Genomic DNA, 288,358 nt, shown 5'->3' on the forward strand with positions numbered 1-288,358 from the left:
AGTTATGGAAGCACTCACCAAAGCTAAAATGTATCAGTGCCAACTCCAAGTAGGGCCAGTGAATCCTATCAAACAGCTTTTCGGCGTCGACCAAGAGGAGACACACCCGTCTCCGGGCTCGGGGTGCTTCATCCAGAATGTGTAGCAGCCTTTTGGTATTGTCGCTGCATTGTCTGTGAGGGATAACTCCTGATTGGGTGGGGGCAATCAGTCCTGGCAAGAAAGGATTCAGGCGGGCAGTGAGTGTCCTAGTGAAAAGTTTAAGGCCATTGTTCAGAAGAAAGATAGAGCGATATGATCTGCATTGTTTCGGATCTTTCCCCGGCTTGGGGATGACACTGATGGAAGCTTCGAGCTTCGACTGGGAGATAGTACCTGTGCCATTGTTAGAGTTGAGAAGGTTGGCGAGGATCTGAGCCAGAATCGTGCAAAAGGCTTTGTAAAAGGAGGCTTGTTAACCAGGGGGCTGGGCGATTTGTGTAACTTTTGTAGGGATCTTCCTACTATGACTTCTTCAATATGGATGAAGGAATCCAGGTTGCGGGCATGGTTGAGAGTAAGGTGAGGTATGTCTGCCCCCTGTAAAAAGTGTTCCAGGCTTTCGGAGGGAAGTCTCTGGACTGAATAGAGCCGTGCATAGAAATCTCAGAAGGAGTCTGCTATGTGATCGTCATCAGTAACGTCCTCCCCATCCCTCCCTGTCAGGTCCCCTACTTTAGCTCTTTGGCGTTGGGCTCGCAGTCTGTTGGCAAGGAGTCGGCCACTCTTGTCCCCCGATGTAAAATGAGTGTTTTAAGCATAGCAGAGAGTATTCTGCGACGTCTGTGTCTAGCCCCACTAACTGTTTCCTTACTGCCTCAAGCTGTCACCACACCCTAGGGGCACCAGTTCGATGGTGTATGTGTAATTGTTGCACCTGCACCTGGAGTGATGCGTGTTGTTCTTTCCGGGCTTTATTGTCGGCTGCTAAAAGAGCAATAAATTCCTCTCTGATCACTGTTTTCATAGTGTCCCAGAGTAGAGAAAAGGGGATATTGGGCCATCATTGGTGGCAAGCAAGTTCTGTATCACAGTGGTAATTTGTTGTAGTACTACGGTTTTGTGTAAGAGGGTCTTGTGCAGGTGTCAAGGTTGGTATGTCTACCATCAGTGCCATGTGGTCGGATAGACAGCGGGCGTTGATGTCACAAGCGGAGGATAAGCGCTGGACCTTAGCTGTACCCAGGAAGTAATCAAGTCTTGTGTATGTTTTATGAGCGTGTGAGTTATAGGTGTAATCACATGTGGCTGGGTAACTGTCCCTCCAGATGTCTCTAAGATCTAGCTCCCGAAGCCATCACCTGCAATCATCTGACAGTTCCCCTGCCCTCCTTGCCTCAGGGCAGAGCGGTCTAGGGTGTTCTCATAAACTATATTGAGATCACCTCCTATCAATATAAACCTGTCTCAGATTAACATGACGTCCATCACTGCGCGGCGCAGTAAGGCTTCCTGACGCTCGTTAGGAGAGCACAACGAGCCTACTAGGAATGTTTGTCCCCATAGGTGAATCCTGTTGGCCAGTAGGCATTCCCTTATCTCTACCACCTTATCCTCAATGACCCCCTGGAACATATGAGCCGTCAAGATAGCTACTCCTGCCGCCTTGGTGGTGGCGGAACAAAAAAGTTGATGTGGAAATGCCATGGACTGAAGGTCATGCCAGTCACTGGAGAGTAGGTGCATCTCCTGTAAGAGACAGCCATCAGCACCTGATTTCTCAAGATAGGAAAGCAGCACATGTCATTTAATAGGGTTATTCAACCACTAAACATTTAGTGTAAGTATGCTTAGAACCACCATTGATCCATCCTTTGTCGAGAATGTCTAAGCATTGTGCTTTGGTGGTTTGTGTAGTGTTGGGCGGCATGGTGTGTGTGCCTAAATGTGTGGGAAAATGTTCTATTATACCATTGAGGGAGAATGGGTCTTTGTGTTGGGTACTCCCTCAAACAAATGAAAAATAGAATCCCCTCAAACTAATTAATGATCAAACATGTAATAGCCCCTGGGAGGGCCGGTGTCCTATATGGTGCGCCAGACTCACAGTGGTGGATCTCCAGGTCAGTACTAGGGACAGCTCCATTCTCTCCTTGTGGTAGTGGCAAAGACTTGTGTCTCTGCAGGCGCTGCTAGGTATCAGTTGTCAGAGTCTCATTGCAATGACTCCAGGACCGCCCTCCATTCCTAGGCCATAGTGTCAGGGTCTGGACTCAGGTCGCTGGGGGAGGTGGGGGCCTCTGCTTAATGGATCTTCTCCTGCTGCCTGGGTTGTTGGTGGTGGTGGGAGTCTCTTCTGCTGAGGCCAGACCAAGTACCAGCAGGTCACAGGCCACAGGCCACCTTCAGGGTTCAGATCTGATCTGATGGAGCGAGTCCTTCCATTGAAATATGAGCCTATAGAGGTGGCACCATGTATAAGAAACACCATGTTCCTGAAGAAAAGTAGTCACTGTGCAAAAGTCCTTGGGTTTCTGTAGCTAAAGGGCTGAGAGATTCTGGTATAATGTGATAGTGTGGCCCCTGAACTTTAGTGGATGTTGGTCCCTGGTCACAGAGACATGCTGATAAAGTGGTGATGGAAGGCCAAGCATTGGACTGACCAACTCTTTGAACCCAATCTATTTGGATCAGTGGTGATTCTTGGACATCCAGGACCTGGGAGAAGAGGGCCTGCAAGTAGGATTCTATATCCCCATTCTCAGCTCCATGATGGGCTCACCGAATTCTGATATTGTTACGCCTAGACCTTTTTTCAAGGTCATCTGCCTGGGCTTGAAGATCTATATGCAGTTATTTAAGGTGAAGGACTTCTTGTTGTAATTGTTCAATCTCTGTGTCTCTGGGCGCTTCCCGATCTTTCAGTGCGGCAACTCCATCTCCCAGGTCTGCCATTTCTGAGCGGATATCCTTCAGGTCCTGCAAGAGTTCTTTCTTAACCAAGTGAAGGTCTTCTTTGATGGACATAAAAAACGACTCCTTGTCCTCAGCTCGGAGATCTATATCAGGAGGTGTGGGGGGACATTCTCCCTGGTCTTCATTTGGTTGGGAAAGCGTATCATTGAGTGTATGTTCTTTTTTGCTCCTCGCTCCTGCTATGGTTTCCGGCTGGTTCTGCACAGCAGCATAGCCCGTGTGGTTTAGCCGTGCGTCTATGATAGGATAGTGGTCTGGATGACCAGAGAAGGAAGGAAGGATTCAGTCACAGCCACAGGTGTCGTAGAACCACGTGGGACAATCGGGCCGCAGAGTCAAGTGGTAGCTTGAGCAGCCACTTCCTACGGATGCAGCTTTTTTGTCCCCTGATCAGTAGAGCGAGGTTGTTGGTCCTTCCCTTCATGGGGCCGGGCCGGTAGCAATTGTGTCAAAGGGTCTGGGAGGGATCTGTGCCGTAGTCCACTGCCACCCGCGTCAGAGAAGTAATGTGGGGTCGCTGGTCTTCTCTCTGCTGTCCGGTGCTCCAGCTCCCTGCTGGGAAGGGATCCTCGGGGTCGCAGGAATGGCAGAATGTTGGCTGTCTATGCGGCCTGAGCATTCATGTGTCAGAAGCACCCATGCAACTGTATGGCCTGGGTCCAGTGGGTAGCAATGGTTCAGGGCATGTTGGCCATCTGGCCCGGTGTGCGGTCAGCAGAGGTAATGCTGTGCTCTAAAATTAAGGGCTGCAGCATACTTCTCCTGTCCCAGGGCGTGGATTATATTATCTCTCAGAGGGTGTCATGGGTGTGGGGTGGACTCGCCTGGACTACTGGTGCAACAGTAGGCTCACTCACCCTGGGTATGTGGGCGCTCTGGGCGGTCGCTGCAATTGCATTCTAAGTCCTGTGGCTGTATATAGCCCATGTGCCCAGTCTATGGTTCTGCTGGGAGGCCTGGCAGTCCTCAGCCTCCTGTGAGTGCCCCTTGGGATTTGGGCAATCACTGCATTTCTGGTAGTTGTCCCTGAGGTCGCTGCAGGCCCAACACAAGGCAAACGGCCCTAGTTGTGTTCCCCCCAGCCCAGGGCCTCGAGTGGCAGTTGGGATGGTGCGGTGGCTGCAGCTGTGGTGCGTTTCTCCGGAGCCTGGCTGGAGTCCCATCCGCTCAGCTGCTCAAGGTCCGGTCTCTGGCGGGCTCAACAAATGGGGTGGCCGCAGGCCACACCTCCCCACATGCCCCAGGGTGCTGAGGGTGGCACACAGCATGGCCTACACCATTGCATCTCCCTCGCCTCCCATTGGCTTCTCTGCGGATCTCTGGCACTCCCCTTCCCTCCGGTCACTCTTGTCACACCGGGTCTGGGCAGGCCTCCAGGCCTCGTATAGAATGATCTTCGTGGAAGGCTGCAGCACTCCACAGAGGCCGAGCGATCATAGGTCGCCGAGCAAGGGAGCACTCATGATGGGGCTGTGGAGTGTCACTTGTGTCTGCAGTCCCGAGGACACTGGTTGGTTCGGCCTGGGGACAGCAGTCATACTCCACTGCCTCCTCCAGTTGGGGGGCAAGAAGCTCACCAGTCTTTTCTGCCCAATGAGGCCTGCTACGCACCATGATAGAAGGCGCAGGGCTCTCGGTGTGGGTCTCTCCTGGCTGTCCTTGTGCTAACAATTGGGTCGGAGAGGCAGTGCCGGACCCCAAGGAGGGCTTATGTGGCACTAGAGGGTCCCTCACCCCCTCCAGATGCCATTTGGGTGAGGGGGGATCAGTGATTTACTCTAGCAGGAGAGAGACCCGAGAGTGTGTCCTACAGCTTCTCTATCTAGGCCACGACCCACTTTTGGTCTAAGTTTACCTTTGTGAATCCGGCTCTTTGCATCTTTTATCCACTGTTGTCACACCCCAACATTCTAGGTTAAATTCTAAATGTATTTACCCCATCCGATGTCAAGGTGCATAATCTGCAGGTGCCTAGAAGGGCCATAACAACCCCCTCCAACCCCAAACCTGTTCTTGCGAGAACCAGTCCATGTTTAGCTGTCACCCCTCCCCCGCCAAGGCAGAGAGCCCAAGATTTCCTGCCTAAATAACAGTTAAAAAAGAACTGTCAACTGAATTTGGAGCTTTCACGCTACTGCAACACATGCACTGCCTAGGAGAGGAAAATGTATCTCCAATGTTGTACAATCACAAACCTCTATGGAGGAGCAAGAGAGACAGAGCTCCCCCAATCGGCCCAGCCAGCCAGTAAACCTTCTTAAGTATAAACATGTAGGTTTACCGGTCCAATTTCTGTGTGATGCATCCTAAGTGAATGTTAAAATAAGCATATGCACTCCTATGTTGTTAGTTCAACATCAGAACATTAGAGGAGTTCATCATCTGTTCATCATCTTGCTATGGGTGTCAGATTCTGTGCTGCTACCTGATCGATGGAGCAACATTTCATGCAGTACAGTGAGTTCAGGGTCTTTCTTAAGCTTTGCTGCTGCGACTATAGGAGTCTGTTGGTCACCTTGGTCAGGCATGGGTGGCGACAGGCAATAAAAGTGAGTTTTCCCTCTTTACATTCCACTCTGGGATTTTTCTAGTGTGCATTTGTGGTCTGCGTTCTGCCTCATTGTCTGTTTTGAGAACAAACCCGGACCCGCAGGACCCCAACAACTACAGACTAATTACAAATGGGGCAGAGAAACTGCGCCTTCACTAGAAAATTGGGAAGCAGACCTTGATTGGTGTCAGAGGGCGGAGCAGGTAGTGTATCAGGGTATGGGCTACCCAAAGAAATGGGAAACAATCTGCAGGCCATGGCGCACCTTTGGGGCTACTGATAAGGGGAGGAACGGGGGCGGACTCCACAGCTTTTACCTACTGTATCAACACTAACCTCTCTAAGTTGTTTGGTTATGGCCAGTAAAAGCACCTGCTCACTGCAGTGTGGACCGGTACCCAGTGACCGTGTAATCCCAGATCTATGTAAGAGATGGTATTCCGCCCTCACTGTTTGTTCATGCTGTATGATGAGTAATTTCAATAAAAATAGTTATTTAAAAATGGTCCTTTCCTAGGCAAACTGATAGAAAGAGCAGGTTTGCCCGGATGGCACAATTCATTGAAGATAACGCCATATTTCAGACTACCAAACTGGATTCCATCCAGGAAGAGGGACTGAATCTGTCCACATCGCCATCTGGGATGATCTTAAAAACTCAATAGACCGCAATGGAGTTGCTGCTCTACTTCTCCTGGACCTCTCAGCTGCCTTTGACACAGTTGACTATGACACTCTAATTCAAGCTGGGATAGAGGGGACTTCTCTCCAATGGATCATATCCTACCTTCAAAACTCGGCTGCCAGACTACTTCTACATGTAAAGCCACCAGCCCACATCTCCCCTGCCTTGAGGGCCCTACATTGGTTACCAGTTGCCAAAAGATCCACCTTCAAGCTGCTCTGTATCACCCACAAAGTAATACATGGAACAGGACCACTTTTCATCAGGTATAAAATCACCAAATACATTCAGCAAAGACACCTCTGCTTAAGATTTGCACCCTGCCTTAAAATACCACCATACAAGAAAAAGACAAGAGGGGGTACATCTTTCTCTGTTAAAGCGGCCAAACTATGAATTTCATTACCCCCAAATATAAGATCCACAGATAATTATGTTATCTTCAGAAGACTACTCAAGAGTTATCTCTTTCCTAAATAACCACCATTCTCAAAGAGCAATGGACTGCATATCCCCGTGTATGTACACATGTTATAATTGTATTATGTGTATATATCTAGATATGTATATTTCTTTGTACAGATACATATAATTATTTTATCTTAAATGCTATACTTACTCTTTAGGCCTGTTTAACAAATGTATATTTTACTTCAATTAAATCTATATATGTATGTATTTGTATGTGTAGTTGTAGGTATGTGTGTATATATATATATATATTATATTAGTGTATGTTTTATATATATATATATATGTGTGTGTGTGTGTGTGTGTGTGTGTGTGTGTGTGTGTGTGTGTGTATTATTCTACACTTGACATGTTCATAGGTCATAGTATAGTTTCTGTAAAAGTTACTTGATTAGAAGCTTATTTCTCTGTTTTTATTTTATCTATCACAATAGGTAAATATTATCTTAAGTATTGATCTACAAGCATTTCACTATTGAATTATTGAGGAAAGATAGAATACTGTTATAAAAGTACACAAGTAAATTAGTTTTAAATACTTTAACTCTTGAAAGCCTGTATTTATACAATACAACTTGTCAGCCTAAAACATTTTTTTGTCTCAAACTGCCCTTTTGGACTTGCTTTGGTTTCCACCTCAATTTCAACATGTTTTTGGCTCTTCCCTCTCACAAGCACTTGGCCCACCTACACAAGTGAGGTACTATTTTTATCGGGAGACTTGGGGAAACGCTGGGTGTAAGGAAATTTGTGGCTCCTCTCAGATTCCAGAACTTTTTGTCGCCGAAATGTGAGGAAAAAGTGCTTTTTTGGCCAAATTGTGAGGTTTGCAAAGGATTCTGGGTAACAAAACCTGGTGAGAGCTCCACAAGTCACCCCATCTTGGATTCTCCTAGGTGTCTAGTTTTAAAAAATGCACAGGTTTGGTGGGTTTTCCTAGGTGCCAGCTGAGATAGAGGCCAAAATCCACAGCTAGGCACTTTGCAAAAAACAGGTCTGTTTTCTTTGGGAAAATGTGATGTGTCCACGTTGTGTTTTGGGGCATATCCTGTCGCGGGTGCTAGACCTACCCACACAAGTGAGGTACCATTTTTATCAGGAGACTTGGAGTAACGCTGGGTGGAAGGAAATTTATGGCTCCTCTCAGATTCCAGAACTTTCTGTCACGAAATGTGAGGAAAAAGTGTTTTTTTGACCAAATTTTGAGGTTTGCAAAGGATTCTGGGTAACAGAACCTGGTCAGAGCCCCACAAGTCACCCCAGCTTGGATTCCCCTAGGTATCTAGTTTTAAAAAATGTGCAGGTTTGCTAGGTTTCCCCAGGTGCCGGCTGAGCTAGAGGCCAAAATCCACAGCTAGGTACTTTGTAAAAAACAGCTCTGTTTTCTTTCTGAAAATGTGATGTGTCCACGTTGTGCTTTGGGGCATTTCCTGTCCTGGGTGCTAATCCTACACACACAAGGGAGGTACCATTTTTATCGGGACACTTGGGGGAACACAGAATAGCAAAACAAGTGTTATTGCCCCTTGTCTTTCTCTCTGTGTTTTCCTTCCAAATGTATTTGAGAAATGCCCTGTAATTCACATGCTAGTATGGGGACTTCAGAATTCAGAGATGTGCAAATAACCACTGCTTCTCAACACCTTATCTTGTGGCCATTTTGGAAATACAAATGTTTTCTTGATACCTATTTTTCACTTTTTATATTTCAGCAAATGAGTTGCTGTATACCCGGTATAGAATGAAAACCCATTGCAAGGTGCAGCTCATTTATTGGCTCTGGGTACCTAGGGTTCTTGATGAAACCAAAAAAGCCCTATGTATCCCCGCAACCAGAGGAGTCCAGCTGACGAAACGGTATATTGCTTTCTAAAATCTGACATCGCGGGAAAAAGTTACAGAGTAAAACGTGGAGAAAAATGGCTGTTTTTTTCACCTCAATTTCAGTATTTTTTTATTTCAACTGTTATTTTCTGTAGGAAACCCTTGTAGGATCTACACAAATTACCCCTTTCTGAACTCAGAATTCTGTCTACTTTTCAGAAATATTTAACTTTCTGCGATCCAGCATTGGTTTCACACGTTAGGGATGGTCATATAATATTGCACCCTACTGAGCCTGCTTCTTAATGAAGCCCACTATCAGCCATTGTCACTTGGCCAATTTGAAGCAGGAAACAATGTGAGGAGGCGTATAATCAGAGATGTTTGACTGTACACGAACTGCCTGACATCATATAACTCAGCAGGGATCTGGTTGCCTTTGCAAGGCATGGCACTGAATGTGAGAGTAAGTGCAAAAAAGATGCCATCTGCTTTGAAATCTAGCAATGTTAACTTACCGCAGTACATCCTGTGTCACTGTTCTAGTGAACCAAAGCCACCTTCCAACTGTCAAAAACATTGATGAGGGGGTCATTACAACCCTGGCGGACGGTGTTAAAGCTGCGGTAATACCGCAAACAGGCCGGCGGACAAAAAAAGGGAATTATGACCGTGGCAGAAACCGCCAACATAGACAGCCACTTTAACACTCCGACCGCTACGGCGGTACAGACAAGCAGCGCGGGGGTCAACGCCAACAGACAGGCGGAAAACAATGTACCGACCACAGTATCACAACCCGCCAATCCGCCACCTTTTCCGGGGCGGATTCACCGTGGATAAAAACACGGCGGAAACAGCTCTTACAATGGGAAAACGCTAACCTCAACACACTCCACGAGGAAGGAGGCCACCATGGAGCCGGAACTACAAATACTCCCTGCGCTTGTCTTCTTGCTCCTCTACGAACACCAGCAACGTAGGCGCCGAAGATAACGGTGAGTACTGCACCTACGACATAGGGGAGGGGGGAGGCAAAAGTCAGGGACACACACACGCAACACCCCCACCCCCACCCCGACCGTCACCCACTACAACACACACACCAATGCATTTCCAAACAGCACAGTAACAACCCACAACCCCCGAGGAAGAATGCAAAGACAAAAGGAAATCAGTTCAAACATTGTAATGTATTAAAATACAGTAACCAAATATATACAGATATATATAAACATTCTAAAAATCATGCATCACGATTAGTACTGCAGGTATGCACATATCAATGTCCGTGGACCACTGGGCCCACAATGCATGGGCGACGCCCACACTAGATACCTGTCCACAAACGGAGAGAACACTGCAGGGGCATCAGATAGAAATACAACAGGCACCTCAGGGGGAAGGTAAGGGGGGGCACCTCAGCCGGATGACAGCACCACGCCAGATCCACGACGGGGCTCCATGCCCATTGATGTATCCTGGGGAGTGCAAAGCCACAGTCTCACAAGTCATTCAGTGGGTGGGTTGCCCACTGTACCATCCTTGGGAGTACAAAGCCACAGTCTCACAAGTCTTTGCAGTGGGTGGTTTGCCCTCTGTACCATCCTGGGGAGTGCAAAGCCACAGTCTCACAAGTCTTTGCAGTGGGTGGTTTGCCCACTGGACCATCCTGGGGAGTGCAAAGCCACAGTCTCTCAAGTGGATAACAGTCTCCACTGGTTCTGGAGGGGGACTGGTGCCCACAGTGCTTCATCCTGTGAAGGACAGACAGAGTGGATGCAGGTCTCCACTGGTTCTGGAGGGGGACTGGTGCCCAGAGTGCTTCATCCTGTGCAGGACAGACAGAGTGGATGCAGGTCTCCACTGGTTCTGGAGGGGGACTGGTGCCCAGAGTGCTTCATCCTGTGCAGGACAGATGGAGTGGATGCAGGTCTCCACTGGTTCTGGAGGGGGACTGGTGCCCAGAGTGCTTCATCCTGTGCAGGACAGACGGAGTGGATGCATGTCTCCACTGGTTCTGGAGGGGCACTGGTGCCCAGAGTGCTTCATCCTGTGCATGACAGACGGAGTGTATGCAGGTCTCCACTGGTTCTGGAGGGGGAATGGTGCCCAGAGTGCATCACGCTCCCCGTGACGGTCCCAGTTCCGTCACTGTCCCAGCTGCACATGGGCTAACGATGCTTGATTTGGCGGTCTTTGCCCTGTTCAGCGGTGCTTGACTTTGCTGTCTCTGACCTGTGCAGCGGTGTGTGGCATGACGGTCCCTCAGTGCCCAGCGGGGCTGTGGCTGCCGGGGCCCTCCAGGGCACGGACGCTGGCGGTGGTCTCCGGACCAGTGACGATAGTGCTGCCCTCCAGGGCACTGACTCTGCCGGTGGTCTCCCGACCAGTGACGATAGTGCTGCCCTCCAGGGCACTGGCTCTGGCGGTGGTCTCCGGACCAGTGACGATAGTGCTGGCGGTGGCGTCCCGGCCGGCGGGGAGGATGGCGGCCTTCTCAGCCGTGCTGCTCTTACCAGACTTTGGAGACTTCTTCTGCCCCTTCACCACCTTGGGAGGAGTCACAGCTGACTCGGCACTTCCCCCGGGACCCTTGTGAGCTGTTTTGCCGCCAGGAGTCTTCACCCTCTCCCGTCGGGCACTTTCCAACTTAAGGTGCTTTATAGGGGGTGGACTGGCAGTGCTTTGGCTCAGTGTCACACTGGCTGCCCTGGTGGCCGGTGCACTCTACAGACCTTAAACACGCACCACTGGTACCAGACTTTTTTTGGCTGAGGTGCTACTACGGGACCTATGAAGTGGAGGGGTGGGAGTGGTGGGAAAGAGGTCAACGTTGCTCAGGAAGAGTTTCTGACAAACACTGGGATGGGTAGCTGTAGGGGGTTTGGGAGTGGAGGAAGAGGAGGAAGAGGAGGTGCTTGTAGGAGGTGTAACTTTAGGTGATTTGGGTGCAGGTGCAGGTACTGGAGGCTGTCATGAGGTGGATGGATGTTGGGTGTGTGGGTGCCCGTGTTTGTGTACTTTGGTAGGGGGCGTCACAGACACACTGGGAGTGGACACAGGGGACGTGTAAATGGTAGTGGGGGTGGTGAGTGCAGGTGAGCGGGGTGTGGTGCTGGGTGTTCTGGTGCGAGTCCTAGTGCCTATAGATGTAGTGCATGCAGGTGAGAGTGTAGATGACACTGGGAGGGAGGAGGGAGACGACGAGGAGGGGGACACAATGGAGGCAGTGGATGTTGCTGTGTCTGTATGTGGGTGATGCTTGTGTGAGTGCCTGTGGAATGTGTGGTGCCTATGTTTGCCTGAGCTACTTTTGTGTGTTGAGGTGTGTGCATGCTTGTCTGATGGTGTGGTTGGGATAGGATGGGGTACAGGGGATTGGGTCTGGGTGGAGGAAGTTGGAGGGGGAAAGCTAGACACAGGGACAATGGCTGCCATCAGTGCTGAGGCCAGAGATTGCAGGGTTCGATGATGGGCAGCCTGACCAGAATGAATGCCCTCCAGGAATGCATTAGTGTGTTGCAACTTCCTTTCTACACCCTGGATGGCATTCACAATGGTAGACTGCCCAACAGTGAGTGAACTGAGGAGGTCAATGGCCTCCTCACTTCCTCACTGTGGGCAGCAGGGGTGACTGGGGCAGGGGCTGAAGTGCCTGGGGCGAAGGTTATGCCCACCCTGCTGGGTGAGCGGGCACGGAGCGAAGGCTGAGGGGCTGCTGGGAGGGTGGTGCTGGTAGGGGGGGTTGCGGCAGTACCTGTAGAAGTGGGGGGCACAGATGGTGCCGCCACCACAAGGGAGCTCCCATCGGCGGACGAGTCCGTGTCGCTGTTTGCTGATCCGGTGACCGACGTGAAGCTCCCCTCGCCCTCCGTCCCACTGGTGTATTCAGAGTCGGTGGTGTGGCCCTCCATGGCCATGTGGGATGCAGCTCCCTCGTGCTCCGGTGCCACTGTACCTCCGCCTGATGATGCTGATGCACAAAAGAACAGGGAGAGCACAAAAAGGGGGGGGGGGAACGACAGAAGAAAGACAGGTTGAGTGCATGGCTTACCGCTACCGTTGGCGGACAATACAGACACAGCAGCCCCCTGCACTACGCCGTGCTCTTGGCCTCTACAGATGCGATTCCTGGGATATGGCCTACATGGCTATGAGTGTCATCTGTCCACATAGATGACACAGGGGCATGTATACCTGTACTTGGCACTCTACAGAGGTGGGGTGGGGGGCCACAGGGCCATGCCTTACGAAGGGGTCTAGCCTACGTAACTCGCCCTGACCTAGGGAAACCCACAGCCCTCCTCCCCACCCAGACCCCTCTACTGCGCGCAAAGTCAGCAGAATGAGAGTGTACTCACCCCCTTGTGGCTGCTGTGATGCCCTCAAGTGCCCATCCAACTCAGGGTAGGCCACTGCCAGGATCCGGAACATCAGGGGGGTCATAGTGCGACGGGCACCCCTCCCACGTTGGGAGGCCATCCTCAGCTGAGCCTCCGCAGTCTTCTTGCTCCAGCGGCGAATATCCTGCCATCTTTTACGGCAGTGGGTGCCCCGTCTCTGGTGGACCCCCAGGGTCCGGACGTCCTTGACGATGGCACGCCAAATGTCCTTCTTCTGGTGGGCGCTGACCTACATGACATGCACAGGGGAAGAAGAGAAGTCATTACCAACTGCACCGTCGAAGTGAGTGGCCCCCATCCCTACCCTTGCCATGTGGCACATGCATTCACCGTCCTTCATGGTCGCAGAACTCTGCCCCCTTCCTACTGACATCCAGCCCTCTCCACCCAGCATAGCCTATACAACGTGCTCCCTGTGTACTTGCCTGTTGGTCTGGAGGACCGTAGAGTAGCGTGTACAGGGGGAGGACCCCGTCCACGAGCTTCTCCAACTCCTGAGCAGTGAAGACACGGGCCCTTTCCCCAGACGCAGCAGCCATTGTCTCTTCCAGACCGAGGTCACTGCAGCACTTGCAGTGTAGGTCCTCTCCTGTCGAAGATCAGGTATCGAGTGATTTAACAGATAGAAAATGGCGGTCACGTCCGCGGCGGTGCGTATCATCACCGCCGGCGCACTTCATCATTGGCTCCTGGGACCCATAGGGTCCAATGTTAACCAATGCAACATTGCGCCGTGGTCTACGACCGCCTACCATGACGGTGTACAACGCCAGCGCAGTTACCTCACATCCGATTGTCCCAGTTTAGAGGTCAGGCAGCCGCCATTTCAGGGGCCCACATGGCTTCATTTACTACTGCGTCACACATACCTAGGCCTACACTCAATACACATACAGGAAGAGCTTTGTATTTGGTGTCGTGTTCTGTGTAGCTGTGGGTACATACCTGAGAATTTGTTGGCTCTGTGGTCGCTGTTGTCCTTCTTAGGCACCGTCAGCTGGGACATTTGAGGAGATGGCGGAATTCTCCGGTGTACCGACCGCTGGTGGACCTGTTAACAATGGAGGAGCGACATTTGATCATCACCTACAGGTTTGACCGTGCCACAATCCAGGAACTGTGTACCCAGTTGGAGCCAGACCTGGTCTCACCAATCCGCCATCCCACAGGAATACCCCCTGAAGTGCAGGTGCTATCAGTGCTCCATTTCCTTGCAAGTGGATCATTTCAAACAACAGTGGCCATGGCATCAGGGATGTCCCAGCCTATGTTTTCCAACGTGTTGTCCAGAGTGTTGTCTGCCCTGCTGAAACACGTGAGGAGCTACATCGTTCTTCCTCAGGTGGAGGATTTGGCTACAGTTAAAGGTGACTTCTATGCGCTGGGACATATCCCCAACATCATAGGTGCTATTGATGGCACCCATGTAGCTCTGGTCCCCCCCCCACAGGAGTGAACAGGTGTACAGGAACTGGAAGAGTTATCATTCAATGAATGTACAGATGGTATGTTTGGCAGACCAGTACATCTCCCAGGTAAATGCTATGTTCCCTGGCTCTGTGCATGACGCCTACATCCTGCGGAATAGCAGCATCCCATATGTGATGGGTCAACTCCAGATGCACCGTGTGTGGCTATTAGGGGACTCTGGTTACCCCAACCTGTCATGGCTATTGACACCAGTGAGGAATCCCAGGGCAGAGGAACGCTACAATGAGGCCCATGGGCGGATTAGGAGGGTGATCGAACGCACCTTCGGCCTCCTGAAGGCCAGGTTCAGGTGTCTCCATATGACAGGTGGTTCCCTATTCTACTCACCAAGGAAGGTGTGCCAGATCATCATCGCCTGCTCGATGCTTCACAATCTTGCTTTGCGACGCCAGGTGCCTTTTCTGCAGGAGGATGGTCCAGATGATGGTGTTGTGGCAGCTGTGGAGCCTGTGGACAGTGATGAGGAGGAAGCTGAGGAAGAAGACATAGACAACAGGGAGTCAGTCATACAGCAATATTTCCAGTGACACACAGGTGAGAACATTTTTTTTACTATTACATTCACTTTCACACTTCTACCTCTATCCTGTCTGTCAATTTGAAGCAGTATTTGGTAACTGAGTTGTACATTACGGTTTCACAGGTGTGGTTACCAACGTGTGTTATCTGCTTGCATCCTTCATGGACTTGTGATGTGTGACATAGGTATGTTGGCATTACATTTGAAAACGCATTTTGTCACTGTCATTGCTAATACACATTTTCAAAACTACAGACTGACTCCAGATTGTTTTGTGGTTCAAGGGTGTTTATTGGAGGGGGTGGCTAAATGGTGATGGGTGATGGTGGAGGAATGTCCATGGCAGAGTCCAGTCTATTAGTCTCACAGGTGCACTGCCCATATGGGCATAGGAAGTGGAGCTGGGGCAGTTCCAATCTGGACAGGGTAACAAAGTGGGACAATGGGATGACAATCAGGGTGGTCTCATTTCCTGGCAGGGGTCTTGCCATCTTGCTCTGTCCTGTTCCTGGATCTCAGGGACCGCTTGCGGGTGGTTCTCCGTCTGCAGGGGGTGGGGTGTTGGGGTGGTGGTCCTGTGGCGGGGCGTCCTGTCCACTAGCGCCGGCAGAGGTGGTGGGCAGTTTATCGTCCAGGCTAGTGTCAGCGGCCCCTTGGAGTGCCACAGTGTCCCTCATGGTCTTTTGTATGTCCTTCAGCACCCCTATGATGGTGTCCAGGGCGGAGCTGATGGTTCTGAGCTCCTCCCTGAAGCCCAAATACTGTTCCTCCTGCAGGCGCTGGGTCTCCTGAAACTTGGCCAGGACCGTAGCCATCGTCTCCTAGGAGTGGTGGTATGCTCCCATGATGGAGGAGAGGGCCTCGTGGAGAGTGGGTTCCCTTGGCCTGTCTGCCCCCGTCTCACAGCAGCCCTCCCAGTTCCCCTGTGTTCCTGTGCCTCCGTCCCCTGGACCATGTGCCCACTACCACTGCCCCCAGGTCCCTGTTGTTGTTGGGGTGGTGGGCTATCCTGGGTTCCCTGTAGTGGTGGACATACAGCTAATTGACATGTCCTGGGTACGGAGGTATGGGCCCGCTGGGTGGGTGCTGTGCTGGTGTTACCAGAGGGTGGAAGGTCAGTGTTGGGCTGTGCCTGTGCTAGGGGAACCAACTGTCCCGAGGCCCACGATGGTCCGGGCTGGTCATCTGGAACCAGTTGGCCAGAGCTGCTGTCGTCACTGTGGGCCTCTTCTGTGGGTGGAGTGGAGATGTCTGGACCCTCCTGTCTGGTGACGTTCCGTAGTGGTCCTGCAGGGGTATAAGAGCATGATTATTGTGTGTGTCATGGTGTGCAATGGTTGGGTGTGAGTGTACCCCAGTGCAAGCATTCCTGTGTGGGGGCTTGTGTGATGATGGTTGGGGGGGTGTTATGGGTATGTGCAGTGAGCATGCTTTAGTGATGGGTGTCCATGCTTAGTTGTGTCATGCAGGGCTTGGTGTTGGGATATGTGGTTTGTGTTATTAGTACATTAGTGAGGAGTTGAAGTGATAGGGGAGGGGGTGAGGGTGGGGGTGTGTGATAGCATGCAGGTAGGGTGGGGGATATGATAGTTAAGATTTGACTTACCAGTGTCCATTCCTCCACCGACTCCTCTGAGGCCCTCTGGATGCATGATGGTCAAGACCTGCTCCTCCCATGTTGTTAGTTGTGGGGGAGGAGGTGGGGGTCCGCCACCAGTCCGCTGAATCGCGATGTTGTGCCTGGAGACCACTGAACGCACCTTCCCCCGTAGGTCGTTCCACCTCTTCCTGATGTCCTCCCGATTTCTTGGATGCTGTCCCACAGCGTTGACCCTGTCCACGATTCTTCGCCATAGCTCCATCTTCCTGGCTATGGAGGTGTGCTGCACCTGTGATCCAAATAGCTGTGACTCTACCCATACGATTTCCTCCACCATGACCCTGAGCTCCTCCTCGGAAAACCTGGGGTGTCTTTGGCGTGACATGGGGTGGTGTAGGTGAGGTGTGGGGTGGTGTATGTGTTGATGAGTGTGGTGATGTGTGGTGGTGTGTGGTGTTTTGTGTGTTGATGTTGTATGGGTGATGGTGTTGTGTGCCTCTGTGTGGTGGGGTTGTCTATTGCTGTGCTCTCTGTCTGTCGCCTTCGTATATAGTTTTTGGTCGTAGGGGTTTGTGGGTGATGTGTGTGTGTGTTTTATATTGTGTTGGGTGTGTGGGAGTGGTGTTTGTATGTGTATCAGGTGTGTATATTTGGAATTGTCCAATGTGGCGGTGTTTTGGAGATGTGTGTGTATTTTGAGTGCGGCGGTGTGTACCGCCAATTGAATACCGCGGTTGAAAGACCGCCGCGTGGATTCGTGGGTCGTGATAGCATGGGTGTGTTTCTGTTGGCGTGACGGTGGAGGTTTTGTTATCGCCAGTTTATCACTGACCTTTGGTGTGGCAGACTTGTGTGGGTGTCTGAATTTCGGCGGAATCCGAGATGTGGGTCATGATAGCTGTGGTGGAATTCCGCTGCCGCGGCGGTGGATTGACGGTGTTCTACAAGGCGGTAAGCGGCTTTTAGCGCCAATGTTGTAATGACCCCTATGTGAGCTATTGGCCAGGGATGTATGAATGACTGTGCAGTGACGGTCCTGGTAGCACTTTCCAACACATTTAGGGGCAGATTTTTAAAAAAGTGGCGGTGCACCCAGTGCAGCATCACTTTCCTTGCGCCCCTTAGTGCCCCTACCCCACCATGTGTGTGCCATATTTAAAATATGACGCACCATGGCACAGGGTAGGGGCAATTGCATCAGAATTTATGACGCTATTGAGGTACTGTTCAGGGTTAGTGCCACAATTGTGGAGCTAACCCTGAACAGTACATAGGGGGCCATTAAAAATAATTGTGTGCCCCCTTTTAACAAATGCTGGCAAAAATTACGCAAAGATATCTCCCAGATGTCTTTGCGTAATTTTTTCAGCCCTCCCCAATGGGGTAACAGCCCCTTGCATACATTATGCATGGCGCAGGCATAATGTGGCAGAAGGGGTCACAAAGTGCGCAATGCATGCATTACGCCACCACTTTGTAAATATGGAGCAGCGTTTTTGGCCATCTACTGCAACATTAGCATCAAAAAAATTATACTAACGTGTCGTCAAATGGTGCTAAGCCCTCTTAAATCTGGGCCTTAGTATTACAGCAATGCCGGTAAAGTGTCTAAAGTGGACCTGAGGTGGCTTCAGTTTCTTTATGAATGCAAGGAATATATTCAGAAGTAACAGCTACTAGACATTCGAGCATAACGTTTTGAGTAGCTTCTTTCTAGGCATCCCTTTTAACTCCCTACGTTTTCATATATTGGTAATACAGGTTTTATCACACAAATGTACCCTCTGGTGCACTAACGTCAATGTAAACGACCCACTTTTGAGCTTGCGAGGCTAGACAGACATTCACTGTACTTGTTCATGTTGAGAGTGACGCACAAGACAGGATCGCAGAAGAAATGAAATGTTATGTTCAAACACCATCACCCAGGAGGGTTTCCTGGTGGTCTGCCAGGAGAAAAGGTGCACTATCTTTTTCGACAGAATTGAACTATTTTATGTGCTATAGAAATAGTTTAACTAATTAATTAATCCAAACGGCAGCATTTTAAGGTGACCCTTTGCTAATTTCATTGCTATTTCATTGATTCACAGATGACGTTACGGTGCCATCAGATATTTTAAAAGAGGATTCCCTCACAGGACCTCCAATAATTATACAGGGTAGGTATGACCTGGGAAGAGGCTGAATCAGTCACTAGTTCTCCGAGTCCTTTCAGATGTTGCCAGGAAAGGATATGCATAGCAAGCTTCCAACCCTTCCGTTAGCTGTCTCCATCCACAGACTGTATCCGTGGAGGATGGGATTTACGAGTTGGGATCAGTTCATGGACAATTATTTATTCAGGTTACATACATCTGGCAACGTCCGAAGTTAGCCACCAAGGCCTATATTTATACTGTTTTTGGCCGCATTTGCATAATTTTTTGACGCAAAAGCGGCGCAAACTTACCAAATACAATTATGTTTTGTAAGTTTGCACCTCTTTTGCGTCACACAATGACGCAAATGATGCACAAAAAAAGTATAAATATGGGCCCAAGTTTAATAAACCATTCTAAAGTATAAAGAGGGCGTAACAATGCTCAATCTGGCTAATAATGCTCCCAAACAAAAAAAGCTGAATGGAAGTCAAAACAGCAGTCACTGATGCAATTATTTATGCACCACTAAGTAAATCATGTCCACAAATCACACTATGCTGTGTAGCTTGCTTCGTGTCTGTCGCCACCAGACAGGAGGCTTCTTTTAGCACTGCACTACTCACCTAAATCTTGCAACCAATCTGACTGTGTAGAGGTTGGGAACATTTCCAATTGATAGCCAGGCAAAAAGGCACTCGGGTATTAAATCACCTTCATTCACATTGATTTAATTCTGTACAAGGCCATCACACGTGAAAAATTTAATTTTATTTCATTCCACAACCGTGACATACCACAACGTTGTCAGGGTTTATTCTCAAATCAGCAATGTATTGGATTTATCAATCACATGTTTCTGTGGTTTATTAAGAATTTGAGAACACTCACATCATAAAAAGTCCATAGTGCTTGTTGTCTAGTTAATCTCAGGTACTAAAACCATGAAAAATTGCTCCATCCTGTTTATGCTGGTAATACTTGGAACTATCAACAAGTCGAGAAGTAAAGCCATCAATAGTCATTTGGAAGAGTTAACCTTGTACCTGTTGTTATTTGCAGGTACTAAAAATAAGCATCTAGCGATGTGGTTGGGAGGTTTAAATTCGATGAAGGACTTGGAAGTCCACAACAAACTTCACATTTAGAGCACCCAGGAAGGAGTGTGATGAACGGATTTAGGACAGTCTGGAGCTAAACCTGGTTCACAGGTGGGTGAAAGGAGTTAGGCATCCCCTCCAGCTGCTCCTGGTATCAAGACCTAAAAAAAGGTCCAAACGTTCATCTATGTTTTCCACAGCCCTTGATAGATGAACCACCGGCCAGTGTGTCCCAAAGAGAGAGAGAGTACATGTACTGAGGTGGAATCTTGAGAGTAAAAGAAACTGGCACCAGATTCAGCTCCTGAAGGAAGTAGACTGGAAGAGCAAGTGGCGGGTTCACATCACATGCTCCTTGTTTCAAGTGTCTTCTTTGTTCCATAAAAGGCCCAGCTAACAGGAGTAGATAACGTTGTGGAGGAGGTAGCTCAGCAGGAGCAGGGTTTTTGCTACCTTTTGTGCCTTCTGCGCTTTAGAGTGGGCTCCGGATGTGTTTGAGCACTTCAACTGGCATGCCTTCTGCACTGCCTTCTCAACAATGGTGTAACGAAACTCGAGGGAGCCCCCCCAGCAAAGTACATGGAGGGACTGTTATGTTTTAATGGGTTTTGTGATGCAGCTGCGTGCTGCTGAATGTTATGTACCTGAGTAATGCAGCCTCGCGCTGCAGAATGTTACGGGTGGATTCGAGGAGACCTCAGCAGTTGCGGAGAGTCTCCCTACCCGGTCGGTCCTTAAATAAACTACTTCTCATTACCTGCGCTGTGCATCGGAGATGGCTTCAAGTACCTCCTCCAAACTTATTCAGGAGCTCTCAGGCCCGAGTACGCTGCTGAGTGGGCCCCCTAGAGCTTGCCCCCCACCTTCTGCATATTACAAGAAAGGGGTTCAACTGTAGTGCCGAAGGAGGACTAAGGAGATAGGCATTTGTCACACTGAAACTGTGACAGCCTACACAAGGAGCAGGGCTGAATTCCCTGGTGCAAGTCTCTAGAGTCAAAGGATTTGCTAGAAACATCCTCCCAGGGATTATGCTCAGAGAGGGCGATGGAGAGACTGGCTTCAGTGCAATGGGGCTTTGTGGCTTCAAATCCAGAGAAAAAGCTTGTTCGGCTCAGTGGTGCACTGGAGCACGGATAGGGTTTTTTTCTTGCTGCTGAAGGATCATCTGCTTCTCAGTGCTTAACGAAATTCTCTTGGACAATGACAAGGTCTGACTTGAACACCTTGTGAGCTACTGTGAGTAGATGGTGTTGAGATCAAGTGCTTTCAACTTCTCCAGGGTTGCTCTTACCACTTATGTAGGATCATGAGGCTGACCTTCATGGGAGACAGAGAGGGTCTACGGGGGGATACTCTGCTATCTTAGTGGTAGAATGACTACTTGTTGCTGTACCGGTGTCTGTGACCTTCTAACTAGCTCCTCTTATTCAGGGTGATGAAGCCTCTTTTGCAATTGGTGCAAGCAAGGCAATTTCTAAAAAGACCTCACCGATCGTAGCACAAAGAACATTGAAGTGCAGATCATGACTAGTCCCTAATCCAAAGATGGAAACAGCAAATGGGATGACTGCATGGCTTAAAGCCAAAGTGCTGTGGCCTAAGCCACTCAATAAGAAGGAAAAAGGAATTGGATGAAAGAATTAAGAATAGACCCCAAACAAAACACCCAGCGAATAGGACTTGTTAAGAACTGGCTAAGCATGAGAACTGATTGAGAACCCACAGAAAAATATGTGCCTATTTTAGAGGGATGCAATTCATTTAGCTTATTTTGTTATAAAGTCAACTTCCTCTGTTTCTTTATAATTTTTCACAATAGTTTTCACAAATTGATAGCAGAGGGGTGTTTGTGTATTGAAGAGTGGTGCATTTATTTTTCACGGCCTGAAGTTTGATAAATATTTTGCACCCTTGTTCTGCGATGGTTTGACAAAAAGTGAGCAGAGTGTTTGATGTTGTTATACAAATGATTAATCTATGAAACTTTAATTTTGAATTTGGAACCTTCCTATTGTGAAGTGCAGGCCTAATTCTTCTTGACAGAGTAACAGTAGTGAGCAGAGCAAGGAATCTACTCGTGTGTGCGTTTGAAAAGTTTACTTTTCATTTGATGATTATGAACAATTCTTGATAAATAAAATAATTCAATATCAAAAAAGATTTATTCATAAAACATACAATTATGCAAGCTATTAGAAACTGTTTATTAGCCTGCCAATTGTGATTTGTAGTTTTCTTTTTTACCTCAATTGCTGGATGCAATTTTAACCATTTCAATATTTGAAATTTGCAAACTAATCCAGATGCCATGAAAGTTTGTGGGCATTTGGATTCACAGAAGATACAACTTAAAAGGTTGGTTCTTAAAAAATCAGGTCGTCTGAAGCCCGGAATGTCTAGGTACTATATTCTTGTCAATCGAGAGTAGAAAACCTTTCCTACAGGTTTTTCACCTTAATGTGTGTATTGTGGTAGTGTTGCTCGTTACTATATTGCTAGTTACATCCAAATAGGACAGGAGCAAGAAGGAACGGTTTCATCGTAAACAAGAAACTTTCTAATACTGCTAAAAGAGCATTACTATTGATCAGTGCTAGCAAACAGATGTCAAGGTGATTTTGGTGCATGTAGATTTTTGGGGTTGCATTGGTCGGTGTACCTTCTAGGGTACTGTGTATTTCAGAGATTTGTGTTGAGTAACAGTATGTATCAGTACATATACTGCTGTGGGAAATTTATGAGGGAAACCCCATCTATTGAAATTGTAGACCGCTAGATGACACATGCCTTATTCCTAACCCCGGAGTCTTTCTCTGATACTGGTCTTCACAATGTAATTTATAATATTTTCACCTTTTAGTTTATATTAATATGATGTGCGGGACAAAGAAGTGACTGCTTACTGTTTAACTAATATGTCCAGAAACTTTATTTCATGTAAACTCATTCTGATACGCTGACGATCATTACACTATGCTGGTAACTTGCGTTCCAAAATACTTTCAGTAAAAGTGGATTACCATAACTAAATGGATTGTAGTTGGTTTCCTACAAACTATTCTAGGCTATGTGTTGGAGCAGGTTGGGGAGATAGTGAGGCATAATGACTCCCCATTATGTAGGGTTTGGCATAAAGCTCAACTAATGTCACGTTCTTGCACACAAGGATCAATACACATTTGACTAGTTGTTAACAAGAGGTGAGTGGAGAGCTACCATAAACGAGAAGGGTCAACATTCCTTCTATTGAGGTATGGCTGCTGTGCTGAGTGTCCTGGCACATCTTGCAGCGCTGCAGTATACAGCATTTCATGCTTTTTGACATTTGATTCCTACAGAGGCATTTGGTTGTTTTTTTATGCTGGACTAATTACAAAATTCCAATAGGAATAAGCCACCCAAGTGGTAGAGTACATGCATTAGTTTCCATTATTTACACTCAACTGTTGTTAACATCTCTTTTTTTTAAATCAATGCCGACTTGATTTTCCTCCCCTATGCTCGGTTGACCTTTTAACATATCTCAACCTATTTGGCAGAGGTAAAAGTTTGTATTTTTCCTAAATGATTCCTCACTCAACTGTTCACAAGTGTTTGCTAGAGCATATGTGTATTTTCACTCTCCATTATATTGTATATTCTGTAGCATTAAAACTGATTTTTAAAGCGCAATATATTTTAGGATTTGCAAGTAAAATTCATTAAAAATATTGTGCTAGTGTTTGATGTAATTTATTCCTACATTACTTACATAGTTTTCTTCAGGTTACAACTTCCACTTTTCAGTTTCAAAAAAAGGCAAATTAACAGTTTAACAATTTCACAGCAGATCAGATTATTATTCACAGTTTCAGTGGCCATCTGTAATCAATTCCAGTGTCTAAATACAATATTTACTTTACACATTTCACATTTGCATAAATATTTGCCGATACGTAGAACATGAAAATCTGTCCATATAAGAGATTGCCAGTGCTAAGCTTTTCACAAGGTGGACTCAGACATAACATCTTCAAGTAAATTATAGCCAGGTACAATTTGCATATTTATTAAGTTGATACACAAAGTGAATTTATTTCATTATAATCATTAAATCTGTTTGGTATGTGACGTTTCCTATAACCCAACACTTGTGAAGGTAAGAAACAATAGGATATCTGTATGTGCACTGTAAATTGGCTTAAGTGGAAACATATGCCGACTAACACTTGCACCATGTTACCATAAACTAGGACATATGAAAAGATTCCTAAAAGATCAGCGCTACTACAAACTAAGCCACTGACCACAAATCACATTTGAGTCATTTATGCCATGATACTGCCAAACCCATGCAAAGTAGAAATATTAGACATAAAAAATGGTCTTGCTGGTTCTAAAGAGTTAGATGTATATCACCTAGATTCAGATCAAATATATGTGCATTGATCCACATATGCAATAATCATGTCCCATAGCCCTCTAGTTCTACACACGGAAGGAAGCATGTTCAAATTGCTTGGAATGAGATACTCAGAATGATTTGCTTATGATCAACATAATGTACCGATACCAGCAGATAACTGACTTCTCTGCAGTCGCTTTGTTTAGTTGTCAGAATAGTCTCTTGTCCTCCAATCTATTTGTCAATGAGGTATTTGTATAGCAATAATAAACCGATAGGTGACAAAGTACTTCTTTAGAGTGGAAAGAAGTTACTTGAAAAAATGGGTTTTCAAGGCTTTCCAGACCGAAGGAATTAGTGGATGTGCTTGAGACTCTAAGGAATATAATTCCATAGACAGCAAACTGTAGTCAGAAAAGCTTTAGCACATTCCACCTTCTTTCTAACAGTTTTTGAAATCAATAAATTCTTACTTGTAGAGAGAAGCCCCACCAAAAGACAGTATGGTATAAACTGTTCATTCATATGTCAGGGAGCAGAACGACTCAGAGATTGTGTGTGAATAGTATAATCTTGAACTGAATTCTGAAAGCCACTAGAAGTGAGACTTTGCAAGAGTGGATAAAATATGGACTGACTTGGGAAGGTAACATACAAACTACTTTGGATGCAGAGTTTTGCATTATTTGCAGATTCTTGAAATTGTTTTTTCAGTGTACCAACAATTAAGAGCAATAAAATAGTCAAATTTGGAACCAATCGAAGATCTGGCAATAATGCCCCTACCCTTAAGATAGTAATAGGAGGGGAAGATCATGTCATATTTTTTAAGGTGATGTTCATTATAACAAAAATGTAGCAGTTGCAACCCTTCAGATAATAAAAGGTATAGTAGATGGTCTTGTTTAAAGATCAATACAGGGTAAGGCCTAGGCTTACATTTGCATGTAAAAGTTAGAAAACTGCATTACCAGTATCATCAGCATAGAAAGACAGACAGCATGTGGTTGATTGGGAATCTAGGGGACACTGTAGTGACTGCTGTATGTAATTGTAGAACACTCTGGCCTTTCTCATTTATACTTTTTATTTTAAAAACAAGTTGCTGAATGCATCAGTTTTGTGGACTTGTGGAATCTTGAATTTACAAGACTTTCCAAGTCAAGTTGTGTTTTCCCCTGGTTACATGGTCAAGAACAAAACACTGACATGTACATCATCTTTAAAATAACTGTTTATCTTAGCGCAGCAAATTGTAGAATATGAGTAGGAAGGGATAGTCAAGCAAAGCCACTGTACTGTGATCGATATCCTTTGGAAATGCCTGTTGCATTTTATAGTTAGATCTGATTCTTGGCATTATTGACTGCATATATTTTTCACACCACTGTTTCAGACATGCTTTGGGCATCCCCCTTAGGCCAAATCTTACTGTTCATTGAAAGATGCTTCTAGTTCAAGTATAAGCTGAATATTATAACTGCTTTCTGCATATAAATAATTACAGAGAAAGACTGTTGATGTAATTAGTTGCTTTGAATACAATCTAATTTACTGTGTTTAATGACAGCATTAGTTTTCAGTAGACTTGGCGTGGAACAGTTGTAAAATAACATAGTGGGATTAGATCGCAGCACAATACGCAATTTCAGGCTGGTAAAATCAAATTATTTATTCAGTATTTTATTGCATTTATTGGTTTCAGCAAACCTGTGCAAGTAAACGAGTTAATACATTTTCCCTAGTAAAGACTGAATGCAAGATTACATTCTACACTTTTTTGTAAGCAGAGGCTTTGGCTACTTGCACCTACAACTGTTATTACATGTCAGTTAAGCAGAGTAAATTGCCTTTCACAGTAATTAGCTAGTGAAAGATGCATTTCAAATAAACCACGACACAAGTACAGAAATGTGTTAGTTTATACCTGATTGTACATGATGTACATAATGTAAACACAATATAAACTAAACAGAAACAGACATTTTCCTTCAGTACAGTGTTTCTGATACAAAAGGATGCCAATTCGCTTTACGTGCATGGCACTTAATGAATAAATTTACAACTGTCTCTAGAGGGGCAAAAATACAACCATTTATGTGCAGTGCTACTAAAACATTTAGACTACAAATAAAGATGACTAACGCATATTTGAAATCTACATTACGAGTCTGTTTAGGTTTCTGATAGTCACAATAAGTCTTGTAGTATTGCTTGTGCAGGATTCTATTGTGCCACTTTATCACAAACAAAAAGCAAGAAGGTACAAAAGTAAACAAAACCTTTGCTATGGAGGAACCAAACACTGAACTATAGGAAGCTGTTGTTCATAGTCAAAAAGTGTTGTGATGCAGAAGCATTAGCAGACTGTTACTTCATCCATCAACGACACTCAATGCAGATGTTCATGTCCCTTTTCAGCACACATAATGCTTGGAGCTCAACAAAGATGGGCTGTAGTTTCTCCTTGTTGGGCCAGTCAAACTATTAAGTGCAGTGGTTAGCATTTTAGAAGGCTTACACTTGCCACAACAGCTGCATCTAGTGAACAGGATTCAGTTGTTGCTTCTCTGCTTTGTGTACATAGTCGGATCCACCAAAAAAAGAAGACATCTGCACTTTAAGGCTATTCCGATATTCAGGTCGGCTTAGAAGAAAAGATTGACATGGTCTTTGGCAGACCCACCCTTATGGGGCACCTTGATTTCTGCATAATATTTAAATCTAAACAGTACAAAATAGAGTACTACTAAAAAGCAAGCTTCCCTAGAGTTACAAAACCTCGTTGATAATTGATTCGGCCCATGCAGTCAAACACCCATACATGGGGGTTTCATAATTTGTTGTGCTACATTATTTTCAATGTAGATGAAGCAGTAATAAAGAATGCTTAACTTTCCACAAGATAGTATTTTTATTGAGACTATTTTACGGAAAAAGTGGATAAGAGAAACCATAACTTACCCTGTTTTACAGAGAACAGTTAGTATGACAAACAGAACTAGATAAAGGTATCAAATAAATAAGAGTGGTTTCACACTGGTTTTCTTAAAGCAGCAGTACTATCAAAACATGTTTTCTGTAGTAAGGAGGAGGCATTATTATACGTTTCTAAAAAAACGATTTTGGCCTCCGACTTGTCACACATGTAGAGTGTCCATGGACGTGGCAGACACTTTCCTTTATGAAAACTGTATTTTACATTGTTGTAAAACAAAACACTTTTTCAAACTCGTGAAAAATAGTTGTAAAACTGTTTTTTGATTTTTCCGGAATGCTTAAATAAAGCACGTGCATGCAGATTTACAAAAATGAGACATATTTAACTTGAAGTGAAAAAAACATTTTTTGTGTCCCTTGGTAGTACTGTTGCTTTAAACATGGTCTAAAATAGGACAATAGTCCTTGAGGCAGCAACGTTATTCCCACACGAGGACACTTACACTTCACGAGTGGCAAACCCGTGCTCAGGAAGTTAGAAGTCAATTGAGAGTGTGTTTATCATTTATAATGTACTAATCTCAACAATATGACTCAACCAGTTTTTGCTACTCAGTAACCGAAAGTATCCCCATAGCGTGCTTTGTATAATTTACAAGTGTGCTGATTTTGGCTTCTGCGAATGAGTGAGGCAGATAAGGAAAGGCACGTGGCTCAAACAAAACCTATTGAATAAATATTATGCAAACTCCCAATACCACTTCATAAATTATTTAAACTTGACGCACAGAGAGGCATTCGTTTTACGCAGAATTTCAGCGCAGAATTTAAAAGCAACAAAACGTATCCCTATCTAAAACAACAAAAAATGCTATGTCCGGACGCGTACACTGTCTAAAATTCCTATGATACATTTGCTACTGTACAATCATCAGACTGAAAGTAAGGTACAAAGGATATCGTATTTTACAGTAATCTGCCATGACGTTTGTTTAACTAAACACTGTAATAGAGATGACTATATCTTCAAATAGCACCTAACCATGCTCCTCATTTGTTAAACTCCGTAACTAAATACTTGTTAATAAACTCTGTTGTTGGTGTGAATAATCTCGTCTACATTAGAAGATTCTTTGAGCCAAACTCTGTGTGCAGATTGGTAGAAGTTCCAATATTGTACATTTTTGACACTGCGTTTGTGTTTTCAGTATCTTGACATTACATCATGGGACCTTCTTTTTAGCTTTATCTTAAATACTTTTATGCCAATTTAATAATCCTTCCGTAATAACTTATTTAGGTTTTGAGATTCTGCAACGTTCATTATTTTATAGCTCTATGTCACACACCACTAAGTAATGAGAGGGGTGTTCTTCTAATATACAGTACTCTAAACCACAGAATGAGAGTAAACTATGCTAAATACAAAAGGACACTTTAAAAACAAGCATTGGCAATGCCAGTGGGTCTCACCGATTGGCTTTGTCAATGTGGTTTTAGCCATGTTGCACAGCAGCTGCGCATTATGACTGAAAGTAATTAAAAAGTGTTTATTTTAAATTGCTGGTAGTTAGGGAGGAGAAGGCATGAGGCTAGAAGGATGTAGAGAGTGTAGGGGGCAATAAGGAGAAAAAGGTTTAAAAAATGCGCTATGGGGGGGCTAAATCCTGGTCGCAATTTATTTAAAAAAATATATATTTTGCAGGGCTTGAGGCAACATAAAGAAAGGAGGATGGTAGGCAACACAGGTATGCGGAAGGCAAAACTGAGAGACGTGGTATGCTGGAGGGGCTGGGAGTAAACAGATAAACACAAACAGCAGGGACTCCACAATAAGAAAAATGAACAAAAAGTTATTTCTAAAAACAACAAACAGTAGGCTCTTAGCCACCCAGTGTATGAGTGACTTCACAGAATCCCTAAGGCAGCCGCAGTAAATCCACACCTTGCAGCCCAGCATGAAAAATGGAAAATGAACAACAAATTTAGTTATGTTTGTATGTATGAACATAGATAGCTTAAATTAATAAATTCCATACATAAAGCAAGACTGAAACAAGGAAACAATTGGTTTTCTGCTATACATCATATTTTCTTTACGACTAGTAACAGGTAATGGGACAAATATTTCAAGTCCAGAATCATGTGTCAATGTAGCACCTGGTTATGAGTGAGCCTGATTTAGATGCTTGGATACTGCATGCCTGGAATTATTAATGGGTCCAGCTGGTATCTCCGCACCTAAATAAGAAGAATGTGGACACGGAATTACAGGTTCCAAATCTTGATCCGGTCTCCCCATTCCGGAAATAAATTGGCTCCTATTTACCCCCTTCCTACATGTTGAACAAGATCTGGGCTGATTTTGCGGGACAGGAGGCAGGGGATGGTAGGTACGAAAGGGGGCAGTGTAGGTGGATGCATGGAAGGTGGAAGCATTCTGTGCTCCTTTTCACCATAGATAGGGATGTGAAGGGGTCGGGTTGCATTTGCAGCTTTAGCCACATTTAGGGGCAGATTTATGAAAGGTGGTGCTGCAACTAGTGCAGCGCCACTTTTCTTGCGCATCCCTAAAGCCACCTTGTGTGCACCGTATTTAATATGCAGCACACCATGGCGGTTTTTAGGGAACTAGCGTCAGAATTTTTGATGCAAGTTCATTATTTTGCAGGACTAACGTCAGCAATTCTGACGCTAATCCTGCAAAGCACCCAGAGGCCCATTGTAACCAATGGGAGTGTTCTTTTAACGGCTGCCCTGAGCAGGCGATAAAAGTGCAGAAACAAATGACGCGAATGTCCTTTTTTTTCGGTCCACCCAACAGGAAACGCAGGCATAATGTAGCGCAAAGGGTTACAAAGTGGCACAATGTATACTTTGCGCCACTTCATAAATTTGATGTGGCGATTTTGGCCTCATTAGGCCATATTAGCGTAAAACAAATTACGCTAATGTGGCACAAGGAGGCGCTAGGGGCTCTTAAATCTGCCCCTTAATTTTACCTGTCTAATTTTTTGGGCCAGTATAATATGGCATGTTGTTCTCGCACCTAAGAAACCCAGGAACTCTAGGCCACAGTGGGATACTGTGTTACTGCGGAAAATGCAAGTGAAATATTGTTATAAACCTAGGTCGAAGGGTTTCTTTAGAAACAGTGTGACATTTCGAACAAAATCTGGTTGCAGTGTCTAAGCAGATGTGTCAGCAGATATAAAAAAATGTAAATTATGGTACATTGAAAATGAAATCATAGGTCAGCCATTATAATAAACAAGTCTGCCCCATCCAGTTTAAGGTCACGCAGAGTTACTCCCCAGGAACCACTCACAAACATGACAGATTATAGTTTGACCATGAAATGTACTAGCCCCTTATCTCATCAATCGATTTGTACTTAGTACCCGCATGGATACTATCAGTGTATACTCTAGAATTATATAAAACAGTTAAGTGCACTGCCTTGGTTTTCATTCCTAGGTAATTGGCATTTGTATATATACATGAAGTCTTTAGTCATGTGTACAACTAAAGTAGACAAAATCTGGCTCTGTGTAGCTGAACCATATACCTTTTCACAGTATGATAACACTTCGAGAAACGATATTTATAGTGTTTAGAATTTACGAAGATATGTGTTGCAGCACATTTTGGCTTTTTACCATTTCTATAAACTCACTTCCACAACTAATATTCTACCTTTCCTCAGGCTTGTTACATGCGACGTTCCTGTTATTTGAACTATCTCACAAAACGTTACACTTCAGGCTAGTAGTCTTAGTCCCTTGCTTTGTTTGCAGGCACTGTACATACATACTAAGTACAGACACATGCCAAATCTGTTTTGCATTGCAATTTGCATTATACAATTCAAACATCTTCAAAACTAACATCTTTGTTTTTTTACGGATGACTGCAGTAAGGCCATCTTTATGTATATAACAGGCAGTATATAAAAATGTTGTGGGTGTGCACTTCCCAGTCCCTAAAACCAAAGGTTTGTTGTACATTGTTTTACAGAAACTTTTCAATTTGACGTTCGTAATATTGTGCAAATATGTCAGCAGAGGAAATGCAGCATCCCCTTTGCTTGAGAAGATCAAGCAGTATTTGTTTTCCTTTTTTGCTCTAAATACTAAAAGGCAGCATGTAGCAGCTCCAATATAGACATGCGAAGTTCTGGCCCAGGTTTCAGGCTATGCACGAGAATACAGGAGGGCAGATGATTGTCCAGTTCTATTGTATGTTCTAATATGTAATTATTAAAGTCTGCCCAAGATGAAGAAAAGAGTGAAAAGGAAAGGCAAGGATACTGGATGCACCATAGGCTTTTTCAGCTGCAGTGTGCAACAACCAAAAAGTGCAACTTCAGCCATTGCCTTGTTGGCAAACAGTATGTGTTTGAATTCGTGCAAAAATCCTTTTCATGCGTTGCAGCAGGCATTTTCCACATTTGAAGGATGCTTAACCATTAATGTTCATGATAATGTAAATGCAGTTCAAAGAATTTGGGAAAATGCAGCAAGTAGCTCTCGGGCAAAGGCTATCATGTTTCGTCATAGGTGAAAAAATATTATTTACACAAATCAGTGGTAGCCTAGGTATTCAGGCTGCTGTGCTTATGTAGGTATTTGGGCAATGCTGAAAAAATCTGTGTATTCACTTAAACAGACCTAGCACTAATGTGGTAGGTTGTTAATGAGACCAACAATATTTCCAGTATAAACACTCCCATCTGAAAGCATGCGAGGAAAATCGTTTTTCTTTTTTTTTCTTTTGCGACAGCATGATTTAGCATATAAAATGAAATGGGGGTACTCAAAGAATAGCAAACTGGAAAAACACATGATAAAACTTAGGGAGAAATATGTGTGGTTTACTCTTCACTCAACTGCAGGCGGTAGCGATGGTAGCGGAGCTGGAAGAACAATCTCTCTGTTACGGAGTGAGTCATCCCAGGGAGAGTGTAGTTTTCAACAATACCCACATGCTGGAACCCTAGTGACTCATACAGCTTGTGGGCCACCATCTTGACAGCCGTTGTTCCAAGAACTATAGAAGAGTAGTTGTTTAGCATGGCAAACTCCAGGACTTTGCGGCCCAGAGCTTTCGCAATCCCTTTCCCACGGTAACTGGAGTCTACAGACATCCGGCGTAGCTCCACTACATTGTCTTCTTCGTTGCCTCTTGCTGCCACGATGCCCACTACATTTCCATCCAGAACCGCCACCCAGAAGCAGGAACCTGCAGGAAAAAAACATCCGTCAAGTTTAAGACAACTGTACATTTCTGAATGATGGTGGCGTGTGAATAATTGCGATGCACTTTCTAGTCAGAGACATCTTTTCCACCCCTTTATCCCCTTTGTCTTTATTTCCTGGTACAGTCAGAATTTATGCTTTTAATACACGTCCTGGCACAAGAGGGTTGAGGTTTATTGTAACCGCTGGTCAAATGTAGCCACACAGCCTCCACCCCTTCTATGTGTTGTTAGTCCCATGTCAGGATGGGAGGTCTGAGTCAGAATAATCACTTTTTGTCCCTCTTGAGGGAGACTCCTTACAGGCACAGAGAATTCCCTAGTCCTTCATCTCGCCCCAAGTTTTGAAGGCTGAGGAGCAGGGACAACCTAACTAATACCTCAAAAGGCTTAAACAATGCATTCCCTACAATATCCCATTCTCCTAAAGGATGATAGATCATGGAGCGCTAAATCAAGCGTGGTTATAATCCTGACAAAATTAACAGTAATTGACAAATGCTTGATACCTTTTAGGCATTTCTGTGAGGACGGTCTGTTGCAGTGACCATGTCCTTACCTAGATCATCTATGAATGAAACATCAAGGCATCAACAGCCATTATACAATGCCTGGAAGCTAACACATAACTAATTTTCTTGTTATATATTGTACTTATTAGACCTTCATGCTCCTTATTACACCAGATGACTCTTTACATGTGTCCATACTGAATTCAACTATGTGGAATACCAAAGCATGAACTGCTTAAAGATGATAGATCCCAATCAGGGGTGAGTTATATTCCAGCCCACAGTAGTAGGAATATATCTCAGCCCAGCTCTTTCTACCCAGTTCACCGAAGGTAAAAAACAAGACAGATCTAGGTTAACCCATTGTGTATAATTGAATCTCTAAACATGACACCGTAGACAAAAGTGGAGAATTCTTCCCAAAGTATTTTTTCCTGGGGACTAATTGCTATTCTTTTTAAGACATTGTAAGGGACTGTATTTGAGCACCCTTTAATAAAAGGTGCTATCTGTACAGAGCTTTCAGAGAATGACTGAAATCATTAATTGAGTCCTGGCTAAGGCTATTTTAGTGGCAGAATTTATCGAGCAACGTTGTTCACATACATTTTTAACTGAACACGTATGAACACTTTTTTGATCTATAAATAATGTGCCTATTAATAGACGTATGATGCATTTTAGAGTATTGCAGGAAGAGGGTACAAGGTATTGCATTGTATTGTTTCTATCCAAAAACTTACTTTGATTAAAAAAATCTTTTTAATGACGATTCTTGGTGTAAGAATACATTTTTCTGTTTCTGAACTATCTCTGCCCAGATAAAAATTACATCATTGAAAACATAATTAGTGTTTGCATAAAAAAATACAAAGAAAAAAGATGCCCTTGCCTACCAGAAGGAACTGATTGGAGTTAAGCGGTAATTCAGTTATGCCTCATATAGTCTACTGATCTTTCAGTATAACCACTTGTTTTTTTAGACTATTTGTACTCATACCACATTTCCCCATTTTTTGAAAGGTTCAGAATGAATGCAGTACATATGGGTATTTACTGGTTACATAAATGTGGGCCAGTGAAACAATATAGTACATATGGACATCTACTGAATGGTGATAACATCAAGATGAACAGGTGGAACAATGATTGTTGGGTAGGGAAACATGGACACATACATTTCATGTTAGTTATAATTTGTAAAGCAGTTGAGCATACCAAGCAGCATATTGGTGCTGAGAACCACTGATCAAATAAAATCCACATATACAAAACAGGTACACAAATGAACATCAGCATAACAGCTCTGTTTCAGGGAGCTCTTTAAAATGAAATAGGTGGGAAGGCAACAAATGTTTACTTATAATATATTGGTTTCTTCTTGTGCAAAACCTTTTTTGCTTTTGGCCATCTCATGTATCTCACACCATTACCTCATGCTGGAATTTCACCCCAATGCTCTGTCTAAAACTGATTTGAGTTTTATCTCCAGTGCCAAATTTTTAGAATTAGGTCGTATAGAAGTCTGTGAGCCCTGGGTACCAAATGAATCGTTTGCTTCCCATACCACCAAAGAAGAGGAGTGCTGGGAAAGATGTAACGGAAAATGCTTGGTGTTAGAGAAGGCAGTGGTGCTATGCAACTCTGAGAAGTGCCTCACATGGTACCTCGGACAGTTTGTGGGGGCTGAGATCATGTTTGGCAGGTGCCAGAGAATAGGCAGGGGCACCTGAGTGGAAAAATGTCCGTGGAACAGCAGAAGAATGCATTATTGAAGGATACTATACAACCTATATGCAAACCCACTCATGGCCGTGGGACAGCAGAAGAAAACATTATAGAAGGATACTATGCAACCCATAAGCAAACCCACTCATTGCTTGGAGCATGTTAAGCTCACTGAGAAAGAATTTTGAGTCTGGTTGGTATGTAAATATTTCGATGCATACATTTTTGTCTGGCAATACGGAATTTCTTACAACTTTTAGGTCTAGCAAGAATATTCCTCTTTAAAATTAATGTCGATGTTAACACTTCTAGGCTGGCAACAGTGTGCTGAGAAGAAAATGAGTTATTTACCTGTAACTGCAGTTATCCAGTATTGGTTTCTTTCATAGATTCGCATGCTTGAATCATTCCCCGTCATTGATATCGGAGTCCCATGGTGCCATAACATAGCAGTATGTATCATTATCATAGGCATCTTCTCATTGTGCCAATTGCAGGCAGTATTGCTGCATAAATGGGTGGGCATTTTTCCATGTTGCAGCACGGCAAATGTTCTCCACTGGCACACCTGCAAAAAGAGCAGCTGAGGTGGATACTGCCCTGGTTGAGTGTGCCCTTGCCTTGGTTATCAGTGGTTTCCCCGCTTTTGAATGACAAAACTGGATCGTAGTGAAAATCCATCTTACAATCATAGCTTTAGTGACTGAAGACCCTTGATGTGCCTGACTGTTTGATACGAAGAGTTGATTAGATTTGTATATGTTCTTTGTACGAAGCAAATAGAATTTGAGGTATCTGTTGACAACCAGAGTATGAAGTGCTTGCTCAGCTGGGGTGGCTGGATTCGGGGAAAACGTATTGGTTCATTCAGATGGAAGCGCGTCAGTACTTTAGGAATGAACCGAGGATTTGTTGTTAATAGGACATAGTCATCAGTGAAATGTAAAAATGGTTCTTGTGTAGTGAAGGCTTGCATCTCACTGATTCGTCTTGCAGAGGTAAGCGCTAATAATAATGCTGCTTTCCATGTGAGAAATTTCAAGTTTGTCTTGTGAATGGGTTTAAATGGTGGTTCCATTAACTGAGAAAGTACTATGTTGAGATGAAATTCTGGTGGTGGAGCTCTGACTGGATAGAAACCCTGAACAAAAGCTTCATAAATTGTTTGATTATTCTGTCCGAGCAAAGGGATGGAGACTTAGATGATCTTCTGTATCTTGATATTGCTGCAAGATGGATTTGATTGAAGCAGGCACTAGTTCAGATTTTGCCAGATATAGGAGATACAGCGGTATCTGTTCAGGGGATGCTTTTAAAGGATGTAAGGTAGAATGTTGACACCACACAGAGAATCATTTCCATTTTAGCTTATATGTTTTGTTGGCGGACTCAGCTCTTGCTTTAGCCAGTATTTCATGGCTGTCCTGAGGAATGTCTAGGTCCTTGTATTCACTAAAAACAGGAGACATGCACAGAAGTGGAGCTAACCCTGCCTTTGTCTCTGATCAATAGTGTTGAAAGTGGTGATAGGTGAATCGGTTTGCACCCGGACATCAAGAAAAGTTCAGTATACTAGTGCTGTCTGGGCCATCTGGGAGCAATGAGGATCAGGCTACAATGCTCCCTTTTCATCTTTCTGAGAACCTTTGGTAAGCATGAATACCCGACCATCTCATCGAAAGGGCATTCCCCCATGACCCTAGGAGAGGGTATTGGCTGTCATAGAACTGGCATTTAGGGGGTCATTCTAACCCTGGCGGTAAAAAACGCCAGGGCGAATGACCGCAGTAGCACCGCCAACAGGCTGGCGGTGCACCGCTGGGCATTCTGACCGCGGCGGTTCAGCCGCGGCCAGAAACGGAAAGTCGGCGGTGTACCGCCGACTTTCCGCTGCCCTTGAGAATCCTCCATGGCGGCGGAGTGCGCTCCGCCGCCATGGGGATTCTGACACCCCCTACCGCCATCCTGTTCCTGGCGGGTCTCCTGCCAGGAACAGGATGGCGGTAGGGGGTGCCGCGGGGCCCCTGGGGGCCCCGTAAGAGGGCCCCAAAAAGAATTTCAGTGTCTGCCTAGCAGACACTGAAATTCGCGACGGGTGCTACTGCACCCGTCGCACTCCAGCAACTCCGCCGGCTCCATTCGGAGCCGGCTTCATCGTTGCTGGGTCTTTCCCGCTGTGCTGGTGGGCGGCCTTTTGGCGGTCGCCCGCCAGCACAGCGGGAAAGCCAGAATGGCCGCCGCGGTCTTGTGACCGCGGTGCGGTCATTTGGCGGTAACCGCATGGCGGGCGGCGACCGCCGCCCGCCGCGGTTAGAATCACCGCCTTAGTGTTGTTGTTCGTCGCAAAGAGATCTAATGCTGCCCTACCCCAGTGTGAGAATATCTTTTTTGCCTGTGTTTGATTCAGCTCCCACTCGTGACAGTTTTCTGTTGTCCTGCTGAGTGTGTCTGCGAGAGTGTTGCTGACTCCTAATACATGCTCTGCCCTTAGTGATATATTGTGAACGGTTAGCCAATGACAGATCTTGCGCTTCTTGTGTTAGGGATCGTGTCCCTTCTTGCATGTTTATATAATGCATGCAGGTCATGTTGTCTGTACAGACCAACAATAATGACCCTGCTAACCTTGGAAGGAAAGCATGAAGAGTGAAAAAGATGACTCTCAACTTCATCCTGTTTATATGCAATGCTTTCTGTTGTTCTGACCACTTTCCCTGAATTTGTAATTACTATAGATTGCCACCCCAGCCTTGCAGGGGGGCATCTGTGGTTATCACGAATTTGGGTATGTGAGGAAGGAATGTGAGGCCTTACGATAAATGAGAAGTTTGGGACCACAACACTAAGGTGTTATTCATGTATGGAGTGATGATTGACATATCCTCAAATGATCATCTCTGCTGTCTCATTTTGAGTCTTACACTCAGACTACTTCATGCCTAGCAAGGCAGACATACTGAAACAGACATTTCACTTGAAAGCTTGATAGCCAGTTGTCTTAATTTGTGTTGTCTCTCCTGGGATAAATATGCTTTGTTGTGTATGGTGTCCAGAAGAGCCCCCAGGAACAGTATGTTCTGCTTCGGGTGATATCTGATTTCTGCGAATTGATCGTTGGCCTTAATTTGAGGAGTTGGTCGAGACAGGCTTGTGTTGATTTTCTTGCTTGTTTTGTTGTTGGGGCTTTGAGGAGGCAGTCATCCAAGTAAGGAAATAATTGATGGCCTTGGTTCCTGAGAGCGGCTACTATTGGTGCTAGGCACTTTGTAAATATGCGAGGTGCCAATTTTAGCCCAAATGGGAGAACTTTGAATTGGTAATGGGCTCCAGCCACTGTGAAGCAAAGATATCTTCTGTATTTGGGGTGGATGGGGATGTGGAAGTATGTGTCTTCCAGATCGAGAGATGTCATAAATTCTCTGTTGTTGAGGACGTTCAGGATGTCGGAGAGAGTGACCATCCGAAATGCCTGTTTGTGTAGGAATGTGTTCAGTTTTCCCAAGTCCAAGATGGGTCTCCTTTCGCCTGATTTCTTTCTTATCAGGAAGAATCTGTAATAAAGGCGTATGCCTCTTTGAGAAAACAGTACTCTCTCAATTTCTCCTTTTACAAGCATGATGAGGGTTTCTTTTATTCATAAGTGAAGATGACGAGGGTGCTCTCCTTGGCGGATGATTTGGTGGTTGTTCTGTAAATAGTATAGGCATACTTTATCAAGACTAATACCCATTTGTCGGTTGGTATTTGTTTCTATTGGTGTAAATGTCTGGAATCCTTCACAACCACTGGATGAAGAGATGTTGTTGTGGCTGATACCTGATGGAGGACACTGCTTGTGACCTGTGTCCCTGGCCTGGGAGAGTTGTTTTCTGCTGGGGCACTTTTTTGTGTAGGCCGCTGTAGAAGGTTGTCGGTACTGCTGCTGGTAGGGTAGCCTATACTGTGACTGAAAGGACTGATATTGTGGCATTGGTAGGCCCCTCTGTAGGATGAAAATCCTCTTCCGCGGACTCCCGGAAAAGTAGTTTTTTTTTATTTTGGAGAGTGCTCAGGGATCTTGGGGTATCTGTGTCTGTCTTAATTGCTAAGAGCTCATCATCAATGTGCTTCCCGAACAATGTCTCTCTGTCGTATGCCATGCCAAGGGGTCTGAACAATGTTGACTTCAGTCATCCTTGGCATCTAAGTACTGCTGCTCCAGCTAACTGGCGAACACCTGTTGTTGCTATATCCAAAGCGCAGTCAATTACTTCAGAGGAGGTCACTCACTTTCCTGTAGCATCTTCATTGCCTCAAGCTTTTTATCCTCCGGTATGAGGTGTACTAGATTTCCAATGTCCGACCGCATCTGCCTGTCATAGCAGCCAAAGATAGTTAGGGCATTTTCAGCACGCACCACTGTGGCAGACATGATGGAAAACCTTTTGCCCACATTATCCGATTGTCTTTCATCCCTGTCTAGTGGTGTGGAGATGGGGGCAGAACGATTTTAAGACCTTCTTTGAGCCACCTGCGAAATAACTGAGTTGGGTTTGGGATGACCCATTAACCAGGACGAGGAATCATCAGGGGTCTTGTATTTGTTATCTATCCTGGGTGGCACCACTACCACTGTCGCCGGGTTTTTCATAATTTTTATCCCTCCTTCCAGGTGTAGTCTATTATGGGGATTGTCCTGATAGACTTTCTTGCCTGTTCCTTGAAGTCGTAAAGGAAGCAATTGGCTTGTTTGACAGACGTTGGAAGGTCAAATCTGTTGGCTGCTCTATCCATCAGGTAATGGGATCCATCTATGTCTTCCGGAGATGAATCTGACTGAGGTGGAGGTGAAGGTGTGGGAATGAGATAATCAACCCACTCATTTAGCAGCTGAATATTCTCCTGGATTTCTCCTTCTTCTCTGCCCTCTTCCGAAGGAAGAAGGGTCGTCTGTCAGTGGTGCTGTTGAGCGTGGTGTAACTCTAGGAGTTATTGGGGGAGGCAGAGATGGAGGTGTAGATGGTGCAATAAGTTGAGGAAGGGCCTCTTGTACTATGTCAGGTAATCTTCTTTTATAGTGCTGTAGCATTGTTTGCAGATCCTGCACCAGCAAGATAGGTAACTGTACATTTTCATGTCGTTTTTGATAAAGAAAGTGCTCATAGTCTGACCTGTGTTGGGGAGCGTAATATTGTTGGCAATATGGGTGATCTTCCTCATAAAGTTTATCCTCATCATCCTGGCATTTGACCAGGAACCAGATGGACTATGCACAGTCCCGAACGGACCTTCATCCTCAACAGATTCCCCAAAATCCAAAAGATGTGATGGAGGATAGGGAGAGACTTTTCTAGGTGAAGTAATCTCTGGTGTAATTGTCTTTTTTGAGACTTTTAATAGCACCGCCAATGGTGTCGTCTACGGCACTTCAGTCATCGCAGATGTTATCATTGGTGCTACAGCCAACAGAGTTGTCTTCAATGGTGGTGTCTTCATCGATGGTGCAGTTGACGGTGGTTTCGCCAGTGGTGCCGCTGACAGTGGTGTCTTCAACGGTAGTGCTATCGGCGGTAGAGTAGATGATGGGTAAATCCTCGTCAATGTAATGGGCTCGTCGATGGCTGTCATTGTTATATGGCCCGCCGATGATGGTCTTCTCGATGTAACAGTAATAACCGTCATCATCGATGAGAGTGCCGTAGATGCTGATGTCATCGACATAGATTTACTTATAATTACGGAAATGGAGGTTTCCCCAGTTTTGAGAGACGGGGTAGCAGGCTTAAAGGAGGCTTTGTCTGAGGAGACGTGATGCTTTTTTCTCCTTTTTGGAAGGGTCTTTATGATATGTCTTCAAGGCCTTCTTACCTTCTTCAGATGGTCTGTCAGAGGATCTCGCCCTTTTCCTAAATCTTTCAGCATTGTCACTATCCTCATCAGGCAAGTGACCCTTGGATTTCTGGAGCCACAGAAGTAGCCTACCTTCTCTGTCTTTTAGTGTTTTTGTAGAAAAAGTCATACAAATTTTGCAGTCCTTCACTTGATGACTTGGGTAAAGTCAGTAAAGGCACTCCTTATGTGGGTCTTCCACATGTAGACACTTCTTGCCACAGGACTTGCGAGTGCTGAATAAACCTTTTTTAGAGGTTTCAGACATGTTTTAGATAAAGTAAGCCAAAGAAGTGGAAACAAAAAACTGAGCAGAGCTCAGGGAGACTCCCTACACATGACATGCAGTAGATAATCTGAGGGAAGCAGCCTCTCTGGGGAGTATTCCAGGAGGTGCTGTTGCCTGACTGGTCATAGTTCAAGTTTGGTTCCTTTCACAAAAGGACATGGATATGTTGTTAAATACATTGTTCATTGCAACTAAGGCCTATGATAATGATACATATTGTTAACAACAGGGAATCATTCAAGTATGTGTCTCTATGAATGATCCAATACTGGATAAATGTATTGTTACAGGCTGATTTTTTAAATCATGAACATCTAAAAAAACTACTGGTTTAAGTTGGTCGAGGGTGCAAAGTCACATGTATTCCATCAAGCCTGATTTTTAGCATATTGCTTGTTTTTATGTTAGGGCCTGCTGTTGCGAAAATGTGAGGATGCCTTATAAATAACAGAAACAGACTTGATTTAAGGGCTTAGTTGCCCCTGCGTTTTTGAGTTGATGATTTGCACCCTGTGTGATCTGCAAGTCCACCTTAGGGATTTGTAATTCCACATTCAATTGTATATATATATTTTTAGGTACAAATTTTTATTGGGAGATAAGACAATAAGGTACCATCCAGATTTTGGCATAGTAACAACAACCCAGCTGCCCCCACCCCTGCTCTGCCACAACCACTGCATAAAACTGAGCAATAAACATTCTCTGGGGTGAAGGAATTTATGCTCTTGATTAACCAAATCCAGCAGAAGGTACTGTATTCTGTTCGTTAAGTCCATTGGCGCTGATCCAATCCTTCACCTCTACCCGACTTGTGCCCTGAACCACTCATCACGTTCATATCTTTCACCATTATCCAATGTGGCTGTGGGGGCCTGGCATCTGAGGACTCTAGTAAATCAGCGAGCATCGCAGCCCAAGGCTGTAAGTCATCATCACGTTTATTGTCTCTCCAGCACTTCTGAATGCAGCTTTCTTCAGCCACCACCCATGCAGGCATATCCCTCACCAACTCATACACTTCTGGAGAGGTATTGGACATCCAACAAATAGCCATTCTGCGCTTAGCAAGGACCAGCAACAGGAACAGCCTACTAAGGCCTTTCTTCTTATGCGTCAGTACCTGCTCCAATAGTTTAGCATCTCTGGAGACTCCGCACCACGTGCCAGCATCTAACCTATCAACTGCGGCCTGCCAGTATGTGTCCAGCTTGGAGGCAGAGTATTTAGTTGTGTGTGCATTGAGGTATGTTTTCTTTTGCAGTCAAAGTACTGAAGACATTGAAATATTGAGTATTAGTTACTGAGTGCGCTGCTGAGTTCTGAGTTTCTACCCCAGAACTGTTCAGCCTTGAAATGATGTCTCTCCATCCTGAAAATCAAGATCAAACAGTGATACCTAGTCCCTAGTCTAAGGGTCAAAGGACCCACAAACTGCCACTGACACCAATGAGGCCAAGTAACTTCTGATTACCCAGAGATCTCCTGAAACGGATTTCCCAATTAGCTCATTCCAAATCTTTAGGCCCAAATATCTGAGGCAAATACAAAAACAACAAGGTGATGGATGGAATGCTTGAATTAATCTCAGCCACTGGCAATCGCTCTGGACCAGCCCATTCCATAGTTTTTTTGCCCACCATGCCACCCCAGTTTAGACCCAGCCATATGCAGATCAGTCTCGACCCTGCTCCCCATTGGAACAGTCCAACCCGAACTACCAGGCCAGGTCCACTCTGGATTGGAAAAAGTCATTTTGGGTTCTGAACAGCTGACCATTCAAGAAGTGGCATAGCAGTATATGGTGCATACTCATAAAGAGGGCCTAAGTCTTAATCTAACTGAAACAGAGTTCAGATAGTTAAAACTTTACCACATAGCTCACTACAGATGTTTGGGCCAGACAGACTGTATAATCCTGTTCAGATTTTTCACCCTATAAATAATGAGCTTCACGACTTACACTGTTTGGGAATATTTTACCCCCGCCCGTACCTATTCCTGCATATTGTCTATCACTTTATTGTCAAATTTGTCAGTATTTTTCAAAATATATTAATACCCGTTATTTTTCTAATTTATATAGTTCCTATTGTATTAGACTGTAAATATTCGAGTTCCCGTTGTAGTTCTAAGAGTAAGCTACATGCTCATTCTGCTTCTATATATTGAGTTCCTTGGTAACTGCAAAGAACCCTCTTCAGTCCCTATGGCAACTGTCTGAAACTATAGTTTTTTTTAAGCTTGACAATGGAAACAATATGCTCATGGGTGGACTTCAATCTAATTGGGTCCAGGCGACACATTTCATTTAACCAACACCAATTAATATAGTCTGGATTGCTCCTCTATCTTCTAGCTATAGGTACAACCGATGAGCAAATAGGGAAGAAAGATTTCAGACTTTGATCATTAACTGATGTTGCTTTCCATAAAATCCAAAATGCGAGTGCATAGCGATACTCGAGGGCATTACATGTCATTATGCAGACGATTAACAAGGAGCACTGATGGTGCAAAGAACACTTTACTGTTAACAGAGCATTTCATCAATTATTCTGGCATGAGTATGTCAGAATAAACAGAAGCATTTGTTTCTGGGAGTACCAATGCTAAAGGAGCCTTCTGAGTGCTATGGATGGATCGAATCCCAAGAATAACCTATTTTTAAATAATCTAACTGAAGTGCAACATACTTTCATTAGACAGACTTCAAAAGCGAAACCTTGGGATAACGAAACAAATATTTATTTTTACTTTCAAATTTAGACACATTACCCACAGAACCAGCGAAATGTAAAAAAACACATTGCAGGGCCATCACTAGGTCTAACATAAAAACTGAAAAAGAGCACAAAACATTCAAGGAAACAGTTGACTTTACACATCTCTAAAACAGAATCACCAAGAGTTATTTTTTGCGTTCTGAAAAGTTCACTATTTTTGATCAAATTCAGCTATTAGGTGATGAAGTTATGGTGCCCTGTCAGCCTGTGGTCAGGACCGTCAAAATTACAGAAGAAAAGCCAGTTAGGATACAATATTTACTTAAGTGTGCGTTTGTCTTTTACAAAATCAACCGAACAGCATTGCAATTTAAAATAGAGCTTACTTTGTACGATATTGTATCAGTATATCGTCGGAGAACTAAAAGCATATAAAAAGTTGTGAAGAAAGGTGCAAACAAGTATAGGGAGTTGCACATAGTAAAAGAAAAGGTGTCACTCATTAATATATGAACGCATGCTCTTACCAAGGCAAGAAGGAGGCAGAACACTTTACTGCACATCAGGAGAAATGCCACCTATGGCATGTACAACTGAGCACAGTGTCCACTGTGCAACACAAAGTTGTGTGAGATTGGCAGTACGGGTAAAGGTCATAGTATAGTGCGGTCAACCATCAAAGTATTGGCCATCCGAGCACTGGACATAATATATTGGACATGCAAGGCCCTGCATGCAGTATTCGGAACCATCACCATTGCTGGATTCTAACATGGTGATTCTGCAGATAAGCGGAATGTACATCTATCAAAATAAGAAGGGCATGGATATGCTCCCGCTCAATTAGTTAAGAGCAAATGCTCTTACTTGCATTATTTAACTGACAGATATACTTGAATGGCAGCGGAGGTCATCTCTTTATTTGGTCTTGTGTGAGCTTGTGGTCACTGTCAGAATGCAGAACTTGTCAAAGGAAGCACAGGTCTCCTACACCATTCACTGTAGAAAGCGGCTGCTGGCACCAGTGCCAGATTTGAAGGAAGTGGAGGAACCAACAAAAGGAGCAACTAATTACAGAAACAAGGAAGAACAGTCCTCTTAATTTTCAGGGTGACAAAGTAAGTCCTTGCTCAGACTTCACTGGCGAATAGGAGACCTTTCTGACTGATCTCAGCAGAAACAGAGAAACCAGGAATACACTTTCGCTTGAAATGTCATTAAGTCCAATTTCATTTGGGGGTACAAGTATCCTAATTACTAGCATGAGAGGCAGGGTGACATTCTTGGGAACCATTGCAGCACCTGGAGTAATTTGTATGACCCAGAACAAACCTCAAAACTCAATGAAAGAGTTGGTGGGTTCAGAAAGAGAAATTCTGAAAGGAGTGGAAGTTCAACAGAATGTACTGAGACTAGCCTGCAAATAGGAAGAACTGGACCTTGTAAGACCAATGAGGGAGTTTGTCCTGCAGTCACCACAGATAACATTGCACAGGTTCTGTGGACAGAATGGTTGAAATAAATGTGAATACCACTGTGGGCCTTTGTGTTTATTTAGGAAGAGAGAGGAGCTGAGCAAGCGAAAGTTTGAAGAAGGCAAAAGTTATGAGAGAGAGATTTTGGTTATGGAGCTAATCTTTTCAGTTTTATTTTACTTTTCTTTCTTTGTTTCTGTTACCAGTATCTGGTAGATAGTCAGGCGTTAACAAGCCTGTTTAGCCAAAACGCGTTGCTGGGGATGGTGATTATACCACGATTAAAACTTTGTTGAAATATATATATCTACAAATAGCATATTAGTGTGCTGAATAAACTATGCACAAAAGGAAGCAGAGAACTCCAGATAGTTCCCTAGGTTTCGGTGGAGAGCAGTTCCTTAGTATGAAACACTGTACAGCATTACTGACTGTCACGCCTCTCCTCAAATGTTTGCTCTTCTAGCAGAGATTTTAAGCATGGGATTAGAACAGTGCCATCCACATCGAGTTAGAAAGTGACGAAGCCATCCGCCATTTCTACAGCAAAGTTTTTAAGCATAAGATTAGACGGTGCCATCCATGCCGCACTGGAAAATGACGAAAGCAATTTACAGTTCCAGGCACAGTATTACAGATTTGGATTGCTAAAATATCATCCAAGACAACCTGGAATGAATAAAAGCAACCCCTGATGTGTTGCACTCTTATTAGAGCTCATCTAACAAGGTATAGCTTTGACATTGTGTTATTTGTGATATTGTATCATTGAATCAGCTAAGCACTATGACATTCAGGTGTGAGCTATGGTGGTCAAGAAACCTATGGACTATCTATTTTCTTCAGCAACATGATTAGATTTTACAGGCTCTTTTTGTCCAGCATTAGAGATATATGATGGTGAAATGCACGTTCTGGACCAAAGCCCTTCACTACCTTCAATTTACATTTCCAACTAGAGCTAAGACAGCTCTCTCCCCAACATTTCGAGAAAATTTAGAAGGACTTGGAGAAGGAAGTAGACACTGGGAGGTGTCTTTAATAAGGGCAAGAACAAGAACATAGATAGGTCTAATTGATTTAGTCAGCTGGTCAGTGTGACATCCACAATCTGATAGAGACTTCTAGTTGCAGATTCTTTACCTTAGAAATTCCCCCAGATGTCAGCCTGGATCTGGTGAATTTTTCTTCAAGCAGTACCCCTGCGTGCCGTTAGTTGGCATCGGTTGACTCTGCGGGCGTTGTTGCCGTCGTGGTCGCCGTGATGACATCGCAGTTGTATAAAGGTGCCACCCCGGCTCGTTAACATCAGTTCTTTTCTTTCTGTGCCAGCCGAAGCGCAGATCCAAAGAAGAGCTACTCCAGTCATTTTTTGACTAACTACGACATTTTGTCAAATTCGTTTTTGAGGCGTTTTGGTTGGCGTCGAGGGATGTCCCGTAAGACCGGATTTAAACCCTGCGACTCCTGTCATCGCATGATGTCGGTGACGGATCCGCATCTCGTGTGCCTCTGGTGTTTGGAGTGTGACTACGGCCTGAAGTCGTGCTCTGAGTGTCGGCCATGAACCCGAAAGCTTTGAGGGAGTGGTCCCTGAAGCTCACGGCGGCTCGACACTTGACTCTGTGTCGTTCCCGGTCTCATTCAAGAGGATGGCCAGGAGACCGGTCGCGGAGTAACCACCATTTATCCAAGAAGAAGTTGAAGAAAGCAAAACGTTCTTCAATTTTGCCCTGTCGCTCGCATGACGTGACAAGGGAAGAGTGTAGACGCTGTAGGCCTCCATCAACGGAGCCGCAGTCTGGGTCTGCTCCGCGCCTTCCTGAATTTCCGGGAGCCGGTGCTACCCCTGCCCAACTTCGAGAGTTCTATGAGGCCATGCGCCTCATATTTGGGCAGACCGACCCAACCTCTGCGCTTTTGGGCCCAGCGGAGTCAGTGAGGGACCCCTCGGGGTCCAAGTGGGCAACTTCGGTCCTGACTCCAGAGGGTACCTCAGGATCCGCTTCTGGATCCGTCCCAGTGCTGGTCATGCCAATGCACCATCCCCCGGCATCAGGTCTGACGGCGCCGCTCCAGGCGCCGATTGGGCCCACAATCGACGTCAAACACGCGCAACACCGATTCCGTTTTCCATGGGCTCTGCTGTGCCCAGGGTTGGTCCTGAACCCTATTACTATGGGTATGGATACGGGAATAGTGTAGAGTCTTTGCTGGACCCTTTAAAAGAACAGCTTTAGCCTGAACTGGACTGGGTACAGGATTTGGGTGATGCAGGTGATTTTGTAGCTGTCCGGGATGGCTATGGCGATGTCAGGCACTGAGGAGGGGTTCAACCAGGTCTCGGTCAGGAAGGCGATGTCTGGGGAGGCTGAGCCGAGTAGATTCCATAGCTCTACTGGGTGCTTGTGGATGGAGCGGGTGTTGAGGAGGATACATCTGAGATGGTTGCATCCTGCCTTGGTGGGTGGATCGTTGGCGTGGAGGCTGGTGAAGGTGCAGTTTCAGCAGGCGGGTGGTCTGCTGGGAGGCTTGAAGGCAGGCGGGAGAGCGGAGGGTGGCGTCTTTGTAGTAAAGGGGGGGTGGCAGGGGGGAGCCAGAGGTTCTGACGCTGGGCACAGTACAGGCGCGGACGGGCGCAGACGGGCTTGCCTTTGGTGTGCCAGTGGCACAGCCGCCATTAAGTAGGGTGGTGGGGTGGAGGAGAGGACAGCTGAGAGGCAGGAGCAGGGGCGAGAAAACAGTGCGAAAAAGGGGGTGAGGGCTGCAAAAAAGGGGCAGGGCAGCAGAGAGAGAGAGGGGAGACTGAAAGTGAGACCACCAACACAATGGCAGTGTGCATGTGTTAGGTGAGGGGTCCCATAGGGTGCACCAAACACATGCTGCAGCCCTTAGGGACCTTCCCTGGTCACAGGGCCCTTGGTACCACTGGTACCTTTTAGAAGGGACTTATCTGTGTGCCAAGGGTGTGCCAATTGTGGAAACAATGGTATATATTTTTAAGTGAAAGAACACTGGTGCTGGGGCCTGGTTAGCAGGGTCCCAGAGCACTTCTCAGGCAAGTCAGCATCAATATCAGGCAAAAAGTGTGTGTGGGGGGGTAACTGCAACAAGGAGTCATTTTCCTACACATACTGGACAACGGTGAAACCGCAGCCCTCATCCTCCTGGACCTCTCGGCCGCATTTGACACCGTCTGCCACCACACCCTACGCTCACACCTCAGCAATGCAGGAATCCGCGACAGGGCCCTGCACTGGGTCACCTCCTATCCCACTGGCAGAACCCAGAGAGTCCGCCTCCCCCCATTCCGCTCGGAGGCCAGTAAAAACATCTGCGGCGTACCCCATGGTTCGTCCCTCAGACATACCCTGCCACTCTCGGAGCCGCTCCAACTCCCACCGACCACGCACGCAACTTAGGATTCATCTTGGACTCCTCATTATCCATTACCGAGCAAGTCAACGTCATCTCCGCCTCTTGCTTCAACACCCTCCGCATGCTCCAAAAGATCTACACATGGATACCCACCGAAAACAGAACAGTCATCCAAGCCCTCGTAAGCATCAAACTCGACTACTGCCATGCCCTCTACGCAGGAACCATGGCCAAACTCCAGAAGAGGCTGCAACGCATCCAGAAAGCCTCCGCACACCTCATCATGGACAGCCCCTGCCACTGCCACATCACAGACCACCTGAGAAACCTGCACTGGCTCCCAGTAAACAAGAGAATCACCTTCAAATTCCTAACCCACGCTCACAAAGCACTGCACGACACCGGACCAGAATACCTCAACAGACGGCTTTCCTTCTACACCCCGACCCATCATCTGCGCCCCGCAGACCTCGCCCTCAAAACCGTTCCAGGCGTCCGCAGAATCAAAACTGGCAGTAGATCATTCTCGCACCTCGCCGCCAAAAAATGGAACACTCTTCCCACCCATCCGCGCCAGACCAAAGACCTCTTTACCTTCAGAAACCTCTCAAGACCTGGTTGTTCGAGCAGTGCCTCCCCCCGTTCTGCCCCCCCTCTCCTCAGCACCTTGAGACCCTCACGGGTGAGTAGTGTGCTTTACAAATTCCTGATTGATTGATTGATGCCAGTGGGTTCGACACCTCCCCTGACACTGGAGTGTTTTCGCCCAATACTGAGGCTACGGAGGAGGGAGCGTCATATTCTATGGTGGTGAGAAGGGCTGCTGAGGTTTTGAACCTCAAGCTTCCTTCTGTGGAGGTCAGGCCTAACCTCCTGACTGAAGTGCTTCAGCCTGGGACCTCCAACTGGGAACCCCTCCTTCCCTTCAACGAAGCACTTATGGACGTCATACTTCAAACCTGGTCGAAAGCAGCACAGGGGCACCTGTGAATAGGACGATTGCCTGCTGCCATCGGCCTGCGCCAAATGACCCAAATGTCCTTACCCAACACCCCACACCTGAGAACCTTGTCATCCAGGCTTCATCATCCTCTGGCGCATTCCCTACCACCCCCCCGGACAGGGAATCAAAAAGACTGACCAATTTAGGGAATAAGTTGTTTTCTTCTGCCAGTCTAGTGCTGCAGTGTGTGAACACCACATGCCTTTTGGGCCGCTATTCCCATACTCTCGGATACGGTTGTGCAACTGTTGCCTCAAATTTTGGAAGAGCCTCAGAACGTTCTCTCCCAGGCCCTATCAGATGGGAGAGACGCAGCCAAGTTCATGATATGTTGTGGACTGGATACGACCGACTCACAGGGCAGATCGGTTGCATCAACAGTGGCATTGATATGCCACGCCTGGTTGAGGACATCTGGCTTTTCGGGGGATGTCCAGCAATCTTTGAGGGGCATGGCACTCATTTCTTCGGAGGCAAGATGGACTCAGCACTCGAGTGCTTCAAAGATTCCCGGGCTACGGCTCGGTCCCTGGACTCGCAGCCACTCCTCGCCCCCCTCAGTCAGCCTCTCGCTCCTTTTGTGGCTACGGAAGGGGCACCGAATCACGTCCATTTCTACCAGGCCAACGACCTGTGCATGCTGTACAGCCCCTGCGCGGACGCAGGATCCAAGGACATCGTGGATCAGGGAGTCAGTGGGCTGCCCAGTCCACCCACACCCCCTTCTCTGCCTTTAAACCTTCCTAGTCCGTTGGGACATCCGGAACCAGTTGGCGTCAGGATTCGCCATCACCTGCCCCACTGAGAAACCATTACCACGGACAGGTGAGGTTTACAGATTGTCCAAAGGGGCTACTCCCTCCCCTTAAAGACTTCTCCTCCAGCCATGCCACCATCTATCATCTATCGGAGGATCATTTGGCATTTCTACACAAGTAAGTCAAGGCTCTCCTGGCCAAGGGAGCCATAGAGAGGGTCCCTGTGCCAGAAATAGGTTGTGGTTGCTATTCCCGCTACTTTCTGGTGCCAAAAAAGGACAAGGGCCTTAGCTGTATCCTAGATCTCCGGTCCCTCAATCTCTTCCTCAAGAAGGAGAAGTTCAAGATGTTAACCCTAGCTTAGGTCCTTTCTGCCCTGACCCCTGGAGACTGGATGGTAGGGTTGGACTTGCAGGGCATGTATTTCCATCCTGCTAGCTCACATACGTTACTCACGATTCGTGGTAGGTCACAAGCACTTTCAGTTCACCGTGCTCCCCTTTGGCCTTACCAGTGTCCTTTGGGTGTTCACAAAAGTGATGGCAGTGGTTGCAGCTCATCTGCGCAGATTAGGAGTTCCAGTCTTCCTACCTCGACAACTGGCTGTTGAAGGCAGACACACCCCTAAAAGTCGTCTCCCACCTCAACACTACGATGAACCTCCTGCATTCGCTGAGGTTCACTATAAACGTGCCGAAGTCACACCTGGCTTCCTCTCAGACGCTCCTTTTCTTCAGAGCTATTCTGAACACAGTGCAGTTTCGGTCTTATCCTCCTGAAATGCGAGTCCAGGATTTTGGGCTATGATACCGATGTTTCAGCCTCTATCCTGGATTTCGGTGAGAATGAGTCTGAGGCTGCTGGGCCCCATGGCCTCCTGCATCCTGCTGTTCCAACATGCCAGATGGCATATGCTGGCTCTGCAGTGGGACCTGAAGTTCCAGTGGGCGCAGCATCAGGGGAATCTCTCTTACATGGTTCAGCTCTCGGAGGGAACTGCGAAAGACATGCAGTGATGGGTCAACGGCAGATGTCTCACTTCCAGATCTCACAGTAGTGACAGATGTATCACTCCTAGGATAGGGAGACAACATGAGAGAGGCGGAGATCAGAGGTCTCCGGTGGAGTCTGGACTCCACATCACCCTTTTGCAGCTCCGGGCAATCCGATTTGCTTTGAAAGCATTCATTCCCTCTCTCTACGGGAAAGTGGTGCAGGTGTTCACCGACAACACCACCACCATGTGGTATTGCAACAAGCAGGGCGGAGTGGGGTCGAGGACCTTTTGTCGAAGAGGCTCTTCGCCTCTGGACATGGCTGGAACGCCAGGGCATTTCCCTCGTGGTTCAACATCTGGCGGGCTCTCTGAACGTCAGAGCAGACAAACTCAGCCATCGATGCCTAGACGATGACTAATGGCGTCTCAATCCAGAGGTGGCGCAAGGTCTCTTTTAGCAGTGGGGAGAGCCTTGGTTAGATCTGTTTGCTTCCGCAGATAACGTGCAATGTCAGCTGTTTTGCGTGTTGGCGTTTCCAAGGTGGTACTGGCTCGGCAGCTCTTTTCACCACAAGTGGAACTCAGGCCTCCTGTATGCCTCCCCTCCAATACCACTTCAGCCCAGAGTTCTGAAGGATATCAGGCAAGACCAGGCCCGAGTAATATTGGTGTCTCCGGAATGGGCACGGAGAGTCTGGTATCCTGAACTACTGAGCATAGCCATCGATCCTCCGATCAAACTGCCCCTTCAGGAGGATTTTCTGTCACAGAGGCAGGGCACGGTTATCCATCCAAACCTGTCCAGTCTCCGCCTCCTTTCGTGGATGGTCAGTGGCGAAAGTTGACAGCTTCTGACCTTCCACCCAAAGTCTGTAATGTCATCTTGGCAGCAATGCATCCCTCCACCAAAATGGTTTACAAAATCTGTTGATCCCTCTCTGCACCTCTCTCAGAGGTGCTCCTCTTTATTCTCTCTTTTGCCCAGCAGGGCTCTGCTCTGGGAACCCTCAAAGGTTATTTGTCTGCCATCTCTGCGTTCTTAACGCTACCAGACCAACCTTCTCTTTTCAAATCGCCTCACTCATATGTTTCCTCCTGTCCCGTTCACCATGCCCCAGTGAGATCTGAACTTGGGGCCAGATTTGGAAATGCTTTAACGCGTCGCAAAACCCACATCACGATACCCATTCCCATTTTGCGAGTCAGTAACCGGTGTTCCCCTTCCTATTTGAGAGTCGCAGCGCGATGTAGGATTGCTTTGTGACCGCAAAGCAATGCAGTTACCACCAGTTACCACAGTGTCCCTGGTGATAACCCATGGGAATGGCCTTGAAAACATTTTTTCAGGGCAGGCAGTGGGCCTATGGACCACTGCCTGCTTTGAAAAAATGAAACTGACACGTTTCATTTTTTTCATTTTGTAATGCATCTCGTTTTCCTATAAGGAAACCGGGCTGCATTACAAAGAAAAAACTGCTTTATTTAAAAGCAGTCACAGACATGGAGGTCTGCTGTCTCCAGCAGGCCACCATCCCTGTGAGTGCTGCGACTGGCAAGGGGGTCGCGAATTGCGACCCACCTCATTAATATTAATGAGGTGGGCCTTTGCGACCCCCTAGCGACTTGCAGATGGTGTCAGGGACACCATCCTGCATCTGGCATTGCGACTCGCAAATTGCGACTCGCTCAGACTCGCAATTTGAGAGTCGCAATGCCAGATTTTCCTACATCTGGCCCTTGGTTCTCACATACCTCATGTTGCCCCTTTCAAGCCGCTCCACAACTTTCCTCTATGGCTCCTAACCCTTAAAACAGCTTTTGTGATTGCCATCACCTCTGCGCGCAGGGTAAGTGAGCTTCAGGCTCTTTCTTCTAAGGCACCAATCCTAGCAGTGCATCCTGACAAAGTGGTGCTTCGTACCAGGGCTTGCTTTCTTCACAAAGTGGTAACGCCCTTCCAAGTAGGCCAATCTATCCTTGCCTACTTTTTACGCACTCCCACATCCCTCTCAAGAAGAGCGTTGGCGTTCTACCTAGATCGTGCCAAAGATTTCCGGGTGAACAATCAACTCTTTGTGGGATATGTGGGTGCGAAGAGAGGGAAGGCGGTGCAGAAGAGGACCATCTTGCGATGGGTAGTCCTCTGCATCAAGATTTGCTACGCTTTGGCGAAAAAGCAACCCCCTGATGGTTTAAGCACTCATTCAACCAGAGCAAATGTTGCTACCACAGCGTTAGCATGCAGAGTTCCAGTCCTGGATATCTGCCAGGCTGCAACGTGAACATCTTCGCTTACGTTCATCAAGCATTACTGCCTGGACAGTCAGGTCCGCAGGGACGGCTATTTTGGCCGTTCGGTCCTGCAGGACTTTTTGCTGTGATCTTAGTTCGCAGCCCACCACTGGGGATGGTATTGCTCGGGTATCTATTCTAAGGTAAGAAATCTGCAACTAGAAGTCTCTATCAGATGTACAAATTACTTACCTTCGGTAACGATATATCTAGTAGAGACATATTCTAGTTGCAGATTCATTCCCGACGCGCCCATCCTTCCCGCACTGCGAACTGATTTCTAGGGACAGGTACTTCCCTCTAAGGGTCCTAGTTTTGGCGCACTATTCTCAGTGTTCTTCATGGCTCTGTGCTACTGGTGTGGAAAGTCGTGAAAAGAAACTGACGTTAGTGTGCTGGGGTGGTGCCTATATATGACCATGATATCACCACGGCAACCAACATGCCAACAACACCTGCGGAGTTGACCAACGCCACATAACGGCGCGAAGGGGTACTCCTCAAAGAAAATTTCTCTGGATCCAGTCTGACGCCTGGGGAAATTCTAAGGTAAAGAATCTGCAACTAGAATATGTCTCTACCAGATATATTGTTACTGAAGGTAAGTAACATGTACAACATGAAGGATGCTTTGTCTGACATGCGCTTACTGGACATCTGGCGTCATCTACGCCCACAGTAGAAGGATTCTGTCTACACTTTACTAGAGATGGGCGACCCAACAAATTTGACAGGGAGAAACGAGCCAGATCCGAGCCAAGGGTCTGGCTTGGCTCTAGGATCCAATGCACGAGCCGAACTCTAAAAATGTTTGCCATGTAAATCATGAAACAAACATCATGTTAAAATATGATGAAGTTGCTTCAAACTTTGAGGAAGTAATTTTTTAACATATGGTTGCCTTTCAGTACTTCAGATTATACCACTGGATTTAGAAGTATTTATTAAAAGTCATAATTCATAAAAACATTCCTCTTGCTACTGCCCGACCATCCTTACAATGCCATTAGTGAACTAAGAGGAAAGTCAGCTGTTATGTGTACCTGTATATGCGGTGTACATTTTTATTGCAGACAGAGAAACAATATAGTTTTAAACAAAAAACAAGAGTTTTCTTGTACTGCGCACATTGTGAACACACATTTGAAGGCAATTGTGACAAAAAAGAAAAAAGGAGTGTTGGTGAAATATAATATTTGCCTATGATCACACAGTTTCATCAAGCAGGAAAGCCGGTTTGTCTTGCTTCGGCCACTAGAGGGGTGTCGATTTCTATCTTATCAGTATTACAACAAAGGTTTGTTGTCAAAGCTGTGTATATGTTGTTGCATGAGGTGATAACCTATGTGGCAGGTAGCAGCCACATGAAAGCTCAGCTTGTTTTGGGTTTGATGGGTTAAGAGGACCTGAAGCTGAGCTAGACATCTGGCTCAGGCATGGCCTGGCTCACCCACCTTTACTATTTACATGTCCACCATACTTATTCCAGGACAGATATGACCTTCATCCTTGTAGGGATACTTGGACTGGTGGAGAATGATGAGACTGGTACCATTACTGTTCAGCTTCAGTCCTACTTGAAGCAGGATTAAAAGGGGTAGGCTAGGCTTCAGGAGATAAAACACATAGACTGGAGCAGTATCTCGTACAAGATGTGGTGCAAAGGGCAAAAATAAACATAATATTTAAAACTATAAAGTAATATTTAAAGAGCAATGTAATGCCAGAGGTAGCAATGAATACGTACTGAACTATTAGATGGTGGACAATTAAAGTCTTTGCAGCCACAATTCAAATATACGGTGACTGGTAGTTGATCTGACCTGAGCAGGATAAAGAATATTTAGGTATTAGCTGAACACCATGCTTGTGAACAAACTAGAACAGGCTGTATTACGATAAAAGCACAAAACATGGCTATAAGGCCCTCTCTTTGCTCATGAGAAAATTACATTTAAAAAGGAACAGAGATATGATACTGGGTAGCAAGAGGCAAGACGTGAGCACATTTCTGGGACTAGGGAGAATAGTGTAGTCTTCCGAGAGAGTTACAGACAGCTTTATGTGGATGAAGAGAAGGCATCTGAGAGTCAGGACGAAATGCTCAAAGGGTTAAACCTTTTGCAGATGAGAGGGAACCAAATATATAGGCCCTCATGACAACATTGGTGGTATTGACCACCTACCGCCACAGCGACGGCAGCCAACATACCGTTGCCGTGGCTACCAGCCGCCCACCTTCATTATGATCGTAGATGGAATTCCGCCAGAAGACTGGCGGAATACCGTAGACGGTCATGGCGGCGGACGGCGGTAAGGTGTGCTGCTGTCCGCAGCAGCGGCACGCCAGCAAAACACTGTTGACCGTATCATGAGCAAAGATACGGCCTGGTGGTGGTTTGCTGGGGAACGGCCATGTCCCGTCTCCTGCCAGATGACCCCCTGCAAGCAGGTAAGTCGGGTTCTCCGACAGGAGAAGGGGTGGGGGGTGGTGTGTGCGTGTGTGGGGGTGTTGTGTGTGTGTGTGGGGGGTGTGTGTCTGTTTTTGTATGCATGCATGCGGGTGTGAGTCGCGTCGAATGAGTTTGTGAATGACTGAATGTGAGTGTACGTGTATGTTGTGTGTTGTGAGTGCGAGTGTGCAACAATGTATGTTTGTGTGTGGGTATGTATGTGTGCATGCGTGGGTAGATGTGGGTATGCGTTTGTGTATGAGTGTGTATCTGTGTGCGTGTGGGTGTGTAAATGTGCTGGGGGCAGGAGAGAGAGGGGGAGGCCTCTGGGGAGGGGTAGGGTGAGGGGGCGGAGAACATCCCTATCAGTGCCAGGGAAGGAATTCCCTGGCACTGATAGTGCCTAGCACCATGGTTTTCACGGCAGTATGCTTGCCACAAAAACCATGGCGGTAGGTGGGGGTCATAATCCTGAGGGTGAGATGGTGACAGCCAGCTGGCTGGAGACCGAAATCTCCAGCCCAGCGGCCGTTACCATCCTGGCAGACAGAGTGGTACATTGGCGGTTTGCCTTCAGCCAAACCGCCAATGTCATAATTTGGTAAAAGGTACAGCTAGCCTATTGGCAGTACCTTTCTCCAAATTACCGCCGCCCGCCAGGGTCGTAATGAGGGCCATAGTGTCGTAGAACCCTTCTAAACTGAAAAGGTCTTGTATTCTACCAGGACCATTAAATCTTCAAACTCGCCCAGCACATATGTACCCTATTTGACACCAATCGTGGTGGAGGGGTTTTAATTTAAAGCAGAGAGAGGTAAGGCAAAAGTGTCAATGTAGGATGTGGATGAAGCGTTTTTGCCCAAACCGAGAAAGGACTCTTCTATATGTATACGTCCTACAGACTGATGGCATTATTAAACATAGACATTAAGCTCTACCTAACAAGGTTAGCTGGTAGACTAGTTATGGTTCTACTGGATTAGACACATGAATACCAATTGGAATTCATTTGTGACAGGCAGACATCCAACAACATAAGGAGGCCCCCTCACTTTGCGGAAAAGTAGGATAACAATAGGATACCTTTAACCCTTCTGCATTCCTGCCAATTTACAAATACATTTCACTGTGTGAGGAGGGGACAGTGCCAAGAGCAATCTAAGAGGCACTCTACCCCTCACCAAGCCCTCCACCCCCAAAGAAAACAAAAAGGGACGCCGAGGCTGTCACAAATGTCCTAGGGTGTCCTCACACCTCTAAATGGACACTGGCTTCTTACAGTCGCCAACGACAAGCTGCAAAGCCACTTCGTATAATGGTTCTCAGCTTGTCTTCCTTGCCACTATGTGATTTTAGCTCCTGATTGGCTGACCATGTGAAGGAAGTCAAAATTGTATGACACATGGTGGCACCATGTGAGTTTGCAAGTCTGCTGCTGGTACTAGATGCTGAACAGGCTTTCATTAGGGATAGCTTGTCTTTCTGAAGCATGTTATGTCCAAATGTGGGTAGGGTTGATGAATGGGTGAGAATGGCTATAGCCCCATCTGTACATCCCGTGCACAAGCTGAGCCTTGAAAATGTGTGGCATGCAAGTTATTCAACAAACATCACGTTAAAACATGATGAAGTTGCTTAAAAATGTTTTTTTTAAAACAGACTAATAGTGGCCAATGGTATATCTTCAGATAGGACTGACATCAAAAGAGACAAAGGTGCCTGATGTCTCCTCACATTTTCCAATGGCAATTGGATGCCTGGCACTGTCAGGTAAATAATCCCTAGAAATACAAGGATTGGAGTTTGGAGGAGTAACCCATTACAGACCATGTCCTACTCTATTTAATTAATCAAACAAACTCAGTACCCTTTCTGCTAAGCCTACTAGAGTGATTTGGGAGGGCCTTGAGATGTAGAATTAACCGTGACATATCAAAAGTACTGCTGATGCAGACAGATAGGGTGAGATGAGTATCTATTGGAGACAAAAAACCCTTTAGGATTAGTCAGTGAAATATCGAAATGTATACTTATAACAATACAGATCTCAGATCTTTTCAAAGCAAACTTAAAACAGCTGCGCTTTAGTGTGAATCAGGAACTTCACAGATGGCACACTCTATATACTTCATATCTAGGGACGACAGCGTCACTAAAATTGATGATAGTGACACAGCTCCTTTTTATTTTTCAGGCACTTCTGAACACGATAGACAGGGGGACATTACAGACATTACAGAAATATATGATGGCCAGTGTGTGTCAGGCAGAAACTAGCAATAATTTCTCAGAAAATAGTTATTGGAAGTCTAGTTTTTCTCCGAGTGGCTTAGAGGGGTGGCCTACTGCTCAATAGGGGACGAGTTTGTGTTCAAACCCAAAGTTATCCAGATACACACACCAGGTTATGGAGACCCAAGTGGGACCATTTTCACATGAACAGACTAAATCAAAACAGAATTATTCCAATTTGATAGGGAAAAGCTGCATGCGGCGAATTGGGAGTGTATCCCCTGACTGTCGCAGAGCCTGTCATCTACAGGTTCCCCATTTATTTATATATTTGTACTGTGATATATAGCCAAGGTGACAGTATATGAATGCACGTATACTGATGCTATGTAGTTGCTTCGTATCAAATTGGTTGAAAAGTTGCAAAATTCCAATAAACGGCATTTCTCAGAATGTGCTGATGGCAAATACCACAAGGGAGGCAGGGGCACCCAGACATAAGAAATTATAAGTCATCCCAATTTAGAAACTAAAAGATTCTCACCTTCAGTGGGTTTACAAGATGTAAGTGGTGGCAGGCAAAATGATATGGGACTGTTTCTACCTTCCTATGAAGGCCAGACCTCTGATTCTATTTTAGCCCATCTCCAGCGTAGCTTTAGACGTGGGACTGTACAATGCTATCTCGGGGGCTTATAATATTTCTGTTGGTCCCCACTGACACTTATTCGTAGTAATGTGGAGTTCGCACTTGTTTATGAAAGAAAACCTACAAAAGATGGCATGAGGGAGACCTCATAATGCTCGCAGACCTCTCAGAGAAAGGACACATTAAAAGTTTGAGAGTTACAAGCAAGTATTTAAAGTAAATGAACAGGAAAGGTTTTGGTGGGGGGCGTGGCTGGAGGTCACGCAAGATGGCCGCTGCTCTTTAGAGCTCCGAGGCTTCAGCACTTCCTGGAAAGAAGGAGATGTTTTCACATCAAAATTATTAATTTCTTCAGCATTTATGAGCACCGGAGCACTGCAGCTGCATAAATATGCCTTTATCTTACAGAGACATCGAGTTTTGAAGTAATTTCAGAGACTTCATGTGAGTGCCTGAGGTAATTATTTATCTGCGCGTTTCACTCTGTAAGCCTCTGCACAAACCTAAACTTTCACAGAAATGTTTCTATTTGACTTTTAACTGCTTGCCTGGATGTGATTCTACAAATCTAGTTTCCCCTCCAATGGAATATTGTCTGACAGCCAGCTGAACTTTTGACCTCTCTCTTCAAACACATTTAGCTGAGTTTTTCAACTTTCAGTATTCACTGGCAGCTCTTGTCAAGGAGCTCTTTCAAATTGCTCTTCATAACATGGTAAATGCTTTCCTTTGACTGAGGGGATTTTTTTTCCTTTTCAGAAGGTTCCCTTAAAACTAGTCACCAATTGTTTGACTACGTGCAGTAAAGTGCTTTGCTCTTGTGGTATTCTGTCATGCCTGTTATGAGAGAATAATTTTGGATTTTCTATTTATATATTTTTTATTATATTTTGCTATGTTGTTGGAAACTTCTGGCAGCAGCTTCTCATTGTAATATAATTTCATCAACACCTCACATTGCTGGCTTCCTATTACCAAATTGCTGTTGGCTTTTATGGGGAGACCACGTAATTCTCAGAGTTGCCAGTCATCATCTTTCTCCAAGTCTAATAATCGTCTTCGAGTGGTGCGCACACATATAATTAAATCTTCTCTACCATCAACTTTAACAATGGATAGTGCTGCAGTCTTTTTAAAGGATGGCGCCTCTTCATCTCATGCTGCTGGCGCAGTTGCGAAAAAAACATCTAACACCTCCTCCGTCAAGTGCCCATAAAAAGACCTTGATTCTCCCTCAAAATCACCTACACATCTTACTCTAGATGATGTCATGGATGAATTGCGTGCACTAAAGCCCTTTATGATGGACACTAATGCCTCTTTGCAACGTATTGAGGAGCAATGGTCCCAACACAAACAACAAATTTGTACTCTGGAACAGAGAGTCAGTAGCCTTGAAGATTGTAACACTGTCAATCCTCAGATCTCTAAAGACATAGCTCAACTTAAAAGGCTTACTGAAAGCTTAGAAAACAGAAATAGGAGAAATAATCTTCGCCTTTTTGGGATTCCAGAAGGTTCCGAAGGCTCTAACATGATTGCATTCCTTCAAAAAGCAATACCTTCAATTCTTCGCTTGCCTCCTACCTCTCCCCCCTCTATCCAACGGGCACATCGTTTAGGTCCACAGACTTCAACTGGCCCTCGTGCACATCCTAGAGGAATTATTATTCCCTTTGTCCAATTTACTGACTTGATGCAAATACTCTTGGAAGCCAAAAAGATGGGCTCTTTGCTATGGTCAGGTCATAAAGTATTTTTCACACAAGACTTCTCTCCTGCTACAGCTGCACGTCGCAAACAGTTTTTGGACTTACGTCCACAACTCAAATCCTTGAATATTCGATATGGTCTTCTTCACCCATGCCTTTTCAAAATTACATTCAAGGACAAATCTTACTCGTTTGAGGAACCTTCAGCACTACAAACGTTTATTAACCAACACAAAACAGAAGCAATGGAACTAGGAGCATCTGCAATTACTTGAAGATATAATTTAATTTGTCTTTAATGTCCTTCTTTTTTTTTTATTTCTGGACAGTTTTATAGTAATGGTTATGTTTAATATTTATATCCATGGTTTTCCATCTGTGCATCTTCTTATTTTCTTATATATATATATATATATATATATATATATATATATATATATATATATTTTTTTTTAGATAGTGTTCTTTGTGCAATCCTCATGTTCCTTTCCCAACCATATCCCTTTCTCACTATCCAAACTGTTCTCCTACACGTTCCACTGTTAAGCTTTGATTTTTATTGTTTTTCATCTCACAGTCCTTTACTGTAGTTATTACGTTATTTGGTCTCCTGAATGGTACATTTTTCATTTGTATGTTTTTTTTTCTCTTCCATGAAACTTGCCTTCATATGTTTTAATATCTAATATCACTTTTCTTGTGCTGAAGCCACTCTTGCCTGTCTTTTCAGGTTTTCCGCTGTCCCTCTACCTTTCGGGGTATTCACTTTCTATCTTGTTTTTTTAGCTTTCGTGGACTTTAGTCCCTGTATTGCCACATCCATGTATATACAACTTCTGGAGGTCATCTTCCTCCTTTTCTTTTTCTTTACTATCTTGTTTCTTCCTCATTTCTTTGCTTTTGCAAAATTGATATGCCTAGTTTTTTCATTGTTACAGCAGTTGTTTATTAATACTTCTTGTTATGCAACTTAGAACTGTTACTTGGAATGTTAAGGAGCTTAAACACCCCATTAAACGTCAGCGTGTCTTATCTCATCTAGCTCGTTTGAAATGCCACATTGCTTTGTTGCAAGAGACTCACCTCAACGACTCTGAGGCAATTAAGCTTAAAAAACAATGGGTGGGGGACATTTTCTACTCCCCTTCCATCACAAACAAAAATGGGGTAGTCATAAATCTCTCAAACCTACCATAATTTCACAGCATCAAGATACAGAAGGTCGCTGGGTACTTGTTACATTTACAATTGACAATATTTCTCTTACTATCCTCAATATATATACGGCCCCACACATCCAGATCCACATTTTTGGAAGAATCTTTCACATATTGTCTCTGAACATTCCTCAAACAATTTACTAATAGATGGTGACTGCAACCAAATTCTCGATCCATTTTTGGACAGACGTTCCACGTCACGTTTCATTCCACATGCCTCCTACAAAGCTTTTTAAAAATTCTATTTTACACCATTCTCTCTCTGATTCCTGGAGACTATGCAATCCCGACCTCTTGGAATACTCTTTTTATTCTCCTACCCACCATTCCCATTCCAGGCTTGATTATATCTTTCTGATTAAAGGTTTATTGCAACATATGGTCAACTCTGAAATCGGTGCTATTTTGATCTCAGATTACGCACCTGTGATTACTGACCTTGATCTTTTTGTTAATGGTTCTAAAACATCTTCATGGAGGTTTAATAACTCTCTACTTTCAGATGCTACTTTTATCGCTTCCTACAGTAAGTTTATAGAAAAATACTTTCACATCAACGATAGTGATCAACTATCATTTCATTTTGTGTGGGATGCATTCAAAGCAGCCTCTAGGGGTTTCATCATACGTTACGCTCACTCAAAAAAAAAATCTGCTCATCAAAAATCGACTTCCATCCTTGAAAATATAAAGTCCCTAGAACATGAATACTATACTCACAAAACTAGTAAATCACATCTTGAAGCACTAGTCTCAGCTAAAATCGAGTTTAACCAATATACCACTGAACAAGCATGCGGCACCCTCCTGAAAATAAATGCCAGATACAATGGTGGTAACAATAAAGCTGGTTCTCTTCTAGCTCGATATTTGAAACAAAGAAAAGAAAAATCAACTATTAAATCTATCGCAGATAACAATGGTGTTAAACACTTTAGAGATAAAGATGTAGCATCGTGTTTCGCTTCTTACTATAAGGACCTGTACACTCCAGAACACATACCAACAGTTGAATCTCTCAACCAATATTTCTCTAATCTCAAACCAAGGGACCCATTGCAGATTGACCTCTCATCTTTAGACCAACCCCTACAACTTACCGAACTATATACAGCTTTACAATCTCTCCCCAAGGGTAAGGCTCCAGGCCCAGATGGCTTCACAGTAGAATTCTTTATTCAGTTTGCTAAGTCTCTTTTCCCCAAACTCTTTCAATTACTTAATCATTTTATAATGTCAGGTTCTGCATCTGACTCATTTACGGAGGCCATGATTTATCTTATTCCCAAAAAAGATCGGGATGCGACTGACTGTAAAAATTATAGACCCATATTTTTAATTAATACTGATTGTAAACTCTATGCCAAAGTTTTAGCTCTCCGTTTACTCCCATATATACCTGACCTTATTGATTGTCATCAATCTGGTTTTATCCCTAATACAAATTTAGCAGATAATTCCCGTACTTTTTTAAATATTATTAACAAGGCATCTAAACTAAAGATTCCTCTGGCAACTTTATCATTGGATGCAGAAAAGGCCTTTGATAGGGTCTACTGGGGTTTCTTGTCAAAAGCATTGGAATGGCATGGACTAGGTACTAAATTCCGACATTTTATATCCATTCTTTATTCCTCACCATGTTCCTCGGTTATAACAAACTGTATCCGATCTCCTTTTTTCCCTCTTCAAAGGGGTACTCGTCAGGGATGCCCATTATCTCCTTTACTATTTATTTTGGCTCTCGAACCTTTTCTATACCAATTAAAAACGCCTGAACAATTTACGGGGTTTCAAGTTAATAATGCACACATCAAATTTATGGCATATGCTGATGATATTCTTTTGTTCATGTCTCACCCTGACACTTCTCTTCCTGCATTCCTGCATGAGCTCAACTTATATTCTGATGTATCTGGCTATAAACTTAATATAGACAAAACAGTGGTCTTACCACTTAATGCTCATTGCACTGGCTCTGTATTCCTTGATGCAGGATTATCTTGGAATTCTTCTAAGATTAAATGCCTGGGGGTATGGTACTGCACTACTCTCAGGGATACATTAAGGACTAATTTAGAAATCCTATCGGCAAAGCTTGTAGATCTCACACAGAAATGGTCTCCGTTATATCTATTGTGGTGGGGCCGCTTGGACACCATTAAGATGATGCTTCTCCCTATCATTAACTTCTTCCTTATGATGCTTCCTATTAAGATACCTAAACTATTTTTTAGTTCAATTGATAAAATTCTATCCAAGTTCCTGTGTAAACAATCCCGAATCTCTCTCTCGAAATTAAAACTTCCTAAAGTACAAGGTGGAGTTAATTTCCCTGACTTTATAACTTATCACAAATCTTTTGGCATTAAGCAAATACATCCCTATTTATCTACACTCAATGATGCCCCTAAAAAGCTATGGTTCTCTTTGGAAAAAACATTTATTTCTCCCTTTTCCCATAAACACATTATATTTATGTCTAACCCCCCAAAATTCTGGTTGCCCAGCACTATCTCCCATTCAGTCAACTTACTGAAACCTTTTTTTATTTCGCCTCTTACCCCCATGAATCAATTCTTTAACAGTCCTATTTGGCACAATAGTTCGCTTAGGAAACAAGGTAAGGCTTGGATGACTAAAGGTATTCTTCTCATTTCCCAATTATATCATAAAGACTCTATCATCCCTTTTTTTACTCTCTCAGCAATTTATAATCTCCCTATTCGCATGAAATCCCAATATATCATTCTTTCTACTCTAGTCCAAGAGGCCCTCAATAAACTTATACATCATAATCATTCTTCTCTTGCATCATCTCCACACCCGATTGTAACTTCTAATTATCCTAGGGCAGCTGGAATTTAAAAACTTTTGAGAACGTCTGTTTCACCTAGACTCAAATCACCTATTGAGACATTGTGGGAATCAGATCTTGGTGTTGTTTGGCCAACTTCTTTATGGGATAGAATATGGTATAAGATACATTCCACTGCACGCACTGCAAGCCTCACACAAACCATATATTTTTTTTATAATAGACTTTTCTACACTCCTGTACGCCTTTACAAATTCAAACTTGTACAAAATGACAATTGTTAGCGCTGCCACATTCATCAGGGTACTGACTTTCCCATGTTTTTTTCCTGTCCATCCCTATCTACTTTTTGGTCCTCAATATGGTCTCGCATTTCAGCAATAGCTCAGATCTCCTTACCAATGTCATATGAATTACTGTTTTTGGGAGGTGTACACAATATCTGGAGTTCATTCAGGCCTCTTGGAAAATTGGTGGACCTTTTGCTTTCTATTGCAATCTCTATTATTACTTCTAACTGGAAATCTTCGGAGAACATTACTCTCAGACAGTGTTGGAATTCTGTATGTTATCATCATAGACTTGACAGCTACAAGCTTGATTCAACAGGAACTTTCTTCAAACGTCATCAGCTATGGTTGCCATTAAGTAACTATCTCTCACGCACTGAGAAGGAAATGGATTTTTCTCCTCCTTTTTAAAAAAATGTCAATATATTTCCTGTTTTTCTTCTTATATATACTTATTTCATCTTACATTCGCTGTAACTAATGCCTATTGCCTCTCTCTACACATGGCTATCACTTGATTCCATTTTCTATCCCTAAAGCTCTTCTCCCTCTCCCTCTTTCTTTCTTCTTTCTTTATTCAAACTTGGAGTCTTTGATACTATATTGCTGTATATGCCTAATTCATGTACATGTTTAAATATGCATTTACAAGTACAATATTCCTTATGCATATATATTCACAACTGCATATCTCTGGCCTGGCAATGTTAAGTTAATGTTCTTGTATTTGACTCAATAAAAAACATCTTTAAAAAAAAAAAAAAAGGTTTTGGTATTATCACCTTCAACAATGGGCGATAAATTTGGTAATTAAAGCAGCAGCCATTAGGCCTTTCGAAAAGTCAAAGGCACCAAACGGACACTCTCAGAAAATTTGTTGACTACTCGCGCAATGAACAGAAGATGGAACAATGTGACCCAATGGGAAACTATGTCAGGAAGGGAAGTTTCTGAACGATCTTGGAAGATCTTATGGAGGAATATATTTTTGAACAAGTCAGTTCTTCATAGGAAGTCATATTTTGAGGTTGTGATTGGTAGGTACCACACTCTTGATAATCAGTGCAGAATGTCGAAGAATTAATGGTTGTTGTTGGGGGGGTAGGGGGTTTGTAGGAACAAAGTTAGTCCTGTTCACATCTGTTGGGAATGCGTCCATTACTTACCATTAATGGCATTACTCCTAGTCCTACTCCCTCACCTTCCTTAACCAATGAGGCTCCTTAGCCTCACCTAGAACCCCCCCCTCTCTTTTTAAAAGAGCCTTCTGCCCCCACCAACTCCTGTACAGAAACAAGCCAATGGAAACTCAGTTGTCCTGTACCAGGAGGGAGGGAGGGAACTGTAAGGGAGGCGAGACTAGGAGTAATGCCATTAACGGTAAGTAATGGACGCATTACCTCCTGCCGCCCCCCCTTAACCAATGAGAGATAGCAAGAAAAACAGGAGACAGACAACTGAGTTGCAATGCAGAAAAAAACATATTCAATCACAACCAGGTCATACACAGAGAAAACCCTATTCCTTCATAGAGGACAAAACCCTGTGCCCCAAAACTGCCTCCAAACACCCCAATTCAGCAATACGGTAGTGTCTCACAAAAGTGGATGGAGACGCCCAAGTAGCGGCTCTACAAATCTCCACCACTGAAGGGCCCTGCAACTCAGCCACAGTAGCAGCCATACCCCGCATAGAACGTCCCTGAATCCCAGCAGGAGGCACCACCCCTTTCAAATCATAGGCCAGCATTACCATCGACCAGATCCAGCGACTCAGGGAAGCAGTAGAAGGCTTCTCCCCTTCTCGAGCAGGACCAAAATTCACAAACAAAGAATCCCCCTTACAGAATGCAGTAATCGCCTGTAAATAACACAACAAGGACCGTTGCACATTCAAAGCATGTAATCTGATCTCCTCCTCCGAGGAAGGGTCTGGACAAAAAGCAGGAAGAATCACCTCCTGTCGACCATGAAAAGCCAAATTAACCTCAGGCACAAAAGAGGGAACAGGAACCAGCACAACCCGATCAGGAAAAACTTTGCAAAAAGGAAAAGAGCAGGATAATGCACCCAACTCCCCCAAACACCTGGCTGAAGTAATAGCCACCAAAAAACAAGTTTTCAGTGTCAAATGTTTTAAATCAATGTCCCCCAAGGCTCGAAAGGAGGGTCCACCAATACATCCAACACCAACTGCAGATTCCAGCCAAGGAAAGAACGCACCTGTCTCGGAAATAAATTCACCAGACCCTGAAAAAATGTGGGCAGCAAATGACCATCATCTTCCAGATTACGCCAGGGACCCCAAAAAGCTTGGATCACCGCCCACTGAACACGAAGCGTAGCCACCGACAATCCCATATGCGCCCCATCCTGCAAAAACTGCATGATCACAAACAGAGAAGCAACCGTATAGTCAATATGCCGTCGCAAACACCACGAGGAAAAAACGTTCCATTGGGAGCAAAACTTCCCCACCTTCGCGTTTTCCAGAGATGCAAACAAGTCCACAACTGGACGACCTCACTTTCCGAACCAGACAACGGAAGAGAGACACCCGAAGGGAGAACTCTTGGGAGGAAGGAATGTCTCAATTGATCTGCCACAACATTGTCCAACCCCTGAATGTACGTGGCCCAAAGAGATAGAACCGAATGCTGGGCCCATAAAAAAATTGCCTGAGCAACTAGATTCAGAGAGCGTGATCTGTTCCCTCATTGACTGTTGATATATGACTTGCCCACCAAGTTGTCCGTCTGTGCCAACACGACTCCCCTAGCTGGAGCGTCTGAAAATGCACCAGAGCTAGCCGGACCGCAGTCAACTCCCTCCAATTCGAGGACCTCTCCAATTCTCTCAGGGACCAAAACCCCTGAACCTGCCCTGACCCCAGCCAAGCCCCCCCAGCCTTGAGACTGGCATTGGTTGTTAACACCACAGGCATCGGCAGAGACAAAGGAACCCCAATCTCTAGAGGAGCCGGCACCATCCACCAACCCAACTCCCTGCGAATGAAATCCGACACAGGAATGTGAGTCCGCAGAGTGCAAGGATCCGGAGACCATCGGGCTAGCAACCAATTTACCAGACAAAGAAGATGAAACCTCGCCCAAGGAACCAAGAAGATCACGGAAGCCAAGTGACACTGCAGCTGTAACCACTGAAGCACCCTGGGAGCCACCTGAGACAGCATAGCTGTCAACTGAGCCTGAAGACCCTTCCATCTCCTGTCTGACACAGTCACCAACCCCCGCAGAGTCAGAAACCGAGCCCCAATGAATACCAGGTCCCGGGAAGGCACCAAATCTGATTTCCCCCAATTGATTAAGAAACTGTGACCCTGTAGGACCCCCAAGACCCTTTCAACTTGAAACCTCACGAGATCTGCGTCTGGAGCCTGAATCAGTAGATCATCCAGGTAAGGATGTACAAACACCCCTTCCCCATGCAGAAGTGCCACGAGAGGAGCCAGCACTTTCGTGAAGACCCTGGGAGCTGACTTCAGGCCGAAGGGAAGAACACAAAACTTTAAATGGTCTGAAGCTATTGCAAAGCACGGAAACCTTTGAGAAGACACTGACAGGCACGTGGAGGTAAGCATCCTGAAGATCCAGAGACCCCCAAAAAATCCCCTGGCAAAATGAGAGGACGAATATCCTGAATGGACAACATCTGGAAGTGCACAGTCTTGATCCAAGAATTCACCCATTTGAGATTCAAGACAGGATGGAAACCCCTGTCAGTTTTGGAACAAGGAACAGAACAGAATAAGTCCCCTTTCCCCATTTCTCCACTGGAACTCTGCAAATGGCCCCTTTAGACAGTAAGGATTGGACTCCCTCCACCAAAGCCTCCCACCTGCCTCCTTTCACAGGTGAAGGAGTCGGATGAACCCCAGTGTCTGGAGGAACAAGACCGAACTCTATGGAGTATCCATTTTCTACAATGTTCAGGACCCACTGATCGGTGACATCCCTTCTCCATTCGGACAGAAAATGTCTCAGCCTTTCTCCCACTGGCCGTTCCCCAAAACCTTGATTATCAGGAACCCTTCTTAGCAGCCCCTTTCACCAAAGGAACAGACCTCTTAGGAAAAAATCTAGGCTGAAACCTATGCTTCCTGGAAGATGAGAACCGAGGAACAAACTTTGGAGAGGATCTGGAGTGCAGCTTCCACCCTTTGCCAGATGTGGAGTTCCCTTTATAAGGTAATACATGCTTGCGGTCCTTGGAGGCCTTAGAAATCATTGCAAGCAATTGATCCCCAAACAGAGCCTGAAGCTCAAAAGGATGTCTTAGGAAAGCCGCTCTCTCCCCAGGATCACCCTTCCATTGCCTCAACCAAAGAGCCCTGCGTGGCCCAATCACTGCCACAGAAGCCATAGCCGAATAGCGGATAATATCTGAGGAAAAATCAGCCAATAAATGGGCCTGTTTTTCCATCACGGACAGTAATTCAGAACATTCGTACCCATCCTGCACAGATACCGCAAGTTTGTCAAAATCCTGAACCAAGGACTGCGCAGAATAAGCCGAAAAAATACCAGCCCGAAGAGTCAAATTTCCAGCAGAAAAAGCCCTCTTCAAAGCAAAGTCCATCTTCCGATCCGTGGCATCAGAGAAAGTACAGTCTTCCGGATTGACAGCTGTTTTACCAGGCAAAGTAGCCAGCATGGAATCTAAACGCACAGAAGAAGGCAGAGCTTCCTCTCCTTCCAGCAAATACAATTTTTGAAGAAAACGTGGAACCTGGGCCTTGTCCACCTCCTTCCATTCCCGGAAAACCACATCCTTAACAGGCCCCAGGAAAGCCATAGCAAACCGAGAAGGCGTCACATATTGAGGAAATAGGATAGGATCCTCCCCTGCAGGTTGAAAAGCAGATAAACCCAAATTGTCCCGGACGTGAGCCAGAATACTCCACATTTCCTCACAAGACACATATTTTTCCCCAGAAGACGTAGAAGGACCACCCCCCTCAGAAGAACAGGAACCAGCTACCTCCATGGAGGTGATAGCAGCAGAGGGATGACCTGCACGAACAGCCCCAGCCTGGAGAGCCCTGGAAACTGCTACCTCAATCATGTCCTGAACTTCGTCACGGGACATAAAAGGAGCAGAACCAGCCATATCAGTCCTGTCCACTCTAGTAGACTGCAATGGCACCGGTACCCCCTCATCCTCGGACGAGGAAGAAGAAATCACTCTCCTACATTTTGCACCCTTCTTCCCCGACACGATGACACAAAACAAATGACCAAAACACCTTCCTGGGCTTAAAAAGGGCAAAAACGGCCTCTCCGAGCCCCCCAATCAGGATAATCAATGAAAAACATTAAAAAAACGCAAGCCCAAATGCCCGCCTTACCCCAGAAAATGCAGAAACATGCTGCCGGGCGATCAATGTGCTCTGCAACACTTTAAACCCAGAAGCACACCCCCAGCCACAGCAGAGCCGTTCGACCAAGTCGGACGACGTTGCAGGAAACCACAGAGAGGCAGCCCCGCACGCCTCTACCATGCCGTTTGCCGAGTGAGGGAAAGACGGCACCAGATGCACCGCGACCAGCTCCGTAAAAGAGGACAACACCCCCCCAGCCATGCGAAGGAGGAGAGAAGAGGTAAGTCTCAACAGGTAAGGAGACGAAAGAAAACAGGAGTAGGTGGGGGCGATGGGCTCTTTAAAAAAAAGAGGGGAGGGGTCTAGGTGAGGCAAAGGAGCCTCATTGGTTAAGGAAGGCTGGGGAGGGACGGAAGGTAATGCCTGAAACTCACTCTTTCTGGACAGACGTTTTAGCCTGGATAAAGACTGTTTGATTCCTGAAAGATGGACAGTGTCAGTTATAGGCCTCAGTCTGGAGAATTTGTATTCCTTGCAAAACAAGAAATGGTCCTTAATTTTCCAGCTTCTAAGGCACTATGACCACAGAAAGATGGTTAACTGACTATGAATAGGGATGACTTCCTGTCGATGTGGAGGCCGGCATTGCTGTATATGTATATGAATAAAGACTGCAAGGAGGTCATTTTTCAACTATCCTCAGCCCCTACTCGACAAGATTGAGGGGTGCTACACCCAAATGATTAATGCGATTTGAAGTGGTCAGCCTGGCATGGACAACTGATTCCAGAGGACCCCTAACTGTTTGAGGATGCTGCACTTACGTCTTGGAGATATCTATGTCTGGCCACTACGTCACAAAGGTAGGAAGAATGGACGTAAATGGGGAAAGTTAGCTCATTATGTCATATTGTCTTTAAGTAAGATAGAGCAGAAACTATAGTACTAGCAGTATAAAAGGCATTTAGACTGGCTGTTGCATGTGCTGACTGGATTAACTGATAATAAGAAATATTTTTTTTAAATGGGTCTGATCTGTCAAGATCAAATGTGTAGATTTTCATTGTTTGGCTCTCAACTACTCTACACGTTCTTAAAAAAAGTATTGTAGTGTGTGGTCATACCATAGATGTCGAGTTAACTCAGGTTGCCTGATCCTGTGAATGTCATTCCGTTAAGTTTCTTAACTTAAGGTGGCTCTCCTCAAAAATAAAACGGTAAAGGTGGATTCTCCAGTCAAGACAATCTGCATGCATTTTTAGGGAATCCCTTGGCAAATACACCAGAAGGCATCTGTAAAATACACAAGTGCCATTTCACTGTACCTGGGGCAGTTTTTGTGGGACCATTGTGGTGTATATGGCATTCTCGGAAAGGGAAAAGGGCCGGCAGACATGGCATCAGAAGGCCTGCCCTAAACAGGGAGGATGCCCACTGCCACATTCTTTGGGCGGTGGGAGGCAGGTCAGCCGTCAGAAAATACTGTCCTGCAACCTTTAAATAAGGCAAAGAATATGTCAGGAGGATAGATGGGACAGTCAGTTGTTGGTACCTCGAAATGAAGTTCATAGTTTAGATTTGTTTCAGTCCCTTTACAGATCATCATTTTTGAAGAACGCATGGGTCACAGATTACATTTGCAAATTCCATCTGTGTTACAAACGTGAATACCATAATTGGTGATTCATATTTAAAAAAAGAATATTCAAAAACTCCCTCTACAGCTAGTACTGACATGCCCTGCAAAATTATTCTTTTTAAACTGTTCCCCCATACTGATTAATTTTACAACTCATGTAGCGATGCAATACTTTTAGGAATTCTTTTATTACCATATCTGATATATCTTATAAAGTGAACGGACTACGTGTGACCATAGTAACCATAAGATTCTACATGGCCTCGCTATACAGAAAATATTGAGAAGTTCTTACTAAAAAGGATCCATCTTGTTCTAGTAATATTTATGTGGCCCACCAAGCTTTATGTTGTACTACACCTACTACTGCCCTGCAAATCTGGTCTTTAGACATTTCAGATTTCAACATGTCATTGGTTATCTGATCACGAGGCTCAGCAAAGCCTTAGATCAACTCAGTTCAACACTGATTGAAGCGATGAAATTAAGTTGTTACCTCTTTTGGTTAGTCTTAGTGTAGGAAGCTGGCTCTGTATATACTGCATCAAAATGAGATATAGGGGCTCATTCTGAGCCCGGCGGGCGGCGGGAGCCGCCCGCCTGGAGGGAGCCGCCAAATGACCGCACCGCGGTCAAAAGACCGCGGCGGCCATTCAGAAATTTCCTCTGGGCCGGCGGGCGCTCTCCAAAAGAGCGCCCGCCGGCCCAGAGGAAATGCCCCTGCAACGAGGACGCCGGCTCAGAATTGAGCCGGCGTAGTTGCAGGGGTGCGACGGGTGCAGTTTGCACCCGTCGCGTATTTCAGTGTCTGCATTGCAGACACTGAAATACACAGTGGGGCCCTCTTACGGGGGCCCCGCGGCACCCCCTACCGCCATCCTGTTCCTGGCGGGAGACCCGCCAGGAACAGGATGGCGGTAGGGGGTGTCAGAATCCCCATGGCGGCGGAGCGCGCTCCGCCGCCATGGAGGATTCCCCCGAGCAGCGGGAAGTTGGCGGGAGACCGCCGACTTTCCGCTTCTGACCGCGGCTGAACCGCCGCGGTCAGAATGCTCGTGGGAGCACCGCCAGCCTGTTGGCGGTGCTCCCGTGGTCGGTGGCCCTGGCGGCCACCGGCCGCCAGGGTCAGAATGACCCCCATAGTGTGCACAGAGGCTTGACAGAGGCATTAATAGATAATACTAATGCTCTATTTGAGGAAGTGTGGTCGAGCAGTTAGGCTTATCAAAGGGTAGTGTTAAGCATTTGTTGTGCATACACAAGCAATAGAAGAAACACACACTCAATGACTGAACTCCAGACCAATACAATTTTATACAGAATAATATGTTTTCTTAATGTATTTCTAGAACCACAAGACTCATTTTACATGTAAGTACATAAATTTAAAGGTACTTTGCATAGGTAGAATCAGGACTTTGAATAGAGTCAACAATGTACACAGTTTTCTTTAAAATGGCAAAAAAGCTATTTTAAAAGTGGACACTAATTTCCAACAGTTCCTGGGGGAGAAAAATAACATACAGTTTTGGAGGTAAGTAACCAACTTACAGATTCAGCCTCCGGGGCATATTTAGCCCACCGATGGGGGTTCAAGATAACCCCAAACACCCAGCAACACAGGGCCGGTTAGGTGCAGAGGTCAAACAGGAGCCAAAATAATGTGGGCCCCTATGGAGAAAAGGGGTACTCCGGTTCCAGTAGTTCGGATATCTTCATTCCAGGCACTCGCAGGGGATCCTCTCTGGATAGTTGGGCTACCGAGACACGGGCCGGGGGCGTCGGGTGCACAGTGGTTTTGGACTCATGCTTCTGAGTGAGGTGGGAGTCCCTTGGAAGTAGAATCTTCTTCTTCTTGTTGGACAGGTCCGTTGTCCACGGGAGTTTCTTGGTCCTCGGTGATGCAGGCAGTCCTCTGGAGGCTTTTCTGGGGTTGCTGGTCCTGTAGAACGCGTTGCTTTTCTTCTGCAGGGTCTTTGAAGCAGGAGACGGGCCGGTAGGGCTGGGGATGAGTCAGTTGTTGTCTCCTTTTCTTCTCTGCGGGGTTTTCAGCTCAGGAGTCCGTCCTCTTTTCTTGAGGTCGTCAGAAATCTGCCTTGCTTGGTTCAGGGAGTCCTTTAATACAAGATTTAGGAGTGTTTGAGGGGTCAGAGGGCAGTAGCCAATGGCTACTGTCCCTGAGGGTGGCTACACCCTCCTTGTGTCCACTCCCTTTGGGGAGGGGAGCACATTCTTACTCCTATTAGCCCTGATCCTCCAAACCAAGATGGAGGATTCTGCAGGGAGGGGTCACCTTAGCTCTGGACACCTTTTGTGATCCTAGCTAAGGTGTTCACTCCTCCTTGTTTTCCCTAACTTTCCTCCCAGACTTGCTGCCAAAAGTGGGGCTTTGTCCGGGGGCGGGCATCTCCACTAGCTGGAGTGCCCTGGGGCATTGTAACTCAAGGCTTGATCACCAGTTCCTGCAGGGGAGAGCTGTGAAGCACCTCCACCCAGGGCGGGCTTTGTTTCTGGCCACAGAGTGAACAAAGGCACTCACCCCATGTGGTCAGAAACTCATCTGGAAGTGGCACAGACCGGTCAGTCCTACACTACCAGGTTGGCTAACATACAGGGGGCATCTCTAAGATGCCCTCTGTGTGCATTTGTCAATAAATCCCACACTGGCATCAGTGTGGCATTATTGTGCTGAGAAGTTTGATACCAAACTTCCCAGTATTCAGTGAAGCCGTTATGGTGTGGAGTTCATAATGGTAAACTCACAGACCATATACTTAATATGGCTACACTGCACTTACAATGTCTAAGAATAGACTTAGACACTATAAGGGCATATTGCTCAGGCAGCTATACCCTCACCTGTGGTATAGTGCACCCTGCCTTAGAGCTGTAAGGCCTGCTTAGAGGGGTGACTTACCTATGACACAGGCAGTGGTTTGTGGGCATGGCACCCTGAGAGGGGTGCCATGTCGACGTTGTCTTTTTCTCCCCAACAGCACACACATGCTGCCAGGCAGTGTGCATGTACTGAGTAAGGGGTCCGAGGGTGTCATAATATATGCTGCAGCCCTTAAGAACCTTCCATGGCCACAGGGCCCTTGGTATCAATGGTACCTTTTACAAGGGACTTAACTGTGTGCCAGGGCTGTGCCAATTGTGGAAGCAAAGGTATAGTTTTAGGGAAAGAATACTGGTGCTGGGGCCTGGTTAGCAGGATCCCAGCACACTTTCAATCAAAGTTTGCATCAACACTAGACAAAAAAGTGGGGGGTAACCATGCAAACAGTGGCATTTTCCTACACTTAGGGGGTCATTCTGACCCCGGCGGGCGGCGGGAGCCGCCCGCCTGGCGGGAACAGCCGAATGACCGCACTGCGGTCAAAAGACCGCGGCGGCCATTCTGGCTTTCCCGCTGGGCCGGCGGGCGACCGCCAGAAGGCCGCCCGCCGGCCCAGCGGGAAACCCCCTGCAACAATGAAGCCGGCTCCGAATGGAGCCGGCGGAGTTGTAGGGGTGCGACGGGTGCAGTGGCACCCGTCGCGATTTTCAGTGTCTGCAAAGCAGACACTGAAAATCTTTATGGGGCCCTGTTAGGGGGCCCCTGTACTGCCCATGCCAGTGGCATGGGCAGTGCAGGGGCCCCACGACACCCGTTCCCGCCATCCTGTTCCTGGCGGTAAAAACCGCCAGGAACAGGATGGCGGGAAGGGGGTCGGAATCCCCATGGCGGCGCTGAGATTCCCTGGGCCAGGGGAAAACTGGCGGGAAACTGCTGGATCCCCTTTTCTGACCGCGGCTTTACCGCCGCGGTCAGAATGGCCCAGGAAGCACCGCCAGCCTGTTGGCGGTGCTTCCGCGGTCCCCGTCGGAATGACCCCCTTAGTCTGTGTCTTATTCTCTCTACTGGTAGGAACAGCAGTGGGAACGAAAAGGTTACCAAAACCAAACTGCAGCTATACCTATGCATGTGTGTACACAGTATATATGGCCACTCCCCACTCATACTGATGCAATAAATTTGACCAATGGCAGAAGGGCAGGCAATAACAAAGACCACATATGTTAGGAATAATCATGTTACCATTAAGGAATTTCATTCCTCTCCTCTTGTCAGCAGTGATACAATCAGCAGAATCTCTACAGAGAAAGACACATTTTGATGGAATGTTTAAATTCACTAACCCAAAAATAAATCAGTTTTGGAATTAGTATCATTAGGTGTTTGAAACGCGTGGATGTGTAGAAATGCATGTGCCAACATCTTTCTACACTGAATAAAGTTTGTGTGCACAATGATATTTAAATTGGATGAGTTTCTGAACATTAATGTAAACAGATCAAGTAGAGTGAGGTTGCTGTGATGTACTCCGGTATATTAAAGTAAACCCAATCCATAAATCTATGTGCATGTTTAGCAGGCTGTCAGTAACCAAGGCCTATTGCTGAAATGCGTTGACTGGTACTCATTCTATCTCTATCATGTTTATTTAATAAATAGAATTCACAGTTTAAGCTCCTTAGTGAGTGTTTTCCTCAGCCTCATTATCTGTTGAAGGTTCACTGCCTAGTACTGAAACTTCTTACAAAAGTGAATTTACTACATTGAAAACAATCCTGCCAACTCAGACAAGCTTAAAATATGCACAGTCTCTTGCACAATATGCCATCATCTCATCGTAAGTATGTAAAACGGTTATAGCTACTTTTCTCCTGTACTTGACTCCACTCTAGCAACTGATAATATTTGATAATGTCATAAAGGGCTTCAGAACATGAACTGTAGGGGATTCAACAAACTCAGCTGCTTTTATCTATAAAGTAGATACATTCCTTATCCCAAGGTCATCATTATCAGTCTCATGTTATATCAGAATGCAGAGTGACCAGTACTACGATAGCCGATGCGCATAACAAACCTATCTGACAGAAACTTGCAGCTGCAGGTTCTTTACCTTCAAATTCCCAAGGCGTCAGACTGGATCCTGAAACTTTTGCATGAGCAGTACCCCTACGTGCCCTCGGGTGGCTTTGTTTGGTTCTATGAGTCTTTGTTGGCATCGTTGGTGCCGGAAGTGATGTCACGCTCCCCTATATAGGCACCACCCAGGTGCGTGGAATCAGTTCTTTTGTTTCTGTGCCAGTTAGTGCTGATCCGGAGAACAGCTATCCCTCTGTATATTTTTGGCAGGTTTTTTTCAACTTTTTGTTGACTATTTTTGATAGTGTGTCAAAGGATGTCCTCCAGGAAGGCAGGTTTCAAATCGTGTCGTGCCTGTCACTGTGCCATGTTGGTAACGGACCCACACTTGGTGAGCTTGTGGTGCCTCAAGCATGACCATGATTTGAAGTCATGCTCTGACTGCCGGGCCATGGCTCTGAAAGGTTTGAGGGAGTGGTTCCTGAAGCTGCTCGCAGCTAGCGCAACTCTTAGGAGGGATAGGTTACAATCGAGAAGAAGGTCGCAGGACCTCTCCAGGAGCCCCAAGACCTCTTCCTCCCACTTGAGGTCCTCTGGACACTGGGGGAAGAGGCACAAGAAGAAGAAGCAGTCTAAACAGACTTTGACTCTTCTGTCGGCCGACCTGACGAGTGAGGGTCATTGTCGCTCCAGGCACAGTTCTGTGGAGTTGTTGCCAGGTCCGACTCCACGCCTCCGCCTGTTTCTGGGAGCCAGAGCATCCCCCGCTCAGTTAAAAGACTTCTACGAGGCCATGCGCCTTGTATTTGAGTGGGCCGACCCTTTCGGAGCGCCTTCAGGCCCCACGGGTCGGAGGAGGCCCCATCAGGTTCCGCAGTGACTGGTCTGGCCTCGGCTCCGATGGGGTCTCACGGATCTGTTCCGGATCGGCGCCAGTTGTACTAACGCAACCTTCTCTGGTGTTGATCCCGTGCTCCCGGAGCCGGCAGCGCCCACTGGCAGCGTCAGCCCATTCTGTTCCCCAACAACTGGGAACATTGTAGATCAACACCAATTCTGGTGCGGGCAGTGCCCATTGTTCCTAGTTCATTGCCTGCGCGTTTTATGGAGCAGCCAGCATGGGGGAAGAGTGGGAGGGATAACTGGACCCCAAGAATACCGGTTAGGGACCCCAAATTCATTAGACTGGTATCAGGAACTAGGAGATACTGGTGGACTGGGCATCTCGCCAGATACTTTCATGCTCTCTCCACCTACTGTGGCTACGGAGGAGGAAGCATCTTATGCAATAGTGGTGAAGCAGGCAGCAGAGGTCTTTGACTTCGAACGTCCCTCTGTGGCGGTCAAGACTAACCTCTTAACGGAAGTGCTTAAGGCTGGGGCTTCCTCATCTGAACCCCTATTGCCCTTTAATGAAGCACTGACAGATGTCCTGGTGGGCACTTGATCCAAGCCCAGCACAGGGGCTACTGTAAACAGTACAATTGCTTGCTGTCATCGTCCTGCCCCAGGTGATCCCAGTTTCCTCACCCAACACCTGAGAGCTTGGTAGTCCAAGCCTCAATTTCTCATGAAGCGTTCACTGTTGCTCCCTGGGACAGATAATCCAAGAGGCTGGATAGCTTAGGCAAGAAAATGTTTTCTTCCTCCAGCATAGCATTGTGGTTGGTGAATACCGCATGACTGTTGGGCCATTATTCCCAGCCTTTGTGGGACACGTTTCACAAGTGCTGCCACAGTTCCCGACGAAGCACGACCATCCTGTCCCAAGCAGTGAAAGACAGGAAAGATGCAGCGAAGTTCACTATTAGGTGTGGTTTGAATACGTCTGACTTGCTGGGCAGAGAGGTTTCCTTGACAGTGGCCTTGAGGCGCCACTCCTGGCTGAGAACATCTGGCTTTTCGGATGATGTCCAGGCCAACCTCATAGACATGGCCTTCAACAGGACTCATCTCTCTGGAGAGAAGGCTGACACGCCCCTAGAGTGTTTCAAGGACTCGCGGGCTACAGCCAAGTCCTTGGGCCTCTCAGTGACATCTCACCCTCAGTCTGCTTTTCATGCCTCTGGTAGCTACAGAAGGACCATGCCACCACACCAGCCCCAAGCCAGCTACCGTCCTGCGCAAGCTGCCCACGCTGTGCGAGGACGTGGTGCATTCCGACCATGTGGGACTGGTAGCCAGAAGTTGCCTGCTACCAACCCCCTGTCAGCTGCAGCCTCTAAGCCGTCCTAGTCTGGTTCTGGAAGACCATAGGTGTCCAGTTGGAGGGAGAATCCAACAGCATCTCCTTCACTGGCAGTCCACTACAGAGGACAAATGGGTCTTGCAGACGATTCAGAGGGGCTATTCCCTCCCTTTCTAATCTCTCCCTCCCTCAATACCACCAACACAAGAACAGCTGATGGAGGATCATTTGTCTTTACTCCAAGAGGAAGTTACTGCTCTCTTGGCCAAGAGAGCTATAGAGAGGTTTCCTTATACCAGGTCCAGACAACCCTTATTAGTAAGTATTGCAGTGTCTAGGAAGCCAGGGCTCTCTACTGGTAGCTGTGGTGAACAGCCAACACTTATCTAGGAGGAGTGTGAAGCACTTCCTATACCACAGCAGTCACACAAAGTAACTTATCACACCTGAAATGAACCACATAGTGTTGCAAAAATAAAGGTACTTTATTATAGGAACACTGAACTAGAATACTGTAGGAAATCCCCCCTTTCTGGAGGTAAATACACACAGAATATACACAGGTTAGTACTAGGAATTAGCATAAACACATTAGAAATAGCAAGGGACCGATAGGGGGACAAATGATATACTAAGGTAGTAGAATGCGAGAATGGGTCCCCCCCCAAATGATAAGGAGAGATTATCCAAGGGCTCGGAGAGTATGGAACCCCAAAAGGTATGTATCTAGAAGACCCCCAGCAACCAGGAGAGCAGAGGTAAATTACCTGGTCATCCCCTAGGCTAACATGGGACTTGGAATTGGGATAGTGCAAGAACAGGACTAGGCCGGTGGAACCCAGTGGTGGATTCCAGATGAAGAGGACCTGTAAAAGAGGAGGACAGAGTCCAGTCCACGCAGGAGTGTCCAGGTGGGGCAGGAGGCAATGCCTACACTTCTGTGGGTGAAGATCTGAGCTGACCCGAAGAAGATAGGAGAGCCAGCAGAAGCAGTCGGAGCCCCCACAAGCAACCCACTGGCAGCAGGCACAGTAAGTCGCAATAAGGCCCAAGCAGCACACCTGAAGAGAAGCCCCACATCTCTGGGGGAAGCAGAGAGGAGACAGCAAATGGTAGGCCTGCAGACAGAGATTGCATGGGCTCCTCTGGGTAGCATAATACATGCTGCAGCCCATTGGGGGTCCCTGGTGTACCAATGCCCTGGGTACCTAAGTACTAGGGACTTACAGGGGTACACCAGTATGCCAATTGTGGGGTGTAAAGGGTACCAAGGCAACCACATTTAAAAGATAGAGAACAATCACTGGGGCCCTGTTAGCAGTATCCCAGTGAAAACAGTCTAAGCACAATGACAACAGGTGAAAAGTGGGGGGTAACCATGTCAAAAAGAGGGACTTTCCTACAGTTGGTATTCCCGCTACCTTCTGATTCCTAAGAAGAACAAGGGTTTTCTTCCTATTCTAGACCTCCAAACCATCAATCTCTTCCTCAAAAAGGAGAAGTTCAAGAAGCTCACTTTGGCTCAGGTCTTGTCTTCCCTAGCCAAGGAGAGTAGTTGGTAGCGCTGGACTCTCAGGATGTATATTTTCACATCCCCGTCCTGCCTGCCCACAGATGTTACTTGCAGTTCTTACACTATTCTCACCTGGGAATGCTAAGGGCATGCAATCTGTCCGCAAGCACCACTAGATATATTCCTACCTTAAACAGAGGTGGAGGGGACAGGTCTTAGGGACCAGTTTCTCCTCCCTTGCCAAGGGCACACTCATATGGAACAGGGCTAGGGTTCTTTTTCACTGTAAGTCTCAGCATATAGCTAAGGAAGGTATATATGTATGCTTGAGGGGACTCTTTACAGGAGTACCATTGAGCTAGGCTGCCTATACACTCCCAGTGTTAACAGACTGCATTCTTGGAGTCTTTAGTGCCCCAGCTGGGCGCCTTGCTACCTGTGGTCAAAGTGCTAGGTGGTGGCTTTAACTCTGTAGAGGATGCCACATATGACTGGTCCACCCCCCAATTATTGACTCCCAGGTCCAGATGGTGGCCAACTACATCCGGACATGGATGGGCAACTGGCATCTCCTGGACCTCTGAAGGCACAGGCACGGGCAATCACAGTAGTATTCGTTTCATTCACCAGTGCATGATCTGCATGTTAGACTTGATAGGATACTAGTCTCCACAGCTGTAGCAGGAATGGCTTCCCAGATAGAATACTTAGCCTGTACATTCACAACCCACTTCTAATGCACTTGTGGGGAGGAGAAGAACAGCCCGATCCCCACATGGAGACTTTGGCCAGAGCTGTTGCATGACCCAGTCTTCAGGGATTTCCTGGGAGACATCATTAGGGACTTTTTTTTCCACACAATCAGTCTATTTCGTCCTTATTAGCGGTCTGGGAGATGTTTAAGGTGGTGATCCGGTGTAATTGCGTGGGCTCACATGTAGGGGTGCATAGATTTCTGGAAACCAAGCTCACCAACTTAGAGACTAAGCTAGGGGATCTGGAGGCCACAATGCTGCTGAATTCTTCCTAGAGACCGGAGCTCCTGGAGGCGCAGAGGCAGCAGGCTATTATGGTATGAATATTGGACCTCTTCTCATACAGAGAATATACAGTTAAGTCATATATAGAGGGAGGCATGGTAGGGAGGCTATTGGCTTAGCTCATCTCCCCAGGCTCCTGTGGTACGAACACTCCATGCAGCAGCTGACTTGCTAAAGCACACACATACTGACATTCATGACATGCTTGTGCTGCACTTCAGAGCCATATAAAGTGCATCCCACCTAGCTGAGAATGAAACAATTGACAGATTCCTGGCAGAGGTCACCCTCCCCAGTCTCCATGATGACATCTGACAATCGATTGGACTACCAATCACAGAACAAGGAATTAGAGGGGCCATCAAAGAATTGGTGACTAGGAAGTCTCCTGGAGTGGGTAGTCTCCCTGGTGAGTTCTGCCAGACATTTGACCCCCTCTTGTCTCCCCACCTAATGGACCTGTATAAGGTAGCCTGGGAGATGGGCACTTTGCCCTTATCATGCTGAGAAGCTTTACTGATACCCTTGCCAAACTATGTTAAACCCCAGAGGAGAATTCCTCTTACCATCCTCTGTCAAAGTTAACTATTGACTACAAGATACTTGGGCCCATATTAGTACTTTTTTAGCGCCGCATTTGCGTCATTTTTTTATGGAAAAGCGGTGCAAACTTACAAAATATAATTGTATTTTGTAAGTTTGAGACGCTTATACGTCAAAAAAGACGCAAATGCAGGGCTAAAAAAGTATAAATATGGGCCTTAATAAGATGCTGGCCAGTCGCCTACAATCTCACTTGCACTTGCTGATCCACAAAGACCAGACTGGTTTTATCCCACACTGAAAAACCACCTTAAATATAAGACGCCATCAATCAAGTGTTGGAAGAGGTCTCTGTGGAGACCCTCACTGATGCAGTCGTACTTTCAGTTGATCTGCACAAGGCCTTTAACACCTTGCAATGGCGGTACATGCAGGCAGCAATGCAACACATGAACCTAGGGTCTGAATGGGCTAAATGGCCTGTACTGCTATACAACGGGGCACAGGCAAGGGTGAAGACCGTGCACAAGATCACAGAGCCCTTCAAGATTCAAACATGCACAAGAGAAGGGTGTCCCCTATACCCTCTGTTGTTTACAATGCACACAGAGCCTTTTGCTGGCAGGGGTGTACCACTGCATAGAAAGTAACATCTCTATGTTTGTGGATGATATGCTTTTATTTTTATGTGACGCCAAAACAGGTATTCCCTGGAGGGTCTCGATGCTACGTCTCCTGGGGAAGGCAACAAGCCTATGCACAAACTATGTCTAGTACCTTCCTGGTGAGCGAAGGCCGTGTAGACATTTTGCAGGCAATTTGGGACAATGGTATCCCTTGGGAACCCAGGATGTTCCAGTACCTCGGAGTGAACATTTTTCACAAAGATGCAGACCAATGGTTCCCAATCTTTTGACTACTGTGGACCCCCACTTTATCATTACTGGAGGCCAGGGACCCCCACTGAATCTTTGTTGGAATCCGGGGACCCCCCACTAAGTCATTACTGAAAGCTGGGGACCTAATCTGTTAATATTATTTGATTTTCTAAGCAGTTGTAAAAAATGTAAATTAGCACTTGTATAGCACACTACTCACCCGTTAGGGTCTCAAGGCGCTGTACTCATACCGCTATGGAACCCCTCCTGGCTTTTCCCTGTGAGGCGCCCACTCCTGAGCACCCCCAGGGTGAAGCCAGGCATCCAAGCGCTGTTGGGGCCGTTGTGGAGATTAAGCAAGCTATTGCCCAGAGTTGCACCCATGAATTAGATTAGGCACTGAGGTGAGAATTATCTGGTCAAGGGGAATTGAGCCCAAGACCTGCCGAAGCGGGACTTGAACCCTGGTCTTGAGCCAGATCTCTGCTTCAGGGTCTGCTGCTCTAACCATTGAGCCACACTTCTCCACAGTTGCGTACCCCCTGAGGAGGCTTTGCAGACTCCTAGGGGTCCCCGGACCACAGGTTGGGAACCACTGATGTAGACAGTCGGGAGGGTAACCTAAACGGAGTGCTTCTCTCTCTGAAAGGTAGTGTAGCTTTCTGCTACATGCTGCAGCCTCCACCAACAGCGCGAGTAGCGTTCTTTAAAATGATAAACTTACCCAGGGTACTCTACAACTTTGTGAACCTCCCACTTTAGATACCCAGGTGCTGGGTCAAGTTGCTAGACACTTGTATAAACAAGCTAATATAGGACGGAGGCATATGTAGGACCCCTGTTTTGCATTCTTTACCGTCTGACCAGGGAGTGGGGCTGGGAGTCCAGTTGTACCATATTGCGATGCAGATGCAGTGGTTGGCTTGTACGTTGCTGGGGAAGAACTGGGATCGTACAGTACCCCTCCTATTGGGGGACCCCCCCAACTCGGGTTCCGCTTCAGAAACTGTTCCAAATTACGTTGGGTTGCTGGGCAAAAAAGATTGTTATTGGCCATACTTACCGGCAGTGCCACTGGTGGGCTTTCCAACACCCCAAAGCTGTCCTCTCACAACCCTTGGGTGTGGGCCTGGACTACCATGGATCTACTTACAGCCAGGGACTGCTATGACGAGGTCAGACTGAGACCTCTGGATGGACTCATTGCAGGTGTTGGCCTGCCTGCGTCAAAATTCCTCACGTACACAGCTGTTACCCGGGCAGTACATGCATTGTGGCAAAGGGGTCAGCCCCAGGTTTTAGAGACTGTCCTTACTTTCAGAGACGGATGGTGGATTTTTCTGGCTCTAGAAATCTGTGCTACTCCAAACACAGGTAGACTTAATGCCACTCTGAGGTGGGAGGCTGCCCTAAATCGAGAATTGTAGGATACGGAATGGCTGGGGGTACTTGAGCATTTCTACAATGCATCACATAATACCAGATTTTGTTACACCCAGCTAAACCTTCTCTCTATGACATATCTGACCCACACAGACTCAACACAATACAAGGCACTCTTGATCAGAAACGCCCAAAATGTAGCAAACTGTATGCCAATTTCATGCATATGACTTGCTCATGCCCAGTGGTCGCACAGTATTGGCGAGAGGTAGTTACTGGTGAGCACAAACTAGATCGGACACAACCTTGGCGGATGGAGCTGTCTTTTGTGACTGCCTCCCACCCTGAAGTTGACAAGGGTGCAAGCTAGATTCTTGAACTTAACACTGGTATGGGCAGGGGCATTCTAGCCATGCATTGGCAGGCCTTTGGGGGACCGCACCATTGCATGTGGAAGAAAGAGGTCGAGCACTAGGCACTAGTGAAAGAATCTGCATTAAGGGAGGAGGAAGGTAGGGATCTGTGACGTCAGCCAATAGCAGATGACTGGGCATCCATTTTCAGGGCTTTCACAGAGGCAGAGGGAGGACCTGTAACATTTGACGGTAGGCAATTCTGGGTTTGGACAGACATGACACAGGGGCACCGTGACCTGATCTCTGTGCGCCACTGGAAGTGACATATATATATATATATATATATGTGTGTGTGTGTGCTGGGAGAGAAGCAATAGACTTCACTTTGAGCGTTCAGTGACCCTGCAAATATTGTCTATGGTTACAATACCGGGGGGAGTGGGGGTAATGGAAATGGTTGTTTGCAGGCTTGGTTGTAGCAGTTGTGGAGTTGTGAATTTGGGTCACTTGCTCGGGGTCATGACTGCGTGATCTTGTCACTTTCAGACTTTTTCTCCAATAACGCACGTGTCAGTTGTACAATTTACTAGAGCATTCTACATTGCTCTGTTTATGAGGATATGAAGCTGTTGTGATGTATAGCCAGCAACCACTAATAAAGTTTTTTTTTAAAGAGATGGTAGAGCATGCTGCTAGTGTATCGCAGCAGAACAGTAAGTGGTTTGATGTAGCGGTTAAGGAGAGCAGGCGAAAGGACCAAACCTTGGAGGGGCACCCTGGGTTTGAGGGGAGAGAGGCAGAGTTTGCTAGTTTACCTCAGTTGAAATCAGTTGAAAACAGTTACTGAGAATCAAGGTGAACCAATTTAGAACAGTTTCACTCTGACTCTATCAAAGGCTGCTGAGAGGCCGAGAAGAGTCAAAAGGCACAAATCACCCTTGTGAAGTATAAACAATTCCATCATGTTAAAATCTGGAAGACAGAGGTTTCAGTGCTGCCTCCTATTCGGAAACCCGATTGCAATTTGTCAAGAAGATCATTCTCAGAGACAAATTTCTTAAGTTGGTATTCAACTTAGCTCTCAAATGTTTTGTCGAGGAAAGGGTGGGTTACCTATGGATCACAAGTTATTAATATATTCTGTATATGCTCTGAGCTGTTTTAAAGATGGTGTGAACTGGCCAGTTCTTTTGGTATTTAGGTACTTCTCCTTGTGATTGAGAGGACTTGATTATGTTGGTCCAGAAAGAAAAAGAGGGATAGGGTGTGTTTATCGAGTTACTGACTCTAATGAGGTTCGTAAGGATAGGATGAAGAAAGTGAGATGAGGGTTTAATGTTAGCAATGGTTCTGATACGATCGCACTCAGTGATTGCTCTGATTAATTACCAGATTCAAGTTGTTTTGGTGGGTGTTATGATCTCGTGCAAACTCCGGTTTGAGAGAGAGTTTGATGTGCTTTATTTTTGCTTCAAAGAATCGGGTGAGATTGTTCAACTGTGCTTTTGATGGCGTGGGGTAGGTGACAGGGTTTGAATGTTGCCTTACAAACTCAAAGAGCTTCTTAGGTCAGTTCGTGATTGTTTTTATTTTGCAACTCTAAAGTGTATTTCACAGCTAAACAATAGGTGTGCAGAAGGCAGTTAAAGGATGATATGGTAGTGGGTGTTATGGGATATTGGGGTTGGACTACTGGCAGGATATGCGAGGTTAGTTTTATCTGTATGGATAAGGGTAGGTAATGGGAGACTATTTGAGGTGAAGCTTTGTTCTTGGCACTGGGGGTAATGCGAGAGTTGGTTAGAGCATAGGGGAGACTGTGAGATTCCAACTTGTTTCAAGGGATTAAGTGGACTAGAGGTTTAAGATAGTGACAAGGGAGTCACAATTGTTAAGATTTGTTATCATTATGTTTCGCAGTCATTTGTTTTTAAGCTCAGAGGAGACTTAATTTCGTCGAGGAGTAACAGAATTTAAGCAAGAGAGGTTGAAAGTCACTGGAACTGCAAGAGTGCCTGCCCTTGTCAGCAAGGAGAGGAGCCATGTTTAGGAGACGACAGTTGTTTGGGATGGATGTGGTTGGGTTAGGAGGTATGAGCATAGATATGGATCTTGCCCATAGGCCCAGGTTTGGCATACAGTATGTAAGATGTCTGACTGAAGTGGGACAGTGGAATGAGAAGGGGTGGCCTTGAGTTGAAGAGTGCGCTTCTGTGGATTAAAGTATGGATGAAACTTCATTTCGGGAGAGTGTAGGAGGCTGGCATGGTTTGTAGTGGGTACCACAGGTACTTACACCTTATACCAGGTCCAGTTATCCCTTATTGGTGAAATGTAGTCAGTATCTAGAAGCAAGACTGTCTAGAGGTAGCTGTAGGCAGAGCAGCCAAGGCTGAACTAGGAGACATGCAAAGCTCTTGCAATACCACTGTAGTCACACAGTGCTCACACACAAGAAAAGACAATACTCAGTGTTACCAAAAATAAAGGTACTTTATTTTAGTGACACAAGGCCAAAAATATCTTAGAGGCTATACTCCCTTAGGAGGTAAGTATTATACACACAGTTAACACTAGTAACGAAAATCAGATAAGTACACAGGCATAAAATAGTGCAAATAGTGAAAATCACCATAGAAGGAATGGGCCTAGGGGCATCACAAATCATATAATATAATAGTGGAATGCAAAAGTCAGTTCCCACCTAGGCAAGAGTAGTGTGTAGAGGGGCGCTTGGAGTGTAAGAAAGCAGCAAAGGTAAGTAAAGTACCCCGTCCCAGAGCCCAGGAAAATAGGAGTAAAGTACAGCAAGTTTCCTCAGAACACACTAGTACTCGTGATGAAGGTTTATGCAGAAACCAAGCAAGACTGCAAGACACCAACAATGGATTCCTGGACCTGAAGACCTGCGGAGAGAGGTGACCAAGTCCAAGTACAGCTCAAGAGTCCAGGAGTAACAGGAGCCCCTGCTAACCCGGATGAAGGTGCAAAGGTGGATTCTCCGGTTAGAAGAAAAAGTCAGAGATGCACCAAAGAAGACTGCTGCAAGTTCCTGCTTGGTGCAAGAGATGTCCCACGTTGAGTAGAAGACTGCAGGCTGGTTTTCGTTGGCTCCCGCAAAAGACACATTTGGTGGAGAAAGCGCTACCTGGACCCAGGAGGGACCTGGAGTCTCAACTCAGACTGAGGAGACAGAGGGGGCTCTCGGCACCTCAAAAAGCCCTCAGAAGACCAGGCAGCACCCACAGGAATACCAGGACACTGGGACAAAGGAGTTGCAAATCGCGGTTGTCACAGCACTACACAAAGGGATCCCACGCAGCCGGAGAACAACTCAGGGAGCTGAGCGTCGCAGGATAGAGTGCTTGTGACAGGTGCTACGCTGTGCACGAAGGTTTCCTTGGAGAAGGGCACAGAAGCCCTAGGAGCTGCAAAACATGCAGTGCACAGGGGTACTGTCTGGCTCGGGGAGGCAATCTCTTACCTCCACCATATTTGGACAGTTTGGGTCACTTTGGTCCACCACCTGTGTTCCAGGATCCACGCTCGTCGTCAGGAGAGGGGACCCAGAGTACCGAACCTCGCTGCAGAGAGGTGCCTGCTGAAGCAGGGAAGTGACTCCATCACTCCACGGGAGACTCATTCGGTCCTTCTGGTGCAGGATGAAAACAGGCAGTCCTCGGAGTGTGCACAACCTTGAAACTGTTGCGGTTGCTGGCAGAAGGTGAAGTTACAGAGTTGCAATTGCCTTCTTGGATACTTTGTTGGAGTTGTTGAGTTCCTGGAGCAGTTCTGCGGTTGATCGGTTGATCCATTCCATTCTCCTTTCTCCTTCCTGGCGGCCAAGACCTGGAACTCCCTCCCCACCAGCCTCAGGACCACCCAGGACCACTCCGCTTTCCGGAGACTCCTAAAGACTTGGCTGTTCGAGCAGCGATAACCCCCCCTTTCCCCCCTAGCGCCTTGAGACCCGCACGGGTGAGTAGCGCGCTTTATAAATGTTAATGATGATGATGATGATGATCCAATAGTAGAAGGTGAAGCAGAGGTTGCAAAGGAGTCCTACTAGAATCTTGCAAAACCGAACCTGAGGAAACACCCAGAGGAGACCCTAAATAGCCCTGAGAGGAGGGTTGGTCACCTAACCAGATAAGCACCTATTGTGAGGGGTCTCTGACGTCACCTGCTGGCACTGGCCACTCAGATGCTCCCAGAGTTCCCTGACCATCCTGAAAACAAGATGGCAGAACCCAGGAACGTTCTGGAAGAGCTCTGGGCACCACCACTAGGGTGGTGATGGACAGGGTAGTGGTCACTCCCCTTTCCTTTGTCAAGTTTCGTGCCAGAGCAGGGACTGGGGATCCCTGTACCAGTGTAGACTGGATTATGCAAGGAGGGCACTGTTTGTCCTGCTAGAAGCACTTCCAGAGGCTCTGGGAGGATACCCCTTCAATGCCTGTAACACCTATTTCCAAAGGGAGAGGGTGTAACACCCTGTCCCAAAGGAAATGCTTTGTTCTGCCTTCCTGGGATTGGGCTGCCCAAGCCCCAGGAGGGCAGAAGCCTGTCTGTGAGTTGGCAGCAGCTGGGGCTGCAGTGGAAACCTTAGAGAGCTGGTTTGGCAGTACTGGGGGTCCATGATGAAGCCCCCAGGGTGCATGGAATTGGACCCCCAAAACCAGAATCAGATTACAATTTCAGGTACAATTTCACAATCTTAGACACCTTACATGGCCATATTCGGGGTTACCATTGTGAAGCTACACATATGCATTGACCTATGTGTAGTGCACACTTAGAATGGCGTTCCCGCACTCACCAAGTCTGGGGAAATGGTACTGGACAATGTGAGTGCACCTCTGCTACACACATTAACTTTGCACCTAGCCTTCAGGAATTGAAGGTTACACACATATAGGTGACTTATAAGTTACCTGGTGCAGTGAAAATGGCTGTGAAATACTGCCTGCACTATTTCACTCAGGCTGCAATGGCAGTCTTGAAGAAGTGTTCGTTTGAGCTTCTTATGGGTGGCAAAAGAAAGGCTGCAGCCCATAAGGATCTCCAGGAACCTCAATGCCCTGGGTACCTAGGTACCATATACTAGGGACTTATAAGGGGAGTCCAGTATGCCAACTTAGAGTGGAATACTGGGTTACCAGTATGTAAGTACAAATTTGGAATCGGAGAGAGCATAAGCACTGGAGTTCTGGTTAGCGGGACTCCAGTGACACAGTCAAGCATACTGACAAAACAGTAAAACATACTGATATGTATGCCACTAACTATGAGCGCTGGGGTCCTGACTAGCAGGATCCCAGTGAGACAGTAAAAACACACTGACAAACAGGCCAAAAATGGGTGTAATCATGCTAGAAAGAGGATACTTTCTCACAGAGAGGGGGAAATAGAAGTGGACGGATGCCAAAGGTGGAATGTGGTGTGCCTATCCGGGGTGAAACTAATTCACTCTGCATTATCATCTGGTTTTCATCCATAGTGTTGACTCTGGAGGGCGTGAGACAAAGTTGGGACTCAAGGGCTAGGTTTTTCTGATGTCCAATAGCATCTGAAAGTGTCAGTCGAAAGGGTTCAGGTTGGTGTACTCTGGTTGATTCAAAATGGTTTTACCACTGCTGTAACAGAAATGTACCTTTCCATTTTGAACGACCCACCAAAATTATTTTCCTAAATAATTCATCTAAATTCTCATATAATCTAGTGAACTAGAGTACATATTAGAATTCAGCTGACATAATGTATGCCGTTGTAATTCATCACATTATTACTTAGTATACAGTTTTGTTAAAATCTGCTACCTTGGTGGCTACAAGTACGGTCGGAAGCCTTTCTGGACTTATTCTGAGGTCAAGAAAGGCATAGGGCATCACATGTGTGGTACAGTGTAGCTGAGTGAAAGCCATTCAAAGGCAGCAGATAGTAAAAAATCTGTTCAGCAGGTGTGCAACATATTTTTCCAACTACACGTAGTTGCTGTGTAGATCTACTGCCAGACAGCAATACTCATTTCGCATACTAGCTACAATGTAAATCGAAATGGTAGCCCACAAGGAAGGAACCAGTGGAAAAGTGCAGGAAGTGCACTAGCACAATCTGCTCGGTGTCATGAATACCACCAGATCTCTGCCGTAGCCCAGGCAAAAGAGCATTGGCACTATGGCCCATATTTATACTTGTTTAGCACCGCATTTGCGGCATTTTTTGATGCAAAAGCGGCACAAAATTGCAAAATACAATTGTATTTTGTAAGTTTGCGCCGTTTTTGTGTCAAAAAGCGGCATAAATGCGGCACTAAAAAAGTATATATATGGGCCTATGTTTCCATATTACCACTCGCCTCGCAGTGAAAGATTTACATATGTAATGCTTTCTGCCGGGGAACACCACCCCAGTTGTGTACAATTCCACCACGTTCAAGGCCAGAAATAGATCACCACCCTTTGAAACCTATGCCTGAGTGCAAAAAAGTAAGATGCAGCGTTGCATATGGGTCTGTGTATGATGTTCTGCATGAGGAGATGAAGAGGAATCCGAAGTATTCTCTCTCCTGGCCTAATTATTCCAGAAAGTATACCTCCTGTAAGAAGCTAGGGGCAAAAGCATATCAAGCACAAAATGAACCAATGGGACAGTGTAAAACTACACAGTTTTAGTAAACGTGAGGAGTATGGATGAATGATCTGGATGAATGATTAACTCACTCAGACATACATACACACACACACACACATGCAACTTGTCTTCCCCTCCAATATCCTACCCGAACATCCTTTAGCTCCCATTAAAATAACTGATTGTATCTACGACTGTCCTGTATATGCCTGCTGAGTTCTTCTCCTTCCTCACCCAAATCCCAAAAGTGGACTGTGCAGCCTGCCTCAGCAAAAGTGGACTAGTGACCTATGTCACTTTTGCTTTTGAGCTGACAGCTCTGGGCTGAAGAGTTCTACCATCAAAACTCCCCAGGACCTAGCCAAAGCTTAAGAACTGTGGGTACACCAGCACATCGTTTGACAGCCCGACTTAGTTCTGACAGATTACCGTTCATCCCTTTTCCAGCAACCACACTGTCCATGTAATATTGGGAAGTTCCAACCAATCCATCCTAGTACACTGTGCTTCTGTGCAGGGTCCAAGACGCTATCTTTTGTAGAATCATGCACTATACTCCCTGTAATGCTTTGAGGCATTCAGAGGGAGAGACAAGGTTCACGATCAGGAGTGTCATTACAAAATAAGAGTATATATCCATTTAAAGAAAAGGGAAAACAGAAAGATTCTGGGAATGCCTCCCATTTAGCACCTGTTCTGGGGGTGGGTGAGGTTAACATTGCAGAAATCTGTGGAAATATTTAGCAAAAGGCGTTCCTGAATTAGAGGTGGAATGCACCTCACAGTAAAGAATGTGAGGAGGAATAGGTAATCTAATAAAAAAAATGCGAGAGTAGGTAGCAAAGGTGAATGTTATTCAATATGCATTACGCATTTTAATAACAAACCTGTAGTTAACTGTGAGGTTCCACAGCCGGCTTTTAGTATTATCATCTTGGTGGGCTTTCATCCACGTTATATAACAGTATGCGTTTGGATAAACAGTTTGCTTGAAAGCTTTAGGTCAAGGAATATTGATACGTATGGGGACAAATAAATATAATGGTAAAAAATTTGACGGATGTGATATAGAATTACTATTTAAAATAAAATGTATTCTATAATTGTCATCAGATAATTATAGGTCTTCATGTAATGTGAGAACACAGGGATTAGAAAATGGAAGGTGCAATTAATTTAGAACTAAAGGTCCTCTGTAGAGGAAGTAACCGTCTTTGAGGGTTAAGAATAAACATATTTTTCACACTTATAATTACCAAAGGCAACTACCTATCAGATGGGCAAGATCTCTTTTATTGATCAATATATTTTATAAAAGTAGTTGTTGCCAAAAAATGATTTATAGGCATAGATACACACTTTTGGGATTGACAATGAGCCCTCGTGGCATTAGATTGCTAGCCTTTGAACACACTTTTAAAGACTTAATCCCAAAAACATTGTGGCCGTCTCTGGTCAAAAATAAACGAGTCCTGACAAACCTAAAACAGACACTCACCTTGTGAATGTTGCAGAGAAGATTCTAGAAAGGAAAATTCTTATTTCAACAATTACAATTATTGAAAGCATGAAAACAGAAGAATCCCAAGAGCAGTAAAGCAAAAGGGATGTTCTTTCAGCTCTCTGAAGTTTGTCACAGGTTTACATTTTCCTGGCCCTTGACCTTACTAGGATAGTGACTCTGCATTCTGTGTTGCCAGCAGCGCATTAGGTCGATAAGCCCTCACAACTTCATGGCACTGTAGTGATCCACCACACCTTCCACATGTTAATCCCTGTGCTCTGACTCCTGCAGCCCAGTAATTGCGCAGAACTCTGGAACTGGAAACTCTCAAGGCGACTGCAACATTCCGTTTCCAATTCCTGACAAGGAAAAAGAAAGCAGTGTTGAAGAGAAGTCAGACGACAACAAAATCCTATTTTTTTACTGTTGCACTTAGATTCCTGTCATCTGCTTATGTTTACTTCTAAGTGGCATACCCAGTAAAGAATAACCTGGTGTGCCTAGTCATCGGTGCTTAATGTTGATTTGTTGTAGTGTCAGTATATTTTTCTTGCCAATCTACTCCGTTTTCAAATTAGTCTACCATCAGAGCTCCCACCCATTGTCTCTGGGTACCTAAATCAGGTCTGGGAAAGCAGAAACTGGGCAGGGTGAGCAGCTGCAAAGAACTATTACTGAAAAGCAGCAATGGTGCAATGCTAACACTGAGACTAGCTGGCTAACTCAGTTAAGCATGGAAACTTTGAATTAATGATATAGCTAATGGTCGAATCTGACCCTAATTTATTAAATTGAGGCCAACCATGCAGGTCAGATTCAAGATGGCTGTCTTTTTTTAAGACACTATGTGCAATATTTTCACCAGAGTTTTATGGATTTAAATCCAGGTAAGATAGACCTAAAATTAAATTTTATACAGAAAAATGCAAGACGTTTTGATAAGATGTTTTCACAATAAAGTGGTGCTGAAACACATTACATAACCATAAAGTCGTTATCAAATTGCCTAAATTAAGTGGTGTGCATGGAATGTTTAAACCCTCCTACCGAAATGTAAGTAGTAACTGCAGGTCAGGCTGGTAAACTTAGCAGCTTTACAATTTATTGATTGGAGATATGTACAATAAAATTTCCAAATATATTTTAACTCTGCTTTTTTAACAAGTTTCAGTAATGTTTATAGTTCTTCCATATCCATGATTTTGTCATTCGCTAAATATTGCTTTATGTGAGTTATGTTTATTACACAAATGATATGTGTCTCACCTAGTTTCTAATTTTCTTTCACACTTTGCTCAACATTTTTCAAAAGCGTGGTGTTTTCTTGATTGACGTTTTAACGTAACGGTGAAATGATCACTTCAGCAACACTGAACACTAAAGTGTTCTAAATCTATCCTGAATCTTTAGTGGGATAATGACACAGGTGTTACTGGTATACCTAATTTTGATGCCTTAAACTAATGTATTAAGAACATTCTCCTAGGCCTGAATAGCACTTACATTCTTCCCTGAATGAATAATGAAGTCATTAAGCACTTCCCAAGTCAAAGTATACAAATAGAAAAGTTCACTTTGCTTAGCTTGGGGAGACTCCACAGAACACGTTTCTTGGAGAAAAGGAAGACAGGCTTCAGAAGTGCATTTGAGGTCTGGCGAGGACAAGGGTACGGTTCTAAACTTAGTAATCAAACCATTTGAAACCCTTGACTTTTGGGTTGGCGTAAGGCTTTTGAAACATTGCCAAATTTCAGGAATCAATAATATTTCTGCTACAGTGAAGGCCCACCATTGCTGGTGGCGAGAAAACAATGAGAGAAAATTAAAGCCCATGCAACAGACAAATGGATGTAAATCCTTACCTGAACACTGAATGTGCCTGTGGACTGAGGGTGAAAGGCAGCCAAAGGCGGATCAGTTTTGCAGTAGGCGACAAAACGCCTTGCAGATGGTTAACTCTACCTGATGAATAGGTTATGTAGTTGTGAGCAGAAAGTTCTCGGAATGCACAATAGTAATTTTTGATCTACACTAGGTATAGATGCAAGAGGAGTAAATGAGAAAATACTTTTTCCAAGCCTTATATTACAAACAATGAAAAGCCAACTCACTGCTAACGCGAATCCACTTGTACTACAAAATGAAAATCGGTTTGTTAAATGTTGCATTTCAGGCCATCATTTTATGTACAACAGCGTAAGCAGTCCACTATGGAGGAAACAATGACTACGGTCTAGTTTTATCAGCAAGATGAATCTGGGAGACAACTCATATTTTCATTATGTGACTATGGCACAAGAGCCAATTTAGAATTTCAGGAGCCACTATAACCTAATGCCACCAGTTCTTTACCGGCAAACACGTTTGCCTTATATTTGCTTCGGCAAGAGTTAGAAACAAAGAGTTGGTAATAGGCCATAAAGTCTCCATGGTATAATGTTTCAAGAGTTCAGTTAGACTGTAAAATATTGCTTGTAACTGACCGAAAGAAATGGAGTGCTTTATGTGAATGCATGGTTTGTCCAACACAAAGAATCAAGAATAAATCTCAAGGCCATTTCAGCAACAGGATACCCATAATGATGTAGAGTAAGAAATTGTGATTGCCCAAGTAGATATACGTATTTCCCTTGTTTCGAATGTATCATGTGGTCACAGTTCATGCCTACCAAAGTTCTGAGCCAGGAAGGCTGTCTAGCTCTGTAACTGAGGTAAAAAACGAAAGAAATAAAAGGGCAGCCTGATATGGCAAGACTCTTAGGAATCCATTGAAAGCAATGCGCATTTTTGCTCCTATATTCCCATTAAACATTCTATACACACCACGGACAACTTTATCCTACAGCGTGGCACACGTGGTATGTCAAATTATAAATCCCAATCCTAACTGGACTGAATTATGAGGGTTTAGTCTTTAAGGAAACTGTATAGCTTGAGTCCTATTACAGAAATGCTCGGCGAAACAGGAGTTTCCTTTTTGGGGGGGAATTGCTGGTATAAAATCAAAAGTTGTTGTTAATGCCATCTCAGGAACATATGCAATGGTTACAAACAGACTGGCCACAGTTACTGACAGACGTGCAAACCGCTGCAAGGCTTTTTATATAGTGAAGTGGGTAACTAAATATTTTAAAGCAGTGTAGGATATTTCCCGCTCCTCTTATACAGCAAAGTCTAAAAAGCCTGCAACCAATAGCAGAAAGCTTAATACAAGATTTCTAAATCCTAAATCCCACAGCCAAGTCAACATGAAGATGCAATATTTAATAGGCACATACATTTAGAATTATAGATGAATATACAGAATGTTAATAATAAGGAGCATGATATCTTATTTGTCCAGCATAATCGTCATTGTTGCTTAAACGTACATTTGGTAATTTATCTAAATACCTGCAGTGTATCTATATGACTGAGATATTGATATTAAGATTTTGCACACATACTGCCTTATTAAGGCTTATGTATGTAAAAAGAGAATATTCCAATGAGGAAAAACAGCAGGGCATTGTTCACATTCACTGTGTACTGACAGATTTTCACAGCAACTCACTCAGGAACATTGAAGGAAGTATCTAGCACAGTACTGCTAAAAAAATGGTAATACTTTTTGACCCATCATCCTCACAGTACTACTAAATATTCCAATGTTTTTGCTGATGCCTGATAGGTATTTGCCCAATCTTCTACAGCACCACTTTGGAACTACACATTTCACAGACGAATGCTGATCACACATTAGATTTCATCATTAAACCAAAGCCATATCTAATTATAGGTACTAAATAGAATATTCATTGACTTTTGTAAATGGGGTGTTTAGCAATTATTTTGTGGGTGCTCATGTTAGTTCCATCATTGACATAGAACCCTTTTTGTCACTAAGTCCATAACGTGTTTGGCTGTTAAGGGTTCTTGCCAAACTGGATGCCATTCTCCTGCAGAATCAGATACAGAGTATTAGACCTGAGCTTCTTCCTGTGATAGCACTGGAGTCAACGTATAAATGTTTTTTTTTTTTTAAACGTATCCAGAGTTTTGGTTGTTTCATAAGCAATGGTCTCACTCACTTGTGCTCTGCAGATTTGTTATGATGGATACTTCTAAAAACAGATTCCTCATCTTAGAATACTCTTCACTCGCCAGACTGGATGCTGGAAAATGTCTCTAGCAATGCTCCCTTGGGCCAATAGGTGGGGCAATGCGCTCCGTGTTGACCAAGCATGTCCTGGAAGTAACAGATCAGAGCCACATACAAGTGCCAAACCTGCATGTAAACACACTTCTTTCTGTGCTTTTTGACGTGCCTCTACAGCTCTGCTACCTATTTCATCAGACATATGACTACTGAAAATCAAACAAAATGCAGTGTACTAGGGAACTATGTCCCCTACTAAGAGTAAAGGTTTCAAACCATGCCACGACAATACAAAACAGATGTCTGTCATGGACCTGCAAGAGGTTTGTCTTGAGAAATGACTCGAAATCCAGCAGGAAATGTGCCCTCATGCACCCAAAAGCGCTCCGGGACTGAAGCAAAGCTGTACATTGCTACACAAAGGAAGTCGCGGACTTCATGTAGGCCCTCTTCCAAGTCGAAGGTGCAGACTTGCTCTTGTGGCCCCTCCCACAAGAGGTCAACTTCACAGTCAAAGTCCTCCAGTAAGTTGAAATCAAAGTCCAAACACAAGCACAAGAAAGCAAAGCGGGACTCAACCCCAACCAAGCACTCTCTATTGAAAGAGAAGGCGCAAGGGCGTCATGATGTCAGTCGGTTTTCCTCCAGATCTCCGGTTGCAGGGCCAATCCCACAGCTGATACCAGTGCACCTCGATTTTAATGGGCCATTGGTGATACTGCAGCAAATTTACGCTTGTCAGGGAGCCATGGTGCAGATATCTGACACTCTTCCAGCTCACTCTAGTGCACCATCAGACCCCAAGGAGCCATGGGGGCTTCCATTAGAGTTACTAGTGATGAATCCATCCTCTGTACTGTCTAACCCTGGGACATAGCTAGCAAGATCTTCCCCAAAGACACTAGGGCCTCAGTGGCTCAAAACATTCACAAAGGACAAAAAGCAGCCGAATATGTGATTGGTGCTGCCTTGAAAATACTGATTGTCTCGGATGGGCGATAGGTCACAAGTGTTGTGCTGTTGTGCTCCGCACCATGTGGGGATGTTATCCACAAGGTTTTTTGAAGACATTCAGACCTCTCTCATGGACATGCCTTTCAACAGGTCACACCTGTTCATTGAACAAGCGGATTCTTCCTTGAAACTTTTCAGGGAAAGGAGGACATGGCACACTCCTTGGATATTTTGACCTCTGCCCTTCCTTCCTCACCAGTTCAAGACATTCCGAGACTACTCTCGGAGGCTGGCATTTAGGCAACATCAGTCTCCTCAGCCACTGTGGCAATCAATCTAGTCTTTTTGAGACCGAGGGCGCGGAATGTGCAGGCCAACAGGGCGCCAGCTCTCCCAACCCCCTTTCCTTGCCACAAGAGACCCAACCCATTTTAACTTGCCATTAGTGCATGCAACAACTCTGTGGGAAGCAGGATCCAACACTTTCTCTAAGGGAAGTGATCAATTACTTCTGACAGATGGGTCTTTCAGATGGCTCAGTATGGCTATGACCTATCTTTCCTTTCTGCTTCACCAAATCTTCAACCCGCGCATCAAATCGAATCTCAGAGGAACACCTGTCAATTGTGTTGCAAAGGGTGCAAGTTTTACTGTCCAAAGGAGCTATTAAGCGAGTGCCAGAGTCAGGTACAGGAGACATTTGCTATTCTTGTTATTTATTTGTGCCTAAAAAGGTTAAAAAGGTTAGGGTCCTTTAGCCTATTTTACACATTCAACTTGTGGAAGGATGTTTTCAAAAATTCTGTCTGCCCTGGACCTGAGTGGCTGGATTGTGCCCTTGGATCTGAGGGACATACATGTATTTTCACATACCCACCCTGAAGCCCCACAGAAGTTACCTGTGGCACAAGGTATGGCAGGAGCATTTTCAGTTTGCTGTGCTCCATTCTGGCCTCAGCACTGCCCCTCAGGTATTACAAAAGTGATGGCAGTGGTTGCTGCCCACATCTGGAGGTCCCTTAATTACTGGCTGTTGAAGGCAATCTCCCCACAGAGGTAGACCATCTCCACAACACTGATATTGTTGGGGTTCACGATCAATGAGCCAAAGTCGCACTGACTCATTTGCAAAAGTCTATTTTTGTTGGAGTAGTCCTGGATATAGTAAAGTTCATAGATTTCCATCTTTGCAACAAGTCCAGGGCACTCGGGATACAATTCCGACATTTTAGCCTTTGTTCTGGATCTCACTGAAAGCAGATTTAAGGCTTCCGAACTTTTAGCCTCCTGCATTCTCCTTGTCACCATCGCCAGGAAATGTGGGCACTGCAATGGAATCTGGAGGTCCAGTGGGCCCAGCAACAAGGAAACCTATTGGATACCAATCAAATTTCAAAGGAGAATACTCATAACCTGACGAGGTGACTTTCTCAACTGTTAATAGATCAGCGGGGGGCACCTCTCATCTCCCCAGCTATAGCTCACGCTGGTGACAGACGCATCACTGCTGGGTTTGGGTGGTCACCTGAGGGAGATAGCGATCATAGGACTCTGGTCTCCAATGGAAGACCAGCTATTCAACCTGTTGCAGATATAAGCCATTCGCTTGGCCATGAAAGCCTTTCCACTGCTCATCAAAGCGAGGCTCGTGCAGATTCTTACTGACAACACAACCGCCATGCAGTAGTGCAGCGAAGAGGGCAGAATGGGGTCATGTACCAGAAGGCTCTGCACCTCTGGAACTGGTTAGAGCATCTAAGCATCTTCCTGATCACAAATTACCTGGCAAGGTCCTTGAATGACAGAGTAGACAAGCTCATCAGATCGTAGATGGCAGGCTATGAATGGCAACTACATCCCAAGATGGGGAACAACCTGGACTAGATATTTTTGCCACCATCAAGAATGTGCAATTTTAAAGGTTTTGTGTATTGGTATTTCCCTGAGAACAATTATTATTGGATGTGTTCCAGTTGGAGTTAAATTTGGAACTTCTGCATGCCTTTCTGCCTCTGCCTGCCCTGCTCAGAGAGTTCTGAAAAAGATTAAGGACGACCAGGCCCAAGTCATTCTAGTGGCTCTGGATTGAGCCAGCAGAGTAAAGGACTTGGACCTTTTGGGCCTGAGTAAATGTTTCCGATCAGGCTGCCACTTCGTGAGGGCCTTCTGTCTCAGCAACAGGACAGGGTCCTCCACACCAATTTACACAAGCTGCACCTCCATGTATAGAGATTGACCAGTGGCAGTTGAATGTGCTCAATCTGCTGCCGGAAGTCATCTTCGCCACAAGATGCCCTTCATGAAGGGAGGTGAAACAAGTTTGTGACATGGTGTGGTAACCCCAAGAATGACCCTGTCCAATCCAAGCTGTCTGATGTTCTTTTGTTTATTTTGTCTTTCACCCACCAAGATCTTGCAGTGTTCACTATTAAAAGTTATTTGTTGGACCTTTCAAACATTTTATGTTTGCAGGACCGACCGCCTTTGTTAAATCACATGTTGTGATGAAGATAATAAAAGGCTTGACACTGAGTGTGGCCTTATGGGCCATGATGGCAGTCCCTCTTTGTTAGAGCTCCCACTGACTGTGCTGAAGCTGACTCCATCCTAGTGCTGGCAGGCCTGGTAAATCAGCTGGAGCCTGCCAGCAGCAATCCCATGGTTGTGCAGTACATTCCTGTTGCCGTGGGGTCCTGCCGAAGCTGATCCTGCCTGGACGGCTGCAGTGCAGGAGCTACAAAGGCAGCAACTCGGCAGCCGTCTGAAGAAGCATTACCAGCGGTGACCTCCGGACCATTCATATTGAGTGGAGCTACCCCACTTCCCTCTCTCCACCTAACTGATGTGCCTATGGGCCGCAGAGGTGAAGATCAGGCCGTGCGAGCACTGAGAACAGGGCAGTTGCCATTTTAGAGCCAGCGTGATTCATAATCAGTGCACAGCCAGACTGTGCATGAGCGATCAGCGGGCCCGTCTCCTGTAAGCAGTGGAGTGACCTTGAGTGGCCTAGAAGACTGTGGAAGCACTGCAGTCTCCTCTTCCTTTCTGCCCCCACGCCCCGTCCAGCTGACTGGACCGTGGTTGGTGCTGGCCCATTGGGGCATAATAACAAAACTACAGAGGCCTGTGGGGCCAAGGGAAGAAATGAGACTGGATGCTGGGGTATGAATGGAGGACACTAATTGTGAGTGAGACAGTAGCACACTATTGTTAAAAGGGCCTTCCTCCCCTCTCTCCATTGGACTGTCGGGGGATCAGTGGCAGGCATGGAACAAGGAGGCAGGGGCCTTGAGGCCTACATTGGGCAGCGCTGGTGGGGTACAATGACGACGCTCTCCAGCTGCTTATGCTCCCCATCCAGGCTTGGCGGTGTAAGTTGGCCGTGAAGCAGCTGATGGGCCCTGTCCTGAACTCTGGAGGCATGAAGTAAGTGACTGGGGCTCAGCTCAGTCGATGTTCTGGGGCACAGCAGAGGTGGTTTTACCATGGGGCATGACAGGCCCACCAGAGCACAGAGCCAATCCAAGCTGGACCGTTTCCTGACCCAATCATCGAGCGCAAGAGAGAACTGGGACCTGGGGGGCCCCACAAGGGCCCCTTCCCTGCAGATGAGTCTGGAGCCACTCTGTCAGCACTTCAATCATTTTGGCTGGTGCTGGAGACCAAGGTTGGTGAGGATGAGGTGGAGGTGTCCCTCTTGCGCCTAAGAGGGGTGACGGACAGAGCAACAGAAGCGGAGGGACGGGTCTCCATAGTGGAGGACACAATAAGGGACCAGCAGGCTAAGGTAATGAAATTAGTGAGCGTGATGCCTGGAGAAGAAGGCTGCGGATGTAGATAATCAAGCACAGCACTGCAACCTGCACTTCATGGGTTTTGAGGAGGGCGTGGAGGGCTTGAGAAGTGTTTTTTCTCTCGGGTACCCTCTGACCAATTGTTCTCCTGTTTTGTGACTGACTGAGCGCATAGATCCCTGGCGCCCAGGCCACCCCCTGGGGCTCTACCTCGTCTGATTAGCACCAAAGTACTCAACTATAGAGATCCAGATCGCATTCTGCAAGAGGCCCGCCAGGTTGGGAACCTCATTCACGGGGCCCAAGGGATCATGATTTTTCCAGGCTATACTCGCCACGTGCAGCTGGCTAGGAAATCATACAGTAACGTTAAGGCCCTAGTCTGCACCTTAAACTTAAAGTACATGCTGATCATCCAGGGTGCCTGCAGATTATTCATCCATTGTAAAATAGTTTTCTTTGATACACCGAAGGCCGTTTGGGAGTGGGCGATGGAGCAACGGATCCTGAGCCCGCACCCGGGGCCGGGCTAGTGCACTCTCGGAGGCAAGGAGGTGGACTTCCTGTACACAGGAGGAAGTTGCGCCTGCGAGGCCTCCAAGGGACAGGAGTAGACTCCCACTCTAAGGAAGGAGGCCAGGACTCTAGTCAGGCCGCCTGGCTCCCAAGGCTTACTGTTCTCTCAAAGACAGCCCTATCAGGCAACAGCTCATGATTTGCCAGCAGACTCAATGAGCAAGGCTTTGGGCTTCCCCGACTTTTCTTTTCAAATTCTGTCAGCACCAACATCTCCTTTCAGTGTCGTGGGGTGGTACGGACCATGGGGGAAACAAACCTTTGAACTTTCCCCTGTTATATTCTTGTTGAGGTGGGTGGGTGACAGATGCTTGAGAGGGGAAGTGTCGGATGGGGAATAGCGGGGGTTTTGTTGGTTCTGTTGTTTTTGTTTAGGGTCAACTGTTTGCTGGTTGATGATGCACACTACATGTTCTCATGTATGTCCCTAGGGATGGCTCACTGGGGTTGGGTGTAACCAGAGAGAAGGAGAGTAGGGGGTCGGTTGGAGAGAGCCTTGGCCTCTGCGACACCTGGAGGATATGGAACCCTAGGATTTCGGCTACACCCACCACTCCACGGCCCATAAATCCTTGTCCAGTATTGACCTTCTCCTTCTTCTGGTGTCGGATCTGCCCGGAACCTCTGGCTCTCATATTCTACCCCGAGGGATCCCTTTGTAAGTAACCAATTAGGCCCCGCCTAATTACGAGGCTTAATGCCTGGTTTCTGCAGCAGCAGGACTTTAAGGACTTCCTGGCCCAATGGAGTATTACAAATACGTTCAGGCCCATTTGACACCTTATCCCCTTGGACTCTGAAAGGAGGTGTCAGGCAAGGCACATTTTACCCCAGAGCTTGATTTAGCAGCCTTAGTGGTCCTCCATGAGGCGGGCCAGCCTGTGGATCGGTGTGCATCATATCCCCTGAACTCACAAATTAACTGAAGTGAAAATCTTCATAAAGGTGTTAGCTAACTAGCTGCTTACTATCCTCCTCCAGCAGGTACAACCGGACTAATATGAGTTTATTCCTCACATAAGTACCAGGCACTGTATTTGCAGGGTCCATATGGCACTCACACTTTTTTCTCAACTGGGGGTTCCTATGGCCCTTCTTCTGTTTGATTTTGAGAAGGACTTCAATTCGGTGAGTTGCCGTTCTTGGAGGAGGTGCTGATTAAGATGGGCTGGGTCTTCCATTTCCTGCATGTGTGCAGGTGCTTTACTCTAACCCTAATGCCAGGTGCTGCCCCCTTTTTGATTGTGCGGGCCACCGGTCAAGGTTGCCCCCTCTCTCCTCTCGTATTGGCACTGACAAATGAGCTGCTGGCCATGTGGATTTGCTGTGATGCCCAGGGGTGGGGCTTTGACTGAGGAATGGCGATGGAAGACAGTATAGCACTCTATGCAGATGATTTGCTTCTCTACATTTTGCTCCTGTAGACCATGGTCCCTCGGGTGCTCCAAATGCTTGGTCTGTATGGGGATGTTTCGGGCTGACTATTACCTGGACCAAATCGGTTTTAGTCCGTTGAGGGAGCGGCAGAGTCAGACAAAATGTCCTGTGCAGGCTGCGGTGGGCAGACCGAGCTTTGGGTAACTAGGCATGTATGTGGCTTTAGAGCCCTGTCTCACCTGGATCTTCAATGTCTGTCCCTTGATGTCCCACTTAACTTCAGACCTTCATTAGTGGGCGAAGGTGACTCTCAATATCTTGGTCACACTGCACTATTCAAATTCATCATCCTCCCCCATGTTCTTTATGCCTTATAAAACTATCCCCTACAAATGCCATAGTCTTGGTGGCACCAACTGAAGGTCAATCTTCGGGCCTTCTTGTGGCTCGATCAACCATCTTGTATAACGTCTGAAAAATGTACTCAATCTACATTGGATGTCTGGCTGAGTATGGCGGATGTGAGTCTTTATTACTGGGCACCCCAGCTGGTGGTGGTCAATGAGTGGCTGTGTGAGGGATCGGTGGGCCTAGCGTTTCAGCTAGACAAGAATGAGGAGCTACTATATGGAGCCCTTGTTCCATCTCCCCTCCCCAAGCCCACCAAAGCGATTCTTGAGACTTGGCCCATGACACTGCGGTGGATGGGAAAGGACCGAAAGATTACACAGGCAACCCCCTATGCATGGGAGGGGAGCTATCAAATGTCCTTCCTAGTATGATTTGGTGGGTGGGACCAAATCGGGATCTTCAGAGTGGTTGACATCTGGCAAGGGGGACACCTCAACTCATATCATGCGCTGCAGGAAGAATATGGCCTACACAGATCTCAATTTTTTAGATATCTGCAATTATGCCAGACCCTGAAATACCACCGTGGCTCCTTGGAGAACATTCCTGAGGATAGCCCCCATACATTTCAGATCCTTGTGGGACCAATTGCTGAGAAAAGGATTTTACAGATTTATAGTAAATTCCTCTGATCTGTTTGCCCCTCTCAGGGCCCAGTGCGAACAGTGGGTGGGGCCCCTTGAGGACTCAGGCTGGAGAGTTGCTCATAAGGCACCAACAGCATCTCATATCCTCCAGGCTTTTGTTCATATTGCTTAATTATTTGCATAGGACCTACAAAACACACCAGAGTCTGTGGAACGCAGATAAATGGTTGGAGTTTCTTCCAAAACAGTTTATGATACCACAGTAAGACAGTACTTTGATCTTAATGTTTCATATGTGCACACATTTCAAGCAGATCCATAGCTGCTTGATACATATAGACGATCTTCCTAATAGCAATTGCTTCAGCTTGGTGCATGTTGAGCTTCAGACACTACGGAACACCTGCCCTCCATCACCTTTTTTCCAGATAAACTGGTGCTGAATACTCGGGTTGCCTTTTTGCCGAAAGATGCAATTAATTTTCTTGTTGGGCAATCTGTTACCCTTCCTACATTTGTTGGCCCCACTCAACACTCAAAAGAGGAGAGGCTTCATTATCTGTAGTCCCAAAGGAAGTTTAAGCATTTATATTGCTCCCACCAAGGTACACTTTGTGGACAACAAGCTGTTTGTGGTCTTCTTCGGGGTAGAGAAAGGCTGTGCAGAAAAGGGCCATGAAGAGGTGGACAGTCCTCTGCATTAAGATCTGCTGTGCTGTGTTCAAGAACCACCCACGGGGGGCCTGAGAGCCCATTCCACCAGGGTTAAGGCTGTGACCACTGCATTGGCACGTGGAGTGCCTGTCCTTGACATCTGCCAGGCTGTGTTATGGGCGGCAGTGCATACATTCACAAAGCACGACCGCTCTGACAGCCAAGACCAGAAGGAAGGACTTTTTGCATGCTTGATCCTTTAAGACTTTCTGATCTGAGTCCAATCCACAGACCCTCCACCAGGGGAAGTATTTCTTTGCTATCTAGTTCAAGGTGAGGAATCTGAAGTTAGAAGTATCCGTCAAAAGAACAAGTTGCTTACATTCCGTAGTGCTCTTTCTGCTGGATACTCTAATTGCAGATTCCACTCTGCCCTCCCATCTACCTCTTTTGTGAAAAGGACTCATTTTCACATCTATAAAGGTCCCAAGTTAGGAATATGCACACTGGTACTACCAATTGTTCAAGCTCTGCATCTGAGGGCGTGGAAAGAGACCAGCACGAAACTGATGCCAGCATGGAGGGGTGGTGCTTATATGTAGCACAGTAAAGCACTGCTGGTGAATGATTTTCCAGATCCAGTCTGGCGCCAGGTCTTGCCTATGCAAGAGCTGTAGGCTTTGCCAATATGTTTTAGACATGTACATCGGCATGGATACTGTACGGCATGGCTAAAAGTTAGTGGCGTAGAGAAGAATGGCATAGAGTTAAGTGGTGAAAAATGGAGGAGAGTGTCAAAGAGTGGAGTGGCAAATAGTGTTGCGTATTAGAGTGGCATACAGTGGAGCTGCGTAGAGTAGCCTACAGTAGAGTGGACTGGTGTAGAGTGCATTGGTGTAGGCTGTTGCAGAGTATAGTGGTGTAGAGTTCAGTGGCATAGAATTCAGATGCATACAAGACAGCCTTGGAGAATGCAGAGGCATAAATTAGAGTGTTGTATAGTAGAGTACAGTGGCACAGAATAGAGTGGCATAGAGTGCAGAGTTGAGGGTAGAGTGGAGTGACATAAAGTGCAGCCGCATAGAGTGGTGCAGAGTAGAGTATAGTGCTGTAGAGTGCAGCAGCACAGAGTTAAGTGCTGCAGAGTGCAGTGGGGTAGAGTGGAGAGATGCAGAGTAGAATGGCGTAAAGGCAGTGGTGTAGAGTGCACTGGCACAGAATGCAGTGTGACAGAGTAAAGTGTCATAGAGTGCAGTGGTGTGGTGTTGAACAGAGGCCAAGAGTACAGTTGTGCACAGTAGAGTGCAGTGGGGTAGAGTAGAGTGCACTGGAATGGCGTAGAATGGACTGGTGCAGAGTGCATTGGTATAAAGTGTTGCAGAGTATAGTGGCATAGAGTGCAGTGACGGAGGGTGCAGCAGCTTAAAACACAGCATCATAGAATGCAGTGGAATAGATTAGAGAGGCGCATAGTAAAGTGTCAGAGTACAGTGGCGAAGAATACAGTGGCTTAGAGTGCAGTGGTGTAGAGTGCAGAGGCATTGAGTGGTGCAGAGGTTTCAGCTCCACCCAGAGGAATATTTCTCCGGCTCCTAATGCTGTTGGCTATTTGGTGTTATGTGGTATTAATCCACCTCATCCACAGTGCTTGCATTGCAGTGCATGAGGGACTTTTTAAGCTCAAAAGTGCACTGAATCATCACATCCTAATTTTGTTACCTGATATACTGTTTATTGAAAGCAACATTTTTTTTTCACTGCAGCAGGATTCTTAAAATAATTTAGCTTCGACTAAAATGGAAGCCAATTATAGTGGGTATGACAATGCTTGTTTATCTGGATAATACTAGATAACTTGTTTCAAACCCATGGTGAAATAGGGAGAATATTTTAGCACGTAGTAGTACCAACGGACTTCTTCAACACCACATGTAACACCTCCTCCACTAAAAATGTGTATGGTTTTCAGCTGAAGGTTTTGCGGCTTATTGGAGAATGTTCTTACAGTCTGGTGGCAAATTTAAATACATTTTTGGAGTAATTCAGGACCTACACTGCCAACAGAACTTTCCTGGCACTCAGTTTAACAGAAGGCCTGGTCTGCATAGCCTTCTTCTGTAAGGCTGATCCAAAAAGTAAAAAAGATGTGTCAACCACCATTTGTGAGGGTATTCTGGATCAAGGGTAGGAATGGAAAAAAGCGTAAATAAATATTGTTGATCAGCTCATCAAATAAAGCACAAATGCCTTTGTCAAGTCTCTGGGTGCCGAGATGTTAAATGATTGTGCTGTCATGAAGAGGTCCCAAACAATTTGGAAGTTACCCCGTGAATTAAAGACTTGACTATGAACTCTGCAGCAGATAATCCACAACTGGCTCTATTAAGACTCTCCTTATAATCCTTTCTTTTACTGGTGGGTGGAACAGCATATTGAAGCAACCCCAAGCAATTTTCCAGTGCCAGACGGCTTGGGCTTGCTTTGGCAGTCCTCAATTTTGGGACTCCCTGCTTTCATTTACTCAGACCAAATAGAATGAAAAATCACAGCCAAGTGTGTCTTATGATGTGAAAGGAAATAATAATCAAAATTAACTCAAAATAATAAAAAACATGTGGAGGGGCTAGTGTTCCTGAATCCGGAGCGAACAAAAAGGGAAAATGTAAAAATAGTGCTTCTATGTCCTGGGGCCACGCTGGCTGGCTTAAATTCAGCGTAGTTTCTCAATGCAAAGATTTTCCTGCCTTAACAGCATATTCTCTTCCTTTCACTAACTCAGAAGTGTCACTTTAAATGGTAAATGGGCTTCTTAAAATAGTGCATTTCAATGAGTTAATAAAAAATAAAAGGTTCTCTCTTGTAAAGTAATTTACGAAGCAAATCAGTCACTACATATCAGTTAATATATCTTGATAAAGAACTAACACTATTGCCTCCTTCACAGCAGAATATTACAAATAACAGCAAGAGTAAGCATCTATCTAAGGCTGGAGAATATTCAGAATAGATCGAACAACGTAGCAGTGTTAGACTGAAATAATGTTCTAAGCCAGGACAAATACAGTAGTGGAAATGCTGAACAGAAAAGAGAAAGCTATTGTGGTTTCACCACAAGAGGGAGACCCAGATACACACCTGTCACTCATTCTACCTCCATAGATGGTAGGGAATGCAAGCTAGGCTGTAGAAAAACATGACTATCGAAGAGGAAGGAGATAAATAGTGTCAACCTTCCACCAGAAGTGACAGACCCTTTCAACTGCTAAATCCCAGAAGTTGTATTCCCAAAGTCAAAGAAAACACAAATCACCATGTTATGTCCATTTCAACACAACACCACAACAGTCCCTAATGTGTCCAGACAGGATGGCTGGGGCACAGGGTAATGTCAAAGCGAGTGCACCCTGGCACAGCAGTCCTGCAGCTCTCGCGCGTTCAGTTTCCGTGACACTGTAACCCCCCCCATTGACCCCCCACACCCCTCCACTACATGAGGAGAGCAAATGCTCTCACTTTGAAGTCTGCAGAAAGCATATTAAATACTAGGCTCCCTCGAAGACCTCAGTCTTTGAATGCACAGTAAATGTGACAAGACAAAATTTACAAGCATGTTTATAGATAGGGAGCATTTAGAAGGATAGTGTAAAGAAGATTTTAGAATGGGAGGGATGAAGTGAGCCTGGACAGCCTGAGCCAGCAAATGAAAACGCATGAAAACGTCAGTTACAAATCACAAAGCCAATGGAAAGCAAAAGGGAGATTGCCTTCCCAGGTCAACTTCTGAACTCCCCAAGATGTCTTCCTCATACCTCGAAAAGTGCGCTGTCTGGTAGGCTGCGACCCAAAAAGTAGCTATCTAGGACCGAGAACATAATGTATGCACATTTTTGGCGGAAGTCCCGCCACTTTACACATGAAAATTACTTTTCTCTTCAGCAGGAGCTTCAAAAGTTTCCTTATGCAAAGCACCTTCCTTTCAGAAGAGAAACCACAGTGGACTTTTTAGTGTTCTTTTCTTGTGATAGAACTAGTCACGTACTAGCTGGAGGAACGTTTTCCTTTGTATTTGAGGAAGCTAAGAAACATGAGAGGACATGGAAATCAGACAGAGCTATAATCGGAGGTACTAGTCACAGCTTTGTTTGATTTTAGGGCAAAATTAAACAGGGCGTGCGTTGTACCACAAGGCACATTTACATCACACTGCTGCAAAAGTTAGATTTTAATATTAAAGTTGTTAAAATTAGTTTATGAATTACCACCTATGATAAAATGAACCGGTCATTTGAAAGCGCTTTGACTAAGTCACTAAAACACGAAAACTTGGTAGAAGAGGGTGGAATGTGACAGGAATAAAAAGAAGAAACTTAATGCCTGTCTCTTCTGCCTCGAAGAATTTGAAAAGCCAGTATCCCGCCTAGAATCCACAGTACCGTTTGAATCCATTCTCCAGAGGAGAACCTAACTGGTTAGGAACTTGCTCCGGCAAGCCTGAATGCTGTGGACCTGAGCAAAACCCGCATTCTGGAGGAGGCCTACCCGCTAAGGAACTTGCCTTGCGATGCCTGAATGCTATGGGACTAACAAGACCAACACATGGGAGGGAGCTGCTGCTCCTTGGGTGTTTCTACACTTTATAAAGAGAGCTAGGTTCGGTAGTACTAGTCCTGATGTTTTTTCGGCTGCCTTTTAGGATATATTTACCCACTTTTCTCTAGAGTGTAATGCATCTTATTTAATTACATGGTTAACTTTTTAATAAATTGTGTTTGACCTTTTAGTTCTTTGCATCTGAAACACAGTCTTCTCAGCACAACTCAAAAATGTATTGTAAAATAAGAATTTCACTTCTTACAGAAGTACATGAGAACTACAGTTTGCTCTTCCCTTGCTGTCCGCCATTCGAATGATATAAAGCAATGCACTTTTTCAGGGCATCTGATAACACGTAGAAACTAACCGAAGACAGATGGAAGGGACGCTAAGGCTGAGCCACAACCACATACTTGAAAACACTATAAAGTGAGCAAACCCGGGCAAAAAACATCTTAATAGAAACAAATACTAGCAAAGCCAAAGCTTTTTACACTTGTTCCAAGAATATGCAAAATAAACTAAAAGATTAAAAGTAAATAAAAGAAGCAAATATGCTTTCAAAGAAAAATAAATTAAAAATTGTATCATCACAGAACTACACTTACAAGATTGGCCCACCAGCCCAGGCACTGCAGAGCACTATTTTTAAATTGAAGCCCACACGTGTCCAAGCAATATGTGGTCGTTCAAAGAGGAATACAGCAATGTCTGACACCCACCAAACCCTACAGCATGGGGTAATGGGTCAGAATACTTCAGTCACTGGATCTCTTCACTGTGTCTGACAGCATTTTTGCTTGTTCGGATCTGCCTAAATAGTAGTCCACTTCAGTGTCAGGGTTGTCAATTTATGCCTTTTTTCTGCACACATTCCTGTTTTTAAATGTATTTTTGAAGGGGGTTAGGTTTTACTGATTTATCAATTTTTTAACAAACATGGGCACAACAACTTTTTCTTTATTATTACTTTTAAACGTTTAATGACTTTTGCATATTTTTGCAAAAATAAAATTAGAAAACACTGCAAGCTTGCCAGTGCCAATTTATTGACTTTGAACATGCTTCTTGCTTACATCAAGCAGAAAAGAGACCTAAAGATGTTTCTAGGCTAGATATAAAAAGGAGATGATTGTGACCATATTCACTGTAATGTTGCATGCCACATGTTACGTGTGACCAGCTGGGATTTGAGGACACACACTACCTGTGAATTTGGTGAAATGTCAGTTAAAGTGGAGCAACTGTCCTTGATTTACCATTGGTGGCTTCTACTATGTTTAGAGATCCACCTAGATTTTTTAGTGACTACATGTGAATTACTACCGAATTCCAGAAGTAAGGCTGGGGAATTCCTGGCTTAGTCCTGGAATTCAGGAATAAGGTAGGTGTACTGCACGTGTAAGTAATAGCTAATGTTTTGTAACTCAGGCCACCAGAGTTTAAGAAAAGCCTAGATTGCAAATGACTTCATACATGGCCAAAGCAAAAGGATGATTATATGCACAGGGAAGAGGGGAAAACCAGATGAAATGACTTTAGGTTTAATGGCTCAGGGCTCAAATGCAAATGTGGAAGCTACTGTGAAATGCACTTAAGACAGGTTCAGCGCCGGGTACTGCCTGATTAAGCAGTACCAAGGTAAGACGTGCTTGATATTACCGTAATGTAAGTCTTGCTTACAAAAACGGCATGGATATCTATGGGAGATGGCAAAAACAACAATACTGTGAGCTGTAACAGCTAGAAGAGGAATACACGTTTAGGTGGAAGGTGACATAGGTCACTGCGAAACATGCTTTATCCATTTGTTTTGTTTCTAGAGACTGGATAATTCACACAGACCTGCTGCCAGCATGGAGGGTCTTCATGAAGGTTAAACTTTAACTGATTAAGAGCTGCCGCAGCGATGTGGGACTGGGTTTGAAGAATATAAAGTCAACAGCAGCAGCGACCGAGGGGCGTCTGAAGGGTGGGAGCCTCCAGGGAGAAGAGTGTCTGATCTCAGACCCGAGTAGAATCGTTTTATTCTCTCGTTAGGGCCGCAACTGCAGGCTTGAGAGGGGAACAAAGGGACGGAACAGGGCGCCTTCCTAAAGCAAAATAAGGGGGTTCAGGGATGGGTGTAATTCAGGCCCCTGCAGCCCATAGAGTGCAATAGGGCACCCAGCCCTTAAGCCCCCCACCCAATTCAGAGGTTCCCTATTCCACCCAAGGCCAATGAATATCTGTGAGCCATGTAATACTGCGGAGCCCCTCTTCATATTCGGCAGGGGCTTCCATCATTTTACGTTAAGCCACTGGGTTCAGGGAGGTGGTGGCAGGGCTAAGAACGTAAAAAAAGAAAGTTAAAAAAGGCTAAAATAACATTTCACAAAAAAACCGATCTACTGGCATTGAAGGAATCTTATTTGGAAGCTGATATGCATATTGTAAGTAGGCAAAATGCTATCAGTCATAGTAAGAAAAGCCAATTTCTTAATTGCCCTTTGCTTTAGTCGATGGTGGGCAGAAGCGAAATGTGAATTAAAGTACACCCGAGTAATTGACGAAGAGGGCTGAACGAAAGACCTCTATGTGTATATATATATTTTGTTTCAATATAACGAGCTTGACTAAACGCCAGACCTACAAACCATTTACCTATTAACACAGGGTATTAATGACGTCTGTTGAGAGATACACCATTTCTACAGCTATTGTACCCATTAACAATTTGTCCTAGAGAAAGGCCAACGAATTTTGCAGCAGGCTTTACCGCCAGCAACACTGCGCTCCAGTAAAACACGTTAAAACCATAATTGAGTAGGAAGATAAAATTGCATTAAATTATAGTAGGCATTTGTGACTAAGGTTTGCCTCGCTGTCTGATTGTCTTTAAAATAACAGGATTTGGAGCAGTGTAGGAGGGTTAATATGTCACTTCATGCCTATTTTATGTCACACTTCACTGTACCAGCTGGAATTGAAAGTAGTTCTATCCATGACTCACCCGTACCCATTTAACCCCTGTATGTGTGAGTGATTTCTAATATGGGTGTATGTATGATGGTGGTTTTGCATACCTTCAAGGAATCTGACAGTTGCTTTCCCATTGACAATCCAAATGATTGGCATATTGCAGTGATTTGTTTACTTCGCCGGCCTTATGTTTGTAATGGAGGCATTACTTCAGAAAGCTTTCACAAAATTACTCTCCCAACTGCTCATCTAGGCAAGCGGGCACTACACATCGCCTAGTGGTTAATCTGCAGAATGGGTTTTACAGTCCAATAGTATTTAAGAATTAAAAGTAATACATTTTAAAGACAGAGCTTTCAGGGCTATTTCAATTGGTTCTAAATGTACACCCCTAAATCTTTCATTTAGTTAAAGTTTTCAATAATATGTTCACTTAATGGAAGCACATCGAACTGTATTACTCATTTCTAAATAAATGTCATGCTAGCAGACAACACTGCACTAAAAGACAAAACACGTACGTGACAAAACGTGAAATAGTAACCCATTGGCTATTATTTATCAGCAATTTCAAATTGGCTTTCATTGTGTATTGGACGAAAAAATTAATGTGCATGCTTGTAAATTAGCAGGCGGTCTTATCTTAGATATGTTCTGCTCTTCAGCAAAGGATGTGCAAAAATGATAGCTGACTCCCCTCAGGTAAAGTTTTGACTGATGCGATATCTTCCATAAAGAGTACATTGCTGGGTGTCCGAAGACAACACCAGGTGGACTATTTATGTGGGTTATGGACAGTTTTCGCTCTGGTACTTCTTCCTTTCATGTGCTATGCTGCATGTTTCTACCGTGTTGGATTAGTCTATGGCTGATCTTCTCGTAGTTATCAACATCACTAAATTCAAACCTCCTCACCAGTCAGGAATATCTCTTTCTCGGGTACACTAAAATATTGCACGTGAGCAGAAAAATAAAGTACAAGTTTAGAGATCTTCACAGCACTGCCTCTTATCCTAGAATGGCAGGCATGTCACGGGCTAACGCTGAATTTAACACAAGTGAGGAGCAGTGATTTTCAGAAAGTTTAGGTCTGAGTTAGTACTGCCTCAAACAGCATAATTAAGCTTTGCTCCCTAATCAGGCCAACGGAGCTACGAGTAATTAAAATGAAAGCGTTAGTAACAAGAGTGGCAGTACTAGTGTTTATTCTAGTTAACTAGAAGAACACAAACATTAACCCTAAAATAAATATTCCTTTTTACATTGTTAAAAAAGATCATGAAAAAACCTTGTTTAAATCCCAGCAAGCTTTGCTTCAGGAAAAAAATTCCTTCCTGACACCAAAGTAGGTGACTGGACCCATGTTCCTGGATCCCAAATGTGTCTTTGTGGGTTGAGCCAGCATTGATTGATTGGGGCACGGGCACCCATCAGAGGCATAGCTGGATGGACTCTGGGCTGAAAACTGAGGAAAAACAAGGAGAAAAAAGATACACAATTACTGCAAATGAAATGTATAATCATACCCTCCTGTTTTTTGCAAGAGCAAAGAGTATCTGAACGGTAAAAGGTTGTTAAATGTTATTAGAGGCCCCAAGACATTCAGTTGCATCCATCATCCCCCCCAAACAACAAAAAAACATGGAAATGATAGGGTCAAGTGTGCCCAATGCTAAAACCCATATTTAGGGCACAAAGAAGAGTTTTGAACCACCACTTATATATGGCAATAAATTAGCAAATTGTGCAAGTCGCACACAGGAGCCTAATGGTCTTTTCTACGAACCTGAGGGTTGATACCTACCTACAGCATTTAGTGGGTAACAAGTTAACATATTGTATTAGATTGCACGGATCAGGCAAGAAACGTAAAAGACACCTTCATACTTTCTATTAAACATGGAACTTTCTATCTTAAGACATAGTAGGCCTTTAAGCTTTCTTAATGCTTAATATTATCATTACCAGCTTCTATTCACACAGAAGGCATGAATACTTCTGCTGAAGGAGTGCACTGGATTTCCATGTTACACAGCTGGGCAGCCAATTTCATTTTTCTGTGCTTGAATATTTTCAGATTACAGTGAATCATGAAGGGCATTTAAAGTGTTCTCTTGCAAATACAAAAGCCAAATCAGAATTAGGCACAAACACTGCATTATTACAGCAGTCTTGAAGAGACATCAACGTGAGGTTGTTCCAGTACGACACCTTAGGTCTGTATTTATTTCAAGACCACTTTTGGCCTGTTTAAACACATTCCCAATAAAGATGACATACAATAATTATTTCCTATAAAGTTAAGTTTTTCCAAACACAACAATAAACAAAACACCTGTAAAAGATGCTTTGTGGCACAAATGTCTGTAAATAAAAAATCAACAACGTCCAGGATTTTACCGTTGATTACAAGTCTGTTCCTTGTTATTGTCAAACACTAACAACTGACAATCTTCAGTTTTTGAAATTGTATGTCCCAACAAAACAAGCAAGTCTAACCCAATACAACAACATAAAAATGCGTTTCTGCTCATCATGCCCTAAATGGACTCTTTAAAGAATAAACCTGCATCATGAGAAAAAATAAAAAGCAGCTTGTCGTTTTAATTTTACATCAATCTGAATATCCTGATTCTCAGGCACCACAGGGACAACAAGAGTGCTATAATCATCAGATAAACTGAACACAGTTTTATCCCAGATACAGCTTCTTCGCGGAATAGGATCTTGCAATTAATTTGTACTGAGCTGCAAGATTAACATCAATCTGACTCAGGCTACATAATGAGCTACTAAAATACAGAACAAGTAAACCAGCGATGCAGGCGCCACAGAAAGAAAGGAAAAACATTTGTATTTCAACACTTCAAAATGCATCATGTTTATCGGTTGAAAGTCTGTTAAGATTACTTGAACTTTCCCATTTCCTACAGTACACAGAATTAATACTTTTGCCAATTCCACAACTTGAGAATTCTTAAGCCAGTTATGAAAATGCTTAGTTCTCCTACAAAATGAGATACGAAACATAATTTAGTAATTGTGTTGCTGGTTCGAAAACACCTGTTCAAGGTGATGGTACTGGGCTCTGAAACTTCGGTGTGACAACCAAATGGTTACTTACCAGTAGGAGCAGTTTTGCAGCTTGAAGTGTTTCTGGATTCACATGCTGTGCATTATTCCGCCATCTAATGGATGCATCTACCAAGTTGTCCCTGTCCTTCTTTTTTTTTTTACTATATTGACATTGCCCACTTGGCTACTGGTCCCACCTTGATGTGGTCAGACACAGGTCCTAGAATCCTCTGTGCGTGGTAGCCATCTTGAGGTTCTTTTTTTTCTGTCCCTATGTTGTAAAGTCTGTCAACTCCTGGAGGTGGGTGGGTCGTATGTGAAACCAGAAACTCTTCCAGCTATAAAACTACTCCTACTGGTAACCATTTTGTTTTGCAGCTTGAATCATTTCTGGATTCACCTGCTGTGCATAACTTTGTAGCGGTTTTCCACGCTGTTTGGGAGGCTGGGCTACGATGAGAAAATGTGTGCAAACAGGTGTTTAGTAGTCTGTCCCACCTGCGCTTCTTTGTTGGCTTGAATGTCCATGCAATAATATTTCGGAAAGTTGGGTGTAGATGACCAAGTGGCTGCCTTACATAGGACCTCAATGGAGCCATTAGCGATGAGCGCGAGAGTCTTTCCCTTTTTCTTTGTTAAATGGGCTCTAGGCCTCTCCTAGTGCGACCCCGATGTTGCATGACACCTCTGTATTGTTTGCAGTGTACACCTTGCCATGGCTGTTTTGCTTACTGGCATCCCCTCCGAGGCCTGACTGACGCAGACAAAACACTGGTTGATCTTCCTGATTGTTTTTGTTTCCTGAACATAGAACATCACTGCTCTTCAGATGTCTAGATGGTGAAGAGCTCTTTTGGCTCTGGATTTTGGTTGAACGCAGATAGGTGTATACTTTGATTGACATAGAAAGCTGAGACCACCTTGGCAGAAAGTGGAGATCTGTGCACATCACAAACTTGTCTTTGTGAGTTTGGAGGTAAGGCTCTTGTACTGTGAATGCTTGCAGCTCACTCACCCATCGCAGGGAGGTGATGGCTAGTAAGGAGGCTGTTTTTAGTGTTAGAAACCTGAGTTCTGTGCTGTGCACTGGCTCAAAGGGAGGTTGCATGAGCTGCGTCAGTACAATGTTGAGATTCTGCACAGTTGTAGAAACTGCTCTCTGTGGTGCTATACGTTTAGCCTTTTTTAGGAATCTTTTGATGACAGGTGTATGGAAGAGGCTTTCCGCCTCTTACTTACAACAAACACTAGGCATACTTTCTTGTATGAGGTGTATCATGATCCTTCATGGAGAAGGTGGGTGTGGCATTCTAAGAGAATTGTGAGATGCATCCAGTTGCAATCAGGGGCTACTGTGGTGTGCCATTGTTTGAAAGACTTCCATTTTGCAGTGTAGCACTGCCTTGTGGATGGTCTTCTTGCTTCTCGTAACACCTCCATGATCCTTTCTGACAAGAGTAGGTGGCCAAATTCTAACTCCTGAGGAGCCATATTGCCAGGCTGAGTGTGTGCAGCTCTGAGTGTAGCACTTGCCCCCTCTTCATTGTTAGTAAGTATTGTAGCATTGGTAGGGCTATCCTCATGCTTTGTGCCAGTTTAGGCTGTGTGCCGACTGTGGGTAGATTAGAAGAAGTGTCATTGTTTGTTTGAACTTCTCTATAACAAATGGTGTAAGGAATTGGTGGAAAGGTGTATGCAAAAGTCCCTGGCCCATCTATCAACAGGGCATTACCCTGTGCATGGTGGTTTTGGAATCTGGCTGCAAAGTTTTGCCATTTGATGCAATTAGGTCTACTGCATTGTTGGTATCCCCACTTCATGAATATCATGTCCACTACTTCATGCTTTAGCTCCCACTCATGGGAAACACCTGCCTGTCAGCTGAGTCTGTCTGCTTCTGCGTTCTGTACACCTGGCTGATGTTTTGGAACTAGAATGATTTTACTCTTAATAGCCCATGCCCATATCTCCTGTGCTATGGTGGACAGTTTCTAGGATCCTGTTCCTCCATGTTTGCTGAGGCAGAACATTGGCTGTTGGGTTGTCTGTTTGTACCAGGACTGTCTTCCCCATGATATGTGTTTGAAAGGCTTTCGATGCCAGAAAGACTGTCTAGAGTGTCGGTCTGTTACATACTTCACTGCATCTTGTGGGCTCCATACACCCCTGATATTTAGCCTCTTCATGTGTGCTCCCCAGCTGCAGTGTGAAACATCTGTTGTTATCGGGACTGAGGGAGTTGTGTTCTGAAAAGTTCGGCCAATCGTGATGTTCTGAATGCTCCACCATTGAAATTCCCTGTGTACTCTATTTGTTACAACTATTAGATCCTCCCAACTCCCCGTTGCTTGTGACCAAAGTCTCTGTAGCCATTCCTGAATTAGTCTCATGAGGAGTCCCACATTTGGAATGATGGGCATGAAGGAAGCCATTGTGCCCAACAGTTTTCCCACTGTCCTTACTATCAGAGTGTACCACTTCTGACAGAGGCAAATCTGCTCTGTCATTGCATCAATCCTCCTCTGGGTAGGAAAAACCTTTGCGTGTTTAGAGTTTAGCCATGCTTCTAGAAAGATCTTTTCTTTTTGTGGTTTTGGTGCTGATTTGTCTTGGTTTATGGGCAACCATAAGTAGTGTACGGTTTTACACTGTGGTTCTGATGCTCTCCTGACATTTTCTTAGTGATCCTGCTTTTACTAGCCAGTCATCTAGCTATGGGTACATGTGCATTCAACTCCTCCTCAAACGTGCTGCTACATCAGCCAGGCACTGTGTGAACACTCTTGGTTTTATGCAGAATGACAGCACCATGAACTGGTAGAGTATTCTGTCTACTACGAATCTCAGAAATGTCTTGTGTTTCTTGTTCACGGGGATGTGTAGGTATGCTTCTTTGAGATCAATGGTTGCCATTTAGTATTCCTTCTTTAGGCATGGTTTGGCCTCTTGCAGAGTGATCAGACTGAATGTTTGTATGCTGATGCAATTGTTTAAGGCCCTGAGGTCTAAGATAGGTCCTAGGCTTTTGTCTGCTTTTGGTAGCAGGTAAAAGACAGAATAAACAAACAACCTACCCTTTCTCTCTTGTTGGGACTTTTTCTACTGCTTGTTTTCACAACAGATCCTAAAACTCTTTTTGGAGGTGCCTTTGTTTTTACAGGGTGACTAATCCTGCTCTTGGTTTTACGCATGAAGGCTGCTTTAGCAGTTCAATACAATATCAATGACGGATAATGTTTGGGATCTACTTGTCCGAGATGATGAAGCACCAATTATGGAGAAATCGCCAATCTTTTCCCCACTTGTGTTAGAAGAGGGGTAATCCTTAGTGCAGAGTAACTTGTATGAGGTTCATGCCCCCTTAGGGCTTGTCCCCTGTACTTTGCTCTTTCCTGAAAGGGCTGAACTACATGCTTGGGTACTGCCATAGTAGTGTGGTCCCCTACTTTGGTGTTTGGGTGCTGGTGGGTGTCCAGACACTGACTGCGCTCCTCCTTTGCTGATCGGTCTCCTTGTTTTTAGGATATCTCTGAAACCTCCCTGAATCCACTGAGGTTCTAAAGAGTGTGTCTCCAATGAATTGGATGTTGACCACCGCTTGTACTTCTGGTTTAAACCCCGACACCCTCAGCCATGCGTGTCTTCTCAGGGTGGTACTTGTACCGAGCTGCCTCCTGGCAGTGGCCTCTGAATCTAAAGCTGACCTCAAACAGGTGCTTACGATATTTCTGCCTTCTGCTGCTGCAACACTTTTTGCTCTTTGTTTTGTAATCATCTAGCAGGTGTTGCAGCAGATCTTTGATTTCTTTCCATTGCTGGTGTCTGTATCTGTTTCTACCTTCATCTCCAGGAACTAATTTTCTCTGACTGGTGGGGTTCACACGGTCACTGGAATGTTGGCTCTCCTTTGGGCTGCGGTGAATAAAATTGAGTGTGCCTTGACTGTGTCACCTGACTTAAGCTGGGTCCTGAGAGGACCACTTTGGCAGTAGCTGGCTCTCAGTATACTTCTCCAGCCTGTTCAATGACGCTTAGTACCATGGGAAGATGTTAATTCTTCCTCTCTGAGGGAGTGACCATCTCTAGCAAGAAGCAGGCTTTGCCTTGTTCTTCCTACAACTTTACCCCCTATTTCTCTGTTGCTCTCTTGATGACAGTGTTGTAGGCAGAGATATTGTCTGGTGGGGATGGTATTGAGAGGTACCCATCAATTCCCTCTTCAGGAGCATCTGCCTCGATGTCTTGTTATTCATCATCCATCGGCCCTTCTACGCCAAACCTTTTGATTTCGTACTGTTCTTCACCCTCTGTGTAGGCGTGCACTTCCTCCTCTGGTTTGAATGCCAGTTGTGGGGTTACAGTGGCTCCAATTCTGCCGGATGTGCCTCTGGTTCTGTGTGGTCTTTCCCTCGAGTAGGGATTCTGTCTCTCTTCAGGGCCTCTTCAAAAATGTGCCTCCGTTATTGCTTCAAGCCTTTTCTTTTTTCTTTTGACGTTGAGGGCCTTTTGTTCGGTGCTGATTGTGGGTGTCCTCTTTTTTGGAACGGGGGCATCTGGATGACAAGGCTCTTTAACTCTCACATACTTGCAATCAAATTTCAGTGCCAATGCCAATTTTAAGGGCTTGCCATCATTGGGAACTTTCTGTTTAAACCTGTGAGGCTCTTTTTCCCTTGACCACCAAGGTCTTTGGCAATGCGGGAGATTTGGAGTGTTTTGACTCAACTGCACAGTGTTTCCACTCTGTTGCCTTAGCTTTGGTGCCTGGACTCATGTGTCTGGTGCATGTGTCTTTCCTGTGTGGGCCTCTTAGGCATCCTGGTCTTTTTAAAGTTGATGGTCACCTTCATTTCAGAATTTCGCTTGCGCCATCTTAATGCCTCCTCGTCGCTTGAGAGTTGTTGAACTGGATCTGCCTCCTGAGACTGTACCACGATGTACTGAGTCCACCTCAGTTTCTGCCTCGATTTAGGGTTTTTGTTTGGAGCCCTGCTCAGGCCCCAGCAGCCCTCCACTCAGAGGTTTCTCAGCCGGTAGAGGTTGCAGACTTTATGGCTGTCCTTTGCATATCTGTGGTGGAACTTTGGGCATAAATGGAAAGGGGTGTCTTCCATACCCACTTTACATTCTTCAGCCTGTGTGGTCAGTGTCCCATGTGTCCTTGTGCGGAAAATGAAACTTCCCTTAGTGATGGATGTTTGCATTGTTCTTTTCCTTCCCTTTGGCTCCTTTTTGGCCCTTTTTCTATGGAGAAAAATGTCATTTTCTTCTCTGTGGACCTGTAGCTCGTATCTGGGCATCCAGATCTAGTAGCAGAAAAAAAGATCTGAAGATGGCTACCGCGCACAGAGGGTTCTAGAAGCTGCGTCTGACATCATCAAGGTGGGACCAGTAGCCAAATGGCTGACGACGTACAAAAAACACAAAAGAAGGACAAAGATAGCATTCAGGGCCCAACCACTAGATGATGGAATGGTGCACAGCATGTGAAACCAGGAATGATTCATGCTGTAAAACTGTCTTCCCCAAGTGCTAAGGGCTCTTACCTGTGGAGGACAGTGTCCTTTGCATTTTCTGTGGATATGACCTGCTTCTCCTTTACTCCCAGTCTTGTGGAATGTCAGAGCAGCTCTTGTGGCTTCTCCTGAACAGGTTGTCAAATCTTCCCTAGAGAGGATCTGTGCTGATATTACTGCCAGTAAACTCTGGGATGTGACCACAACCCAAAAAGGATCCCTGGTCGTTTGTGACACTTAATTCAAGAGTAAAAGCATTTTACAGCTGTTACAATTATATGTTTGTGTCAGCTACTGCTGCTCCTCTCAGAGTGGCCTAGTGTGTCACATGACCTGTAAGTAATCACAAATTATAGGTGGAGAGGGCCGCTAAAAGTCTTTACTTCAATAAGATGGGGGAGCTTATGAAGTATTTAGGATACTAGTGTAAGGCACATTTTGATAATAAACGTACAGAGTGCCCTTTTAGGTATGGACGAGAGACGCCCTAAGCTGTCCTGTCAGCATAAAGTCATCAAAATCAAGGATAACAAATATATGCATACATATAGGGACTTTGGGCCAGCCCTCCCCTCCCATTGGTCTGGTAATCTATCATTCACATTTTGCTTTCAGTGACCACATTATACACCATGGAGCAAAGTGTCAGCTTGCTTTAGTCCTTCACTTTCTTGCACTGAATGTCTGGCATTTAGCCTCGTCATATTTGTACATCCTCCTGAAAAGAAGTGATTTTCAGAACAAGGATTGGTGGGCCAGCATTGCACTTTGCCAATGCGAGCTCCACACTCCAAATTCTGTATTCGTTTTCTAGACATCCTTCTGTGTTCTATGTCTTCAGGCTACAGTAATCAAAGTCAATAGTAGCTCATCGTTGCACCAATAGGAATTATATTTTATTATGATGTGCATTAAACTAAAAAGGGTTTTTATACCTATACTAAGAACCCACAGCCTATAGGAAGCCCTCAGACTGTTCAGTTAAAATTATGTGCAATTCTATTTTTTTTAGTTATAATGTTTATTACAAGCAAAAGGTTGTTAGGTTTAGTGGGCTGGCCTTTTTGATTCTTTTTCAATTTTAGCACATGCTTACAAATAAAAGAAAATATCACACCAACTTGCAACAAAAAGACCTATTGGCTTCAAGAATGCTTGCTTGATTTGTTATAATCATGCACATATCACCACTTGTAATGTTAGGCCGATCAGTGATGATTCAGCTCACTCATTTATTGAAAACAAGTGGAAACTGTAACACGCCTCTTAATATAAACTTAAATAAGATCGGATACGGTTTGCAGATATAAGTAGGATTGAGGTATTATTTATAAAAGTATTTTCTTGACATTTATCATTAATCCATACATGAAAAGTACACAATTGAGGGAGGGGATGTGGTGTAAGGGCGAGTGCTGCCGACTTTGAAACTGGGGAGCCAGGTTCACGTCTCGGCGTCAGCTCATCATCCCATGGTTCTTGAAGCTGGGTGAATAACTTAATATCCTGTGCCTACAAAAATGAATGTGTCCTTGTATATTGTAACTGGTGCTCATGTAAAGTGCACCAATACTTCTGGGTTGAGTTCACGCTATATACAACTCTAGTACTCGCTATATAAAACTCCCCAAAAATAAAATAAAATAATATATATATATATATATATATATATATATATATATATATATATATATATATATATATATATATATATATGTGTGTGTGTCTAACTATATATACATACATATATATATGTGTATATATATATATATATATATATATATATAATAAAAATATCAGCTATTTCACTGTTTCTTGTAAGTGACAGTTCCTTTATGCTGAGAAATTGGGGTCCACTATTGCCTTCAGGAACTGGGTGAGGGGAGAGGGGATACAAGACGACTGATCTTTGTTCAAGGTTAACCTCAGGCTCTAAAATAGTTGAGGCTGGTTACCATGGAGGCTGCTGTCTTGCACTCCGACCTGACTTTCATGAGCCAGCCTTTGAGCTAGAGAAAGACCTAATGAACTTCTCCTCTCAGAAACGCTGCAACTAATACAATTCACTTTTTGAACACTATTGTTCCATATTTCAATTCAAAATGCAAAGCTTTGAATTGAATACGGCAACCAGCCACGAAGCTGCGTTGCTTGGGTTGTATAGCACTATAAAATGATGTGCCTTTTAAGTCCAAAGATGTCAAGATTTCCTTCGAAATAGTTGGAGAATTTCTTGCAGGTTTACCATACTGAAAAAAAAAATTGAGATAGTGGTTCAACTGGCTCAGATTTAAAATTCGGCGCAATTCAGTTGAGTTTCTTCTTTTTTGGTAAGAAATATTTTTATATAAAACCACTTATTTCACTGAGGCTTAGGGACAGGCTTCGGGGCTCCATACTGGAGAATGGAGAGGATCTCATCCTGATGAATATGGAGGTGGTGATGGGACATCTTCTGGGATGAGACCTGGACAGATTGTGACTCTGTTGGGCCAAGTCGAGGACCCACTGGTTCTTTGATATAAACCTCCACTCCTGGATGTATACTGAAATTCTCCACAATTGTTTGGGATTGGTGGGTATCACAACCATGTTCTAAGATGGTTAAACATTACTGGTGCCTGGTCATATCCTTTGATCTGGACTGCATGCTTTCTGTTCACCTTAAAGGCTGTTTGCAATGGGATAACTTGGATGGTGCTCTGGACAGAGCCTGGTACCAGGACTGTCTAAAGTAAAGTAAGGTTATTGTAGCTGTTGTTGTTAGAAGACGAAAGGCTGAAAAGATACGGTTGCAGTAGTAGAACTTCTTCATCAATAAGTGGAAGTTGCAATTGCCACAAGCGTGTGACCAGCTGTCCAGGGACTAAAGGCTATTTGCTCTCAGTCTCTCTGTTCCATGGATGCAACATTTGTAGTTAAGTCCGTTGTTTTCCTGTGCTGTGGTTTGGGGTTGTTGGGGTGCCTGTGAGGAGAACACTGGCATGCGTTTTCTGGCCCAGCGGTGTCTTGACTATCCTCAGCAGTCAGGCACAAAGTAGGGGCTATTCTGACAGCTGGGGCACAGGCAGCATATATTCCAGATAAGCCACATAGGAAAGTACTTAAAGTCTTTATAATCAGCCAGAAAGTTCTGTAAATAACTAGTTCCAAGCTGGGCTATATCTTTAGCCTTGAATACCAGTCCAGGACGGAAATGCCAGCATCTTCCAAAGATCTTTCACAGTCATTCATGGTGGAATAAGAACTTCTGTTCCTATTTGTCATTTCCATTTTTTAAATATGTGAAGACCCTGGGAGAGAAGTACTTAAGTTTAAGCCTCATAAGTCATTGAGTTCTTCCACTAGTTTTACAGGTAACATAGTCCTCCAATTCAGACTGATATGCTGGACCACTTGCTGTTGCGTCTTTCAGTACCAGCTGTTCCTGGGGGGCGTTTGTGCCTATAGCTTTTCATCTTTAAAGATAGTGGCTTTCACCATAGTTAGTTTATTCCTTTCACATGCCTTTATGGAGTTAGTTCATTCCTTTCACATGCCTCTATGGAGTAGCAAGAGGGCAACTGTGGGGCGTTACCCATAGCTGTGAATCTCCACATCAAAGTTCTTGAAAAAGAATCAGTGCCCAACTTTTGACAGCAGTATCACCCCATTCTTCCTCCTCCTCAGTCAGACCACCTTCTGGCAGTTTACTCAGCTCTTCCTCAGCTTCCTTGATTGTATTGGGTTCCACCTGTCCAGGCAATTCCTGAAGGCAACGGTCAAGGTTGCTGGGGTGGTGACAGTGGTGACTGCGGCTAGGGAGAGGCTGCAGACATTTCTGGCCTGGGTGCCAAAACACCTGGTGTAAAGATTTTGCCTCATCTTTTGTTATTCTCTGATGAAATCTACTGGCATCTGAAGAACCAGGGGCTCCTGAGAGCAATTACTTTTAAAGTGTGGGTTGTATTCCGGAAAAATGTGTCACTTCTACGTCCTGGATGTAAGGCTTGTGAGAATCATCCTCCACCAACTGTTCCGCGTCACTGTGGAAATCTTGGCGTGAATCAATTTTCATTTTGATACTTAATGTTCAGCTGGGCTGGTTTGCAAGCAAGACCAGACAACGGTCCCTTATCAATTTTATCTCCTTCCACATTTGTGTCAGTGACTCTGATTCATGAGAACGGAGTCCTATGAGAGCAGGACAGGAGGACACCCTTGTCCAAAATCAGTGTAATCTGTTTCTTAGGTGTCTGAATGTGTTCTATTGGCAAAGCTAGAATCAATGTAATCTCACAAGCATCTGGAGACAGAGTCCTTTCCCACTGACATTTAAAATTAGATGAACTGAGTTCCCTCAATGAGAATTGAGCAGTCAATCAAGGGATGGCCGCTGATGGGTGGGGGTGGTAGTGGCTGCTCGTGAACGTGCCTTGAGGTTACAGTCGGGAAGGTTGTGATGGGTCTGTTGCTGCTTCCTTCTAAGCAAATGAAGGCTACGGTGGTGTAGCACCACTGATTCCCCAAATGTCGACATAGAGGTTGTTGATATATAGTTTTGGCTAGATTTTTCCCGCTCTATGACTGGTATCAGAACATATATAAATAACTGTGGTTGACTTACAACTCACGTTAAAGCAAATTCAAAAGCATTTGCAATAACTTAATTACTAATCAAAAGATAGCTTGGGTGGATGCTCTAACTTTCTCGAAGACATTAGCCAGAAGCTCCCTTGATATAAAAGGCAGCTGCTCTGTAAAAACTGGTTTCACAGTCAGCTGACCTTTGAGGTGTTCATTCACGATCTCTTTTGTGCCTTTTAGAGGGTGGTGTAGGAGCACTCTTTTATACCCCAAAGAGATAGTATTTTTAACCAGGGACTTGCTGAGATAGAAAATAAAATTTATTTCTCTGTCCATCAGCACGGTAGCCGAAAATGTGTCCCTCACCTTAAAGGCTTTATTTTGTGCTCAGGATATAAGCAGCCGATGCACTCCTGATGTGGGTCATCAATAAAAACGTTTTTTCCTGCAGTTGGCACATGGTGTAAAAAGTACCTTCTTTGATGATTCAACCATAATGAAACGTTTGTTTTCTCCCTGATCCAGACACACAGCAGCATTCCTGAGGGAATAGACAATCCTAGTAAATACCGCTTAGTCTGCTTTACAGAAAAGCACATAGGGGAATCCTTTCACACATAACACATGGTAGAAATATGAGCTATGGGGGCTTCTAAGAGGAACAGAATTCAAAACATATTCACCTAGTTAGCTGAACCTTGACATCAATTCACAGGATTGACAAACACTTAAACAGGCACTGTCTGCAGTCTTCTCAGGCATATTGATGTATTTACTGGTAGAAAAAAAACACTGTGGGACTCCCACCTCAATGAGGGGTAATTATGCAAATATAGGAATCGAGGAAATATCTAGTGCTATATAAACAGTGTCTAACTAACAAAGGTTAATCAATAGATCATCATATGCAATTTACAATTAACTGGACTATGATCACATATCTTATAGCTGGTTTGCGAAAAACCGATTTCTATATTGGCTTTGCTACTTGCAGAACACACTACGTTCCATTTATGTACATCAGGAGCTTGATTGGAGAGAAAACTGGGGAAGTAAAAGGAAGTGTGATCCCCGTACACTCCAAGCTTCAGTGCAAGGCAATGTTAGCCTAAAAATTGCTGCTTTTATACACAACCAGAGTCAACAGTCATTTACAAAACATGACGGAAAATGTACACCTCCGGCCAACATAGGAAATGCGGAAGTGACGTTTCTGCCAGTACTGTGTAGAGCAGATTGGCATAGAGAAAGAAGTCACTCAGCGTCCTGCAACAAGACCAGTGGAAACCCAGGAGTGGGTGCATCGATCAGGCTGAGTCCTGATGGCTCCTATACACATGCCTAAGAGTCCTGACAGCACTTGCAGAAGCAACATGTTGCCATTCGTGCACAGTGAGAGACAAGTGAACAATGAACTCTACATGAGATAAACTTCAGATTTTCGAGTGCTGGCATTTCTTGGACAGGGTGTCTTAGTTACATTAACCATATCTTTCTGTGACCAGTAATGCGAGGCTCTGGCACATTATAGTGCTGTATGCATAGTTCTGGCATCTACCCAACCCCCGTTTTAACCTCATAGCTGCTGAAGCTTTTCCACCCTGAGGGTTTATTTTCTTTTTCTAATTCTATTTCTCTTTTCCTTTGGTTTCTGTTTCTCTTATTTGTTTCATTTTTTAGCTTTTTAGCACATTGACACCTTTATAAAGTTCAATTCAGTTCAATCCCTTTTTTCATATTTTGGGTGCTCTGGACTTAAGCCTCCAAACCTTTTTTCCACAAAAGGTATCCACACCAAATGTGCATCCTTGTTTCTCCACATCCTGGGTTTTCTAAAGGGACCCAGGGTTTGTGGATTCCCCTAGAACAGTGGTCTTCAAGCTTTTTAATTTTGCACACCTCCTCTACCAAAGTGAACAACATAGCACTGGGGCCCCCTCCAAATATTTCATAATTATTCTATTAAATTGGCAATGTTTAAATTTGTCTAGACTTAATTAAACATTAAAGTTCTGACACTGTTTTAAAAAGGAAATCAAGTAAATGATGTTGAACATACTAGTCTGGTCAGGCAGGCCTTTCTAACCTGTACAAGTATCCACAGTGTGAATATTAGAAGGGTGGGGGGTTGGAAAGTATTTGGAGTCCCTTCCCTTTAGATACATGCTCTCAGCATGGATATAAATGACAAAACATATTATTGATGGCCCATTACAAAGCGGTTTACTGCTGCTCATTTTTTCAGCTTAAAGAACAAGTTACTTACCTTCGGTAACGCTTTTTCTGGTGGATACACTAGCTACCTGTGGAATCCTTACCTTATGAATTCTCCCAATGCGGAAGCATTCGACGGCAAATTTTATTCCCAGCTCCCCACGTCGACGAGAACGTCACAATTGCACGGCTCCGCACGCGACTCCATCTGACGTCACCGTGGCAATAAGAGGTCCTCGCCAGTGTGCTGACGTCAGTTACACCACTTTTTTTACGTGCCTTTGAGGGGAACAGGTGAAAACCGACCTCAAGACAGCACATATATACATGGATATAGCCATATGGATGCAATACAAGCACAACATTTATTTATATAATAACTAATCAAAACATATATACATTTATAATAAAAAATTCTTGGTATGACCAGACAGGCAACGGGGAGGCGGATGGGACTGTTGGGAATCCACCAGAAAAAGCGTTACCGGAGGTAAGTAACTTGTTCTTCTGAAGGATACAACTACCTGTGGATTCCTCACCTTATGAATAGAGTCACAAAGCAGTACCGCACTCAGAGGTGGGTGCCTTACTAGTCACACCAAGAAATCCTGCAACACAGAACGTGAAAAATGTCCGTCCCTCCTGACTTCCGAATCCAAGCAATAGTGCTTCGCAAAAGTATGGAGGGAAGCCCAAGTTGCTGCTTTACAAATATCTACTACAGGAACACAGGTGAAGAATCATCAGTGGAATCATCATTGCAGCTGACAGAGGCACAGGACAAAAAATCTGCTACAACATTCTTAGGTCGTGGCACATATTCCACCGAAAAATTATATTCCATCAGCCCTTCTACCCATCTCCTTATCCTAGGTGTAAGGTCATCTCCCTTTTTTGCAGAAACAATTTGGACAAGGGGTCTATGGTCAGATCTGACCACAAAAGGTAAACCCCATAAGTAAAATCTAAAATGTTTGATTGCCCACATACACGTTAGTGCCTCTCTCTCTATCACCGAATAGTGTTGTTCAGCTTCTTTAAGAGAGCGAGACGCAAAGGCAATAACCTTTTCTTCCTGGTCTATTCTTTGAATTAAAACGGCTCCTAAACCCTTGACACTTGCATCCGTGTACAAGAAGGTTTTCGCGAAAGCATTAAAATGTCCCAGAGTGGGCATTTTGCTGATACTATCTTTGATAAATGTGAAAGCAGAAGTACAATCAGCAGTCCATGTAAATTCACTTCCTTTCTTCAGAAGAGATCTTAAGGGTTGAGTTACACTAGAAAAATTAGCAATGAACTTGGAATAATATTCTGCTAACCCCAAAAAGGATCTGACACCATCCCTATCCTTGGGCTCAGGTGCTCGGATGATGGAATCAACTAACTCTAACTTGGGCTTTATTCCTTCACCCGAAATAGTGTGACCAAGGTAAGCTACTGAAGTGACCCTAAAATTGCACTTCTCTTTTTTAACAGTAAGACCTGACTGGGCAAACTTTTCCAATACTTTTCTGAGGATCTCGTCATGATCACTTACAGTCTTACCATGGATCAAAATGTCGTCTTGAAAAAATTAAATCCCAGAAATCCCTTCAAGAGTTTTCTTCATGACTCTGAAAACATGCAGCTGCTGAAGCCAACCCAAAAGGCATTCTTAAGAATTGATATGCTCCCACTGGTGTCACGAAGGAGGTGAGATGCCTAGATTCGGGATGTAAGACAATCTGATGGTAGGCAGAGGATAAGTCTAACACACTGAAGATTTTCGACCCTCCCAACCGCGATAATTCTTCCGATATGTTTGGAAGAGGTTGACGATCTACCCAAATGTGCTTGTTTAGATCTCTAAGATCCACGCACATGCGGATCTGCTTTCCATTATCCTTGGGAGCCAAAACCACGGGAGCAAGCCATTCTGAGGATTCTATTTCCTCAATTATACCCGCGTCTAACAACTTATTCAATTCAGCCTTGAGAGGCTCTATCAGTCTTGGAACTCTCCTTACTCTGTGCACTGCCGGAACCGCACCCCTTTTTAGTATTATTCTGTGCATGAAATTGGTTAAACACTTGGGGTTTTGGCTCCCAAGGATAATGGAAAGCAGATCCGCATGTGCGTGGATCTTAGAGATCTAAACAAGCACATTTGGGTAGATCGTCAACCTCTTCCAAACATATCGGAAGAATTATCGCGGTTGGGAGGGTAGAAAATCTTCAGTGTGTTAGACTTATCCTCTGCCTACCATCAGATTGTCTTACATCCCGAATCTAGGCATCTCACCTCCTTCGTGACACCAGTGGGAGCATATCAATTCTTAAGAATGCCTTTTGGGTTGGCTTCAGCAGCTGCATGTTTTCAGAGAGTGATGAAGAAAACTCTTGAAGGGATTTCTAGGATTTTATTTTTTCAAGACGACATTTTGATCCATGGTTAGACTGTAAGTGATCATGACGAGATCCTCAGAAAAGTATTGGAAAAGTTTGCCCAGTCAGGTCTTACTGTTAAAAAAGAGAAGTGCAATTTTAGGGTCACTTCAGTAGCTTACCTTGGTCACACTATTTCGGGTGAAGGAATAAAGCCCAAGTTAGAGTTAGTTGATTCCATCATCCGAGCACCTGAGCCCAAGGATAGGGATGGTGTCAGATCCTTTTTGGGGTTAGCAGAATATTATTCCAAGTTCATTGCTAATTTTTCTAGTGTAACTCAACCCTTAAGATCTCTTCTGAAGAAAGGAAGTGAATTTACATGGACTGCTGATTGTACTTCTGCTTTCACATTTATCAAAGATAGTATCAGCAAAATGCCCACTCTGGGACATTTTAATGCTTTCGCGAAAACCTTCTTGTACATGGATGCAAGTGTCAAGGGTTTAGGAGCCGTTTTAATTCAAAGAATAGACCAGGAAGAAAAGGTTATTGCTTTTGCGTCTCGCTCTCTTAAAGAAGCTGAACAACACTATTCGGTGATAGAGAGAGAGGCACTAGCGTGTATGTGGGCAATCAAACATTTTAGATTTTACTTATGGGGTTTACCTTTTGTGGTCAGATCTGACCATAGACCCCTTGTCCACATTTTTTCTGCAAAAAAGGGAGATGACCTTACACCTAGGATAAGGAGATGGGTAGAAGGGCTGATGGAATATAATTTTTCGGTGGAATATGTGCCAGGACCTAAGAATGTTGTAGCAGATTTTTTGTCCTGTGCCTCTGTCAGCTGCAATGATGATTCCACTGATGATTCTTCTGATGTATTGATGATGATCAACTGGGTGAGAGAAATGGCTATAACCCAAGATGAGTGGAAGTTGGCAATTGAACAGGATTCTGACAGGAGATCTCTTGTAGAGTTCATTGTGAAAGGTTGGCCAGAGTATAAAGACATCTCTGATTCTTTGAGGAAATATTGGAATGTAAGAGATGAGTTGAGTTTGAGTGATGGTGGATTATTTAGAGGTACTAAATCCATACCTCCAGTTGCTTTGAGGGGTAAAATAATTAACTTAGCTCATGAAGGGCACTTGGGCAGAAATTTGACCAAATCTAGATTGAGAGCAGTGTACTGGTGGCCGGGGCTAGACCGTGATGCAGAGGCTGTCGTGAAGGATTGTGTATCCTGTGCATGCAATGATAAAAGTAAGGTTATAGTGAAAGCTCCACTTTACCCTGTAGAAACTCCTGAGAAGCCTTGGTTGAAATTAGCTCTTGATTTCATGGGACCATTTCATCTTTTGCCTGCCAATGAACGGTATGTTTTGTTGTTGGTTGATTATGCGTCGAAATGGGTGGTAATGAAGTGTGTGTGTTCAATAGACACCAGAACGGTTATAGAGTTCCTGAGGGAAGAATTCTCTCGGGAAGGTGTGCCTAGTCATTTGGTCACAGACAACAGGGTGCAGCTGGCATCTCAAGAAATGAAACTTTTCTTGGAGTCTTTTGCTGTGGTACATTTAAGGACAGCTCTATATTTACCTCAAGCCAACGGTCTTGCAGAGCATATGAACAGGATGGTTAAATCATGTGTACAGGAGGCTGTTGTGACCAGAGCTCCATTGGCTGGACTACTCAGAGACTTGTGGTGGGCATATCGGAATACACCCAATAGTATCACTAAGATTGCTTCTTTCAAGTATATGAGAGGAAGGTCAGGGTGCACCAAAATGTTTCCAGCTTGGATGAGAAACAGATTGGGGCTGGAGGATTTTGATCATCTTGAACACAAGAAGCTTAATGAGGCGTATGACCGTAAGAGAAACTATCAATCTAAATATAAATTGCGTTATGATTCAAAATGGGGCGTTTCCAGAATTAAATGGAAGATTGGTGACATGGTGTTGGTAAAGGATCCTAGCTTTATAACAAAGGGGAGGACAAGATTCAAGGGTCCTTTCTGTATTAAGGAAGTCAAAAGAAATGTTGTTGTTTTGGATAATGGAGATGTATGGAGTATGTCTAGAATTGTGAAAGATTCCACTTCTCCAGAGAACCCAGAGACGGAAAATAGTTATGAGTCCAAAGCCGAGGTTCAGACCAATGCTTCCTCCAGATTACGCTCCAAACCGAAATGGTTGAAAGACTTTGGTCGCCCGCCAAGCGGGAACCGCCAGAAGACCGTACCGCGGTCGAAAGACCGCGGCGGTCATTCTGGGTTTCCCACTGGGCTGGCGGGCGACCGCCAAAAGGCCGCCCGCCAGCTCAGTGGGAAACAGCCTTCCCACGAGGACGCCGGCTCCGAATGGAGCCGGCGGAGTGGGAAGGTCCGACGGGTGCAGTGGCACCCGTCGCGTATTTCAGTGTCTGCATAGCAGACACTGAAATACATAGTGGGGCCCTCTTACGGGGGCCCCTGCAGTGCCCATGCCGTTGGCATGGGCACTGCAGGGGCCCCGCGGCACCCCCTACCGCCATCCTGTTCCTGGCGGGAGACCCGCCAGGAACAGGATGGCGGTAGGGGGTGTCAGAATCCCCATGGCGGCGGAGGGCAGCGGAAAGTCGGCGGGAGACCGCCGACTTTCCGTTTCTGCCCGCGGCTGAACCGCCGCGGTCAGAATGCCCAGCGGTGCACCGCCAGCCTGTTGGCGGTGCTACCGCGGTCATTCGCCCTGGCGGTTTTTACCACCAGGGTTAGAATGACCCCCTTTGTGCACTAAAACTTATTGGTACTGTGCTTAACATGATTTGGTGTTTTTGCATATTATTGCATTATAGTGTAAACCTTTATGGTAATATGTAGTAGGTTATTTTTCTTCCTAGTATGTATTTATTATTTTTCTTTCTTTTTAAGATTTACTTATTATCTTTCCTTTAAGTCTTTGATTGTGGGTAAGGGGGATGTGTTATGTTTACTTGGTTACTTGTCTTGTAATTATCTGCGTATGCCAAGGCACATCTGAGAACCCTCATATCATCAGGGTTCCATGTGTCAGAGACGGGAGAAAGGGGTTCGGTGGCAGCTGGACTGAGTGAGCGTCGAGTGTAGCCGCTCTGTCCTGGGTTGGTGGCAAAGGAATAAAGCTGTTATCATCACTTACCTGTCTCCGCATCCTAACACAATAGTGCTTCGCAAAAGTATGGAGGGAAGCCCAAGTTGCTGCTTTACAAATATCTACTACAGGAACACCTACAGCCAAAGCTGAAGTGGCAGACTTAGCCCTGGTAGAATGAGCTCTAATACCCTCAGGAGGAATATTCTTTGCTAATGAATAACAGATCTTAATGCAAAGAATGACCCAACTAAATATGGTTCTTTTATGGACAGCTCTGCCTTTCATCTTGCCCACATATCCATATGAGTTGGTCATCCAAATGAAAGTCCTTTGTTCTATGAACATAGAAACTGAGAGCCCTTTTCGGTGATGGAGTCTTTCTTACCCTTTTGAAGGGTGAGGAGGAGGATAGAAGGATGAAAGAGTAATAGACTGCCCCATATGGAAAGGAGTGATAACCTTAGGAAGGAAATCCGCCCTGGTTCTCAGCACCACTTTGTCAGCATAGAATGACGTAAAAGGAGGTTTGACACTAAGAGCCTGAAGCTCACTCACACGCCTAGCAGATGTAATAGCAACAAGGAAAACTGTCTTTAAGACCAATAACCTTAAAGAACAAGAATGCATAGGTTCAAATGGTGAAGCCATTAAAAAAGTCAAAAATAGATTTAAAATCCCACTGAGGCATGAGAAACGGAGTGGGTTAAAATGTAGTAGCTAGGCCTTTCAAGAACCTAACAACTATAGGTGATTTGAACAAGGAAGGTTGATCCGGAAGGCAAAGAAAGGCTGACAGCGCCAAAAAACAGCCCTTGACAGACGCAACTGCACAACCCTTCTGTGCTAAAGTAAAAGCAAACAACAAAACAAGACAAATGGGCTTTCAAGGGATCAATATGTTTCTCTCCACACCAAGCCACAAATTTCGCCCATCTGCCGGCATAAAAAGCCTTAGTGGAGTGTTGCCTGGCCGATAAAATAACATCCACCAGTTCTGGCGGCAGAGAAAAATAACTCAGATTGCCCCGTTCAATCTCCAGGCATGTAGATGCAGGATCTGGTGGTGGGAGTGTAAAACCTGACCCTGGGCCTGCAAGAGGAGTTCTGCCTTGAGAGGGAGACGAGCGGATGGCACAGTGAGAGTTAGAGAAGGTCAGTGTACCACACCCTTCTCGGCCAATCCGGAGCTATTAAAATGACTTGAGCCCGATCTTTGCGAATCTTCCTCAGAACCCGAGGAATCAAGGGTATGGGGGGGAAATGCGTAAAGTAACTGGCCGCACCAGGACATCTGAAACGCGTCCCCCAAAGCTCCTTGCACCGGATACTGGAGGCTGCAAAACAATGTGCAGTGCACGTTGTCCCGAGTGGCAAATAGGTCTATTCGTGGAGAACCCCACACCTTGAAGATGTGAAGAACCAGATCCGGATGGAGACGCGACTGGTGGTCAGTCGAGAAATGCAGACTGAGACTGTCCGCACGTACGTTGAGAACTCCAGCCACATGGTTTGCTACTAAGCAAACCCGATGGTCCTGTGCCCAGGACCAGAGCCGCAGAGCCTCTCTGCAGAGAAGTTACAACCCTACTCCTCCCTGCTTGTTGATGTACCACATCGCGGTAGTGTTGTCTGTCCAGACTTGAACTGACTGAACGCAAAGGGACGGGAGGAAGGCCTTGAGAGCCAGACGTATCGCCCACAATTCTAACAGATTGATATGAAAAGTCTGTTCCACTGGAGACCAAAGACCTTTGATCTCCAGGTACCCCAGATGTGGACCCCACCCTAGAGTGGACGCTTCCGTTATGACTGTGGCCACTGGAGGTGGTAGAGCAAACTACCTTCCTTGGGAAAGATTGCCGTCCACAGCCCACCATCGTAGATCCACTGCAGCGTCTCTGGAGTTCGTTATCGACTCTTCCAGATCCCCTTTGTGTTGAAACCACTGCTTGCGGAGGCAGCATTGGAGAACCCCCATGTGCCAACGTGCATGAGTGACCAACAGAATGCAAGAAGCAAACAGACCGAGCAGACGTAGGACCTTGAGGACTGGAACAACCGCTCCTTTTTGAAACATTGGAATTAACGCCTGAATATCCTAGATCCGCTGAGGTGGAGGATAGGCCCGATTCAATGTTGTATCCAGTACTGCCCCTATGAACAGGAGGCGTTGAGAGGGCTCCAGGTGAGACTTGGGCACGTTTACCGTAAAACCCAGACTGAAACACAACTGCGTTGTCGTTTGGAGATGATGCGGCACGAAATCTGGAGTCTTAGTTTTTATCAGCCAGTTGTCCAGGTAAGGGAATACCGATATTCCCTTCCTTCTGAGATGCGCTGCAACCACACCATCACCTTCATAAAGACTCAAGGTGCGGAAGTAAGACCAAAAGAAAGGACCGCAAACTGGTAGTGCTGCGACCCCACCACAAACGGGAGATACTTTCTGTGTGACTTAAGAATGGGAATATGAAAGTGAGCATCCTACAAGACTACCAACACCATCCAATCCTCTTTGTTCAATGCCAAAGGCACCTGCGAAGAGTCAGCATCTCAAATTTTTCCTGTTTGAGGAACCAATTCAAAATCCTCAGATCCAGGATAGGTCTCAATCGACCATCCTTCGTGGGAATCAGGAAATATCTTGAATAGAATCCCTGACCCCTTTCCTGCTCTGGAACCAACTCCACTGCGCCTTTTGATAAAAGGACATGAACCTCCTGCTGAAGTAACAGGAGATGATCCACTGCACAAAACGAAGGATGGGGAGGGATAAGAGGGGGAAACTCACAAAAGGGAAGGACATACCCTTTCCCCACAATATTCAGTAACCAGGAGTCCGATGTGACTAACTCCCACTTGTGGAGAAAATCAAATAACCTTCCCCCTACGGGAGAAGCGTGACTTAAAAAGGATGGAAAACTAGGGCTTCTTTCCTTGTTGCGCTCCCCCAGAGGAAGAAGATGAGGCGGGGTGCTGCTGGGTGGCTCCTTGCATTCTAACCCTCCCCTGTCCTCTAAAGGAACTATAAGAAAGGTTGGCAGACTGTTGAGTCGAGGATTGAGGCCTCCCACGAAAAGCGGCTCAATGGCCAAACCCCCTAAACCTCCGAAAGGACCTGAAAGAAGTAGATGTGGAAGCCTGCAGTCCCAAAGACTTTGCTGCAGCTCTACTATCTTTAAAGCGCTCTAAGGCAGAGTCCGCTATGGCCCCAAACAACTTTTCTCCATCGAAAGGAAGGTCTAATAAAGTTGTCTGGACATCTGATGAAAATCCAGAAGATCTCAGCCACGCATGTCTCCTAGTGGCAACTGAAGTACCCATCGCCTTGGCTACTGAGTCTGTAGTATTCAGACCAGACTGGATGATCTGCTTGGCAGCAGCTTCGGTGTCTGACAGTAATTCATGGAACTGTCCCTGCATATCCTGCGGCACGTTAGGGCTCAGCAATCTCTCCTTCCTCCATCAATTGTCTCTGGTACTCTTGCTCTTCCAAGAGTCTCAATGCTCTCCTCCGTGACCTCAACCTGGCCTCCAATCTAGGCGTCGACATGGTGTTTGCTGATGTCGACGATGCCAGTTTCAAAAACGATGGGCGCGGACCGGGAGAAGGAGGAGATGCACTCCGTCCCGACTTGTGATCCATCCAGCACTGGAGCTGACTCCATCGGCGCCGTTGGCATATGAGGCACTGTCATAGGCGTTGTCTGTCCAAGCGGTGATGTCAACGGCACTGAGGGCCTATGAGGCGATGTCATCAGCGCCGGAGGCCTAAGAGGCGATGTCATTGGCACCAAACCGGCATCCTCAGCCTGATAAAAAGGCACAAACGGCGCCGACATGTATGGAGCCGGAGAGCCCAAGGAGAATGCCAAAGGACCCGTGGAACCAGTCGGTGAACCAGCAGGGGCCATAGCCTTATTAAAGATAGTGAACATGGCATTCAGAAATGCTGCCGGATCTGCTCCCGGAGTCGGGAAAGCAGGAAACCTCGGATCTTCATGAGATGACTGGGTTGGATCCGGAACCTGTGGCACCGACTCTTGAGCCCCAGGTGAAAGCTGAGGACTCACTAGAGACTCAACCACCTCAATGAGCGATGGCGCCGACAAAGCCTGAGGACTTTGAGGCTGCGGAGTTACAGTGGGACTAACCTCCCACGTCGTACGACACAGTCTGGATGGAGACCAAGACTGGGATCGAGATCGACCTACAGAAGAACGACGCCGAGAATCGTGTCAGCGCCTCTTCTTATGAGACTTATGGGATGACGAGTCTCTAGTCTTAAAACTCCGATGTCTCCTGTGTTCCTTCTTTGCCTTAGCTAAAAAGAGTTTATGCTCTCTTTCCTTCAGCGCCTTTGGATTCATCCTTTGGCAGGACACGCACACCCCACATCGCGGTCCGAACTGAGACACAAGGGACTTAACTGTGTGCTATGGTTGTGCCAATTATGAAAACAAAGGTACAGTTTTTAAGGAAAGAACACTGGTGCTGGGGCCTGGTTAGCAGGGTCCCAGCACACTTTCAATCAAAGTTGGCATCATCACTAGGCAAAAACATGGGGGGTAATCATGCCAACAGTGGCACTTTCCTACAGTCGGCCAAGGAAGAGGGGCTCTGTCACTAAACCAATTGTTGTTCGCTAGCCACCACTGCAGGTTTTTGCAGTTACTTCTGAGATATGGACAATGTCAGAGAGATTCCTTAAAGTGCTCCAGTGCTGAATCACCTTGTCTCCAAAAAGGTGAGAGCCATCAAAGGGCATGTCCATGAGGGAAGCCTGGACATCCCCTGAAAAAAATGATGTTCTCAACCAGGCGTGGCACTGCAAGGCCACCATCGATGAAATCTCTCTACCCAGCGAGCCAGTTGTTTCAAGTCCATATCTGATGGAGAACGTGTCTGCATTTCATGCAACAGCATGAGTGAGTAAGGCTCAGACCTCCTCTGGACCACTGGCAGCACTTTCGGAACTGAATCCCATAGTGTATGAGAATAATGGTCCAATAGAAATTAAATAAAAAAGGATTTCTAAAGCACACTAAACCCAAGGGTGTCACTGCTAAGCCAGTAAAGGAGCATATGCTCAAGCGGTGAAGAGGAAACTCTCCTGGCCCCAAAAATCTAGAGAGAAAAGCCAGGTTTTAAGGTGTTTACAGAAAGCTGGCAGTGTACTTGTTTAAGATATATAAGCAGGTAGGGTGTTCCACAGTTTTGGTGCAGCATCCCATCTGGCTTTGCAGAACTTAGGAACCACCACCCCCTTGACAGATGCCGATCTAAATGGCTGGTTGGACATATACCATTGAAAATCTGATCGCATGAGCCGTGGTCCCTTTTGGTGCAGTGCCAGGAAACTTGTGCGTAGCGCTTTAAAAATGACATGCTTCCTGTGACCCAGTGAAGGGCCCAAAGGCCTTCACTTATAGAAAGATGTTTAGGAGTGTTAAGGATAATCTGAGCTGTGGTGTTCTGAATGACCTGAAGATTGTCTTGTTCAGTGATGAGTTACTGATATTCAGTTAAAGGGCATTACTGTAATCTAAAGGAGATGTGATAAAAACAGCAGCAGTTTTGTCCACCTGATTCCTAATACATGTCATACAGTTCTTGAATTTGTCAGTCACCAAAGGTATGCTGTCCGTAATAGACACGATAATTTGCAATAGGCGCGCGGTGTTCACCGACTGCAGTGCCAAGCAGGTAGATGAGAACATTCTCTTACTGAAGATGTCTAGCCTTTTGAATTTCCTATCCAGTGGGGTGGTAGGGAATGCCAGGTTGAATGCGAGATTAGGAGGGTTGGACCACCAAACTCTCCGCGGTGGAGTACTGAGTAAGGAAACTGGGATCCCTAAGAGCAGGGTGATGGCCGTGGGTAATTGTCCTATTCACAGGAGCCACTCTGCAGGGCTTGGACCAGGCCCCACGCAAGACATCCGTAAGTGCTTCACTGAATGGAAGTAAGGGTTCTGATGGGGTGACTCCTGGCTGGATCACCTCTGTCAAGATGTTAGTCTTGACTGTTACTGGGGGTAGGATAAGGTGCAGGACCTCAGCCACAGTGCGCACCACCATTGCTAAAGAGGCTCCCTCCTCCGTAGCCACAGTAGGAGGAGAAACCAGGTCTGTGTCAGGTGAGGAGTCTAACCCACTGGACTCACCCAGTTCCTCCTACCAGTTTTCCTCCTCAACTCGGTTGTCTCCATAAGGGTCCATTGACTCCTCTCAAATGTCTCCCTGACCAGGCCTATCCATCAAATAAGGCACTGACTCTGCTCCAGGAAGGATGTCATGGGTCAGCGGTGGACGTGGCATTGAACTACGCCCATCTGGCTCCATATCAAAGTCAGGAATGACGATGTGGTGGCGCCACCTAGGAGCATCAGCAGCACCAGCGCTGGAGTGGGCACCAAAGAAGCTCTTGACTTCACTGGCAGCTCCACTCTGGATCCAGCGAGGGATCCTTTGAGCCTGACTGGTGCTGAGGGCGAACCCACCAGCATGGTCCCAGTACGGGCCTCTGCCATGGAGCCCAAAGGCACTCTAGAGGTGCTGGGCCACCCCAGGATGTGGCGCATGGCCTCATAAAATTCCTTCAGCTGAGCAGGCCTCGATCCCAGTCTGGGAAAATCAGGAAGACGTGGAGCGGACCCAGGGTTTTGTTCTGCCGATTCGCGGAGGCTAGAGTCCTGACGGTTCCTTATCCCGTCAGATGACTTTGACGGGCGCGAGGAAGTCAAAGAGTATTTGGATTTCTTTGACGACTTGTGCTGGTGGGACTTCCCCAATGACTTTGAGTGTGACAAAGAACATCGGGAGGGACTCCACAAACAGTCCTGGGACCTCCAAAATGAACAGGTCCTCAAGCATCATGAAGTCAACCTCATTGGGTGGTGAAGAGCTTGAGGGATCACTCCCTAAGTGCCTTCTTGTGCATGGTGCGGCAGTCCTCATTGGCATTAGAGTCATATCTATTCTCCAGGCACCACAAACACACCAAGTCGGGTTCTGTCAATTACTTTTGCCTACAGCAGGACTCACATGGACTCAAACCAGCTGGCTTCTGCGGTGACTTCCTCAAACCAGGAGATGAAATCTCAAAAAAGTCAACAAAAGGTCAAAAAAGGACAGTGAGAAAGTGAGTGAGGAGTAGCTCAATCTGGATCAGCGCTATCTGGTATGGAAAACAAAGAACTGATGAGGTGGCGACTACATAGATCACGCTCATGTCACTTCCGACCCAGACAACACCAATGACTCGGAGCCAAACAACGCCATCTACCTGATACTTCTGGAAAATCTTCCATATCCAGTCTGACGCCTGGGCATATTTAAAGGTAAGGAATTTGCTGCTACAAGTCTCTATCAGATACATTTTATAAAACCGTTAATCAGTAGAATGATATGTAAGAATTCGGACAAGCGTGTTTTTCCAACTCTAAAACTCAGTTTTAGTACTCCCTGATAAATATACTGCACTTACATAACGAGGATGATGTTGCTGTTAATGAATATGAACCAAACCCTCTTAAAATCCTAATGATATAAACCAAGTCACCCTTCAGTGATGCATGCTGTTGAAAATCTGCAGTCTCCTAAAATATGTCTAGTGCACAAAGGATTAAAGAAACAAAATGAATCACATCACCATTAGGAAAGACTCAATATAGTTGTTAATGGTAAAATTAAAAAATACATATAATTATAGATACAACAACGTCACAGGAAATCTGTTAACTTGGAGTGCTTTTTTAATGACAGCTGTACAAACTTGTTTTTTGGCATTGTTCATTGGCATCGCTATACAGTGCTACATTTGACCACGTTTGTAAGTATAAATAGAACAGATCTAGCAGGCACTGTCGAAATAGATAGCCCATTAAACAAAGTGTACAGGTTACTTGTCCTTCTGCTTCATAATTACTTTATTTTCTTAATCATTTTTACATTGTGGTCTTTGTCTTATGCTGCTGGTGAGCATTATTTGTGAAAGCAGGGGCAGAGGGAGGCACTAACGGAACCAGCCGAAGGACGACAGAGAGTAAGCTGTGGCAATTAGAAACGGACTTAGGACACCAAGAGCTAAAAACTGTATATTTAAGACGTTTTGAGCAGTTGAGTTCTCAGATCTTTTAGTAGTCCATTAAAATCAGAAAGACAGTGGAACAGAGATTTAGATCGAAAAGTCTTGAAAATGTGGAGTTCTACTTCCAAATCAATTGGGGACGGAATATCTGCATCAAGCTGTCCCAAGCTGGCTGGAAGAGTAGCAAGAGTGTGCAATCTAACTCTAGAACAACCTATCATTTCAGGAGAATTTAATGCCATAGAAAGCCCTAAAGACCCTTTTCTTAACAAACTAGGTGCCAAAATCCAGTTGTCTTTCCTATCTTGTGCCTCTCACACAAGATCCTCAATGGTGTAAGTTTGTGTTGAACACAAAATATTTAACTTATAACATACAAAACTTTGTGAATGAGGCACAATGTCTTGAACTCCATGCTTTGCTTGATCTAAAGCCACTGAAGAGAAAATTATGGGTAAGGCATGGTTGGTTTGTGCTTTTTGAGCAAAGGCCATCTGTTTTTGTGCTTGTTGGTGTTTGGTAATCATCTTGGTGGGAAGGCCCCTTATATGTTTAAGTAATGCTGTGGACTACAGATACAAAAGGGGCAAAGAAGAAGGTCTAGGCAAAAGACAGTAAAGAGGGTCTCCAGGTCTCAGGAGCAAAACCTTTGTCTTTGCGGTGTTGTAGCATAGACAATCCAAATACCTCAGTTTTCAGGCATGCAAGAGACGTCCAATTACTTGTATAACCCTAGACTCCTGTGCGATTTTGATGCGCTTCTGTGTATCATCAATGTAAATAGCCCCGGTTGCAAAATGTTGAAGAACGTAGGACCTGTTAAGTAAACCCTGTAGAAGATCACTGCTTTTGTACATCTGTTCTTGCCATTTTCTAGTAACAACATCATTGGAACATAGGACATCTTATCTACATGCAGAGTGGTAAACTGAGGTAACATTTTTTCCAATCATAGTACAACCCTGTATCAGGAGTTTTAGGCTTTAGGACAATGTCTTCTTCCTGTCATGTTCAGATTCATGCTTCCAAATCCGTTGTTTCTAAACCTTTTGGAGTCACAAGCTAATCTATTGAAGAACAAACTTTTGGGACCGACCTAGGGCTAATCGACATGAAGTAGGGGCATTTCTTCTTTTGATGTAATCACAGCAATAGGTTGTAAAACCCATAACGTTGACCACTCTTTTCAATATTGAACTGTGGCAAGTTACTAATCTCCCCATAAAACTGGCAGACGGTGAACTGAACTGGAGTCTGGAGCATTTTTCAGAGTACGGTGCTGGCCGGTGGCATCCCTAACTAAAATCAGAAGGCTTTTAAAGAATCTTGGTGTTAATACCAGTGATTTTAACAAATGTGAGAAACCCCTTCTGCAGGAAAGTATGCGGTAAAGCTTCATACCCATTTTTTGCATTAGAATGAGGCCCAAAGGGGCATATTGGACTATGTATACTACTCTGTTCTTATGCTTAGGGTTACCAGAGATAGGAATTTCTTGGATTTTTGTCCCTTAGTAACTTTGCACTTGTTTGACATATCTCTGCAAAACTTTGCACACCTCCTGCACCTGTTACACTGTAGGAGGATTTAACATTTTGTAGCGTATGGTCAAAAGGGTGCAAAGAAAAAAGGGGGGTCCCCAAACATGCTTGAAATCCAATGCATTTTACATAGACTTTTGTATTTCACTTAGTGTGAAAACAGCCAGTTGGATTTGGATGAAATTTGCAGGATTAGACAAGGTGCTCAGGTGATTCTTTTGGATACTACCGGTAAGTAGAATAAGTATTTTTTAAATTGTAAGACATTTCAACTTATTTATATCTGTTGCTACTGTATTTTTGCAACATTTTGCAGTAGTACTGCAATACTTAGCAATGCCAAGTCATTAGGTGATTGGCTAATGAAAGGCAGCCATAGTGATTTGGGATTTTAGGTACAGTGTGCCTGTCTTCTGCGTTAGTTAAGTATTAAGGCCCATATTTATACTTTTGTAGCGCCGCATTGGCGCGGCTTTTTGGCACAAAAGCGGCGCAAACTTACAAAAAAATTACGCAAATGCGGCACTAAAAAAGTATAAATATGGGCCTAAGTTTGCTATTTTTCCCCTACCTATTACCACGTTTATTAAGTGGTAATAGATTGGGGGAAATATTTTTATGTTTCTGTATATTTTTGTAAACTATACCACAGTACTACAGCGGAAGTACTACGGTACCAAAACAAATTATTTTAAAAATGTCAAAAAATGTGAAATTCATTTACAAATATAGGGGGTCATTTTGACCCTGGCGGCTAAAAGGACGGAAGCACCGCCAACAAGCTGGCAGTGCTTCCAGCCCTATTACGACCGCGGTGGAAGCGCCGCAGTCGCACCGCCGGGGCAGGCGGTTTCACGCAGTTTTAGCCCCGGCGGTGATAATCCACCAGGCCAGCGCTGCAAGCAGCGGTGCCCTGGGGATTATGACACCTCTTCCGCCAGCCTGTTTCTGGTGGTTTGCACCGCCAGGAAGAGGCTGGCGGTAAGGGGGTGTCCTGGGGCCCCTGGGGCCCCTGCACTGCCCATGCCACCGGCATGGGCAGTGCAGGGGCCCCCTAACAGGGCCCCGTCCAGCTTTTCACTGTCTGCATAGCAGACAGTGAAAAGCGTGATGGGTGCAACTGCACCCGTCGCACAGCCGCAACACCGCCGGCTCCATTAGGAGCCGGCTCCTATGTTGCGGCCTCATCCCCGCTGGGCCAGCGGGAATGTCATAATGGGGGCCTCGTGAGTGCGGCCGCATTGGCGGCCGCACAGCGGTTACCGCCTGGCGGGCGGCAGTAGCCGCCCGCCAAGGTCGTAATGGCCCCCATAGTGTACTAAGTGTATTTTTTCATTTTTTACAGATTTAAATCCACACGAAAAAGTGTGCGGAGAAGCACGTTAATCCCCACAAAAAACCTATACCCTATACTGGTATAAAAAATATACATAAAATCAATAAATAAAAATAGTAACCTGTTAACTTTACACCACTACACTGTATCTCACTCCATGTCTACGCAATTCGACTCAACTTTACACCACTCCACTGTATGCCGCTCCACTTTACGCACTTCCAACTATGCTCTTCCACTTTACACCACTCTATCATACTCCACTGTGCGCCACTGCACTGAACAATATTCCAGTATTGATATCCCAGTGTATGCCGATCCAATGTACAGCATGCCAATCTATGGTACTTCATTGTATGCCACTACATTGTACACCAATTGACTCTACCTTATTCCACTGTACGTAACTCCACTGCATGTTATCCCACTTTGTACCACTCCACTGTACACCACTCTACTCTATGCCACTCTACTATAGGCTCTTCCTTTGTACACCACTCCGTTGTATGCCACGCCACTCTGTGCCACTATACTCTATCCAGCTTCAGTCTATACCACTCCACTCTACGCCCATCCGCTGTATGCCACTCCAGTCTACTTCACTCAACTTTACTCCACTCCACTGTGCAACACTATACTGTACCACAGTAAACTTTACATGACTATCTTACACTATACTGTACCACACTCCACTTAATGACACTCTACTCGACAATAGTAAATTGTGCAATTATAAAAACATTATATTCAAATTTTAAAAACCATTGAAATGCCAAGAAAAAAGCAAATGTTAATGATAAATTATAGTTAGGAGAACTTTAGTTTTTTTGTGTACAAACCCAGCTTAAACTACACTAACATTAGAAATTCTAAAGTTACCTCTTAAACTTATGATTTATCCACCACTTTCAAACTACTACACATCTAATTTATAACTCACATTTATACCTACACACCGCCTTGAAATTACTATAACTCTGGCACCTCCGTACACAATCTTGTCACCTCACTCGCCCCACTACATCAACTATAACTCGCCAGTGTACCATGTACCAGGAGAGATGAAGCACTTCTGTTTGGCAAATGGAGACTATAGTGACAAATGGAGACTATAAGTGGCTAACGTTTACACATCAGCATGACTGCTTTTCAATGGTGCTTCTTGTACATTTGCTACATTTTATGTCACTACACAAAATAACCATAAATGGCACCATTTGAGGTACATTTTCACAGTGAATGGCTCGTATTTACGTAAAGTGCCATCATTTAAATGTTGTTTATGTAGGAAAGTACCCTCTTTCTTGGCATGGTTACCCCCATTTTCTGTCTGATGTCAGTGTGCTTGACTGTGTCTACTGGGATCATGCTAATCAGGGCCCCAGTAGTTATGCTCTCTCCTTCTAAAATCGGTTGTTGGTTACTGATAACACAGTATTTCATCCACAACTGGCATACTGGTGCCGCTTTATAAGTCCTTAGTATATGGTACCTAGGTACCCAGGGCACTGGGGTTCCAGGGGATCCCTATGGGTTGCAGCATATATTTTGCCACCCATAGGGAGCCCATGCGAAGGCTTCTGCTGGACTGAATTGCAGCTTGCAAGCACCCTTTCACTGCCATTTACACTGCACCAGGTCACTTATAAGTCACCTCTATAGCAGGCCCTCCAGCCCTAAGGGCATGGTGCAAAGCACCTGTGTGTGAGGGCCCCCTTACACTAGCAGAGGGGCCCCCACGACCTCCAGGACCATTTTCCCAGACTTCGTGATTGCGGGGACACCATTTTACGTGTGTACTGGACGTAGGTCACTACCCACGCCCAGCTACATAATGGTAACTCCGAACATAGGCATGTTTGGTATCAAACATCTAGGAATCATACCCCCATGCTTTTGCAAGCATGGGTTGTATGATCCCAGGCACACTGAGGGCTCCTTGGAGGACCCCCAGTACTGCCATAACAGCCTGCTGAGGTTTTCCAGGCAGCCCAAGCTGCTGCCACCTCACATATAGGTTTCTACCCTCCTGTTGCTTAAAAAGCTCAAGCCAAGGAAGGCAGAACAAAGGATTTCCTTTGGAAGAAGGGAGTTACACCCTCTCCCTTTGGAAATAGGTGTTAGCGGCTTGGGAGGGGTAGCCTCCCAAGCCACTGGAAATGCTTTGAAGGGCACATTTGGTGCCCCTTTGCATAATCCAGTCTACACTGGTTCAGGGACCCACAGCCCTGCTCAGGTGCAAAAATGGACCCCAGGGGTGGAGCTCAGAGCTCCTCCAGAGGGTCCCTGGGTTTTGCCATTTCGATTCAAGGTTGTCAGGGAGCTGTGGGAGCATCTGAGTGGCCAGTGCCAGCAGGTGACGTCAGAGCCCTCCCCTGATAGGTGCTTACCTGGTTAGCTGACCAATCCCCCTTTCAGGGCTATTTAGGGTCTCTCCTTTGGGTGGTTACTCAGATTTGGATTGCAAGACTCCAGCAGGAATCCTCTGCATCCTCCACTAAGACTTCTCACCGAAGAAACTGCATCTGGGCCCTCCAGGAACTCTACAAACTGCAACAAAGAAACAAGATGCCTTCTGCAACATTGCATCTCCAGCTCGTGCCAGCAACTCCAACTGTTTCCCGGTTGTGCATCCTCTGAAGACAGCCAGCCTTCAGCCTGCATCAGAAGGGTGAAGGAATCTCCCTTGGGGTGGAGGAGACACTCTCCTGCTTCTGCAGGCACCAACAGCAACGACGACAGACTGCGAGAATCCCCTTTCCTGCTGAGCTGATTAGATCCTGCATCACTGGTGGCAGACTGAAGTGGTCCCGACGGTCCTCATGTGTAACTGTCCAACTTTGGTAAAGGTAAGAGCTTGCCTCCCCACACAACACAGTACCCCAGTGCAGCATGTGTTTTGCAGCTGCCAAAGCTTGTTGGCATCCTTTCACAAAGTTCTTTGTGCATCTTGCAGCTCCGTCCCCCAGCACTCTATCCTGCAACTCACAGCTTCCTTAGTGGTTCTCCAGCGGCGTGGGAGCCTTTGTCGTAGTGATGCGTGGGCCTCTTTTGCACCTTCCTTGCCCCCATGCTGTGGGACTCCTATGAGCGCTGCCTGGTCTTCTGTGGGCTCTCTGAGTTGCTGAAATCCCCCTTCAACTCCCCCTCCTGGGTAGAGTCCACCTGGTCCTGGGCAGTGCCAATTTCCGCTAACTGTGAGCTTTACGTGTGCCAAGGCTTGGTGGTGGACTCCAGTGACGCAAACCAGACTGCAATCCTCCATCCAGCGTGGGACATCTGGGTTAGCGGGGGCCCTGTTCTTCCTGGACTCTTCTGTGCTTCTTGGACTTGGTCCCCTTCTTCCACAGGGCTTCTTGTCCAGGAATCCACTGTTGATGTCTTGCAGTGTCTTCTGGGTATTGCATCATTCTTCTTCATGTTTCTGTGTATGTTCTGGGAAAGTTATTGTGTTTAACTCCTGCTTTCCTGGTCACTGGGGTGGGTCCTGGTACTTACCTTTGGGGTTTTCTAGTACTCTCAGCTCCCCTCTACACACTTCCCTTGCCTAGGTGGGAGACCGATTTTTGCATTCCACTTTCTAAGTATATGGTTTGTGCTTCCCCTAGGCCCATTTTTAACTATTGTGATTTTCACTAATTGCATGGTTTTCTAACTGCTTTTATGCCTATTTCTGCATACTAGTGTATATAATTTGTGTATTATTTACCTCCTAAGGGAGTATACTCTTTACGGTATTTTTGGTATTTGTGTCACCAAAATAAAGTATCTTTATTTTTGTAACACTGAGTATTTTCTTTCATCTGTGTGAGTACTGTGTGACTACAGTGGTATTGCATGAGCTTTGCATGTCGCCTTTGCTGCTCATTCACAGCTACCTCTAGAGAATCTGGCTTTCAGACACTGCCTACATTTCACTAATAAGGGATAACTGTACCTGGTATAAGGTGTAAGTACTATAGAGGGTACTTTCCTACACAGGCGTACGTTCAACCCCTTAATATTACGTAGCTCGGCCTCCATCAGGACAAAGGGACAGGACCAGTTAGCCACAGTACTCCACAATGGCAACACATCAGTACGTGTCAGATGGAATAAGACAAAGAATTGGAATAAGAACCATAAGAAAATAATATGATGCGAATGAGGAAAAAACACATTTGCTCAAAAGAGGGGAAATGGTAATGCAGAATTTGAAAGGCACAGTGGTGAAAAACATATGCTAATTTGAACATATAGTGCAGCACTCAGGGAAGACTTTCAGTGTCTAGGATGTGAGCCTGACATAAAACAGTTATTTTACAGTCATTGTATTGTATAAATACTGGTAAATATTTACCACTGCTGTTTTTTTCTACTTCATTTCCTTAGTACTGGGCACTATTCTGGATATCCATTGAATGCCCCATTAAGTGAATTTGTTAAAGTGAAACCCTTAAGAAGCCCTGCTTTCTGTAGTTTATATCACCCAGGTTAGTATTTCAATGTTTCAGAGCCTGCTGTAGAAATCTGCATGTGAACTGCAGACTACCGGTGTAAAAACCAGCAGGATAGCTAATGTCAATTTCAATAAGAATTCAGCAGCTCAAGTGCCAGCTGAAAAGAGGTTTAATTAACTTGTTTGTTGCAGGTTTTAGGACTGGCTTAACCGTTCCTCCTCGTAAGGTTAATCAAATGGATACTGCCGGGTAATAGGTGCCACTGATTTAAAATCGCTCAGGAACAGACCAGTTTGCAGTACTGGCTATAAAAAAATGTATTACTATTACTATCCAGTAAGCGAAAAGCTTTGCTATCTTGCACGGTTCTCTGACGTTTCCAGACCAGCACGGTGTGGAATCTCTCACATTCCACACGCAAGTGCAAGATTTTTAGAAACAATATATCAAGACCTATACAGAGAGAGTGGGCTTTCAACCATTAGCACTCCACTGGCACTCTTGTAGTGTTAAAGCTGTCCAGACACATTTTTAAGCCATGGACAAAGTGGGCTGTGGCCCAGGGCCCCAGCCTTTCAAGGGGGGGCTGGTACAGCCAGCTCTGTTCTGTAGAGTCTTGCCTTGATGTCCTTGAATTATTCTTGAACAGATTGTTTTAAAGATCGTTTTCCTTTAGTTTATTTTTAATGTGGGTGATGTGTTAGAGACTTTTACAAACATTTTGCAGAGAAATATGTTTATGTTGCATGCACCATCAATTAAAAAAGTTTCTTTCAGATCAAAACAGGACCTCCCATATGAGAAATAGAAATTATTTGCAGTAATATTAGTATGTTACAGTATTGAAAACACACACAACTATCCCGGAATATTAGATTTAGAATGTGGGCCAGCGTGCATGAAAACTGTCAGTGACCTGGGCAAAGAGGCCATGAAAGAGCTGAAATTGGATAATAATTGGATAATAAATTCAAAGCTTTTCCGAACAGGGGGCCCTAAATACGTTTGGCCCTGTGCCCCCAAAATCCTTAAGATATCCCTGGGCTTGCTAAAGATTTGACGAGCTGCACTCATTTGTTATTAAACATCCCAGCCTCTGCTGTGGAGCTCACTGTAACCATTACATGTCCCTAATCAAGACCATGCCACATGGAAACGTCTGTTGGCTCCCCACCCCTCATCACTGGGACGCCATTGTGACAGGAAACAGAGCACCTCCCTCATACCCAAACCTTCCTTCAGCCCCTTTGCTGCCCTGCTCAAGTCACAGTGGGTGCTGGCACCTGAAGGTCCACTGGTGGCACTGGCGCTATCACCGAGAGGCACCTTATTGTGCCATTTGGTGCACCTCCGCACCACTGTGGTTTTTCGAGGCCTAGAGTGTTGTCACTATGCCTAGGGGCATGGTGCCAACTTGTGCATGACAGAAGTGAATGCCGGTGGAGAAAGCAGCAGCACGCCTGCAGCACCAAGATCGAGAGAAAGTTGAGCCTCGAGTGAGGGAGCTACAGACTTTTCTGAAGAGGTTAACAGTGTAATTAACTCGACTGAGAACAAATGTTTCCAGTGAAAGCCGCAGTGTAGGCCTATCGAGGAGAGTACGATGAAAATAAAAAGTATAAATCGGGGTGAAAATGTAAAGTGCTCACATTAAACTCTCTTTAAATGCAGTAATCTGCTTTACAGAGTGCACACGTGCCAGTAACACGCCTAGCCCCCAAGCTTACGTCCTAAACAATAAACTCCATAAACATCAGCAAAGGGTACTGTAACTGTAAGACCCAGTATCTTGCTCTGATATAAACAACTCTTGACAGAGAGCCTCCTACTGAGCCGTTCTTGGTGTTGGATCTGATTTTAGGGATAAAAAACGTTTTTTTATTTTTTAAGCGGAACAATAAAAGGATACATGCTCTCCTGAAACAGTATACCAAACCTCATCACTTAGTGCAATATGGACACACTCCTTAATTATTGTTTCTTTAAAAAAAAGTTTTGTTGGATAAAAGATATATCCCTATCCCATGCAGAGGAGACTGCAGAAAGATTTAGGTCCTCATGAGGACGTTGTTGACCCTTTTTCCAGACAGTGCACCAAGGTCGAAACACGGTGACAAAAACCCAGAAAGTACTAGAGCTGAGAGTCACGCGGGTAAGCAATCTGCTTTAAGTCCATTCTGATCCTACAAATTCTGCTTAGATGCTTCAGACCAGGACAATTGGCTAATTAACTCAAAGCACAAATTACGAGGAAGCTAGGTAATAGGAAAGGGTGTGCGTGTCTGCTGCGAATCCCTCTAAAGCGGTTATACAAAAATCACTAAATTAATGAAGCTCCTGTCATAGCCACTGAGGTTTCCAAGGCAATAATTGGCAGGCTTATTTCTTAAACGTGTTTCAGGTTTTTATTGTATTGCTTTTCTACAGAAAATGTAATGGTCTGAGTGTTTTTTTTTAATTTAATTTGTAATTGTGTTTTTGTAATCTTTACTACCTAAGCATATGTTTCTCATATAATGATTTCACATTGGTCCTCAGAAACATTAACTTGAAAAACATACATGATTTACATTTTACCTGGTTGTTCAAATGCTTAAAAACGTGTTAGTCAATTTCATAGAAAGACCCAAAACATATTAAAAAATATATGTGAGAGTATGAAGTTTTCTATTATAGCAGACACTTTAAGGGATTTGTGCAATGAAGGGTCGATGTACAAACAATTCTCCAGATCCTAAGTATGCTTACAACTGAAAAAAACGTAACTAATGAAACAAGTTACCCTTACAATTATTCCATTACTCCGAGTCGATAGGCCCTTTTCCAATTATTATTGAGAGGGCACCCTGCCACAGAATGGTGGGTTAAACTCATATGTGGAACGCACCATTCCAGTGGGTATATATTAAAAAGTGCACAATTAGGATTTGACTTTTGATCAATGGCTGAGGGGTTGGAAGGAAGGAACTGATAATGTAAAAGGGTGTGTGGACTAGGAATAAAAGAGTCACCGTAAGTGTAACTTTATCCTATATTCACATCCTGGACCTCTCAGGATTTTGGTAGATTCCACATCGACCATACAATATGGAGGAGGAGCAGGCAGGGCAGCATGAGGCAGCTAGAGCTTGGGCAAAACGGTTGCCACTATCTTTTTGGGTACTCCACAGAGCCGAGCGATATACTTGGACAATGTATCCAAAGCTAAAGGCAGATGGAGAATGGGATCCATCTGACAATGGTAGCTCTAAAAGTCACTCCACCAGCACCTCCATGAAGCACAAATAATGAATGAATTAATTCATTAATTAATTAACTCCCTGTTAAGAGGAAAATCAAATAGCACTTTAAAATAGATTTGTGGCGAGTTGTAGGTCGAATACAGCAGAGTTTATGAGAGCATAGTGTTTGCAGCTCGCTAATGCTTCTGCATGAAGTTATGTCGACCAGACCAGCACTGACCAAACACACCAAGCTATGTCCGATGTCTGGTAGGACCCCCGAAAATAAGTCAGTAAGAACGCATATTCTCTTTCAATTAAGGCTGTCGCCTAGTGGTCCTAGGTTGCCATCCATGCTGGAGACTGATTGGTCACTCCGTTTAGGTGAATGGCGAAGGCTAAGACTGGTAACAGGGTGTCTAAAAACATCAAGGGTTTGCTGGTGACTTCTCTAGTTGGGGTCAGGTTGGAGATGCCTACTCGGCCTGGTTCCCCTACTGTTGATGACTTCCATAATGTGGGGGAGCTGTAAAAACCGAAACAATTTCACATTTCAAAAAGTTCACTGTCAGCAGGCAAAGGTGTGGGGTACTTCTACACCAACAGGGTAAGTGTCACTGAAAGCTCCCTGGAAAGCAGGAACTGCCTGTATTCCGCACCCCTCAAGTTAAGAACATGCTGTGGCAGTTTGCCCGACTCATGACTAATGTAGCATGGACATGGACATGGACGGAACAATATTCGTTTTGCATGTGTTCAGGCTCATATGAAATGTTGTTCGTAGGGACCGACTCCTTGTGCAACATAATATTTTGACACATATGTACTGTGTCCTAACCTCATCTTTTCACCTCAAGGCTAGTGTCGGAAATTCCTGTTAAAGAAATCGACTACATTCCTTCCTGGCACCCCATTACTTTCTGAGGTCACAAGGAATCTTCATCTTAAATACGACTGACACTTTAAGGACATTGACATTATTTTGATCATTCAACATTACAGTGCCTTCTGGAACTTTTCTTTACTGAGAAGCCAGGATCAGCGATACATAAGCATGGCTTAGCTGGTACTGATCATCTGGATGTAATGCTTATTAGCAATTACTAAGATACCCTCTCCTTTTACAGGTCCTATGCCTCGTTATCCAACAAAGCCTTTGTAGCCACAAGAGAGAAGACTTTCACTTCATTTACCTTATCACGTAGACCATTAGAAGCATTAGAAGCAGGAGCTTACGTGAGAACCAGGTACCTGTCATTATCTTTCCCTATAAGAAAAGCGAGTGCTTGGTGTGACCTAGGATATCACTGGCTCCTGTATCACATGCTATACAGAAGTAGCTTGTGATTGCCCTTTTTTCAGACATAGAAGAGTACTGTGGTATTATCTGTGTCCACCTTCTCCATTCTGGATCGTTCCAGTGTTGTGATGGCTTTCAGCACTTGGGTGATTGCTTTTAGCGCCAGCATGTTTCTGTGTAGGGACAAACCTGCTCCATCCCAGAAGGCACTAATGGAGAATGCTCTGCATCAAGCTTCCCACTCGTGCCCATAAGGTCTTACCGGACAAGGCAGTTGGAAAGGCGAGCCTACCATTTGGCTTGCATTGTGTTTCCATATCTCAAGATTAGAACCAAGCATGAAACAGCTATGATTGGTTTGTATTGACTGCACAGCAAGTGATCCCTATGCTCTGTCAGTTACAGTTGCAGGGAATGCATGTGGAGCTTTGCATGGTATACCACCCAATGCAGTAAGGGTACACCCTAGATTTAAAACACTGAATCCGTCTCATTTTTCAGAAATACCCCACTGTTTTGATAATGCTAATTGGCCTCTCTGGAAATGCTTTTGTGAGACACAAGTACAGATTTGTCCTTATCAATTGAATCCTCTTGGAAGGAGTTTACGGGGGCCGTGGGCAGTTCAATGAAGACTTAAGAATTCATAGGAATTCTGATGCCACCCTTCGTCCCACTTTGATAAGGCAGTCATCCAGGTAAGGGTAGCAGTGGACCTTCTGCATCCAAAAACCTCAAGCTACTGGGCTGGGATTTGAAGTCCAGAGCTTGCTTTCGTGCATAAGCTGAGGCTGTCACAAGATTATAGATGACCACATTCTCTGGCAAGACCTTAACTAACAGAGCTTTCCCGTCCTTGGCAAGCACCTAGTGATAGGCTTTGGCTTGATGTAAGTCGGTTTCAGTGTCATTGCGCTGGTCCCTCAAGCAAGTCGTCTTGTGGGAAAGATGCATGTAGATGGATTCATTGGAGCTTCATCCATCTCTGCTGGCCCTTTTAGAGTGTCTTAACAGTGGAATTGATAGCTAGGGAGTAAGAAATTAGTTACGTACCTATAACTCCATTTGTCCAGCTGTAATATTGTTCATAGATTCACATGCTTGAATCATCCCTCGTCATTAGTCTGGGAATCCCTGGTAACGTTAAACAGCAATAAGCAGCATAGAAATGGCTATAGGCCCAACAACAGTGTTTATTCCTAAGAACATCCACCTTGTTTGAAAAAAAAATCAAAACTTAAGCCAGTGATGTGAAAGTGAAGAGTTCTCTTCTTCCCTAAGAGTCTAATATTACTCAGATTTCATAGCATAAGTGTGAAGGGTATTGAAGGACATGCACAATATGAAGTGCACCTCTGACCTGGGAGGAGGGAGGATTGTAGGTGATTAAATCGCTGAGGAACTGGAGTTACAGGTAATAAATTAATTTCTTCTCCTGCACTGGCTCGCTTAAAGATCCAAATACTTGAATAAGAACAGCTAGGAGTACAACAAATGTAAATAAAGTGAGAAGCACTCTCACCTTTACTGCAAAAGGCTGTGAAGGCTTGCTTTACCCATTGAAGTGCAGGATTCTGCATTCATATTCATATAGCAAGAAATGTTTTGGTCTCTCTGGAGGAAGGGTATGAATTAACCTCCACGACAGTGGTTGTACCATACAGAACTTTCTGTAACGATGAGGTTTGTGAGTAATATTTCACATTTTTTAGAAACTTAAATTCACCTGTATAACGGTGCAGTGTGGGTGAATTATGTGTTAATATAAGTGCTGCAGTGCTATTTAGATGAAAACTAAAACCAAACTGTGGTTAAAAGCATAAGGTCTCAAATAAGCACCTATAACCATAGGTACTGTGAGCCTGCAGAATTTCTCAAAATTCAATCCACAATTTCTAATACAATGTTGCCGTTTCGATCCCAATCAAAAAAATTAATTCAGGCAGGCCCTCATCAGGACAGAATATTGAAATAGGAAGCACCCCTATTTGATTGTACTCAGAAACGTCCTAGTCCTGTTAACAATAAAACTATACAAATTTGCATTCCATCTCATTTAGCCCTGGTGTGTTGTTAATAATACCACTTTTTTACTTTGCCATCTAATGGCTTCAGGAAGGTCTTAGATTGTTCCATAAAAATCAGCCAAGTGTTTAAAGTCCTTTTTAAAACTTGTTGGTCCTATGTTAAAGTTAATGATCTGCAGCCCTGATTTAATCAGGTTAAATACTTTGGCTGGTAGTTCAGCAGCACTGTGAATCCACTGGACCACGCCAACAAGGCCAATGCAGAGCTCCGCTTGGGAAGTTGTAGAACTAGTCTGGCTGCATACTGTACTATCTGAAGCTTATGGATGAGGCGTTTGGCGCAGCCTGCATAGAGATTGTTACAATAGTCTAATCTAGATGTAATTAAGGCAAAGGTTACTGTTTTCCTAACGGCCAGGGGCAAGAAGTGACAGACATTTTTAAAGGATTTTACTAGATTAAAACCCATATCCACTGCTGCTGAGGCTTGTGGGAGGAAGGAGAGGTCGTGTCAAATATAACCCCAAGGTTTTTTGCAATCTTGACCGTGGCTGTGGGGCTGGGTGGACAGAATTTGGCCACCATTTTATTAGAGAAAAAATATTGGACTTACCAAAAAGGAGTATTTCAGTCTTATTGGTGTTACATTTAAGATGATTATTCTGCATCCACAAAATGATGTCAGCAAAACACTTTTAGAAGTTAGCTTCTGAAATGAATGAACCTTTGTCTAGACACAGAATTAACTGATTGTCATCAATCAGTCAAGCAGTCAATGAAATGAGGAGGGGTCATGCAAATGTTAAAAAGGGCAGGGCTAGGGGAAGAGCCATGTGGCATTCCCATAGTGACTGCTCTTTTGGATGACAGAAGGTATCCAAGGGCCACTGGTTGTCACAAATGATTTAATCCAAGCTATGGCTTTATTTGAAATCCCTATATTCTGAATCAGTTGCAGTAGTATAGCATATGATATGGTATTGAATGCTGCAGAAAGATCCAGCAATGTCAGCACAACATTGTTACCTCAATCAAATGTTATGTTAATGGTTTCCGAAACTTCCATTAGTGCTGACTCAGTTGAGTGTTTACATCTAAAACCTGATTGCCGGATATGAAGTGAGTAGGTGTTTTCAAGCAAAGCAGTAGGTTGTTGATTTACAATTTTTTCCGAAATGTTGGTTAGCACTGGGAGAAGGGAAATAGGCATTTGTTTAATAGAACAGTAGGGTCTGCTAGAGGTTTGTTTTGTAGGAGTTTTGACAATTGCCAATACCACTCTGTGGGAACTTTCGCTTCAATGGGTAATGTGTTAAGAATCAGATTAATAAATGGATTAACCATATCAACGGCCACATGCAGTATAGCTGCAGACAAGGAGAAGCAGAAATTCTCAGGATAGCTTGATAAGACAGATAAAAGGATTTCCTGAAATCCAGCTAATCCTGCCTTTAGAGTGTTATTGTCTTGGGAGAGAATTGTTTAACATGTCCATACTCAAGATAGGACCGTTGCCTTGTTAAATAGCTAATATCTTAACTTTGAAGACGGTCGAGATCTGGTCACAGAGAGCCTGGGAAGGGAGAATGTCCCTGACAAGAGCTTTTAGGCTGGAGAAATGTTTTGGAGTTATTAAAAATAGCTCTTGAATCATAACGGGCCTCTTCAATTTTTGATGTAAAATATGATTTTTTTGGGTTCCTTAATCAACTTATGATAGGTTTTTTGGACCTGCCTGAATTGTGCTAGGTCATCTTATTTCTAAGCCAGACACCTTCTGCGTTCAAGCTGTTTTCAGCTACGCTTGTTTTCTGCTAATGCTGGGGAGAACCAAGATGCAGAAGCTTTTGGTCGTCGATTTTTAAGGTCAGTAAGTGAAGCTAATCCTTTAAATAGATCAAAGCCCTCAGCGAGCCCTCCAGTTAGTGTAGGGGCAGTGTTGGAGAGACAGAGAAGATTAGGGTTGTTTTTCATTGCTCCCCATTTGCAGTACTTAGGATTCATGTCTTTGTGACAATTGGGGAAATCATGCAGGGTGCCAGCCAATTTGAAGGGAATTAAACAATTGTCCGAGCATGATTGGGGAATTGGATCTTCAATAATTAACCAGATCTGATCAAGAGTGTGGGCCTAACGTGTGGGTGGGATCAGCTATCATTTATGGGGGGAGCCCTATTATCCTGAGGGTGTCTAAAAGATTATTCACTTCTAGATTGTGTGGATCATCTAAGTGGAATTACAGTCTCCCAGGGCAGTAAAATTGGTATACTGGAGAAAAGAAGGGGCAAGTGTCTCTTCTAATGTACATAGAAGAGAGGCTCCTGGACCTGGGGGGGGGGGGGGGTGAAAGACTGGGAGAAGTTGACCCTGACACAAAATCCTAAACTTTCTACTCCTTTGAGGGAGTCAAGGTCAAAAGAGCTGCATTGTAGTAAATCACAAAAGACAATAGCTATTCCACCACCTCGGCCTTCCACTCTGTCATGTCTCATAATCGTGTATCCAAGGGGGAGCAGTGACAATGTCTGGATTAGCCCTGGGTTTTAACCAGGTTTTGCTGATTAATAAAACATCCAGCTAATTATCCATGATTAAGTCATTAACTTATTGTGCATGCTTGCTTAAAGATCAAGATTTATAAGAACCCCAGGTAGGGAGCAAGAAGTTGGAGGAAATATACATGAGGTGGCAGAGGGCAGCTCATTAGAAAGACCAAACTCGTCCGTGCACCCAATGCAAGCAACTGAGCCCATTAGGCGATCTGGGTCCCAAATATGACATTTATTTGTAAGATTAGTCATGAGGTGCTTTAAGAAATCAGATGATAAGAATTTACCTGCTTTGAAATGAGCATAGTGGCTGGCGCTGGTCGCAGAACAGATGCGGACAGTGCAGAAGGGCATTACATGGATGCTTCTTCGGAGCTCCAGCGCCTCCTAAGTTCCTACTGGGCGAACAACTAGTGCAGCTACTTAACCTGAATATTTAAGATCTGTTAAAAAGATGTGTCGGTGCAGTTTAAAAAAAAGAAAAATTCAACTTGATTTTACAACAGCAACAATCCGTCTCTTCAGCAGTCAAAGCAGTGTATTTAATAACAATACCCCCGTAATGTAGTCTGGTTCAAAATGCAGAGTCTCTCACAAGGAGTACCTGCATTCAGTTTAGTTGGGAAATGTAGTACCCAGCGGTTGCTTCTGCGCCGCAGGCATGCACATTAAGGCAAATTTGACCCTGCCTACTGAGTTCCTACTAGGCGAACAACTAGTGCGGCAATTTAACCTGAATACTTTGAATCGGTTAAAAAGATATATCGGCGCAGTTAATTTAAAAATTATATCAATACACATAGTTGTTAATTCACCTCCCAGCTCTTTAGGGAGAAGCGGAGGCTGGTGCTATAGCATGCTTTGAACACCTCTGAACAGCTGCCACAGTAATAGCATCTAGCTTTAAATAGTAGGCTTAACATGCAAATAAAGTGTACAGTGCCCTGTATCTCTTTTCGAAGCACAATACCACTGCTTCTGCCATGGCTGGTGCGTTTACATGAGCTTGGCCCCTCCTTCCACATATGCTCTAGGATAGGGATGGGCTTACTAGTCTTTCTTGGCTCTTCCTTGAAATCTTACAATAAAAACTGCTGCTCCTTTGAAGGCACTGGAATTTCAAACTTCTACGCTGCCCATTTTAACCAGACATGAAACCGGCAATGTTGTCCAGTGGAGGGGATTCATGCCTCCATCCTAAGTGTAAGACGAAGTACCTCAATTTTTCCTATTCCAAGGCATTACCATACTCTTCCTCCTTATCAATGAGCATGCATACCTTTACATTTAGCATCTGATTCTGGATTACTATCAACAAAGCCTTCTACTGCCATATCCCTTGGCATTGGGGTACTGGTTGGCATGCCAGGGGCGGCGTTGGTGGATGTAGTAGTGGAGGTTCTTTTATCTGAGGTTGTAGTGACGGCACCAAAGGTGGATTAGGTTGACGTGGAATAGGTGGTAGCAGAGGTCCTGTCTGAAAACCCTGCAAAGTATAGAGACGCTGCAGTTGAGGAATGTGTTTTTATAACATTTCCATCATTTGCTACAGTGCTGTCATGAAGGCACCTGCAAAAGCAACAAGGTGATGGATGGAATGCTTGAACTAATTGCAGCAGTTGGCAATCGCTCCGGGCTGCATCCCAACTCACTGTTTTTCACCCACCGTGCCACCTCAGTTTGGACCCAACCATATGCAAATAAGTGATGACCCTGCTTCAATAGGAATTGCCAATGGCTGAGATTAATTGAAGCTTTCCATCCATCACTTTGTTAATGATGCCCCAAGTGTGATTGGTATGACTAGATGTGGGTCATATGCTCACTAGGTCACTGGAACCAAGCTATATACTGCTGATGAGCACCCAATAATGGCACAACCAGTCCTGGGTTGCTTATGTTCCGGTTCAGGGAGGACCAGGCCTGGCAGTTTTGGCTGGACTGTTCCCATTGCAACAGAGTTAAGACTGATTTACATGTGACTGTATCTGGCATGGTGGGTGAAAAAGGAAGGTTTGTGATGCGGCACCAAGTAATTTGTCAGTGACTGAGATTAATTCTAGTATTCCATCCATCACTTTGTTTTTTATGCTGATGAAGGCAACTGGGCCATTCATTACAGGAGGTTCACTGCACAGATGCCTGGGCTTGTACAAAGGCCTAGAATCTCTTGACTGGACTTTAGATGAAAAGGTTTGGCGCTCACAATCGCTACAGCTTTGTGGGCTGTCTGCAACTCCTTCCGCTTGTTCGTGACCCCTTCTTCATATTCTGAACTGTAGTTCAATCCAAAGACTCTATATGCTGTATCTGGTAATTGACCTTGGTCACTGATTTCAGCCTCAATCACAGTGTCCTATATTGCACTGGCATTTGAGTAGTGAGTGAGTAGTCAACCGGGTCATTGATCACTGTTGTATCATCACCATCATCATCGATCAGGAGGCCGGTGTACCTGACGACAAGGGTCTTGAGACTGTTGATGGTGGTCACAGTCAGTGGTCTAGAAGTGGTCGACAGGACAGCTGATTGTGCAGTGGTCGATGAGTTCTTCTTGACTTGAAGACGTTTCCGGTGATACAGTCAGATTCTGATGTCATGGATGATGGCTTCCTCGTTAACCAAGCTTAGGAAGGACTACTGACTAGATGTCAGTGGAGCTAGATTTTTACACCATTTTCGGAGCAGATTGGTCCTCTCCTTTTTGTCTATGCCTTTTCTGACAAAGACTTAGTCCGGTATTTCTTTGAGGCGCACATAGCTGCTTCACTAGTGAGCTCCAGTTGAGTGAACTTAAAATGGTTCCATTTTTCTGTGCTTCTGTTAAAGCCTTGGAGGAGCACTTTTCACAGACTCTTCCTCAGACAAGGGAGCATCTCCTTAAGGACTGTCCAGTCGTGCTGCAGGTGATGCATCGATTTCTGCAGGCATTGCATTGATTTTCCGATGCACAAGGACTTCCTGAAGAACTGAAGTCTTTGTTAGCCCTGAGACTTCAGAAACAGAAGGCAAGTTCAATCCAAGCGCTTGGAGAGCACTTTTGGAGGTAGGCAGAGTCCTTTCAGCAGAGTCGAGGAGCACCAGGCAGCAGTGCAACCACCAGGAAAGCAGTCCTCCAGCAACGCAGTCCAGATGAATCCTTTTGGCAGCCAGGCAGTCTCTCTGACGGAGTCCAGGTGTCGGTCCAGAAGTGTCTGATTTGGTGGGGTCAGAGATGCAGTATATATACCCCAAAATGCCTTTGCAGTGGGGGAAACTTCAAAGAGTGGTTTTGGAGTGCACAAGTTGCCCTTTCAGCCCAGTCCTGTCTGCCAGGATCCTTGTGTGTGTGTGTGGGGGGGGGGTTATCAGTCCTTTGTGTGAGGTTAGGCCACTGGTCTTTGGAGTGTAGGAGGGAGCCACTCCACCCTTCCTGCCCATGGAGACCCATTCAGTATGTAGATGAATGCAGATGTGTCTGAGTGTCCTGTGTTTACGGTTGTCTGGGTGGAATGCACAAGGGGAGCTGACAACCAGCACAGACCAGATGTGGATTAGAGACAGGGCTGTAAGGCACAGGTGGCAGTAAGTGCAGAAAAATGTCCACTTTCTAAAAGTGCCATTTCTAAAATAGAAATATTAAATCCAACTTCACCAGTATGCAGGATTTTCTAGTACCATTCTGGGCATACTAAACATGACAGGGCTACTCCTTCCAGATCAGAATCTACCACTTAAAAGTATATGAGGGCAGTTCTAATGGTAGTCTTTGAGAGGAGCAGCCCTCACAGTAATGGAAAACAAATGTGTGAGTTTTTCACTACTAGGACATGTAAAACACATAAGTACATGTCCTGTCTTTTACTTACATAGCACCCTGCCCTATGGGTTACCTACAACCTAACTTAGGGGTGACGTATATGTAGAAAAAGAGGAGCTTAAAGCTTGGCAATTAGTTTTAAATCCCAAGTGGAAGTGGCAGTGGAAGTGCACACATAGGCCCTGCAAGAGCAGGCCTGAGACATGGTTAAGGGGCTACTTATGTGGGTGGCACAACCAGTGCTGCACACCCACTAGTAGCATTTAATTTACGGGCCCTGGGCACCCCGAGCGCACTTTTACAAGGGACTTACAAGTAAATTAAATATGCCAGTTTGGTAGGAACCAATGTTACCATGTTTAAAACTGGCAAAAACAGGATCCGAACAATGGAGGGAGGCAGGCAAAGAGTTGGGGGGGTGACCACCCTAAGGCTGTTAGGTCTAATAGAGAGGGATTTGTCACCAGAGGACCCTGGACATAACAATTGGATCCAACTGAAACATATTACCTAGCAACAAGGTACAATGGTTGTGCAACCCAGTTCTTTTGCCTTTCTAAGGGTTACTCCACCACTTGTGTATAACCAGTGAAGGTAGCGTCTATGTCACTTAATTTCAAGCAGAAACGCACATTAAACAGGTTACAGCAAGCATGAACAGCTAAGGAATATAACCTTCGGGCACCACGGTGCCCGGTGCCCTATGTCAACAGGAAACAACTACTTGCATCTTTTAAAGACATATTCTACTTCAAGCTAAACTCTATATACAAACAAATATTTATTATTAGGTAAGTCAGGAAAAGAAAGGGTTAGGTAAATACTGTGTTCCTCTGGTTACCGCCCTCAATGTTTGAACTTTTTGGACATTACAAATTATCTAGGAATGCACTTTTTAAAAATTCTATTTAGGTATCCAAGTTACATAACCAAAGTGGCCAGGTGCAAAAATGGTGTTGAGTGGGGCATGTTTTGTACCAGTCTCTCCAGTTTTCTCACAAGAATAAACACAAAAATGCAGACAATAAAAAAAAAGTGAAAACAATCTACAATTCAGTAATAATCCTAAAACTTGGCATGTATGTTATATGCTTGTATACCTTATGCACACTTGTGGTTAGAACAGGTCTCAATTGTACATGAAAGCAATACATATGCAAAGGTACAGACCACACTGCCCAAAGGCTTCCAAAGTCACAGGAACACCATAATCAGATTCACTCTCAACAAGCGATCCTGATTATTCACATCTAGCCGGTTGGCTATTACCTTGACAGATCTGAATTGCCATAGGTCACATTTATGTTGTTAGAAAGCCACTATCAATCTACCTCAACCAAATCCACAATAACAAAAATGACAGACAACCAGTGCATAAAGAAATCTACCACATGTAACTGGCAATCTGGAGGACACTAATGTAGTCCATCCCTGCAAGTCGCATGCCATAGTCATATTCAATTCAATATATTAAATAATATTACTTATATACAAGCTGACCACAAGTCATGCCAACCAGGCAGATCCCAATCTTCATTCTAATCTCCTTTCTTTACGGGACCTACAAGACCATTTCCCTGTCTTTAAGCTTTTTAGAGCGAAACTTCTCTCAGATGTCACATTGTGGTGGTTAAATACAATAAATACACTGATTTGTGGATTATCGATGTAAATCTTTTGTCCAAGTCTGAGCAGAACATTAAGAGGGATAATTTCTTTTCTCTGCTCAGGAGGTGAATAAAAAAGGAAAAAGTAAACTTCCAGTCACCTTAAACTCAACATGTGACCAGCAGGGTAAATTATAGCTGCCAGCTGATTATAGGTATAAGTTAGGTATGCCTGGCTCTTACTTATGCCTCCTCCATCACACTGGTAGCTGCTGTTACCCAAGATATAATTAGAGCACCACACAGTCACTGACACACAGCACCAAAATGCTACGAGGTACAACACATCCCTGCAAAGCACTCCAGCGATATAGTATGCTACCCAACATTAATGCTCTTTAGCGCATTTTCCTAGGTAGAAAGCATTATATAATGTTGCTACAATAAAGTACATTAGGAAGGAGTCTAGAGAGAATTTATGTGAACAGCCAAAAGCTTTTCAAAACAACCACTGGCAATGCCAATCTGTCTGACTTTAATATGCAGTTCCCTGCACATTCACAAATACACCTCTCACCCTGTGCTCACATGGTCAGAGTCTTAACTAGGGTGTACTGGAAATAGGAATGAGAACCAGAGAAAGAGCATGTGCTTGCTCTTGTGCAATGGAACATGAGCACAGCAAACAGTGCATGAGAAGAGGAACGAAGCATGTGACAGGGTACGTAGAGCTCAGGACAAATGCCAGCAAGTGCCTTCTACATCATGTAAAATGTCTTACAAAATGAATCATTTATTCACTGGTAATCTGCAGAGGAAGTCCAACTGAGATGTAACAGAACTGCATTTGTACACAGTCTAAAGTAAACAGATAAGATATTTAGGTAATCCAATCAAAATGCATTCCTATAATCCAAACAGAAGAGATAGTTGTATGGATCACCAACCTCCTCCCTTTAAGAGGCAGAGAAGAATTTTCTTTAAGCTTTTCAAAGGGGAGTAGCATGCACCAGAAATCTTGCTGACATATGGAAAAGATCAGCGTTAAAAGTAACACCAACATTTATGGTCATACCAATAAGGGCTGGCAGTGACCCAGGAGCCTGTGACTACAAAAAAGAGGTCTAGGTCTCAGAATGAAACCTTATCTGCATTCAACTACTAAAGGTTATTTGTCGAACAAGCAACAGAAGCAAGGCATTCTCGATGTTTAACAGAAAAGGATGCATTACTACCGCTCAATAATTTAATGTTGATAGCATAGTTAAAATAGCTAAAGCTAAAAGAACAACTCACAAAAGCTGAAGGGGTTACCTAAACATCAGGTTAAAGGTACTGTTAAGTAAACAATGTGTACAATAATTCTAAATTAATTATTGCCCAATGTTTTTACTTTTAAAAAGAAAAGGTACTTTACTTCACACACTAAGGGGGTCATTACAACCATGGCGGTCAGAGACTGCCAGGGCTGTTTAGACGGAAGCACCGCCAACAGGCTGGCAGTGCTTCCCATGGTCGCTGCGGTCGCACCGCCGAACCGCCGGTCCCGGCGGTTTTAATCTGGCATGGGCAGTGCAGGAGCCCCCTGACACAGGCCCGTGCAGCTTTTCACTGTCTGCTATGCAGACAGTGAAAAGCACGACGGGTGCAACTGCACCCGTCGTACGGCCGCAACACCGCCGGCTCCATTTGGAGCCAGCTCCTGTGTTGCGGCTGAGATCCCCACTGGGCCGGCAGGCGGAAACCAGGTTTCCGCCGCCCGGCCCAGTGGCGATCTCAAAATGACCGTGGCGGGAGTGTGGCTGCATTGGCGGCCGCCCGGCGGTCAGATCTTCGCCAAGGTCGTAATGAGGGCCTAAATGCTAAACACAAAATTACAAATGTATACAATGAAACTGAGAGTTCTTAGCACCACCTGAATTAGAGATCTGTTTAGGTTTTCTTAAATCTTAAACTATATTTTGTATGCTGTTTGGTAATGAGTTCACAATGGGAAATTCTTCCTTTTGTAGTTGTCACGGTGATTATAAGACGCTTTCCTCTTGCATTTGTTAGATAATTCACAATGTAAGCCCTATTCAGGGTACTGAGGCAGAGCATTCCAAGGCTGACTCAGGGAAGTGTTGTGGGCTAGCAATTAAATGAGAACTGAGCAACACACAAAAAAACCCATACAATAAATCAATGTCCAATTAATGTCTTAAGTACTAAACGCAAAATGAAAAATATTTACATGATTTCAGGTGGAATTGCAAATTGAAACCCCAACTTTAGGATGCACTTCCTCTTGATTTTGTCAGGCCTCATATTATAAAACCCCTTTATATTGTACTTTTGCAAGAAGATAAGGATACTAAATGCAGTCATATGTTTTTTTTAAATCTGTTTTTCCAAGTTGTTTGTGCTTGTTAACAGCTGTTTTACCTGATTTTCAGGGGAGCTTGGGGCCCGAGGCGCATGGCTAACAATAGTGCGGAGATTCTCATATTTGGAACACTCATGAGCCGAATGGGTGAGCTCAGTCATTTTTAGCACTATATTGAGGAATCTGGTTGCAGCCTAGACACAATCAAATGTGTCGGTCGACCAGTCCAACTCTATTAAAAGAGCTTCAGCTGCGCAGACCTGTGCATTAGGCACGCTAAAGGCATGCCTAAGGCGAGCCAGTCGGCACCTGAACACAAACCGCCATGCTACATGTTTCGTACGAAATGCCACATCACTCCATCAGGTGGGATTAGGTGTATATTCACAACAAGAACATTATGCCTTGCAGTCAGAACATCAGGGGTTAGATCTTAATATTTTGAATAAACTACACTCTTAGTCCATCCTTAACCCAATTATGGCACACAAATTAAATCCACTTTGTCTCCCATACAGCAACGCGAATGGGCCCTTTTACAATCCAGGACATATTAAAAAATGATGCCATGATCTATAACATTCCTATTTATTCAATTTAACTTTCAGATGCTATTCACCACAGAAACCTGGTTAACCCCAGAGGGGTGCACTGATTCTAGATCAACTTGTTCCCCAGAGGTGTAAAATCATACGTAACAAAAGAAGACAAAAAAAAGATGGATGCGTCACCATTGTATATCAGGACACTTTTACTTCAACACACCTATCCTATCTCTATATATAAATGAGACAGTTAAATAGTTACTTTGAGCACCAAGTACTCTCAAGTAATTTTTCCTGGTTTATCTTCCTTCCCTGGTCCACTCAAGACCTCCTAACAGAGGAGTAAAGCAACTTCTGTCTACAAAAAAAATTCTTTATTTTACTGGGAGATCTTAACACCTGGTTAGAAAAACCCACATGTTCAACCATAAATGATAAAACAAATCTAGAACCTTTGAAGGTCAAACTTATTTTAGCTGAACCAACATATCAATCAGGGAGGGGATGTGGGCTAAAAAATCTAAACTTATCAACATACAAAAAAAAAAAACAATAAATCGATGTCCAGCCAATGCTTCTTTGATAGGAAAAATGTTGTAATGAGCACACAACTAAAAATACGTACAACAGTACAAATATTTACAAGATCTGAGGTGGATCTGCATTAGGAAACTGCTCGTAAAAGTGCCTAAAACACTAACAGCGTTCATACCAGATACCCAAAGAATTATCATGCAGGCAACTAACCTGGTACATCTACTTTAACCCTACTCTAAATCTAGGATCCTAAAAAAACAGCAATGCCTCTATATGTGCCTACTGCAACACAAAGTGTGTCACAATAAGGAAAGTTAGGAATATGGGCTTAGACAAATGTTTTACAATGTAAAACAAGGCGCTGTTATCTTTGTCACAACATATAAAAATCAATAAAGTAAGCCTATTGACTTTAACATGAGCATGGCCACGTGGTATTTCCCTAGAGAGATCTGTGAGACAAGTTATCAGACCTCAACAATAAACAGGCATAGACAATAACTCTCCTTCTGGAAACTTCAATTTGCTGTTGCTGGGCTGGAAAATATAACCCATTCTTACTGCATTTGTCAAATAGTTCAAAATGAAAAGCCTCTAGCTAAGTCGTTTGTCATGGAGTTCACAAGGTAAAACCCCTTCCTGTTTCATTTCTCAGAGTTCACAATATAACATTTGATCCTGCTGCATTTATCAGAGTAAGCAATTTTGTTTGTTTTTGGAAAGCAGTTCATAAAGTGTTATTGGATTTAAGATATGCTTTTCACAATTAATAGTCAGGCCTACTTTCTTTGTCATAACTTTTTATAATGAACAGATCAGACCTATGGCATCTGGCATATCTGATCGATGGCTTGTCACTATAACCAACACGTTTACCATACTGAGTATAATCTGTGCACATTTTCTTAGGGGAAGCACACAGTCTGCACTATAAAATCCAGCAGGGAGTAAGATCAATATCAGATGGAGCCAAAGCACCTCTTTCAGTAGTGCTTCTTAAAGCATTTGTTCTCTTAATCACATAAATCATAACAGACCTACAACCATGCACATTTTTAGGATGACCATACACATGGCGTGCTTTGTATTCCTAGTTACCTTAGCAAATCAGCCCTCTAACGTCTGTAAGGTTTGATACAGGCAGAGCAGGATAAATCCACAAATACAAGAGTAACAAATACAGAGAGCAGTCTCACACAAGAGTCATGTTTGACTTGTAAACGTATAAAACAACCCAACAATGTCAGGCTGCATCAAATACAATCTGTTCCTCATTTACATTTACACTTTCCCATGGCTTCTGTGACTACAGGATCACTGATTTTTATTTGCATTTGACTCTCTTACGACAGGTGCCTTTCAGTCTTTGTACATTCCAGCTCTAAATTAGACTGTGCATCTGTAACTAATGTCCCAATTCAGAATATGTGCCCATGAAGTTGCTCCAAAAGGTGTCCTCTCGGTATACCAGAGGTTGCATAGATGGGATTATCTACTGACAAAATACAGTAGAAGGGACATTTCAACATTATACATGTATGCATTATCAATGTTTGTATTAACGAGTGCACTTCAATTCAACAGTTAAAACAACTGACCCTAACAATACTATCAATTAATGAAGAAAATAAGATGCTAAAACGAGAGTACACCTATCTAGCCTTCTGTCAATGCAAAATAACTATTACTGCTCTTTATTTGAAAAATATAAATGAACAATAACAATTTACACACAGCCTGTGTAAAGAGTGACAGACACTTCTAAGGTCTTTAAGAAGCATTTGCAAACTGACGCAAATGCAATATTAGGAACTTGGATGACTCCCTTAGCCTAGAACAGGTCTCCGAGTTGTGGGGCAGGCCCCCAGGGTCTGTGGCTGCATTCCCAGGGTGTCTCAAATGTGTCTGAAAGTACTTCTAAATGTAAGGTTGTTACCAACTGAGTTCTGGAGTGTGTCTTTTAAATGGTCTCTTAAAAAAATAAAATCTAGGCATAGTCTGATTACCTATTACTACAAAATAGATATAAATAAGGACTTGCATATACACAGTGCTTTCTGTCACAGGCTGGGACCTAGTAGCACTGGGATTCAGTCCTTTGACTCTGGTCACACACAGACATCTGCACTTGTCACATTAACCTAAAAGAGTACATTTCCCACCAATTAGCTCATTTATTGTCAAAGTAAGGTGTGTAATGGTTAAATGCAATTATATGAAGTGCCTAAACTAAGTAATGGGTCCCACTCTGTAACTCTGGGCAATAGCTTGCTTAATCTCCACAACGGCCCTCACAGCGCTTGGATGTCTGGCTTCACCCTGGGGCTGTCCGGGAGTGGACGCCTCACAGGGAAAAGCCAGGAGAGGTTCCACAGCGGTATGTGTAAAGCGCCTTGAGACCCTAACGGGTGAGTAGTGCGCTATACAAGTGCCAAGTTTTACAGTTTCGTTTTTTACAGTTTACTACTTAGTTTGGGCATCAGAGAGATGGCAGTGAGAGGATACAGCTAGATTGGAGCCTAAGCTTTTAACTAAGGGCAGAGGAGACAGCCCACTTCGCTAGGCAGTAGCTGTCCTTACTGAAGCAGGTGCAACAGTACTGTGGTTCAGGGATCCGAGGGGCCCACTGGGTCACTAATATGCCTATCTTTCTCTGAAAAATACAGTTTGAGGACCTGTTTTCCTGGCTAGCATTAGGGCCGAGGAACTCTCTGCTGCACTAAGTGGGGTAACACATGAAAGTTTTTTTTGTAAAGGGAGAAGTAGCCCAACAGTAAGAACTGCCGACTTTCAAAGTGAGGAATCAGCCTCAACTTCTGGTGTCGGTTCAACATTTTGTAATTTCACTTACTCTCCCAATACCTAAATAAAACTAAATCTGACCTACTGTAATATAGCTGGTGCTCATGTAAAATGCTTCAATGACCCTGGACCAAGTTCGCATTATATAAAACTCTAAAGGATGAAAAAGTACAGAGAGCATGTTTCAAGGTCGGAGTGATTATCTGCAGGGCAACAGCTATCATTAGGCAACAGGTGCAGTTTCATTGAGACCCACGAGTGCGAGGGTCTCATAAATCCCAACATTTATTGAGGATTATAGGATACAAAAAAGTATCCCTGAAACTATTTCATAAGCCCCTACCCCTGCACTCAGCGTTACCCCTCTCTCTCCCCCAATCCTTGCCATAAAGTTTTAGAGTGGGGCCCACTTGAAAGCACTGGACTTCGGGGGAGGGGGGCTCCGAACAAAAAAGTAAAGATATCTGCTCTAGAGGAAAGTAAATATATAGCAAATGTACCATAAAAGAACTAAATACAAGCAAAACACCGGGGAGAGATTGACTTCCTGCTGAGTGGTATCAATCATACGCTAATATAATGGCACCATGCCATGACAGATGCTCTAACGACAGTACAGTTAAAACTAGACAAAGGCCATCTGGACTGTAAAATATTCAGTATTCTATCACTACTTAATTTAGATAACACATTTTTGATAAGATACTGTCGCACAAAGATCAATGTGGTTTCATTCTGAACACACATGTTGAGCTCAAAATGAAAGAATGTTAAATAATGTTATAGGAGAAATCTCAAATAACAAAAATATAACGGCCTCATTCGCCTCAGAGATAGGAAAGGCCTTTGGTGCAATCTTGAAGTAGTGCTATTTGTTTGCACTACGTGTTGGTATGAAGGCAATCAATTTCATCCCTGTGTTCTTGAAGGCAGGTAAACTGTAAAACATCAAACCAGCACCCAGGGTTACAACGAGTATATATCAGATGAGTGAGAACTGGTAAGAGGTATTAGGCACAGATACCCCTGTGTCTCCGTTACTATGTGCTTTTGCTATGAAACTCCTGGCCTGCCAACTTCGTAGGACACTTCAGACTGGGCGATCAATGTATACAGAAACAAACACAAAGTATCATTCCCTGGGTGAGCAATTCATTTATGTTTTTCGACATAATGATAACAGGCGAGAAAAAATGGCAAGATTAAACACAGACGCCTTCAATCCATAACTGGTTTGGTAGACTTTTGGATATCCTCGCTGTTGTCAAAGGTATGGCGAATCGATGTCACTAACGTGCTTATACTCCCCATGTGCCTATATTTGTTACAATGCAGTATGTACATGGTTAAGACAATTTAAATCTGTAATAGAACACAAAAAAGGAAAAAAAAGATACAACATAAAAATAATGAGGAAGGACTATCATTTTCTATTATGGAGACCTACTACCTAGTTGCCCAAATCCAATTTGCGGCAAGATGGTAAGGGAAGAAAAGGGCATAAACAAAGTTGTTAGGAACAGTCTTAAGTATAACAGACCTCTAATACAGCTTCTTCAGCTTTCAGACCATACATACTCAGACAAAAATTCCAGCTTGTCATCAGGTTAACTGTAACTACCTCTGTGGATACTAACAAAATGTAAAAACCTAGAGAAACAAATGGACATAAGGAGCTGGAAAAGTGGGCAATGCAATATAGAGACCTATATGAAACAAATGCCCTTGCTACCTACTTTAGATACAGCAGTGGAAGCTTTTCATGCAACCGTTATTAACCCTGGAATTGATGGCAGCAGCAGACCAAAGCAGGGGAGTAATCAGCAGACTATATAAATAAATGTAAATAAAGAACCATTATCAATAAGGAAAAAATAGGAAATAGGCTGTGGGGCAGAGTTCACAGACATGCAATCGCAGAATGCTCTCCACTTACTGAGACATTTATCTAGCAATGCCAGATCACACAATTCAATATAGTAAATACAGTAAGCACAGTAAGCACTAGATTTATCCTGACATAATACATAACATCATTAATGCTACACAAACCGTATCCTACTAGAGACTCCAGCGTCCCCCAAATACAAGCCAACAAATGCAATTTTTTCACCTGATCTGGGACTCCCCCGTCTTACAGATGTACTGGGAATCTATGAAAAACAGCACTTAAATATAGAAGTAGAGATGAGGCCCCTTGCCAACTTGCTAGACATTGGGTTATAGAAAGTCCAAATGTAAAATGGAATTCTTCAACTCATTCTACTATTGGCAAGAAGGGGAACTGCAGTACACTGGGTGTCGCCAAGAGCCTCAAAAGTGAAAGACTGGATTAAGGTTGCTCAACAATGGACATTAGCTGAAGATATAAACATAAAACTAACTAGACGGATGAAAAACTACTTGAAGCTCTAGAAATATGACATAGACTTCCCAAAGACTCAATATATTTGTTGGCCACTTTGGAAGACCAAATTATGTTATGCAAAATCTGAAAAAGATGAATGTAGCATTTTACACCAAGAAATAAGGATCACAAATTATTGCACAAAAAATGCAGTGAAATGCAAGATCTTAACCCCTTCGCTGCCAGCACTTTTCCCCTCCTGTGCCAAGCCTTTTTTTGGCTATTTGGGGCAGTTCTCGCTTAGGCCCTCATAACTTTTTGTTCACATAAGCTACCCACGCCAACAACTGGAAAAAAGGGCTGCAGAAGGCGGCTCGTGGTTTTTCCCCTGAAAATGGCATCAACAAAGGGTTTGCGGTGGTAAGATCACCATCTTCCCAGCTTTCAGGAACAGGAAGACTTGAATTAGAAAACCCAATTTTTCAACACAATTTTGACATTTTACTGGGACATACCCCATTTTTACTATTTTTTGTGTTTTCAGCCTCCTTCCAGTTAGTGGCCGAAATGGGTGAGAAACCAATGCTGGATCCCAGAAAGCTAAACATTTCTGAAAAGTAGACGGAATTCTGAATTCAGCAAGGGGTAATTTGTGTAGATCCTACAAGTGTTTCCTACAGAAAATAACAGCTGAAATAAAACAAAATTGAAATTGAGGTGAAAAAAATAGCAATTTTGCTACACGTTTTACTCTGTAACTTTTTCCTGTGATGTCAGATTTTTGAAAGCAATATACTGTTACGTCTGCTGGACTCTTCTGGTTGCAGGGATATATAGGGCTTATAGGTTCATCAAGAACCTTAGGTACCCAGAGCCCGTAAATGAGCTGCACCTTGCAATGGGTTTTCATTATATACCGGGTATACAGCATTTCATTTGCTGAAATATAAAAAGTGAAAAATAGGTATCAAGAAAACCTTTGTATTTCCAAAATGGCGACAAGATAAGGTGTTGAGAAGCAATGGTTATTTGCACATCTCTGAATTTCAGGGTGCCCATACTAGCATGTGAATAACAGGGCATTTCTCAAATAGATGTCTTTTTTACACACTATCTTACATTTGGAAGGAAAAAATGTGGAGAAAGACAAGGGCCAATAACACTTGTTTTGCTATTCTGTGTTCCCCTATGTCTCCCGATAACAATGGTACCTCACTTGTGTGGGTAGGCCTAGCGCCCGCGAAAGGAAATGCCCCGAAACACAACATGGACACATCACATTTTCACAAAGAAAACAGAGCTGTTTTTCACAAAGTACCTAGCTGTGGATTTTGGCCTCTAGCTCAGCCGGCACCTGGGGAAACCTAGCAAACCAGCGCATTTTTGAAAACTAGACACTAGGGGAATCCAAGATGGGGTGACTTGTTGGGCTCTGACCAGGTTCTGTTACTCAGAATCCTTTGCAAACCTCAAAATTTGGCCCAAAAAACACGTTTTCCTCTCATTTGGGTGACAGAAAGTTCTGGAATCTGAGAGGAGCCACAAATTTTCTTCCACCCAGCATTCCCTCAAGTCTACCAATAAAAATGGTACCTCATTTGTGTGGGTAGGCCTAGCGATCGTGAAAGGAAATGCCCCAAAACACAACGTGGACACATCAAATTTTCACAAAGAAAAGAGTTGTTTTTTACAAGGTGCCTAGCTGTGGATTTTGGCCTGTAGCTTAGCCGGCACCTAGGGAAACTTACCAAACCTGCGCAGTTTTGAAAATTAGACACCTAGGAGAATCCGAGATGGGGTGACTTGTGGGGCTCTGACCAGGTTCTGTTACCCAGAATCCATTGCAAACCTCAAAATGTGGCCAAAAACACTTTCTCCTCTCATTTCGGTGACAGAAAGTTCTGTAATCTGTGAGGAGCCACAAATTTCCTTCCACCCAGCGTTCCCCCAAGTCTCCCGATAAAAATGGTACCTCACTTGTGTGGGTAGGCCTAGCGCCCGCGAAAGGAAATGGCCCAAAACATAACGTGGACACATCACATTTTTCCACAGAAAACAGAGGTGTTTTTTGCAAAGTGCCTACCTGTGGATTTTGGCCTCTAGCTCAGCCGGCACCTGGGGAAACCTAGCAAACCAGCACATTATTGAAAACTAGACACCTAGGGGAATCCAAGATGGGGTGACTTGTGGGGCTCTGACCAGGTTCTGTTACTCAGAATCCTTTGCAAACCTCAAAATTTGGCCAAAAAAACACTTTTTCCTCTCATTTTGGTGACAGAAAGTTTTGGGATCTGAGAAAAGCCACAAATTTCCTTCCACTCAGCGTTCCCCCAAGTCTCCCGATAAAAATGGTATCTCACTTTTGTGGGCAGGTCTACTGTCCGCAAAAGAAAATCCCCCAAAACACTATCTGGATACATCAAAAACAAAACTTTCTGTGTTTGCGGGGGCATCTGCGTTTTTGGTCCTGGGCTCAGCAGCCATCTAGGGAAACCTACCAAACCCAGACATTTCTGAAAACTAGACACCCGAGGGAGTCCAGGGAGGTGTGACTCGCGTGGATCCCCCAATGTTTTCTTACCCAGAATCCTCAGCAAACCTCAACTTTAGCTAAAAATCTAATTTTTCCAACATTTCTGTGTGGGATTGCCGAACTGGGACAAATTTCATACCACTCAACGTTCCCCTCAGTCTCCCGGTAAAAATGATACCTCATTTGTGTAGGTGGGCTAAGTGCTTGTGAAAGGGAAGAGCCAAAAACATGTCGATATTGAGGGGGAACCAAACAGGGTCCAAAAGGGCAGTTTGCAAAAAAAAACATTTTTAGGCTGACAAGTGAAGCAGAATTTTTATCAGTATAGATGAGACAATGCTGGGTGGTAGGAATTTGGTGGATTCCTGCAGATTCCAGATGGTTCTATCACAAAAACATGGGAAAAATGTGTGATTTCCAGCCAAGTTGGAGGTTTGCAGGGCTTTGTGGGTACGAAAATGGTGCGGGGTGCATGTGAAACACACCACCCTGGAATCACCCAGATGTTTAGTTTTCAGATGTGCCTAGGTCTTGTCGATTTTCCTACATGGCAGCGTCCCAAAGTCCATAAAGTGTAGCCCTCACCATTCCAAGTGGGACGATTTTGAGAGTTAGCCAAGCTCTCATGGGCCAAATGTAATACCAAAACCCAAAATAATCAAATGTCTTCTTGCTTGCTGTGGGATAAGATGTTTTAGAGTGCGGGGAGAGCTGAAAGACTGTTACTCCCTTCAGTTGGGGTGGGGGCATAACCAGGCCCATACTGGTTGGTAGCCACCACCCCAATATATATATATTTTTTTTTAATTCCCTGGCATCTAGTAGACTTTCTGCCCCTCGGGGTGTGGATCAGGGGTAACTGCCCCATCTGCCCACTGGTGGGCAGAACAACTTTGGCCCTATTTATTTGGGGTGGGGGTATGGCCATACCCCCACCCTCTTATTTGGCCCTTGGGGGCAGATGGGCCTTCCAAAAATAGGCCCATCTGCCTCCAAGGGGGCAGATATGGCCAACAGTAATGTGCCCCCATGGGGAGCGACCCTTACCCAATGGGCTGCCCCCCTAAAGAAAACACATGCATACACACACACCAATCCCTGGTGCCTAAGTGGTTTCTGCCACCCTTGGGGGCAGATTGGCCAAACAAAAATCGGCCAATCTGCCCCCAAGGGGGGCAGAAATGGTCTAAATACAATTTTCCCCTCAGGGGAGCGACCCTTGCCTAAGGGGTCGCCCCCCACCTCTAAAAAACAAACAAACAAAAAAAAAAACTAAAACACATTTTTCCTGGTGCCAAGACATCTCTGCCCCTCTCACCCCCGGGGGCAGATCGGCCTAATAACAATAGGCTGATCTGCCCCCAGGGGGGGCAGAAATGGCCTAAAATAAATTTGCATCTCCTCCCCCCCGGGGGAGCGACCCTTGCCTAAGGGGTTGCTCCCCATCTCTAAAAAAACAAAACAAAAACAAAAAAATTATCCCTGGCACTTAGAGGTTTCTGCCCCCCTTGGGGGCAGATTGACCTAACAAAAATCAGCCAATCTGCCACCAAGGGGGGCAGAAATGGTCTAAATACAATTTCCCCCCCAGGGGAGCAACACTTCCCTAAGGGGTCGCTCCCCATCTCTAAAAAGAAAACAAAAAAACTAAAATTATCCCTGGCACCTAGAGGTTTCTGCCCCCCTTTGGGGCAGATTGACCTAACAACAATAGGCCGATCTACCCCCGGTGGGGCAGAAATGGCCTAAATATAATTTGCCCCCTAGGGGAGCGACCCTTGCCTAAGGGGTTGCTCCCCTTGCGTGAAATTGGCGCAAAAAAAAGATCCCCGGTGCCAAGTGGCTTCTGCCCCCCTTGGGGGCAGATTGACCTAACAAAAATCGGCCAATCTGCCACCAAGGGGGGCAGAAATGGTCTAAATACAATTTCCCCCCCAGGGGAGCAACACTTCCCTAAGGGGTCGCTCCCCATCTCTAAAAAAAAAAAAAAAAAACAATTATCCCTGGCGCCTAGAGGTTTCTGCCCATCTTGGGGGCAGATTGACCTAACAAAAATCGGCCAATCTGCCCCCAAGGGGGACAGAAATGGTCTAAATACAATTTGCCCCCCAGGGGAACGACATTTGCCTAACGGGTCGCTCCCCATCTCTAAAAAAACAAACACACAATAAATAAAAATTATCCCTGGTGCCTAGAGGTTTCTGCCCCCCCCCCGGGGGTGGATTTGCCTCACAACAATAGGGCGATATGCAAAATGGCCTAAAATAAATGTGCCCCCCCCCAAGGAGTGACCCTTGCCTAAGGAGTCACTCCCCTTGCGTGAAATTTGCGTTAAAAAAAAAACTCCCTGGTGTCTAGTGGTTTCTGTCCCCCTTGGGGGCAGACTGGCCTCATAAAAATAGGCCAATCTGCCCCCAAGGGGGGCAGAAATGGCCTAAATAAAATTTGCCCCCCAGGGGAGCGACCCTTGCCTAAGGGGTCGCTCCCCACCTCTAAAAAACAAAAAACAAAAAATTATCCCTGGCGCCTAGAGGTAAGAAGAAAATGCCCCCCTGGGGAGCGACCCTTGCCCAAGGGGTCGCTCCCCTAATGCCAGTTTCCTTTCACAAAATAAATCCCTGGTGTCTAGTGTGCATTTCAAAAACCGGATCGCTTTACGATCCGGCTTTTGAAATGCTCTGAGAGACTTTAAAGGGAAGGAAATTCCTTTCCTTCCCTTTGAAGCCTCTCACGGCCCCCATCACATGATCGGAAGAGAAATGCTTTGCATTTCTCTTCCCGATCGCGCTGGAAGCTCAGGTGGTCTCTGTGAGGTCAGCGCGCGATCGCGCGCTGACATCACGGGGGTGGGGTCGGGGGGTTGTCGGGGTGGAAGGGGAAGGGCTTCCCCTTCCATCGCTGCATTTGGGGGTGGGAGACAAGACCACAGAGCTCTGTGCCCAGGACGTAATGGTTATGTCCTCGGCACTCGAGCACTGTGCCGCAGGACGTAGCCATTACGTTCGCGGCACAGAAGGGGTTAATGTATCCTCTGTTATGCTACATCTTGTGTTTTGCATAAATAAAATAAATATTTTCAAAAATTATTGTGTATTTCCAAAGTACATTGTTAGTCTATAAACAATGTGTTGGCTGAAAGTTTTGCCAGAATTAAATAGCTCAACAATTAATCCAGAAGTGTACTTTCTGGTTAAAGGAATTACCGTAACAGGGACCAACTTTACTCAAAGTATGTACCTGCAGTAAAGGGTTCAATTTACAAGATAACACTACGCCTCTAAATCTATTGGTAGGGTGGAAACCTACACAACTCTCAAACGGCCTTAGACAAGAAGCTGACCTTCTGGTGTTTTCACTCAGACTTCTTCCTTTGCATGGCCATGGAAGTAGTTTCAGAACAAGACACTTCAGGTGGACATTTTTGCCATGCAGGTGGCTTCAAATGCAGAAAGCCTAGAAGGGGAGTAGTAGATCAGTCAGTAAAACTAAAATGAACAGCCTTATCCCACTGACTGGAGATCTTGCTGACCTCTAAGAGAAACTTCTCTATAAATATGTGTAAGTATAAAAATGCCAGGAAAAAACTAGCGATGACTATGAGAAGTCCTTTGACGACTGGGAGCAGGCATTGGAAGTGTAAGAGTAGGTAAAACTACAGGAAATGAAGGGTTTGAGAAGCCCATTCAAAAAGCATAATTTTACTACAACAGCCCACTAGAAATAGAACAGGAAGTCACAGAAATGTGTCATGTAAAGTAACCAGGCCAATAAGCGTGAACTATTGTTCCCATGGTGTAGATACCCATTCTAAAGCTAGCAGTAAATATCTAGGTTTCCTTAAAATACTCAGCAGAGGAGTCTGAAGTATCCCAACATCATTCACTCGATGTATAGGCATGATTCACACAAGGGTGCTCTGAATATCGAACCTTCTCCCATGTAGTTATTCCTAAACGTGGAGCACATTTAGAATGCTCAGGGGATTGCAAGGAATCCTAATAGTAGTCCTTGGAGTTTGTGACAGGTGCAGATATCCAGTTTTACGCCCTACCTTAAGTATAGCCATAGTCTGAATTATAAGCCGGTCCACTATGTGCATGCAGAAATATAGAGATAAAATGTACTGGCACATTTAACTGTTTTGCTTTTTCTCCAGGGGAACAATAAGCATATGCAGTGAGAAAACAGTTCCATTTCACTCCCTATGGAGGTGTTCACTCCCCACTCTAACTCATGTAATGCAGTTATTCATGCCGTTCGTAGTAGAAAATATGGACATTATTGGAATTGGAAATCAAATACGGATTTATTGAGCTAAATACACAGTTCGCACACTGGTTGAAATTGAAAATTAACAATTGCATCCACTGCTCTATCTTAAAGTGTTGTTTTCTCTTTGTCCGTCTTTATTGCCAATTGAGAGTGAGGCAGCGCTACAAAGGAGTACATGTGCTCACTGACCCTTAGAAAAAATTGCTAGGTACATAAGAACATGTGAGCAAATGCCCACTAGAGGTATGCTTGTTGGCAATTTGTTCTCATTCTTGGAGATTTAATAAAAGTTACCATCACAGAGGAATAGTATTTTAGGTGCAGTATGTACAACAAATATCAACAGCAAAAATAGCACATTTCACAAAAGAAAAACCCGAGACTAAGCTTTGAAGGTAACTCGAAGAATGAGTAAAGGACTGCCATACGATTCAGTGATTTTAACCTTTAGATCTTGTGACACTCGCCTTATATCACATCAGTCCAAGTATTTTTTGCAATTGCAGTTTAGAATGACTCACTAAGTATCATGGTAGGTTTGTCATTTGCACAATAATGACACTGAAAATATGAAGAGACTAAGATGGCAGTATGGTTGCCCTGCTAACCTCGCAATACACTCGACTTACACATTCTCTGGCCATACAGAAGTACTTAAAACAAAAACAAGGAATGAAGAACATAATGCAGAGGAATGAGGCCAGGCGTCTATAATATTATGAGAATTAAATTAGTAGCGTGTTTAATGATACGTGGGTCAATAGCTGACTGTTTCAAACTTTATACACATTAGGAAGGTACATGACGTGGCTTTTGTAACTTTTCAGATAATATTTTGAATCCTATGTTTCCTGACTGCTACCCCGTAACAGTATGGAAAGACAGGAACACCCATTAACAACCTTTAGAGCATGCCAAATGGGCGGGTAAGAAGCCAGGCACAGACGGACTCCCTATGGAGTTTTACAAGAAATACTCTAACATTCTGGCACCCCTACTGGTCGAGCTGTATGCGGAGGCACTCCAGCGGGGTGTGCTTCCTGAGTCAATGAGCGAGGCATTGGTGGCCCCCCTGCCCAGGTCCGAGTCCAGGGAGGCATCAATAACTGACTTCCGCCCGCTCTCAATGCTGAACTGCGACTTTAAGATTCTAAGCAAAATCCTGGCCAGCCGGCTAGTCCAGCATATATCCAACCTAATACACGACGACAAAAATGGGTTCATTCCGGCACGTAAAACTTCCCTTAACCTTAGGCGACTGTTCGCGCTTCTACACATGCAGCAGGCAGAGAGGCCGCCAGGGGCAGTGCTCTTGTCGATAGACTTTGAGAAGGCCTTTGACTCGATAGGTTGGGACTACCTGAGAGCAGTAATGCTTCGGATGGGACTGGGTGAGGGTTGGGTGCGATGGGTTGGCCTGCTCTATGGTAAGCCAATGGCGATGGTGAGGACAGGCCGGACGTTATCGGCAGCTTATCCCGTATTTAGAGGCACTAGGCAGGGCTGTCCGCTGTCCCCATTATTGTTTGCACTTGCCATTGAGCCACTGGCGGCCCAGTTCCGTGTGGAGGGGGTAAGGATGTGTTATGGGGCCTAACTGAGCATAATATTTCACCCTACACAGATGACATACTAATCTATCTGAGGGATGGTGTAACTGGGCTGGAAGACTTTGGTGACTATTCGGGCCTTAGACTGAACAGAGGCAAGACATATGTCTTCCCATGGACGGTGGGTGAAAAGCAACCTCCCACTTGCCCTGTGGATATTGTGTGGGCTCCCCACACCTTTAAGTATTTGGGTATCCAGGTCTTCCATGATTTGAAGGACCTCTGTGAGGGTAACCTTGGTAAGGTGCTCCGTTCACTGTGGGGTTCTGGCGATCCCTTAAATTGTCTACAATGGCTAGAGTATCCCTGTCCAAAATGATCATGCTGCCCCGCCTCCTTTATTACTTCACCAACCTCCCAGGGATTATCCCTTCAAACTGTTTCAAGGAGCTGAATACACTGCTCCGGGAGCTCATTAGGGATGGAGGGCGCAGACGTACTGCTCTCTGCCGCCCAGTGACTGCGGGTGGATTGGGGGCCCCAGATTTTGAACTCTTTTATCTGTCATGCCAACTGCAATGGATCTCCAGGTTGTGTGCTGGGGAGGGAAGCTTGGATCGGGTCACAGCTGGCGGTGAGACGCGAGGAGATTTAATAATAGCACAAATGCTTGGCCACCGGATAACTCCTCAGGCGAGGAATGTCCTGCTGATAGTGGCACTCTCCTGCTGGAGGAAATGTATGTGGCATACGGGAGAAATGTATGTGACATACGCTGTGGTGACAGCGGTGGCGCGTGGCACCACAGACAAGTTACTACTGGGACCTCGGTTAAATGCTTAGATGGGAGCGGGGGTGGAGTCGCTGGGTAACTTCTTCCGCGACGGAGTGCTGCAATCCTTTGCTAATATGACTGAGGAGAGTGGAGTACCGAGTGGGCAATTATTACTATATCAAACCTTGACACACCAAATACGGGAATGCTGGTGTACAGTTAATGTGGAGCCGGACACACATGGGATTCTTCATCTCCTGCTGACCTTGGGGGGAGACACTCACCTCATCACCAAACTTTATAGAGCTCAGATTGAGGACACTTTGGATTCTCTGCAGCCTCTTAGGGTGAAGTGGGAAGGAACGTTGGGTAGAGACTTGACAGATGCGGAGTGGTGGAAAGTATTAGCTTATCCTCGAAGGGTCTCACGGAACACCCGCCTTAGGTATATACAGTACAACTATGTTCATAAAACGTACCTCACGCCACATAGGTTACGACTTATATATGGGGGCGACTCTAGGGCGTGCCCCAAATGTGGTGCACTGGATGCAGATTTGAACCACATGGTATGGCACTGCCCTGAGATACAGAGGTGATGGAGTGTGGTGTTGGACGAACTGGGAAGAACGCTAGATGTAGGAATGGAATTGGCCCCCTCTTTCTGTCTGCTGCCCTTGAGCCCTTGAGCCCTAGGCCAGCTTCTAAGAAGGGTGGCAGTGGGTTCCAGGATCTGGCTTTGGCTCTTCTTAAGCGTCATATCGCCATGTGTTGAAAGTCACCTAGGAGCCCTTCGTTGGGGGATTAGAGACGTAATGTGATGGTGTGGGCACGAGCTGAGTTACAGGTTTTGAGAAGTGAAGAGGCACGGGGGATTTGTCAGCATCCTATTGTCCCACTCTGGGTGGAGATACTGGACACATGGGAAGAGCAGATGCTAGAAAAGGGGGCTGGCCCAGTGGCTCAGGGAGGGAGTGCGGACATAGTACATACAACTACCGGCATGGATGTTGACCAGCATAATACTGCGGTGCCAGTGATGAGCAGGGACTAACCACAGAGCAGAGGATGAGCGAGAACATGGCAGTGATGTAGTTGGGAGCGACCTGATCCTATCATACACTACACCGAAACACTAACCGAAGGGGGCGGACTGTCTGGCCTCCAGGGGTGGTCTAGCGGGGAGGGAAGATAGTTAAGTGGCGTACGCACTTGAGCTAGCATGACAGTGTAGCCCCCGTTCTCAAAACCACCCTTCAGTGTTAACTCACCCCGTTAGCGTACTGTTACACTTAAAGTTAGTTCAGGTTTGATGGCATGTCGGCTCTTTGATTACAGAGTGTGAGTTCCTGGAAATTGACAGGGAAAAGTATAGGCAAGGCAATTGGGCGTGAGAATGGATAAATGATGCATGGTGCTTATGCAGATGTTGGGCTCAAATGTTTGCTTTGTACACGCACTGCACTTACTTGTATATGATTGCTGCAATTGAACTATGATCTGTGACTCGAAGAGTGTATACTAATGTGACATTAAGTATCGAGGAAACATAAAAGCAAAATGTCAATAAAAACAGTTTTAAAAAAAAATGGAGCATGCCAAATGGAAGCCCACATTGATTTTCTATATACACCCAGGAGACCAACAACCTAATGATACTGTATAAAGTAGTTGCTTCTTCTCAGATATAGGTCCGTGGCCTATTCCACAAATTCTGAACGCACTATGCATTACATGAATAAAGCGACCTTGTATTAATTTACTGGGCCTGACAATGGCATCAGTGTAAATACTATCAAAAGTCTCAATGGTCCTAGAGGGAACCCGTTTTGGGGCTTCCTCACTGTAGGAAGTTGGCTCTGTATATACTATTTCAAAGTAAGAAATAGCATGCACAGAGTCCAAGGGTTCCCCTTAGAGGTAAGATAGTGGCAAAAAGAGATAATTCTAATGCTTTGTTTTGTGGTAGTGTGGTCGAGCAGTAGGCTTATCAGAGGGTAGTGTTAAGCATTTGTTGTACACACACAAGCAATAAATGAGGAACAAACACTCAAAGACAGTTCCATGCCAATAGGTTTGTATATAGAAAAATATATTTTCTTAGTTTATTTTAAGAACCACAGGTTCAAGATTTACAATCAATACTTTAAATGAAAGGTACTTCACTCAGGTATCATAGGAACTTTGAATCAGCAAAATAGCATGTACAGTTTTGGCAAAAATGGCAGTATGCTATTTTAAAACTAGACACAGTGCAATTTTCAACAGTTCCTGGGGAGGTAAGTATTTGTTAGTTTTGCAGGTAAGTAAACCACCTACAGGGTTCAAAGTTGGGTCCAAGGAAGCCCACCGTTGGGGGTTCAAGGCAACCCCAAAGATGCCACACCAGCAGCTCAGGGCCGGTCAGGTGCAGAGGTCAAAGTGGTGACCAAAACGCATAGGCTTCAATGGAGAAGGGGGTGCCCTGGTTCCAATCTGCCAGCAGGTAGGTAACCGCGACATCGGCGGGCAGACCAGGGGGGGTTTGTAGGGCAGGGGGCGGGGACACAAGTCAGCACAAAAAGTACACCCTCAGCGGCACGGGGCGGCCGGGTGCAGAGTGCAAACAGGCGTCTGGTTTGTAATGGAGTTCAATGGGAGACCCAGGGGTCTCTTCAACGAAGCAGGCAAGGAGGGGGCTCCTCGGGGTGGCCACCACCTGGGCAAGGGAGAGGGCCACCTGGGGGTCGCTTCTGCACTGGAGGTCGGATCCTTCAGGTCCTGGGGGATGCGGGTGCCGTGTCTTTACCAGGTGTCAGGTTCTTAGAAGCAGGCAGTCGCGGTCAGGGGGAGCCTCTGGATTCCCTCTGCAGGCGTCGCTGGGGGGGACTTAGGGGGGGGGGGGGGGTCAACTCTGGCTACTCACAGGGTCGCAGTCGCCGCTTAGTCCTCTCTTTAGTGTTGTTTCTCCGCAGGTCGAGCTGGGGGCGTCAGGTGCAGAGTGGAAAGTCTCACACTTCCGGCAGGAAATGTGCAGTCCTTTAAAAGTTGTTTCTTTGTTGCAAAGTTGTTTCTTCTTTGGAGCAGAACCGCTGTCCTCAGGAGTTCTTGGTCCTTTTAGATGCAGGGTAGTCCTCTGAGGCTTCAGAGGTCGCTGGACCCTGCGGGACGCATCGCTGTTGCAGTTTTTCTTGAAGTGGGGAGACAGGCCGGTAGGGCTGGGGCCAAAGAAGTTGGTATCTCCGTCTTCTCTGCAGGGCTTTCCGGTCAGCAGTCCTTCTTCGTCTTCAGGTTGCAGAAATCTATTTTCCTAGGTTCTGGGGGCCCCTAAATACTCAATTTAGGGGTGTGTTTAGGTCTGGGAGGTTAGTAGCCAATGGCTACTAGCCCTGAGGGTGGCTACACCCTCTTTGTGCCTCCTCCCTGAGGGGAGGGGGGCACATCCCTAATCCTATTGGGGGAATCCTCCATCTGCAAGATGGAGGATTTCTAAAAGTCAGAGTCACCTCAGCTCAGGACACCTTAGGGGTTGTCCTGACTGGCCGGTGGCTCCTCCTTGTTTTTCTCATTATCTCCTCCGGCCTTGCCGCCAAAAGTGGGGCTGTGGCTGGAGGGGGCGGGCATCTCCACTAGCTGGAATGCCCTGTGGCGCTGTAACAAAGGGGGTGAGCCTTTGAGGCTCACTGCCAGGTGTTACAGTTCCTGCAGGGGGAGGTGAGAAGCACCTCCACCCAGTACAGGCTTTGTTCCTGGCCACAGAGTGACAAAGGCACTCTCCCCATGTGGCCAGCAACATGTCTGGTGTGTGGCAGGCTGGCAAACCTAGTCAGTCCACACTGGAAGTCGGGTATGTTTTCAGAGGGCATCTCTAAGATGCCCTCTGGGTGTATTTCACAATAAAATGTACCCTGGCATCAGTGTGCATTTATTGTGCTGAGAAGTTTGATACCAAACTTCCCAGTTTTCAGTGTAGCCATTGTGGTGCTGTGGAGTTCGTGTAGGGCAGACTCCCAGACCATATACTCTTATGTCTACCCTGCACTTACAATGTCTAAGGTTTTGCTTAGACACTGTAGGGGCATAGGGCTCATGCACTTATGCCCTCACCTATGGTATAGTGCACCCTGCCTTAGGGCTGTAAGGCCTGCTAGAGGGGTGACTTATCTATGCCATAGGCAATGTGAGGTTGGCATGGCACCCTGAGGGGAGTGACATGTCGACTTAGTCTTTTTATCTCCATCAGCACACACAAGCTGGCAAGCAGTGTGTCTGTGCTGGGTGAGGGGTCCCCATGGTGGCATAAGACATGCTGCAGCCCTTAAAGACCTTCCCTGGCATCAGGGACCTTGGTACCAGGGGTACCAGTTACAAGGGACTTACCTGGATGCCAGGGTGTGCCAATTGTGGACACAAAGGTACAGGTTAGGGAAAGAACATTGTTGCTGGGGCCTGGTTAGCAGGCCTCAGTACACTTTCAAATCATAACTTGGCATCAGCAAAGGCAAAATGTCAGGGGGTAACCACGCCAAGGAGGCATTTCCTTACACACACACACACCCCCCCCCCCAAAACGAAAGAGGATGAGACTAACCTTTCCCAAGAGAGTCTTCATTTTCTAAGTGGAAGAACCTGGAAAGGCCATCTGCAATGGCATGGGCAGTCCGAGGTCTGTGTTCCACTATAAAGTCCATTCCCTGTAGGGAGATGGACCACCTCAACAGTTTTGGATTTTCACCTTTCATTTGCATTAGCCACCTGAGAGGTCTGTGGTCAGTTTGAACTACAAAGTGAGTACCGAAGAGGTATGGCCTCAGCTTCTTCAGGGACCAAACCACAGCAAAGGCCTCCCTCTCAATGGCACTCCAACGCTGCTCCCTGGGGAGTAACCTCCTGCTAATGAAAGCAACAGGCTGGTCAAGGCCATCATCATTTGTTTGGGACAAAACTGCCCCTATCCCATGTTCAGAGGCATCAATCTGCACAATTAACTGCTTGGAGTAATCTGGAGTTTTTAGAACTGGTGCTGTGCACAGCTTGTTTCAGTGTGTCAAAGGCCTGTTGGCATTCTACAGTCCAGTTTACCTTCTTGGGCATTTTCTTGGAGGTGAGTTCTGTGAGGGGTGTCACTATTGATTCATATCCCTTCACAACCCTCCTGTAGTACCCAGTCAAGCCAAGGAATGCCCTGACTTGAGTCTGGGTTTTTGGAGCTGCCCAATCCAGAATAGTCTGGATCTTGGGCTGGAGTGGCTGAACTTGGCCTCCACCTACAAGGTGTCCCAAGTAAACCACAGTTCCCTGCCCTATCTGACATTTGGATGCCTTGATAGAGAGGCCTGCTGCTTGCAGGTCCTTCAAAACCTTCTTCAGATGGACCAGGTGATCCTGCCAGCTGGAGCTAAAGACAGCAATATCATCAAGATAAGCTGCTCTAAAGGACTCCAAGCCAGCAAGAACTTAATTCACCAGCCTTTGGAAGGTGGCAGGGGCATTCTTTAAACCAAAGGGCATAACAGTAAACTGATAATGCCCATCAGGTGTGGAGAATGCTGTCTTTTCTTTTGCTCCTGGTGCCATTTTGATTTGCCAGTACTCTGCTGTCAAGTCAAAGGTACTTAAGTATTTGGCAGCACCTAGTTTGTCGATTAATTAATCTGCCCTTGGAATGGGATGGGCATCTGTCTTGGTGACAGAATTAAGACCTCTGTAGTCCACACAAAACCTCATCTCTCTCCTTCCATCCTTGGTGTGAGGTTTGGGGACTAAGACCACTGGGCTAGTCCAGGGGCTGTCAGAGTGCTCAATGACTCCCAATTCCAGCATCTTGTGGACTTCCACTTTGATGCTTTCCTTAACTTGGTCAGACTGTTTGAAAATGTTGTTTTTGACAGCCATGCTGTCTCCTGTGTCCACATCATGGGTACACAGGTGTGTCTTACCAGGGGTTAGGGGAAAGAGCTCAGCAAACTGTTGTAAGACCTTCTTACAGTCAGATTGCTGTTGGCCAGAGAGGGTGTTTGAGTAGATCACTCCATCTACTTAGCCATCTTTAGGGTCTGTGGAGAGGAGATCAGAGAGAGGTTCACTCTCAGCTTCCTGGTCCTCATCTTTTACCATCAACAGGTTCACATCTGCTCTGTCATGAAAGAGTTTGAGGCGGTTCACATGGATCACCCTTTTGGGGGTCCTGCTAGTGCCTAGGTCTACCAGGTAGGTGACCTGACTCTTTCTTTCTAGCACTGGGTAAGGGCCACTCCATCTGTCCTGAAGTGCCCTGGGAGCCACAAGCTCCAGAACCCAGACTTTCTGCCCTTGCTGAAACTCAACCATAGCAGCCTTTTGGTCATACCACATCTTCTGGGGTTGTTGGCTGGCCTCAAGGTTTTTGCTTGCCTTTTCCATGTAATCTGCCATCCTGGAACGTAGGCCTAGTACATAGTCCACTATATCTTGTTTAGGCTCATGAAGAGGTCTCTCCCAGCCTTCTTTTACAAGAGCTAGTGGTCCCCTGACAGGATGGCCAAACAGAAGTTCAAAGGGGGAAAATCCTACTCCCTTCTGAGGCACCTCTCTGTAGGCGAAAAGTGGACATCGCAAGAGGACATCCCATCTTCTTTTGAGCTTTTCAGGGAGCCCCATGATCATGCCTTTCAATGTCTTGTTAAATCTTTCTACAAGACCATTGGTTTGTGGATGGTATGGTGTGGGGAATTTGTAAGTCACCCCACACTCATTCCACATATGCTTCAGGTATGCTGACATGAAGTTGGTACCCCTGTCAGACAGCACCTCCTTAGGAAATCCCACTCTGGTAAAGATACCAATGAGTGCTTTAGCTACTGCAGGGGCAGTAGTGGACCTAAGGGGAATTGCTTCAGGGTATCTAGTAGCATGATCCACTACTACTAGTATGTATTGGTTATCTGAGGCTGTGGGAGGTTCAAGTGGACCCACCATGTCCACACCCACTCTTTCAAAGGGAACCCCCAACACTGGAAGTGGAATGAGGGGGGCCTTTGGGTCTCCACCTGTCTTACCACTGGCTTGACGGGTGGCACAGGAGACACAAAACTCCTTTACTTCCTGGGACATGTTGGGCCAATAGAAATGGTTAACTAACCTTTCCGAAGTCTTTGTTTGTCCCAAATGCCCAGCAAGTGGAATATCATGAGGTGAGGTCAGAATGAACTTCCTAAACTCCTGAGGCACTACCACTCTCCTAGTGGCACCAGGTTTGGTATCTCTTGCCTCAGTGTAGAGGAGTCCATCTTCCCAATAGACTCTATGTGTTCCAGTGATTTTTCCTTTGGTCTCTTCAACAGCTAGCTGCCTAAGGCCTTCAAGAGAGGGACAGGTTACTTGCCCCTTAGAACAACTGTTCCCTTATGGGTCCCCCTGGGCCCAGGAGCTCAACCTGATAAGGTTCCAACTCTGTTGGCTCAGTTCCCTCAGAGGGAAGAACTTCTTCCTGGGAAGAGAGGTTCTTGTTCTTTTGTTGTGTTGAAGCTGGTTCCCCAGTCTTCTTTCCTTTCCTCTTGGAGGGTTGGGCCATTATTCCAGGCTCCAACACCACTTTTTTACCCTGCGCCTTGCACTGTGCCCTTGTCTTGACACACACCCGTTCAGGGATACCCATCATGGCTTTTGAGTTCTACCTCAGCCCATGCTGAGGACTCCAGGTCATTTCCAAGCAAACAGTCTACAGGGATATTTGAGGAGACCACCACCTGTTTCAGGCCATTGACCCCTCCCCACTCTAAAGTTACCATAGCCATGGGATGTACTTTAGTCTGATTGTCAGCGTTGGTGACTGGATAAGTTTGTCCAGCCAGGTATTGACCAGGGGAAAACAGTTTCTCTGTCACCATGGTGACACTGGCACCTGTATCCCTCAGGCTTTCTACACTAATCCCATTAATCAAGAGTTGCTGCCTGTATTTTTGCATATTAGGAGGCCAGGCAGCCAGTGTGGCTAAGTCCACCGCACCCTCAGAGACTAATGTAGCTTCAGTGTGAACCCTGATTTGCTCTGGGCACGCTGTTGATCCCACCTGGAGACTGGCTATTCCAGTGTTAGCTGGAGTAGAGTTTGAAGTGGAACCTTTCTTGGGACAGGCCTTGTCTCCAGTTTGGTGTCCCTGCTGATTACAGCTACGACACCAGGCCTTCTTGGGATCAAGGTTTTTACCCTTGTACCCAAAATTGGATTGAAAGAGGCTTTGGACCCTCCCTCCTGAGCAGGTTTTTGGGGCCCTATAGAAGACTCTTTACTTTTTCCCTTAGATATCTCAACAGTCTTCCCTTGGGGAGTCTTTGTGACCCCTTTCTTTTGGTCACCCCCTGTGAAAGTCTTGGTCACCCTAGTCTTGACCCAATGGTCCGCCTTCTATTCCAATTCTTGGGGAGAAATTGGTCCTGGGTCTACCAGATGTTGATGCAGTTTATCATTGAAACAATTACTTAACAGGTGTTCTTTCACAAATAAATTGTACAGCCCATCATAATCATTTACGCCACTGCCATGAATCCAACCATCCAGTGTTTTGACTGAGAAGTCAACAAAATCAACCCAGGTCTGGCTCGAGGATTTTTGAGCCCCCCTGAACCTAATCCTATACTCCTCAGTTGAGAATCCACAGCCCTCAATCAGGGTAGCCTTCATGAGGTCATAGGATTCTGCATCTTTTCCAGAGAGTGTGAGGAGTCTATCCCTACACTTTCCAGTGAACATTTCCCAAAGGAGAGCACCCCAGTGAGATCTGTTTACTTTTCTGGTTGCCCAAGCCCTCTCACGAGCTGTGAACCATTTGGTGATGTCATCACCATCTTCATATTTAGTTACAATCCCTTTATGGATTTTCAGCATGTCAGGAGAACCTCTGACCCTATTTATGTTGCTGCCACCATTGATGGGACCTAAGCCCATCTCTTGTCTTTCCCTTTCTATGGCTAGGATCTGTCGTTCCAAAGCCAATCTTTTGGCCAACCTGGCTAACAGGAGGTCATCTTCATTGAGGCTGCCCTCAATGCTTGCAGAGCTGTTGGACTCTCCTGTGAGAGAAGCAACATCTCTGACTATCACTTCTGGAGTCAGGGTTGGAGAAACCCTGGGCTCCCTAACTAGGAGAGAGGGTGGGAGATTTCCCTCCTCATCACTAGCTTCTCCCTCTGTGAAGATATCATCAGAGGGGTTGTTTTTAGCAAACTCTGCCAAAAGCTCCTGGAGCTGAACTTTGGTAGGGTTTGAACCAGTCTTTATCTTTTTGATTTTGCAGAGAGACCTTAACTCTGACATCCTACGATGCAAGTAAGGGGTGAGGTTGAGTTCCATCACTATCTCTTCTGCAGCAGACATTATGTTTCTAAAAGTTGGAATACTTGTTAAGAATCTAAAACTATCTCTAGAACTTAATTCAAACTTTTAAACTCTAAAGGAAATGCTAACAGGGACTAACACAAGGCCCTAGCAGGTCTTTTTAAAAATTTAGAAAAATAGCTCAAATTTCAAAAATCTGTTTCTAATGACAATTTTTGGAATTTAGTCGTGTGATCAGGTATTGGCTGAGTAGTCCAGCAAATGCAAAGTCTTGTACCCCACCGATGATCCACCAATGTAGGAAGTTGGCTCTGTATATACTATTTCAAAGTAAGAAATAGCATGCACAGAGTCCAAGGGTTCCCCTTAGAGGTAAGATAGTGGCAAAAAGAGATAATTCTAATGCTCTATTTTGTGGTAGTGTGGTCGAGCAGTAGGCTTATCAGAGGGTAGTGTTAAGCATTTGTTGTACACACACAAGCAATAAATGAGGAACACACTCTCAAAGACAATTCCAGGCCAATAGGTTTTTATATACAAAAAAATATTTTCTTAGTTTATTTTAAGAACCACAGGTTAAAGATTTACAATCAATACTTTAAATGAAAGGTACTTCACTCAGGTATCATAGGAACTTTGAATCACCAAAATAGCCTCTACAGTTTTGGCAAAAATGGCAATAAGCTAATTTAAAACTAGACAGTGCAATTTTCAACAGTTCCTGGAGGAGGTAAGTATTTGTTAGTTTTGCAGGTAAGTAAACCACCTACAGGGTTCAAAGTTGGGCCCAAGGTAGCCCACCGTTGGGGGTTCAAGGCAACCCCAAAGTTACCACACCAGCAGCTCAGGGACGGTCAGGTGCAGAGGTCAAAGTGGCCAAAACACGTAGGCTTCAATGGAGAAGGGGGTGCCCCGGTTCCAGTCTGCCAGCAGGTAGGTACCAGCGACTTCAGAGGGCAGACCAGGAGGGTTCTGTAGGGCACCGGGGGGGGGGGGGACACAAGACAGCACAAAAAGTACACCCTCAGCGGCACGGGTGCGGCCGGGTGCAGAGTGCAAACAGGCGTCGGGTTTGTAATGGAGTTCAATGGGAGACCGAGGGGTCTCTTCAACGAAGCAGGCAGGCAAGGTGGGGGCTCCTCGGGGTAGCCACCACCTGGGCAATGGAGAGGGCCACCTGGGGGTCGCTTCTGCACTGGAGGTCAGATCCTTCAGATCCTGGGGGCTGCCGGTGCAGTGTCTTAACCAGGCGTCGGGTTCTTAGAAGCAGGCAGTCGCGGTCAGGGGGAGCCTCTGGATTCCCTCTGCAGGCGTCGGTGGGGGTGCACAGGGGGGGTCAACTCTGGCTACTCACAGGGTCGCAGTCGCCGGGGAGTCCTCCCTGTAGTGTTGTTTCTCCGCAGGTCGAGCCGGGGGCGTCGGATGCAGAGTGGAAAGTCTCATGCTTCCGGCGGGAAACATGCAGTCCTTTAAAAGTTGTTTCTTTGTTGCAAAGTTGTTTCTTCTTTGGAGCAGAGCCGCTGTCCTCAGGTGTTCTTGGTCCTTTTAGATGCAGGGTAGTCCTCTGAGGCTTCAGAGGTCGCTGGACCCTGGGGGACGCGTCGCTGTTGCAGTTTTTCTTGAAGTGGGGAGACAGGCCGGTAGGGCTGGGGCCAAAGCAGTTGGTATCTCCGTCTTCTCTGCATGTCTTTCCGGTGAGCAGTCCTTTTTCTTCTTCGGGTTGCAGGAATCTATTTTCCTAGGTTCTGGGGGCCCCTAAATACTCAATGTAGGGGTGCGTTTCGGTCTGGGAGGTTAGTAGCCAATGGCTACTAGCCCTGAGGGTGGCTACACCCTCTTTGTGCCTCCTCCCTGAGGGGAGGGGGGCACGTCCCTAATCCTGTTGGGGGAATCCTCCATCTGCAAGATGGAGGATTTCTAAAAGTCAGAGTCACCTCAACTCAGGACACCTTAGGGGTTGTCCTGACTGGCCAGTGACACCTCCTTGTTTTTCTCATTATCTCCTCCGGCCTTGCCGCCAAAAGTAGGGCCGTGGCCGGAGGGGGCGGGCATCTCCACTAGCTGGAATGCCCTGTGGCGCTGTAACAAAGGGGCTGAGCCTTTGGGGTTCACCGCCAGGTGTTACAGTTCCTGCAGGGGGAGGTGAGAAGCACCTCCACCCAGTACAGGCTTTGTTCCTGGCCACAGAGTGACAAAGGCACTCTCCCCATGTGGCCAGCAACATGTCTGGTGTGTGGCAGGCTGGCAAAACTAGTCAGCCCACACTGGAAGTTGGGTATGTTTTCAGGGGGCATCTCTAAGATGCCCTCTGGAGTGTATTTCACAATAAAATGTACAGTGGCATCAGTGTGCATTTATTGTGCTGAGAAGTTTGATACCAAACTTCCCAGTTTTCAGTGTAGCCATTATGGTGCTGTGGAGTTCGTGTAGGACAGACTCCGAGACCATATACTCTTATGGCTACCCTGCACTTACAATGTCTAAAGTTTTGCTTAGACACTGTAGGGGCATAGGGCTGATGCACCTATGCCCTCACCTATGGTATAGTGCACCCTGCCTTAGGGCTGTAAGGCCTGCTAGAGGGGTGACTTATCTATGCCATAGGCAGTGTGAGGTTGGCATGGCACCCTGGGGGGAGTGCCATGTCGACTTAGTCGTTTTGTCCCCACCAGCACACACAAGCTGGCAAGCAGTGTGTCTGTGCTGAGTGAGGGGTCCACAGGGTGGTATAAGACATGCTGCAGCCCTTAGAGACCTTCCCTGGCATCAGGGCCCTTGGTACCAGGGGTACCAGTTACAAGGAACTTACCTGGATGCCAGGGTGTGCCAATTGTGGAGACAAAGGTACAGGTTAGGGAAAGAACACTGGTGCTGTGGCCTGGTTAGCAGGCTTCAGCACACTTTCAAATCATAACTTGGCATCAGCAAAGGCAAAAAGTCAGGGGGTAACCATGCCAAGGAGGCATTTCCTTACACTCACCTTCTTACGCACTTTTTGAATTTGATAATCAACAATGTTCCGATCTATTTATATGCCACTTGATAAAATGTTAATCTGCAATTTACTAGGTAAGTTAACTAAACTACAGGTACTGGTTCAACTTATTTAATATTTCCACTTCATGATTAGACTATTTGATAATTAAAAGTGCCAAAGATAAAATAATTAATAGTGCTAATTAGCTCCTGCCGGTTAGTTGACACCTTTCTGTTCTAGTGCAGAGAGGCCTTCAGGTAGCTAGGCGCTTCCTAGAATAAAATAGAATGGTTAGAAAACAGAAAGGGGTCATTTGAACTGCCAATCATACTTTGTGAGTTAACATAAAGACCGTAGGTCAACAACATACACTGCTAAGAGAAAAAAAACACTAACATACTGTCAAAAGAACTCCTAGTGTTTTATAAGTGGATAATGATATGATTATCAGGAGAAAGTTCCCCAAAGTTTATATAGAAAAAGGAACAACTGAGTTCCTTCCATATTACAAGAATTACATTTTGTGAAAGGTTTAAGCTTATGTTAATATGTTCATGATTGCATAGCATCCTTTCAGTAAATCGCCTTAGCCTGCATAAAACAGTGTCTATCATAATCACTTGGATCCTGAAGCACTGACATCTGCCAGTTGTGAGAATTACTCTTCAGAGTATGTGGGTACGATAAGGCTTCTCTTAAAACCAGGACATATGCATAATATACAGTCCAAAAACTACATTTATTCCCCAAGCTGGGATGGTAAGCAGCAAGCATGCACACGTCCTCCAATAAGTTCCTTTTTTTCCAATTTTAGATGCACTGTGTTGACTCGATGAAAGAAATTAATGCCCAGTTGGAACAGGATCAGTTGTTATGTGTTTTCTTCATTTTGGGATTATACTCACCTGATGGTTTCATGTAATAATTCTCAATATCAGACATGTCCGTGTGTAGCGCACACTCGAGATAGCTGAGGATAACCTTTTTACTGTAGTAGTACCTCATGCCCATTAGAAAGATGGGTAAACAGCAGGTCGTCAGCAAGGACTTGGTCACAACAAAGCACAATACTATGGAGATAAGGAAGAGAAATAAACGATACCTGTCAGAAAAGAGAACGTAGAGTTGATATCGGAATAACAAAGACCCAAAAAGTGACAAAATGCATAGACAACACATGTTAAAAGTGCCAGAACAGAATTGCAGTTGTGGTATATAGCATTTTAATTTTAACTTACATAATTGTAGGCATATCTTATTACGTTATATGTTTAAATACCCAGCACAGCTGTTAAAGGTACAGAAAACACATTATCGCTTTTGTGGTTTAATGTGACTAAGGGAGTAACCGGGCCCCTTTTTATTTTTCTTCAGCTGTGGCCTAATAATGTACCCTGATATGTTTAGAGTGAACCTCCAGACCTGTGACAATTTAAGAATAGGCTTTACACCCTGCATGCATGCTACATATGTACGTTCAATTACAGCAAGTCTTAAGAAAGAAGTAAAGGTAACCACAATTTTCAGAAAGATTGATATAATTTGTATAAGTAGAGGTGTAGACCCACAATGGCCACTTCTAAGAATGGTCTACATTATTATATAACATAGCAGGATAGAAAAGAGACTAGAACAAATCAAGGCAAGGAAAATGCCTTATTTAAAAAAAACTGCAGGAGACAAAAAATATGTTTCTGTTTCGGCGACGGCACAATACAAATCCATCTTTTATATAAAAATGCACTTCTTTTCTTTAATATTTACTTGTATTATTGCATCGGGGCACATTCAGCAACTGGGAAGCTACTTACGGGATGATAAACCACGTAGTTACTTATTCACCACCGAACTGCACTGGGCTGAAAGTGGGAGAAAGTTGAGAGATTGACAGGTTGAGCACAAAGAATCGAAAGCCCCTTTTGGGGTGGAACAGAAGCGTAGCTCAAGCCGGCCGAACCCTGGTTAGCCAGCTTCTACCCCAGCTACTAAGCTACAGTTCACTGCAGGGTCTCTTGCATGCACGGCAAATTACCAGATTTCTCAAATGTCCTCAGAAAAGGCACGTTCACATTTATCACCCACGTTGGGGTGAATTGCAAGAAGCTGTTCGTTGAAATCCAACAAGCTACTTACCTTGGCAATCTTATTCTTGTGAAAGGATGACTGGGCAAAATTGTTTTTAGAATTTTTCGAATTCTCAGAGGGTCCGAAAACCAGTGAAAGAAAATGAAATAAATCGTGCATTTCCAGTCAGAAGCATACCATTCAGTGCCAGCCCTTTCTTTCCCTATTGCTTGACCAAAGATCTGAGGGTAACTTTAGAAAAAGGCTAAGCGGACACCCCCCCTCCATTCAGTCAGTAGTTTTTATTTCTGAAAGAAGACAGAAGTGCCACGACTGGCCAGATACTAAACTTGGAAGCAAAGAAAAGTTGATAATAATGTTGCCCGGGTGCCTATATGTAATATAGTTTTGCGTGGGCAAATGTAATTTTTTGTGCTGCTATTGAATTCTTACTTGCTGTCAAACTGATGGATATGAAACTTGGGTTCAAAAGGTACAGCTAGGCTGGGGATGAGGAAGGAGACAAGTGACTGCAACAGACAGATGTGATCATTAGTCTGAGGCACGTCTATGTACCCTGGACTAGTCGACGTACATTTATTTGGGCAAACTGTTTCATAGTCTTCCAGCAGTTTGCTTCGTTTTCACTAGATCAAGCTATCATGAAAGAAGACGCCTCCCTGGCAGTTCTCACTTAAGCTGCACTACCTAATACCAAAATACTCAGCTGACAGCTCAACAGTAGATTAGTGTCTTGTCAGAAGCGGTAAGTGGTTTGTCTCTTTTCACTCATTTCTCAGGACAGTCGCATGAGGATAGCATCATCTGTTACCACACATTTCGAAGGATGCCGATAAACCTCTCATTCAACTACTTCTGTGGTGCGGGCTCAGCTTTTGATGCATGAGCGACACTGACACCATTCCAAATCAAACTAATGGAGCTGCCCACCGCATTGAGGCATCTGTAGGCAGGGTCAGACCGAGACCAAACATCGACCGGGGCACCAAAGTAAAAGTGTCAGTGCATTAGATAGCTAAAAAGTGGCCCGTGTTTGCATGGGGCAGTTTTGAACTCGTGAAGAAATGCAGTATACGTGTTTTGCACTTAATGGAAGACTGCTTGAATGTGAGCTAGCTCCAAGCAATGTTTGTTTTAATATCAGGAAATTCAACAGTAAAAACCGTCCCAGCAGTCCTTATAACAGGCCCACAAACAGGCAAAAAACTGTCCCACACACTGAACTGTGAGATCAGCCCACTGGGCACCTGGTTGCCCTATAGGCCAGTCCGACCCTGTCTGTGGGGCTAATGTTCTTGAAAGGGGCTCCGATCCGAGATGCATCTGAGGCTGGGGTGCACCATTAGGATGGCGCATGTTGGACATATGGTGCTTTTCAACACAATTGGGCTCCCGGAAGGAGGGTTAGACATCTCCATGAGTATTTTCAGGCAGGAGGACACCCCAGAGAGACCTGAAACAGGATAGGGCCCAAGAGATATAGAGAGAATTCAAGCAAGATTTAAGGGCATGATGTGGGTTAACTTAGCCTTTTCTGTTGATTCTTTGGTCCTGCTTGGTGGAGGCTAGTTAGTTTTGGTCATCTGCAGTCCACATTTAGGGAAGGATAGGGAAGACAATTTCTAGATGGAGGTGAAAGCTGAAGTGAGGAAAGCACTATGCATTTTGTGTGATGTTGGGAGGGAAGACATGGTCAAATCAGGTGTTCTTGACCAGGTTTTGGAAGACTTTGACACGCCTAGGATGAAGCGTTCTAGAAGAGCAGGGCAGCAATGATGGCCTAGTCTCCCCCTCGGAGACAGGTCAAAATTGAGGGGGCTAGTGATGCAGATGGGAGCATATAAGGCAGCATGCAGAGCTCAGGAACAACCACTTTTACACTGTTCCTGAAGAACCTTGCTTAGCTGAGGGGGTGATGGCGGTGTGTGCTAATCATTTGTTCATTATTAATTTATTTGTAAGGGGATTGTTTTTCACAGACTCCCTGTTAACATTACCATACCATTGGTAACCAACAGAATCATATTCTTATTATATAAACCCAGGTTCTGAAGAACATTGGGTAATCCCATATATTGATGTAGGTTTGTTGGATTGGGCAGCTGGGGCAAACAAGATGGAGCTGAGGAAAATTAAAGCACTACTGGGTCATCTAAAGTTTGCTTGCATGATTGTTTGGGCTGGTAGGACATTTTGTGGGGATACTAGGCTTTGCTATGGCAGGAGTGCAACTTTTGCATCAAACAAGATTTCCTGCTGGTCTGAAATTGAATTTTAAGGTTTGGTTTAATTTCTTGCAAAACTTCAGTGCAGTGATCATGTAGTCCCTAGAGGATAAGCGGTTTGTGGCAAGTGAAAATAGTTTCTGGAGGAGAGGAGGCAAGTAGTTTCTGGCTGTTTTAAGACAGGAGATTGTGCTGAAAAGTGTGGCCATAGAGATGGCTGAGAGAGAGGCGTAACATTGCATTATTGCAGTTCTTACCACTGCTGTAGGTGCTTGCATTGTGGGATTCAGAGTTGGCAGACAGGAAGGTAACATTTAATGTCAACTGTGACACAGTAGGTGCCTAGGTAAATGGGAAAAAGGTCAGAGAAATTAGTCTGTTTAATTTGCTGCATTGGTTCATGCTGGATTGTCTACATCACAACACTAGGTCTAGAGCCAGGCATGTGCCAGATGCTTTGTCTTTTTTTCAGTGCAGAGTTTCCACAGGTAGGCACTGGGAGTGAATGCAGAGAACACTGAGCTTCCTCAGGAGGTGTGGGCCTTTGACGGAAGACTGATGGTGCTGGAACTAGTGAGAAATTGTTGGCGGTGGCCTCGAAGAGAGTTTGCACACAAGCCTGGTGTGAACTCTGCCATAGAAGGAATTATTTGAAGGACAGGAGGAAGGATGTGAAACGATTCATTTTGGGCATGACTGAAAAATATTGGCAGTTATTACTACAGGTAGGTTTGCAGGAGTATTTTTTTACCAGAATTTTTATACGGTTATGTACCCTCAAGGTTCAGATTGACGCTCAGACAAGGATATTGCTAGACAGCTACTAACATAAAGCTCCATCCTGCTTAATTTATCTTTTGCAACAATCTGATCTTTGACGGTTGTCAAGCAATATCCTTGTTTTCGTTTGTTGTAGGTTGAATTCCTGGGCCTCTCTCAGCTATTTCTATATTTTGGATTGTTGGGCATTCGCTGGTTGAAGTGGGCAGCCAAACAGGTAAATATGTCCTTTTGGAATGTCGTTGGGCAGGCTTCAAGAGTGATGTTTACGTGGTATACTGGTGGGGTTAGAGCAGCATGTGTTCGGGATAGATGTTGCTGTGGCTGGCGGAGCTGACACTCGGTAGGGCTTGTCCAGATATGCTGCTCATTAGCTTAAGTGAAATGTATCTTGTCCAGTTATCAGGCTTTTCACTGTTAAAAGTTATGAAAGCGGACTTGTTGAGAATGTAGCCTTTATGGTCAGATACTTTTTGTGTTGGCACTGTTTGTACAGAGATGGGTAGCTTGAGGTTCAGTGAAGCATAAAGCCATTAAGAAAGCGCACAGGAAAGTAAACAGAGATGCAGAGGTCATCCAACATGCAAGGATTTAACAGGATGATTTCAATGTGTTTTGGATGAATGTGGTTCCTTTATCGTTAATGGGGAACGAGTATTACCTGTTGGAGATTATGTAGCTACTGCTGAAGACTGTGGGGGTACAGTTACAGTGTTAGGGTGCAAGCTGGGTTGGGGCTGTTGGAGAGACAGCTACGGTAGTACTCCACACAAAGTTCAAATGGGGAGTAGGGATATGAAACCACTTGTTAAGAGTTTCTGTTGTTGCAGGAGAAGGCAATGAGGCTGCACTATTTGGAGGGGGCAGTACAACACTGAGAGGGCATATCTAACCTGGGGACGGTGGGAAGGACATGTATTGGCTGGCATCAGGTGGAGGGAAGATGGCCAAAGGTGACACCATAGTAATGGGATCAAGAGAATAACAGCTTGACAGGGTTGGCAAGGGTCTGAAAGAGTTGTAAGGTTCGAATCTTGATGCGACTCGTTTGATGCAGTAGGCACTGTGTGGACTAAGGGTGGAAGGCATGTGAGAATTTGGGTTATTGAGACGGGGTAATATATAATGTATATTATATTTATCGTCATGATGGTTTAAAGACCTGTCTCGATAACGCAGCCTTTTGCACTTGATATAAATTGTCTGTGGTTATTTGTCCTGTCTCTCCAGATTTTACGGAGAACACCATTCGGCTGCACCTAAAGGTGGACAAACTACTGAAGGCTCAAGCCCGATGGCCGGCTCTGCAGCAGCCCAAGGTCTTCTGTGACTCTAAGACCAAAAGCAACCTGCGCAAAGAAGCTGTAACTGGCGATTCCCCTGCATCCCTCTCATGCACTATCACAACGTTCAACAAACTCCTCTGGGTGCAGCAAAGGAAAGGATGGCCACCGCTGCTTGTTATTTACATTTCGGCAATGAAAATGCTAAAGGCCCGTGTGTTAGCCAGCCCCTACTCGGTTGCACCGAGAGACCTGAGAAATTATGTGTGTGCGCAAGAGGGATGCCGGGGTGGCACAGGACAGACAGGGTGTATAAATGCATAGGAGAAAGGCCATGATAGGGAGGCAACGAGGCACACGGAGCAACAGCAAAAGACAGTGAGAGAAAGTGGAATAGAAAGAGAGATAAAGGAAGGAGGAGGGGCGAAGAGAGAAAGTAGAGACGAACCGAATGGAAAAAGAAGAGGCAGAGAGAGCGAGCGACAAAAAGGACGGAGAAAGAAACAGGAGGCAGATAGCTGGCTTGAAAGTGAACTGAGAGAGAATTCACATGACGATTTTTTCCATCTCCGCTGTTTTCGATCAAAAACCAAGCCGATAAGCTCGCAGACGGCTCTTGCCATCAATTCTAAGGCCTATGTGCCTAGATGGACACACTCGTCTTCAGCTCCCAATGAAGACAAGTGAAAACTGACGGGTTAAACGAATGATGGTGCGAAGGAGGGGAGTGAGGGTGTACATGCGAGTAGGAATGGGATGTTTGAGAGGTGGAGAAACACTGAACCGAGGAGCTGGGACAGGGGTAAATGTTCGTGAGAGGAAATACGGGGATGGGGAGACAAGTGAGAAGAAATCACTGGTCGGGGCACAGGAGAGAGGAAACACGGGGCATATATTTCAATGCTCCCGATTTAGGTGGAAGATTCGAGATTTTAAATCCTAATTGCTTTATTTCAGCTTCCGTTTATAAAATCTTCCACTTCACTGCCAGTTGAGAAAAGAAAAAACTGCGATTTCTTGTTTTTTCCTTAATAATTGTGTTGTCTGTCCCCAAATGTTGGTATTTGTGGAGGGGTACAGAGGCAAATTTTATGTTGGTTGTCTGAATGCTTGAAAGACACGGTAATGGGAATCCGCGACCGGAGAATGGGAACAAGGCGATGCGAGGAGACGTGGAGAAGAGAAATCACTGATGGATACTGGGGCGCGGGGGAGGAAAGGGAGCCCAGTGAGCGCCTGAGTCCCAGTGACACCCGCCCCGCCTCCCATTCATTCTCGTGCTTCTGCCTTGGAAGGGTAGATGCAGCGAGCTAAGGAACCGGCAGCATGCGTTATCATAGAATCCAGCATCAGCACGATGCGCTGTTCACATCCAACATCCATCCCTCCTCCAGGGCAGGCGCAAGTCGCACCTTCGTGCCACTTAATATCCCCTTCACTAGCCTTTTCTCAACAGAAGGCGATGCTTTTCAGGTTACGCTTGACAGTAAACTAGGTGCTCAAAAGGTCCCATGCCCACGCAAAAGATGGGTAGATAAACTGATACTGTAAAAATACACAAGGGCTCAATTAATTTGCTGTAGTGTATATAATTGTATTCAACGCACTCGTATTTCACATGTATGATCACATATACAGATGCACACATGTCATGCATTTTACGGATCTGTATTTGAAGTCATATACACAAAATGTTCAAACAACCATGCACACTAATCCTTACCCCTGACTTTCTACCTCGGGGAGGGAAAGACAGCCTGGCATCTGATATTTTGGGGATACCGGCTCTTGTCCTTGTGTCTCATGCCTGTAACCAAACTACAAAAATGATCTGATGGACGTGCGCTTACCTATGAGGAGGGCATATAGGATCTGAATGAGGGGCTCGTGTTTCAGCCCCCTAAAGGCAGTGCTGGGGATCCGCTCCAGAATCCCCTCGTAGAAGATGCGCCGTGCGACCTCCTGGTCCGAGGGCTGAAATTCCCGAATGTATACTCGATCCTTGGTCCGGGCATCCACCTCTTCAGCGGCGATTAGGGACGAGGAGACAGAGGCAGGTGCTGGCACTAAGGGCCACATCTGGGAAGAGGACACGATCTGGGCATCTTTTTCCGAGCTCCCCGATATGGAATTGTGATCTCCAGCCTCTATTTTAGTCTCGCAAACCATTTTGGAAGACAAATAATTCATGCAAGTAGCCAGAGGGCGTGAAAGGGAGCGAAGAATGCTGCAGAGTGCACTGCTGTGCCGGACCCGATGGGCTTTGACGTGGAGGCAGTCAAGCAGAGGAGCTTCTCCGCATCTTGGAGATGTATTTATATAGCGCCAGGGCCGGTGCGGCTCTCGTCCTGGTGGGAGGGAAGGCGATCGAGGGCCAGGAGCTCGCCACATTGGCTGCCAAATGCCGTCATGTGACATGAAATGCCGCCCCCCTTTCTTTTCTCCTTTACTTCAGTGCAAATTGCTACCTCTTTTTTCTGATCTTTTTATGCAGCGGTAACGATCCGATCCCGCTGCTGAGCTCTACAAAACGCAACACACGCGCTGTCAGCAGCCGCAACGGCTGGGAAGAAGGATTGGCTTTTTTTTGTCTTGAACCCTCCTTGAATGGAAGACGGAGAGGAGGACGGAAAGTGGTCACCATTGGACTGCAGCCACAGCCATAGCAATGCGAATATGCACAGAGGAGAACTCATTTTTTGTTACTGGACTACGTTTTTCACGGATGCAAATTGTAAAATGCTTTGCAATGTAATTTACATCAGTCATGTTTCTTCAGGGGAGTTTCACTAATTATTCTTATGTTGGAAATCCCGATAGCTTATTTAGAGTGTCTCTTTTGGTTAGTATATGTAAGCAAAAAAATGGATGCTGTTCAACGCAGTAACCCATCTAGAACATATCACATGGGCTGATGTGTGCGCCGTTGAACGTGCTGATGAGCTGCACTCGACGATGCATCGCTCCCATGCCAATACAAAGGTAATCTTTATTTCTACTCTATTCTGTTTGTACCTTCTTCTGACCGATTCTTCCACACACACAAGCAAGTCTGAAAGGCAAACAATGTATTACTTTCTGCTGCCACGCCTTCCTCTTCGATGTTTCCAGGAATATGCGATGGCCCAGCAACGCGAGGTAAAGTGCATCTTTTCGTGAACAATTATTCTTATGTTGGATATCCAGATGGCGTATTTGGAGTTTCTCTTTTGTTAGTATATATTTAAGCAAAACATGGATGCTGTTCAGCGTAATAACCCATCTAGAACGATGAGCTGCACTCAACGAGGCATCGCTCCCATGCCAATACAAAGGTAATCTTTACTTATACTATATTGCGTTTGCACCTTCTTCAGACAGATTCTTCCACACACGCAAGCAAGTCTACCAGGCTGCATTACTTTATGCCGCACGCCTTCCGCTTCGATGTTTCTAAACGCGAAGGTCCCAAAACGCGAGGTAAAGTGCACATTTTTCACTACCTGGCTTTCCTAGAAAATTTTCCTATCAACATTTGTAACTTTGGAAATATATGTAATGCGCAGTATCGCTGCCACCGCCATGCCACCAATAGCTGGAAAAGAGGCAAACATGTGAACCATTAATAACGAACTATAGCAATAACTACAATACTTTCTGGCCAGGAAAAGCGCCGAAATCACCGTGACACACAGGACAGCCCTTAATTTGGGCCGACGCAAAGGTTGGGCCTCTGTCCTGGAAAAAGGCGACCACGGTACGTTCTCCAGTCTCTGAATTAATTGTTTTGCCCAGCACAAAGGACAGCAGGAGCGGCCACGGTGGCGGTAACCCGCAGGGAGCGCTGCTCACTTCAAGGAGCTGTCTCTTGTGTGCGCGTACCCAGAAGCTGCATATAGTAACGCCGCTCTGTTGGGAAGAGTGACGGGGGAAAGGATAACTGTCACCTAAAAATAGACCCCACTTTCGCCTGCTTGCAGCGATTTGTGCTGTTGCTACACACCCTGACACCTCTCAGTTTTGTACCAACACCCACAGCGGCCCCTACAGGCAACTGCTAGCTAGGAGTTGGAAAGCGAACCTCTTCAGAAAAGGCAAAGAACACGCTTCAGTCTTGCCTCTACCTCACTTTGAATCACTCGTCGAGTCGATTAGACAGCCATTGAGAAAATCAAATGGCAGTTATCGAACTATATTATTTTGCTCTTTTACTCATGCGACGCAACAAATTACTTGAAAATGTATAAATATAATATGCAATGCAGTTAACATTGAGGCTAAAAAAATACTAATTTGAACGTAGCCATCTCCAAACCTGAATTTCAAGTAAAACACGCAGCGCTCACTAAAGCTTGACGCTGCATCCATTTTAAGTGCGCAATTCCAAGATGGCCGCGCGGGGCACACGGGGAGGCAGGCTGAGAGGGACCAGAAAAGTAAGGCAGGGCTCGCAACGCGAAAACCTGCGAATTAGACAATATTTTAGGGATTCATATTATTGACAAAAGCAACACTTCGTTGAGGACAAACCTCCTAATGGCGTTGCGTTTTAATTGAAATGTTTACATTACCTTTATTGTGACAGTTGTTAATTTTTTATGACAGCGTCGATGCTCAGTTATTTGCAAGCCAGACCTTCAAAGATCCGGTGTTCAATTCTGATAGGCTGAAAAGGATATTGCGCCTTTAATGTTGATTGGAGTTCGCACTTCGGGCATGCGCAGTGTTTTTTCAGTGCAGAGCTCAGCTCAGCTGCTTCAGTGTTTAAATAATCAGCTCGTGAGGGAGGATGGTAGCTGCTGCATCGGTTGGTGGCTGCCGCAGCGTTAAGGGCAGAGGACAGTAATGTTGCATGAACCTCACACAATAAAGTATACGGACGAATTGTGTAAATGCTAATTTTTTAATTCAAAGTACACCTGCATACAGGAAACAGGTCCTCAAGTTCATCTGTCCATAGCAAACTGTCCTCCAATAGAATGCTTCAAGCTAAGAACCCTATATCATAATTACATTCCAATAGAATATAACAAGAATGCAAACAATAGCACATATCCCCCTTTAATAAGCAACTACAGCACATCTACCCTTTAATAAGCAACTCCACAATACCTTACAAATACCTATAAATGTGCAATAGAGAAAAAAATTGAGTAATACAATTTACAAACATACTAACTTACATCATAATCCTTCAACCATCCAGGTAACTAACTTCTGTCACCCCTAATCTTACCTCCTAGCAGTACATTAGATTCCTGCGCACTATGTTAAGTGTTCTTCCTCACTTCTACTCCACAATCCTCAAGTAACATCCGAATCAACCATTGCTGCAGCATTTTCATCCTTCGCATGAATCAATGTGACATGGAGTGTTTTTTTTCATCAGTAAAACCTTTATTAAGCATCCACCATCAAACTGAACAAGCACAAACGGTACCTTGCTGTTTACACTGTCACTGCTCCCAACCGTTTTCCACTGGAATCCTCATGATGTAGAATTCCACTACCAAGGGAACACTTAAAGAAACCTCTACACACATGTGATGAACATCTAAACATAACACATCTTCCCCCTTAATAAACAGTATTAAAGAAATTATAACAACGGAATAACATAAGTATATACATATATAACAGAAAAGAAGTAATGGCAAATATGCAAATAAACTACCTAAGAGTACAGGAAGTACTGCTACAAAATGCATACTAACAATTAGTGTATAACTAAACACAGCTTCATCGTATAACTCACAAAATCCATGAGATGTTTAGGATAGGTACTGTTCCTCACACTTCTTCTCAATCCCTCACTCACACCCAAATTGGGCAAAACATTTCTTTGTTCACCCATAAACTTGGTACATTTGGCTAGACGAGACATACTCCATACTTCACCACCCTCAAGGACAACAACATTCCTCTTCACTTTCATAATCCTTCTCGGTCCAATGTATTTAGATTCTCCTTAGGGACACCACACTGGTTTCTTGATAAACACCAAATCTCCCTCACACCAATTCCTCTGACGCACACAACATCTTTCATCAAACCACTCCTTATATTTAGCCTCATTCGCAACCACTCTGGCCCGGACACGCCTAGAGTTATCAGACACTGTACCTTCCTGAGTTTTAAAATGCAACCACAAAGGATTCAATTTCGAACCTGGTAATCTGCCCTTCAAAATACGAAAAGGAGACATCCCAGTAACAACATTGGGTGCATTCCTGTGGGCCCATAACTTCTCTCTCAAACAACGTTCAAAGGCACCCTGTTCTCAAGAGCTATCTGAACACTCGCTTTCACCAACTGGTTCATTTTCTCAACCAAACTATTGGCTTGAGGAGCATAAAGTGCAGTACAGTAATGGGAGATTGCTAGGTCTTCAAGGAAATTCTTAATTTCTATGGAGGTAAATTGAACTCCATTATCAGTCACTATTACCCTTGGAATTCCCTCACAGACAAATACATCAGTCAAAACATCTATTACAGTTTTGGTGGTAATAGAATGTACACAACTAGTAGTGGCCCACTTGGAAGTGTAATCAACCAGACCAATCACAAATCTTTCATTGTGTGGCAAAGTTTCAAATGGTCCAACTAAATCCAAACCCAATTTGACCCATGGTTCATCAGGAACAGAAACTGGGGACAAGGGGGCATTTCGAATAACTTTGGACTTGTAATTTCTAGCACATTGTAAACAGTCCTTCACAATCATCTCTACTTGTTTGTCTAAACCTGGCCACCAATAACATTCCCTGATACAGGCTTTGGTAAGGTTCATACCCAAATGCCCCTCATGACCTAAATTAATCAATTTCTCATGTAGGCTTGCAGGAGAAACTAGTCTACTGTCTGAACAAATCGCCATCAATGATGCTCAATTCATCCTTAACATTCCAAAATGCTTTAGTACTTTCATGACAATCATTTAAATACGGCCACCCTTGTACTACATAGTCCATAACTAGTCTGCGAACAGTATCTTTACCACATTCCTCATCCCATTCCGGCTTGTCCAAAGCAGATTCTTTAACCCATAATACAGGAACTCGCTCATCAGGACTACATCCAACCAATGGTGATCTAGAAAGGAAACCAGCAGGGATATTCATTTTTCCAGGATAATATTCCACAAGAAAATTAAAATCTAATAAGCTCTCAACCCAATGCTTGATTCGTGGTGTAGTACTCTCAATATTCTGGCAGGTAAACATCTGCACTAAAGGCTTGTGATCACTCCTGAGTATAAATGGTAAACCCACAAATAATATTTGAAATGATTTATGGCCCAGGTGCAAGCCAATGCCTCACGCTCAACCACTGAATATCGTTCTTCCTGTCCTTTAAGAAAACGCGAAGCAAAAGCCACCACCTTTTCCTCCCCATCCACCCGTTGTGAGAAAACCCCACCAAGGCCTTTTAAACGATTATACGATGGAACACCGAATTGAAAACAACTACTAACCTTAACAACGAGGTCGGAACACCGACCTCGTCCTTACTACTAATGATTTTACCACAAATGCCTTAACAACGATAATTCGTTGTAAAGGCATTCCTGATAAAACCATTACTAATAGGCACAATTCACCCTACATCCCTCACCCCACCCCCCTAACCCCACCCCAAAACCTAAAACCCCCTGACCCCCCACCCCCTCCCCAAAACCGAAAACGCCCCACCCCCCAACCCCACCCCAAAACCTAAAACCCCCTAATCCCCACCCCTCCCCAAAACCAAAAACAGACCACCCCCCCAACCCCACCCCAAAACCTAAAACCCCCTGACCCCCCACCCCCTCCCCAAAACGAAAAACGCCCCACCCCAAAACCTAAAACCCCCTGACCTCCCACCCCCTCCCCAAAACCGAAAACGCCCCACCCCAAAACCTAAAACCCCCTGACCCCCACCCCCTCCCCAAAACCAAAAACGCCCCATCCCCCAACCCCACCCCAAAACCTAAAACCCCCTGACCCCCACCCCCTCCCCAAAACCAAAAACGCCCCACCCCCCAATCCCACCCCAAAACCTAAAACCCCCTGACCCCCCCCACCCCCTCCCCAAAACCAAAAACGCCCCATCCCCCCAACCCCACCCCAAAACCTAAAACCCCCTGACCCCCTCCCCAAAACCAAAAACGCCCCATCCCCCCAACCCCACCCCAAAACCTAAAACCCCCTAACCCCCCACCCCTCCCCAAAACCAAAAACGCCCCACCCCCAACCACACCCCAAAACCTGAAACCCCCTAATCCCCAACCCCCTCCCCAAAACCAAAAACACCCCAACCCCACCCCAAAACCTAAAACCCCCTAATCCCCCACCCCCTCCCCAAAACCAAAAACGCTCCACCCCAAAACCTAAAACTCCCCACCCCCCACCCCCTCCCCAAAACCTAAACCCACCACTTACCTTAGTCAACCCCTTGTCACCTGCATCGTCCTCCTTCGCCAACTCCCTTCTTTGTACCTTAACCACGCATGTTCGTTGTTCAGAACATACGTAGTTAAGGCACAAAAAAACGAAGTTGTGGTTAAAAAAAGCGTTGTTGCGCTTTCGTTAACCACGACTTTCATAATAAAAAAGTCGTAAAAAAGGATGTTTCCCCTTTTAAACTAGCATCAGTGGATAAAAACGTTTTACGCTTTACATCAAAATGGCTCAAAGTGGGCATTTTCCCAATGTTGTTCTTCACTGCATTAAATGCTTCCTCACATTGTGGAGACCATTCATACTTCTCACCCTTCTTCAGAATCATCTTCAATGGCTGAACCATACTCGCAAAACTCTTAACAAATTTAGAGTAATACTCAGCCAGTCCAAGGAATGATCGTACTTGATCCTTGTCAACAGGTGTTGGTACTGACATGATTGACTTAGCCAACTCCAATTTAGGTTTAATACCATCACCAGAGATATTGTGACCAGGAAAAGAAACAGTACCAACTCTGAACTTACATTTTTCTCTCTTCAAAGTTAATCCATTTTCTGTCAGTCTCACAAGCACCGCTTTCAGGATAGCATCATGCCTATCAGTGTCTTCACCATAAACAAGAATATCATCCTGAAAAAATAAAACTGAATCAAGACTCTTAAGTACCTCCTTCATTATTCTTTGGAAACAAGCAGCAGCAGAAGCTAACCCAAAAGGCATCCTAACAAACCTGAATGCCCCCAAAGGAGTAACAAAAGAGGTAAGATGTCTCGAATCCTCATGGAGCAGAATCTGATGGTATGCTGCTGATAGGTCCATAACACTGAACACATTAGCTCGTGTCAACATAGTCAGAGTCTCATTGATGTTAGGCAATGGTTGATGGTCTACCCAAATGCATTGATTGAGACACCTAAGATCAACACACAACCTAATTTTTTTCCCATTATCCTTAGGAGCCAAAATTATGGGCGGCAACAACTCTGAGGCTTCAATCTCCTCCATGATACCCAAACTCAATAACCTGTTGAGTTCATCTTGCAAGGGCTGCAGCATCAAATGAGGCACCTTTCTCACTTTGTATACAGCTGGTTTAACATTAGACTTTAAAATGATCTTGTGTTTGAAATTTTTCAACAGTCCCAGCTTGTCACTAAAAACTTTTGGGAAACCATGAACGATTTCTGCGTCATCTCCCAAATTAGAGATAGAGAGAACTTGATCAGGAGTATTCGGGATCAGAATGATTCCCAAATCTCTCTGATGACGCCACCCCCAGGAGATTGTCACCCCGTTTGGCTACATAGACTTTCCCCACATTCTCACGCCCTTTACATTCTATTGACATCACAGAGTATCTGAACAAGTCAATCTTCTGCCCACCATACCCAACAGGATCAATATCAGGTGGAATTAATTCAATGTTGTCATCCGCAAAGATTTTTTCCCAATTTGTATCCCCAATTAATGTAAAAGGAGACCCTGAATCATTAAAGACTGGAACAGTTTTCCCCCCAATTCCAACATCGCACTTTGGCATGACTAATTTGTTCTCATTGAATTGTTGGTTCCCAGTACTGGCATAATCAACATGTAATATCATCTGTTGTTTGCTTACTATCTCATCAACCATATTCACCTTTGAGCTTTTGCAAATTTTCGCTAAATGCCTCTTCTTCCCAAAATTCCTACAATTTACATTCCTAGCAAAATATTTGGGGTTGTTAGCCAAATTGCCAATATTACCACACTTGTAACATTTGATGTTGGATTTCTCCTGTGTATCACTACTAATTTTCATTTTACCAGATACTTTCTGCACAAGATCACATTCCTGAACACAATCACAATTTGATAGTGACACAAAGGGAGCTGGGGTGTAGTCTGCATTTCCTGATGAGCCATCTGTGCTATGAGGGAGGGGAGGAGTGGTCACTTACACATGAAAGGGCTGTGCCTGTCCTCACATAATGCAGTCTCTAACCCCCAGGTGAGTGTCTGAGGTCTGGTCTGGGCAAGGCAGGATTTCACATTCAAGAGAGGCCTACTTTAAAGGTGAAATTGGGTAAAAGAAGGGCACCCAAAACTACAGACTATAGAACACTTCTGGAAACAAGAGGAACCTCTGCCTGGAGAAGCGCTGAGGAAGGAGAGCTGCCCTGCCTGTGACTGTGCTTTGTGGAGCTATCCTGCAGTTGCTGCTTCTGCCAGACTAAGAGGGCAAAGACTGGACTTTGTGTGCCTTCCATCTTGAGAAGAACTCTCCAAGGGCTTGATTTAGAGCTTGCCTCAGGTTGTTTGAAGTCTCAGGGACAGCAAAGACTTCTCTCTGCCAGCACCTGGAGACTCCTACTCTGCCCTGTGGTGCCCATCCAGTTCCTGGGACCCTGAAAGGAGAAGCTGGCAGCCTAAGAGGAAGAAATCCGCGCACAGAACGCTGTGCGGGGTAAAGATCGATGCGACTCCGATCTGCAGCTGGGAAACCGATGTGCCGCCGGCTTTGTGGCTGAAAATCGCTGCTCACGTGTAACACTACTGAAGAATCAACGCACGGAGCTGGAGAAACGATGCGCAGCATCGCTGACGAAGGCTGGGAGATCGCAACCCGCTCTGCGTGGTTTTCACATCATCGTGTGGCTGGATTTCCGACACAAGTACCGCTGGGCGTGTAAAAACAACGCAAGGCCTGCCCGGACCCAAGAGTGGTGACTGGATCGACGCATCGTTCTCCTGCAGAGAGAAGAAACGACGCGCCCGACCCGATGAAAGGAGAAACGACGAAAGGTCTCGCTTGTGAGTGAAATCGATGCATCGCAAGCCCTTTTTGACACACACTCACCCGTGCGGGGTTATTTTTGATGCACCCAAGGTACATTTTTGCGCTAACAGTGTTAGTGTGTGTTTTAAACTACATAAATACTCCTCTTACTTTTTAATTGATAACTTGACTTGTGTATTGTGGATATTTGTCGTTTTTGTCTTGTTTTATTTAGATAAATATTCTCTATTTTTCTAAACCTGTGTTGTGTCTTTTTGTAGTGGTTTCATTAAGTTACAGTGTGTGTTGGTACAAATACTTTACACCTAGCACTCTGAAGTTAAGCCTACTGCTCTGCCAAGCTACCAAGGGAGTAAGCAGGACTTAGCTGAGGGTGATTCTCTTTTACCCTGACTAGAGTGAGGGTCCTTGCTTGAACAGGGGGTAAACTGACTGTCAACCAAAGACCCCATTTCTAACAGTAACCATGTCAGTGCAACTTTCTACATTTAAACAGTTAGTGTTCCGAAACAAATAATGCATATATTTTCACGTTCTGATGACTTTTGTGACACAAGGGACACCATCAAATTTCAAGCTCTTTCAGGCCCTCCTCTGATGGCGAACTACGCCATCACAAATGGTGTAATGTTCATTTCAGTGAGACAGCTCAGTATTTCAGTGGCCTATTATGGTAAGGTCTACTGTAATCCTCAAGCTTTAGATGCTCTCCTAGTCTCCATTTCTGTCTCTTCCATCCTCTCTTTAGTTTTGATCTTCTCTCTTTTAGTTCCTTGAATAATTTGTAAGTTTCAAACACTACTAGAGCACAAAAGCTATAATCAACAGGGGTCTGAAGATGGTTTCCAATGGCCCCCTTCCCATGTTTCAAAACCATTTACCAATGGCTGAAAAACCACTACCTATAGCTTCCCATACACCACTTGCTTTCAGACTTTTCAGGTCATTTCTCAAGTCAGTAATGGTGAGATATACTTGATTATCTCTTTACTATTGTTGGATATGTAAGTGCAGCAATGTTGTGCATGTAATGTTTTACAGACTCCGCCTTCCTTTGCGAGAAACATGTCTAACGCAAGGTGATTTTGCAAAACCATTGATCTCACAGCAACCATTGTTGTGTCCATTAACGACATGGCACCTGCAGTATTTGTAGAAAACTTATCTGCAATAGTTGACAGCTTCCTTATCTTGATATCATTCAAGACCACACCTACCGTTGGAATTATAACATCAAAAATATCTCCCACTATCTCTGAAGCACTAGCTTCTCGTTTAGCTCTGGAGTTTGATTTCTCACCCCAAATTGGATCATTAAAATGGTCAACATGATAAATTATTGCAAATACTACTCCCAGACAACAAATACTATACCAGCCTTTCAGCAGCTTGTAATAGGCTTTTTTTCACATATAAAATAAACACTTGATATGACGGGATCCTGTCCATTTAACATAAAAGTCTAAACATTTTTAAACACAAAAACATTTCTACATTTACTAGTACCTACATAATGTACTTCAGTCTTTGATTTTGATCTCTGTACACATAATTTCTCTACATGTTGGCAATCCAAGGCAAATAAACCTTTTTTCAAAACTACTCCCTTTCTTATTTTTGACTTAATTGCCTGTCGTCTTTCCTCCACGTGTCCAATGAACTCCTTTTCTACTATGCAAGTCAAATTATTCTTGTGTGCATATACAGTCCCAAATGTCAATGTAGGTTTAAAGAATCCACAAATCAAAAAGATACACTGTTCCACAAGAAAAAAATAGTCCACAGAGCACTTCTAAAGATAGCAGCAAGAGCCCTCAGACATCCATTTGAATATCATGCTTCATCATAGGGCTTGCTCCTCGTCAGACTGGCGTTGCAATGTCTGACAGGCCCCACAAGGGGGATCTTTGCCGGAGATCTTAATTAGTAGTGTGTGCCATGGTTAGAATATGTAGGGATAAATTTAAACCTACAGGCAAACAAAATCTGTAGAGAAAATAGTTAAAATTGGCTTGAGAACCTCAAAAACCTATATTTTATTGATCATGAAGGGTCTCAGTCAAGGTTTAAAACAATAGGAAGTGGAATGGAAATAATGTTCCACCACTCTACCAAAACACAAGGGGGTAAAGGAAAATTCTTCCTGCAACCACTAGTCAAGGTCAACAAGTTTTGTGCCTAAGACGTCCTCACGGATCTAATGGCACTTCATCATGACCAATATAATCACCTTCTTCTAAGCTACACTATAAACCTCCTTGTGTCATGGGTTATGTGAAAGAGATTCTGAGTTGACTTACTCCCTCGAAAAGCTAAGCATATAACAGTCTAGATAGGTGAAGACGTGTGGAGAGAAATCAAAAAGTATAGACCAACAAATGTGAGATCAAATATACATACACAATTAGATGCACAAAAAGTGTTTTGGCACTCGGTGATGACATGCTGCCATACTGAGTGGAGAACTTAAGGTAATGATTGCTTACCCTCCTCTATTACGGACGGGGCTCCATGGCAACATGTGTTCCATGGACTATCATCGCTTCTACATGAATACAAAAAATGTGTTAGTAGTGTCCTTGATGAAATACATGGTGGGAATATGTGTCTAAGGGCAAAACAGTGATAGTAAATTAATATCTTTGCTAATGGACAAGAAGGGAGATAAGAGGGGCCATGTGGACTAGATAAGCAATGTATATATAGTATGTAGGTAAGAAAAGGAGGCACAATGCCTGGTCTATGTCCAATCTCGGTATAATTAGCAAAGTAACCAAAATGGATAAAAATCTGGACGCCAGGAAATGGAACTAGTATAATACAAGAGACAGTCACTTAGTGAAACGTTGCCACCAAAAAATGCGGGTTTAATAGAGCCATATGATGCTCTCTAACACACCAAGAATCTCATGTCAAATGGTTATGCATTTTATACATAACCATGTCACTGTAAACAATGAATGGAATAGAGCCATAAGGGGCTCTCTATTATGTGTATGTGTAACAAAACTGACAACCTATGTCAAATAGTTGATCATAAGGTAAACAACCTTATCACCACAGAGAACGGCAAAAATAGAGCGATAGCTTGATTGCTCCAATGAGCGCAGACAACTAATGGAAATATCTATATAGCAAGTTATGTCTGAAAAATACGAAAAATAGCTCGTAAGGAGCGCCAGTACTCACTATTATTGGCAAAGGTTCGTGTACGGAGACCTACCCTGCGGCTGCATTCCCGAAAATCAATAGTTGAACACGGCCGGGGCGGTCTAATAGTCAGGTCACTGTGAGGGGATCCAATGAGTAAAGGACCTCGCTTGTGAAGGGTGGCCTCTCTAAAAGTCTCGGCCTGCCCTCGGGTCAAGAGAAACAAACAAAGGACTGAGAGACCATCTCGATAACCAGACGGAAACAAGGAAAACAGCGGTCTATGCGTGATGATTAGTCACACATCGTAGTGATACACCTCCTGCTACCGGGACAAAATCAAAATCAAGGAAGGACCAGCTGGTCATCTTGGACTCGAGGCGAAGTGGTAATTCAGATTTTCCTAGCTTTAGTGAAGGAAAGTCTAGATTTTATTAAAGACACGGAGGCGAGTATTATGCTTTCCTTTCTTGCTTTAATCGAATAGCAGCCAAGATAATATATTACAAAAACTACATATCCCATGAAACATGAGGAAAAATGTCATTGATGATGTCACAAACAAACAACCAATAACAAATGACCAATCCCAATAACTATCTTAACTACGAGCAACAAGTCCTCTTTTCTTGCAGGAGCAGGTCAAAACGAACGGAATAAAGGAATTATAACCAAAATAATGGAAAAGGCCATTAATAAAGTGAAAAAGTCTTTGGCAAAGTCCAGAGAAGAGAGGGGAGACGGCTCCATGCGGATATCACAACATCCGGATCGCGGTAAGTGGTGAACATGGGAAATGCCAGAAGAAAGATGGCTCCGAAGAAGGGCCTCACACCCGGAATCGGCATCTTCAGGATGAGACGAGCGGTTCAGGCGGAGCCGGCACTGAAAAAGAAAGGGTGGGTTAATAAAGCGGTGGGATAATACTCGCCTCCGTGTCTTTAATAAAATCTAGACTTTCCTTCACTAAAGCTAGGAAAATCTGAATTTTATTACAAGAACGGAGGCTCCTATTATGCTTGTTTAAAGCATATTAACAACTGAATCAGCCATAGAAGAAATAGGTTTGCAATAAAAGGTCCTAAAGGTGGTAACATTAGACCAATCCGCTGATCTAAGAATGTCCTCCAAGTGAGCTCCAGCCCAAAAAGCCTTAGAAGCCATGGCGCCTCTAGTAGAATGAGCTCCAAAAGAGGTAGTGTCAATACCCGCAAGGGTCATAACCCATTTAACCCAACGAGCCAGGGTAGGGGAAGAAACGGGTTTACGAGGTTTAGAAAATGAAATCAATAACTGGTGAGAGGAGGACGTTCTTAAATCTGCAGTTCTGGCAATATAAACTTTTAAACATTTACCAACACATAACTTAGGATGCAAAGGAAAATACGGATAATGAATTATAGAAATGTTAGTTTTAGTTCTCCTATGAACTCTAAAAGATACATTAGAAGGAGAAAACTGGACGGAAGATATATCCAAAGCTCTTACATCAGAAACACGCTTCAATGAAACTAAACATAACAACATAGTTAACTTCGCAGAAAGACACTTTAAAGAAAGTAAATCATTATCGAGCCAAGAATTGAACAAATTTAAAACCAAATTCACATCCCATAAATGCGTGTATCTAGGTGTAGGGGGATTAGAAAATCTTACTCCCTTCAAAAGACGACACACCAGAGGATGTTCCCCAACCGGTTTACCATCGATTCGAACATGTTCAGAAGAAATGGCGGATCTATAAGTATTCACTGTTCTATATGCCTTTCCTTGGGAGGCAAGAGACGCTAAAAAATTAACAATTAGTCACATCGGCTGAAAAGGGATCTGAGTTCCTGTCCAAACACCAGCCACACCAGACCAACCAGGCAGACTTGTAGGCCTTGGATGTTCCTGGGGCCCAAGAGTGGCGGATATATTGAGCAGCTTCTTCCGAAATTCCTGGGGTTCTCCAGGCTGACCCGAAATCTTCCATGCTACCAGAGTTAAGTAGTGGTCGAGAATCATGTCGTGAGGACGACCTTCTGGATCGAGCAGGAGCTCCGGGAAGGAAGGAATCAGGACAGGAAAGTCTATTGACAATTCTCGAATCGAGGGGAACCAAGGTTGGGTTTGCCAAAAGGGGGTTACCAACACCAGGGAGGCTCGTTGACGACGAACCTGGGCTATAACTCTGGCAATCATCATAAAGGGAGGAAAGGCATAATTGAACTGGGGAGACCAGTCTTGGAGAAAAGCGTCCGTATCGAGAGCCTGGGGATCCGGTCTCCAGCTGTAAAATCTTGGGAGGTGAGAATTCAATCGTGAAGCGAACAAATCTATCGACATGAGGCCGAATTTTGAAGAAAGTTTGTTGAATACTAAAGGATGAAGACGCCAATCGCTGGAATCTTTTAGATAGCGTGAGCACCAATCTGCTATGGTATTCATTTTCCCTGGAAGGTATTGTGCCGTGACCGACAATTTTCGGAGAAGGCAAAACTCCCAAAAGCTTTTGGCTAGATCGGCAAGGGGTTTGGATTTTGTTCCCCCTAGATGATTGATATATTTTACGGCGGAAATGTTGTCCATCTTTAGGAGAATAGAACAGCTTACCTTGTCCTTCGTGAAGGTCTTCAGAGCAAAGGAGCCTGCAAGCATCTCTAAACAATTGATGTGCAAGGCAGACTCCCTCTCTGACCATATGCCCCCAGTCGAGACGTTGCCACTCCTTGCGCCCCAACCTGTCCGACTTGCATCGGATTCTAATACTAGATCTGGGGCCGAAGAGAAAATAGCTCTTCCGTTCCAGGCTTCCAAATGATCGAGCCACCATTGTATCTCCGCGCGAGAATCCTGATCTAACCGAACGACGTCCGAGTACTGAAGGCCCTTGCGGAGATGACGAATCTTTAGTCTTTGGAGGGCCCTGTAATGTAACGGCCCTGGGAATATGGCCTGAATGGATGAAGCCAATAGGCCCACAATTTTTGCTAAGGATCGCAGAGATAGATGAGAGAAACTGAGGAACTGTCGTAACTCGTGCTTTATACGACATACCTTCTGATGGGGAAGGGACAGAGATGTGGATTTGGAATCTATAAGGAAACCCAGAAACTCCACTTGAGTTGAGGGAACTAGAGAAGATTTTTCCATGTTTACTAGAAAGCCAAGGGACTGTAGTAGATGAAGGGAAATGTGCAAGTGTTGCAACAGGGTATCCTTGTTCTGAGCCATTATGAGAAAGTCGTCTAGATAGACGATCAATCTTATTCCCTGAGCTCTTAACGAAGCTACCACTGGTTTCATCACTTTTGTGAAGCACCAAGGAGCCGAAGCTAGACCGAAAGGGAGGGCTTTGAACTGAAAAATCGAGTCTTCCCATTGAAACTGTAGGAACTTTCTGTAAAAGGGATGGATAGGAATCGCAAAATAAGTGTCCTGAAGATCCAGTCGAACAAACCAATCGCCCTCCAACAGAATGTCCCTGAGATGCAGGATCGTTTCCATTTTGAAATGATTGTAAACAACGTAGTTGTTGAATAGTTTTAAGTTTATCACCGGGCGAAATTTCTTCTTTTTCTTTTGTACCAAAAATATGGTGCTGAGAAAACCCGTGGGATGGAAGCAAGTCTCTTCTATTAAATTTTTTGAAATTAAAGATAAAATCTCTAGATTCATCAAACGAGATTGTTCTTGAGAGAACCTTAGAGGAAGAGGTGGAGAAGTTTGGCTGGGAACTTGATAGAGATCTATGCAGTACCCCTGAATGGTTTGAAGAACCCAAGGATCTGCGGTGATTCGGTACCAATTCGACAGAAAATGGGCTAATCGACCACCTACAGGAAGAGGGCCAAAACATAAATCTCTTACCTGAGACCTGTCCTCCCCTTTGACGGAAGCTTCTGCTCCTGAAGCCCCTCCCTCTTTGGGGGTAGAACTGAGGTCTGAAGTCCGTGGAGTAGATGGAAGAGCCTCGGAAACTGCCACTGCGGGTGGCGAAACGGCCGGTAAAGCGGCTCCTTCCTTTACCGGCCCTGGCAAAAACTCTGGAGTTGAAGATCTTCTTCATTGAAAATTGAGCCTTGTCCAATGTCGCAAAGGTAGAAACATATCTACCTAGCTCCTTAATAAATGAGTCTCCAAAAAGAAGGCCGTCCGCCTGCTGTCCTTCTTCCCTGGCTGCGAAACTGCCCAATTTAGGTTCTATCTTGAGTAAAAGACTCTTAAGTCTCTCCTGAGAAATAGCAGTGTTTGCATTTCCCAACAAACAGATTGCCCGCTGGGCCCAATTGGAAAGAGCTTCAGGATCAATCTGTGAGCCTTCCAGCCTGGCATCCTCAGCTAAATCGAGAATCCTAGTTAAGGGACCAACCAAATCCAACAATCGGTCCTGGCATATGGACCACGCACGGTCAACCCCTTTCTTAGGATCCTTACCGAACTTGGAGAAAAATAACACCATGTTAGGATCAATTACACGTGTGGAAGTAATTTTACAAGGAAGGGAGGGACGAGGACATTCAGATCGTAGTTTATTTCTCGTGGCTTTATCTAACGAGTGTCTTAAATGACACAAAACATATTCCGCCACGTGATCAGACGGGAACCATTCCGTAGAATTTGGGTGGTGTATTAGAGTCGGATCAAACATTGGTTCCCCCAAAGCATCAAGTATTGTAAAATCATTAACCTGTGAAGGATTTGCATCAGAAAGAGAAACTTTCAGCCTCTTCTCTAAAGGCCCTCTCCAGAGGTCGTCAGAACCCTGTAAATCATCATCGTCCCCATCATCATAATCCATGTCATCATCAGTATCCCTCAACTGAACAATATTCAAAGGAGAGGAACCCTTTTCCACCGTTTTGGATTCTTTACGGGGGGAAGGACCAGCCATCTGGGGAGATTCATCAGCGCTCGATTCTACGTGAACTTTGGAAAATATGCGCTTTTTACCTTTAACCGGTTCCGAAACATTGGAACCCTGAGAGGACATTTTCTTAAAAGACAATTCTAATTTTTTTTTACATCTGTAGCATAGACGAAGATACAGCCTGTTGTACTGTATCCTGAATAAAAGAATTCAAATCAGCACGTAAATTATCCATATCTATATCATTGGAATGATCAGCTACTTGTTTTGACATAATAAAATAAATAACAATAAGTAATTAATAAGGATGCCAGGCAGAAAAACTCCCACATTGGAAGGAAAAAACTGTTTAAAATTTTTTAACAGTGAATTAAGGGTTAAAATGTTGTGGGCGTGTGGAGCAAGAGATTGACAGCCAAAATTGAAAGGAAAAAGAAAAAGATACTGAAAGGGGGTGTGTCGCGCCCCTCGCGATGAAGCCGAGCCTCCCAGCTAGCAGCTGAAAGTGAAAACGGAGCCTCCCGATCACAGGGAGAGGTTTCCGTAGCGACGCGTCAGTCTCGGCCGAACTCCTCTGAGGAAACGCGTTGAAGTGAGACGCGCTCCTCAGAGGAGAGCGGCGGGCGAGCCGAACGTTCGAAAGAACGCTCGGCTCAGCCAGTGAAGCGCGAAGCAAGCGCTGTGAGAAAAACGGAACAAGAAAATAAATAAATTAGAAGTTAAACATTAAAAACAATATATTTTCAGAACATTAATATAAAGAAAAGCTAAATCGTAATACACAAGAAATACACAAAGATAAGAAAAAACGAGATGAGGAAAGAACTTATCTTGACTGCGAGCAGCAAGAAAAGAGGACTTGTTGCTCATAGTTAAGATAGTTATTGGGATTGGTCATTTGTTATTGGTTGTTTGTTTGTGACATCATCAATGACCTTTTTCCTCATGTTTCATGGGATATGTAGTTTTTGTAATATATTATCTTGGCTGCTATTCGATTAAAGCAAGAAAGGAAAGCATAATAGGAGCCTCCGTTCTTGTAATAAAATGCAGAGCACCCAAAGAGATTGTAAGGAAATAACAATAGACTCAATCTGGAAGGCCTGATTGGGCTGATCATGACGGAGAGTCAAGAAAGTGAAAATAAAACCAAAACGAACAGTGTTGATTCAGCACCAGTGAAGACATACTTGGGGTCATAGGGCAGGGACATTCATGTCGGGGGGCCCCCCAAAAACGTGATAGGAGTACTGCATAACATTTTATCAGGGTCATCATAAAAGCGGATGTCACCAGCACAACAAGTGCTAAGATAACTAGGGTACAAAAAGCACAGAAAACCAAATCGTAGATGTCATCAAAAGGGTAGATTGGTATCACAGGCGCAAAAATGCTAAGGTCTCATCAAAGACATCATAGTGAGCCGATAAAAAAATCGGAGGCCCATATTTATACTTTTTTAGTGCCGCATTTGCGTCATTTTATGATGCAAAAGTGGCACAAACTTACAAAATACAATTGTATTTTGTAGGTTTGCGCCGCTTTTGCATAAAAAATCGGCACATACGCGGCACTAAAAAAGTATAAATATGGGCCTGAGTTTAATATGAGAGTTCCACAGTTGTAGTCTCATGTTATATCCTGAGAAAGTGGCAGAGGTTCAGAACCAGAACAGACATGGCACCGGTCAGGTGTTTGTTATGTTTGGGGACCTCCCCAAGTTTGTTCGACTGACAGGGGTGTTTGTTCCGATACCCCGTGTCAGGATATGCTAAATGTTCACCTCCCCTGCTAATGGGGCTGGGAATGGTTTAGACCCCATGACGTGAGGCGGGGGAATAAAGTGGCTGTTTTGGGCGGACGGAAGTCAGTTGGATGGAGGGCAGCCGTGTATACAGCTCATGCGTCCAGTGTGATTTATTTATGCAGCGCGCAAGGCTGAGAAAACGCGCGCATTAAGGACGGGCCCCTACCGCTACCACCCGATAGCGGACTGAACAGTGTTTAGGGGGGAAAACTCATCCATGGGATATCATCATTCAGTCCGTGGATGTGGGTCTCAAGTTTGACCACCCAAAGATGTTCTATTTCTAGTAGGGTCTTAGATCCACTAAATACGTGAATGGGTGTGTCACGGACTACCCACCACATATCATTAGGAGTGTGTTTTTTATCAAGATAGTGGACGCTAAGTTTAGTGGTGGAACGTCCACATCTGATGTTACTGCGGCGGCATTAATCTTAACCTTCACCAGTCTAGTGGTCATTCCCACATATCGTAAATGGCAGGGGCATGTAATCCTGTAAATGCAATTATGAATATTGCAGTGAGTGTGTTTCAACAGACACCATTTGCTTATTGGTTCCAGATCCAAGGTATCGACCCAGTTGGTCAGTGAACAAACATTGCAACTACCGCATAGGTGATGGCCTAATACCAGTGGAAGGTGCCAAAATGTCACCTGACTATGTTCTGAGTGGACAGTCATTGGGTGGGTGTGCACTACTGAATCCTTAATATTGATTGTTAATACGTTTTTTGATAGTGCTCGACAATGGGGTATATGTGGAAACACAACTTAAGTGGGTATCAAAATTCTTGGGTTCAGTTGTCAACAATGCCTCTCTGTGATTGTTGCGTGCCCATTTGAGAGCTGTGTTAATTACTTGGCATGGATAGTGTCTTTCATGCAACTTGGCTGAGAGGTCATCAGCTTTTGCTTCAAAAGTCGAAATGTCACTGCAATTGCGGCGTAGTTGCAAAAACTGACCATACGGTAAATTGTCCCGTAATGCCTTAAGATGGTGATTCTCATATAGTAATAGACTATTATGATCTGTTGTCTTCTGATAAGTACAGGTCTCCAATTTGCCCTGGTTGATGGTAATCATGAGATCCAGAAAAGAGATCCCGTTCACAAAAACGGTTGAGGTGAACCTTAGGAAGGGATCAAGTCCATTAATCCAGGCCATGAATAAATTGACCTTCTGTGTCTGACCCTGCCAAATAATCAAAATGTCGTCGATATAACGACGCCATAGTCTGATGTTGTCAGCAAACGGATTGGTGTTGTTGAGTATAAACCATTGTTCAAAATGATGCATATACAGGCAGGCCAGGCGTAAAGGTACTGCCCATCGACGTCCCACATATCTGTGATAGGGCTGGTCCTCAAACTGGAAAAAATTCTCAGTCAAGGATAAGGACGCACATTGCAATATAAAGTGAATAGGATCCTCCTGTTGTGTCACTGTTTTTCACTTTGGCAACACTACTCAGGAGCTTCATGATGGGCACAAAAGAAAACACTAGGGGGGTTATTCCAACTTTGGAGGAGTGTTAATCCGTCCCAAAAGTGACGGTAAAGTGACGGATATACCACCAGCCGTATTACGAGTTCCATAGGATATAATGGACTCGTAATACGGCTGGTGGTAAATCCGTCACTTTTGGGACGGATTAACACCTCCTCCAAAGTTGGAATAACCCCCTAGGTCATAATTTGAATAGAAGTATTGAAAATACTCCTGCTGATATAACAGTGGTAATACCAGGCTACAGGAGATTCCATATGTTAGTGGCAAACTGTGATAGGTGTTTCCTTCCTGCACTGATGAAGGAATTTGTGTGCAAACATAGCGATGCCGGACTCCCATGGTGTCGATATATTCATAGAGCAATTTGTCAAACACATTTGATGACAAATCTCCCTTACAACTATCAGTATGCAAGAACCTCTCACCTCTATCTGTCCACTGATCTATCAGAGGGTCTTCTAAATTCTGGGCACTTGTAACTGCAATTTTCCCTGACTCCTTTTCTATTGGTAAACTCAGTCCAATAATAAAAAATGTTCTCATGACGACAAACATCACTATTAAACACATTCATACGTCTTTACATTATGTTTCTTATTTCAATTGGACTCCATGATGTAGGCGGCTGGCTCACTTGATGGTGTGTGGCTATGGTGTGTCACCCTATACTGAATACAGGCAACCCTTAGTGATAGTGAATAGGTGTCCAGATAGCAGAAGCTCTCTAAGGGTAGCTGAGCAGCTAAAGCATGTCCAGAAGGAATGTAAAGCACTTGTAATACCACAGTAGTCAGAAAATGACTTAGTCACAAGAAAACAACACACAAGAGTTGCAAAAATAAAGGCTACTTTATAACAACACTACTACTAAACTGACATTTGTATATTTCCCTTTGGATATATTACATACAATATACACATAAAATAACCATCAGAAATAGCATAGAAATATAAAGGGCACTAGAGGAGGGCCAAACCAAATACTAAAAAAGTGGAATGTGAAAGTGGGACTTCAGCCAAGGTAAGTGTGATGGTTAGCTAGGGTCTGGGGCAGTTAGGAACACCAGAGCTAAGTACAGTAAGTGACCCCAACAACCAGGAGTAAGTCAGTTACCCACCCAGTTGTCCTATAGGCTAACACAGAAAGTAGTGGTTGGAGTTTTTGGAATTCAGGACCCTTCCCAGTGGACCCGAGGAAACCAGCAGGCAAGAAGGTGGATATAGAGTACCCCTACCCCAGAAGACAGCAGTACCTACACCAGGGACCTGGATGCAGAGGGGAGAAGAGACTCTCTAAAGACTGTGGATGCCTCGGATTGTCCAGGTGGTGTCATAACCCATGGACCATGCCGGTGGAACCCAGGGACGGAACATATTCCGGATGTGGAGGACCTGCAATGGAAGAGAACAGAGCCCAGCACTCAAGGAGGTGCCCAGGTGGTGCAGGTGGCAATGCCCATCCGCCTGAAGATGAAGTTCCTGCAAGTCGGTGGAAGAAGAAGTCCCACTGCGGGGTCCAGGAGCTGCTGAAGATCCCAGGAGTCTTCTATGAGCTGTCCTTCAAGGGTTTCCAGATTGCAGGAGGGTCAGTGACCAGCCAGGTCACCAACAAGCACTGGCAATGCAAATAGGAGTTGCAGAAGGAATTGCAGAGATTTGGGGACCAGCAAGGTCCAGGAGACTCTACCCAAGAGGGGAGTCAGGGCTGGCCCTCAGCACACAGGAAGGCCAACAGAAGTTGATGGAGCCCCCTCGAGTGACCCACAGGCGTCGGTCTCTGGGAGACACAAGGAGACATTACCAGCACAGCTAAACAGAAGTCCCACATTATATGGCAGGAGGAGATCTTTGGTTTGCAGAGTGCTTGGGGCCAGGGCTTCTTGGAACCTGAAGATCTCCAAGAGGAAGAGTCAACAAGCCTTGACAAGTGCAACAGTCGCGGTGCACAGGAGTACTGCTCCAGTTGCAAGGGCAAGGACCTACAGTCTCTCATCTTGGATAGAAGACAAGCAGGACCCAGAGGAGACCAAAGTCTCACCACCTATGAAGCAGAATCTTTGGACTTCCAGGGACAGCAGACCACACAAACCAGTTGAAGTTGCCTTGAGGTGCCTGCGGTTGCAGAGAGTGACTCCTTCACTCCAAGGGAGATTCCTTCGGGCTTCCTGGTGCAAACAGAGTCCTTGTGACCCTGAAGGATGCACAGCCTTGGATGTTGCAGAATTCTTGCAGGATCGGAGAAACAATGTTGCAATGGGAGCCTTCCCACCAGAAGCAGACTTGTTCGGATCCAGGTGAAGACCAGCAGTAGTTCCAGAGGCCAGTGGCCGAATATGTGTTGAAGAGAGTTCCTTGTAGAGTCTTGCTTGACGAATCTGAGGACCCACCCGTGAAGGAGAGGAAACATCCTTTAAATTTTTTTTTTTTTTTTTAATTATTTTTATCTTGGAAAGGGATCATACAACAAATACATATGAAAAAACGAAACAAGTTCAAACCCGCAGGGGATAGACTTTTGGGAGAAAAATGTCCATCACTTAAATGGTAACATACTATTTTGATTTACACATTTAATCATTATGAGCCAAAATCCAGTCCTGAAATGCCCCCCATATGGACTTCCCTTTCCTCCTAGCCTGTTTCCCTTTACGTTCATACAATGCTATCTCCAAATAATATACAGACAATAATCTGGCCAGCCATTGCTGCCAGGACGGAGGTCGAACGTTAAGCCAAGCAGATGATATACACAGTCGGTATACTGCCATAGCCACAAAAATAAATGCTCTATGTAGATTATCCGTTTCACCACTAACCCCTAAGACCATCGTCTCAGGGGTAAGAACTAGATCATATCCCAAAACTTCTTTCAATACAGATTGAATGCCCTCCCTCAAAGCCTTTAATTCCCCGCATGTAGCCATCATGTGTATAATATCTGTTCCATACATCCCACATCTTGGACAGCTTGTTCCCGATAAGCTGCCCCATTTAACAAGATGAGCTGGAGTATGATACAGATCAAACATGGTCTTATAATGTTGCGCTTGGAGGGAGGAGGAAAGTAGGATAGTGTGTCCCAATTCTAATGACCTTAAAAAGATCTTACTCCCATCTTCCAGTTTCTTGTTCCACTTTTCACTATTCTTCTCTAGGTCATCAGGCTGTTCTGCCATTAGTGATCGGTAAATTGACCTAATTGATATATTAGGATTAGCCAAAATATTGTCCAGTAATTGATCACTTCTAAATCCCTGCACACCTCCTGTTTTCTTTACAAGAAAATCTCGTATCTGTAAGTTTTAAAAAAAATCCCTACGCTCTACACCATAGCACTTCTGTAAATCACCAAATGCCTTGACCCCAAAATTATCAAAGAAATTCCCGAGCCTCACTGTACCTACAGAGGCCCAGATTGCCATACATTTATCCTTAAATATTTCAGGGAGCAATGTTTTTTTTCAATCATGGTATAGCAATTATATCTGCCAAATCCTTTCTTTTTATACCATGACCGCCAGCACTTATAAGCCGCCTCCAATACCTTATATCGAGTTTTCTTGTAGTACCCGGGCTCGTGAAATGTTACCAGACACCCATTAGCTACTGCTCCTATCTGCAGCCCATATATGTTAGGACAATCCTCTTCCGGAGTCCCTTCTTTCTTAGAACCCCATAAAGGGCGCATATACTGAAAAGCTGCTGCCATTTGGTATAATTTTATATTTGGTAAGGACCAACCCCCTCTTTCTCGAGAAAGAGACATGAATTTACTTGCTCTTCTACACTTTCCATATGCCCAGATGAACCCCTAACCACTCTATCTATCTCTTTGAATCTGGGATTAGTGAAGCTCAGCGGTATAGCCCGAAACAAATACAGCAGCTTGGAGAGGAAACTAATTTTTACCATATTACACCTTCCCATAATAGTTAGATGTAGATTATTCCATCTGCACATATCTTGTCTTGCTTTAGCAAGTATGGGATCCAGATTTAAATTAACAATTTCTCCTACTTGTGGCGTAATATCTATACCCAGGTATACTGCGTGATCCACCCTTCGGGTATCCTGAGTGTCTGTATATTGATTAATCAATATCTGCGTTTTAGCTCTGTTTAGGAGATATCCAGAATATCTTCCGAATTTCATTGATACCTTTTCAACCTCTCTCAATGCCGGGTCAGGGGTGGGAGTTAATATAGCTATATCATCTGCATAAGCTAACACTTTTGTATCCCATCCCTGCCTATGAATCGGTGGAATCTTGTTATTTTCTTCGATCTGTCTGAGCAAGGGATCAATATATACAGCAAACAGGAGCGGAGAACATGGACATCCCTGTCTAGTACCTCTCTTAACCTGAACATTCTCCGATTGTCCCCCCATTAGTTGAATTTTCACTACCGGTGATCTATATAGGGCCCTTATTGCTGCGATAAATTTCTTCCCTAGCCCATAATGCTCCATTGCATGCCATAAATACTTCCAGTTCACCCGATCGAATGCCTTTTCTGCATCTAATAATGCGACTGCCATCGGCTCCTCAGCCACTTCCGTAGCGTCCAAGAGTGCAATAACCCTTCGAATATGATCAGTGGCATCCCTCCCTTGGACAAACCCGTGCTGTCTAGGGAGGACTATCTTCCTAATCACCCGAGATAATCGAGCGGCTAATGTCTTTGAATATATTTTAGTGTCGCTATTGATTAGTGTAATTGGCCGGTATGACGCCGGGTTTGATGGGGGTTTCCCTTTCTTTAAAAACATTACTACATTAGCCATATCCCACGACGGAGGGATTGCCCCTCCATTCTGTACCTGAATAAACAGCTCTATCATTACCGGAAGCAATATAGCTTTAAACGTTTTATAAAACTCTAAGGGATTTGAATCAGGGCCTGTGGCTTTTCCAGTGGCTAAATCACCCAATGCTTTGTCAATTTCCGAGATATCTATCTGTTCCCCTAGATATAAAATATCACTCTCCGGTAGTTTATCCCCTTTAATGGGGCTTAAAAATGTCAACATTTCTTCCTCTGAATATATAGATGTGTCATCATATAATTCCGTATAGTAACTTTTGCTTTCCGAATAACTCTATTTCGCTATCTGACCCCCATCACGTATTCTTTTGCTTTAATTTCCGAAGTAAATACTTCTGTTTTCCCATTCAATATTATTTTAAGGCGAGCAGGGGCCAGCAGATACGCCTCCCCACCTTTATCTAAGACCGGTTTAATAAGTTGTCGGAGCCGCCATCTCCGTTCAACAGTGGCATGACAGAAATCAGGGCGGGTGAAAAAAGTTACCCCATCCACAGTACGAGGGGTATTTGGACGGGTTTTATCCAATATCTCCTGTCGCAATAAATAATTCCCAAAATAAACTAAAACTGCTCTGGGATATTTAGAGTCTGCACGTTGGGTCCCCTCCCGCCGATTTAGCGGAAACCTGTGCACCCGCTGCAATTCATTCTCCCAGTTCCAGTTCCCCAATTCCGGGAAAGCACCACACAAAAAGTTAATCATATATGTCCGTATATTGCTTCCTTCTAGCCCTTCCGGTATGCCCAAAATTCGGAGATTATTCCTTCTTTGTCTATTCTCAAAATCTTCCAACTTCCACATTACATCCGTCAGTTGTTCGTCTCTCATAGTGTTCTGTTCTTTAAGATTAACAACATCCTCCTCAACCGCCACAATCCTTTCTTCCATTGAAGACAGCTTAGTCTCGATTTCTGTGCATGATTTTGCAACTTTGCAAACTGTTCCCTGTAGTCTCTTTGTAGCAATCCTTGCACGTCGACTTTCAATCCTTGTTTCTGTTTGCAACTCTTTGATTGAGCTGTAAATTGACTGCAGCATTCCTGCCTCGGCCCCTATTGCAGATGGGCTATAGGAGGGGGGACCTGTGTCTGTTTCCTTATTGCCATTAGCTGAGCCCTGGTTAGTTATAGACGAAGAATCCGCAAGTCCAATGCCAGAATAATCCCATTTTAAAGTCCTACTACCCGTGGATGGCGGGTTTCCTGGAGACCCCTGGGAGCAAGATCGCGTTTTGACCGATTTCCGGTGTCGACGCAGCTGTTGCACTGTGGGTTCATTAACTTGAAGTTTTGTCTTCAGTCTCTGATGTTTCACTATCCTCAGACCCCCCAATTCTGTGATCGCCACTGCTGAGATCGGACTCTTCTGTCAGAGAGTAAAATTTATCACTATTGTCCCTGCCCCATTCCACAGATTGGGGGTCTTTTCCTACTATTTTGCCCAAATTTTTAGTATTTGCCAGAGCCTTGTGTGAGTTCTCTCCTTCTGTTGCAGGTCTTAATATAAATACTCCTCCTTCCCCATCCTGATGTTCCAATCGCTCAAACCGGTCATATTGTTGTGCTTGAGGCTGTTTATTTTCGGTAGAAGGGGCAAGCTCCTTCCCTCTTGTCTCCGTATGGTTGTCTTCCAACTCTGGCATACTCTCCATGCCTTGTCTAAAGTTCACAGGGGGATCGTTGTTCATAGTACACCCCTTTATACTGCCGATGCTCGGAAGAGATTCTGTCCCTACCATATTACTTTCAGAGGGGGGGATTATATGTGCAGGCCGTATATCCTGTGCTCCCCCTGCAAGAAACGTCATAATAGTAGATTGGCTTTTGCCCTTAACCTTGATTTCCGTCGGGGGGGTAATAGTATTATCACTTGTCTTAGCACCTCTCCCCAAACTCAACATATTTTCCACAGCTGGTTTAGCTACAACTGCCGTTAGGCGTTTGTTTGCTCCCGTTAGCTCTCCTTTACCTCGACCAACCCGTGTCACTTTCACTCCTTCAGTCTTTTCTCCGAGATTACGGGTGGGTTTGGGTGGCATCTTGACTTTCAATATATGTGACAGCAGCCTAAATAGTCCTATTACCCCAGTCGACACTGAGGCTGCATCTGCAATAATTTGTTTTGTCAGGTTTTTCAAAAAGCCATAAGGGGGTATATAAATACAGACTTGGGTTATCTTGTGGGCCTAATGGCAACATCAGAGGTCTCATCAGAGGTCTCAGATTTTAGTTCTCCCCTTTTTTTTTTTTTTTTTACCTCTCCCCTCTGTCCACTGTCCACCGCTTTTCTCTCTCCCCCTCCTTTTTTTCTTTTTTTTTTTTCTCCCTTTTTCCCTTCCCTCCCTTCTACAAAGCGAGAGGTGGAGATATATCAAGGTGACATTAGATGGTAGGGATGATATCAATTTTCTAGAATCACAGTACTTTTAGCGAAGATTCTTCCCCCTATTTTTTTCCGTCCATTTTTTACCAAAAAGCCCCAGCTTGGTTACCTGCAGAAATGAGGTACACCGGGCTCTCCTCCTGTCTGCTTTCTCCTGCTTTTCACCGGGCTCTTCTCCTGTCTGCTTTCTCTTGTGTTTCTCCTGATGATTTGCCAGTCCTTCAGCCCTGCTCACCCCTCTTCTCCTCTAGGTGAAAGCAGAGTTTAATCCTGAAAGTTTTTTCACCTTAATCCTTACCACTGCTGCTATAGGTCTCCAGGAGGACTTTCAACCCCATACTGCCTAAGGGGTCACATGCTTCTTTTGTAAAAATCTGTCTCCAATGTTTATGCGGCGCTCGGCATCCTTGCCCGAGCGCCGCTGAGTCTGTACAGCCTGAAGCCCCCCAAGAGTGCAGGCTCCTCACTTCCTCCACGCAGGCAAAAAAAAAAAAACGGGCCGAATTCGGCCTATTTCTGCCGCTTGTTCGGCCGCTCCACCGCGGCCGCCACGGGCCGCAACACCTTCAGTCCCCCCGGTAGGCAAAACTGTAGGAGGAAAACACGGGCCGAATTCGGCATAATCTGCTGCTTGTTCGGCTGCTCAGCCGCGGCCGCCGCCGCCGCTATATCTTCAGCTCCCCTGGTGGGCGGGACTGCGGAAACGCAGTTACGCCGACGCCATGCTTGCTCCCGGAAACATCCTTTTTTACGACTTTTTTTTTACGAAAGTCGTGGTTAACGAATGCGCAACAACGCTTTTTTTAACCACGACTCCGTTTTTTTGTGCCTTAACTATGTATGTTCTGAACAACGAACATGCGTGGTTAAGGTACAAAGAAGGGAGTTGGCGAAGGAGGACGATGCAGGTGACAAGGGGTTGACTAAGGTAAGTGGTGGGTTTAGGTTTTGGGGAGGGGGTGGGGGGGTGGGGTGTTTTTGGTTTTGGGGAGGGGGTGGGGGGGTTTTAGGTTTTGGGCTGGGGTTGGGGGGTGGGGCGTTTTTGGTTTTGGGGAGGGGGTGGGGGGTTAGGGGGTTTTAGGTTTTGGGGTGGGGCGATTTTGGTTTTGGCGAGGGGGTGGGGGGTTAGGGGGTTTTAGGTTTTGGGGTGGGGCGTTTTTGGTTTTGGGGAGGGGGTGGGGGTTTTAGGTTTTGGGGTGGGGTTGGGGGGTGGGGTGTTTTTGGTTTTGGGGAGGGGTGGGGGTTAGGGGGTTTTAGGTTTTGGGGTGGGGTTGGGGGGTGGGGCGTTTTTTGTTTTGGGGAGGGGGTGGGGGGTCAGGGGGTTTTAGGTTTTGGGGTGGGATTGGGGGGGTGGGGCGTTTTTGGTTTAGGGGAGGGGGTGGGGGGTCAGGGGGTTTTAGGTTTTGGGGTGGGGTTGGGGGGATGGAGCGTTTTTGGTTTTGGGGAGGGTGTGGGGGGTTAGGTGGTTTTAGGTTTTGGGGTGGGGTTGGGGGGTGGGGCGTTTTTGGTTTTGGGTAGGGGGTGGGGGGTCAGGGGGTTTTAGGTTTTGGGGTGGGGTTGGGGGGTGGGGTGAGGGATGTAGGGTGAATGGTGCCTATTAGTAATGGTTTTAGCAGGAATGCCTTTACAACGAAATATCATTGTTAAGGCATTCGTGGTAAAATCATTAGTAGTAAGAACGAGGTCGGTGTTCTGACCTCGTTGTTAAGGTTAGTAGTTGTTTTTAAGTCGGTGTTCCCTCGTATAATCGTGAAGGAGCCCTTAAGTAACTCTAAAAAGGCTTTGGTCACTCTGCGTAGTGATCTACCTATCAGATGGGTCTCGGGCATCTCCTACCTGGCCTAAAAAAATAGATGTCCCAGGTGCCTCTGCACATCTTAATTGTAAGATGTCAGAATCAAGTGGCCACCTGGCAGAGCTCTGGGCACCTCCCTAGGGAAGGAGTTGGATAGGGGGGTGGCCGCTCCCCTGTCCTTTGTGTAGTTTCGCACCAGAGCTAGCAGGAAATCCTTTGTTCTGCTCCTCAGCCCTGATCCTGACTCATCTGCTGGAGGGCAGAACAGTGTCTGCAGTCAGCAGCAGCACAGGCTGGCAGCTGGACCCCATAAAGCTGCACAGACGGGAATGGGGGATCCCCTAGGGAACCCCCAGAGTACATAGTATCATGCAACCAAAACTGGAATCAGTATAGTTGCATGATTCCAACATGTTTCATACCAAACGTGCCTAGGTTTGAAGTAGCTATTATGTAGTTGGACCACTCGTGTTGAGCAGTGTGCACTACATACCTTAAGATGGCTTCCAAGCACTTACAGAATTTACAGGAGTTGGCCTGGAGTCTGTAGTGGTACCCTAATCACACAAGGGTACCCTCACACTTAGAGACATGCACCCTGCCTTTGGGGGCGAAGGGTCTACCAAAGGGGTGACGTATAATGTCTAAGTGCAGTGGTTAGATTTGGCAGTGAAAGGGTGCATGCACCCTTTCACGCTGGCTGCAATGGCAGGCCTGCAGTCACAGTTTGCATGTGATTCTATGGGTGGCGTAATACTTGCTGCAGCCCATAGAAAAACTCTGGTGCACCAATGTCCTGCGTACCTAGGTGCCATATACTAGGGACTTACATGAGTACCCCAGTAAGCCAATTGTGGGTGTGAAAAGTAACAAACAACTACATTTAGGGGGAGAGCACCATCACTGTGGTCATGGTTAGCAGGATCCCAGTGAACCACAGGCCAAAAACACTGACATCAGACACAAAGTGGGGGTAACTATGTAAGAAAGATGGCACTTTCCTGCATAACCCCCACTCCTGCAAACAAAGGCTAATGAGACTAACCATGCCAGCTGAGAATTCATTAACTAAATATAGGGAGAGTCCATCTGCCTTTGCTTGGTTACTCCCAGGTGTATGTTCCATTGAGAAGTCTATCCCCTGTAGGAAAGTGGACCACCTCAAAAGTTTGGGATTTTCACCTTTCATCTGTTTGAGCCAGAGGAAGGGCGTGTGGTCTGTCTGAACAATGAAGTGGGTGCCAAACAGGTATGGCCTCAACTTCTTCAAGGCTCAGACCACAGCAAAGGCCTGCCTCTCAATGGCTGACCAATGCTTTTCTCTGGGGTCAATGTTCTTCTGATAAAAGCTACAGGTTGATCCTGACCCTCTTCATTAGTCTGGACAATAAATTGTATGGAATAGTCTGGGCTTTTGAGAATTGAAGCTGAGCACATGGCCCTTTTCAGGGTATCAAAGGCCTCTTGAAAGCTAACTGTCCACAATACCTTTTTAGGCATCTTTTATAGAGATAAGATAATTCAATTGGGCTAAAATGGAGCCATACCCTTTCACAAATCGTCTGTAGTATCCATTCAGGCACAGAACAGCTGTGACCTGGATCTGGGTAGTTGGAACAACCAAATTCCTGATGGTTTGAATTTTGCTCTGAAGGGGCCTCCACCTTCAGTGGCCCAAGTAAACCACTTTGCCGTACCCTATCTGGCATTTTGTTGCCTTGATAGTGAGGCCTGCCTTTTTCAGGGTTTCAAGTACACTCCTAAGGTGAATCAGGTAATCCTGCCATGTGTAGCTACAGACAGCAATATCATCTAGATATGCTGCACTAAAGTCTTTCAGGCCTGCCAGAACTTGATTTACCACCCTCTGGAATGTGGCAGGTGCATTTTCAAACCAAAGGGCATCACAGTAAAGTGATAGTGCCCTCCAGGAGTGGAAAATGCTGTCTTAGGCTTGGCAGTATCAGTTACCTTGATTTGCCAATAGCCTGCTGTCAGGTCAAATGTGCTTAGATACTTGTCTGAAGCCAGAGTATCAATCATCTCACCTGCCCTAGGGATTGGATGGCATCAGTCTTAGTGACTGCATTGAGGACTCTGTAGTCTACAGAAAACCTCATTTGTCTCTTTCCACCCTGGGAATGAGGTTTTGGTACAAGGACTAATGGGCTAGCCCAAGGACTATCTGAAGGCTCAATCACCCCCAAATCCAGTATTGTTTTGGACTTCTGCCCTGATGCAATCTCTGACATGGTCAGGCTGCCTGTAGATTTTACTTTTTAGAGGCAGACTATCATATGTGTCCACATCTTGGGCACACCAGGTGGTTTTACCAGGGGTCAAGGAGAAAAGTTCAGAAACCGACTGAGAACTTGTCTGCAGTCAGGTCGTTGCTGTTCAGAGAGGCAGGCAGCAAATACTATTCCATCTACTGAACAATCAATAGGATTGTTGGGAAGAAGATCAGGGAGAGGGTCACTCTCTGGTTCCTGCCTTCATCAGTGGCCATGAGCAAGGTCATATTGGCCCTGTCATAATAAGGTTTCAGGTGGCTCGTATGAAGCACCCTGTGGGGTCTTCTTGGAGTGCCCAGGTCAACCAAGTATGTGACCTCACCTTTCTGCTCTAAGATTGTGTGGGGGGCACTCTACTTGTCTTGAAGTGCTCTTGGGGCCACAGGCTCTAAGACCCACACTTTCTGTCCTGGCTAGTAAACAGTCAGCACAGCCTTTTGGTCATGCCACAGCTCTGGAAGCTCTTGGCTGGCCTCAAAGTTTTTGGAAACGTCTGCTTATTCTTTGCCATGTGTGAACGCTGGCCTGGCTCATAGTCAACTATGTCTTGCTTAGGGGGCTTGAGAGGTTGCTCCCTTACAAGAACAAGAGGACCTCTAACTTGATGTCCAAACAGAAGTTCAAATGGACTGTAGCCCACTCCCTTCTGAGGAACCTCTTGACAGACAAATTGAAGGCAGGGTAGTAGGACGTCCCTTCTTCTCCTTAGTTTTTCTGAGAGTCCCATAATCATACCTTTTAGGGTTTTATTAAATCTCTCAACTAACCCATTTCCTTGTGGGTGATAAGGAAGCGGAATTTATAGGTTGCACCACATTCCTTCCAAATTGCTTTGAGGTATCCTGGCATGAAGTTACACCTCTGTCGGATACAACCTCCTCAGGGAAGCCCACCCTGAAAATGATTCCCAGGAGGGCTTTGGCCACTGCAGGAGCTGTAGTGGACCTAAGGGGAATAGCCCCTGGGTACCTGGTGGCATGATCCACCGCCACCAGAATAAATCGGTTCCCAGATGCAGTTGGAGAGTCAAGGGAGGCAACAGTCTCAACCCCTACCGTTTCAAGGGGAACTGGTAGTGGAATTAAGGAGGCCTTTTAGTGCCACCTGTCTTGCCACTGGCTTGGCAGGTGGCACAGGAACGACAAAACTTCTTGGTGTCTTCAGACATATGGGGCCAGTGAAAGGGTGGGACAAGTCTGTCCCAAGTTTTGCTTTGCCCAAGATACCCTGCAAAGGGAAATGTCATGAGCTAAGGTCAAAAGGAACTCCCTGAACTTCTGAGGTATCACTATCCTCCTGGTGGCACCAAGCCTGGGGTCTCCAGCCTCAGAGTAAAGAAGCCCATTTTCCCAATATACCCGGTGGGATCCACTGACATCCCTTGCCTCCTGTGCAGCAGCTTGCTGCCTGGGGACTTCGATAGAGGGGCAGGACTTCTGCTCCAAGCTTAGTTCTTTCCTGAAGGCCCCCCCACACCCAAGACCTCTGCTGTATCAGCATCTAGCTCCTCTGATGCAGGTTCCTCACAAGAAGTCAGATCATCTCCCTGAGGAGACTGAACCTTACAGAAGTCCTGGGCAGGGGGTAAGTTCCCTTCCTACCTCTCGCCTTGGGAGCTGGCTGGTCCATACTTTCAGGCTCCAGTGCTCCTGATTCTCTTTGTTTCCTGGTCTTGTTGTCACAAAGACATTGTCAGGAATACCCAGCATTGCTGCATTGGGTTGCAGCTCCATTTTAGCCTAGGCTGAGGTCTCCAAATCATTGCCCATCAGACAACCAACAGCAATGGAAGAGGACACTACAACTCTTTAAGGGCCAGTAACCCCCCCCATCTAAAGTTTACAACTGCCATGGGGTGGCAACTAGTGATATTGTCTGCTGCGGTGTCTTGGTAACTCTGACGAAGTAGGCTTTGCTATGGGGACACCAGCTTTTCAGTCACCATAGCAACACTGGCACCTGTGTCCCTGTAAGCCTCTGCCTCAATACCATTAATCAGGGGGGTGCTGCATGTGTGTCCTTATATTAGAAGGCCAGGCAGCCAGAGTGGCAAGGACAATGCCACCTTCTGATACCAAGACAGCCTCAGTGGTTTCTGTGACTAGGCCAGAGTCCACTGCACTCCCCAAGGTGAACCCTGCTACACCCTTGGTTGAAGTACTACCACCAGTGCTATTGCTAGGGGCACTAGAATGAGTAGCAGTAGTGGTAGTGCCCTTGTGCTTTTCTTAGGACAAGTGCTGTCACCTGATCTATGGCCTCTTTCTTTACACAAGAAGCCTCTAGGTTTCTTTTTAGAGAAGGAAGAGAATTTAGACACACTCCCAGAAGAGCCTGATAAAAACTTTTTCATCATTAGGCTTTTCCCATCTTTCTCCTGGGCCTTAGATGAAGAAACTTTCTTCTTCTGGGCACCCCCACTGTGAGTCTTCTTACTTGCCCTGGTGCAAAGCCATTTGTCTGCTTTCTTTCCCAGTTCTTGGAGAGAGGTCAGATCTGAGTCCACCAGGTACTGATGCAGTTTCTCAGACACAGTTATTAAGGATGTGCTCTCTCATGATAAGATTGTACAGCCCTTTATAGTCATGCACAGTACTACCATGTAACCAACCTTCCAGAGCCTTAACTGCACAGTCCACAAAATCTACCTAGTCTAGTGAGGACTCCTTCAGAGTTTCTCTGAACCTAACCCTATATCCCTCAGGAGTGAGCCCAAACCCATCAATCAGAGCTTCCTTCAAGACCTAGTAGTTATCTGCATCTTCCTCCCTTACAGTCAAAATGTTTGTCTCCGCCTTTGCAAAGGAGAGCCACAGGATAGAAGCTAACTGCCTCTGAGGGACACTCTGTACCTTACAGGCCCTCTCAAAAGCAGTAATCCACGTGTGGATGTCATCCGTAGCCTTGTAAGGAGGGACTATCCTGCTGCGATTCCTGGAGTCAAATGAATCTTCCCTGTTACTGGACTCTCTTATTGTAGGAAAGTACCCTTATTTTGGCATGTTACCTTCAATTTCTACCTGATGTCAGCGTGTTTGACTGTGTCGCTGGGATCCTGCTAACCAGGACCCCAGTGCTTATGCTCTCTCTCCTCTCAAATTTGTCACTACATACTGGTAACCCAGTATTTCATCCCAAATTGGCATACTGGTGCCCCCTTATATGTCCCTAGTATATGGTACTTAGGTACCCAGGGCATTCAGGGTTCCAGGGGATCCCTATGGGTTGCAGCATTTACTTTTGCCACCCATAGGGAGTCCATGCAAAGGCTCCTACACAGCTGTCATTGCAGCCTGTTTGAAATGGTGCCTGCACCATTTCACAGCCATTTATACTTCACTAGGTCACTTATAAGTCACCTATGTGTCAGGCCTTCCAGCCCTGAAGGTTGGGTGAAAAGTACCTGTGTGTGAGGGCACCCCTGCACTAGCAGAGGTGCCCCCAAGTCGTCCAGGACCATTTTCCCAGACTCCGTGAGTGCAGGGATACCATTTTACACGTGCACTGGACATAGGTCAATACCTATGTCCAGCTTCACAATGGTAACTCCGAATATGGCCATGTAAGGTGTCTAAAACCTAGGAATTGTACCATAATACTAATTCTAGCATTGGTTTTACAATTCCATGCACTCTGGGGGCTCCACAGGGGACCCCCAGTACCGCCATTACAGCCTTCTGAGGTTTTCCAGGCAGCCCCAGCTGCTGCCACCCCAAAGACAGGTTTCTGCCCTCCTGTTGCTCAAGCAGCGTGACATGAGGAAGGCAGAACAAAGCATTTACTTTGGGAGAGGGGTGTTACACCCTTTCTCTTTGGAAATAGGTGTTACAGGCATGGGAGGGGTAGCCTCCCAGAGCCTCTAGAAATGCTTTGAAGGGCACAGATGGTGCCCTGCTTGCATAATCCAGTCTACACTGGTTCAGGGACCCCCAGTCCCTGATCTGGCGTGAAACTGGACAAAGGAAAGGGGAGTGACCACTCCCTTGTCCATCACCACCTCAGGGGTGGTGCACAGAGCTCCTCCAGAGTGTCCCTGGGTTTTGCCATCTTGGATTCCAAGGTTGTGGGGCACTCTGGTAGCATCTGAGTGGCCAGTGCCAGCAGGAGACGTCAGAGCCCTCCCCTGATAGGTGCTTACCTCTGTAGCTGACCAATGCTCTTTCAGGGCTATTTAGGGTCTCTCTCCTGGGTGTTTCCTTAGATTCGGATTGCAAGACTCCAGCAGGAATCATCTGCATCCTTTACTTCACCTTCTGCCGACGAAGCTGCATCTGGACCCTCCAGGAACTCTACAAACTGCAACAAAGAAGGAAAGATGACTTCTGCAACATTGTAGCTTCAGCTTCTGCCAGGAACTGCAACTGTTTCCCGGTCTTGCATCCTCTGAGGACTGCCTGTCTTCAGCCTGCACCAGAACAACGAAGGAATCTTCCTTGAAGTGAAGGAGTCACTTCCTTGCTTCAGCAGGCACCCCTCTGCAGCGACGACCGGTGGCGTGGGTTCCCTCTCCTGATGAAGTGCGTGGATCCAGCAACACAGGTAGTGGACTGAAGTTCTCCCAATGGTCCTAAGGTCCAGCTGTCCAACTTTGGTGGAGGTAAGAGCTTCCCTCCCCACGCAAGACAGTACCCCTGTGCACCATGTGATTTGCAGTTCTCCGGCAGTGTGGGGTCCCTTTGTGTTGTGTTGCGTGGGCCTCCATTTGCACCTTCTTTGTCCCCATGCTGTGGGACTCTTGTGGGCGCTGCCTGGTCTTCTGAGGGCTCTCTGAGTTGCTGAGAGCCCCCTTCTGGTCCGAGGCAGTGGCATTTCCTACTAACCACGAGCTTTGCATGTGCCAAGGCTTGTTGGCAGAATCTAGCGACGCAAACCAGACTGCAATCATCCATCTGGCATGGAACATCATCTGCACCAACCAGGAACCCGCGTCTATCTTTACCGGTGGTTCTTCTTTCGCACCTTCATCCACGTCGCAGGGGCTCCTGTTCTACCTGGACTCTTCAGTGCTTCTTGGACTTGGTCCTCTTCTTCCACAGGTCTTCAGGTCCAAGAATCCATCATTGGTGTCTTGCAGTCTCTTCTGGTTCTTGCATTATCTTCTATCACAACTTCTTGTGTGTTCTAGGAAACTTAGGCCCTCATTACAACCCTGGCGGACACCCACACAAGTCCGCCACGCCAAACGTCACTGATAAACTGGCGGTACCAAAACCCACACCGTCACGTCAACAGGAATACGCCCACACTATCACAACCCACGAATCACCGTGGCGGTCATTCAATCACGGTAAACCATTGGCGGCACACACAGCTGCGCTCAAAATACACAAACATTTACAAAATACAACCAGATTGGACAATTCAAAATACACACACCTGACACACATACACACACCACACCCACACACTCACACCACTATAAAACACACACCCACATTACCCACAACCCCTTACAACTAAATTATTGGAAGAAGCACACAGAGAGAAAAGCAAAAACAACACCAGCATCCAGAGGCACACAACACCATCACTCATACAACATCCACGCACAAAACACCACACACCCCAAAACATCACCCCACATATCACTTCACACATCACCTCACACATCACTCACACCACATCATGGCACCTCAAAGACACCCCAGTTTTTCTGAGGAGGAGCTCAGGGTCATGGTGGAGGAAATCAACCGGGTAGAGCCACAGCTAATCGGATTACAGGTGCAGCAGACATCCATTGCAAGGAAGATGGAGCTATGGCGGAGAATTGTTGACAGGGTCAACGCAGTGGGACAGCATCCAAGAACACAGGATGACATCAGGAAGAGGTGGAACGACCTACGGGAGAAGGTACGTTCCGTGGTATCCAGACACCAGGTAGCTGTACAGAGGACTGGTGGTGGACCCCCACCTCCTCCCCCACAACTAGCAACATGGGAGGAGCAAGTCTTGGCGATCATGCATACTGACGGCCTTGCAGGAGTAGCAGGAGGACTGGACTCTGGTAAGTCATATCTTTACTATTATGTTCCCCTACCCTACCTGCATGCCATCACAAACCCCAACCCCTACCCTCACACCCATCACTCAAAAACCTCACATATACCCCACTATCCCCTGCCACAGTCCCAAACCACCACAGAACCTCCCCCCTCAGGAAACACCACCACAGCACCCACCCAGCGGGCCCATGCCACTGTCCCCAGGACATGTCAATCAGCAGTGTGTCCACCACTACAGGGACCCCAGGCAGCCCCACTAACACAGGACGATCAGGGACCTGGGGTCAGTGGCAGTAGGCACACAGTTCAGGGGACAGAGGCACAGGATAACAGGGAAGCTGGGAGGACTGCTGTGCGACAGGGGGAGGACAGGCCCAGGGACCCCACTCTCCATGAGGCACTCTCAAACATCATGGGAGCATACCACCATTCCCAGGAGACCATGGGCATGGTACTGGCCAAGTTTCAGGAGACCCAGCGACTGCAGGAGGAACGGTACCTGGGGATCAGGGAGGACTTGAAGTCCATTAACACCACCCTGGTCACCATTGCAGGGGTGCTGGCAGACATGACCAATACCATGAGGGAGACAGTGGCATACCACCGGGCCCCTGACACCAGCCCGAACGTCCGCCGGCGCTAGTGGACAGGAGCTCCTGCCACAGGACCAACAGGCCACCAGCACCCCACCCCCTGCAGAAGGAGAACCACCCCGCAAACAGTCCCAGCAATCCAGGCACAAGACAGAGAACATTGCCAGGACCCCGCCAGGAAATTAGACTCTCCTGATTGTCACCCTTCTGTCCCACTTTGCCACCCTGTCCACCTTGAACTGCCATTGCTCCACTTCCTATGCCCCCTTGGACAATGCACCTGTGATACCAACAGACTGGACTCTACCATGGACATCCCTCCACCATCACCCCAGCCCCTTCCACATACCCCTATACACATTAGCCCATAAATAAACACCCTTGAATCACAAAACAATATGGAGTCAGTCTGTACTTTCACAAATGTAGTATTACAACTTCTTTGACAAATATCAATGTTAATGTTCATTTGCACATACCAATGTATGACAGTTGTTGGGCAGCAGTAAACATAGCAGAAGGCAGAATGAGGTACCCAGATCTGTGAAATGGAAAGCCAAAGTGAACTGTCAGTGTCCATACACAGAGGTTAAGAGGCTGACTTATACAGGGGGTCATTCTGACCCTGGCGGTCCAAGACCGCCAGGGCAAGAATGACGGAAGCACCGCCAACAGGCTGGCGGTGCTTCCCTGCCCATTCTTACCGCCGCGGTCAGAAAACCGGGTCTGGCGGTTTCCCGCCGGATTTCCCCCAGCTGGGCGAATCCGCTGCCCAGGGGACTCTGACCCCCTTCCCGCCAGCCTGTTTCTGGCGGTTTTCACCGCCAGGAAGAGGCTGGCGGGAACGGGTGTCCTGGGGCCCCTGGGGGCCCCAGCCTGCTTTTCACTGTCTGCCTAGCAGACAGTGAAAAGCGCGACGGGTGCAACTGCACCCGTCGCACACCTGCAACACCGCCGGCTCCATTCGGAGCCGGCTTCAGTGTTGCAGGCCCCTTTCCCGCTGGGCCGGCGGGCGCTACCTTGGCTAGCGCCCGCCAGCCCAGCAGGAAAGTTGGAATGGCCCCAGCGGTCTTTTGACCGCGGAGCGGCCAAATGGCGGTTCCCGCCTGGCGGGCGGCGACCGCCGCCCGCCAGTGTTGGAATGCGGGCCACAATGTCCTACTGTAGTCAGATATGAGATGAGCAGTGCCAGTCTCTTACCTGTGTCTCACTGGAAGTACTGCATGATGATGTTGTTTCGGTTGTCAATATCTTCTTCCTCTGCCTCCTCTTCCTCACTGTCCACAGACTCTACAGCTGCCACAATACCATCATCAGGCCCATCCTCATGCAGAAAAGACACATAGCGTCGCAAAGCCAGGTTGTGCAGCATGCAGCATGCCACGATTATCTGGCACACCTTCTTCAGTGAGTAGTATAGGGAGCCACCTGTTAGATGGAGGCACTGGAATCTGGCCTTCAGGAGGCCGAAAGCCCGCTCAATAATACGCCTAGTTCGCCCATGTGCCTCATTGTAGCGTTCCTCTGCCATTGTCCTGGCATTGCTGACTGGGGTCAGTAGCCATGAGAGGCTGGGGTAACCAGAGTCATCTGCAAATGTTGATGGATATCTGTTAGACACACACTAACCCTTAGGGACTACCCCATACCCAGACACCTATTCATACTGTGTGGGGACCTTGGGCTCACCTATTAGCCACACCCGGTGCCTCTGGAGTTGCTCCATCACATAAGGGATGCTGCTATTCCTCAAAATGTAAGCGTCATGCACTGAGCCAGGATACTTGGCATTCACATGAGAGATGTACTGGTCTGCCAAACACACCATCTGCACATTCATTGAACTGTAGCTTTTTCGATTTCTGTACACCTGTTTCTTTCTGCAGGGGGGGGGGGGGAATGCCACATGTGTACCATCAATGGCACCAATTATGTTGGGGATATGTCCCAGGGCATAGAAGTCAGCTTTCACTGTGGACAAATCCTCCACCTGGGGGAAAACGATGTAGCTGCGCATGTGTTTCAGCAGGGCAGATAACACTCTGGTCAACACCTTAGAGAACATTGGCTGACACATCCCAGATGCCATGGCCACTGTTGTTTGGAAGGATCCACTTGCCAGGAAATGGAGCACTGACAGGACCTGCACTAGAGGGGGGGATACCTGTGGGATGGCGGATAGCTGACATCAGGTCAGGCTCCAATTGGGCACACAGTTCTTGGATTGTGGCACGCTCAAGTCTGTAGGTGATAGTGATGTGTCTGTCTTCCATTGTCGACAGGTCCACCAGGGGTCTGTACACCGGAGGGTGACGCCATCTCATCATATGCCCTAGCGGAAATGCCCTATTGAGGAGAATAGTGAGCAGAGGGTCATGTACCACATAGGTTGCACAGGTGTTTTTGCAGTAATGTGAGTAAATCCGTGTGTGCCGTTGTCTGTCCGTATTTCTGCCCAAATGTGCTGTGACGCAGTAAGGTGCCATGCCATGTGCCACCCTGAAATGGAGGCTGCCTGACCTGTAAGGAGGGACAAGGGGAAATGAGGTAACTGTAGGAGGCTGGCCTGGCTTATAGTGGGTACCTTATGGTACTTACACCTTGTGCCAGGTCCAGTTATCCCTTATTAGTAGATTAGTAGTGTTCTAGCAGATAGAGGTAGCTATAGCACAGCAGCTTGGGCTGAACTAGGAGACATGCAAAGCTCCTACTATACCACTTGTATCATATAGCACTATATCATAAGAAACACAATACTCAGAGTTACTAAAAATAAAGGTATTTTATTTTAGTTACAATATGCCAAGAGTATCTCAGAGGATATACTCCCCTAGGAGGTAAGAAATATACACAAAATATACACACAAACCAAAATCAGGTAAGTAAACAGTTAGAAAAGTAGTGCAACCACTGTAGAACACAATAGAATGCAATAGGAGACAATAGGCCTAGGGGCAACACAAACCATATACTCCAAAAGTGGAATGCGAACCACAAATGGACCCCAGGCCTAGTGTAGTGTGTAGAGGGTTGCTGGTCAGTGTAAGAAAACACTAAGGGTGTCCAAGATACCCCACCCCAAGACAACCCTGCAAAGACAACAACTGACTGCAAAGCACTGAAGACGTATTCCTGGACCTGAGGACCTGCAAAGGAAGGGGACCAAGTCCACGAGTCACGCAAGTGTCCGGGGGGGGGGAGGGGCAGGAACCCACTAAACCCCAGATGAAGGTGCAAAAGGGCTGCCTCCGGCCCCAGAGGGGGAGAAACCTGTCTGAGGGTTGGCAGCAGAGGTAGCTGCAGAGAAAACCCCGGAGAGTTAGTTTGGCAGTACCTGGGCTCTATGCTGGAGCCCCGGGGATGCATGGAATTGTCCCCCCAATACCTGAATGGTATTGGGGAGACAATTCCATGAACCTAGACATGTTACATGGCCATGTTCGGAGTTACCAATGTGACGCTACATATAGGTATTGACCTATATGTAGTTCACACGTGTAATGGTGTCCCCGCTCTCACAAAGTCTGGGGAATTTGCCCTGAACAATAACGTGGACGTTATTTCACTCAGGCTCAGTGGCAGTCCTGTGTAAGAATTGTCTAAGCTCCCTATGGGTGGCAAAAGAAATGCTGCAGCCCATAGGGATCTCCTGGAACCCCAATACCCTGGGCACCTAGGTATCATATACGAGGGAATTATAAGGGTGTTCCAGTGTGCCAATGAGAATGGGTAAAATTAGTCATTAGCCTGCAGTGACAATTTTAAAAGCAGAGAGAGCATAAACACTGAGGTTCTGGTTAACAGAGCCTCAGTGATACAGTTAGGCACCACACAGGGAACACATACAGGGCACACTTTATGAGCACTGGGGTCCTGGCTAGCAGGATCCCAGTGACACAGGCAAAAACAACATACATATAAGTAGAAAATGGGGGTAACATGCCAGGCAAGATGGTACTTTCCTACAGTAACCCAATGACGATGTACACTGGCAGTGACGGTACGCACCACCGCCGACGTGACCGCCATTTTCTATCTGTTCGCTCACTTAATACCCTACCTTCAACAGGAGAGGACCTACACTGCAAGTGCTGCTGTGACCTGTGTCTGGAAGCGACAATGGCTTGAGTGTCTGGGGAAAGGGCCCCTGCCTTCACTTCGGAGGAGTTGGAGAGACTAGTGGATGGGGTCCTCCTCCAGTACACGCTACTCTACGGACCTCCAGACAAACAGGTGAGTACAATGTGAGCATGATGCATGGAACATGAATGTATGGAGTGGTGTGGGTGGAAGATACATGTGGGGTTGGGGGCTGAGGCCTGGATGAGAAGATGGTGAGTGTATGTGTGTCAGGGTATGGGTGGGAAGTGATGGGCAATGAGTATGACGAACCGGACGGGGGAGTAATTTCCTTTCACCCTTTACCTTTGCTATAGGTCAGCACCCACCAGAAGAAGGGTATTTGGCGTGCCATCGCCAAGGAAGTGCGGACCCTCGAGTTCTATCATAGAAGGTGCACCCACTGCCGCAAGAGATGGGAGGACCTGTGCCGCTGGAGCAAGAACACAGCGGAGGCCCAGCTGGGGATGGCCTCCCAACCTGGAAGTGGTGCCCGTCGCACCATGACCTGCCTGATGTTCCTGATCCTGGCGGTGGCATATCCGGAGTTGGATGGGCGCTTGAGGGTATCTCAGCAGCCACAAGGGGGTGAGTACAGTCTCATTCAGCTGACTCTGTGCGCTTTACCAGGTGTCTGGGTGGGGGATGTGGGCTGTGGGTTTCCCTAGGCCAGGGCGAACTTGGTAGGATAGGTCCCTTGTTAGGCAGGGCCTGTGGCACTCCAACCCCAATAGTGGTAGTGGCCATCTACAACTAGTCAGCCTCCTGTGGATTCCAGGTGTGCAGCAAATGGGGTTAGGCATAGTCCCCATGGGCAGGTGTTTTTCTTACTAACTGCTAGTGCATAGGGCTGCTCCCTGTGTGTTGTGTCTGCCATCGGTAGTGGTGTTGCTGGCATTGACCATGTGTCTCCTCTGTCTCCCCCCCCCCCATCTTGTTTTGTCACCCTGTCCTTGTGTGCATTCGCATCATCTGGCGGAGGAGCAGAGGCACCGGAGATGGAGGGAGCTGCATCCCACATGGCCCAGGAGGGTGAATCTACAGAGTCTGAAGTCACTAGTGGGACGGAGGGTGAGTGGAGCTCCACGACGGGGACATGAGGGGACACCAATGACAGCGACTCCTCCTCTGATGGGAGCTCCCTTGCAGTGGCGGGCATCTCTGGCCCACCACAACAGGTACAGCTGCCACCCCCTACCAGCAACGCCTTCCCAGCAGCCCCTCAGCGTGTTTCCTGTGCCTGCTCACTCAGGAGGGTGGGCATCTCCTTTGCCCCAGGCACCTCAGGCCCTGCCCCAGTCAGCCCTACTGCCCTCAGTGAGGAGGCTATTGACCTTCTGAGATCCCTCACTGTTGGGCAGTCAACCATTCTGAATGCCATCCAGGGTGTCGAGAAGCATTTGCAGCAAACAAGTGCATACCTGGAGGGCATTCATTCTGGCGTGGTGGCCCAAAAGACAGCATTTCAGGCTCTGGCCTCAGCACTTGTCCCTGTGTCAAGCCTCACCCCTCCAACTTCCTCTAGCCAGACCCAATCCCCTCTACCTCAGCCTATCCCAAGCACACCATCAGGCCAGCATGCACACATATCAACACACAAAAGTGGCTCAGGCAAACATAAGCACCACACATCCCATAGGCACTCACACAAGCACCATACCCATGCAGACACACCAACATCCACTTCCTCCACTTTGTCCCCTCCTCCACGTCCTCCACCTTCCTCCCTGTCTCATCTCCACTCACACCTGCATGTACTACATCCTCAGCCACTGCCTCCATCACCAGCATGCCCATCACAACACACCGCTCACTAGCAATCACTAGCAATCACCACTACCACAACCATGCACACGTCCCCTGTGTCCTCTCCCAGTGTGTCTGTGAGCCCTCCTCGCAAAGTGCACAAATGCAGGCACACACCCACCCAACAGCCATCCACCTCACAACAGCCTCCAGACCATGCACCTTCACCCAAACTCAGCAGACGTACACCTCCTATAACCACTACCTCTTCTTCCACTCCCTCACCCTCTCCATTTTCCTGTCCCAGTTTGTCAAAGAAACTTTTCCTTGCTAACATTGACCTCTTCCCTACACCCCCCCCCATCCTTCCCCTAGGGCCAGGATGTCTAGAGCCCAGACCAGCACCTCAGCCACTAAATCGGCGTCCACTGTGGTCCCTGCAAGTCCGGGAGGATCGGAGGGGGCACCCATCAGGGCTGCCAGTGTGCCATCTACTGAAGCTAAGGACCACCCTATTCCGCCACCTGCCAAGGTAAAGAAAGGGCCAGCATGCAGAAGGGAAAAGATGCACCACTCACCCAGCAAGGCCTCATCCAGAACCAAAGAGGACAGTGCCAAGGTTCCAGCAGCAACTACCAAGGTGGAGAAGGGACATAAAAGCAAAGGAAAGTCACCTCAGGGCACAGAGCCTCCTGGTGAGGGACTGGTGACCCCCATTTCTCATGACAGGCCAGCAACCTGTACCACAGTGAGCACCGCCGCAATGACCGCCACCTGCACCACCACCTGCACGGCAGCTGCCACAACTACAGTCACCAGCATCATCCCCAGTGGGCAGCCATCCGAGGCTGATGGAGACTGCTTGGTGTCTCCCTCCACTACTACAGACACCTGCACCACGGGCAGCACCAGCAGCATCTCTGCCGCAGACACTGCCGCAGCCACCGCCACCTGCCCCGCCATGTGCCCAGCAAGTGCCACTACAGCGGACATCAGCAGCACCCCCAGTGGGCAGCCGTCCGAGGCTGCAGGAGACGTCCTGGACCCTGCACACACTGCATGAGGCACCACCACCAGCACTGGCACTAGCAGCAGTTTGCAGCCTAAGTTGCCGGAGGGTGGAGTGTGGCTCTGCCTCCATGGAGTATCATGCTACCTGTTCCCTGAAAATCGCGTGGCTCAGACACCCAGGTGAGGGAATGGGAACTGCCACACCCCAGGTGCAGCATCACTGGGCACCAGGCCCCCTCCTGAACTAGTGGAGAGATGCATCCACTCACTCTATCCTTGGCAGGATGAAGCACTCTGGGCACTAAGCCCCCTCCAGAACCAGTGGAGAAAAGCATCCACTAAAACAGTCCTTGGCAGGATGAAGCACTCTGGGCACAAAGCCCCCTCCAGAACCAGTGGAGAAAAGCATCCACTAACGCAGTCCTTGGCAGGATGAAGCACTCTGGGCACAAAGCCCCCTCCAGAACCAGTGGGGAAAAGCATCCACTAACACAGTCCTTGGCAGGATGAGACACTCTGGGCATGAAGCCCCCTCCGGAACCATTGGAGAAAAGCATCCACTAACACTGTCCTTGGCAGGATGAAGCACTCTGGGCACAAAGCCCCCTCCAGAACCAGTGGAACATGTTGCTGACTTGAGAGACTGTGGCTTTGCACTCCCCAGGACCAGGCAGTGGGCAGTGGACCCACTTGAGAGACTGTGGCTTTGCACTCCCCAGGACGAAGCAGTGGGCAACCCACCTACTTGAGAGACTTGAGAGACTGTGGCTTTGCACTCCCCAGGACCAGGCAGTGGGCAGTGGACCCCCTTGAGAGACTTGAGAGGCTGTGGCTTTGCACTCCCCAGGACGAAGCAGTGGGCAACCCACCCACTTGAGAGTCTTGAGAGACTGTGTCTTTGCACTCCCCAGGACGAAGCAGTGGGCAACCCACCCACTTGAGAGACATGAGAGTCTGTGGCTTTGCACTCCCCAGGACCAGTCAGTGGGCATGGAGCCCCCTCGAGGAGCAGTGGCATAGGCCCATCATCCGGCCGAGGTGCCCCCCCTTTCCCCCTGAGGTCCCTGTTTTTTTTATTACCTGATGCCCCTGCAGTGTTCTCTCCATTTTGAGGCAGGTGTCGTGTGGGCTTTGCCCATGCTTTTTGGGACCACTGGTCAATGGGCATTTCATGGGACAGTGTACGGACTTGTGTACTTGCTGTAAATATTTGTGTATACTGATTATTTACTGTTCTCTTGGGCTATCTGAATGTTCGAATATTACACTAGTTAAACTCATTTCGTTTGGTTCTTGCGTTCTTCCAGGAGGTGACGGTGTGTATCTGTGATGTGATTGGATATGTGTGTTTGTGGTTGTGGGTGAGGGTGTTGCGTGCGTGTGTCACTCTCTTTTCCCCCTCCCCTCCCCTGTGTGCTAGGTGCAGTACTCACTGTGGTCGTCGCTGCCGCCGTTCGTACTCCTGTTAGATGAGAAGATACACCAACATTGGTAACACCTGTAGTTCGGGCTCCATGGCGTCCTGGTTCCTCGTTGGGTGTCGAGAGGTGAGTGGTTTCCCTTCCAAAGACTGTTTCCGCCGTGCTTTTGATGGTGTTGGTACCGCCCCAGAAAAGCTGGTGGATTGGTGCCCTGTAATAGTGTGAGCGGTACATTGTCTTCCCCCTGTCTGTGTGCGGGTAACGCCGCGGTGTTTGTTTCTACCGCTGTGGCGGTCGGAGTGTTGTTGGCGGTTTCCGCCATGGTTGTAATTCCATTTTTATTTACGGCTGGCCTGTTAGCAGTATTACCGCTCTTTATCACCGACCGCCAGGGTTGTAATGAGGGCCTTAGTGTGATTTACTCCTATTTTCCTGGGCTCTGGGGTTGGTTCTATTACTTAACCTTTGGTGCTTTCTTACACTACACTTGCCTAGGTGGGAAACAAACTTTTGCATTCCACTATTTTAGTAATTGGTTTGTGTTCCCCCTGGGCCCATTGCCACCTATTGTGATTTTCACTATTTGCACTGTTTTGTAACAGTTTTTGCAGCTATTTCTACATTCTAGTGTATATACTGTGTATATTACATACCTCCTAAGGGATTATAGTCTCTATGGTACTTACCTTTATTTTTGTAACACTGAGTATTTTCTTTCATGTGTGTAAGTACTGTATGAATACAGTGGTGTTGCATGAGCTTTTCATATCTACTAGATTTTTCCTTGGCTGCTCAGCTATAGCTACCCCTAGACAGCCTGGCTTCTAGACACTGACTGCATTTCACTAATAAGGGATAACTGGACCTGGTATAAGGTATAAATACCTTTGGTACCCACTACAAACCAGGCCAGCCTCCTACACTTATGCTGCCACCACGGGGGGCTAACCCCCAAATTATTTTGCTCCCTCACCATCTCTATTGCCTCTCCCTCCAGATCCATCTGCTGTTTTTCAAATTGAGATTGGCCTGCTCAAGTCTCAGCAATCTAAACTCCCTATCTAGGGAGCCCTCATCAGTGCTAGAGTGGATGGAGCCCACAGCAGAAGTTGAGGCAAGGGAAACTGAGGATGAGGCAGACACACTCCTCCTGGGGACTCTCTTTACTAACCCTGGGGGGGGAGAAAGTGGGCCTACTGCTACAACCCTTTCTTGTGCTACCAACACAACTCCCTACAGTGTCAAGATTTTCACCGGCATACTTATTGTCCTGTCCAGTGTGATCAGAAGAAGTACCTGGTTCCTCCTTTTTTAACACTGGGGGTTCACCCTCTTCATCTAATGCTCTCTCCTTGTCAGGATTATGTATGTCATCCTGAATAAGGAGGTACAAAAGAATAGTTTTGTTAGAGTTTTTACCTGTCTTAAGTTTTCTAGCTGTACAGAGTGCCCTGAGTTCCTTGAACCTAACACCATCATACCTAGACTCCTGAGTCTGGGCAGCTCCCTTAACTGTAGACAAGGTGCAAGAGTAGTGCAAGTGCTGCACTTACTTACTTTAATTCTCTAAACTTTTTAAAAGGGTTGGAGAAAGGGCTATGCTAGGCCCCTGACTACCCAGGTAAAAGGTTTAGGATTTCCTGCAGTTACTACAGCAGCATGTAACCAATAGTTAGTAGTGATCTTTCTTGTGATTAATCACTGATGACCAAGTGGTAAAGCAATGCAAGTATGTTATCCCACCTCTCCACTACCAATGTAGGAGGCTGGCTCAGTCTATGGTCTACACCTATGGTGTGGCACCCTATACTGAGTCCAGGCAAGCCTTAGTGATAGTGAATAGGTGTCCAGATAGCAGAAGCTCTCTAGGGGTAGCTGAGGCAAGCAGCAAAAACGTATCCAGGAGGAATGCAAAGCACTTGCACTACCACAGTAGTCCGACAATGACTTAGTCACAAGAAAGAACCACACGGGTGTCGCAAAAATAAAAGATTACAGCACTACTACTAAACTGAAATTGGTATATCTCCCTTTGGAGCTATTACATACAATATACAGATAAAATAACCATCAGAAATAGCATGGAAATATACCGGGCCCTAGGCGAGGGCCAAACCATATACCAAAAAAGTGGAATGTGAAAGTTGGACTCCAGCCAAGCTAAGTGTGGTGGTTAGCTAGGGGCTGGGGCCATTAGGAACACCAGAGGTAAGTACAGTAAATGACCCCAAAAACCAGGAGTAAGTCAGTTAGCCACTCAGTTGTCCCATAGGCTAACACAGAGAGGGGTGGTTGGAGTTTGTGGAATTCATGGCCCTTCCCAGTCGACCCCGAGGAAACCAGCAGGCAAGAGGATGGATGGAGAGTGCCCCTACCCCAGGATACCCAGAAGACAGGAGTACCTACACCAGGGACCTGGATGCAGAAGGGAGAAGGGACTCTCTCTGAATATTGTGGATGCCTCGGATTGTCCAGCTGATATCATGAACCATGGACCAGACCGTTGGAACCCAGGGACGAATTCCGGATGTGGAGGACCTGCAAAGGAAGGGGACAGAGTCCAGCACCCAGGGAGGTGCCAGGTGCTGCAGATGGCAATGCCCACCCTACTGAGGAAGTTTCTGCAAGTCAGTGGAAGAAGAAGTCCAGCTGACTGGTTCCAGGAGCAGCTGTAGATCACAGGAGTCACCTACGAGCTGTCCCTCAACGGTCACCAGAGTGCAGACGAGTCAGTGACCAGCCAGGTCACCAACAAGCACTGGCAAGTATAAATAGGAGTTACAAAAGGATTTGCAGTGTTTTGGGGACCAGCAAGGTCCAGGAGACTCTACCCAGGAGGGATCAGCCAGAGATGACCTTCAGCACACAGGAAGGCCAACAGAAGTTGATGTAGCCCGCACAAAGGACCCACAGGTGCCAGACAGAGGGAGTCACAAGGAGGTCTTACCAGCCCAGCAGAACAGAAGTCCCACACTGCAGGAGTTGCAGGACAGGAGCTGATCTTCGGTTCGCAGAGTATTTGGTGCTCGGGCTTCTTTGAGCCTGAAGATCCCCTGGAGGAAGAGTCAACAATCCTTGGCAAGTGCAGCAGTGCACAGGGGTGCAGGGCCAGTGGCAGGAGCAAGGACCTACAGTCTCCCAATTTGGATAGAAGACAAGCAGGACCCCGAGGAAGCCACAGACCCACCACTTGTGAAACAGGATCTTCAGACTTTCAGGGACAGCAGACCCCACCAACCAGTCAATGTTGCATTGAGGTGCCTGTGGTTGCAGGGGAGTGACGCCTTAAATCCAAGGGAGATTATTTTGTGCTTCCTAGTGCAGACAGAGTCCTTGTGACCCTGGAGGATGCACAGCCTTGGATGTTGCAGAATTCTTGCAGGATCCGGAGAAGCAATGTTGCAATGGGAGCCTTCCCACCAGAGGCAGACTTGTTCAGTTCCAGGTGAAGACCGGAGGCCAGGGGCAGAATATGTTTTGCAGAGAGTTCCTTGGAGTCTTGCATGACAAATCTGAGGACCCACCCATGTGAGAGCCCTTAAATAACTCTGAAAGGGGGTTGGTCACTCTCACCTATCAGAGGGGGGCAGGGTTGTCTCCTATCTGGCCTAACCAACCAGATGGTCCCAGGGGCCTCTGCACATCTTATGATCAAGATGGCAGAATCAAGTGGCCAGCTGGCAGAGCTCTGGGCACCTCCCTAGGGGAGGAGCTGGACAGGAGGGTGGTCACTCCCCTGTCCTATGTGTACTGTTTTTACTAGAGCGGGAACCAGAGGTTCCCGAACTGGTGCAAACCGTATTATGCAAGGAGGGCACCTAATGTGCCCTTCAAAGCAGTCTAGAGGCCACCCTAGCCCTTAGACATCTAGTACATAGGGAGAGGTGGTCACACCTCAACCTTGCAGGAAATCCTTTGTTCTGTTCCTCCGGCATGAGCCTGGCTCATCAGCAGGAGGGCAGAACAGTGTCTGAGGTGAGTAGCAGTGCGGGCTAGCAGCTGGACCGCGTAAGGCTGCGCAGGCAGAACTGTGTGATCCCCTAGGGACTCCCCAGAGTACATGGTATCATGCAACTAACACTGGAATCAGTGTAGTTGCATGATTCCAACATGTTTGATACCAACTTGATACCAACTTGACTAGGTTTGGGGTAGCCATTATGAAGTTGGAACACTTGTGTTGACAGTGTCCACTACATACCTTAGGATGGCCTCCCCGCACTTACAGAGTCCAGGAATTGGCATGGAGTCTGTAGTGGTACCCTGTTCATGCACTGGTACCCTCACACTTAGAGATATGCACCCTGCCCATGGGCTGAAGGGCCTACCAGAGGGGTGAAATATAATGTCTTAGTGCAGTGGTAAGGTTTGACAGTGAAAGGGTTCATGCACCGTTTCACACAGGCTGCAATGGCAGGCCTGCAGTCACAGTTTGCATGGACTGCTATGGGTGGCTTAATACAGGCTGCAGCCCGTAGGGGAACTGTGGTGCACCAATGCCATGGGTGCCTAGGTAACATACACTAGGGACATACAGGGGTGCACCAGCATGCCAATTGTGGGTGTGAAAAGTAACAACTAAATTTTAGGGGAGCGAGCACTCTCACTAGGGTCCTGGTTAGCAGGATCCCAGTGAACTATAGTCCAAACACACTGACATCAGGAAAAAAGTTGGGGTAACTATGCCAAAAAGATGGCATTTTCCTACACATGACTTGTCTGGACTCAGACCAAAAAGGTCAAGTAAAAAATAAAAAAGAAATGTTAAAAAATGCAAAGCGACTCTTGTTTATCACTGTCCCTTTTCAGTCCTTTTTATGCATGAGCAAAGCAAAATGTAAATATTCTCTTTAATAAAAAACTAAATAACTGCACTTATTCACAAAATGTCTTGATCTTCCAAAAGTTAATCAAGAATTTTCTCTACTTGCAAATGTTCAAAAGCTCCTACTAAAAGTTCAAATATCTGTAATAAAGAAGCAGCTGATAATTACTTCCAATACGTAATGTCTTTGTTCATCAAGCGGCAATGAGATTTCGAAGTTCAGTTCTAAAGCAATTTCAATTTCCAGGATATCCAACTGGAACTGAATATATAGCACTAAAGGTAACCAATTCCTTCTCTCACCCATTGGTAGCCATATATGTCCATTCAGGAGCTGGACCTCTTCTAGTTGGTACCCTTTTCCTCTTTGACCTCCTCTTTGTACGACCTTCCGTATCACTGTCACTCTGACTTGGTTCTTCAGTCACCTCAGCAATGGTAGGAGGCAGTTTTACTGCTGTCACTGGGTGCTTCTCGGGCCACTGATTTCCGGGTACAACTCTTGTCTCTGTCACGACTGGTTTTCAATGCCATCTGAGCTAGCATGAGCCATCTGCTTTGTCTCAACCCTTCTGTACTTCCCACTGCTGTCAACTAGCTCAGAATCACACAAGGTCATGCTTACTCTGTAGCAGCCACTTGTCCAGTACCCACAGCTCAGCTGACCTGATCCCTCTTTCCAACTGTAACCGACCTTTCGGACAGATGCTGTTTCTTTAAGAGGACCTCGAACTTTGTGAGTGTGACTCCTATGTGCCCAGTTCGGGAGACCAGCACACTTCAAAGCTGTAGTGGTTGCTGAAACCATTTACTGGGCCCTTTCCAACAAGGTTCCAAGCATATGTTTCTCACATACCTTTTTAGTATTACCCAGTTATCAGGGTTCATGTATTGGCAAAGCTCCTGCTGAGGCTATGCAGTGACTTCTCCAGCCTGATGAGACAAAGAACTAACCATGTCAGACAGTCCTTTACAAACCCAGTACCAAGTCATCTGTAATGTTCACAAGCACATTTGCAGGTACTGCTGGCAATCTCATAGCGCACTCCATGATGATTTCATGCAGGGATTGTCTGTTTTTCGATCAGGTGTACGATGCATATTCATCAAGACAAGAGGCAATGCGCCTGGCCATTTCAAAGTGATTGATGCACATACTTTTCCCAGTCTGAATATCAGGGTTCCATTAATTTGTTCTACAAGGCCTGAAGTCTCAGATTTGTAGCTACAATGCAATCTTTGGTCAACTTGTAAAGCAGCACACAACAATTTAAGGATCTCACTGTTGAAATTAGTTCCTCAGTCTGATTCCAAAGAAGTCGGGAAGCCAAATTGAGGTATCAACTCCTTCAATAACCGCTTTGCTACTATGATGCTATCATTTCTCCAGGTTGTGTAGGCTTCGACCAAGTGAAAAAAGTCTCATGCCACAACCAAAATGTATCTCAGCCCATTGCACACAGGAAATTCTATGAAATCAAGCTGCACTGTATTGAAAGGTTTTCCTGATCTGCCTATGTAAGAACAGTGCGTTTCCCTACATTAATTTGCTGTGACGTAATACATCAGTGCCATACTGCCCCGGCAATCAACCTGAATCTGAGGTTGTACCGTGTTTGTCTGAATGTTCTAACCATTGCATCCCTACCTATGTGTGCCTGACAATTGTAATTTCTAGCCACCAGGGACAATAAGCTATTTGGCAGCACTGCTTTCCCACCACTTGAAACCCAAACATCATCTTCATTCATTTTTACATATTCTGCTTTAACCCAACTCTGCTGTTCTTCCTCTGTCACCTCTTGCTGCAGTCTTTTAACTTCTTCCCAGGTATCAATGGTTGTCATGAAGAATGACCTGATTATTTCCATTATTCCACTCCTCATTGAAGAAAGTGCAATTCAGAGCACAATACCTCACTCATTTGTCTGCATAGGTATTAACCAATGAGATGTAATAATTGTAATTTTAAGCTGTTCAGAAACACAGCAAGCTCAGGTAAGAGCAATATGTAGGAAGCTGGCCTAATGTGTGTGGTGAGCACCTATGGTGTTATCACCTTATACTAGGTCCAGGTATCCCCTATTAGTGAAGTGTAGGCAGTGTCTTGCAAGACAGGTCTCTCTAGAGATAGCTGTGGATGAGCAGCCAAGACTTATCTAGAAGACATGCAAAGCTTAGGCAATGCCACGTCAATCACACAAGATTTACACACATGAAACAACCCCACAGTGTTCAATCATAAAGTTACTTTATTATACTCACACAAATACTAAAATACTGAATAGGCAATCCCCCAACTAGAGATAAGTAAACACACTATTGTATAAACAATAACAATCAGTAAATAGCTTAGAAAGCAATAGTCACTGGTAAAAGGAACAGCAAATGGTGAGGGCCCTGGGGTGGGGTGGGGAGGGGCAAACCAGCTACTAAAAAAGTCAAATGTGAAAGGCACCTAAGGAAGTGGAATCAGTAGAAAGGAGCTGGAGGAACTAGGAACCCCAAGAAGTGAGTACCAGAGTGATCCCAGTGATCAGGAGAGCAGAGATAAGTACCTGATGTTCCCCAAAACCAACAGGAGGACTTTGGAAAAGGATTAAGCAAGACCCAACCAATACTGGAATAACCCAAAGGTGGATCCTGACAGAAGAGGACCTGCAAAGGAAGGGGACCAAGTCCAGTTCGAGTTGGAGTGTCCTGTTGTGGCAGGGGCCACTACCCATCCTTCTGTGGATGCAGGACCAGGTCCGCCGCAGACAAAGGTCAGCAGTGCAGCACAAGAGCAGAAGAGGAGTTCCAGAAGTGATGCAAGTGATGTCCGTCGTTGGCAGGCGTGATGCAGTTGGTCAGTGGTACCCAAAAACCACCAACAAGCCTTGGCAAATGCAAGTGTCAGAGAAGAAGTTTTTGCAAGGCTTAGTAGGACCAGCAAATCCATGGGACTTAACACAAGGAGGGGAGTCTGGGGTGGCCCTCTGCAGCTGGAAGAGTCACAAGAAGAGGAGGCAGTCCCCACAGGTGACCCATGGGCAGTAGGCACAGGATTTGCAGTGTGGCCCACTCAGCACGCCTGAAGAAGTGTCCCATGTCACTGGAGTAGCAGGCAGGAGACTGTGTGTTGCAGGGAGAAGTGCTGGGGGCCGGGACTACACGGAGCCCGAAGATCCCTTGGAGGAGGAACACACAAGCCTTGGTAGCTGCAAAAGTTGCAGAGCAAGGGGGTGCTGTCCTGCAAGGAGAGGCAAGGGCTTACCATCTCCCAAGTTGGACTGCTGGTAGAGGGGACCAAGGGGACCATTCCAGGATCCAGGCAGCTCTGCAAGAGAGAAGATTCACGCAGCCAGTCATCATTGTAGTTGGTGCCTGCTGACTCCTTCACTCCAGGGGAGATTCCTTTTTACGTCTTGTGCAAGCTGAAGACTCGTCACCCTCAGAGGATGCACAGCCGGGGAAATGTTGCAGTTGCTGGAAGGAGCCAGAGAACCTATGTTGCAGATCGGAGTCGTCGCTGAAGTTGCAGATTGTTGGTTCCTGAAGGGTCCAGTTGCAGTCTCAGTTGCCAGAAGATAAAGTAACGATGCAGAAGAGTCCTGTTGGAATATTGCACGTCGAATCTGAGGACCCACCCAAGAGCTTCCTGGGCTAAATAGCCCAGGAAGGGGGATTGGTCACCTAGGAGGGTTGCCACCTATCAGGAAGGGGCTGTGTCGTCACTTACCTGATCTGGCCACTCAGAGACTCCCAGGGGCCTCGGCCCACCATTGATTCAAGATGGCAGAAACAGGTGGCCACCTGGAGGAGCTCTGTGTACCACCCCTGGGGTGGTGATGGACAGCATAGTGATCTTTCTCCTTTCCTTTGTCCAGATTCTCACCATAGCAGGGACTGGGGTCCCTGGACTGGTGCAAACCGATTTATGCAAGGAGGGCACTAAATGTGCCCTTCAACGCATGCCGGTGGCTTGGAGACGCTACCCCTCCCAAGCCATTCCAAGGGAAGAGGGTTTTGCCTCCCTCCCCTACAGGAAATCATTTGTTCTGCCTTCCCCTGCCTGAGCTGGTCAAGCAGCAGGAGGGCAGAAACCTGTCTGGAGGGTGGCAGCACCTCAGGCTGCTTGCAAAACCCTGAAAGACTAGTAGGAGCAATACTGGAGAGGGTCCTCGAAGGATCCTCCAGAGTGCATGGAATCATACAACCAATAGTGGCAACAGTATTGGGGTATGATTCTGACATGTTTGAAACCAAACATTTCCAGGTTCGGAGTTACCATTATGTAGCTGGACATGTGTCCAGTACACTGGTAAAATGGTTTTCCTGCACTTACGAAGTCCAGTGCAGTGGAGCTGGAGTTCGTAAGGGCACCTCTGCTCCTGCAGGGGTACCTTTACACAGAGGAACCTGCACCGTGCCCTCTGGGCTAGGAGGGCCTACTATAGGGGTGACTTACAGTGACCTGTCGCAGTGACCTTTAGTGAAAGGGTGCATGCATGTTTTCACGCAGGATGCAATGGCAGGCCTGCAGACACATTTTGCATGGGTTCCCATGGTGGCACAAAACATGCTGAAGCCCATGGGGAACTCCTGGTGCCCCAATGCCCTGGGTACCTAGGTACGCTAAACTATGTGAAGGAAGCTGGCTCTGTATATACCATAAATAAATTAGATATAGTGTGCACAGAGTCTAGGGGTTCCCCAAGAGGCTTGCCAGAGGCAATAATAGATAATTATAATGTTCTATTTGTGGTAGTGTGGTCGAGCAGTTAGGCTTATCAGAGGGTAGTGTTAAGCGTTTGTTGTACACACACAAGCAATGAGTGAAAACACACACTCAATGACTTAACTCCAAACCAATAGGTTTTTAGATAGAAAAATATGTTTTGTTGATTTATGTCTAGAACCACAAGATTCAGTTTGCAGGTAAGTACATTAAATGAAAGGTACTTTGCATAGGTAAGGTCAGTACTTTGAATCTACTCGACATTATATACAGTTTTCTTTAAAATTAAAAAAAGCTATTTTAAAAGTGGACACTGCAAATTTCAACAGTTCCTGGGGGAGGAAAATACAGTACAGTTTTGGAGGTAAGTAAATGACCTACAGACTCAGTCTCCGTGGAATAGGTAACCCACCCCAAACAACCAGCACCAGCAACACAGGGCCGGTTAGGTGCAGAGATCAAACAGGAGCCAAAACAACATGAACACCTATGGAGACGAGGGTACTCCGGTTCCGGTCTGCTTGCAGGTAAGTACCCATGTTGTCAGATGGCACACCAGGGGTTTTAGAGGAGCACTGGGAGGGCCCCAAGTAGGCACCAAACACGCACCCTCAGCGGCACGGAGCGGCCGGGTGCAAAGGGGACGTCAGGTTCCCAATGGAACTCAATTGGCAGGCCCGGGGGTCACTTAGGCGCTGCAGGCAGGACACAGCGGGGCTTCTCGGGCAAGCCACCAACTGGACAGGGAGGAGGGTCGCCTGCTGGTCGCTTCTGTACCGGTGGTCGGTTTCTCTCAGGTCTGAGGGCTGTGGGTGCAGTGTTTCCCCAGGCGTCAGATAGCGTCAGATATCTTTGTTCCGGGCAGTCACGGTCAGGGGGATCCTCAGGATTCCCTCTGCAGGCGTCATCGTGGAGGGGTGGAGAGGTCAGCCCAGGGTGGACACTTGGTCAGAATCGCCTGGGGGTCCTTGCTGGCTCGTTGGTTCCTCTGGACACGGGCCAGGGGCGTCGGGTAGTAGTTTGGACTCACCTTCTGGAGTGAGGTGGGAGTCCCTTTAAAGATGTTTTTTTTTTCTTTTTGTTGGACAGGTCCACTGTCCACAGGAGTTTCTTGGTCTTCGGTGATGCAGCCAGTCCCTTGGAGGCTTTGTTTCTGACCACAGAGTGCACAAAGGCAGTCACCCTATGTGGTCAAAAACTCATCTGGAAGGGGCAGGCTGGCACAGACCAGTTAGCCTAGCCACCTAAGATGCCTTCTGTGTGCATCTTTCAATAAATACCACACTGGCATCAATGTGGGTTTACTGTGCTGAGATGTTTGATACCAAACTTCCTAGTATTCAGTGTAGCCATTATGGTGTCTTGGAGTTCGTAATGACGAACTCCCAGACCATATATTCAGTATGGCTACCCTGCACTTACAATGTCTAAGAATTGACATAGACATTGTAGGTGCATATTGCTCATTAGCAACACAAAAGAATGATGAACGGAGTGCTAACAATGCAAACACTCACCCCCAGTCACAGATCTGGGTTTAATCCATCGTTTTTCTGCTGCCCATGCCATTCCAGTTTGGACCCAGCCATATGCAAATCTCATGCAGCTATGCCCTCACCTGTGGTATAGTGCACCCTGCCTTAAGGCTGTAAGGCCTGCTAGAGGGGTGACTTACCTATGCCACAGGCAGTGGTTTAAGGCAGGGCACCCTGAGGGGAGTGCCATGTCGACGTTGTCTTTTCTCCCCACCAGCATGCACAAGCTGCCAGGCAGTGTGCATGCACTGAGCGAGGGTTCCCTTAGGGCGGCATAATACATGCTGCAGTCCTTAAAAACCTTCCCTGGTCACAGGGCCCTTAGTACTAGCAGTACCTTTCGCAAGGGACTTAACTGTGTGCCAGGGCTGTGCCAATTGGGTAAACAAAGGTACAGGTTTAGGGAAAGAACACTGGTGCTGGGGCCTGGTTAGCAGGGTCCCAGCACACTTCCATTCAAAGCTGGAATCAACACCAGGCAAAACATTAGGGGGTAACCATGCCAACAGTGGTATTTTCCTATACAAGTTACTTACAGGGGTGCACCAGTATGTCAATTGTGAGTGTGAAAGTAACAAACAACTACATTTGGGAGCACCAGTGTGCCAATTATGGGGTATGCAAAGTCGTAAGTAACCACATTTAGTGGGAGAGAGCACAATCGATGGGGTCCTGGTTCTCAATGATTTCAATGTAAACAGTTAAAGCATACTGACAGCTAGCAAAAAGTGGGGGTAACCATGACAAAAAGAGGGTACTTTCCTACAGTGTTAACAAATGTAACAGTATTTGTTCTAGCTGTCGAACAAGACAGGAAGGCTTATTACATTCCGTATGAAGGTTGTTCAACTCATCCCTTGTACTGTGGGAAAGGATTCCAATGTTACAGTCAACAAATAAGTAAAATATTTGGCGGAACTGTATGAATTCATTGAGATGATTATACATCTTACCTGAGAAAATCCAGAATAGTTGTGAACTTGATGTTGTCAGTGGTTACCATTCGATGTTGGTTATCGTGCGCAAGATGAACCCACCTTGAGGAACAATCAGAAACTCATGAACATTTCTAATTAGGGAGAGACTTTTGAAACTTTTGGTCAGTTGTGTCTTGATGGTGATCCTGAATGTAGTGCTGCTCTCGCTTTCTATTCTTCTGAATCCCTCTAACCCTAAATAACCCTAAATAAAGTTATCCTTTCGTTTGTGCCCTATTTGCTTATGCTGTTCAGTACTAATATGCCCAAATAAATCTGCATTGCTGACTTGTCCTATGTGCAGCCTATATTCTGCACTGTCCTGATGCTGCTGTCTACTGATGCTGCAAAACTGTGAACACTCTGCTTGATGAAACTTTCCCGTCTGCTGTCCCAGGAGGAGAGGTATAATTCATAATGTGGTTTCTTGTTTCCTTTTCAGCTTAGGTGATTACACCAGTGTAGTTATATAGTGAGTTACCCTAGTTAGATGATTTTTCCAAATACTGTTTGTCCCTTCTTCTGTTATGCCCACATGTGTTAGTCTGTCCCCACAAATGCAAGTCCAAATTCGTATTAGTGATGAGGATGGCCAGCCCTGAAAACTGATTGGTAATTTGAATTGTGATGATTTACTGATGTCACAATCTTCTGCTTTGAAATTTTAATTGAATGTGCTTATTATATTCTTGTTAACTTGTTTTATTCTTCTGGAGTGCATAACAGTAATGATGTTAGGTAGGCTTACTCTCTTTAGACATTTTGGTCAGCCAATGACTTTCATGTATTTTTATAACATAGTTTTATGCACCATATATGCTATGTTGATTTTGGGATTGTAATAAAGTTTTGAAACTTTATTCAGTGTGATGTGTGATTCGGGTCATGGTGTCTAGAATTGTTTATGGTTTTTATGTTATTGATTAGTGTTGAATGCATCTGATTACCACACTCCTCACTTAGTCCAAAGATACAGTCGACTTCTAGTAGGTGGGATAAGGTTTGGTGGCTCACCACAGCACTTGTGGTTTCTGAACCTTAGGTGGGATGAAGATCTCTACGGGCGTTTCAGTATATGGAAAGAAAAACAAATATTGAAGGAGATGTATTCTCACATGCCTTATTAGATTTAGATGATTAGTTTTCATCATATGTCTGTACTGCTATTGCGACACACACATGTTTTCTTAGGAAATAGGTGTGATAAAAATATTTAGGAATACATATCTGCGCTTACAAATTTCCGCTCTTAAAAACTATCTATCATCTGTAAATTTGGTAATTCCCATGATGAAGTTATACGAAGACCAAATTTTCCTTGGACCCGGCAATCATAGGCCAATTACTGTGCTGCCTTTCCCGATAAAATTATTGGAATGCTACATTAGTAAAAGCCAGTCTCACTACTTGGAACATCACACCTTGCTTGAAAAGGAGCAGTTCAGCTTTTGACCGGGGCATGGAAGTGAGTCGGCCCTACTTAAAGCCATCGACGAGCTTCGGATGCTAGTCGATGGCGGCACATCAGCAATCCTGATTTTATTAGACCTATCTACCGCTTTCGACACAGTAAATCACAACACCTTCCTAGAAGACTTGTCATGGTCAGAATAAGAGGCACTGCACTGAATTGGATGTATTCCTATTTGCTGGAGTGTTGTCAGGCCGTTGCTCTTCCCCCCTAGAACTCTGTCTTTAAGGATGTTAAGCATGGTGTACTCGGGGGCAGCCCTCACCCCTATTTTGTTTAATATCTATATTATTCCCCTGGTGAGCGTTATCAAACCCACATTATTTGGTTACTTCATTATGTAGATGACACTCTGGTAATCGTGACACTGGATAGTGACCATCACTCAGTGAGTAAGTCCTTTCACAATTGTATGAAGGATATTGTGACTTGGCTGAACTCTAATTCTTTGAAATTTAACGAAGATAAAACACAACTTCTGTGTTGCTCGGCCAACAAAATTCTCCTAAGTCTCCCATCCAATTTCTAGACTTTATCTTCACAGGAAGAACCATACCCCTCGTACTCTGTCTGGAATTTGAGGGTTATTTTTGACAGCAAATTATCCTTGGAAGGTCCTGTAACCAAAGTAACTTAGACTTGTTTGTCGCTTTTGCTGGGCCTGCAAAAACGTCTTACTCTGTTACCAACAACTGTCAAAACCTTGATTGTGCGTAGAGTGATCCTGAGCAGATTGGATTATTGTAACGCCCTCCTCTTAGGAGACCTCAATGTTTTGTTACAAAGGCTACACAGAGTCCAGGTTGCAGCAGTCAAACTGGAGCTGTGCAGACCCAGAAGATCATCTGCATTCGATGAATTGAGGGAGCTACAATGGCTCCCGGTCAGACAAAGAATAGTCTTTAAAGCATTATGTATTGTTTTTAAGGCTCTCCGGGGCCTTGGCCCAACTTCCTTTCAAAATGTTTTTCGAAAATATGCCTTTGGTCCTTGTCTGCCAATCTTGTCTGTTTTGTCAACTTAAAGAAGGCAAGATGGGGTGAACGGGGGCGTCTTCATTGTGAGAGCTGCTTAGCTCTGGAATCAGCTTTCTGCCTCTCTTAGGCATTTAACCAATCTTCTTTGATTCAGGAAGGTGCTGAAAATCTGGCTTTTTCTATACTAATCTCTATTGCTATCTCTTCCAGTGCAGTTGTCTTTTTTCCGGTTATCCTAGCTCCAGGACACCTTTTTAGGTGACAGTGTGCTTTATAAATGGATAAAAAAAGATTGATGACTCTATTTACTAAAGATAATCAAAGTTGGGTGATGAAGAGCAAGAAAATGAAACAGTTGCCAGAGATTGTGAAGAGCAATATATTTAAAGCGCAGTCTATGTACAAGTAGTCATATGAAAGGAAGAGTTTAAAGGAATGTAAGTTGGTAGTGGGTGACTGGGTGCGAGTTAAGACATCTGGTAAGGTGTGCAGAGGTGATAGTGTTTTTCTGGAACTCTTAAAGGTTGTGGACGTTTTTGCCAATGGTGTTAAGTCAAGTGATTTAAGAGGTTGGAATCTAAGTAGATTGGAATTTTTTTAAAGAGATTTGGAAACTGAGAGGCGAGATGGAATAGAAATACATAGAGATAACAAGTGTAACTCCACATGGTTGGTGGAGGAAAACTATTTTCAGAAGGGTGGAGATGGCTGTGATGTCAATGTTGAAGATGAGGTTTCTAATTAACTTAATCAATCAGTTGCATCAAATTCTTCTAATGGGGACAACAACTCTAATAGTGCATGTAAGAGCATATTTGGATGTGTTATTGCAAAACCTTCTCACTTGAATTATTTTGTTACTATGTAATGTATGATAACACTTTTAATTCAGTTAGTAGGTTTTGGACAAGAACCATAGAATCTGTGTGTACATTTGTATCATTTTATGTTTTGTTATTCCATTATTAGTATTTTTAGGTACTATTTTTAAAAAAAATTAATAGTATAATAATAAGGAGAAGATACATTGTATTGTGTAACACTTAGATAGTTTCCCCTTATGCTGGGAAACTGATCAGTTCCATTATTAGGGGATCATGGTGGCGCACACCGCACAAAAACAAAAGTGGTAAAATATTGACAGAATCGCCGAGGGACTATGTGGATTGGTCCTATGTTGGAATATCCTCACTCTGTCCCTGCTGGGACGAGTGGCCATGGCCAACGTGGTCTTTTTGCCTCAATGCCTGTAAACTATGCAGCATTTGTTTGATACTTTTCCCCAGGCGGCCTTTCAAAGATTACATTCTCTTCTTACTACACTAATATGGGCAGGCGGTAGAAGTAGGCTGTGACTTTTTGGAGGGAGTGCTGGCGGTCCCCAGCCGGGTACTGTACTACTTGGCCTCCCAGCTTCATCACGCTGTGCACTGACAGTGGGAACCAGGAGAAGTTGCTATTGGCTGACGAGATACGTGAGCTTTCTCTCCCCCAATTATTGATGAGGGGAGGCAGGATGCAGCGTCAGTATTGTACCTTATTATACACACTGTGTCCTTTTGGGAACGGGCTGTTAAGGTGGTTCTGCGAAGGGCCTCCTTTGCTGGAGACTTTAATCTTTAGGACCTACCAGTGTTCCTTATATTTGCTAAATCTGTAAATGAAATTGCTTGGTTGAGGGGCGGCTGTGAGACTCTTGGAGACCTATACCCCAATGAGGAGTTTATCACCTTTGAGGCGGCACAGGAGACCATTGCACTAGGGAGTGGGCTATTCTTAACGCATGCTAGCATAGCTGCCATAATCAGGGACATATGGCCTACATTCCCTCCTGCCGCACCCATATCGCTTATGTTTCGAAGGTTGCCAGAGCAGGGGGAAAGAGCTCACCTGCTTTTGCATCCTTCTAAAGCCATGACAGCTGATAGAGTCTGATCTCTGTTTCCTGCCAGGGCAACTTGGGAGGAGAAGTTGGGGGTTCCCCTGGAGGATATGCAATGGTTCAGGTCCTGTGCTGTGGTCCAGTCTGTTTCCTGTAATGCCAAAAAACCAAAAGTACACAGTTCCAGCCAATAGACTAGTACAAATGTATACAGTAAGTAATAGAGTCTATGAGTCTGCTCTTATTAGAACAAGAGCCCTCACTCACCAAATGGTTACATGCTTCATCATCAGGCTTTTGCTCCTCGTCAGGCCGGCACTGCAATGCTTGGCAGGCCGCTCGTGGGGGCTCTTTGCCGGAGATCTTTTGAGTGTAAAGAATGCCAGTAGCTGAGTGCTAGTATGTGGGATTCGTATATGGGTATATGAAAATAAAAATGGCTAGAGGTCTGGAAATATCGTATTTAATCAACCCAGACCCCTGTCATGATTAAAAACAGAGTGTGGGTAAGGATTAGAAGTAATGTCTAGTCCACCCTCAGAAACAAAAAAACTGTCAATGCCTGAATTGGGGGAATGTGGAGAGTTAGAGTACAGAACTAACTATACTTCTATCATCGGGGTCAACATGTTTCTCGCAAAAAATGTCTGTTAAGATCGGTGCGATTCGTCAGGACCAAAAAACGTACCTAATCCACATGTTATAACCCAATACGGGATTTCTTCGTACCACAAAAACCCTCCTTGTATTAAAGGATGGGCCCCATCGGGATAGTGATAAGCATCAGTGGTCCAGGCTTGTATAGTCAACCCGCTTGTGTGGCCACCGGGTGGATAACCTACCCCTGCTCCGCGTCCCAGAAAATTCTATGTTTCCTGTAATGAACAGTTTAAATTAATCCATTTCAATTTCTCACACTGTATTTATGTAACACTGATGCAGCTCAACAGAATGGATCAGAGTAAATATAATGGTTGCTGCCAGTGCAGGGCTCCCATATCAACTTTTTTACACCTTGTGTGATACTGCCCACTGGTGCACTCCTTCTGGATGTCTGTTGTGGCACAAGTGGCTACATTAGTAAGGATTCCGATAGTGATTGGCCCGATTGCTTGCTTACTGGGGGATGTTCGACAGCGGGAGGGTTAAAAAATTGAGTTTAAATTCCTTTATCTGCCATTGGCTAAGAGATGAGTTGCAATTACCTGTATGGGGCATGTTGGGATCAGTGTGGATGGATAGGGGACGGATGTGAATGAGTGGGCATTGTATTGCGGAAAAAGTATGCCTCAAAAACTGTCACCATCAGGAGAAGGTTGAAGAGCACCCACAAGTTTTGAGGGTGATGCTGAGTAAATTTGTATAGTGGGGGCATCGGAAAGAACTATGTTGGACAACAAGGTATACTCCCCTCCCGCCTCAGATGCTTGAGAGGCGAATGTTTGGGTATGATGCTCTGGTAATCTTGTGGGGCGTGCCCCACCCCTACCAAGAAGGTGCTCAGTAGGAATATAGCTATAAAGTGGCTAGGAGTGGACCCTCCCTAGATATACAGAATGGCTTAGAGACATGGCAGAGTTTGCATTGGTAGAAGAAATGTGCATGAGGCATGTACAACGAGATACGAAACTGGAGGATGATTTAACCACATTGTCAGCCATGTTAGATGAATTACGAGAACACCTGGAAACAAGTATGAGGGAAGAGGCAGGCGAGAGTGCTAGGCCAACTCACTGATGCGGATGGAGAGTATTCCTGTTAAATGGAACTGATATGACATCTGTGTGCCCCTGCTATGACCTGAGAAAGGACCGCAACATGGGAGGTGCAGGACATCCGGAATACCTGGGCTACGACTACGCCAATGCAGTAATGCAGGATGAAGGGGACAATTAGAGGTCCTGGGAAGGGATAGGTAGATCAGACTGTTTACTTGCATAATATAATAATTGTATAATACCCTGATTACTAATATGGACAAACAAGAGAGAATGGGGGGAGAAGTGGAGTTGGGATTTTTTGTTAATATTGGATATGCTGGGTATGGTTTACAGGAATACTATGGCCCCAGTGGTCACTGTATCTACATCATGTGAAAACCAATGAGGAGTTTACAAAAATAGACTTGCAGGGCGTGACGTGGGATGGCCTGCTACTCTATATAAATTGTTTGGGAGTGGCTGATGTCCCTTCTTTTTAGGGTCGAGCCTGCGAGTGCATGCGGTAGTGCATGCATCTCGCATGCAAGACACTGTTGTGTTCAGTACAGGGCTTGGAGCCCGTCTGTCGCTCATCATTTGCTGGTTTGCGTGGCACTCTTCTTTACAGCCTCGTAATTCGCCAAGGCACGCCTGGCCATCATTTCCGGTCCTCTGTGTGGAGCAGGGATCAAGCACTAATTAATTTCAACTTAATTAGTGCCTGCCCGCTGCTCCCGACATGATCGAGGTACTATTTTATCCTAACTCCCAGTGCCGTGCAAACAGAAGGTTTGTGACTGGCAAAAACGTGCCCAGCAGGACAAAAAAATTTGCAAAGTTTTATTTTTTTAAACTAACTTTCTTTTATTTCGTTAAGTCATCTTTTCTCAGTTGCCAGTCATGTTTTCTTTTGTTTTTGCTCGTGGGCGCTGTTGTCAAAAGGTGACAATTAACTTGTTTGTTGTATGCGTATTGAAAACAATACAAGATGTCTTTAAAAAAAATTTGATAATTTGTGCACTGTTCAACATTTCTGTTTTAAGTTCTGTGTAGAATGTGTATTTTGAAATAGGAGTCAGTTGCCTCATACTTACCTGAAGTGCTGCTGCATGACTCGGGAGCTTCAAAAAAGCTGCTTCCAATTACTCCAACAGACTTCTTCTTTACACAACCCTAAGAAAACCCCCATTTCATTATTATTTCTCATCCAAACTATTATCATTGAATGTGCCAAACTTACTATAATCCAAACCTCTGGTCTCAGCCACCCTATATCCACCCAACAGTACACAATGCAAATGCCAGTAATTCTCATTGCTAAGCTGCACTGAACTGCGCATTAACTTTTGCATGGACCTTAAAACCTACTCTCACCCTCTGGAACCATCCTTGGTTTCTTCACTCATGCCCACTGTCCACCACCAATTTTGGCTTCACATACTTTTCATCAAAGTACTCTTATAACCGCCATAGGTTTTCTTGCTCTCAGCAGTGAAATCCTCAAAATACCATTTCAGTATCCGATTTAGCATCCAGCTAACGCTGCAGTGTGATTTATGGCTCGTGCCCGTCATCATCTCAAAAGGACTAAGGGCCATATGTACGTAGGTCCAGATTTGTGACCCGCAAATTGCGAGTCAGAGCAACTCGCAATTTGCAAGTCGCAAATCCGAATGTAGGATGGTGTCCTTGACACCATTTGCGATTCGCAAGGGGGTCGCAAATGCCCACCTCATGAATATTCATGAGGTAGGTCACAATTTGCGACCCCTTTGGGAATGGCGGCCCTCACAGGGATGGTGACCTGCTGTAGACAGCAGACCACCATGTCTGTAACTGCTTTTTAATAAAGCAGTTTTTTTTTTGTAATGCAGCCCGTTTTCCTTAAAGGAAAACGAGATGCATTACAAAAACAAAAAATGAAACGTTTTTGTTTCAGTTTTTCAGAGCAGGCAGTGACATTCACAACGGGGAAGGAGTCCCATGGGGACCCCTTCCCTTTTACAAATGGGTTAGCACCCATTTGAAACGGGTGCTAACTGCGATTGTTTGGCGACCGTGTTACACACCGGTTTTGCGATTCGGTAACCAGGTTACTGAATCACAAAACTGGGTTTGTGCATTGCGATGTGCTTTTGCACGTTGCAAACAGCAAAATTTGCTGTTTGCGACGTGCAACAAGCTACCTACATGTGACCCTAAGAACTGTAACGTCCCTAGTTGTGGACCTTTAAATCCAAACGTTTTCATAATCTGTGTTTACCAATAAGAACCACTGTTCACAGACAACTGAATGATTCCCTTCGGGACACTGTTAACTCTTTTTACAACACCATTGCTGCTGATATTGTATAGTGAAGTGATTCTGTGCACAATACACATCTTCATAAAATACTAATTGGAAGTAAATTGTGTGCCCTTATCACTCAACAAAATTGAAGGCACATCTTCGCACATAAAGGCCCTGATTTCTACTTTTTTTGCACTGCATTAGAGTCATTTTTTGACGCAAAAGCGGCGCAAACTTACAAAATATTATTGTACGAAACCTTGCTCCTGGTATGAGTGATGGTCTTCCCATCACATCGAAGACACTCTTTTGGCAGCTGAGTTCAGTATGATGTAGAACACCATTTCCTTTAGAAAACTCGGTGCTGCATAAGACAGGAAACAGATGCAAATGCTTTACTGGCATAGGGCCGGGGTTCCCCTTTTCTCCCTATCTGTCTCTCTCCATCCTCCTGGTTCGAATTTGGTATCGACACATATTAAAACAGGTGCAGATTACCCCTGTTTTCTAGTTTGTGCACTCAATTCAGCTAGCAGTTCCCCTCGTTATTTTCTCAACACAACCCAGTCTGCCTGTTCCTCTTGCGTGGTTGGCAGGGCTATGCAGCACACATCTGGCTCACTCCTTCTTCTGGGAGGAGATGATCCAGCCAAGGTGATCCTGCGCTCGGGTTGTGGCCTCAGCTGGCAGCAAGGAGGACATTCAGATTTAAGCTTAGCTCGAGTTTGTTTATTTAGAGTCAAAAGTCTACTCGAAATATAGTCAGCCACATGGTGCCTAGGCAGCCGCTCTGTAGAGCTTGGGTGGTGAATACATTTATTTAGGTTTGAACGTAGTTTGGGCCCCCGAATCTGCAACTACCTTCATATACGAATGTCCAGTTTGTGTGATAGAGATTATTTAAGTTTTTATCTACTTGAGCCCACCAAGAAATCTGCATCATCAGCTTTGTTAGCACCATCATCAGTAATTCTCATCATCAGTACAGTGGCATAACAATAGCCACCACAGCCCTTGCAGTGCGGAAGGTAGAGGTGGTGCTAGCTTCTGGCAGCCCCCCCAGAGGCACACAGTCACACACTTCGAACTGGCTGGCAGTGTGCACTGGCAGTGGGCCCCTGGCTTTGAACTCCTGACTGAGCGTATGGGGGGCAGGGAACCCCTCCATGTACTTTGCAACGGGGAGGCCTCTAGTTTCATTACTCCACTGTGTATCTTATGTGTCTTGTATTATTAGTTATGAAAAATGTTATTATTATAGGCATTCCCCTCCTTAATAGAGGCCTGGGAGGATCAGAGCCCTCATTCATTTGTGAGGAACACTCACCAACCACTTGCGGGTAACCTGATGATGCTTGCTTTGTTAGATAAATCATCTGTGTAAGCTTTTGTTTGATCTTTTTATAGAGATATATTTCCAGACGTATTTTGCACCTTGCGCTTGCTGCAGTCCCCCACAGAATGGACCAATATAATTTTTCTCATTATATTTTGCATAGTATTTTCAATATTTTTTGTTATCTCTCTCAAGGAAGAACATACAGCTTGTTGAACAGATAATTTAATTTAACTATTTCAATTATTTTTAAAGTCCTCTCTTTCTTCATCAAAGAAAGAAGGGGTAGTAAAATCAGGATTCATTATGAAATTTCAATCAGTAAATATAATGTTCAGATAGGTAATAATAATAAAGTCACCAAAGTGTAGTGTATTTCTGCGAAGATGCAGGAAAAGAAACGTGAGAGAATAATAATAATATTGAGGAAATGTGGTAGTCAACCCACAAAGTCTTAATAAAATGAGAAAAAATCAAACCTCGCCCAATAGAAACAAGGCAGAGGCCGTCACGGAGATAAGCATCCCTAAGCTGCTTACATGAAATGGGGGGACTGTATCTATCAGGAACTCTGAAGACAGTTCCAGTTTCTTAGGAGCAGTGCCTTAGAGTACTGTAGGCAAACCGGGCTGCGGCAGTGAAGGGGCAGTCAAATTCGGCACTGCGTTTGAGTCTGACAGAGGACTTGCGCACCTGAAGTAAATTGACCATTACAATTAGAAACGTGTAAGGTAATGCATGGTTGCGTGACAAAACTACACTAAGAGATACTAAAAATAATAATACTATTTAACAGTCACTATTGACATAACCATACAACTAAATATATATGATCAATCTTGCATGTTTTGCCAAGATTTAGATAATGTATGAGAAAATATACTTATTTTAACTGTGAGCAGCAAGAAAAAAGGGCTGTTCGCAGTCAAGGTAGGTGTTATAGTTAATCCTGGACCCTGGTTGGTGTACTTTTTGTTCTACTGTTGTGCTCCCATTGGCTAGTGTGTTCTAAACCATGTGGGAAATGTGTTTCTTTTATTTTGTACTTGACTGCTGTAAATAAAGAGAAGCCTAACAAGAGCGTTCAATTTTGCCATAAAAGACACAAAACTTGAATAATAGAACAATACTTATTGTCACTCCATTATTACTGTTGAAACAATCTTTATTAGTGTATCTTTACCTGTTTCACTAATCCATGAACCTGTCTGATCCCAGATCCCAGGTTCTCTTAGTGGGTGAACCCCATTTGCAATGTTAGTTAGGTTATCAATACAGTACAGGCCTTGAGAAATCATAAAAATGTTACTAGACCTGCAGGTCGAGTAACTTGAATAATCTACTCAACCTAACTGTAATGTACTTGACCCAGAAATGGGTCTCGAATTGTGTGATCTAGGCAAATATTTTATTTTACAGAGTCGCCTTTTTCTTCATTCTCACATATGAGTGCACCTTCAAATATGTGAGTCCAGCATTTCTGCTGCAAAAAACTTTTCTTTGATTAAATAGACTAAGCATTTGCTCCATGTATAATAATTCTAGCCCACATATAGGGTACATGATCCATGGCTTGCCTCTTAGTTTACTAATAGCTTTCCCAACAGAGCAAGAGTGTTCCTCAGTTTATATTTAAACACTCACTTTTAATAAATATATTACTAAAGCATGATGTGGCAGCGCACTGTCTTTTACAGACAGTAAATTTCAAAGAAATGCCCCAAAACTTTCCCACTAACATGCAGTTTTACTGATAAAACTATATGGTATATTAACAATCATCTGTGAAATTTGGGTTTCAGAAAACATACTTAAAATGTGCAAAGTGTTCTGATTTGTTTTCATCCTATCAAAATATTTTTTTCATCACTTAGAAGTACAAACACTGGTCTTTCATAGCTACTGAAATACATTTTGGAATGCTTGTATAGTTGACTTACTTATTTAAATGTTTCATGTTAGGAAAGACTTGACACCCTACAGCCTTTCACTTGAAAGTTTGTACAGCAGATCAGACAGTTCTCCTTGCAAACTCCTAGAACTCTGCAGTCAGAAGCAAAAGTATTTTCAAGAAGGCAAACTGACTTTTGACCTCGGTGTCTGAACACAGAGCAAATGTGACAAGAACAAGATTTAAAGGCGTCTTTATTTCTCCTCGTTTTATGACTGAACAGAACACCTGTTCTTTGTGAACTTGCCAGAAGGGGCGGGTAGGTTCTAAAAAAAGCTCAACTTGATAAAATATGACTCGCTATACCGAGTGGGCGAGTAGATTTATCGAGGCCTGAAGTTGGTAATAATCTCACTATTATATAGCATATATATACAACACTGAATTTTCAGTACATACACCCCTATGTAGCCAAATGCATATCTAAAGCCATTCGGTTCTGAATAACCATCAACCTACTCACAAACATCGCATTAATCTTAGTTAAAGCACAGCAGGTGCTTGGTTAATGTTGGTCATAACTAACTCTAAATTCTAAATTACAGTGCTTTGGGATATACAGAAATATTCAGTTATTTGGAAGATACCAATCTGGAGGATATGCATATACTAACACACCAATAATTGCAACTAGAAGGAAAACTATAAACAAACATTTTATTCTTTTCCTGAAACATTTTCACCAGCCCTTTTTTAAATAGTTATGCAAAATATATTTGATCCTCAAAGCAAAGTTGCAAAAGTAGTCAGTTATTCTAAAAATCAAACATTTCAAAAACAAAAATTCTAAAGAGGAAAAATTTAGTTTTTCAACAGTTCAGGGCAACACAGTACTTTGTGTAAGAAAAGGTATTTAGTATTGAACATTGCATAGTTAATTCGTCTTTTCACTTCACAATGGCTCTTAGGTATCTTTCAACAAAAATCAAAGACCTTTCCAAACAATGGTCCTGATCTTTATCTTGGTAGATGGACTACTCCGTTACAGACATGATGGATCTCCCATCTGCTGTATTGCGATCCCATTATATCCCATGGAGATCGTAATAATGTGGACTGGATATCCATCACCTTAGGGTCAGAGTACTTCATCCACTGAGATCTAAATCAGGCCCAAAGTCTCTTTTACCCAGTTTGATCTTCGTCTGATATACCAATTCAGGAATTATGTACTTCTTGCTTTGCCATTTCCCTCTTCTTGTTCTTCTTGTTACACCAATTGTTACAACCTTCTCATGTGATGATACCACAGTGTTCAGCTGGGAATCTTTGTCAGCATTTTCTTTTACTGTTTTCGCTGATTTTATACCACTTTGTTCAAATCTCCTTTGCCCATCTGTGCCTCAATCACTCATACATCTAGGCAGATCAGCTTGAACCAAGCTTCTATGTTCTTCTTTTCTTTGATCGGCTCTAGTTTCACTAGTTTTAATTACTTGATTTGCTCGAGTTTTAATTGCTTTTCCTTTGCTTGATTTTGTCCCTACTCTGCATCCACATATCAGACTTGATTTTGACTTTGTGAGGTAACGGTTTGTATCACTGTTTCTTCATCAGCAGTACACACTCCTGGTGTGAGATGCATGGATCCAATATGGCAAAGTTCCACTCTTCACAGCCACGTTGATCAACAAAGAATCACCTCATAGTGTCCCTTCCACCTCAAGACAGGGTAGGATTTTATTCTCATGCTTTTTATTGGGGCCCATTCACCTGGCTGCAGATCAGGACACAATTCTGGACTTTCAGAAGGTGTAGCAAATTGCACCTTGTGAGAGATAGAGTGTACTGTATAAGCTAGGCGCTAGCTGTAACCCTGGATCAAATAATCATAACTAAGGCTACTCCTCATGGCGCTTCCCATTAGCACTTCACTGGAGCTCAATTCTTTACTTATATTATATTTTGTGTCATCTCATGCTTAGAAACACCAAGGGGAGTGTTTCTGACCTCTGCCAATTTATTATTTTGCACGCCATTGTAATGTTGAAAAACTCTTTATGATTCTCTATGATATCTACAATGGAACTTCTGATCAATGCTTACTGCAGCACTTAAAATCTGCATGATATCGTTCTTAAATAGTGTTCCCTTCTCTGTCTCAATTGAAGTTGGTATTCCCATGTTAGGGATTAATTCTTTCAAAATTAGTTTGACAACAGTTAGTGCATCACACCTCCTTGTTGAGTGTGCTTCAATTCACTTTGAAAACAGACAAATAATCACGATAATATATCTCAGGCTATTAGTCTGTAACATTTCGGCCTGTAATCTTTTGAAGGGATCTGTTCTTTTTCTTAAATTGCTCATTGTTACACAAGTTTTCTTTTGCAAATTCTTTTGTTGAAATAAATCTCAAATATATTGTGTGCAATATTTCTGAAATTAGGACTAAACTAGTATTTGTTTAAAAGCTTAATTGTCCCATCATGTCCCATATGTGTAGGCCCATATTATCACTCACGCTATCTGCAGCAGCCAATCTAGCAAGACACACCTCCCATTAGTGTGTCATCAGATATTGGTGGTCATTACAACATCGGCGGTAAAAGCCTCTTACCACCGTGCAGAAGACCACCAACATACCACCGCGGCTGCGGAATTTAGCCACAGCTATTATGACCCACATCTCGAAATCCAACAAAATTCAGACACCCACCCAAGTCCGCCACACCAAAGGTCAGTGATAAACTGGCAAAAACAAAACCTTCACCGTCACGCCAACAGGAATACGCCCACACTATCACGACACACGAATCCACGCGGCGGTCTTTCAACCCCGGTATTCCATTGGCGGTACACACCGCCACGCTCAAAATACACACACACATACAAAACACCGCCACATTGGACAATTCGAAATACACACACCTGATACACATACACACACCACTCCCACACACCCAATACAATATAAAACACACACCCACATCACCCACAAACCCCTACGACCACTATTACAGAGAGAAGGCCAGAGAGAGACACCACCATCCACAAACTAGCAGCCACCGGCACTCAACACCATCACCCACACAACTTCCACGCACAAAACAACACACACCACTACATATCACCACACTTATCACCACACACACCACCCCACACATCACCTACACCACCCCATGGCATGGCAAAGACACCCCAGGTTCTCGGAGAAGGAGCTCAGGGTCATGGTGGAGGAAATCGTCCGGGTAGAGCCACAGCTATTTGGAGCACAGGTGGAGCACACCTCAATTGCAAGGAAGATGGAGCTATGGAGAAGAATAGTCAACAGGGTCAACGCAGTGGGACAACACACAAGAAATCGTGATGACTTCAGGAAGAGGTGGAACGACCTACGGGGGAAGGTGCGTTCCGTGGTCTCAAGACACCACATGGCGGTTCAGCGGACTGGCGGCGGACCCCCACCTCCTCCTCCACAACTAACAACATGGGAGGAGCAGGTCTTGGCAATTCTGCATCCTGAGGGCCTCGCAGGAGTCAGTGGAGGAATGGACTCAGGTAAGTCAAAGCTTTACTAATATATCCCCCACCCTTCCTGCATGCCATCACACACTCCTACCCGTACCCTCACCCTCAGCACTCCACCAACTCACATATACCCCACTATCACAAACCACCCATCCCAACACCAAGCCCTGCATGCAACCCCAACGCATGGACACCCATCACTAAAGCATGCCCTGTGCACCGACCCATACAACCCCCTAAACCATCATCACACAAGTCCCCACATAGGAATGAAAGCACTGGGGTACACCGGTCACCCACCCATTGCCCACCATGACACACACAGATGCAATAATTAAGCTTTTACACCCCTGCAGGACCACTACCCAACGTCACCAGACAGGAGGGTCCAGACATCTCCACCCCACCCACAGAAGAGGCCCACAGTGATGACAGCAGCTCTGTCCAACTGGATCCAGATGACTAGCCCGGACCATCGTGGGCCTCGGGACAGTCGGTTCCCCTCGCACAGGCACAGGCCACCACAGACCTTCCACCCTCTGGTAACACCAGCACAGCACCCACCCAGCGGGCCCATACCTCTGTACCCAGGACACGTTAATCAGCAGTGTGTCCACCACTACAGGGAACCCAGGATAACCCACCACCCCAACAACAACAGGGACCTGGGGGCAGTGGCAGTGGGCACACGGTCCAGGGGACGGAGGCCCAGGAACACAGGGGAACTGGGAGGGCTGCTGTGCGACAGGGGGCAGACAGGCCAAGGGAACCCACTCTCCAGGAGGCCCTCTCCTCCATCATGGGAGCATACCACCACTCCCAGGAAACGATGGCAACGGTCCTGGCCAAGTTTCAGGAGACCCAGGGCATGCAGGAGGAACAGTATCTGGGGTTCAGGGAGGAACTCAGAACCATCAGCTCCGCCCTGGGCACCATCGTAGGGGTGCTGAAGGAAATACTAAACACCAGGAGGGACACTGTGGCACTCCAAGGGCCCCCTAACACTAGCATGGACGATGAACTGCCCACCACCTCTGCCGGCACTAGTGGACAGGAGGCACGGCCACAGGACCACCACACCAGCACCCCACCCCCTGCAGATGGAGAACCACCCCGCAAGCGGTCCCTGAGATCCAGGAACAAGACAGAGCACAATGCTAAGACCCCGCCAAGAAATTAGACCACCCTGATTGTCAACCCACTGTCCCACTTTGTCACCCTGTCCATATTGGAACTTCCCCAGCTCTACTTCCTATGCCCATATGGGCAATGCACCTTTGAGACAAATAGACTGGACTCTGCCATGGACACTCCTCCGCCATCACCCCTCACCATTTAACTTCCCCCTCCAATATTTTGCATTTAAATAAAAACACCTAAAGCACCAAGATTTGGAGTCTGTCTGTGATTTTGAAATAGTGTATTTGCAATTACAGTGACAAAATGCTCTTTCAAATGTAATGTCAACATACCTATGTCACACAGCTCTGGTCCATGAGGGATCTAAGCAGATGACACACCTTGGGACCCACACCTGTGAAACCGTAAGGGAAAGTGACAACTCAGTGACCATACACTGGGTGAAATCGACTGACAGGATAGAGGTAGAAGTGTAAAAGTACATGTAGTAGGCAGTAATGTATTCTCACCTGTGTTTCACTGGAAATATTGCTGGATGACTGAGTCCCTGTTGTCAATGTCTTCTTTCTCTGCTTCCTCCTCATCACTGTCCACAGGCTCCACAGCTGCCACAACACCGCCATCTGGACCATCCTCCTGCAGAAAAGGCACCTGTTGTCGCAAAGCCAAATTATGAAGCATACAGCAGGCCGCGATGATCTGACACACCTTCTTTGGTGAGTAGAAAAGGGATCCACCTGTCATATGGAGGCACCTGAACCTGGCCTTCAGGAGGCCGAAGGTGCATTCGATCACCCTCCTAGTCCGCCCATGGGCCTCATTGTAGCGTTCCTATGCCCTGGTCCTGGGATTCCTCACTGGGGTCAATAGCCATGACAGGTTGGGGTAACCAGAGTCCCCTAATAGCCACACCTGGTGCCTCTGTAGTAGACCCATCACATAAGGGATGCTGCTATTCTGCAGGATGTAGGCGTCATGCACTGAGCCAGGGAACATGGCATTCACATGGGAGATGTACTGGTCTGCCAAACATACCATCTGTGCATTCATGGAATGATAACTCTTCTGGTTTCTGTACACCTGTTCACTCCTGTGGGGGGGGGAACCAAAGCCACATGGGTCCCATCAATGGCACCTATGATGTTGGGGATATGTCCAAGGGCATAAAAGTCACCTTTCACTGTAGGCAAATCCTCCACCTGAGGGAAAACGATGTAGCTCTGCATGTGTTTCAGAAGGGCAGACAACACTCTGGACAACACGTTGGAAAACATAGGCTGGGACATCCCTGATGCTATGGCCACTGTTATTTAAAAAGACCCACTTGCAAGGAAATGGAGCACTGATAGCACCTGCACTTGAGGGGGGATTCCTGTGGGATGGCGGATTGCTGACATCAGGTCTGGCTCCAACTGGCTACACAGTTCCTGGATTGTGGCACAGTCAAACCTGTAGGTGATGATCAAATGTCTTTCCTCCATTGTCGACAGGTCCACCAGCGGTCGGTACACCGGAGGATTCCGCCGTCTCCTCACATGTCCCAGCGGACGGTGCCTATGAAGGATAACAGCGAGCACAGAGTCAAACAACTCAGAGGTATGTACCCACAGTCTACACAGAACACCAATCATACACAAAATGTGGCCTGTATGTGTGTTGAGAGTAGGCCTAGGTATGTGTGACGCAGTTGGTAATTAGGCCATGTGGGACCCTGAAATGGCGGCTGCCTGACCTCTAAAGCGGGACAATGGGATGTGAGGTAACTGCGCTGGCATTGTACACTGTCGCGGTAGGCGGGCGAAGACCGCGGCGCAATGCTGCATTGGTTAACATTGGACCCTATGGGTCCCAGGAGCCAATGACGATGTACGCCGGCGGTGATGGTACGCACCGCCGCGGACGTGACCGCCATTTTCTTTCTGTTTAATCACTCGATACCTGATCTTCGACAGGAGAGGACCTACACTGCAAGTGCTGCTGTGACCTTGGTCTGGAAGAGACAATGGCTCGTGCGTCTGGGGAAAGGGCCCCTGCCTTCACTGCAGAGGAGTTGGAGAAGCTCGTTGAGGGGGTCCTCCCCCAGTACACGCTACTCTACGGTCCTCCAGACCAACAGGTAAGCACACAGGGAGCATGTTGTATGGGCTATGCCTGTGTGGAGAGGGCTGGTTGTAAGAAGGAAGGGGGCAGAGTTCTGAGTGCATGAAAGACGGTGAATGCATGTGCCACATGGAAGGGTAGGGATGGGGGCCACTCACTTTGACGGTTCAGTTGTTAATGACTTCTCTTCTTCCCCTGTACATTTCATGTAGGTCAGCGCCCACCAGAAAAAGGATATTTGGTGTACCATCGCCAAGGACGTCCGGACCCTGGGTGTCCACCACAGACGGAGCCCCCATTGCCGGAAGAGATGGGAGGACATTCGCCGCTGGAGCAAGAAGACGGCGGAGGCTCAGCTGGGGATGGCCTCCCAACGTGGGAGGGGTGCCCGTTGAACCATGACCCCCCTGATGTTCCGGATCCTGGCGGTGGCCTACCCTGAGTTGGATGGGCGCTTGAGGTCAACACAGCAGACACAAGGGGGTGAGTACACTATCATTAAGCTGACTTTGCGTGCAGTGAAGGTGTCTGGGTGGGGGAGGAGGGCTGGTGGTTCCCCTAGGCCAGGATGAGTTCCGTAGGCTAGGCCCATTCATAAGGCATGGCCCTGTGGCCCCCCACCCCACCTCTGTAGAGTGCCAAGTACTGCTATTCATGCCCCAGGGTCATCTATGTGTGCAGATGTTGTCCATAGCCTTGTAGGCCATTTCCCAGGAATTGCATTGTAGAGGCCAACAGCGCGACGTAGTGCAGGGGGCTGCTGTGTCTGTATTGTCCGCCAACGGTAGCGGTAAGCCATGCACTCAACCTGTCTTTCTACTGTTCCCCCCTCCCTTTTTTTGCGGTCTCCCTGTTCTTGTGTGCATTAGCATCATCAGGCGGAGGTAGCGTTGCACCGGAGTACGAGGGAGCTGCATCCCACATGGGCACGGAGGCCCACACTACGGACTCAGAATACACCAGTGGGACGGAGGGCGAGGGGAGCACCATGGCAGTCACTGGATCTGCAACCAGCGACACAGACTCGTCCTCCGATGGGAGTTCCCTTGTGGTGGTGGCAACATCTGTGCACCCCACTACTACAGGTACAGCCGCCACCCCCCCTACCAGCACCGCCCTCCCAGCAGCCCCTCAGCGTGTGCCCCGTGCCCGCTCACCCAGGAGGGTGGGCATCACCTTCGCCCCAGGCACCTCAGCCCCTGCCCCTGTCACCTCTGCTGCCGTCACTGAGGAGGCCATTGACCTTCTCAGGTCCCTCACTGTTGGGCAGTCTACCATTTTGAATGCCATCCAGGGTGTAGAAAGGGAGTTGCAAGACACTCCTGGAGGGCATTCATTCTGGTCAGGCTGCCCTTCATTGAACCCTTCAAACTCTGGCCTCAGCACTGATGGCAGCCATTGTCCCTGTGCCTAGATTTCCCCCTCCAACTTCCTCCACCCAGACCCAATCCCCTGTACCTCTGCCTATCCCAAGCACACCATCAGACCAGCCTGCACACACCTCACCACACAATGGAAGCTCAGGGAAACATAAGAACCACACATCCCACAGGCACTCACGCAAGCATCACACACATACAGACACACCAACATCCACTGCCTCCACTGTGTCCCCCTCCTCCTCGTCTCCCTCCTCCCTCCCAGTCTCCTCCCAGTCTATGTCTACACATACAACTGCATGCACTACCACTACAGCCACTACGTCCCGCACCAGCAGACCAACCACCACACCCCGCTCACGTGCACTCACCACCCCCACTACCATTTACACATCCCCTGTGTCCTCTCCCAGTGTGTCTGTGACGCCCCCTCCGAAGATACACAAACGCAGGCACACACCCACCCAACAGCAATCCACCTCACGACAGCCTCCAGCGCATGCACCTGCACCCAAATCCACAAAACTTACACCTCCTACAACCACAACCTCTTCCTCCACTCCCAAACCCCCTCCAGCTACCCGTCCCAGTGTGTCTAAAAAACTTTTCCTGTCCACCCTTGACCTATTTCCCACCACCCCCCCTCCAACTCATAGGTCCCGTACTAGCACCTCAGCCAAAAAATCTCCGGGACCGGTGGTGCCTGTTGTTACAGGTATGTGGAGTGCACCGGCCACCAGGCTAGCCAGTGTGGCATGGAGCCACAGCACAGCCAGTCCCCCCCCTGTGAAGCACCAGAAGTTGGACAGTGCCCGGCAGGAGAGGAGGAAGACTCCAGCCAGCCAAGCCGCTCACAGGGGTCCCAGGGGGAGTGTGGACTCAGCTGTGACTCCTCCCAAGGTGGGGAAGGGGCAGAGGAAACCAACAAAGTCTGTGAGGAGCACCGCCAGCCCCATCGTCACTGCCCAGGAAGAGGCCACCACCAGCCCCATCGTCACTGCCCAGGAAGAGGCCACCGCCAGCCCCATCGTCACTGCCCGGGAGGGCCCCGCAAGCCACAGCCCAGCTGACCCATGAAGGACCGCCAGCCACAGGCCAGCTGGGCAATGACGGACCGCCATGGCAAGCACAGCTGAACAGGGCAAGGACCGCTGAACAGGGCAAAGACCGCTGAACAGGGCAAGGACCGCTGAACAGGGCAAAGACCGCTGAACAGGGCAAAGACCGCTGAACAGGGCAAGGACCGCTGAACAGGGCAAAGACCGCTGAACAGGGCAAAGACCGCCATGGCAAGCACCGCTGAACAAGGCAAGGACCGCTGAACAGGGCAAAGACCGATGAACAGGGCAAAGACCGCTGAACAAGGCAAGGACCGCTGAACAGGGCAAAGACCACCATGGCAAGCACCGCTGAACAGGGCAAGCACCGCTGAACAGGTCAGAAACTGCCAACTCAAGCACCGCTAAACAGGGCAAGCACCGCTGAACAGGGCAAAGACCACCATGGCAAGCACCGCTGAACAGGGCAAAGACCGCTGAACAGGGCAAAGACCGCCATGGCAAGCACCGCAGAACAGGGCAAAGACCGCTGAACAGGGAAAAGACTGCCATGGTAAGCCCCGCTGAACAGGGCAAGCACCGCTGAACAGGGCAAGGACCGCTGAACAGGGCAAAGACTGCTGAACAGGGCAAGGACCGCTGAACAGGGCAAAGACTGCTGAACGGGGCAAGGACCGCTGAACAGGGCAAAGACCGCTGAACAGGGCAAAGACCGCCATGGCAAGCACCGCTGAACAGGGCAAAGACCGCTGAACAGGGCAAGGACCGCTGAACAGGGCAAAGACAGCCATGGAAAACACCTTTAGCCCATTTGCGGCAGGGGCAGTGACGCAACTGGGACCGTCACGGGGTGAGTGCTGCACTCTGGGCACCAGTCCCCCTCCAGAACCAGTGGAGACATGCATCGACTTGAGAGACTGTGGCTTTGCACTCCCCAGGATGGTACAGTGGGCAAACCAACCACTGGAGAGACTTGAGAGACTGTGGCTTTGCACTTCCCAGGATGGTACAGTGGGCAAACCAACCTCTGTAGAGACTTGAGAGACTGTGGCTTTGCACTCCCCAGATTGGTACAGTGGGCAACCCACCCAATGTAGAGACTTGAGAGACTGTGGCTTTGCACTCCCCAGATTGGTACAGTGGGCAACCCACCCACTGTAGAGACTTGAGAGACTGTGGCTTTGCACTCCCCAGGATGGTACAGTGGGCAACCCACCCACTGTAGATACTTGAGAGACTGTGGCTTTGCACTCCCCAGGATTGATCAATGGGCCTGGAGCCCCCTCGTGGATCTGGCGTCGTGCACTCATCCGGCTGAGGTGCCCCCCTTCCCTTCCCCCTGAGGTGCCTGTTGTATTTCTGTCTGATGCCCCAGCAGTGTTCTCTCCGTCATGTTCGGGTATCTTGTGTGGGCCTCGCCCATGCATTTTGGGCCCAGTGGTCCACGGACTATGAATGATGCAAAACCTGCACTAATAATCGTGGTGCATATTTTGTTTATAGTGTGTGTATATATATATATATATATTTGCTTACTGATTTGTGATATATTACAATAGTTGGGGGGTGTTACTGTAATGTATAGATAAGCATTGGTGTGTGTGTTGTAGTGGGTGAGGGTCGGGGTGGGGGTTGGGGTGTTGAGTGTGTGTGTCCCTGTTTTTTGCCTCCCCTATGTCGTAGGTGCAGTACTCACCGTGCTCTTCGCCGCCGGCGTTGGTGATCCTCATAGAAGAGCAGGTAGACTAGCGCTGGAAGAATTTGAAGTTCCGGCTCCATGCTGTCCTCCTTCCTCGTGGAGTGTGGAGAGGTGAGCGTTTTTCATTCGAAATTCCTGTTTCCGCTGTGTTTTTATCCGCGTTGTATCCGCCCCAGAAAAGGTGGCGGATTGGCCTGTCATAATAGTGTGGGCGGTACATTGGCTCCCGTCTGTCTGTTGGCGGTGACCGCCAAGTGGTTGGTCTGTACCGCCATGGCGGTCTGAGTGTTAAAGTGGCTGTCTTTGTTAGCGGTTTCCGTCACGGTCGTAATTGCAAAATGTTTACGCCGGCCTGTTGGCGGTCTTACCGCCACTTTAACACCGTCCGCCAGGGTTGTAATGACCCCCATTGTCTTGATCTAATTTGCATTATGCTTTTGCCACTTTTTCATCTCCTTCTGACATCTGATTATGTTAATCTCTTAACTCATCAGATGTTTGCAGTATTACACAAGCAAAGGCATTTGCATTTTCTGAAGATTCCACATTTTCATTTGTTTCCATTGACAATGTAGTTCATAGTGTGGCACAATACTAAGCAACCTTGCAAGCAAAGTTTTTAGCAGATGTAATTGTAATCGTGTCAATGCTATGTCTATGAACATAACATGTTATAACTGCTATCTTTGATGGTACCAACAAGTCAAGAGTGCTTGTTCTAATTTGAATTGAAGTCCTAGCAGAAGTCTTGAAGCCCTGGTGTCACCACAACTCACCAAAATCATGTACCACTTCAATACATGTACCACTTCAAAACAATACTATCAGTGTAGATTGTAACACTCAGTCTATTAGCTATGCAGCAAGCCCTGGTAATGGCAGTCAATTCTGTCACTTGTGCCGAAGTTATAATGCACAAGTACAACACTTTCCTAATATAATGTGCATTGTTCAAATACTAGTTGCAAAATTCCTTGGACGTTTCTCAGACATGAGCCATCTACAAATAAAACCAAAACCTATCAGGTCTTCACTTGGTGCTTATATCTGTTACATCAATGTAATCATGATCAACATTTTCACCCCATTATCACCTTCATCTCTTAGCAATGGTAAAAGAGTACCTGCCTTCAGCATTTCACATCTTTAGATGCCAATATTGATGGCTCAAATTTAGTCGATCTACTGTTTGTCAAATGCTCAGTTTTCGTTCTCATGTGGGTTAAAAGTGTCTTCACCAAATGATTGCACTAACTGTATTAAAGTGTTATCCAAAAGTGTCTCTTTCTGAGGAATGGCAAAGCAGCATCAACCAATATTTAGGGTTCCAGAAAACTAAGAAAGAGTTATTCTCACTCCTTTCTGAATTTGATGACCCAAGTAAGTAACTGCTGTCTGACAAATCTGTATCTTAGTGGGAGAATCTTTATGCCTTGATGCAATGATGTCAAACTTACAGCTTTCTTTTGTTGTTGCAGCATTTATCAAATCATCAATATACTGCCCCAACATTGACTCACTAGGTACTTTTAAGGATTCCAAATCATTTTTAAGTACTTCGGAGAAAATTGAAGGTGATTCTGTATACCCTTGTGAGATTGTGTCCCAAACAAAGACTTTGGCCCTCATTACAACCCTGGCGGTCGGTGGTAAAGCAGTGGTAAGACCGCCAACAGGCTGGCGGTAAAAAAAATGGAGTTATGACCGTGGCGGAAACTGCCAATATAGACAGCCACTTTAACACTCCAACCGCCACGGCGGTACCAACAAACAGCATGGCGGTCACCGCCAACAGACAGGCAGAAGACAATGTACCGCCAACACCATTATGAGAGGCCAATCCGCCACCTTTTCCGGGGCGGATTCAACGCGAACAAAAACACGGCGGAAACAGGACTTGGAAGGGAAAACTCTCACCTCGACACACCCCACGAGGAACCAAGACGCCATAGAGCCGTAACTCCAGATTATACTTGCTCCTCTACCAGGAGCACGACCGACGACGGTGACGACCACAGTGAGTACTGCACCTACGACACAGGGGAGGGGGGAGGGAAAAGAGTGACACACACATGCAACACGCAACACCCCCACCCTCACACACAACAACACACACACCAATACATGCTGAAACATTACATTTACACCCCCCAAACCCCCTGGAAGAACGCAAGGACAAAAGGAAATGCACATCAAAATTATATATACACTATTAACAAATATGTACACCAAGAATTCAAGTCCATGTACTGCACCTACATAGTCCGTGGACCGCTGGGCCCAAAATGCATGGGTGAGGCCCACACTCAATACCCGATTCAAACAGAGAGAGAACACTGCAGGGCCATCAGATTGAAATAAAACAGGCACCTCAGGGGGAAGGGAAGGGGGGGCACCTCAGCCGGATGAGTGCACGACGCCAGCTCCACGAGGGGGCTCCATGCCCATTGATGTATCCTGGGGAGTGCAAAGCCACAGTCTCTCAAGTCTCTCCTGTGGGTGGGTTGCCCACTGCTTTATCCTGGGGGGTGCAAAGCCACAGTCTTTCAAGTCTCTCCAGTGGGTGGTTTGCCCACTGCTTTATCCTGGGGAGTGCAAAGCCACAGTCTCTCAAGTCTCTCCAGTGGGTGGTTTGCCCACTACTTTATCCTGGGGAGTGCAAAGCCACAGTCTCTCAAGTGGATGCCTTTCTCCACTGGTTCTGGAGGGGGCTTTGTGCCCAGAGTGCTTCATCCTGCCAAGGACTGAGGTAGTGGATGTCATTCTCCACTGGTTCTGGAGGGGGCATGGTGCCCAGAGTGCTTCATCCTGCCAAGGACAGAGGTAGTGGATGTCATTCTCCACTGGTTCTGGAGGGGGCTTTGTGCCAAGAGTGCTTCATCCTGCCAAGGACAGAGGTTGTGGATGTCATTCTCCCCTGGTTCTGGAGGGGGCTTTGTGCCCAGAGTGCTTCATCCTGCCAAGGACTGAGGTAGTGGAACTGACACTCCACTGACAGTGGGGCAACATGGAAGCTGTCCAGGCCCCTGGAACTGACTCGTACGACTGACCACTGGGGATGGCAGCCATGTCTGCGGTGGTGCCACTAGCACAGGCTGTGGCCGCTGGCGGTGCTGGCTGTGGCCTCAGTAGCGGCAGTGCTCGCAGCGCTCATTGGGCAGCGGTGCTGGTGGCGGTATCACTGAGCGTGCTGCTGGCGGTGGGGTCCTGGGCGGCGGTGCTGGTGGGGGGCTCACTGAGCGTGCTGCTGGTGGCGGTGTCCTGGGTGGCCGTGCCCATGGCGGAACATGTGGCAGTGCGGTGGCGGTCTTGTCTGCCGTGTAGGTTGGCGGCGACTTCCCTTTCTTTCTCTGCCCCTTCCCCACCTTGGATGGTGGCGCAGCTGTCTTGCCACTCCCAACTGTTGTCCTGGCTGAGCCCTTGGTGGCAGGTGTTTTGGCCTTTTCCCTCCGGGCTGTGGGCAACTTCTTTTGTTTTGGAGGTGGGGGGAATGTCCTTGGCCTGGCTCCTTGGGACACTGGCTGCCCAGCTGCTTGGCGCACTCCAGAAGCTGGTTACTGCTGGCATCACTGTTCCCGGTGATGTGGTGGCTGAGGTGCTGGGTTGGGACCTGGAGAGGCAGGCCCTAGGGGATGGAAGGGGTCGGGGAGGTGAGGGAAGAGGTCAAGGTTGGACAGGAAAGGTTTTTTAGACACACTGGGGCGGGTAGATGAAGGGGGTTTGGGAGTGGAGAAAGAGGTAATGGTTGTAGGAGGTGTTCATTTGCTGACTTTGGGTGAAGGTGCATGGGCAGGAGGCTGTCGTGAGGTGGATGGCTGTTGGGTGGGTGTGTGACTGCGTTTGTGTAGTTTGGGAGGAGGGCTCACAGACACACTGGGAGAGGACACAGGGGATGTGTGAATGGTAGTGGGGGTGGTGAGTGCACATGAGCGGTGTGTGGTGATGGGCGTGCTGGTGATGGACGTAGTGGCTGAAGATGTAGTGCATGCAGGTGTGAGTGGAGACATGACAGGGAGGGAGGAAGGAGACGTGGAGGAGGGGGACACAGTGGAGGCAGTGGCTGTTGGTATGTGTGCATGGGTATGAGGCTTGTGTGAGTGCCTGTGGGATGTGTGGTGCTTATGTTTGCCAGAGCTACCCTTGTGTGTTGAGGTGTGTGCATGCTGGTCTGATGGTGTGCTTGGGATAGGCTGAGGTACAGGGGATTGGGTCTGGGTGGAGGAAGTTGGAGGGGGGAGGCTGGACACAGGGACAATGGCTGCCATCAGTGCTGAGGCCAGAGTCTGAAAAGCTTGCTGTTGGGCTGCCTGACCAGAATGAATGCCCTCCAGGTATGCATTTGTCTGTTGCAACTGCTTCTCTACACCCTTGATGGCATTCAGAATGGTAGACTGCCCACCAGTGAGGGATCTGAGGAGGTCAATGGCCTCCTCACTGAGGGCAGCAGGGCTGGCAGGGGCTGAGGTGCCTGGGATGAAGGAGATGCCCACCTTTGTGGGTGAGCGGCCACGGTGCACACGCCGACGGGCTGCTGGGAGGGCGGTGCTGGTAGGGGGGTGGCGGCTGTACCAGTAGATGCGGTGGGCACAGAGGGGCCCGCCACCACAAGGGAGCTCCCATCAGAGTAGGAGTCGGTGTCACTGGTCTGAGCTCCTGTCTCTGCCGTGGAGCTCCTCTCGCCCTCCGTCCCACTGGTGAATTCTGTGTCCGTAGTCTCGCCCTCCAGGGCCATGTGGGATGCAGCTCCCTCCTGCTCCGGTGGCACAGCTCCTCCGCCTGATGATGCTAATACACACAAGAAAAGGGAGACCACAAAAAGGGTGGGAAAGAAAGTAGAAAGACATGTTCAGTGCATGCAATACCGCTACCGTTGGCAGAAACTACAGACACAGCAGCCCTCTGCTCTACGCCATGCACTTAGAGTTCCCTAATTAATCACAGGGACATGGGGTACAAGGCCTATGCCCGATTGCTGCACACATGGAAGTCACAGGAGCCTGACTAGGGGTAGATGGCTCTTAACACTGGTGGGGTGGGGTGCCACATAGCCTGCCTCACGAAGGGACCTTGCCTACAAAACTCACCCTGGCCTAAGGGAACCCACAGCCCACCTCCCCCACCCAGACACCTCCAATGCGCGCTGAATAAGATGGATGTGAGTGTTCTCACCCCCTTGTGGCTGCTGTGATGCCCTCAAGCGTTCATCCAACTCCGGATACACCACCGCCAGGATCCGGAACATTAGGGGGTCATGGTGTGACGGGCACCCCTCCCACGTTGGGAGGC

At 45.7% G+C, this 288,358-nt stretch overlaps 1 protein-coding gene across 1 annotated transcript; it reads right to left on the minus strand.

Annotated features, from left to right (window-relative positions):
• Window positions 1–23,467: 23,467 nt before the first annotated feature.
• On the minus strand, window positions 23,468–202,133 carry NAT8L (N-acetyltransferase 8 like). The gene is made up of 3 exons (XM_069203777.1): window positions 201,698–202,133; window positions 194,380–194,544; window positions 23,468–32,312 (listed from the first exon to the last, which is right to left on the minus strand). The coding sequence occupies exons 1-3, from the start codon at window positions 202,035–202,037 to the stop codon at window positions 31,945–31,947; spliced, it is 873 nt and encodes a 290-aa protein (XP_069059878.1). The 5' UTR covers window positions 202,038–202,133; the 3' UTR covers window positions 23,468–31,944.
• Window positions 202,134–288,358: the final 86,225 nt, after the last annotated feature.

The sequence above is a fragment of the Pleurodeles waltl genome, chromosome 1_2 (genome assembly GCF_031143425.1).
Source record: "Pleurodeles waltl isolate 20211129_DDA chromosome 1_2, aPleWal1.hap1.20221129, whole genome shotgun sequence".
NCBI classification, from domain to species: domain Eukaryota; kingdom Metazoa; phylum Chordata; class Amphibia; order Caudata; family Salamandridae; genus Pleurodeles; species Pleurodeles waltl.

What these genes read in the sequence shown, in the direction of transcription:
- NAT8L (XM_069203777.1), bottom strand. Translation starts at nt 202,037, where the DNA reads ATGAATTATTTGTCTTCCAAAATGGTTTGCGAGACTAAAATAGAGGCT. An exon ending in CCTATATGCCCTCCTCATAG is followed by an intron (nt 194,545 to 201,697) that starts GTAAGCGCACGT and finishes TTATCTCCATAG; the next exon opens with TATTGTGCTTTGTTGTGACC. An exon ending in TTATTACATGAAACCATCAG is followed by an intron (nt 32,313 to 194,379) that starts GTGAGTATAATC and finishes TTTTTCCTGCAG; the next exon opens with GTTCCTGCTTCTGGGTGGCG.